This window comes from Rhineura floridana, chromosome 7 (assembly GCF_030035675.1).
Source record: "Rhineura floridana isolate rRhiFlo1 chromosome 7, rRhiFlo1.hap2, whole genome shotgun sequence".
NCBI lineage: Eukaryota > Metazoa > Chordata > Lepidosauria > Squamata > Rhineuridae > Rhineura > Rhineura floridana.
In genome coordinates this window covers 50,704,532-50,992,889 of record NC_084486.1, presented here as the reverse complement: position 1 = coordinate 50,992,889, position 288,358 = coordinate 50,704,532, and the positions used below count along the sequence as shown (strand labels likewise).

At 41.3% G+C, this 288,358-nt stretch overlaps 1 protein-coding gene and 1 long non-coding RNA gene across 3 annotated transcripts; both read right to left on the bottom strand.

The window, feature by feature from the left end:
• Window positions 1–33,496: 33,496 nt before the first annotated feature.
• Window positions 33,497–44,243, bottom strand: LOC133388380 (uncharacterized). Its single transcript, XR_009763765.1, has 3 exons — window positions 44,159–44,243; window positions 41,174–41,294; window positions 33,497–33,642 (listed from the first exon to the last, which is right to left on the bottom strand). It is a non-coding gene; the product is annotated as an uncharacterized LOC133388380 (long non-coding RNA).
• Window positions 44,244–78,024: 33,781 nt separating this feature from the next.
• Window positions 78,025–251,432, bottom strand: LOC133388379 (heparan sulfate glucosamine 3-O-sulfotransferase 1-like). 2 transcript variants are annotated; one of them, XM_061634356.1, is made up of 2 exons: window positions 251,178–251,432; window positions 78,025–79,152 (listed from the first exon to the last, which is right to left on the bottom strand). In XM_061634356.1, exon 2 carries the CDS (start codon window positions 79,036–79,038, stop codon window positions 78,109–78,111), a length of 930 nt encoding a protein of 309 aa, XP_061490340.1. In that variant the 5' UTR covers window positions 79,039–79,152; window positions 251,178–251,432; the 3' UTR covers window positions 78,025–78,108. The 2 variants fall into 2 exon arrangements, with proteins under 2 accessions (XP_061490340.1, XP_061490341.1); XM_061634357.1 differs by lacking the exon at window positions 251,178–251,432 and adding an exon at window positions 81,530–81,571.
• Between the last annotated feature and the right edge of the window lie 36,926 nt (window positions 251,433–288,358).

The following is a 288,358-nucleotide window of genomic DNA, read 5'->3' as shown; positions in this document are numbered from 1 at the left end:
ACTGTGCTCTATGTTTTTAATTGATCATGCCCACCTTTCCTTAAGTGGAGTGGTTTAAGCATACCAGGCTGAAAACATGCATCTTGGGCAGGCCAAGTTGGTTTTTTTCCAACAGCTAGAGTCATTGCTTAAGTAGCAACATATTGTAATCCATCTGATTTTACATCAAACTGCAGTTTCAGATTCAACCGTTAATGCACCCAAAATAGAAATAGAGCATAACCTCCAGTTTGAAACACAAAAGGCTGTCTTCACCATCATATGACACTGACCAATAAAAAGGCTTTGAAATTAATAAAAATAAATTTGGCACAGATATTTAAGATGAGTCATGAGTAAAATATGATTTTCTAGATTAGATTCTCTGTAGAAACATTAGTAACACAGGAAAGAAGCAAAGTAAGAAGAACATCAACAAACATACACAAATATAATTCTCTATCTTTGGAGATGGCAGGTGTTGCCACCACTCACCATATGCTCAATGGCACATGTTACCAAATTCTTGCAAGCTACACAGAAAGTGGATTGGACTGTGAAAGACCAACCTAAATTGTGTTTGCATTCTGACACATTTGTAGGGCAGTCCAATATCTCAGAGAGGAGTTCAGGTCTCCTGTTCCCCTGGTGCATTCACTATAGTTGCCCAATTTCCTTGCTTTTTAAAGTTTGATAGAAATATCTGTTGGCTAGAGGTACATTCTTAAACCACAAGGGTTTTTTTGCCTATTAGTGAATACCAGCAAATGTGCCTGTTGACTGTTCACAGCTTGCGTGATTTGTGTGACTATTTGCAGCTGGAGAGAGTGGACTGGCTGAACATGGAGTCCTGAGTCTCATCCTGTGAGTGGAACAGCTTCTGGGAGAGACTCCTAAGAACTGTCCCTGCTGAAGGAATGGTATCAATGACAGTGGGATTAACCCGGAAGGGAAGACATCAAAGGAGTTATCCCCTTTGGGTTGTCACTTAGGGGGCTTACAGGGTTGGGACACTCCCACCCTGCTATTTGAGACTTGAAATGTCGGCCAGTTTCTGTGAGAGAAACAGGCCTGTGACCCCAACTTAGGGTGAGAGCCATGCCTATTCCCCACTCAGCCATGAAGCTCACTTGAGCCAGTCACTGTCTCTTAGCCTAACTTACCTCATAGGGTTGTTGTGAAGATGAAATGGAGAGGGCAAGAGGCATGTACATCGCTTTGAGCTCTTTGGAAGAAAGGTGGTATATAAATAAATACATACAGAAACAGTTTGGGAACCCCCTAAGTGAGAGTTAAAGAAAACAGTGTCATGAATTGGCTAATAATTTCTGACTGGGTAGTGGGTGGGATGTGCATACTATTATTGGCTCTCATTTACTATCACTGGCCCTAATTATTGAATTTTACTCATTCTGTGATGGAATTAATGCTGCTTGCCCTCTGGCACTTTAATCTTTATTAATTGTTCTGCACTGAAAAACTGGCACTCTGCACTTTAGTGTATTGGATATCTGACACTTTACATTTAATTGTAATTGACTGGTATAAAATATCTGTTAGAGATGCAATCGGTTAATTTGCAGTCATACTGTTGGATTGGGCAGGAGGAGGGTGTGATGTGCCTAAGTAATGGAAGAGGATGGGGGAGGGAGGTACTGGGGAAAGTATGAACAATGGCGGGCAGAGGACTATGGTTCAGAGGAGTGTTAGATACACTAAGGAGCAGAATTTGGGGATGCATGTCAACCTCCAACCTGACAGATGCAGGGAAGTGAACAGTTTGGAAGCTGCTAATAAGGCAGAATGCAGCAGTGACATTGCTAGCGGGTGTCTCTGGTGGGACATTCTTTACCCAGTATTGAAAGATCTGCACAGGTTGCCAATTCCCTACTGAGCCTCATGTAAAGTGTTAACACTGATATGAAAATGGAAATGGACTGCCTTCAAGTCGATCCCGACTTATGGCGAGCCTATTAATAAGGTTTTCATGGTAAGCGGTATTCAGAGGGGGCTTACCATTGCCTTCCTCTGAGGCTGAGAGGCCCAAGGTCACCCAGTGAGCTTCATGGCTATGTGGGGATTTGAACCCTGGTCTCCTAGGTTGTAGTCCAACACTCTAACCACTACACCACACTGACTCTCATTGATATAAAAAACCCTAGATGATTTGGGCCCCAAATATCTGAAGGAGCATTTCCTTACCTGGTCTTGAGATCAGCAGCACAGGCTCTGTTGGCAGTGCTACCACCCTCTATGGTTCAAGGGGTGGCAGCGTGTGAGAAAGCCTTTTCTGTGGTGGCTCCCAGGTTGTGGAATGACCTTCCCCATCTTAGGTGTGTCTTGCACTATCAACGGTTTCCTTGTTGACAATTGGTCAAGATGCACCTCTTTACCCAGGCCTTTGTTTGGGTGGGTGCCTTTCCTCCTTGTGCTGTGGGCTGCTGTGCTGTTATTTGGTCATCGGTTATTTCGTTTTGTGGTTTCAATTGCTCTTAATTGTGATGTTTTTGTAGCCTGCCTTTAATTTGGTGAAAGGCAGGCTGTAAGTACAAATAAATAAGTACAAACAAACGAAAAGGATGCAATAAGCCAAGTTGAGATCATCGGGACGGTGTTGAATTTTGTGCCAAATATCAAATTCCCCAACCACATGGAATACACATGGCTCTGTCTCATCTGCAATCTGTAGGTGCGATTATCGACTTGTATACCAGGAATGGAGATCCTCAGACCCGGGGGCCAAATGTGGCCTTCCAAGCCTCTCTATCTGTCTCTCAGAACTCTCTCAAGCCCCACTAGCTAGCTACTGGCTCAGCTTTGTACCCTTTGTGGATGTTTTTGCCTGGCTAGAATGTGTCCTTGGGACCATGATTACTCCTCTTGCTTCCCTGGATGCAAGACAGAGACGTGTGTGCAGAAACTAGCCTACTCTCTAAAGGTACAATTGACATTCATTGCTCCACCCACTTATACTTCTGGTCCGGCCTAGCACTGGCACGTGGCCCTCAACAGTTGCCCAGAAGGGCATGTGGCTCTTCCGCTGCAAAGGCTCACCACCTTTGGTGTAATATAATCCAAAGTCCTTATTTCAAGATGATCTCTCCACGAGCACAGCAAGGCCTGAGCTTGCGTTCTAGCTACTTAGTGAAGTGTTTTAGAAATCAAAGCAGGAGAAGAGCAAATCCCTTTTTTGCTGGAGTACTTTACATTATGCCAGCCAAGGGATCCATTTATTGGAATTGTCTGTATAAATATCTCATCACCATAGCCCTGCATTTAATTGGGCTCAGAAGCGAAACTTCCCGTGAATGGAGTTTTTTTCTTCTTCTTTTGTTCAGTTGTTGCCTAAAAATATACTTCAGACTAATGCCACACTGTTTGAAGTTGTTAACTATATGCCATCAGAAAATAAACTTAACCAGTTTGTTTCATTTAAAAGAGCTCCATGTTAACACTTCTTATGGATGTCTCCTGAATGAAACCTGATTCTTTTTTTAAGGGTGCGGGGAGAGTGAAGACAATGAATGTGGTTTGATGCCAATAAAATGACCTTAAGAAAAATGAAAGCACAGCTAAGCAAACCTTTGAGAGTACAGTTTTTATAGGGTTTTTTTTAAAGCATTCTGCCAAGTTTAGATAAGAAGGCTATAAGCTGACAAGATACTCTCCTCCCCCTAATGTCCCCCCCCCAGTTCTTCCAACCTAAAGAAAAGCAGAGCTAGTAATTACACCGTTGAACCTAGCAGCGGGGAAGTTAACATTTCACAGCTTTTCCAACTGCAACTTGATTAGCTTTTCAATACTAAAATTAAAACTGAGAGAGCTCAAGATAAAGTGCCTGCTCAGCAAACTCTAATTTTTTTCCCTTAAAAATGGGGGGGGGGATGGATGGACAGATGGAAAGAAAGAAAGATCCAAGTCCAAGGGGAAACCTAATTAAAGGATTAAAAGTAGACAATATACAAGGCCATCTTAGGCCATTACCAGTTGTGTATGTGTATGCATGCACATGGGGTAGGGGAACAGTCATAGAATCGTAGAGTTGGAATGGGCTTATAAGGCCATTGAGTCCATCCCCTGCTCAGTGCAGGAATCCATATTAAAGCATACCCGACGATAGCTGTCCAGCTGCCTTTTGAATGCCTCCAGTGTTAGAGAGAGAACCCACCACCTCCCTAGGTAATTGACTCCATTGTTGTACTGTGTACAACTGAATTTAAGGTTTTCCTGATGTTTAGTTGAAATCTGGCTTCCTGTAACTTGAGCCCATTATTCTGTGTCCTGCAACTCTGGGACAATTGAGAAGAGATCCTGACCCTCCTCTGTGTGACAACCTTTTGAAGCACTTGAAGAGTGCTATCATGTCTCCCCTCTCTTCTCTTCTTAAGGCTAAACATGCCCAGTTCTTTCAGTCTCTTCTCATAGCGCTTTGTTTCCAGTCCCCTAATCATCCTTGTTGCCCTCCTCTGAACCTCTTCCAGTTTGTCTGCATCCTTCTTAAAGTGTGTTGTGCAAAACTAGATGCAGTATTCAAGGTGAGGCCAGCTGGATGGAACAACCTGATAGTTGTTCCATCCAATGCACATTTAGCTAGCTTGCTAATCAGAATATCATGAGGCACTTTGTCAAAAGCTTTGCTGAAACTCAGCTATATTATGTCCACAACATTCTCACAATCTATCAGAGAGGTTACCCAATAAAAAAAAGTGATAAGGCTAGTCCCGCAGGATTTGTTCTTGCTAAATACATGTTGGCTCCTAGTAATCACTGCATTGTTTTCAAGTTGCTTACAGACTGACCAATTTATAATCTTCCCAGAATTTTTCCAGGGATTGATGTCAGGCTGACTGGTCTGTGTTTCCCGGGTTCCTCCTTTATGTCCTTTTTAAAGATAGGGACAACATTAGCCCTACTCCAGTCAACTGACACTTCATCTATCCTCCACAATTTCGCAAAACAATAGGCAGTGGTTCCAAGAGCTCTTCAGTTAGTTCCTTGAATACTCTAGGATCAAGTTCATCAGGCCCTGGAGATTTGATTTTTTTCAAAGTGACTAGGTATTCTTTGACCATTTGTCTATGAATCTCAAGCTGCAATCCTGCCCCTTTAGCTTCACACTTGTCAGGAAGATCATAGACCCTGTTTTGGGAAAAGACTGAGCTAAAGTAAGAATAGAGCACTTCAGTCTTTTCTTTGTCATCTGTTATTATTTTGCCATCCTCACTGAGCAGCTGTACCACCATTTATTTTCTTTGTATTTTACCATGGATGTACATGAAGACAGCTTTTGTTGCTTTTAGCATCTGTAGCTATCCTCAGCTCATTCTCGGCTTTAGCCTCCCTGATGCCATCCCTGCAATTCTGTGCTATTTGTCTGTACTCTTCCTTTGTGGCCTGGCCTTCCTCACACTTCCTCTATGTGTCTTTTTTGTATTCAGGTAATTTCTAAGCTTTTTATGAAGCCACATCGGCTTCTTCTGCTATTTCACCTTTTTTCCTTCTTTGAATTGTTTGCAATTGTGCCTTTAGAATTTTCTTTTTTAGAAACTTTCACCCATCTTGGACTCCTTTTCTCATTAGGGTGACTTGCCACAGAACCTTACTTATCATTGTTTATTAAACTTGCCTTTCCTGAAATCCAGAGTACGCATATGGCTACTTTCAGCTTTTTCTTCCTTTAAAATCAGTAACTCAAGTAACACACGGTCACTTTCCCCCAGAGTTCCTGTAACTGCCACTTCATCCACTAAGTTATCTCTATTGGTTAGAATCAAGCCAAGGATAGCTGATCCTCTAGTTCCTTCCTCCACTTTCTGTAGGAGAAAGTTATCAGCAACACAAGTCAGGAATTTCTTGGAAGGGCTGTGTTTGGCAGAATTTGTCTCCAAACAGATATCTGGGTAATTTAAGTCCCCTGTTACTACTACATCTTGCCTTCTTGAAACATTGGCAATTTGCTTTTCAAAAGTTTCATCCTTGTCTTCTTCTTGATTGGGTGGTCAGTAGTAGACTCCAACCACCATGTTGCTTTTATTCCTTTCCCCATTTATTTTAATTCAGATTCTCTCGGTGGGGCTGCCAAGCTCATCCTACTGTATATCTCTGCAGGGATATATATATTTAATATATGGTGGGACTCTGCCTCCCTTTCTATTCCTTCTGTTCTTTTTGAACAAGTTATATCCTTCAACCCACCAAGTTTCAGTTGTACCTATCAAGTCATATTTACCCTCCTTCATTTAGAGTTCAGATTCATCCTATTAGTTTCCCATTAGTATATAGACATTGAAGACCATGTGATTTACCGTCTGGCTTCTTCCCTACATTTTTATGAAGCCTATTACTTGGCCCCCTTACAGCCATTATCTCATTTTGTGTTACTGTACGTAAACCTTCAGCAATTGTTACATCTCGCTCTCCCTCAGGATTCAGTTTAAAGCCCTCCTGATGAAATTCCCCATGCTGTAGCCAAACACATTCTTCCAGGAAGTGTAGGCTGTAGTCCCCGAAACCAAATCTCTCGCATCAGCACCACCTTCATAGACAGTCATTCACCTGGAGTATTTTTCTTTCCCTTTCTGCTCCTAAGTACTGGAAGGATGGATGAGAAAACTATCTGGGCCCCAAAGTCCTTGAGTTTCCTTCCCAGAGCTTCAAAATCTGATGTGATTTCTTTGTAGCTCTGCTTGACAGTATTGTTTGTTCCGACATGGATGAGAAGAAAGGGATATCTGTCAGTGGGCTTTATGAGTGATGGCAACCCTTCCGTCACATCTCTAATCTGTCCTCCAGGGAGACAGCACACCTGGTGAGTCCATGAGTCTTCCCGGCATACTTGGGTTTCAATCACACTGAGTAGGGAATCTCCCACTCCCACTATTATTCTCTTCTTGTTGTGGGGCGTGGTTTCATTGCCTCTGCTTAGTTCACTGTGGCTAAGGGTCTCCTGTAACTCTTCCTCTGCAAACTGTCCTCCAGTCTCATCCTCAAGTGCCTGAAAGTGGTTCACCAGTGCAGGGTGTCTTCTCACTCTTCTGCTCCTGTCACCATTTTCTGCTGAGTTTCCTCCACTTCTCTGTTCTTTCCACGGAGTTTCTTCCACTTTCTTGATATGTATGGTCAAATGACAATGTGTTCTCTTGCCCTATAGCATCTTATTCCCTAGCAAAGAGACATGAAACTGGAGCAGGACTGCCAAATATACCAGTCTCTTATATGGCAGATGTCTAGGATATTAAGAACATAAGAACATAAGAAGAGCCTGCTGGATCAGGCCAGTGGCCCATCTAGTCTAGCATCCTGTTCTCACAGTGGCCAACCAGGTACCTGGGGAAAGCTTCATTTATTGACAGACCTTGCTCTCTGCCTGTTCTCACTCTGCTTTGCCTACCACCCCTACCACCTTTTCTGTCCACCTCAGCTGGGCAGAAAACAATTTTGTCTGCAGTGCCTTCTTAGCTGTTGACTACATATGGGGAGAGCTGTCAAACTGACTGCCCATTATCCAAGCTGGTAACAACACACTATCTTTCTGTAGTATTTCAGAGTGCTCAAAGTGCTCCATAACTGTAATCTTGCCAACTGTCCTGTAAAGTAGGTCAGTATTATGATTGCATGGAAGATGGGTGGGGAGGCTGAAGCTGAGATACAATGGCTTGCAGAAGACCACCTAGTGCGTTTTTGCATGAAGTGAGATTTGAACTTGGGGTTTCCTTGATCAGGACCCACATTGGCCCTCTAAAGCCTTTTTTCAGGGAGGGTTTAAAGATTAAGCTGGAGTCAGTGTGGGCCCCATTTTTAGGAGGGATAGTTAATTTCATTTTCGAAACCTTTGGTGGTGAGTGAGTATGGATGGAAAGATCTGTCAGTTTCAGTTCTCTGAGTTTCTCATTTTTCCAATGTTAAATACAGTTCTCTACATTTCTACAGCAATCTGAGAATTTTTAATGCATCTCAAAATTCTAATAAATGCGAATTTTGAAGGATGGCTGTGTTTCTGTTCTCATATTATTTCAGAAAGTGCAGATTTGATAAATTCTGCTTGAAATGCGACTGAATCAAAATTCTCACCCATCCCTATGAGTGACTCATGCTCTAGAACAAATTAAACCAGAACTGTCACTAGAAGCTAAAATGATGAAACTGAGGTTATCATACTTTGGACACATAATGAGAAGACCTGATTCACTAGAAAAGACCATAATGCTGGGATCTTGTAAATGGATCTTGTAAATCTCCCACACTGGTTTTATGCCAGGGTGGGAAGACTTACACCAGGAACTCCTATCTCTAGTTACACCTCGGACCATACAGGCGAGAAGCCTATTATTGAACTGAGTTGCCTCTAACTTGTTGTTTAGTTATCATTTACTGTTACAGTTTTTATTGTTTGCTTTCTGATATTCTGTTGTTTTATATGTTTTGTTATGTACATCGCTCAGAGTGGCTGGTAAATCCAGCCAGATGGGCGATTAATAAATCGAATAAAATAAAATAAATAAAATAAATAAAAACAGCAGGGAGTAGAAAAAGAGGAAGGCCAAACAAGAGATGGATTGATTCCATCAAGGAAGCTGCAGACCTGAACTTACAAGATCTGAACAGGGTGGTTTATAAAAGATGCTATTGGAGGTCACTGATTCATAGCGTCACCATATGTCGTCATCGACTTGACGTCACATAACAACAACAACAAACAAACCAAAACAGGTCCAGTCAGACAAAAAGAAAAGAAAAGAAAACATTATTCTCCTCTCTCCCATTTTCAACCATTTAACCTTAATTCTGCAATATATGTGAACTTAGTCTGACATATTTGGTTCCAAATTCAAACAGCAATTCAAAAGCCTAGGAAACTGTGCAAAGCTTAATCCATCAGTAATGGAAAACTCCGTGGTGTAAATTGCTTATTGGTTGCCATTATCAGATCTCATTTGAACAAGGTACTTGGTTAAAATCAAGCAATTTACATGATCCCTACATTTTATTTATTTATTTATTTATTTAATTTGTATGCTACCCTTCCTCCCAGCAGGAGCCCAGGGTGGCAAATGAAGCGCTAAAAGCACTTTAAAACATCATAAAAACAGATCTTAAAATACATTAATACAAAACAGCATTAAGAACAATAAAAAAAACCGTTAAAAAGGGTTAAAAACGTTATTAAAAACATATTAAACAATTCTGACACAGATGCAGACTGGGATAGGTCTCAACTTAAAAGGCTTGTTGAAAGAGGAACGTCTTCAAAAGGTGCCGAAAAGATAGCAGAGAGGGCAGATGGCAGCTGGAGACAGAAAGGAGGCTGCAAGAGCCAGTAGGGATCCCAGTTAGTGCTGCAACCTCACCTCCAAAACTACCTCAACCCCGCTAATGCAAAGGGAGCTCATCCCCTCTTTTCACTGTCAAGCTTCCCCTCCCCAAATACGTTCTTCAAAACCCAGGTAAGAATATACAAACCTTTCCATTAGTTAAGTCCTATAAACCTCAGTCCAGAGACCCATTTAACCTGTGATATTCTGAGTAAACATACTTAGGATTCTGCTGTATGGGTGCAATCATGTGCACCCTTCCGTGGGAAGAAGTAACAATACACTCAGTGGGATTTTCTCATAAGTAAGTACGCATAGAATTGGTCCAAGTCATATTTCTCTGAGTAAATTATTTAAACATAATGGAATTCTTTTCAGTAACCATGTACAGGCTGCACATTTGCTTGCATCTTCTCTTTAGCTAGTTTGCAAACTGGCTGTGGATGAGATGGCCACCTTTTTGCAGGCCACTAGTCCTGTGCTTTTTGGGAGTCATTTGATCTGCAGACATTGGAGGATGACATTGCTCAGCTCCATGCCATCTAATAACTGCTGCATATTAACCTGCAATTGAAGTCACAACAACAAGCCAGAAGGATAGCAGAGGCTGCTCAAAGAAAGTGTCCATTTCCAGCTAAGCTCGAGGTGCTATGGACCTTGCTGGCAGACTGCCCAGTTTATGGGGAGACTAAATTTATGATGCGTTTTTTTCTTTATTAGGCGGTTCTTCTGGGTCCTATACTGTGGCCCCTGGCTTGCCCTTATGGCCGGTGATCTTAAATCAATCTTAGGTACAGACACACTGGTCCAGGGGACAATTGATAAAGACATACAGTTGGGCAGGGTTATTGGCCCCTTCCCATCATCCCCTACCTCTGCTCTCACAATGCCCCCCCATAGGGCCCAATGTGGCAGTGGGCGGAGTCTACCTGATTCATCATCCATCATACAAGTGGGGTCAGTCAGTAATGGCTTCATACCAGATAGACTATGCACAGTGCACTACACTGCATTCCATATGGTGCGTGCCTGTGGCAGAGGTGCCTTATGGGCAAGGGTGGCAGCTAATCTGCCTGCATTGCCGGATGTTGAGTTTTGCCTTTTAGGTCAACTATGCAGCAGAGCATTACCTATGGGCTGCTGTATTCTTGTATGGAGCACTTCAGCTCCTTCTTGGAAGGGACAGTCAGGAGACGAGAGGGCTCAGAAGCAGTGGGGCACTATGTTCATGATTTACGGTTCACGGGTAGGGCAGACTTTGGGTGCATGTTAGCACCTGATGGCACCGTTTATGGCGTGGCTATGAACTGGGGGGTTCCTTTGGCAGCTGGGAAAATGGAGGATCCTGCCCTAGGGTTCACCTTCCAGGGTATTAAGATTGTCTCTTGAACCCAGGGCTGCAGGCTGCCCGAGAAAAGGGCTTGAACCGTTGCAGATCAAGATCCTGGAGTTTTCAGGGGCTGGGAAAGTGTTTGCTTTCTGCCCTTCAGGTGTTGGGGGCCTTCGACGGTGGGGTTATGGTGCCATAACAGGGATGTCACAGCCTTACCACAGCTTCAGGGTTTGTTTCGTTTTTGTTTTTTGGCTGCCTTATGCGCCAACCTGAGGCGTGCCCCCCCCTTTCCGACAGTGTGTCAATGGTGTTTTTAGTTAGAGGAGGGAACGACTCTGGGGAGGAGAACTGCTAGTCCCATACCACACACTGGGAGATGGGGGAGGGGAGTCAGATATGGCCATATGCCTATCTGTTGCTCCAGGATGCTCACCAGCTATGAGGGGATTTCTGGGAGTTAGGGGCCGGCACGGGCTATGCAAAGTGTGGCCTATTCCTATGAATCACGTGCAGAAATTCATCATGGATGGCAGGAGTAAAGCCTGTCCATCAGAGTGTTGCAAGGTAGGCTGGCAGGGGGCCTTTGGGACCATTCAGATGGCTTGGGATATGTCATGTGCTGGCCGGCTGGCCCATGCACACCACCGTACCCGTTATCCTCATCCTCCGTGTTCACCTGACCCGCCAGGGATTGTTGTTCAGGGAGGTGCCCTGTGACCAGCAGTTGCGGGCAGCGGCCCTCACACTTAACTTTGGAGCCTCCCGGATGGAGGGCGGGAGTGTTTGGGTCCAGGTCAGACTTCCCTACGAGCCATCCTGCTGTCCGAAGTTTGTTTCCAGGCAGACCAGGGACACAAGAGGCACACCATTATTTTATCCTGCCCCGGGACTGGACACTTGTCCCGTGAGGGTGTCACAGTGTTTTTTTTTGGCCTGTAGCTACAGGCCCGGTTGCCTGATACTCAGGGGGAGGGATCTTTCCTCATAAAGTTTTGGTCTAGCGTTGCAGAGCCTGGCAGCAGACACATGGGGTTTTGGGGGACATGCTCCTATGGAATTGGGGCTGGGGAATTGCCTACCTGGGCAATTGGTTTGGTATATGCAGGTGTAGGCCGTCGGAAGGTGGAATTATGGGGCACCTGGAGTGCATTCACCCCTGGGCCGAGTCTGAAGGTCCAGGACCCAACTGTTCACGATTGTTTCTGTTTTTGGCAGGTTGCTGGATGGGGATGGAGCAGATGCGCAGTCTACTCTGCAGCCATGGCATGATCTTATAGGCTGGCCTTGGGGCCGCAAATGCACATTGGTTCACGGCTGGGCCTCTGATGGTGGGCCACGGGGTCGACAGAGTATGCACTGGGATGGTCTCCTACCCATATTGTTCCAGCAGGGTTGAGTGCGGAAGGTCCCGCAGGTGGTGGTCATTCCCCTGGGTGGGAATGACCTTGGTTACTCAAGGGCAAGGCCCTCAGTGGCAGGCATGTGAGGACATGCGGTTGAGGCCATGATAGCCTCTGGTTGTTTGCTGTGGTCAGACATGGAGGGCAAGGCCCTCAGTGGCAGGCATGTGAGGACATGCGGTTGAGGCCATGATAGCCTCTGGTTGTCTGCCATGGGCAGACATGGAGGGCAAGGCCCTCAGTGGCAGGCATGTGAGGACATGCAGTTGAGGCTATGATAGCCTCTGGTCATCTGCTGGAGGGCAAGGCCCTCAGTGGCAGGCATGTGAGGACATGCAGTTGTGAGGCAATGAAGGCATCTTCTTGACGGACCTGCAGAGGGGTCTGCACAAGATTCTTATCGGGTGTGGGGTAAAGGGAGTCTAAGCAGAGGCTTGTCCCCCTTTTGTGGCAAGAAAGTGCGGGGGAAAGGTTAAAAGGGAAAGGGCAGCTAGGTGACACCTTTAGGCACCTTTGGGGGTGATTGGCGGTCTGGGAGCCTGCAGCTCAGGGCTATACGGCCCGGGGGCAGAACACGGGCTGCCTTTGGGGCCAACGTGCCTCATCCGCTCGGAGTTTCAGGGCTCCGGGGGGCGGTGATGCGGGTTGGACCCCCTACACATCTTCAGGGTGTGGTCCGAGCTGGGGTCTGGCACAGGGCAGCCCCGGGCTCAGGCAAGGGTTTGGTTGCCCTATGGCTGCAAGCAGGCTTTGCCTGGATCATCAGAATGCTCCCGCACTTGATTTCCCCTCTGCAGGTTCATTATTCTAATTGATTCCGTTTAATAAAGTGGCCCATGATTTAACCCAATGAATGGTGTTTGTGTTTTATTTCGGCAATAGGCCGCAAACTTCTAAATGGGACATGTATAGGAGTGTCCTATCAGCTGAGAACAGGAGCCTTTGGGGTGCTGTCGCACCAGGAAAAAGCAGCTAGAATGTGACCAGTAAACCATGACATTGTCCTGGCGAGGGCAGTGAGCTAACCCGGGATGTTATGCTGGTATAGTGGGGCCTGCTGGCACTACTACACCAGGAACTGTAACTATTGCTAACGCTAGCAATGCTGTTGCAAAGGCTAGCATACATGGGCCTGAAATAAGACACATCACGTGTCAGAGGAAGCACAGGACTGGGATAACTTATGGGAATTAATGACATTTCCACCACTATGCAGGAAGTTACATGGGTGTAAGCCTGTGCACTGATATCAGGATTGCAGTTAGGGATGAGGGAGACATTTATTTATCAAATGTGCATATTCCGAAGCAAAAGGAGAATTGAAACACTGCCTTCCTTCAAAATTCAGACATGGCCAAGCTTTGAGATGCGGTTCTCCAACCATTGTTTAGAAAAATGCAGATATTAGGGGGAAATGTGCATAAAAATGATTGTATTAGTGAAAAAAACATACAAAATGCCTTCTAGTCGGAGAAATTGCTTGCAAAATGTGTACATTAGTCAATGCTGCATACAAAAATGTGTTTAGTAAGATAAATGAGCAGCAAAATGCTGAAGAATTTTCATGATTTTTTTTAAAAAAAATGCTGCAGACTTGAATTTAAGATTAGAAAAAGGAGCAACTGAGAGAATTGAAACTGACAGATCTTTCCATCCCTTTGCAACTTATGAATAGGATAGATTGGCCCTGTTTGTAGTGTGGAATTATTCTTGGCTCAGTCCATTCGGCCTGGAGGAATTAAACACTACAGCATGCCTGGCGATGCTGTGGAGATTTTCTCAGCCTGCTTGGAAGCCTCTGTTGTGATGTAACACAGGGGAAACTTAAAGATGGGTCCTCAGCTATCCCTAGCCTTTCCTTCTCCCCGGTTTCCTCCCTCCCTCCTTACAAATACATTTGGGAAAGGAAAGGGTAGAGGGAACCTGGGCGAAGAAAAGGCTAGGCATGGCTTGCACTGAGATGAGCTAATATCAGGGGAGCTTGTCTATGGTTTTCAGAACTGGGAGGGCTAATTTCCAATCCCACTTTCCAATTCTGAAATTTGATACCATCCCTAACTGAAATTAACAGGACTTCTTTTTTAAAAAAATGCTTCTCTCTGGCTGGATTGTTCCCATAGTGTCTGCATCCTTGAGACCATGAGGCTTAAAATGAAGTGTAGTTTCATGCTTATTGCACAGATGGAGTTGATTTATTCTAGATCCATTGCTTGACTAGGACTTGTCATTTCTAATCAAAGTCACTGGAGAAGCTCCAAAGCGGCAGTGAACCAAGGTGACTGCCTTGTTAGAAAGATCCCTGAAGGAGCTGTGATGATTATCAGCCTTTGAAGAGTAAGCTAGTTCTTTCAAAATTTTGAGGGAGTGTCAGGCTCTGGGGCAGAAGGCTTTTCCAAATATCTCTTGGAATTAGCATCAATGTGCTGTTGTGAGGTTTGCAAAAGATGTAAACATGCTTCCAAAAGTTAATCTGAGCTTTAAATAAAAATATGACAGGCTCTCTTGGTGGAATTCCTGTCAGACATAGACAGCTTTGTGTCAAGCGTGTATCTACAGAAGATGACTGACAAATACACAGGATAGAATCTGCTACCAGGGAAGAACTTGCAAGTCGATTTTCTGAAGCCCCTCTAAACTGGTTAACCTTCACTAGGTTAATTGAAACTGGCAAGGGAAATGCAGTGCACACAACTTACCATGTTCTGCCAGAATCGCACACAAGGAGGTCATATTCATTTCAATGGAATGTATCAACAGTTGTGTGTAGCACTGGGACTTTAAATATCACCAAGGCATGGATGCAACTTGTTAACATGCAAACTAAGGGGAATTAAAATAATTTTCAAGGCCAATTTCATTACAAATGAGTAGGACAGGAATGGAAAACTTGTGGCCATCCAGGAAGCTGTTGGTCTCCAAATTCCGTCAATCCCACCCAGCATGTTCAGTGGTTAGGAATGGTGGGAGTTCTAGTCCAGCAACATCTGGGCTGACTACAGATGTTCCACAGGTCACCCACCTTTGGAGTTGGGCATCTCCTGCTGATTTTTTTTGTAAATTGTTTAGAGGGTTTTGGTTATTTTTTACAATCAAGTGGTATATAAATTCTACTCAGGCCCAACTGCGAGCCAATGCTCGAGTTCGCTGCCCTCCGGGCTGCCCAGAACACCATGCTGTGGCTGCAAATTAGGATACGTGTCTGCTCCATCCCCGACCAGCAGCCTGTCAAAATAAATGCAAATTGTTAAGCTTCCGCATTCCCATGTCCTCTAGAGGGGGCGAATATAGCCCTTATAAGCATCAGAAGACCAACGCCCAACTGCCTGTACCTGTGCCTGGGGGAAACCAAAACCTGCTGCTGTAGAAGCAGCTCCAATTCTAAACGAATGGGTTCCAAACTGTGCAGGGTCATGCCCAATCCCCTGTAAAGCACGTTTTGTCAAAGCCCAAAATTGGTAAATAGAGAGGGGATCCTGGTTTGCGTGGGTAAATAAATATCCAGACCCCCTGTCTCCTAAGAATACTTGTAAAGCCCGTACAGAGCAAAGATTAGGCACCAAAGATGGGGCCAAAGGCACGCGACTTACTCTACACTTCCGGTCTGTTTTAAACCTTCTCAGGATTATACAGGCACCACCTCCGTCTATGGAGATGTCTGAAAACTGGAGGGCATGTCCAGACAGATCTCGCTTAGAGCAGGCCACTACCTCTCCAATCCTGAAAGTTCCAAAAAACAGCGTAAGGACCACTGCCTGGAATAGTTTGGTTTCATAGCTGGATGAGCAAATTGCTTCCCATTGCTCAACCATGCTGAGTAACATGTCCAGAGAGATAGGGCGACGGGAATCAGGTGTGACAAGTTGTTCCCTGGCCCACCCTGTCAACATGCGGCGGACCCTAAAGTCCCCCGTGTGATCCAAAAAACCACCTGCCTTTGCTAAAAAGGAAAGACCAGCCAGCTTACCTTGAAGCGCATGGACTGACAGGCCCCGTCTCCTGCCGTCCACCAGGAATTCCATGAGATGACTTACCGGAATAAGCTGCTCAGGAGCATAGCCCTTGGTGGCCCAGAATTCTTGCATCGCCCTACCCGCTCTCAGGTAACTGGTGAGCGTGCTAGGGGCAATGGAAAGGCTTATGGCCCTCTCCGACTCTGCTCTCCAATCTCCCAGATCGCAGGGGGCACGGCTTCTGGCTGAGCCCTGGCCAATGGCACCAACTGCTGGAAACGATCCATCTGGTTCTGTGACAGAGCATGAGCAACACCATTATTAATGCCAGGAACATGCCATGCCCGAAACAGAACATTAAAGCGCAGGCATTGGAGAACAATGGATGAGACCCATAACCCTGACGTTCCTGGATGTAAGGGAATTGATAACCAGGACTGTGGCCATGTTATCACACCAGAAGTGGACTGTGGAGTTCCTCAACTCCTCGGCCCACAAATAGACTGCCACAACTATTGGAAAAAATTCTAGAAAGGTCAGATCCTTGTCTAAACCTTCTTGTACCCAAGTCTGTGGCCATTGTCCCTTACACCAGGAAGACCCGAAGACTACCCCAAAACCATAACCCCCAGACGTGTCAGACTGTACTTGTAATTCTGCCTCTAAAAGTCAGTCCTGCCTCCAAAAGGATATCCCATTGAAATCCTGTAAGAAGGAGGACCACACAGCAAGGTCAGCGCGTAATGCAGCTGTAACCAGAAACCTATGGCAGGGTCGTGAGAGCCCCACCATGGCATCATAGACTCACCTTAGGAATACTCTGCCAGGTGCTATGACCCGGCATGCAAAATTTAGGTGTCCTGCTAACTCCTGAAGGGTGGAAAGAAAGACTTTCTTGGCCCCTGTGACTTTTTTGATCTTCCTATGTAGAATAAGAAGCTTCTCATGCAGCATTGTTTGTCAGAGTCAATTTCAATGCCTAAGAAGGTGAAAACGTTGGCTGGACCCTCGGTCTTTTCAATGGCTAAAGGAACCCCAAGTTCCTCTGTCAAGTCGTGGAACTGTGCCATTAAGTGTTGGCATACACCTGTGCCAACACTACCCACAAATAAAAAATCATCCAAGTAATGCACCATTGAATCCAGCCCAGTCCGTCTTCTAACAGCCCATTCCAAGAAGGTACTTAAACATTCAAAAACTGCGCAAGAGATTAAGCATCCCATAGGCAATGCTCGATCCATGTAAAAATTTTCTGCGATAGCAAAACCCAGCAGTTCAAAATTTTCAGGGTGGACTGGTAGAAGGCGGAAGGCGGATTTGATGTCGCATTTGCCCATGGAGGCACCTCGGCCACAAGCGAGCACCATGCACGTTGCAGCATCAAAAGAGGTGTAGCAGACAGTGCATAGACTGTCAGGAATGAAATCATTAACTGACAGGTGGTGTATTCATCTAAATTCCCCAGCTGCCTTCTTGGGCACAATACCTAAAGGGGATACCCTAAGATTAGGAAGGGGGTGCAATTGAAATGGGCCAAGTACCTGCCCTGCCTGCACTTCTTTATCAATTTTTGTTTGCACGAGCGCCTCCATGCCCATGATAGATTTTAAATTGGGGGACATGAAGGCGACCCTTGGACCATCATAAGGAATATGGAAGCCTGACATAAACCCTTGTAATAAAAAGCAGGCATCCCCAACAGCTGGGTAACCAGCAAGTAAGGCCCCCAAAACTTGCAACTTAATTGGGGAGGGGCCCTTTTCCTTGAGTAACTCCCGGTGGGGGCTGTTTTCTGCCCCCCTGCTGGTCAAATCTCGCAGCAGAGAATATGGTCGTCGCCACTGCTTCTCTCTTCGTTCTGACGTTGTCCTCTTCATCCGTCGCGAATCCGAAGAGGAAGGTGGGAGGGGCGGCTGGGCTTAAATAGGCCCACCAGCTTCGCCCCTCCCTTCAGCCAAGTTGCGCTTGCGTCATAGGTGCGATGCGCGACTTTGCCCCCTTTAAAGATGGAGGCGGCTGCTTCGCCCCCATCGGCAACTATGCCCTGCCTGTCAGCTGTGCAGTGAGCGGGGCATCATTTGCCAATAAGGGAAGATACTGAACACGACTAGTTTGTAAATGTCAAAACCAAACCTGGTGATCCCAAAATTTCCTGCATTTACCTGTAAATTTACTGAATTTCCCCAGTAAACAACTGCGTACCATTGTCATTTTCATTATTTATTGATAAACCCACAACATCTTTGTTGATATAAATGCTTCCTCTACTTGCACAGACACCACGGGGTGGATCTCTTTGGCACATCTCTCCTTCTGTGTAGAACAGTAATGCCCGATGGCATAATCATAGTCATTTTTATTTGTATACTCCTTTTCCATGAACAACATGTTCAAAATGGTTCACAACAAAGCAGGACAGAAACCATAAACAAAAGAAATACATTCCTGTCCATGTGAAAGTCAATTCTGAACAATTTCATAACAGGTATGCAATAAAATAACATCACTATCAAAACTATGATTAAACAATGAATAATCCCATTCCCAGCAAGAATAAAGTAAAATTCACTAATAGGCAAAAAAAGCTTACTGTTCAAGAACGTATCTATAGACAACAGATATTTCTACCAAACTTTAAAAAGCAGGGAAATTGGGCAACTATAGTTAATGCAGCAGGGGAGCAGGAGACCTGACCGCCTCTCTGAGATACAAATTTGTCAAAATGCAAATACAGTTTGGGTTGGTCTTTCACAGTCCCATCTACTCCCTGTGTAGCTTGGAAGAATTCAGTAACATGTGCCTCTAAGCATATGGTGAGTGGTGGCAACATCTACGATCTCCAAATATGGAGAATTATATTTTGTATGTTTGTTGGTGTTCTTATTTTGCTTCTTTCCTGTTATTACTTTTTCTACAGAGAATCTAATCTAGAAAATTATATTTCTCTCATTCATCCTAGAAATCTGTGTCAAATTTATTTTTATTAACTTCAAAGCCTTTTTATTGGTCAATGTCATATGATGGTGAAGACAGCCTTTTGTGTTTCAAACTGGGATGTTCTATTTCTATTTGGGGTGCATTAACGGTTGAATCTGAAACTGTAGTTTGATGTAAAATCAGACTGATTACAATATGTTGCTACTTAAGCAGTGACTCTAGCTGTTGGAAAAAACAAACTTGGTCTGCCCAAGGTGCACGTTTTCAGCTTGCTATGCTTAAACCACTTCACTTAAGGAAAGGTGGGCATGGTCAATGAAAAACATAGAACACACCTAGAAATTCGCTAGAATATATTTCACCTCCCACTATTTTATCTTGTGCAAACTGAGACACTCCTCATGTCCATGGAACCTATTCTACAGAATAGTCAGTGCCATTATTCCACAATTGTTTTGGGGGGTTTTTAATGTAAAATTTGCAAAGTATTGCTGTGGAAGTGGAAGGAGGGAAAAGACAGGTTTGATCATTTGCATGCTTATTGACTTCAATAGGATTTTCTCCCATGCAATCATGCTTAAGAAAGGTAAAACTGACCATGGGGGAGGAGGAGGGGGAGGGGAGAGGGAGGGGGAGGGGGGAAGGAGAGGATTGGAAAGGGAGTGGAAGGGAGTGGAAGGGAAGAGGGAAGAGGGAGGGGACAGGAGGGAGGAGAATCATGCTTAGGATCAGTGAAACCGAACTGGGGAAGGGGCAGAGAGGAGAGAAGGAGGGCAGGAAGTGGAGGTGGAGGGAGGAAGGGGAGGAGAAGGGGAGGGGAGGACATTGTGTGGGTGGGCACTGAGTAGAGGGGAAGCCTCTTTCCTTTCCAAAAGGAAAACATTGTGAACAGTATCACTCTTTTTCAGGGTTCCCCCACCTTTTTATTCTACAGTAGGCACATTTAGCCTCCCACCTGAATTTAAAACTATTCCTGGCCACATCCACACCAGACCTTTATTTCACTTTAGACAGTCATGGCTTCTCCCAAAGAATCTTGGGAAGTGTAGTTAATGAAGGGTGCTGAAAGTTGCTAGGAGATGCCCTGTTTCCCTCATAGAGCTTCCATCAGAGCAGCTGACTGTTAAATCACTCTGACCACTGGAGTTCTGTCAGGGGAATAGGATTCTTCTCTCAGCCCCCTTCACAAACTACACTTCCCAGGGTTCTTTGGGGGAAGCCATGACTGTATAAAGTGAAATCAATGTTTGGCATGGGTGTGGCTCCCTGATTAGTCAAGCCAAACAGCTGTGAGTCTGGATTTTAGAAAACTGACATTTGGTCAGTTTGGAAAACTGAGCATGCCCAGGCTTATCATTGACTTCAATGCTAAATTTTTACATTAATCAAAAAGCTGCTGCCAATCAGTGTTGACAATATTGATCTAGATGGGCCATTGGTCTGATAAGGCAGCTTCCTACATTTCTAAGACCGGCATGGAAAAGAAAAAAAATGAAAAGCTACATTTCAAATGGAAGGTACCATGGTGCATTATTCTTTTGTTCCTTGGAGGGAAACAAATGATTGAAAAACAAAATAGGATGTTATTACGAAGTACAGTAGTTGGCTCAAGTCACCACTTGATGTCATCCTGGTGCTACAGAATGCAGCTGAGAGTCATTTACCAAAACCTTGACGGACAGAAAGCATGTTGGACCTGACTGTTCTAGGGAGCTTGGCATATTTCCTGTATTAAGAGTTCTCCACAGAACTTTTCTAGCAGTCTCAAAACTACTGAAAACAGCTTAATGGAAATGCAACTCTATTTTTCAGGCATGGATTCAGAAAATTATCTTTGATGGAAAGAGAACAATGCGGGTAAAGATAGCATTCTGCTGAGAGGCTGTTCCTTTGGCTAAAAGTCTGCTTTAGATATTTGCAAAACCTTGCCATCAGTTTGCAGAGAAAGATAGGAAGTGTGATATACTTCAAAAAGAGAGAAAGAGAGAGAGATGATAGCAAAATGTTAAGGTCTTTCTTGATTCCATGGCACTTAACATCCATTCATAACTGAAAACTGTGTTGGCCATACTGGTTACCTCAAATTTGAACCAGAGCATGGATACCCAATCAAACCTTTATGGGAGTTTTTGGTCAGGCATTACTATTGATCTGGCTATAATTCCATTTCTTTGGGCAGTTATTACTGTTGGTGAATGGTAGAGCTAAAATGAATTTGGGTGGCAATGGAGAGCAATTCTCTAGCAAGTTTTTCTAGTTCAAATTTACTTGCAAAAATTCAAATATTCTTCAAAATATTTTTCTTCAACTTTTCCAATTAAGGAAGTTATTACATCTTGATATTTGGGGGTGGAATAAGCAATTTGCCATTGCCTTAAAAACTAATGGGTATTATGGGTTATTTTTATTTATTTATTTATTTTTTAAAATCTTTGAGGCTGAATATGAAATCCAAAGCTTTAATGTTTAAAATTCCAAACTTTTTTAGTTCTGAAGTATTGCCAATTTGAGGTTGTATTCAACCATGTTTTACTCAGAAGAGAACCACTGAAATGAATGGACTTAAGTTAGTCCATTAATTTTCAGTGAGTCATCTCTGAGTATGAGGGAAACTCTGCTGGTTGTGCCACCACTGGGCGCTGCCTGGTCGGCAGTGACCCATGACAGGGCCTTTTTGATGGTGGTTCACTGTTTGTGGAATGTCCTCCTAGTGAGGTGCATTGTTGTCCATCACTACTAACTTTTAGGATAAATATAAAAACATTCCTGTTTACCCAGGCATTTGATGGCTGAAAGTCCTGTCCCTGGCAACCCTCAAATTATTAGTTTGAGAAAAGGAGATTGTTTTTAGGAGTTTTTAACTGTTTTTAGAAGGTTGTTTTAAATTGTTTTTAGAAGGCTGTTTTTAACTGTTTTTAGAAGTTTTAATTCTACTATTTTAGCAATTATATGTTTGCCATCCTGGGCTCGTTTGAAGGAAGGTGTGGGATATAAATCTAAATGATGATGATGATGGATACCACCCTTTAAATTTGAGCAACATCTTCATAATTTGTAGCCTATCTATGCCAGTACTTACTAATCTGTAGGTCGGAAAAGTATTGGTTAGTCAAGATAATGGACATCTTTGTACATATATTTGCATGCTGTATCTGTTTTATCCATTTTGCACTTGTACACAAGTGGCCTGATGGACACCTAATGCTGCTTGGCACAATTGTTGGTGTAGTAGCATTTACAACAGCCAATGCCACCTCATCCAAGGCAGAGTGGAATGTCTTCTACTGAAGATTAAAAGTGCCCATTTTCATAGTTGTATCTATTTTATTCCTTTAGAGCTTCTTTATAAAAATGAGTACACATGAATGAATTAGGTGGATAGTCTCACTTCATGGTGAGATTCATGGTCAAGATTCAAAATAGTCTTGGCATGCTTGAACAGTGGGCTGAAACCAGCAAGATTAAATTCTACAGAGGTATATGTAAAAGCCTGTGCTTAATACAATAAAATAAAATAAAAAGATTCAAAGGCCAAATATATATGATGAGGGAGGCCTGGCTTGACAGAAGTATATGTGAAAAGAATCTAAGTGTCTTGATGTATCACAAGGTGAGCGTCATCCAGGAATAAGGCAATGCACCTGCTGAAAAAGCAAGTGAAATTTGCGTCAACAGAAACATTGTGTCCATATCACAAGAACAGTTCCACTCTGTTCTGCACTGATCAGACGGCATCTGGAGTACTGTGTCCAGACCTGGTGCCACAATCCAGGGAGATCCACAGGAGGGCAACCATGATAATGAAGGGTCTGGAAACCATGAGAAAAGGCTGAAGAACACAAGGTGGGGTAGATTTCACACTGTAGAAGGTGGAGCAGAGGGCATGACCAGAACTAGTGGGGGAAAATGGCAGGGAAGCAGATTCTGGCTAAACAGGAAAAAACCTTCCTATCAATAATAGCTGTTAACAGTGGAACAGTGGGCCTAGGTAGAGTCTCATTCACCAGGAGTGAGGACTGGTAGCACCATGCATCTGCCCCCCTGCTTAGGCATCCACATAGCACTAACCTCCCTATCACCTCGTCCTTCCCTGTCTCCCTCCCAGTAAATGGCAGTGACTCTGCTGCCAGGAGGCCTGGTGTGTAGCACCACCCCTTCTCACTGACCACTCCTATCCTTTGCTAAAGTTATCTGAACAGAGGCTGGGCAACCATTTGTCAGGGATGTGTAAGTGTAGGTTCCTGCAATGAGAAGAAGGTTGGTTTAGATTATCTCCAAGATCATTTCCAACTCTGACTTCCCAGTGTCCATTGTAAGTGCAGTAGGAATGGAGGAGAAATTTAATTTAGTTCACACTTAAAGCTGACTCTATCACATTCACACTTTCTGAAATAATATGATAACCGAAACTTATCCAGATTTTGCAATGCAGTTCTCTAACTAAATAATGTTTACAAAAATGCATATACTTAGGGGAAAGTGCACATAAAAACGAGTATCTCAGTGAGAATCACATACAGAAATGCATTATATAAGGAGAAATTGCTTGCAAAATGTGTACGTTGGTCAGAACTGCATACAAAAATGTGTGTATTAGGAGAAATTCGCCCTAAAATGTGAAAGAATTTTCATGAGGATTTTTTTTTTAAAGTTGCAAATTGGTGCAGAAATGTGGAAAACTGAACTTAATAATGGAAAGATGAGAAAGTGAGAGAACCAAAATTGGCAGATCCTTCCATCCCTAATGTGCAGTGTTCCTTTGGATTCTATGTCCCCAGATCAGGTTAGTATGTGGACTCATAATTATTCTCTTCTAGCCTTACCTTCTCTTCCAGCATAGGAATGGGAAAGGGGGAGGGCGTTCCCAAGGAAACACTGTGTAGAAAACAGTGAACAGAAACTGTTGCCTGGCTTCCTCTAAACCACTCTTCCTCAGCTTGGTGCACTCCACATGTTTTGGACTACAATTCCCATCACCCCTGGCCATTTGCCATGCTGGCCAGGGCTGACGGGAGTCGTAGTTCAAAACATTGGGAGGGCTGATGGGTAAGGCTGCAAAGGGATTGCACTGGAAGGAGATGATTTCACTAATGAAATCGGTGATGTAATCTTGGGGGAAGGCAGGGAGTTAGGCAGTTCAGCCATAAAACCAAATGAAAGTTGTGATGGGGGATGGAATGGGCTCTACTTCACATTCTATCCAGAGAAGAGCATGAGCAGGAATTAATATGTCCTGGTCTATAACTTTTTGCCTTTGAAATGCTCACCATTCTATCCAGCTGCTAAAATCCATGCATCATCATCACTGTAGTTAATCATCACGGTAGTTACTGAAGAGATTTTGCTTTCTCCTGTCGATATCTTTTAGTAACGGTTTTCATCACACTTCATCAAACTACGCTTTGTTATTTTCAGCTACTGTACTGATAAAATCAAAAGACAGGCTTTACTCACCCTTTGCTGAAGAAATCATGCTTACATTAAATCAAAATATCTGTACAATCCTGCCAAGTCACCAGTTTCTAAATGTACCACGCCTGTCCTAACAAGATCAAACTAATCTAAATAATTGCATATGTCTCCATATTCTTAGATTTCATTTCATATTTGATTTCCACTTTTCTGTAGTCAAGTTGTTCCTCAAAGCAGTAACATCATATAAACATTTCAATCAATATAAATCAGTAAACAATAGCTATATCAATAGTTCAAGAATATAATAAAACACCAATCAACAGTTTTGTACAACTTGCATGCACAAAGGTATATTTCTGCATGGGGACCATCCATACATTCTGCACCCATTTATGGAAGGGTGGCTAACCTTTTTTGGCCTGAGAGCTGGATTTTCCCTTAGCCAACCCTTCAGGGGGCAACATGCCACCTGGGCTTATGTGTGCAGATCAGCTGAGGGGGGAGGAGTTATTTCCCTCTGCCCGCTTGTCACATTTTTATTATTACATTTATATCCAAAAAGCTCAAGTTGCCATACATGGTTCTCTCCCTCCCCATTTTATTCTTGCAACAACCCTGTAAGGTGATTACCAACCTTCATCCCAAGTGGGGATTTGCACCCTGGTCTCCCAGGTCTTCGTCCAACACTGTAACCACTACACCACTAAACCACTACACTACACTGGCAAATGATGAGTCTCATGACTGGGGAAGGGCAATTTGCATTCTCATCAGGATGCTGGACTGGGTGAAATAGTTTAAAGTTCTCTGCCCAGTCCAGTACTGTATTTTGCCAAAATCAGTGGGATGGTGTGTGTGTGTGTGTGTGTGTGTGTGTGTGCATAAATATGTGCTTGAGAAAGGGGCAGATCAGGCCCTTGGGCTGGGAGTATGTTATTAACTTGTGTATTTATGGGTGCTGCTGCAGCACAGAGGGTCAGTACCCTCTGATGTCCTTTATGCTGAATTGTGATGTTTCTGAGTGTCACATGCTGGAAACCATGGGGGAGGGATGAAGAGTGCTCTTACACTCAGGTCCTGCTTGCAGGCTTCCCATGGGCATCTGGTTGGCCACTGTGAGAAAAGGATTCTGAACTAGATGAGCCACTGGCCTGATCCAGCAGTCTCTTTTTATGTTCTTATGACCTTGTTTTACTGGGAAATAGGGTTGAATCCAGGCACCGGTTTTTCACTTTTTCCATCTTGGTATTTGGAGCCATCCTGGGAGTGGGCCAACCCGAGCCCTTTTGTTGCTTGAGGTGAAGGACAAGAAACCCACAGAAGCTCAAACATCTGAATGCTGACCCCTACCTCCTCCTCTTCCTCCTCCTCCGGCTACCAGGATATTTGTTTAGGTTGTCTTAGCTTCCTTTGTTGTTTGGCTGAGTGTGTTTTATATCAACTGCATTTATATCAACTAAAAACAAACCTCAAAAGTATTTCAAAAGAGAGAGAGATGGCGCCACACTGTTTCATGTACAGAAGCCAACTGGACCAGCAGATCAGTCTTAATTCAGTCTTGGCAATGGGAGGTCATCCTCCTCTGCACCTGAGGGGAGCAGGCTGGCTTGGGGATGCAGGGCGGGCTGCATGGCACATATAGTTCTGTCCTCAACCACCTTGCTCCTGCCCCCCTCCCCGAGGACTTGCTACTTGGGGAAACTGCCTCCTCCTGCCTCACAGCAGGGCTGGCCCTGACAGTGCCAGTAGCCTGTCTGCAGAGGGAGACAATTGTCACATGTAGCCTGCTTCTTTGTGAAAGCCTCTGTGACATGGACTGTAAAGCATACATTCAATTTCTATTGGGATACACACTGGCCCAGTTCATATGTAATGATAAAGCAAAATGTGACATAGCACAAATGCACAAGTGTGTGGGGGCTGGAGAAGATGCCATAGTCACTTTGCTCCTCCTCTGGTCATGCTGCTGCTGCACTACTGTCAGCTTAGCCATCGTTTGTCTTCATGTGTCATCTGAACCTGAGCTCATAGTTTGCTTCCTCCAGACAAACCACAAGCTGTAAAACCCAGAACACATCTTGGTTACAGCTTATGGTCTGATTTGGAGTGAGCTAAACCATGAACCCAGGTTTGGATAACATGCTAAGCCAAACCATAGTTTAGTTCCCAGCAGCAGGACCAGCGGAGGAGCAGGCAGGAGCCATCTCCTCTCCGGGAATTCATGCACTCGCACTAAGCCATGGTTTGGCTTAGCATACGTTGTGTAGGATGATTTTAACTGTTTTTAATTACGTGTTTTGAAATTGTTGTAACCCGCCCTGGGACCACTGGCTGAAGAGTGGGTAGTAGTAGTAGTAGTAGTAGTAGTAGTAGTAACAACAACAACAACAACAACAATAATAATAACAATGTGCAAACCAGGTCAATGTCAAAGTAATGGTTTCTGATTTATGTAAATGAACTCTTCTGTGATGGAGCTCTAAATCTGTTCCAGGGTTTAGCCTCAAAAATCTGTTTTAGTTCCAGAACACAATCCTTGGTCATGTGTAGGAATCACAATAAACAGATTGCCTCCGCAAATGTGCAGACTGTTTTTACAGCACTGCTGAATAGTCATAGCCTACTCAGTCCACATTTCTGACTAGAGAGGAAAGCAACTTGGCCAGAACTCTGGCACCAATTAACTTATAACTATATTTAGAATTTTAGCACTGCTTCAGGATCAATCAGGACTAATATCCTGACAGAAAAGGAAATTTTTCAAAAAACTTAAATCCCTGGAATTGTCAAATGCTTAACTGGGTGCAATCTGTCTTTAAATCAGACCTCATACAGTTCAGACTGAGGTCTGTTGAACTCTTTTTATGGTGCCAGAGATAGTATCTCCAATGTCACTCCAGAAGTAGACTTCTTTCTTTCTTTCTTTCTTTCTTTCTTTCTTTCTTTCTTTCTTTCTTTCTTTCTTTCTTTTTCTTTCTTTCTTTCTTTCTTATCACAATGGGAGAAATTTTGAGTGCATTATGGGTTCATTGCATCCTAAATCTTACTATTTCCTGCAGAAGAGAAAAAAAATATTGCTAATGATTGTGTGAGTGAATTCTAATAATACCTGGAAAATGAACCTCACAATTAAGGGCCAAACTATTCTTTATTTTATTTATGGGATTGTTATCCTGCTTTCCACTCCCAGAGGTGCACTTAAGATGGCTTACAATGTTCCACAGCAACTCACTCAAACTATAACGATCAATAAAATAAATTAAGCCAGAGCAGAGCAAAATTGCCCCAAAAGCATAACAGGGAGACTGAAAAGTGAAAAGGGGTGGGGAAGTGCAGAGAAAGTTAAAAGCTTGCTTAAACAAATAAAAATCTTCAATTGATGTCGGGAAAAAAATGCAGGTAAGGGGTCATGGTTCAGGTGGACACTTATGAATCACAAGAAGAGATGCGTCACACACAAAAAGGCAAGAGGATTCAGATTCGCATAAACTTTGCAAATTAAAATAAGTAATTTTAGAAATAATTTCTAAAAATGTTAGTAGAAATACAACATACTTGCCATACTGGGGAAGACCAAGTCATCTTGGCATCCTGGCTCAGTCTCCTGTCCTATAATGTGCTGTACGTAGGGCTATGCTTTAAGATGGTCTGGAGAAGGGTCACCGACAGACAGGCCCATTTCTACTGGGCCCAGAGCCTGCAGGGAGCCTAGATACTTAGATTTCTTTTTTCTTTTTAAAAAGTAAGCATCTACTTCTCTGGAACAAATATTATACACCGGAATGTGAACTGCTTCCTCCCACAGTTTCTGTGAAATGAACTTGCCAGCTGTTCCAGTCTCTGCCCTGTCAAGTTTTTTGCCAATGACTGAAGTCAGAGCTGTGATTGACAAGGGATTTGTTGAACAGCAAGTGATAGCTAGAAACCCTTGCATGCACTGAAAGCCTTGTCCCACTTGTCTCTGCATATTGGTTAATGATGCTTGTATGCACATCACGTTAGTGAAGCTTATATCTTTCAGCAGTAGCACGAGTGCCTGCCAGCCCATTTTTTCCCCTGTGCACATCTAGCACACGGTCCAGAAGATCAAAGAAACACACACAGTGCACCAGGAACTTGGTAGGCATGCACAGTAAACAATTTCAGTGAGGATGATAATAAAAGTATACATGCAGTGTTTTAATTATTTGCAAAAAATATACATTTTATCTATCAAATAATTTTTGAACAGAAGTAAAAAGTATACATGCATCTTATGATGCCAGTCCAATATGTTATAGTTTTCTAAATGTAAGGAATCATACAAATTTAAATGTTCCTGGGCTGCTGAACTGGGCAGTTTCTTTGTCTAATTCATAGCTTGTTTTGAAAACCTTCTCAACATGAGGCTTTAATCCTCTGCTCACTTTTCTGGCAGTAAAGATGCAATCCTAATCCCACATACCTGGGAGCAAACCCCATTGAATTCAATAGTACTTTTGAGTAGACATGAGTAGGATTATGCTGTAAATCAATGGGACTTTTGAATAGATATAGCATAGGATTGAATTGTTAATCGTTCTCTCTCTCTCCTATTTTAAGGCAATTAAGCAGGGCTTACGTAGGTGTCACTGCTGTTATTTGGCACAAAACCGATTTTTTTGCAAAAACCTTTTGTCTGCAATGATTTTAATAATAAACTTTAATACGGGGTGTATGTATTTTTGCATCTCTAGTGTGTGCATATGTAGTCTTTCCAACTACCCTGTGAGGCAGGTTAGGCTGAGAGTTGGTTCAGTCAAGTTCATTTTATTATGTTTTCTTCTGTATTATTCTGTTCAGCACTTTCGGGGCCTTGTCCAAAATATGGTATAGAAATAAACTGATGATGATGATCTGGGGGAGTGCATGAGTGCACAGTGGGAAAAGAGGGTGAGAAATGAGCAGATATTGTTCTGCTCATGTACTGACTTTGTAGATTCAACTCAAAGTAACAGCTCAATCTGACCTATGACACCTACTCTTGCTAGGTTCTGTCTAGCTATGATACATGCACCTCTGTCTAGCTATGGTATATTCACAGTGCATCTCTGAAAGGGGACAGCATTTTCTATGGAGACTATTGTACCTCCTGTGCTTGTAGACCTTTATTCTTGAATTGCTCTGCCGACCTTTATTCTTGAATTGCTCTGCATTTCTAAAAGATGGCAAGGCCCAGTTGCTTTGTCATTTGAAACTTTCACAGATTCAGGCTTGCATAAATATCTGTGACCAAGCTGAGCAGAGCACTCATGGAGCACCTGAATTAATACAAGGACATACTGGCTTTGTTGAAATGGTTTATGGCATGACTGAGTGAGTGTGCCATCTCACATGTGTGGTTAGGAGCCCACAGCAAGCTGCTGTCACTCATGTTGCCGTCTTTATGAGCAATTTTTTCAAGCATATATGATTCCAATGAGTTTTTAACAGCTGCGGAAGACAGATAGAGAAAACAGCAAAAGCCCCCAGGAATGGGGGAGGAAAATGGAGATGAAATATGATTATATTACCATAAGAAAAATGAAGACACACAAGCCCAGGATAATGGAGTGTAAAGGGGGAAAAACTGGGGTTTGATTGAGGTGAAGAAGATTGTGAAGTGCTTAGGAGGAGCTGATTAGCTTACCTTTTCATGTCATGCCTCAGAAGTGAAAGGAAAGGAAGAGAGAATAATGTAGAGACAGTGGCTGCAATCCTGGGCATGCACCTTGGACAGCTCCTTGAAAGTTAGGACTAAAACCCAGAGCGGATTTGCTGCCCTGCTGATGTTTGGGCCAGCAGTCTCCACTGTTTGGGAGTAAGCACTCCCTCCTCCTGCCACTGAGTCCTACGGGACTAACTTCTGAGGGAACATGCAAAGGATTGATCTGTGCATCAGGAAGACAGTGATGCAGTGAGAGCGGGATTTAGGGACAGAAGTGCAGGACCCATCTCAGCGGAATGAGCAGGAGGGGTCCCAGTTATAGCAGGACTGCTTCACCACAGCGAATGAAGTAATACGCTATACCATCTAAAGACGGGCCTATGTAAGGCCCTTAAGTCCAAGTCTAAAATGACCAAAGGGCACCACTGCAGGAACTCTCTGCTTCAAATATTAAGATTACCTCTGGAAAAACTTTCCAGTCTTCTAAAATGAACCTGACTGAACCAACTCTCAGCCTAACCTACCTCACAGGGTAGTTTAAAGATAACGTCAGAGCAATGTTCAGTCTGAACTTCTGGTGTTAAATTGGACCCTCTGCCATCGGCCATGCTTCTCTGTGGATGAAGACGGGCAAATCGCTTTACCCCTGCATCTCCATGGCTGAGTTCAGTGTAATATTGGAAGTTGCCTTTCAGAGTGAAGGCACTTGGAGTGGATCCTTGGAAATATCAGAGTAGCCTTAGGCAAGCCTCTGTCTCCCAGAATTAGTCTCTCCATCCCGGGTGTGGGAACAATGGAAAGGGGTATTCAGTAGGGGCTGGCCCATTAGGGCTAACGGGGCAGTGCCCACCAATCCTCAGTCTGCCCTCAGCCAGACACCATCCGCCTACCTTCTTATCTACAACCAGTCCGTGGGGTGGCCCTGACTGTCAGCTTCCTCTTCTTCAGCAGGGAGGAGGATGGGGGGCAAAATAAGAACAAGGTGGCTCCACCTATCATTGGCTCTGGCTTCACCTACTGTTAGCCTCCCTGCCATACACCCTACCTGTCAGAATAGACACCAGCCACCACTGAGTGTGATAGAAATGAGTTTTGAACTTATTGTCTGGTAGGCCTTTGGATTCAGGAGGAGGATCAGTGGCAAAAAAGGCTTGAATATTTTCCTGTAATGTTATACCTGAATTCTCAACTTAGTAATGAATGGAATCTTTCCCCAGTTCTCCCTACCGCTATAGTCCAGTATAGTGAAAGGGAATCACATGTAGGCCAGGCCTCACAGTAACAGGATTCCCCTTCACCTGATGCACATATGAAAGTGGCTTATGCTCTCTTTTCACCCCATGCTTTACTGTTCGTGACAGAATGCCCAGTAGCTGATGGTGGGATGGTGAGTGTGGAGTTGGGTTGCTCTTCCAGCTTCCTACTGAGAGCAGGAGGGGTGAGGCACAGGGAGCACAGCATGGTGGTGGTGCAGTGGCAAAGCCAACCCAACACTCCTGCCACCACCTGCCACACCACACTGACCTCCCCATGCCTTGTCCCTCCCCTCTCAGTCAGCAGCAATGATGCACCATGTTGGGAAGCCAGTAAATGAACACAGCCCCACTTGGACCATCCTGCCAGCCACTACTGAGAATACCTTTGAGAGCCCCAGTAGTTACACCCCAGGGAGAGTCCATCCACCTGATAGAACAGCAGTATATAGCATAATATACACTTTATTATGATCAAAATAACTGCAGTTCTACACTATGCAAATAAGTCTTACCAGTTAAACTGCTAGCATGAAGTAGGAACCCCATGAAAGAAAAGTATCCAGCCTCTGCTTGATTATTTTTCTGATTCTCTTGGCTTCCTCTGTGCTAATCTGTTACAAACAATTTATTTATTTATTTATTTATTGCACTTGTATACCGCCCCATAGCCAAAGCTCTCTGGGTGGTTTACAGCAATCAAAAACATTAAAACAAATATACAATTTAAAACACATTTTAAAAACAATTTTAAACACAATTTTAAAATTTAAAACAATATAAAAACAATTTAAAACAATAAATTATTTAAAACAAACAATAGCAAAACCTGAAAGCCTCTTTATCATCTTGTTCCCTTGCCAGAGCAAGGAGGGTTTATTAATGACCCAAGCGCTCTAGCAGATGACATCATTACTCCTGTTCTGAAAAAAAAAGTCCCAGAGCTATGCTCCCCTGCATTTTCCCTCCACTACACCACTGCTGGTCAACTTCTCTAGGTGGATCAGAGGGAAGAGGTATCATCTTGTCCCTCACCTCAGGCAGTAAAATGTTGTGGGCCTGCCTTGTAAAACAGATCACTTTGCCAGCACCATGCCACGGCACAATCCCATCTGTTGGACACTGGATGACAAAGAAGCAAAAATCACCTCTTTGTTAATCTTAAAGATCTGAATGAATTGCAACAGTTAAAATTCACACGGAGAGACTCATTAATACATATTTGAAATAATCCCTAATATTCTAAAAAGGGAAAAGGAGTAAAAGAATGACAAACTGATATATGAGGAACAATATATGTGACATAGCTGATAAATTATCTTCTGATATGTTAATGAGTTTCAGTTAAAGAAGTTGGCAAGAGAAGATTTATTAAGTTTTTTAATAAAAAAATGAAATAGTATGAATGAATGAATCCCTCTATACTAGAAGAGGCAGATGGATAACATTTGAACTGAAGTTTATATCCTTTCATTTTCTACATCCAGGAAAAAGAAATGCTACAATAATTTTGCAAGCCTTTCTAATATGCATACACACTTACTTCATTTGACTAATTAAAATTTTTAAAAAGGTTTTATTAACATAAATTTGTAACAAACAGAATGAAAAACAAAGTGCATGATTTGAAATCTACATATTTGATTAATGCTTTATTAAAAAGATTAAAATATACACACAGTTTAGAACTAAACTGAATATTTGATAAAAAGTTCTTTTCTGAATATTTTAATTGATTAAAATGTACTCTGCCTTTTTTTTAAAAAAAAAAATCCTCTATGAAGTTTTCATGAGCTTTTCTTAACTGAACCAAAGCCAAACAGCTTACTGGTCAATGCAAAACAAAATGTATCCAAGTGAGTATTCCCATTTGGCTGGTTTTGACATATTGAACCAGTGTATGCAATGGCTGGAGAGTCCAAATTAGAGTGGAGAAACCTGGGTTCAAAGCCCTGATTATCAGAAGTTCATTGACATGGTCCAAGTCACTTTCTCCTAGGCTGCCATATTCTTCACAGGGTTCCTGCCCTATGTATGCTGCTCTGAACTTCTGGGACAATAACTCTGGATCATACACATTTATAAATTTGTATATTTATTTAAAAATCTTATGTACTGCTTTATGTAATGCAGACCTCAAAGCAGTTCCACAAAAATATACATCAATAATAATAAGACCAAGATAATAAAATACAAAATGTACACAATAATTCATAACAATATGTTTATTTTATTTTTAGTTTGCACATTTATAATCTGCCTTTCTACCACCATGGAACTCATAGCAGATGTCATGACAATCTCAGATGATCCTTATCCAGTCACAACTTCATCAAAGTGGCTTCATCATCTGCCATCAGTCCATGTCCTGAGATATATCGTGGACAACTGGCCCAGAACTGCCAATAAAGCATTTGATTGGTTCAGTTTTGTGATTGCTGCTTTTAATTTCACTTGCCAAAGTTTGCCAAGAAACCACTTTAGGTGACAAAAAATATGGCTCAAGAAGAATAGTTTCACATGAACCCCACATCTTCAAGTGGGAAGGAGTTTTAGGGGCAGTGCTATCTTTGCTTGGCTTTCTTTTGGGAGTAAATATCATTGTGTGGTATGTGGTATATTTACAAAGAAGTAGAGCAGGGATGGAGAACTGGGCCCAGCAGGTGGGTCAGATCCTTCTTTCTTTCCTCTACCCTCCATGGGCCAACACTGACAGGTAGCTGAGACTACCCACCTGTTAATCATCTGACACCATAATGATGTCAGATGTTTGACACCCGTCAAAGTTCCAAGGAACACACTTTCAAAGGGGCTTACTCCATTACTACAAAGAAGTTTGCATTGAAACCACTTGCTCAATAGAGGGGGGAAAACTGACTTTTAGCAAGTTTTAGCAAGCTTTTTCAAAGCAAACTGCTTTGTGCTAATGGAACAATCCCCTTTGAAGGTATGTTCCCAGTGCAATCAGCTGATTGCATTTATTTATTAAAACATTTATAAGCCACACTTTTCATAAAAGTATATCAAGGTAACATTACAATATACAAAAACATGATAGAATTAAAAACCAGTAAAAATCATTAAAACAATAAAATCATCCATAAGCACTGCATTGGTTGGAAAAGAAAATTCATATTAAAAGGTCTGTTTAAAAAGTAGAGTTTTCAGTAGACTCCTGCAAGAAAGAAGGGATGGTTCCTGCCAAACTTCTATAGGTAGGAAATTCCACAGGGCAGGACCTGCTACACTAATGGCTCGGTTCCTGGCATGAGGAACCAATAAGAGTTCCCCATGAGAAGATCTCAGTGATTGAGATGGAACATAGGGAATCAGGCAGTCCTTAAGGTACTTTGGGCCCAAATTGTTTAGGGCTTTGTGAATTAACACATGTACCTGGTACCTGGCCCGGTAGCAAATTGGCAACTCTTTGGTCTTTCAGTGCAGCTCTTTCAGCAGAGGGGTAACACGTTGCCAGTAATTTGCTCCTGCAGTCTGGCCACTGCATTCTCCTCTAGTTACAGCTTCCAGACCAGATACATGGGCAGCCCCACATACAGTGTGTTACAATAATCAAGTCCTGAGGATACCCATGCATGGACCACTGTGCTCAGGCATGTGGAAGCCACTTCAAAACAGAGTCCCCTTGGCTGCACTAGGGACTTCCCAGTGGGGGACTCCTTAGAGCAGATGATCTCTGTGGATCTCCCTGTCAGTACCAATCAGATGATTGGCACTGACAAGGAGCCCTACTTTCAAAGAAATTATCAGGACCTCACTTTAAGCTCCTAATTGTTCCTTTGTAGCCCTGTCCAGGAAGAAATTGACCACACACCAAAACAAGATGTGCTGATAATCATGGGGGACTGGAATGCAAATATAGGGAACAGAGAAGAACTAGGAATTGTGGGAAAATGGGGCTTAGGAGATAGAAATGAAGCAGGAGAAAGACTTATTGAATTCTGTGAAGCCAATAATTTGTTTCTTACAAACACATGTTTTGAGCAACCGAAAAGACGACTGTACACGTGGACATCACCAAATGGTCAATATAGGAATCAAATTGATTATATGATTGGAAACAGAATATGGAGATGCTCCATACTTTCTGCAAAAACAAGACCAGGAGCAGACTGCAGTACAGATCATTAACTGGTAATATCGAAAATCAAAGAAAAGCTAAAGAACAACAACAAAGCACTCATAATGCCAAAATACAATTTAAATAACATCCCAGAAGAATATAAAGATCAGATAAGGAACAGATTTGAGGCTTTAAATTTAGTGGACAGAGAACCAGAAGAACTATGGAGTGAAGTCAGAGACATTAACAAGGAAGAATGCAAAAAGACAATACCTCTCGTTAAAAAGAGAGAAAGACCTCAATGGATAACTGAAGAAATTCTCAAAATGGTTAAAGAGAGAAGGAAAGCAAAAGCAAAAGGAGATAGAAACACAGCTAGAATTGTAAATGCAACAATACAGCGACTAGTATGTAGGGATAAAGAGAACTATTGCAATAGTTATTGTATAGAAATAGAAGAGGACAACAAAAAAGGTAGAACAAGAGTCCTATTCCAAAAGATTAGAGAAATGAAAGGGAAATTTAAACCAAGAGTAGGGATGTTGAATAATCAACAGGGGAACACACTGACTGATTGAGATGAAATAAAAGGAAGATGGAAGCAATACACTGAAAAACTCTACAAAAGAGATGCAAGAATGACAGGTTCATTCGTGAAGGAACTATGTGCTGAAGAACCAGAAATTTCAGAATATGAGGTGAAAGCTGCTCTTGAAATGCTTGGAAGAAACAAATAATCAGGAATAGATGGCATACCAATAGAGTTGCTACAAGCTAAAAAAGGTAAAGGTGTCTTCGCACTTATAGTGCGAGTCGTTTCCGACTCTTAGGGTGATGTCTTGCAACGTTTACTAGGCAGACCGTATTTATGGGGTGGGATTGCCAGTTCCTTCCCCGGTCTTTCTTTATCCCCCAGCATATGCTGGGTACTCATTTTACCGACCACGGATGGATGGAAGACTGAGTGGACCTCGACCCCTTTTACTGGAGATTCAACTTTCTCCTTCCGTTGGAATCGAACTCCGGCCATGAGCAGAGCTTCGGTTGTGTTACTGCCGCTTACCACTCTGCGCCACGGAGGCTACTGAGACTGAATCTGTCCAAATGTTGACAAAAATCTGTCAAGAAATATGGAAAACTAAACAATGGCCCACAGACTGGAAGAGTTCAATATACATCCCAATTCCAAAGAAAGGGGATCCCAGGGAATGCAGTAATTGTCGAACTATTGCCTTAATATCCCATGCAAGTAAAGTAATGCTCAAGATTCTACAACAAAGGCTCTTACCATATAAGGAGAGAGAAATGCCAGAGGTCCAAGCTAGATTTAGAAAGGGAAGAGGTAACAGAGATCATATTGCAAACATACATTGGATAATGGAATGGACCAAGGGATTTCAGAAGGAAATAACCCTGTTCTTCATAGATTACAGCAAAGCCTTTGATTGTGTAGATCATGAAAAACTATGGCATGCTTTGAAAGAGACAGGGGTGCCACAGCATCTGATTGTCCTGATGCTCAACCTATACAATGGACAAGAGACTACTGTAAGGATAGAATATGGAGAAACCAATTGGTTCCCAATTGGAAAGGGTGTGAGACAAGGGTGTATTTTATCACCTTATTTGTTTAATCTATATGCAGAACATATCATACGGAAAGCAGGATTGGACCAAGATGGAGGTGTAAACATTGGAGGGAGAAATATCAGTTAAGATATGCAGATGATACCATACTACTAGCAGAAACCAGTAATGATTTGAAACGAATGTTGATGAAAGTTAAAAAGGAAAGTACAAAAGCAGGACTACAGCTCGATGTCAAGAAGACTAAAGTAATGACAACAGAAGATTTATGTAACTTTAAAGTTGACAATGAGGACATTGAACTTGTCAAGGATTATCAATACCTTGGCACAGTATTGTCAAGGATTATCAATAGCACATTAACCAAAATGGACACAATAGTCAAGAAATCAGAAGAAGGCTATGACTGGGGAGGGCAGCTATGCGAGAACTAGAAAAGGTCCTCAAATGCAAAGATGTATCACTGAACACTAAAGTCAGGATCATTCAGACCATGGTATTACCAATCTCTATGTATGGATGTGAAAGTTGGACAGTGAAAAAAGCGGATAAGAGAAAAATCAACTCATTTGAAATGTGGTGCTGGAGGAGAGCTTTGCGCATACAAGAGGGCCCTGCTAATATGGTGGGTTAGGGACCAGGCCCCCGCCATAAAGCGGAAATCGCCGTAAAGCGGGGCCCATAGACTATAATGGGCCGCGTCGCGTGAAAATGATGCGAAAACATCGCAAAACGGCAAAATCGGCTTTTAAACGGGGAATTTCCCCTGATTGAAAGCAGTCGCATCAGCGGAACACCATAAAGCAGAACGCCGTAAAGCAGGGCCCTCCTGTACCATGGACTGTGAAAAAGACAAATAATTACGTGTTAGAACAAATTAAACAAGAACTATCACTAGAAGCTAAAATGATGAAACTGAGGCTATCATATTTTCGGCACATCATGAGAAGACATGATTCACTAGAAAAGCCAATAATGCTGGGGAAAACAGAAGGGAGTAGAATCATAGAATAGTAGAGGTGGAAGGGGCCTATAAGGCCATCAAGTCCAACTCCCTGCTCAATGCAGGAATCCAAATCAAAGCATTTCCGACAGATGGCTGTCCAGCTGCCTCTTGAATGTCTCCAGTGTCAGAGAGCCCACTACCTCTCTAGGTAATTGGTTCCATTGTTGTACTGCTTTAACAGTTAGGAAGTGTTTCCTGACGTCAAGTCGAAATCTGGCTTCCTGCAACTTTAGCCCATTATTCTGTGTCCTGCATTCTGGGATGATCAAGAAGATATCCCGACCCTCCTGTGTGTGACAACCTTTCAAGCACCTGAACAGTGCTTTCATATCTCCCCTCAGTCTTATGGCGACCCTATGAATCAGTGACCTCCGAGAGCATCTGTCATGAACCACCCTGTTCAGATCTTGTAAGTTTAGGTCTGTGGCTTCCTTTGTGGAATCAATCCATCTCTTGTTTGGCCCTCTTTTTCTACTCCCTTCTGTTTTTCCCAGAATTATGGTCTTTTATAGTGAATCATGTCTTCTCATGATGTGTCCAAAGTATGATAGCGTCAGTTTCATCATTTTAGCTTCTAGTGCCAGTTCTGGTTTGATTTGTTCTAACACCCAATTATTTGTCTTTTTCGCAGTCCATAGAATGCGCAAAGCTCTCCTCCAACACCACATTTCAAATGAGTTGATTTTTCTCTTATCCGCTTTTTTCACTGTCCAACTTTCACATCCATACATAGAGATCGGGAATACCATGGTCTGAATGATCCTGACTTTAGTGTTCAGTGATACATCTTTGCATTTGAGGACCTTTTCTAGTTCTTTCATAGCTGTCCTCCCCAGTCCTAGCCTTCTTCTGATTTCTTGACTATTGTGTCCATGTTGGTTAATGACTGTGCCAAGATATTGATAATCCTTGACAAGTTCAATGTCCTCATTGTCAACTTTAAAGTTACATAAATCTTCTGTTGTCATTACTTTAGTCTTTTTGACGTTGAGCTGTAGTCCTGCTTTTATGCTTTCCTCTTTAACTTTCATCAACATTCATTTCAAATCATTACTGGTTTCTGCTAGTAGTATGGTATCTTCTGCATATCTTAAATTATTGATGTTTCTCCCTCCAATTTTCACACCTCCTTCATCTTGGTCCAATCCTGCTTTCTGTATGATATGTTCTGCATATAGATTAAACAAATAAGGTGATAAAATACACCCCTGTCTCACACCCTTCTCTATTGGGAACCAATCGTTTTCTCCATATTCTGTCCTTACAGTAGCCTCTTGTCCAGAGTATAGGTTGAGCATCAGGACAATCAGATGCTGTGGCACCCCCATTTCTTTTAAAGCATTCCATAGTTTTTCATGATCTACACAGTCAAAGGCTTTGCTGTAATCTATAAAGCACAGGGTTATTTTCTTCTGAAATTCCTTGCTCCGTTCCATTATCCAACGTATGTTTGCGATATGATCTCTGTTGCCTCTTCCCTTTCTAAATCCAGCTTGGACCTCTGGCATTTCTCGCTCCTTATATGGTAAGGGCCTTTGTTGTACAATCTTGAGGATTACTTTACTTGCATGGGATATTAAGGCAATAGTTCGATAATTACTGAATTCTCTGGGATCTCCTTTCTTTGGAATTGGGATATTATTGAATGCTTCCAGGCTGTGGGCCATTGTTTAGTGTTCCATATTTCTTGACAGATTTTTGTCAAAATTTGGACAGATTCAGTCTCAGTGTGTAGCAACTCTATTGGTATGCCATCTGTTCCTGGCGATTTGTTTCTTCCAAGTATTTTAAGAGCAGCTTTCACCTCACATTCTAAAATTTCTGGTTCTTCATCATATGGTTCCTCTGTGAATAAATCTGTCATCCTTGCATCTCTTTTATAGAGTTCTTCAGTGTATTGCTTCCATCTTCCTTTTATTTCATCTCGGCCAGTCAGTGTGTTCCCCTGTTGATTATTCAACATCCCTACTCTTGGTTTAAATCTCCCTTTCATTTCTCTAATATCTTGGAATAGGGCTGCTGTTCTTCCCTTTTTGTTGTCCTCTTCTATTTCTATACAGTAACTATTGTAATAGTTTTCTTTGTCCCTACGTACTAGTCATTGTATAGCTGCATTTAGGGTTCTAACCGTGTTTCTATCTCCTTTTGCTTTTGCTTTCCTTCTCTCTGTAACCATTTTGAGAATTTCTTCAGTCATCCATTGAGGTCTTTCTCTCTTTTTAATGAGAGGTATTGTCTTTTTGCATTCTTCCTTGTTAATGTCTCTGACTTCACTCCATAGTTCTTCTGGTTCTCTGTCCACTAAATTTAAAGCCTCAAATCTGTTCCTTATCTGATCTTTATATTCTTCTGGGATGTTATTTAAATTGTATTTTGGCATTATGAGTGCTTTGTTGTTCTTCCTTACTCTGATTTTCTGATTTTTACTCTGATTTTCGATACGACCAGTTCATGATCTGTACCACAGTCTGCTCCTGGTCTTGTTTTTGCAGAAAGTATGGAGCATCTCCATCTTCTGTTTCCAATCATATAATCAATTTGATTCCTACATTGACAATCTGGTGATGTCCACGTGTACAGTCGTCTTTTCGGTTGCTCAAAACATGTGTTTGCAAGAAACAAATTATTAGCTTCACAGAATTCAATAAGTCTTTCTCCTGCTTCATTTCTATCTCCTAAGCCCCATTTCCCCACAATTCCTAGTCCTTCTCTGTTCCCTACTTTTGCATTCCAGTCCCCCATGATTATCAGCATATCTTGTTTTGGTGTGTGATCAATTTCCTCTTGTATGTCTGCGTAAAATCTCTCCAACTCTTCTTCTTCTGCATTTGACGTTGGAGCGTAGACTTGGATGATGGTTATGTTAATAGGTTTCCCGTTTAATCTCATTGATATCACTCACTCAGACCTTGCGTTGCAGCTCCTAATTTCTTTTGCTTTTGCTACATGTGTGCATACATTTCTGCTATTCTGATAGTATATCTGTAAAACTTCCCATTATTATGATTATTATTATGATTATTAGTATTAGTATTAGTATTGCACTCAGGTGTCGCAAAGCAACTTGCAACAATAAGAACAGAGGTTACAAAGACATTAAAATCAGATGTAAAAATAGCAATAAAAAGAACTAAAATTCTCATCAGAAATATGTTTAGAAGGAACTAGTTGCACCCACCTCACAAAAAAGGCCACTGACACAGTTAGCTACCTTCCCAATTAAAAACTAAAGGCCTGGGTGTATATATATATTTACCTAAGAACCGACAATGATGGTGCCAGGTGTGCATCCCTGAGAAAAGTATTCCACAGATGGGGAGCCATCCTGTTCTTGTCTTGCCATCCTTTGCACCTCCTTTGGAGAGTCACATGAAGGGCTGCAGATGATGAATGAAGTGTCCTGATTCATTCACGTGGGCAGAGGTGGTCCTTGCGGTACTGGTATTGTGAGTCACATAAGGCTTTAGAGGTCAAAAACAACGTTTGACTTGAGCCCAGAAACTAACTGGTGTTATATGCCAAATGTTACATGTTAAGATGAAAAAACCATGACCTGAGAGACCAGGATTCAAATTCCCACACAGCCATGAAGCTCACTGGGTACCTTGGGCCAGTCACTGCCTCTCAGCCTCAGAAGAAGGCAATGGTAAACCCCCTCTGAATACCGCTTACTATGAAAACCCTATTCATAGGGTCGCCATAAGTCGGAATCCACTTGAAGGCAGTCCATTTTTTTCATTAGGATTAATGGGGAAATGTCAAATTAATGGGTATAAAATAGGTACACATACAGAAAAAGCAGAACTATGCAGATGATCCAGCTTCAACTGTTACAAATCCTGTTGCAAGAACGAAATCAACAATATCATAATAGAATTTGGTACAGTAGCAGGATTCAGACTAAATAAAGAAAAAATAGAAATAATAGCAATTAATACAACAAAGAATCTATTTTTTAAAAAAGGAAAAAATCAATATACGTAGAAAGACAAACAATAAGACATTTAAGGATAAATATAACAAACAAATCAAGTGATCTACAGTATACAGAAATAATTATGATCCATTAGCTAAAGAATATATGTTGTAAATTAAACAACATGAAAATTATATCTTTCACTCTTGAATGAATCGCTGCAGTTTAAATACTACTACTAACCAAGCTAAACTTTTAAATTTAAATTTCTCTTTATTACATTTTTGGTTCAACAGATTAACAGATGGCAGCAGCTCCTTCTGAAATTGGTCTGGATTTGTGTGTGTGTTTATGTGTGTGTGTGTGTTGACTAGAATTAAATGTTGGTATTCAGTGATGAAAAAAAAGAGAGGTCGATTGTTGATTCCTAATCTAAAATTATACTACCATGCAAATTGTTGCCAGAGAGTAATTTAATAATCTAAAATTACACAACATGCAAACTGAATATATTGGTTAATGGATTGGTTGAGTGATCACAGTTCTTCTATTTCTCTGTTTGAGAAAAGCTCTGATCAAAGCTCCGCTATGTGCTATAGTATGGAGGTAATAATTGCTTTAAAATAAGGAGTACAAATAAGCATGCATAGGGTTGCAGCTGGTCAGTGGCTTCTTTTATCCTAAAGGGTAATAGCAGAGCTTGTTGAGAGAGTACAGTGTTACACCTAATAATTTTTAAAGCAGGCCTTTAAATGTGGCATAAAAGCTTCACATTAAAGCATGGAAAACTTAATTTTGTTTTTTAAGAAGGAAATATTTCTACTTAAATATATTTTATATTAATTTTTCTATTGTTCTTTTCAGACGCCTGGATCCCTAAGAAACTTGCAGTAATCAAATGAAAATGCAGTGAAACAATCAAAACTGCATTTAAAATCTATTGGTCAAAACAATCAGACACATCAAAAAATTGTTTGCTGTCATTGGTTTATGGGAGAAAATAAAAAGGGGTGCTCTGATTCCTGGTCACTCTAAAATGAGATGGACAGTTAATCAAGGTGTAGACGTCTGGGGTCTTGGGGAGTCTTAGACCCTGTATTTTGTGGGGAGCCAAGTCACAGTAGGGTCCCTATGTTTCCAGCATCTTACCAGCCAATCAACATGAAAAGGGAGTGTATTAGCCACTGAGAAGTGTCTTCTAACTTGCTTCCTTGACCTTTCCTGCTGATTGGAGCCAACCAGAGTGTAAGGAGCTGAGTCATTAACTGAGAAGGCTCTTCTCAATAGCTAACTCTCCCCTTTTATGCTTATTGGTTCCTAGGAATGTCTGTTGTGATAAGGCATTAACAAGGATCTCATTCTCAAACCAACAGCAAAAAAAAAGGGGGGAAGGGTATGTGGCTGTGACTAACATGAAGCGACCCTGCACTTGTGAATTTGCTGTTATGGTACTACAGTTAATGAGATTTGGATGACATGCTGAAAACTAGCTTTCATATGACATTCCTCTCTCCCTGTAAATTTATCAGTTTTTTAAAATCCTTTTATTAATGCAAGCCTTCACTGGCAGTTACTAGCTAAGACATGCTGGAGGAACTTCAGTGGATGCTTTCACAATTTACCCTCCAAACGGTCTCTTTTGTGCAATTTGCCTATTTGTTTCAGTGGATATTTGAGACCAGCAGTAACTGGTGGATGCTGTCCATGCTCAACAACATCAAGCATTTCCATTTCACACAGCTAAGGTGCACTGGCCTAAGTAGGTTTAATTGTTATACACGGCTGCCCTGATCCAAATTCAGCAGAAGTCAAAAGATGCTCCATAGTGAAGTCAAGCAAATTTACCACAAGCATTCTATTTTGGAAATCCTTTCAGCTTCTCAAAGAACAGCATCTGGTCCTGAGGACTCGTTCCTATTTTGGGAGCCAGGGAGTTGCATCCTCTCCATCTGAGACATTGTATCGGACAGAGAGACCAGGCCCTGAAGGCTTTCTGAGGACAAACTAAAGAGAGGCTGCACCGGTTTCAAGAACCCTGTTTCCTTTTCCAAAATGAGAAGTGTCATATATTTGAAAAGAGTGACTTGTAACACTTTCAGTTAGTGACATCTGCAGTCTATCTGGATATAATGGCTCAGTTATATTTTTTAAACAAATGAGACCACTCCTAAAGTCTGAAGGGGAAGTGGTGTATGGCATGATGGTTGTGAATGTATAGTTGGGTCACAAATAGGCATCTACCAGAGTACAGAGATAAGAGACTCAAGGAGAATCCAATGAAGGGAGACAAAGAATCGCTCTTAGTCACTCGCAAGCCAACCTTACCTGGGGGATATTTTTATGACCTCTGGCAGCTGTGAGTGTGAAGCAATGCCTATTCCACAGCTTCCTTTGCATTCTGGGATAAATCTTCTCCTGAACCTTAAAGAAACATAAGACAGTAGAGGAGAGCAACATGAGAAAATCATCATAATAATTAAAGGAGCAATCTACTCTCAGCGTTCCTTTTCTTGTTCTGCAAAACAACCTTCTTCCCGTTCCCAGGGGAGGGGATGTAGCTTGGTGACAGAGCATCTGCTTTGCATGCAAAAGGCCCCAAGTTCAATCCTTGGCATTTCCAGGCTCGGCTGGGAATGTACCCCGTCTGCTGTCATGGAGAGCTGCTGCCAGACCATGTAGACAATACTGAGCTGCATGGACTTCCACAGGGTTGTGGTGCACATAAGGGAGGAACTGAATAGATCCTGCATCTTTTTCCAGCTGTTCCAGCAGAAATTGCTGGTGAAAAATGTTCAATTTATTTTACACAGTTTTCTCTAGAGTGCTCTATAAATGGCAGTTGTACCTGGCACCTGCTTCCTTTTAAACGGAGAAATGGAGCATTTCTGACACATAAGATTTACATACAGGTGCACCCTATCTTTGGCATTTAATCACTATGTTAAAAGGCATTTCATTGACTCAGCACCAAAGTCCAAGGTTCAAACAAATGGTGAGGGCAGGAGACCCTTTTAACAAAGTGGGGCTTCCTCAGTCTCATATAAAACAGGGATTTACAGATATTTAAAGATAAAAATTCTCATGCTCAGGAAGGTGATACTGAGTTCTCCCCCACCCATGGCTCATGCTTTGCTTGCTCCCTTGCCAGGGCTGGCCCTTCCATTAGGTATGGCGAGACGGCTGCCTGAGACAGTGAAAGCTGGGGAGTAGCAGTAGTGACTCCCCAGCCACTCCTCCTGAGTCCCCCTCTTCATCCGTCCCTGTTCTACTGAGGAGGTGCCCCAGAAAGGATCAATGCTTGCTCGTTGTTGGCCTCTTGCAGGCGGCCATCCCACACACTCCAGCAGGCATTGCACATGTGCATGTGCATGCTCATACATTGCTCTGCTCACAAGACACACATACTGGGGCAGCTGCTGATGCATTAGAGATTTGCTTGAGTGGGCAGTGAGCAGGCACCAGCCACAGCAGGAAGTAGGGATGGGAACCGTTGGCCGGTGCTGGCTCAAAAGCAGTCTTCCGATGTAACAGGCCAGTATTGATTCAAGTCCGCTCTTGTTTTTTCTGATCTGTTTTTTCCCTTCCAAAAGACATTGCTATTAATATTGATGTTTTGAAAGGAAATGGTGATCATTTGAAAGGAAATACTGATATTTTGAAAGGCAATATCAACAAATGAAAAGAAATATCAATAAAATTATCATACTTGATATCAATATTTTAGAGGCAATTTTTTTTAAAAAAAATCTGTTTTTGAAAATAGCCGTGAAAAATCACTACATTAAAATCCAATCTGCAACAAGAGAGGATAAACAAATTAGTGAAAAATTCCGTACAAAATCTGAACTGGGCAGAATTCTAGCACATCCCTAGTGGGGAGTGAATGGTGGTGACACGTTGGAGGACAGAGCTATTTGTGTGGGCTCCCTCTTGCCCCTTAAGCTACCTGGCTGCCCTCAGAATTCTGTCCCATCACAAGGGCTGAAGGAAGATTAATCTTCATTTCTGGTTGGCTTCTGTGCATGGACATCATCTTCTCCTTTGCCTCAGGCAGATGTCTTAGGTCAACCCTGCCATGCTGCTGTTGTTGCTATTTATGAAAATGAAATAGACTGCCTTCGATTCTGACTTATGGCGATCCTATGAACAGGGTTTTCATGGTAAGTGGTATTCAGAGCAGAGCTTGGAAAAGTTACTTTTTTGAACTACAACTCCCATCAGCCCCAGCCAGCATGGCCAGTGGATTGGGCTGATGGGAGTTGTAGTTCAAAAAAGTAACTTTTCCAAGCTCTGATTCAGAGGGGGTTTACCATTGCCTTCCTCTGAGGCTGAGAGGCAGTGACTGGCCCAAGGTCACCCAGCAAGCTTCATGGCAGTGTGGGTAGTCCAACACTCTAACCATTACGCCACACAGTCTCTTGTTGCTATTTATATACCACTTTAAACTGTTGTATCTAAGTGGTGTTCAGTAAAATAAATACATAAAATACCAAATAGGTTGAAATACAGGGGTTGCAAATTAGAACAGAGGAGGGTTAAGCCTTTCTCCTATGTGGGTTTTCCAGAGCTCCTCTTTTTCTGTGCCCTGATAGGAAGAGCTAAGAAAACAGCACAAGGGAAAATGGTCAGCTGCCACCCCCTCCCCAGCAGCAGAATCTTGATGTTCACCTTTCTAGTACAACCAGTTTTGACCAAACCACTGAATGCAGGTCACCAACCATTTGTTGCACCCTATTAGGTGCTTGACAGAAGCTTGTGCTTATAGTTCCAAGCAAGGAGTGAAATTGAGGGAGCTTACTGAGCCCCAAGGTCAAACATTTTGACTTATCTGGCCAAAGTTTTGCTGGCTTGATCTAGTCTAGGATTTTGTCTCTAAAGCGGCTAGCCAGATTTGTTTGAGAACTCATAATCTTGGTATAGTCCTCCCTCACCTCCACCATCATATGATACTGAGAGATATACTGGCTCTGCACAGAAAGGTTCAGTCAAGCTGTCATGTTTAAGGATGGTCCCAAATTCATTCTGCATGAATTTGTGAGATCCTTCGGAAAGCTATCTGAAATAGCGACCATTGCCACATCTCATGTTCCTGTATTCTGGATGTTCTTTACACATTGTGTAACAAAGTATATTATACAGCTACAAGAGTGCCTGTATACTATAGTCAGCATGGAATTTTCACATTCTGCAATGTTAAATTGAAAATAGGCTGGTATAGCACAGTGGGGATGAGAGTCTGGCTGAGAGTTCAGAGTCTGTGAATTCAAATCCCCGCTTGTGTCTCTTGGGTGTAAAGGGCCAGCTAAAGATCACCCCCACAGAGAGTGGCTCAGGGGTTACATGCCCTGCCACCTGTGCAACTGTGGGCAAGCTGCATAGTCCCAAGGAGCCCAGTTGCCCCGCAGCTGGCAGTTGCAGACAAGGAAGGGGCTGGCTTGTGCAGCTGTGGCAAGCCGAGCAGGCCCTAGCCAGCTGGAGAGGACTAGCCTCAGAGGGAGGCAATGGTAAACCCCCTCTGAATACCACTTACCATGAAAACCCTATTCATAGGGTAGCCATAAGTCAGGATTGACTTGAAGGCAGTCCATTTCCAAACTGAAAACACCCCCATGCCATTTTGATGCTTCCCATAAGCTTATTTCAAAATAAAACCTTACAAAACTTATAGTCCTGAACTCAAAAACGGTTGCTTAAAAACCCTCTAAATCTTCAAGGTGATTCAGAAAACAGACAGAATCAAGAGTTCAAGGTGTAAAAAGAGAGAGAGAAAAACCAGACCCCTTTTGGACTTTTTTCTGTCAGAGTTTTCATAATCTGTGGAAATTAATTAAAAATCAGCCATGTTCACAGAGTACCTGTAATCCTAATACTGACCTTGCCCCATACTTCATCTTCTCCAGTTTAAAAGTTAAAAAAAGTCTGGCTAACTTTTAAGTAATTTAAGAAAATTTTGCTTGCACTCAATGATAATGTCGGGCATGCTCAGTAAGAACCAGCTGTCAGTGTTCTATAAGTCAGACTCACAGCTGCTTCGCTTGGCTTGGCTAATCAGGGGGCCACACCCACACCAGACTTTGATTTCACGTGAGACAGTCATGGCTTCCCCCAGAGAATCATAGGAAGTGTAATTTGTGAAGGGGGCTGAGAGGAGAAAGCTATTTCCTTGACAGAGCTCCTGTAGCCAGAGTGGTTTAACAGTCAGCTGCTGTGATTGAAGCTCTGTGAGTAGAACAGGGCATCTCCTAGAAACTCTCAGCAGCCTTCACTAACTACACTTCCCAGGATTCTTTGGGAGAAGCCATGACTGTCTCATGTGAAATAAAGGTCTGGTGTGGATGTGGCCAGGAACAGCTTTGGTTTAAATTTGGGTGGGAGGTTACATGTGCCTGCTGTAAAATAAAAAGGTGGGAGAAACCCTGAAAAAGAATGATACTGATAATGTTTTCCTTTTGAAAAGGAAAGGGGCTTCCCCTCTGCCCAGTGCCCACCCACCCAATCTCCTGCCCTCCCCCTCCCCCTCCCCCTCCCCTTCCTGTCCTCCTCCCCTCACTCCTCCCCCAGATCAGTTTCACCTATCATAAGCATGATTGCACAGGTGTAAATCCCACTGAACAAACCTCCCATCCCCTCCTCCTCCCTCCTATCCCCTCCCTCTTGTCCTTTCCCTCTCCCTTCCTTCACCCCTCCCTTCCCCTCCCCATCCCCTTCCAATCCCCTCCTTCCCCTTCCACTCCCCCTCCCCCATTTTGGTAAGTTTTACCTATCCTAGGACTACAACCTGGGAGACCAGGATTCAAATCCCCACACAGCCATGGAGCAGACTGGGTGACTTTGGGCCAGTCACTGTCTCTCAACCTCAGAGAAAGGCAATGGTTAACCACCTCTGAATACCGCTTACCATGAAAACCCTATTCACAGGGTCGCCATATGTCAGAATCGACTTGAAGGCAGTCCATTTTATTTTCAAGCATGATTGCACAGGAGTAAATCCCACTGAATTCAATAAGTATGCAAATGATCAAACCTGCCCTCCCCACCTCCTCCCTCCCATCACCTCCCTTTTGCCTCTTCTCTCCCCCTTCCTTCACCACTCCCCCTTCCAATCCCCTCCTTCCCCCTCCCACTCCTTCTGCTTCCCTCTCCCCATTCCTCCTTTCCTCTACTCTCTCCTCCCCCTCCTCCTCCCCCATGGTCAGTTCTACCTATCCTAGCCATGATTGCACAGGAGTAAATCCCAGTGAACTCAATAAGCATGCAAATGATCAGTGCTGCCTTTCCCCTCCTTTCCCTCTCCTCTCCCTTCCTTCTCCCTTCTTCCTCCCATCCCCTCTTCCTTCTTCCTCCTCCCCTGTCCACTCAAGGCTTCCCTCCCCATGGTTAGTTTTACCTATTCTAAGCATGATTGCACAGGAGTAAATCCCACTGAACTCAATAAATGTGCAAATGATCAAACTTAACCTCCTCCTGCTGCCTGCTCCCCTCCCCCTGCTCCCCTCCCCATCCCCTGTGGTCAGTTTCACCTATCCTAAGCATGATTGCAGAGGAGTAAATCCCACTGAACTCAATAAGCATGCAAATGATCAATCCATTTTCAGCAAACTTGCACAGGATCCCATTTCTTACCTCCTGGACTAAAAAACAGGGAAATTCACTAATAGGTAAAAAACCTTGAGGTTTAAGACTGGACCTATAGCCAACAGATATTTATATCAAGCTTTTAAAAGCAGGGAAATTGGGCAGCTATAGTGAAGGCACCAGGGGAGCAGGAGAACTTGACCTCCTCTCTGAGATATTGTACTGTCCTACAAATTTGTCAAAATGCAAACACAATTTGGGTTGGTCTTTCACAGTCCAATCCACTTGCTGTGTAGCTTGGAAGAATTTGGTAACATGTGCCTCTGAGCATATGGTGAGTAGTGGGCAAACCTGCAGTCAGCCCAAATAACAGAAACAGGACATGTGCTGTGCTGATCTTGTTTTAGCAGGAAGGAAGCAACAATATATTTGATTTACTTAGCAATTTTAGTGAAGTTTCCTATAGTAAATCATTCTCTTTTGCTTCTGTTTCTGTGAATATGTGAAGTACAGCAACAGTTCGCAACACTAAAGAAAAGCTCCAAAAACAGTTGTGGAATAATGGCACTGACTGTTCTGCAGAATAGTTTCCAATGGACATGAGGAGTGTCTCAGTTTGCACAAGATAAAACAGGGAGAGGTGAAATATATTCTAGCAAAATAGGTGTGCTCTATGTTTTTAATTGACCGTGTCCACCTTTCCTTAAGTGGAGTGGTTTAAGCATAGCAGGCTGAAAACATGAATCTTGGGCAGGCCAAGTTTGTTTTTCTAACAGCTAGAGTCATTGCTTAAGTAGCAACATATTGTAATCCATCTGATTTTACACCAAAATGCAGTTTCAGATTCAAATGTTAATACACCCAAAATAGAAATAGAACATCCCAGTTTGAAACACAAAAGGCTGTCTTCACCATCATATGACTTTGACCAATAAATAGGCGTTGAAATTAATAGAAATAAATTTGACACAGATTTCTAGGATGAATAATGAGAGAAATATAATGTTCTAGGTTGGATTCTCTGTAGAAACAGTAGTAGAAAAAAAACAAAAGCAAAATAAGAACACCAACAAACATACACAAATTTAATTCTCCATCTTTGGAGATGGAAGGTGTTGCCACCACTCATGATATGCTCAGAGACACATGTTACTAAATTCTTCCAAGCTACACAGCAAGTGTGACAAATCACCGGGCCCGGATGGCATCCACCCGAGAGTTCTCAAAGAACTCAAATGTGAAATTGCTTTTTTTTTTTTCAATAATTTTTATTCAAATTTTCATAAAACATACAAGACAAAATCATAAAACATTCAAAGACAAAAAACAAAATCAAAAATAGTTAAACAAAAAAAATAAAAATAAAATAAAAATAAAAATAAAAAATAAAGAGTAAAATATTGACTTCCCATTTGTCAAAGATCAGATCAGTTATAAGTCTATAATATATAACAATCCTGTCTCTTAAGTCATATTATAAAATCACTTTCCTCCAATAGTTATCTTACTTAATCATCAAATCTCATAAACATTACTTTATTCTTTCCACAAAAAGTCAAAGAGAGGTTTCAATTCTTTAAGAAATATATCTATCAATTTTTTTTTCCAGATAAGCATATCGATTAATCCATCTCATTACTAATTATGATAATCTTATTGTCATAACCATAGTCAAAATAAACATTTCAATTAATCCATCACATCAGAATCTGTTAGGTTCAGTAATTTCAGTAGCCATTGTTCTATTATCCCTATTAGTTCCATTTTCCATCTTCCATCTTCAGTAGTCTTGTTAAGTCCAGTAATTTCAGTATCCAATCTTCCATTATCAGTATTCCATAATAATCTTGCTGTCAAAGCCATAGTCATATAGTAAGAGTCTGATGGGAATTACCTCTATCCCAAATATTTTCTTGCCATCCATTCTGAATAGGTTGCTGAAATACTGCTGTAAAATCATATCTCTGTTCTTTTTTTCAAAATACACTGGGTCATCTCTTGAAAGTTTTTCCATTGTCACATGGCTGCAGTTAATTCCATAGATTTCCTCTATATTGGGCTCCATCACATCATTCCAGTCCAGAAGATTATCCATGCCATTGATAACTTTATCTCTAGAATCTTCATTAATTTCTTCAGAGATAACATTGAGTTCCAAACAATAGATTTTATTTCTAAAGTCCATAGACTCCAAATCTTTTTCCTGTTCCACGTTTGTTCCAATCTCCGGGGTCTCCTCTCTCACAGGGACCCCTGTTCCAGTCTCCAGGGTCTCCTCTCTCACAGGGACCCCTGTTCCAGTCTCCAGGGTCTCCTCTCTCACAAGGACCCCTATGTCTTTAATCTCCTGTGTCTCCAAACAATAGATTTTATTTCTAAAGTCCATAGACTCCAAATCTTTTTCCTGTTCCACGTTTGTTCCAATCTCCGGGGTCTCCTCTCTCACAGGGACCCCTTCCAGGGTCACCTCTCTCACAGGGACCCCTATATCTTTAATCTCCTGCGTCATTTTACTCAATTCAATTTTCAGCTCCTTACAACCCTGTCGCAGGTTTTGTTTCGTTATCTCAATCTCATCCATTATTTTCTGAAACATAGTTATTTCCAGATTCTCAGCCACTTTCTTAATTGCCATTTTAAAAGAAAAATATAGGAAAACCACTTCTTATTTCAGCAACAATTGGGTTAATACTCCAAACTTGGTGACATCACAGTATAAACAGAGCAGACAGCCTTATCTCTCCATAGTTAAGTAAACAAAATGCAGTTCCCAGGATCGAAACAATTAATGGCAGTCGTCAGAAAACAGATTCGTCAAAATAAAATAGACCAAAAAGAGAGTAGTCTCAGACAATATAATATTCTTCAAAATAAAAATCTGGAATAGAAATCCCTCTTCTGTGTATATCTTTAGAATGCAAATCCAGGACAGCTTTTTGCAACAAAAACAGAGATAAGCTATTAATTAGTGCGTAGCAGAGAGAAGTTATGGCTCCCCAGTGAGATGTCAAAAACCGATCAATCTGGCAAATCTCTTTTAAACAGCAACAATTTAAGTCAAGTAAAAGAAAAATATAGAAAGAAGGGTGCTTGCCTGTTAGTGCGTTCTCTCTTAGAAGATAAGATGAACGTTCGCTTTAACAGATAGAGCTTGCTGTTGAAAATCCGTCCCACCTTCGTCGGCTGGACCTCGTCCCATAAATTAATGAGATCTGGTCGTCCCAACAAAAATAGGCTTTGAGGTTAATCTCTTCGTTTCTCCCTACCCGGGAGAAGTTTAATCAGTCAAAAAAAAAGAAAAAACTGACTGATATATCTGAATAAGCTTCTTTTGAGGCAGGAGCCCGTCTCAAAAGCAGGCACAGGCTAAGTCACCCTTCCCGGAAGTCCTCAAATGTGAAATTGCTGATCTGCTAACTAAAATATGTAACTTGTCCCTTGGGTCCTCCTCCGTGCCTGAGGACTGGAAAGTAGCAAATGTAACGCCAATCTTCAAAAAGGGATCCAGAGGGGATCCCGGAAATTACAGGCCAGTCAGCTTAACTTCTGTCCCTGGAAAACTGGTAGAAAGTATGATTAAAGCTAGATTAACTAAGCACATAGAAGAACAAGCCTTGCTGAAGCAGAGCCAGCATGGCTTCTGCAAGGGAAAGTCCTGTCTCAGTAACCTATTAGAATTCTTTGAAGTGTCAACAAGCATATAGATAGAGGTGATCCAGTGGACATAGTGTACTTAGACTTTCAAAAAGCGTTTGACAAGGTACCTCACCAAAGACTTCTGAGGAAGCTTAGCAGTCATGGAATAAGAGGAGAGGTCCTCTTGTGGATAAGAAATTGGTTAAGAAGCAGAAAGCAGAGAGTAGGAATAAACGGACAGTTCTCCCAATGGAGGGCTGTAGAAAGTGGAGTCCCTCAAGGATCGGTATTGGGACCTGTACTTTTCAACTTGTTCATTAAAGACCTAGAATTAGGAGTGAGCAGTGAAGTGGCCAAGTTTGCTGATGACACTAAATTGTTCAGGGTTGTTAAAACAAAAAGGGATTGCGAAGAGCTCCAAAAAGACCTCTCCAAACTGAGTGAATGGGCAGAAAAATGGCAAATGCAATTCAATATAAACAAGTGTAAAATTATGCATATTGGAGCAAAAAATCTGAATTTCACATATACGCTCATGGGGTCTGAACTGGCGGTGACCGACCAGGAGAGAGACCTCGGGGTTGTAGTGGACAGCACGATGAAAATGTCGACCCAGTGTGCGGCAGCTGTGAAAAAGGCAAATTCCATGCTAGGGATAATTAGGAAAGGTATTGAAAATAAAACAGCCGATATCATAATGCCATTGTATAAATCTATGGTGCAGCCGCATTTGGAATACTGTGTACAGTTCTGGTCGCCTCATCTCAAAAAGGATATTATAGAGTTGGAAAAGGTTCAGAAGAGGGCAACCAGAATGATCAAGGGGATGGAGCGACTCCCTTACGAGGAAAGGTTGCAGCATTTGGGGCTTTTTAGTTTAGAGAAAAGGCGGGTCAGAGGAGACATGATAGAAATGTATAAAATTATGCATGCATTGAGAAAGTGGATAGAGAAAAGTTCTTCTCCCTCTCTCATAATACTAGAACTCGTGGACATTCAAAGAAGCTGAATGTTGGAAGATTCAGGACAGACAAAAGGAAGTACTTCTTTACTCAGCGCATAGTTAAACTATGGAATTTGCTCCCACAAGATGCAGTAATGGCCACCAGCTTGGACGGCTTTAAAAGAAGATTAGACAAATTCATGGAGGACAGGGCTATCAATGGCTACTAGCCATGATGGCTGTGCTCTGCCACCCTAGTCAGAGGCAGCATGCTTCTGAAAACCAGTTGCCGGAAGCCTCAGGAGGGGAGAGTGTTCTTGCACTCGGGTCCTGCTTGCGGGCTTCCCCCAGGCACCTGGCTGGCCACTGTGAGAACAGGATGCTGGACTAGATGGGCCACTGGCCTGATCCAGCAGGCTCTTCTTATGTTCTTATGTTCTTAAGTGGATTGGTCTGTGAAAGACCAACCTAAATTGTGTAGGGTAGTCCAATATCTCAGAGAGGAGGGCAGGTCCCCTGCTCCCCTGGTGCATTCACTATAGCTGCCCAATTTCCCTGCTTTTTAAAGTTTGATAGAAATGTCTGTTGTCTATAGCTACATTCTTAAACCTCAAGGTTTTTTGCCTATTAGTGAATACTATTTTCGCTTGTCATGTTTAGGATGGGACTGTAAATTAAGTAGAAAGGGAAAAAAAATAAAGACAGGAAGAAAAGCAAAGGGTTTATTTTATGGGAAGAATGTTTAGCAAATCCTTCGTTGTAAGATCAACTGCAATCACATCTGCACATACAACAACCTTCATGTTGTCGTTCCCTTTAAAAATGGATGGTTTAGAAATGATTTACATTAAACAGCCAAAAAAGAATTGCTGTTAGCAGCAAGACTGCGAATACAAAGGTATGACACATTCTTGTGAACATATCAATATTATTTAATATGCAACAGCAAAACAAAGCAGCTGTTTAAAGGAATTGTTTGCCAAGCGTGAATTCTGGAGTATCATCTCTCTATTATATAAGCTTGCGGTGTGTGTGGGGTAACCATTTTGCAAGTAGGTGGGGAGAGAAGAATAGAAGAATATTTTGAAACATTTAGTTTGGCTTTAGGTAATTAGATGATTCAACCTAACGGGTTTGGGTTTTTTCCTTTTAAAGGAGAATTTCAAGATTGTGAAAGGTTTCTTCAGTGTGCGTATGTGTGCATTTTTTAAAAAAAATGTATCTTTGAATCAAATTAATTCAATATTAATTTTTTATGTGCCAGAAACATCAGCCTATGATTATTAAATTAGTACAGACAGCAGGAAATGGAAGCCCTCCCCTACACTGCCAGAATGCATCACCATATGTATGCAGCTATCTGTGTGAGATGTTGACAGAACAAGGACAGGGATGCAAATAACAGCAACTCTTTCCTCCTTGCAGTAAATGTTGCCATTTATATTCCAAGGTGGGTTGTTCTTTTTTTTAAAAAAAAAACCCTATAGCTTCCTCGCTTGTCATTTGCTAACTCACTGAACTCTGATTTCTGCTGAAGAGCTAATTGAGATATAATGTGCATTATTATGAACATTACTATCAGATGTTTAATTCCTACACTAATGCTAAAACTGTGCCTGTTACGGAAAGCCAAAATGCTCTTGTGGGTTACAGGATGGGAATAATCATGGATTGCAATGTGCAACTTTCCCTCTTTCTCTCTGTGTTCAACATGAGAAAGAAATGCTTTCGAAGTGTGAGTAACTTGGGGTAAATGGTAACTTAATATAGGAAGTTGCCTTATACTGAGTAAGACTACTGGCCCATTTAGCTCAGTTTTGTCTACACTGACTGGCAGCAGCTCTCCAGGATTTCAGACAAGGGCCTCCTCCAGTCTACTTGGAGATGCCAAGGATTGAACCTGGGATCCTCTGCATGCAAGGCAGATGCTCTACTACTGAGCTATGGATATCATTGTTTGCTAAGCATGTTGACTATGGTCCTCTGCTCACATTGTCTTAATGTGTGCTTTTTTCCATGCTGTGAAGATGTCAGAAACTCAGAATTTGGAATTGTTCCTCACAGATATTGAAGCACAAGAATGAGGAGAGGAGCCACAGCATGGCTCCCTCCTCAGTGACCTGTACTTCTGCTGCAGCACAGGAAGGAACCCCATGAAAAGTAACATGCAATTTCCTTCAGCAAGACCTTCCTCTTTTAACAAGCCTTTTAAGTACAGACCTTATCTCAGTCTGCATCAGTGCTGGAGTTTCTTTTTAAGATATTTTTAAAGTCATTTAAAAAAAAGATGTTTTAAGATGTTGTGTTCTAATGTGTTTTCAAGTCTTTGTTTTTAAGATGTTTTAGAGTATTTTTAGTGTTTTTGTTTGCTGCTCTGGGCTCCTTCTGGGAGGAAGGGTGGCATATAAATGTAATAAGTAATAAAATAAGTGGTGAGTAAGAAATTGAGTGCAGTAGGATTTCATAGGGGGTTGATGCTTTTCTTTAGAAAGATAAGCCCTCTTCACATGTTGGCCATGTGCAGAATGCACATGTGGATAAGGGAGACCAGGATCATATATCTGATCCTGACCTCTACATTGCACATGCCATCCCTCCATCCCCAGTGCTTCCTGTCAGTCTAGAGGTGTCAATACAAGAGATGTGATTGTGGAGTGCTGATCACATGGAGCATCTATACACTTCTACCTGATTTTAAACCATGTGGGCAAAAATGGGTCACTTGCTGTCATTGTGAGTGGTCACCAGCTGTCATTGTGGGCATCCCCACCCACCTGCCAAACTTGGCCCCTGGAGGTGGGGGAGATAATCTATACCAGTCTGGCTTCAGGCATGGCCATGGCACTGAAACTGCCTTGGTCGCCCTGGTTGATGACATTTGTTGGGAGAGAGATGGGGGGAATATTACCCTGTTCATTTTCCTTGATCTCTTGGCAACTTTTGATACTGTTGACCATGACATCCTCCTGGAGGGTGTTAGGGAGGTGGAGGCACTGTACTTCTGTGGTTCCACTCCTACCTCCAAAGCCATTTCCAGAAAGTAGTAATGGAAGGCTACTGTTCAGCACCTCTGTCCTTTGGTGCTCTGCAGAGTTGCCTTGTTCCACATGCTATTTAACATCTATATGAACCTGCTGGGAACTGTCATCAGGAGATTTGGAGTGAGGTGTCACCAATATACAGATGACACCCAGTTCTGTCTCTCTGTTCTGTCTGAGTTGAGAGAGGCAGCTGAGGTGATAGACCAATGGTTGGAGGTGATGGTGAGCTGGATGTGGGCCAATAATGTGAAGCTATATCCTGAAAAGACAGAGGTGCTATGTCCTCCTTTCTTACATCTGGGAGGTAGGGAGACAGCCATTCTGAATGTTGGAAGGAGCAGGTCAGTAGCTTGAGGGGCTCCTGGATTCACCACAGTCACTCCAGTGGCCTTGGTGCCTAGGAGTATCTTTTTTCAGTTCCGACTGGTTTGCCAGTTATAACTGCTTTGGAAAGAAATGACTTGCCTGCTGCACTCCGTGCTCTGGCAACTTTCAGACTGCACTATTGCAATGGACTCTATGTGGGGCAGCCCATAAAGATACCTTGGAACTTTCAATTGGTCCGAAGTACAGTGACCAGATTAGTGGCTGGGGTTGCATTTAGATCTCATACTGTATATATATACCCGTTTTGAAACAGCTGCACTAGTTGGCAGCTCATTTCTGGGCTCAATTTAAAGTGCTCACACTAGCATTTAAAGCCCTAAATGATGTAGGGCCCCAATATCTGAGAGACCACCTCCATCCCTACAGACCCTTTTGGATGTTAAGATCAGCAGAGGGAGACCTCTTGGTAATTCTTCTGTGCTCAGAAACTCAGGGCATGGTGGCCTGGGAGAGGGCATTTTTTGTAGCAGCCCCTGGCGCATTCACACTATAATTTTTGGTGAACGCATGCAAGACAGATATTCTACCACTGAGCTATGCATATCATTGTTTGCTAAGCAGATTGACTGACCTTTGACACCTGAGATGTATGTTTTTAGGACCCACCTTACTTTTGTGATTGCAATTTGTTTTAAACCGTTTTTAATGTTGTATTTTAAGTTGTTGTAACCCACCCTTGGACCTTAGGGTGAAGGACAGGTAAATCATCATCATCATCATCTGACCAGCTGGATCTAATTCCCCATCCATGCTCTAGGACCTTACAGGAAATTTGTTAAGTGCAAAGCAGCCTTCTGCGTACTAGACTTGGGAATGGATCCTGATTATGTGTAAGGGATCCTATTATATTTTTGGGGGGGGAATGGTTCACATGAATGTCACATCAGTTGATTTCTTTACTCTTGGAAACTGAGCACTTGATGGCTAAGTGTGTGAACGAAGTCCACGAAAAAGCACGGGGTTTGAGGGGATGCAAGATTAGATGAAACTCCTGCAGCAATATTATGCCTGTAATGGTCCATTCAAACATGGAAGCCATCCCTTGGTGCTGTTGCTACTATCAAATGACCAACACGTGTATACAAATATCTGATGCTAGTATCCCGTACCTAGAGACAAAACATGCTAAGATGCCCAATAAAGTGATCTGCCTGTCCCTGAAGCTGTTGTGCTCTTTCTTTATCTACTCCATCTATAATCTCTCTCTTTCTCTAGTAGTGAACTCAGGTGGTGAGTGCCGATAAGACTGGAGCCAAACTAGGGCCACAGAGAAACGAGAAAGATATGTCATCATGCTCTGGAGAATCCTGGGGTTTGCAAAAGTACATTAAAAAGATCCTCTAATGGGCAAGCTTCCAAAAAAAACCAAAACCTCAGCCCAATCTGTTGGGGACTGAATGTGCTTAGCATCCATGAAATGTTGAGTGTCAATTGGGAAAGAATGACAGAGGATGAGGTGGTTTGGTGAGGATGGAGCAGGAGAGAGGCCAAGAAACTTGTAAATGCTAAGGGCCATATTTCCTTCTAGGCAACTTTCCAACAACGATTTGCCAGTGGTGGGTGGGGCCAGAGGCAAAAGATGGCATGGTCAGAGACAAAAGTGGGCAGAGCAATGAATGTGTATTTTACTAGTATACCGTAGGTGAGTTTCTTCACACACACCCCTACTATCCTCCATCCATTCATCCAAGCACGCAAGAAGCATTATTAGGGTTTAAAGTAGGGTTGGTGAGGGTTGTGGCTTAGGAGGATGTGTAGCTGGGAGATTCCAGAGGGCCAGAGAGAGAAGCCTAGAGGGCCCAATTTCATCCCTGGGTTGAAGGTTCCCCATCTCTGGCATGGCTGGCTGAAACCCTGAATAGGAAGACTCCTGTTGGAAGGCGAGCATATGTTGCAACATTTTGTTGCAGGTCTCATTTGTATGTCTCTAGAGCAGCCTTTCCCAACCTTGGGTTGTTTTTGAGATGGTTTGGGGCTACAACTCCCCTCAGCCCCAGCCAGCATGGCCAATGGTCAGGGATGATGAGAATTGTAGTCCAACAACATCTGAGGATCCAAGGTTGGGAAAGGCTGCTCTAGAGGGCTACTGCTGCCTTGATGTTTGGAGGAGAGCATTTGTAATTGTTAAGTGTGACTGTGGACAATATTAATACAACAAGGCATCTAGAAAAACATTCCATTACAAGTGAAAGTGGTAATGGGGTTTGTTGTTTTTATCCTCTCAGCTTTGGGAGAAGCATTTTAAGGTCATTTCTCTTCATTTCATGAATTAGTAAAGTCAGAATTAATTCAGAATTTCTAAAAGATTCTGTAAAGGGAGACAAATCAAAGCCAAACACTGAATGACAGCGACGATGTGTTTATGTAAAATAAACACCTTGGGCTTCAGTATTAAAGCCGAGGAATGCAATCCTGCTTTCTTTGATCACAATGCTCAGAAGGGTTACCAGATCAAAATTTCAAAAATAAGGCACTGTCTTGGAGCAGAGCTGTCTGTGCTGCATAGCCAGGTTCTGCATTAAGAAATCCATTATGGGCTAGCAAGGCCTCGTGTTGTAAAATAGAACTGAAGAGTGATTCCCAAACATCATCTCAGGCAGGTCTAGTGCAAGATATTCTTTGGCGGAAGGAGCTACGGGGAGGGGGTGGAATGAAGAATCATGGGAGAAGAGTCAGAACGTAAATACATGCAGCTTAATATCTCTTAAGTTATTGAAATCGTAGTAGCCTAATATGTTTTAGTTGTTTTTCTTCACCAGGTTCAGTTGAGTAGAGTACTGCCTGCATGATTTTCCTTTTATCTCCCCAAGTAGTGCTAGAGATACACTTTAACAAACAAACAATCCTGGGATATTCCTGAAAAGAGAGGCTTTCATGGCCAGGGCTGGAGCTAGCACCTGTCATCATTGGGAAACTGCCAAGCCCCCCCTCCTTATTTATTTATTTATTTATTTTATTTCTAGGCCACCTATCTGGCCGAATTAACGGCCACTCTAGGCAGCGTACATAGACTAAAATATAACATAGAGTAAAATATAACATATAATACAAAACAAAACCCCAGTAGTCTATAGACATCCCGAGCAGCAGGTTCACGCACACATACACACACACGGTCTCTGGCCCCTTCAGCAGTTGCTGCTTTTGTAGCTGGCGAGAGACAGGGCCCCGCCCTTCCAGGCCAGGTGGAAATTAGCCAGAAATGCAGGGAGCAGGTCTTACAGAAACTCACACAGATAGATGGTCTCTGGCCCCTTCAGCAGTTGCTGCTTTTGTAGCTGGCGAGAGACAGGGCCCCGCCCTTCCAGGCCAGGTGGAAATCAGCCAGAAATGCAGGGAGCAGGTCTTGCAGAAACTCACACAGGTAGATGGTCTCTGGCCCCTTCAGCAGTTGCTGCTTTTGTAGCTGGAGAGAGACAGGGCCCCGCTCTTCCAGGCCAGGTGGAAATCAGCCAGAAATGCAGGGAGCAGGTCTTGCAGAAACTCACACAGGTAGATGGTCTCTGGCCCCTTCAGCAGTTGCTGCTTTTGTAGCTGGAGAGAGACAGGGCCCCACCCTTCCAGGCCTGGTGGAAATCAGCCAGAAATGCAGGGAGCAGGTCTTGCAGAAACTCACACAGGTAGATGGTCTCTGGCCCCTTCAGCAGTTGCTGCTTTTGTAGCTGGAGAGAGACAGGGCCCTGCCCTTCCAGGCCAGGTGGAGATCAGCCAGAAATGCAGGGAGCAGGTCTTGCAGAAACTCACACAGGTAGATGGAGGCCCATTTCTGGTTTTCCAATGAGCATGGCCAGCTGAAGCTCCCTTTTCAATTTGTAACTAAGCATTATGTTGGAGATGCTCCAGGACACTACTGATAATTTAAAGGACTTCTCCAATCCATCACAGCTGATGTCAAAACATAGCTGATGCACTGACCCCAGCTGCTGCTACTACCCACACCAGGTAAGCTTGCCAAGACCCTCAGAGGGGCAGCCAGAAATCTAAAAGGGTCCCATCAGAGTGTTGTGGGCTGGCCCCATGTTTAATGTATGTATTTCCCATCTAAGAGTCTTTACGATGCAGGTTTTAAGCCAATGTATAGGTTATTATATGTCCAGATATGCAGACCTCCTTATAGCCTCAAAAAAGGTAAAAAGGGAAAAGTTTTTCTGCTCCCCCCTCCTTTGTCTAGTTCTGGGCAGTCAGCCAATGTACAGATAATGGCATGTAGCTATCAGCTGCAGCTGCCTTTGGACATATAGGAACTAGAGGAGGAAACTCCTTATATGGTGTGGACAATTCTTGTTTCTAATAAAACTAACTAGTTATTATGATAAGGTCCCATTTGCTGTCTCTGGCAGGAGGCAGAAAGGGAGAAGGCAGATCGTAAGGAGTTAAGAATTCTTACAAAAGGGAGAGAAGTTCTTGCATTCAGTATCAGTCTTGCAGACTGATCCAAAATACTGCTGTGGTGCTGTCAAGAACCAGAGGTCTGCTGCACACAAGGGTTAATTATTCCATTTTTTTCCAGATAAAAGATAGAAATGTGCTCAGGGAAATGTAACTTCTTTGATAATGAAAGTTGTTTGCAATGTAATGTATATAATGTCTAAATCTGAAGTAATAGCACATTATACTGTAAGATTTCTTAAATGTATATTAAATGTAGACGCCTAATATTATATAAGTCTGATATAACACTAAGCTAGAATCTATAAGAGAACTCCTGGATAAGGCTACTGTAAGGATTATGAATGCCATTATATGCTTGTAACCATTCAGGACTTTGACCCTGACCTATATAATTCTGATTCACTCGCTATGGCCAGAGACTTATGTCTGTCTCTCTCTCTCACTCACGCACTCACGCACTCACGCACTCTCACTCTCTCACTCTCTCTCACTCTCTCTCACTCTCTCTCACTCTCTCTCACTCTCTCTCACTCTCTCTCTCTCTCTCACTCTCTCTCTCTCTCTCTCTCTCACTCTCTCACTCTCTCTCTCTCACTCTCTCTCTCTCACTCTCTCTCTCTCACTCTCTCTCTCTCACTCTCTCTCTCTCACTCTCTCACTCTCTCTCTCACTCTCTCTCTCTCTCTCTCTCTCTCTCTCTCTCTCTCTCTCACACACTCACACACTCACAACCACTATGGAAGGTCAGGTGACCACAACATTTGTCATATAAGTTGTCTGTGTAGATACGAACTAGGGGAGTACGCAAGAGCCCTCAGTCCTGTGATTGTACAAGAAAGAGATGGTTCAAAGCCATTTTCAGAGGGCCCTATGTTGAGGGCCCCTCATATGTGAATCAAGCACTGCTCACAGTTAGTTTCTGAACATGGAGGTTTGCTAATGTAGCTAAGGTACAATAATATATGCATTTTTCTAACTTAATATACAGTATAGCCCCCATTGCATCTTGCTGTAGTTTCTTAATTTCCTAACATATTGAGTAAAGAGGAAAAAGGCTTAAAAATGTTAGCACTTCTGATATACAAAGCTGTCAGGTATATGTTTCTGATGCTCAGGGCAACCAAAATTAAAACATAAAACCTCATTAGAAAAGTTAGAGCAGGCAATGTTGAGTTAGATGGACCAAAGATCTGGCTTGGTATTAGTTCCTTTTTTTCAGTTCTGCCATGGTGAACAATTGTGCTTTCCCCAGCATCCTGCTTAAGAACCTATGCTGTAAAACACGCACTTCATGCATTTATCATGTAAACCAGAGGAGGTTGGTGGCTCTATGTCAGTGGAATCCACTCTGGTTTTTCCCCGGATTTGTTACTGGTGCTGAAACCTAGTCCCAGAATAGGTTTCAGCACTTTGCACAGCTCAGAGAAAACCCCTGGGTGGATTCCACTGCCCCACTAACATGTAGCCACCAGCCAGTACTGATGTGAAGAGAGTTCCACAAGTATTAGAGGCAGCCTAGTGACTAGCCTAACGCACAGCTTTCCTGGCTTGTCCATGCATTGAGTGAATAGCCACCTGCAAAATGGGAGCCTAAGTGTACAGACCTCTCAATGTGTAGGCTTCCGCAACATGTGGAGCCCCAGTCACATAGGGCTCCTGATCCCATAGAGCCTATGCAGGTAGGCTTCCTTTGTGCAGATATCGATCCTCAATGGATGGAAGAGCAGGAGAGCTGGGCAATGTCAGGAGTAGGGACAGCAGCAGAAGTCCACTGCCCCTTATATTTATGGAGTACTGTTTGCATGATGAACGCATGAAAGGGGCTTGCTTAAGAACGAGGAGCCAGGTTGAGGCTTACTTTGCCCAAGCCTGACATATATTGTAATGTCACTTAATAATGTACTGAGTGCTGCTCTTGCTATAATTTATACTTAATGTACTCTAAAAAATGGCATGGCATAGCCTAAAGTGGTATGAAATATCACTCACAGTCCTGAAAATGAAACAATTCACAGTTGACCATTACACTATTATAGATTCTCCATCTTTGCCCATGATTACGCTACTTTTGGAATTGGACTACAGAAGAGTATAATGAGATTCAAGTGCATTACTGTTCCAAAGAACTAAGAGCAAAAGTGTTTGGCCAATGATTCAGATATTGGCCACTGGGAATAATCTATTTAACGGACTACTTACTGATATTAATTTGGAAGTGAGTGCAGTTTTTACCTGATGGAAAATTATTGAGGGATGTATTCAATGACTGCAGAAGGAAAAACACATCCAGAGAGTTCAAACTTCAGCTACAAAATGCTATTCTCTTCACCACCACCCTGCCGCCTGAAAGCCTTAGGCCTCCTCATGTTATCCTTGCACTGCAATACTCCTGAGTTAAAGGAAGCCCTGGATCATGCAGAAAAAGGGTTTCCATGTGGGAAGAACAATTCTGCAGCTCCTCCCTCCATGGGAGTTGCCTCTGAAGAAGCTGAGATTGCACTGTTGTGAAGAGGAGCCACTATGCGGGCTTCTCCTGTTGCCATGGCTGCACAAATAGTGCTGCAGTAGCTCCTATGCCATGCTCCTTACACAATGGGTGATCCTGGAACAGTATCCCAACATCCACAGGCAAGGCCGGCTCCAGGCTTGCGGGGGTCCTTGGGCATCAGCTTGCCCTGGCCCCCGGTGGGTGGGTGTGCGCACATGTGTGCACGCGCATGTGTGGGTCCCCCAATGCCTCCCCGGCCCCCTACCTGTCTAGTCTTTACTATTGCCCTTAATGAAGATGGCGGCCGCAGTTTCCCTCGGGGAATGAAGCCTCCGCCGCCATCTTTGTTGATGGCACATGTGCGTGCTACGCGTGCACATCTCTGCCATCAACTAAGATGGCAGCAGCGGCTTCAGTACCTTAGGGAAGCTGTGGCCGCCATCTTCATTAAGGGCAATGCTAAAAAGCCAGCTGACAGGTAAGTGGGGGGCTTGGGGGGTGCGGATCAAGGAAGGGAAGCAGAGGGCCCCTCAGGGGCTCCTGTAGCTCCGGGGGCCTCGGGCCAGTGCCCAACCTGGCCACCCTTTAGAACTGGCCCTGTCCACAGGATAATGCACAACTGTTAATTTAGTCAATGTATGGCAGAGATGGGCAACCTGTGGCCCTCCAAGTGCTGTTGGATTTCAAAACCAATTGGAGTAAAAGGATCAATCTGTCTATTTTCAGCACTTGTTAACTTGTGGTAGCTGTTTTATTGGATCAGTTTGAAATTTGGCACATTCGTAGATCTCATTAAGTAGGTCATGTTTGCAAAGTTTGAAGCTACCATTCTTATTAGCCTTAGAATTTTGAGGCTTATAATGGCAGACCTCCACTTCTGGGGCAGGGGCTTCTCCCTTTAATGATACAAATTTAAAAAGTGCAATTCCTTCACAGTGCAATCCTCAAAGGAATCTTGTTGTTTCTAATGGATCTTACTCCCAGGTAAGAGTGCCTATGTATAGAATTGCAGCCTTAATTTCTTTAAAAATAGGCAAATGGCACAAGGCTCCCAATAAAATATTCAGAAGTACTAATCAGTAACAGCCAAGGCTGCTGTATTCTAGAAAAGAATTAACCAACTACCTTTGCAGAAACCAATGGGAATGAATAGAAAGAAAGCAACTTGGAAGTTGTGAGAATGGCCCCTTAAGTGTCAAATTAGGCTACTCTGCATGCCAGTCTGTGGGGAAATTATTCGCACAAGGGAAAAAAGATCATTTTATTATCGCCGGGGCTAGTTTTCTGCGAACTGAGTGAAAAACCCAAGCAGCATCTTGATGGCTGTATCTTAGCAACAGGAAGGGGGATCAAATTAATTTTTAATAAGCAACAGCTTAAATTTTCAGAGTGCCAGAGAGTTCTTGAAGGCATAAACTCAGAAATATATTTTTCTTTTGGAAGCTTAAGCTGAAAGGGAGCCCAAGGGTGATTATGTGCAAACTTCTTTCCTGATCAGAAAAATCTACATCTGCATCATTCCTGGATAGGTGCCTCCCCAACTTTTCTTTTTCAACCTTCAAGGAAGGCAATTCCACACACTTTCCAGGCAGCTAATTACAGTGCTGATTTATTTTTACAGGAGGGATGCTGTCTGCAATACTTAACCTCATTTTACTGTCTTCTATTTTAAACCACTCCTTTGTGTCCTAAGAATTAATATAGTGAACCATTGCGCTTTCTCTTACCTCAGTGCCCTATTAAATACTTCAGACATATCTTCACTTTATGCACTTGATTATTCCATTTCCTAAGGGCTCATCTATATGTTCAGAAACATCTTATGGTCAAGCCATTTTTTAGAATGGAACCAATTCAAGCCTGGAGCTTGGGCAATCATTTCTTATAATGCTCCTTTTCGTAATGTAATATATTCTCTTCTGTTTGATAAAAAGTTTTCAGCAAGAGTCTGGTGTTGATAAAGGTATTGCCCTCTTGTGTTGGAGCAAGGACGGTGAACCTGCAATCCTTCAGATGTTGCTGAACTTCAGCTCACATCATTCCTGACTATTGGCCATGATGTCTGAGGCTGATGGGAGATGGAGTCCAATAAGTGTTGAAGCACCTTAAACAGCTTCTTGAAAGTTTGAACTAAAACCCGGAGCAGATTCCACTGCCCCAGTGATATGGACCACCATCCTTCACTGACATCTGGAGAGCCTCAGGCTCTCATCTTTGTATTGTAGCTTCATACTTTTGACTCCCATGCAGTTGACTTATCCACTGTAGTTTTTAAATTAATTGTGAGACTAATGGCTGCATCACCTAGTGCTGCATCACCTGTTTAAGGTTGTTCTTAAGTTTCTGTTTGTGAGGTTTGTTTGGAAGTAGTTTTGGCCTCATGCCAAAAATGGATATGTAGCTGTCAAAAAAGAAAAGATCAGATTAGATTAAGGGAGAAACTATCTTGTCAACAATCCAAAAGAGAAGGAAGGCAGCTTCTAGTTCTGCTAAAAAACAGCTCAGAGGGAATATAGGCTTGTAAAGTGAGCAACAACGTCAGCTCTCCAATTTGATGCTCAAAAGGCAAGCATGATTAAATGTTTATATTGTGAAGTGCATTAGGGGGAAATTGCTGAAAAAGTCAAATTTTGAAATTATTAAAATTGTCTAAGCTAATCTCAGGTGTAGAAAACGTCAAATCCTCCCACTTCTTTAAGACATATATATTTAAAATAGACCAGTGTGAGCATGGAAATTCCTGCACATTTTTAAAAGGAAGAGGTAAACATATCTATAGCTATATTTATTCTATATGCATTTTTGGCTCTATACCAGAGGTAGGGAAACTGTGATACTCCAGATACTGCTGAACTCCAGCTCCCATCAGCCCCAGCCAGTGTGGCTGATGCTCAGGACGATGGGAGCTGAAGTCCAGCAACATCGGGAGAACCTCAGGTTCCTTACCCCTGCTCTTATACCTCTTGGCATTGACTGTGTGCAAGAAAGTGAAGGTGAAAAGACTCCCAACAACCCTTAAAATAAATGGTCAGTGAGCCAGAGAAAACTGACTTGCGGGGGACCAGACTTGCCTAGACTTTTTCTTGTATAATCTTTGCCCAATGCTTGAGGGTTTCTCAGAAGCAGTTGAACTTTAAACTCCACCCAAAGCAGCTGGTGCCAATTGCCATGGGCTGAGTCTCACCATTCCATACCACGAGCTACCCTTGTGGCATTGGCCGGGATGTGCTGAGGAAGTCGGCTCCCTGTAAATTCAGTGGGATATTTATTTTTAAAAGAAGATTTATGTGCCACTTAATCAAGGAAAACCTTCAAGCAGTTTACAAGGTTCTTTAAATTCTGTAAAAAGACAGAGACAGAGAGAGACAGAGACAGAGAGACAGAAAACATCTCCCTGGAAGCTAGGCCTGTGGATCTCAAAAGCCTTGATCCTAATGTGGGGCAAGGAATGAAATGGAGCAGTGGCTATGCTGCCTGGGGCTGCCTGGAGCTGGAGTCCATCAACACTGGAGGGCTTCAGGTTCTCCAACCCTGTGGGAAAGGAAATGTTCTCAGACTAAGGCTCACTTCCCTAGAAGTAAGTCCCATTGAACTCAAGATTAATCTGATTAGGCAGGCTTACATGCATTGTAATGCTGCATTCCTAAACATACCTACTCAGGAGTAAGCCACAATGAACACAGTGAGCCTGACTTCCAGGTAAACATGCAAAGCAATGCATTCTTTATGACTGCAATCCTGAACTGCAGCTTTGGCCACTGAAATGGCAATTAACATGTTTAAGGATTGCACTATATGGAATTTACCTGTGAGAAACCCTCGCCAAACATAGCGACTTACATCTGACTAAATATGCATTCCATTGGACCGTAAGGCACTCTTTATTGCTTCTTCTGGCACTAAAAACAAACAAAGACACATTCCTGGCCAGAGCCTTAATTTAGTTTAAGCTGTGCCCAAGTCACACTGAAACCATTCATATGTAGACACACAATATCAGGGAAACCAGAAATCCAGGAAAAGTGAGCATAATATTAATACATAGAAACTGATTCTCAGTCCTATAATTGGCAGAGGACCAATGCTAGTGTAACCTTCCCCATTCATAGGATTACTTCTGCAAACCTGGTCAGAAGTTAAAACTGCTTGGTTGGCTCCTGTGAGAACAGGCTGTTGGGCTAGATGGGCCTTTGGCCTGATCCAAGAAGGCTCTTCTAAGGTTCTTATGGTTCTGTCAATTTGGATGAAAAAAATCAATCTAAGGGGTTTAGATTTTTTTAAAAAAAGGTGGCCAGTGCAGTTAAACTAATAGAGTTCTCTCCAATATTAGCCAGCTACTTAGCTGAGTTCGTTCTCCCAACAGTTTCCCCAGAACTGCTGAGCAAATAATGGATGAAAGCTTGGCTGACAAGTCAGGTAGGTTTATGTATTAGTAAACCATCCAGATCAGCATTCTTTGATATTGATTTCTTTTAGAAAAATCAGACAGTTCCCATATTCACAGAGGCACACAGGTTTTTTGGCAACTGGCATTAATGCATCAGGCAGTGAAATTCTACGGTTCAGCTAAGATGGCTACTTCTTTGTTGGCACTTAAACCAGTGTAACAAGTTGGGATTGTATATTCTCCTAGCAGCACTGCCAAAAATGATAGTCCATATTATTTTATATTTCAACAGTTACCTTGTGGTTCCAGGGCTGATACTAGCCACACTTTGTTCAGAAGGGCATAAGGAGAACTTGATTCAAACACTCAATTCCTATTGCTGTATATAATAGGGATGGAGGACCTGTGGCCCTCCAGATGTTGCTGGATGACAATTCCCATCATCCCTGACCATTGGCCATGCTGGATGGGGCTGATAAAGCTGGAGTCCAACAATATTTGTAAAGCCAGAGGTTCCCCATCCCTTGCCAAAAACATAATAGCAGCAGTAGAAAACAGAGCTAACAAAGCAACAATCATAGCCGCATGAAAGCCTGATATGGTCCCTGTCAATTTGGCCACTACCCACAAACCATGGTGTTGTTCCTGATGATGGTCGACTTTACCAATGCATGGAAAGCTCTGATCAGTATATAGCAATGGCAGGAACATCATGATGATGTCTCCTCACACATTCCTTACCCCTTCACCCCTTCCACTTGCTGCCAGGAAGAGCCCAAGGCACTTGCTTCAGCATAGCTAAGTGGTTCAGTGGTTCAGTGGTTAGCATGTATGATGCCCCTCAGAACTCTCCTCAGGCAAGGATTAAAAATTTCCGGACATCCAAACTGAAGCAGCAGAATGACTCTTTTGCCAGAAAAACACAGAACACAAGGAGCGGCCTTATAGCAAGCCAGACCATAGATCCGTCTAGCGCAGTACTGTTGACAATGACTGGCAGTTGGCTCTCTTGGGTGTTAGGCAGGAGTCTTTCCCCATCCTTCTCTGGAGATGCCAGGGATTGAACCTGGCACTGTTTGCATATAAAGCACGTACTCTGCCACTGAGTTGCAGCCCTACACAGCAAAGGATTGAAAGTGACCGCAGTCACAACAACCAGGCAGCTCCAGGGGGGACATCTCTGTATAATACCCACTGGGGACAGGGTCCCAAGGAGAATAGACATCCCGCTGTACATTGAATGAGTCAATACAGGCAGTGCTAATCACACTAATCACAATTTGCCTGCATGAATGGCACAGACTTTTGCTTTTTGTTTTTTGCAAGGGACAAGGAAGAATGGAAGCTACAGCAGCGAGTTAGCAGGAGGCAACCTCATGAGCTGCCAATAGCTGGGTGGGACAAAAAGAACAATGCAATGGAAACAGGGAGCTTGAGTTCTCCTCAAGGAGACCCAAGGTGCAGAAAAGGGCAATCAAATAGATCAGGAGGCTGGAGCAACTCCCCTACAAAGAAAGGTTACAACATTTGGGGTTTTTTTAGCCCCAACATTTGGGGTAACAGCAATAATACAGCAGTAGTGCCCATACTTTTTACCCCCATGGACTACTTGAAATTGCTGGTGGCCTTGGTGGATCATTTAAATTATTTTTTTTCCTGACTGCTGTAGTAATGGTAATGCGCTGTGGTGGGTGCTGATTGATTTTTCATTGCATTTTCATTGCTTCTGTTCCTTCATTTCTTGCATTTTCTTGCATTACAATTTATGTTCCAAAGAATGAGTTTTTTCCCCTCAGTACTCACTCGTATGGCATACCAGCATCTTTTTCTGCTGTCCATGCCAGCCATTTCTCCTGGCACCAACAGTACTTTTATCAAGATATGAATACCAGCACCTCATTTTTTTTACAAAAAAACCCTCTGCATAGAATTCAGACTGTAATACAATAACACACAATATAAGAAATAAAAGAAGCAATAAAACTACAATCTAAATCTATATGAATATTCAATGTGGACATTCCAGGGAGCACCTGAATAAATCTTGTGAACCATTAGTGGTACATGGACCACAATTTGGGAATCCCTATAATAGAAGTTTATTCACTAATAGGCAAAAAACCCTTGCGGTTTAAGAATGTACCTATAGCCCACAGATATTTCTATTGAACTTTAAAAAGCAGGAAAATCGGGCAGCTATAGTGAATGCACCAGGGGAGCAGGAGATCTGACCTCTCTGAGGTATTATACTTCCATACAAATTTGTCAAAATGCAAACACAATTTGGGTTGGTCTTTCACAGTTGAATCCAGTTCCTGTGTTGCTTGGAAGAATTTGGTAACATGTGCCTCTGAGCATATGGTGAGTGGTGGCAATAACTGCAATCAGCCCAAATAACAGAAACAAGACATGTGCTGTGATGATCTTGTTTTACAGGGAGGAAGCAACAATATTAAGACAGTTGATACAGTTCAGATAGTCACTTTAAATATGTTTGATTTACTTTGCCATTTAAGTCAAGTTTCATATAGTAAATCATTTTCTTTTGCTTCTGTTTCTCTGAATATACTCTAGCAAAAAAATAGAAATGGACTGCCTTCAAGTCGATATCGACTTATGGCGACCCTATGAATAGGGTTTTCATGGTAAGCAGTATTCAGAGGTGGTTTACTATTGCCTTCCTCTGGAGTACAGCAATACTTTGCATAATTTACAGTAAAAAAAACCCCCAAAACAATTGTGGAATAATGGCACTGACTATTCTGCAAAATAGTCTCCAGTGGACATGAGGAGTAGTCTCCAGTGGACATGAGGAGTTTGCACAAGATAAAACAGTGGGAGGTGAAATATGTTCTAGCAAATTTCTAGGTGTTTTTAATAGACCATGCCCACCCTTCCTTAAGTGTGGTGGTTTAAGCATAGCAGGCTGAACACAAGACTCAAGGCAGGCTAAGTTTGTTTTTTCCAACTAGATTCATTGCTTAAGTTGCAACATATTGTAATCAATATGATTTTAATTCAAATTGCAGTTTCAAATTCAACAGTTAATGCACCCAAAATAGATATAGAATATAAGCTCTAATTTGAAACACAAAAGGCTGTCTTCACCATCATATGAGACTAATAAAAAGCCTTTGAAATTAATAAAAATAAATTTTACACAGGTTTCTCAGATGAATACAGAAATATAATTTTTCTGGTTTGATTCTCCGCAGAAACAGTAGCAACACAGGAAAGAAGAAAAGTAAGAAGAACACCAACAAACATACAAAAAATGTAATCCTCCATCTTTGCAGATGCAATCCTGACTGCAGGTGTTGCCACCACTCACCATATGCTAAGAGGCACATGTTACCAAATTCTTCCAAGCTACACAGGAAGTGGATTGGACTGTGAAAGACCAACCCAAATTGTGTTTACATTTTGACAAATTTGTAGGGCAGTACAGTATCTCAGAGAGGAGGTCAGGTCTTCTGCTTCCCTGGTGCATTTACTATAGCTGCCCAATTTCCTTGCTTTTAAAATTTTGATAGAAATATCCATTGAGTATAGGTACATTCTTAAAACACAAGGGCTTTTTTTTTTTTTTTTTTTGCCTATTAGTGAATTTCTCTGCTTCTTAATCTGGGAGGTAAGAAATGGGATCCTGTGCAAGTTTGCTGAGAGCAGATTGATCATTTGCATGCTTATTGAATCCAATGGGATTTTGTCCCCTGCAATCATGCTTAGGATAGGTAAAACTGACCATGGGGGAGGAGGAGAGATGGGGAGGGAGAGGGGTGAGGAGGAAGGCAGGTTTTATCATTTGCATGCTTATTGAGTTCAGAGGGATTTATTTCAGTGCAATCATGCTTAGGATAGGTGAAACTGACCACGGGGGAGGAGAAGGGGGACTGAGGAGGAGGAGGGGTAGGGGGAAGGAGGGGGAAGAGGGTAGGGTAGGTTTGATAATTTGTGTGTTTTTTGAGTGTGCAATAATTGTTAGTATAGGTAAAACTGACCTGGGAAAGAGGGGAAGGGGGAGGGAGGGGGAGGAGTAAGAGAAGGGGAGGAGATTGGGGGAGGGCATTGGGCAGAGGGAAAGCTCATTTCCTTTCCAAAAATGAAAACATTGTTAACAGTATCATTATTTTTTTGGGCTTTCCCACCTACAGCAGACACATGTAGTCTCCCACCCAAATTTAAATCAAAGCCGTTACTGGCCACATCCACACCACACATTTATTCCACTTTTAACAGTCATGGCTTCCCCCAAAGAATCCTGGGAAGTGGAATTTATGAAGGGTGCTGAGAGATGTTAGGGGATGCCTTATTCCCCTCACAGAGCTACAATCTCCAGAAGAGGGGCTAACTCCAAGGGCACAGTGGAGCTTTGTCAGGGGAACAGGAGTCTCCTAACAGCTCTCAGCATCCTTCACAAACTACACTACTCAGGATTCTTTGGGGGAAGCCATCACTGTCTAAAGTGAAATAAAGGTCTGGTGTAGTCCCCTTAGTAGCCAAGCCAAACAGCTGTGAGTCTGGCTTTTAGAGCACTGACAGTTGGTTCTTACAGAGCATGCCTGTGCTATCATAGACTCCAATGTTAAATTTCTTAATTTAATTATAAATCAGCCATGCATTTTTTTAAACGTTTAAACTGCAAAAAATGAAGGTCAGAACAGGACAGTAATAAGATTACAGGTACTATGTGATCATGGCTGATTTTTAATTAATTTCAATGAGTTGTGAGAGCACTGACAGAAAAAACAAACTATGAGACCACTGACAAAAAAAGAACAGAGGTCTGTAGTTTTTTCTCGTTTTACAGTTTGAACTCTCGATTCTCTCTGAGTGTTTTGTATATCACCATGAAAACTTAAAGGGTTGTTAAGCAAACATTTCTGAGTTCAGGACTATAAGTTTTTAAAGTTTTGTTTTGAAATGAGCTTATGAGAAGCAGCAGAATGGCATAGGGGGTATTTTCAATTTAACATTGTGGAATGCGAAAAATCCATGCTGGCTATAGTATACAGTCACTCTTTTTTTGTGTGTGGTGTGGAGAAAGTGAAGAGGGAGACATTTCTCTCTCTTTCATAATACTAGAACTCAGGGCCATCCATTGAAGCTGAATGTTAAGAGATGCAGGACTGAACACAGGAAGTACTTCTTCACACAGTTAAACTATGGAATTTGCTTTTCTACAGACTTGGTGATATCAGGTCACCAACTCAGAAGACTTTAAAAGAGGATTAGGCAAATTCATGGAAGCTAAGGCCAAGGGCTTCTAGTTATTATTGCTGGATGCAGAACAGAGGCAGCGATCATTGGGATACCAGTTGCTAGGACATATCGATAGGCGAGGGCTATTGTCCTTGTGTGCAGCTTGTGGGCTAGTCAGAGGCATCTAACTGGCTACAGTGGGAAATAAGATGCTGGCCTTTGGTCTGATCCAGCAGGGCTCTTATGTTAGTTACATAAAGTACATGAATATAATTCTCTTGTAGTGATCCATAGAGAAACACTCTACACAAATTAGAGAAGTTCATGACGGGTCCTTTGTGGTCTTCGAGGGGCCGAAAAATGACATACCCCCTTCCTCTCCCCATAACTCAATACAACGGGCAATCTCAACTATATAGCCCAGTGCCAAGGAGATCCCATGTGCAGTTAACATCATTTATAAGTTATTGGACTAGCAGTGGGGAGGCCAGTGTTCAAATTCCCACTCATCTGGCTGGGTGTCCTGGGCTAGTCACACACTCTCAGCCCAACCAACTTCACAGAGTTATTGTGAAGACAGAACAGGGAAGGAAAGAATTATGTACATTACCCTAAACTCCTCAGAGGAAGGGTAGGAATGAAATAAGATAGATAGATAGATAGATAGATAGATAGATAGATAGATAGATAGATAGATAGATAGATAGATAGATAGATAGATAATTTAGCTCAGGGGTCACCAACCTTTTTGGACTGTGCACACCTTTCAAATTTTGAGAGTTCTGAGGATGCCATTTACGAAACAGCTGCCATGAGCATATGACATAACACAAAATTAGGGAGAATACAGCCATTGCTGCTTCTCTCTACCACTATTGCCTCCCACCTGCTCTGAAAATGTCATGCTTTCTATGGGAAGTCATCTGCATCCTGCTGGTGCCAATTGTGGGCAGCTTTTAAAGGCATAACAAAGCTTTTTTCCCCCAATGCCAACCGTAAACCACTGCCTCAGCTGTCCTCCTGTACCCATTTACCTGGGAGTGAACCCCAGGAAACACAAAGAGACTTACTTCTGAATGAGACATATATACCATTGTACTGTAAGTTAAGTCTTTATGAGTGCCTGGATATTAGCCCAGGAGACATGCCTAAACCTCTTTGCAAAGTTTTCACATTTTTGCATTTGCTATTTGGGGAGGGGATTCTTTAACATTCTTCTGCACTTATTTTGTAGTGGTATTTGTAGAAAATAGCTTGATCTATTGAAGGGATTTGGGGCACCATGGTGCCCACAGGCACTGAGCTGGCAACCTCCAGGCTAGCTCAATGGAATAGCAATAGGCTTCAACTGATGCTAAGCTAAGTCATAGTGAATAGCACCAGGACCAACAGTCTCACTTGGGTAGCTTATGTGCCTCAACTTGGCCCAGTGATGCCTCATCTTTGCTGTTGATCTGATGGCTATACTGTGAATGAGATGCAGACTTTCAGTATAGTAGGTACAGACCCTCTCCAGGCCTGTGTTCTATTGTGTATGCCATCCAAAAGACAGCTGAAGTGAGTAACAAACAGATGGGGAAGGGCCCTGACCTACTTACCAACTCTCATACAATTGATATGGTTAGTGCTTTTAATGATCAGCACTAGAATGAGCATTGAAGGGGACTGACACCTTGTTTTCCTAGCAGGGGTCCTGTGACTGGAGAAGAGAATGCAAAATGACAGTTATCTCAAAAAGCAATTAGCTGGATGCGACTGGGTACCCATGCAATCCTGCCTCTGGCCAGGGTACTGCCCACACTGAAGTTTTATTGCTTGTATCACATCTGTAGGAGCCTCACTTCTCCAACAGGTCTCAAGCTATTCTCTGGAGCACCAATGGGTTTTACGTACATGCTTCCTCTGGTGAGAGTAAAGGGATGCCCATTTTCTGCTATATCAGCTTTCCTTACCCGAAACCCTTCAGATGTCCTGGATTACAACCCTTACCAGCCTCAGCCAACATGGCCAATGGTCAGGAATAATGAGTGGTGTAGTCCAGAAAATCTGGAGGACACCAGTTTGCCTAGATAGCTATTTGCTAACTATCTTTGTGATGACTGGTGACTTGAACCCCTGTATGCAGATTGTCCTGAGGTCTGTTAGTTGCATGGCTCTTGCTTGCTGCACCATGAAGGGCTGGGCTAATGAGGGTACTATGGTATCTTTATGGCTGTTGTGTTCTGTTTTGTATGTGTGGTGTGTAGGGCAATGTCATGGGTTTGCTCCCGTCACAAGGCATTAACTGGTTCCTTCCATGCATGTCTAATTCTTTGGTTGGGTGATACTTACACAGTTGCCACATATCGGTATGTGCTAGTGTTGCTACATTATGTCATTTTTCCTAGTATTGTTTTAATTACTTTGCTCCTGGCAGTGCACAGGGTCAAATATATATTATGCTGACAAGACTTTAGTATCAGACTTCCCCTCCATGTCTTTGTCTTGATTAGTTTCTCTTTGACCTTTCATATTCCTTTGCCACTTCACCCATTCTTGGCTATCTTACTTTGGTTCATGGTTTTGATACATTTGGACATGATATTAAAAAATTACTTTCACCACTGGTGGTACCAGTCATATTTCACACATTTCTTTTTACTAAAACATACCTTATGATTTCTGTCTGCAGCTCTGCCAGAAGCTGTTCAACCAAAATCATATCTGGATAGCATAAGGATGCATGTGTGTTAATTAAAGCTAACACAATTTTCATTGCAGCCAGTGGAATTTATATGCACCTACCATGGTCTTGCAAATCTACAAAAGTAACCAGTCACATTTTACTAGCCAGCTTCCCCTACACGTATTTTATGTTAGCCATTTATGGTCTAAAATGGAAGAGAACTTTTAAAAGTTTTCTTGCTCAGTCCCTTTGGTGGGCACACTTTCCACATGTGAATATGTAAGTGGCTGTTTACATGCCTGGCCCATGTGTGGCCAGGATTGCAATTCTATAATCAAGGCCAGTGTGCACAAGTCTTCATATTTCCCCCCCTCCAAAGTAAAACATTTACAAGGAGAGACAACCATTACTTTAGCAAGTAAAAATATATTATAAACAAACAAATCCTAATGCATTCATGTAGATGTAGAGATTTATAGATAAATCAGAAACTCATACTTGTTATTTTGAATATTGTGTGTATAGTATACAATACCACATGAAGTTACTTTGCACTCTGAGTACATCATATGATTTGCAAATAGATATTACAAAAGTTACTCCACATTTTGGAGAGCAAGCAATTAAACTTTTTTAAAATAAATGTTGTGCCAAATTAGTTATATAAACTATTTGAACAAATGGTTACAAAATACAAACAAGACTAATAATTGTGTATTGATGAAGGGTATTTTTTAAGTAAGTGGCTCATGATTTGTGTGATAAAATGCATACTTATGTACTTCCTGAAATCTATTGTGTAAAATGGGGATTATTTTAGAGCCCTCATTTGTTTGCATTGGAGATATGAAATGCTTAACACTTCTTCAAAGAGGTTAAGCGGTTTTATACCCATGCGGGTGATTAATGTGTTACTTAATACAAAGACCCTACATAGAGGGAGCCATAACAGAGAGCAGCCTTGAGGCTTATTTAACTGGGATATACTTGACAATCATTTCACAAAAAGAATTAAATTATATAATGGAACCATTTCAAGTAATCTTCTCTTCTAATATATAATTATTTTACTGTATGAAAAGTTATAGAAATCAATCCCACTGTCATGGAGTTAGAAAAATAAAAGCAGCCAACAAAACATGAAGGTTAAAATAATACCATTTCAGTTAAACAAATTATTTTTAAAACCTTGGTTAAGGAATGGTTTCCTTTGAAACACCATTTGTTCATAACTATGAATAAAGAGAGATAAACAAGTCAGCTTGGCTATACAAGTGTAAATCTGAAATAACTCCATTGAAGTCAGTGGACTTGGACTGGTGCAATCAAGTTCATTATAGTAGTTAAAAGTCAAAGCTAAGCCTATTTTCCCCTACCACACTAAAGAGTGTCTGCCATTAATGCAATGGACTCCTAGTGTTAAATCTCAGGGAAACAAACCCTGGTCTTCATATCAACATAAATGGAACCCAGAGTGTATCAGAAGTGCTTGAAAATAAATTACTGCAGGCCATTTTTTTTTTAAAAAAACCCTTTCTCCCCTCTCCCCCGCAAAGTTACTAATGCCAGTCAAAAGAATGATTAATCATTCTGTAAAATTTTGCATTGTGCTCTCTGAAGTAGGAGTAAAGTTGCTCTAAAACAGTACTGTTGACAACAGGATGTGGGCGCCCTTTTGATTCATGTAAACATCTCTCTCTTCCATCACTCCTAATGCAATAGAACCCCTTGGTCTGGTTAAAATAAAAATTTGAAGACATGATTCTGGAAGGCAGGTTAAGAAATCTTTCCACTTTTTGTAACTCAGGAAGAGGGTCCTTGATCAAGGTATTCCCATCTACTATGTGAATCTGATCCAAATGGAAATGTTTAAGCCACCTCTCCATATGGATGTCATATAGACTTCTCTGGATAGCCTTGTATTTGGTATTAAGTGCTCCATTTTTAATAACAATGTCTTCAAAGAGCTGAACAGGCTTGTGGCTTTCCAGTCTATTGTAATAGACTTGGGTATAATCAGAGATAACTCTCTCTGTGGGGTCTCTTAGAATAAGCAGCAGTTTAATAGAGCTATTCATATCATGAATCCTTTCGGGAGCCTGTGGCGAGGTAAAATAGCCTGGTGTTTTCTCAATAGTTATTTGATTTTCGTATGAAAATGGCATCAGGCTCCTGTACCAGTCAATTCCCTTCATATAATTCTCATCCCAGTCAAAAAAGTGAACTTCAGTAGCTGCTACCACAATATTTGGGTGAACATCCAACATTTCAAGTAAAGCTCTGGTCCCTCCTTTGCGAACTCCAATGATGATTGTGTGAGGTATTCGTCTGCTCGTTCCAGGAGGTCTTACTTGTGCTGAATAATGTTCACTCTTATTGCTGAACAACATAACTTGGGATTTCAGAGTCTCCATGAGGGCCCCATTCTCAACTGGAGCACTATGGGCATGAGTCACCAGAAGGTATGCTGACACCAGTAGAAAGGCCATGTGGAGAAGAAGGAACTATCAGTGCAAAACACAGTTGTGCTTGTCTGAAGAAACAATGAGCACGTATCGTCTTGAAGGAAGCGGAGCCAAAGCAGCAATGAATTTCTCAAGAATCTGGGGGTCAAAAAGAAGCAGTGATCAGTATCTTGTTTACCTGTACACGATAGCAAAAGACTTGCATATGGAACCTGACATCTCTAGTAAATCATGTAATAGAAAAAAACAAAACACATGCATCAAGAACTAGTGAGAACATGTGTGTTTACCAGCAGGTTTGGGAGGCAAGGGAGACTTTGTAATTCAGTTTCTAAATGGTGTCATCCCATGGACCAGGGATGGGGAAACCTTTCCAAGGGCTGCATTGCCTTTTGGGCAACCTTCTGCCCTTGCTGAACAACTCCACTTCCAACCAATATGGCAGTGGTGGGTGAGACCAGAGGCAAAAGTGGTCAGAGCAAAAATGTAAATTTTATCTTCACAAAATAGGTGAATTTGTGTAACTCACTTAAACACACATCTCTGTTCTCTATCCAAAAAAGCAAGAGGCATAATTGAAGTTCAAGGACACATGCTAGCCATGCAAAATTATTTGGGATGCAAAACAGGGGTGTGGCCTGGGGAGAGTTGCGAGGGCCCAGAGCTTGGAAAAGTTACTTTTTTGAACTACAACTCCCATCAGCCCAATCCAGTGGCCATGCTGGCTGGGGCTGATAGGAGTTGTAGTTCAAAAAAGTGACTTTTCCAAGCTCTGCGAGGGCCACATGGGGAGGCCTAGAGAGCCACAGTTGACCTTTGGGCCTGAGGGTCTCCATTCCTGTCATAGACAATGAACAACTAAGCCAATGAGACAAAAAAGGCCACAGGTACTACCAATTATTTAATGGGAAATCAAGAACCCTATAAACATATTGAAGTGGAGTTGTTCACAAGGGCAGAATCAACAGTCTTCCTTATTTAGATGACATGTTTTCTAGTAAGTCCTTGAATGAAATCCACAAAGATTCTGCTCCTGATGAAATCCAAAATGGACAGAGCACTTGATTTCTCAATAACTGTGTCTCTCTCCCCTCATTTCTGTTGCGTATGTGCATAAGCATGTGTGTATCAACCTATAAAAGTTGTGGTTTATGTCTGTTTTGAGTCACCAATTCCAAAACCATTTTTAGCCTTCCCTCTCCACCATATAGACCATTTCCACTGAGTGGGGATTTGAATCCCTTCTCCTAGGTCTTAGTTCAAAACTCTGTCAACATCATGTTAATTCAATTACGATAGCATAATGTTAAAGGGCAATGCAGTTTTCTTTGATGTGATGTATTTCTCCTCCAGCTTCATGTGAGTGTCACAACATATATTTGTACATTAGGAACACCTTAACCCCAAACTAGTGGAAAACTAGTCTACACTAGTGGAAACATGTGGGTTGATTGCAAAATAGCCAATGCCACGATGACCTATATTTCCAATGAAGAACAGTTGAAGGATCCATAGACTGAAGAACCTACACGGGCTTTCGATGGTTGGAAGTTCATCAGATACACAGGTGTGTACTTATGTTCTGACTTACAATGGTTTATTCCATGACAATACCAACAGAACTTGTGCTTGTTGACTGAAATGCACCTGTAGTCTCAAAATGACTTACAATAGGAATGTGCCTAAGAAAAATCGAAAGAGCCAAATCCTAGTTTTAGAAAAATCTCCTCAGTTGATTGTTTTACAGCATATCTTAAAGAAGCAAGTTGAGAATTGGTATGTTGTGCTTTTCATACCTGCAAATTACATAAGGATTAAAATAAGGGAGAGAGAAAACAATGAAACAAAGCCACAAGGGAACTGAAATAATTAGCCTGAGACATTGCAGTCCATTAATCCTAATGTTATAAACTGCCTAGGGAAACCTATGCAACATACATATTAGGGTGATACCTTTATTAGGCCAACCAAAATGTCACAAAATAGTGTGCAATCTTGTAAGTTTCCCAGAACTCTTCATCAAGCTAGATTGTAAAAATAATGCAAGGGGGAAGGGAGAAAATAAAGGGTGTTGTTCAAGCCATCCTTATCTTCATCTGGTAAGAGTCTTAAGATGGAGGAAGCAGATGTTTTGCAGATTTCAGGTAGCATCAAGGCATGCTACGAAAGGAGACCATATATCCTTTTTGTTTTAACAGCAGACCTCCATGCCACATCACAAATAGCTTTCAATAATCTCAAAAGATTTAAAAATTCATTTGTTGTGTGGCATGAGAGGAAGGTTTTAAGAAACGCAAGCTCAAAGCTCCCTTGGACAGTTCTTTGGTTGCCATCCAGAGTTTCCAATTACAGTAATTAGAGTTTATCATCCAGTTTGATCTTGAAACATCTGAGCCTTTTCACTGATTCATTTATTTTCTACTAAACATATTCTACAAATTAAATTTATAGACACAATTGGTTAGTGCTCTATGGTTTTATATAATTAATTTGTTCACCGATTTTTGTTACTTACCATGTTAGAAGTTCCTGGGGAATTATTTCCACCGTCTTGAAATTTAGACTTGCAATATATGAACAAAGTTATGAGCACCTTGAACTATCAAGACAACACTCTTTAAGTTGTATTCTATTGTTCATTTCTTCTATTATTTCCAACCTCTATGATCATTAGAGTTAACACTGCAAGTGAGGTTCAATGGATCTAGGCCCCCAGGAGGATATAACTATATTTGGTATTGCAAGTTGGTAGTTTTTAGAAGTTTCTCCATGTGGTAGGTCACAGGCTCAGAGAATAAGACCCACACAAAATGTCAACACAAAGAATCCCTCATCTGTTATTTTGGGAAGGTTACATTTTCAATTTCAGCAGGTCAGGTTGAGACTGTAGCTCTGTTGAAGGTGTGAAGCAAATGATAAAATAGCAATAGGTAAAATCTAACTTGGTTTCAACCACCTGAACAATAGTCCAAAGATAATGCCAGCTGTCAAGCAGTGAATCTTTTGTCTGTGCAGCTTGAAAATTTGTATATTTATGTGAAAATGAAAGGCACTTCTTTGAAATGGAAATAAATGCCACGTGTGTGTGTATGCTTTAATTGACAATTTTCCAAAGGAAGATAGAAATGCCAAGGAAAACAATATTCAATCATTAACTTAAAGTGTAAACAAGATCTGCTTTCATATTGATTCACAATGTCCTAATTAAGTCTGTGGAAAACAGTTCACTTTTAATATCTGGCACAAGGGAAATGAAATGATTCTTATTCAGACTAAGTATTCTCACTGCAATAGGAATATTTTACTTCCACTCCAGAGGCTTTAACACACATTTTAGAAACATTCAAATTATTATTTACTGATCATCATCATGAATGTTAACACAAAACATTTGACTCATAATCATGTGAGTGTATTATTATTATTATTATTATTATTATTATTATTATTATTATTATTATTATTATTATTTATACCCTGCCTTTTGGCCAATAGCTCCCAAGGTGGCTTACAAAGAAAAATGAACACAAGTATAAAATACATCAATGAAAGCAATACAATTGACAAAAATTAAACTAAATAACATATAACATTATTAAGAGGGAAAAAATGTCCAGGAAAGAAACTCAGAGTTGAAGACCTTGTCTTAAAAAGACATCCATCCTTTTTCCTGCTGTATAATACAATATACTGGCTTCCAGGTGTTATCTGTAACCACACTGTGTTTTAAAATTACTTTTGAGCCTTATCTGAAATTCCTTTCATGTGCACTCACAGAACTGACTACACACATAGCTATGGCACACATGTGAATACCAGAGAGATAGGGGCAATTGTGAGGGTCTCTCTCACCCAATTTGCCCCCACCCTCATGGTATCTTTCATGTAGGAAAGACCGATAGAGCTGTCCCCAATACATGGCTCTGATAGTCACATATACAGGTACATGATATAGCAGTGAAGAATTGATCCCCAGGGAATAGTGTCCTGTGCTGCTGCAGGTGGAGGGGGCCTGATTTCCATGCTCATTCTCCCAGCAGCCCGGTGTATTGCATCCATGTACTTTGTTGGCTTAAATTTCTCCTGGATTAATTCTGCCTTTTAATGCCTGCACTCAGATCTTTCATTCCTGGCTGCCATTCAGTAAGTCAGCACAGGGTTTTTTTTTAAAAAAAAGTTTACTTGCCTGCTCTTAGCAGATACCATTCTCTGTTATAAAACACCCACCTTGCTCACTGTGCCCTGCCCCTGCTGTTGGCTTTATAATCACAATGCTTTAGCAACACTTTCCTCCATCCTGCCAAAATTCCCTTGGACTCTGACACCTCTGCGGTCAGTCTCCTGCACGTTAATTGCCATCCTATCCCATCCCATGCTCTACTGTACGTTTGATACCTCCGAATTCCCTCCCTCCAAATGAATAGAAGAAACTCAAGTTCAAGTCCCCTCTTCAACATGCTTTTTTAAATACACAAATTCAGGGGACAAAGTAGAATATGAATTCCATATGTAAACTGTCTATATTCCTACTCCTACATTCCTACTCAGGTTTTCCACTACTGTACTCCAACTAATATATAGTTGCCAGACTTCAACATCAGTATAGGTGCTGATAAATATTAAGGGGCCAACATGCACTCCCACAGCAACCGTGGAATATATTTTTTATTTATCTTCTATTTATTTTGATATTTTCAGTGCAAGAGGCCATCTCAAGGTGGCTCAGAAACATCATAAAACAATTGAAAATGATAAAACTAGCAAAATATTGAAAACTAAAACAATATATTGCTCTATCAACAATAGAATTAGGAATATTTTGAAGCTGGTTTTTTGTAAATGTATCCCCACCCCACTTGTCTGCCTTATCCTCCCCTCCCTTTCCAAGATCTATACCTTGTCTAAATAAAAATATGAACCTTCATTCCTTTTCATGGAGACTCACCTGGGACCTATACTGTGTGGTCTTTTCAATGTCAGGTGAAGACATTTTCATTGTTCCAGGCTTTTTAGTTGAATTGCTTTTCAAGTTTTCTGCACAATTGTTTCCTGTTGCTGGTTTTATTCCGATTCTCTTTTATTTTATTATTTCATTTTTTTTATTTTAACAGTTTTAAAATTTTATATCTATGTTCCATTTTTATACTTCCATTTTTTCATTTCTATTTGCATTGCCTGGAGAGAATTTTGTTAAGAAGCAATACAGAAATGTAAATAAACCAGAAATTTACTGTTTATATCTTGCCTTTCTACTATCATGCAATTTAAGGTAGAATACATGGGGTCCCCATCCAGGCTCTGACTAGACCCAGACCTACTTAACTTTGGCCTCATGCATATTATAGATTCAAAACAGTATTTTACCACTTTAAACAATGGTCCTCCTCTAGGATGCACACCTTAACACGGTGATGGAGTGTCAAAGAAGCTAAGAGCAATACCATCAGGAGTGTAGACCAAGATTCCTAGCAGGGGCACCCAAGGCGGAATGGTCAAAGCTGAGACACCAGGCTAAAATGCATCCAGACTCAGAGGAAGGCAATGGTAAACCACCTCTAAATACCTTTTACCATGAAAACCCTATGAGCAGAGTATCCAAAATGCAATATGAGATAGTGCTGGGAGATGAGACCCCCAGGTCAGAAGGCACTCAGTGAGCTACTGGGGAAGAACAACAGACAAGTACGAGTAGTGCTGTGACTAATGACGCCACTGGCTCAAAGCTGAATGGAAGTCCAGAGGCTGATACACACAGATGGAAAAGGAGAGTCCAGAGTTGCACGACATACACAACAGAAACATGGAATGTGAGAAGCATGAACCAGGGAAAGGTAGAAATTGTCAAGCAAGAAATGGAATACATCAACATTGCAATACTTAGCATGAGTGAATTAAAATGGATGGGAATGGGACACTTTCAATCAGGCAACTACAAAATATTTTATGCAGGAAATGAAAAATTAAGAAGAAACTGGGTTGCTTTAACAGTGAGAAGTGATGTAGCAAAAGCAATTAGGAGCTATAATGCAAGGTCTGAGCAAGTGATATCAATGAGATTTAATGAGAAACTTATTAACATAACCATCATCCAAGTCTATGCTCCAACGGCAAACATAGAAGAGGAACTGGAGAGATTTTATGCAGAAGTACAGGAAGAAATTGATCACACACCAAAACAAGATGTGCTGATAATCATGGGGGATTGGAATGCAAAAGCAGGGAACAGAGAAGAACCAGAAACTGTGGGGAAAATGGGGCTTAGGAGACAGAAATGAAATGGGAGAAAGACTTATTGAATTCTGTGAAGCCAATAATTTGTTTCTTGCAAACACATTTTTTGAGCAATCAAAAAGATGACTTTACACGTGGACATCATCAAATGGTCAATATAGGAATCAAATTGATTATATAATTGCTAGCAGAAGATAGAGAAGTTCCATACTGTCTGTGAAAACAAGACCAGGAGCAGACTGCAGTACTGATCATGAATTGGTAATATCGAAAATCAAAGTAAAGCTAAAGAAGAACAACAAAGCAATCATAATGCCAAAATATAATGTAAATAACATGCCAGAAGAATATGAAGATCAAGTAAGGAACAGATTTGAGGCTTTAAACTTAGTTGATAGAGAACCAGAAGAACTATGGATTGAAGTCAGGGAAGAATGCAAAAAGACAATACCTCTAATTAAAAAGAGAGAAAGACCTCAATGGATGACTGATGAAACTCTTAAAATGGTTAAAAAAAAAAGGAAAGCAAAAGCAAAAGGAGAAAGAAACACAGTCAGAACCCTAAATGCAATAATACAGCGACTGGTATGTAGGGACAAAGAGAACTATTACAATAGTTACTGTATAGAAATAGGACAACAAAAAAGGTAGAACAAGAGCCTTATTCCAAAAGATTAAAGAAATGAAAGGCAAATTTAAACCAAGAGTAGGGATGTTGAATAATCAACAGGGAAACACACTGACTAACCGAGATAAAATAAAAGGAAGATGGAAGCAATACACTGAAGAACTCTATAAAAGAGATGCAAGGATGACAGATTGATTCACAGAGGAACCATATGATGAAGAACCAGGAATATTAGAATGTGAGGTCAAAGCTGCTCTTAAAATACTTGGAAGAAACAAATCACGAGGAACAGATGGCATACCAATAGAGTTGCCACAAGTTACTGAGACTGAATCTGTCCAAATTTTGACAAAAAATTGTCAACAAATATGGAAAACTAAACAATGGCCCACAGACTGGAAGCATTCAATATACATCCCAATTCCAAAGAAAAGGGATCCCAGGGAATGCAATAATTGTCTAACTAATATCCCATGCAAGTAAAGTAATCCTCAAGATTCTACAACAAAGGCTCTTACCATATTTGGAGCGAGAAATGCCAGACGTCCAAGCTGGATTTAGAAAGGGAAGAGGCAACAGAAATCATATCACAAACATACGTTGGATAATGGAATGGACCAAGGAATTTCAGAAGGAAATAACCTTGTGCTTTATAGATTAAAGCAAAACCTTTGATTGTGTAGATCATGAAAAACTATGGCATGCTTTAAAAGAAATAGGGGTGCCACAGCATCTGATTGTCCTGATGTGCAGCCTATACTCTGCACAAGAGGCTACTGTAAGGACAGAATATGGAGAAACTGATTGGCTGCTAATTGGAAAGGGTGTGAGACAGGGGTATATTTTATCACCCTATTTGTTTAGTTTATGTGCAGAACATATACAGAAAGCGGGATTCGACAAAGATGGAGGTGTGAAAATTGGAGAGAAAAATATCAATAATTTAAGATATGCAGACAATACCAAGGTTAAAAATAATCTTGTAAAGCTCTTGTCAGAAGTTCCTATTGGCATTAATGAATGACTCTCAACTCTCTGGTTAAAACTTGCCCAAAACCAGCAGGCAACTATTCTAAGTGCTTATGCACCAATGTTAGATGCTGATGAAGACCTCAAGGAAATTTTTTATAACCAGCTGGACACCATCTTATCAGAGATACCTAAGGAGGATAAAATTATCCTCTTGGGCAATTTCAATGCAAGAGTTGGGAGTCATTTCGATTTATGGCCAGAAACCATTGGGAAAGAAGGAGTTGGCAATAGCAACCTGAATGGCATTCTACTTCTGACTAAATGTGCAAAGCATAATCTTGTTATTACAAACACACTCTTTCACCAGAAAAATAAATTTAAAACATCATGGAAGCACCCTCGGTCAAAACACTGGCATCTCCTGGATTACATAATTGTCTGTGCCAGAGATTGTCTTGATGTACTCGTCACTAGGGCCATGACGAGTGCTGATGACTGCTGGACAGATCACCAATTTATTCGATCAACTATGGCCATTAATATTGTTCCTTAACGTAGGCTCCAAGGAAGAAAACCAAGGCATAAAATGAACATCCATGCCCTTCAAGATCCTATTAAGCGAGCCTGCTTTCAAACAACTCTCAAGAAACATCTACCGACGGAACTCCCTGAAAATGTTGAGGAACACTGGATTAAACTGAAGACATCTATTATTGCAGCATGTGAACAAACTATTGGATACCAAACTAAGAAACAACAGGATTGGTTTGATGAGAATGATAGTGAGATTGAACATATCATTGACAATAAAAGAAAAGCCTTCCAGATATGGCAGAAAGACATTAACTGTGCTGCTAAGAAAACAATCTATACCAGTGCAAAGGCTGAGGTCCAAAGAAGAACTAGAGAACTTAAGAACACCTGGTGGATAAAGTAAGGTCAAGAAATCCAGCAGTTTGCAGATGCTCACAATGCACAGGGCTTTTTTAATGCCACAAAGGCCATCTATGGACCAACAAATCATGGTACAAATCCCTTACATTCAATGGATGGTACCAAACTTCTTAAGGATAAAGAGTCTATTGCACTGCGCTGGAAAGAGAATTACCATGACCTCCTTAATTGTAACTCTATTGTGGCTGGTGAGGTCTTCTCGCAAATTCCACAACAACAAACTAGAGATGAGCTTGCAGTATCCCCTAATTTGGATGAAGTCAGTAAAGCCATCAATCAAATGAAGAACAAAGCTAGTGGACCTGATGGGATTCCTGCTGAAGTCTTTAAAGAAGGTGGGCCTAAATTTACACAAGTTCATAAGCTCATCAAAAAAATGAGGGAGAAGATCCCGGAAGACTTTAGGGATGCCATAATTATCACCCCTTTTAAGAAGGGTGATAGAACAGATTGTGGGAACTATCAAGGTATCTGTCTTCTTGCTACCACAGGTAAAATACCTGCAAGGATCCTTGCAGGTCACCTCTTACCGATCTCAAAGGATGTCCTCCCAGAATCTCAAAATGGTTTCCGCCCTTCCAGGGGGACAGTGGACATGATCTTCACTGCACGACAGCTTCAAGAAAAATGCCGGGAGCAGAATCGACCTTTATATATGGCGTTTATTGATCTGACTAAGGCCTTTGGCACTGTGAATCGAACCACTCTCTGGATCATCCTTCTGAAAACTGGATGCTCTGATAAATTTCTGAATATTTTGCGACTCCTTCATGACAACATGACAGCGAACGTTTGGCATAACAATGGCTTTCAGAGCGATCCATTCAGAGTCGGATCAGGTGTAAAACAGGGATGCATCATTGCTCCGACCTTATTTGCTATCTTCATTGCTATAATTCTTCACCTTATTGAGGGGAAACTTCCTACTGGTGTGGAAATCATATATTGAACAGATGGAAAGCTTTTAAATCTCAGTAGGCTGAAAGCAAAAAGGTAATGTCAACCTCTGTCATAGAACTTCAATATGCCAATGATAATGTGGTCTCTGCACATTCAGAGAAATATCTTCAAACTATCCTAAATGTCTTTGCAGAAGCATATGGAAAGCTTGGGCTCTCAATATTAAAAAAACCAAAGTGCTTCATCAGCAGGTGCGAACTAGTCCCTCTGTAGCACCATCAATCCAGCTTAATGATGTGATGCTGGAGAACGTTGATCACTTCCCATATCTTGGCAGCCATCTCTCTGTAAAAGCTGACATTGATGCTGAAATTCAACATCGTCTGAGCTCTGTGAGTGCCGCATTCTCCTGAATGAAGCATAGAGTGTTTGAGGATATAGCTGGTTATAGCTTATTTACAAAGCCATTGTACTACTGATCTTACTGTACACCTGTGAAACATGGACCATCTATAAACGCCACTCCCAACTTCTTGAAAGATTCCACCAATACTGCCTCTGGAAGATTCTGCAAATTACTTGGGAAGACAAGACGGACTAATATTAACATTTTGAAAGAAGCCAAGACTACCACTGTTGAAACAATGATCCTACAACATCAACTTCGCTGGACCGGCCATGTTGTTCGAATGCCTGATCACCGTCTTCCAAAGCAGCTACTTTACTCCCAACTTAAGGATGGAAAACGGAATATCAAGGGACAGCAAAAGAGGTTTAAAGATGTTCTTAAAGCAAATCTAAAAAAATGTAACATGAACATTGAGAACTGGGAAGTCTTGGCCCATGAACGTCCCAAATGGAGGTCAGTTATTATCAAAGGTGCTGTGGACTTCAAAGAAGCACGAATACAGGGCGAATGGGACAAACGAGCCAAGTGGAAGGCGCGTCAAACAAATCCTCATCGCGACCACCTTCCATCTGGAAACCTATGTCCTCACTGTGGGAGGCTGTGTGGATCCAGAATTGGCCTCCACAGTCACTTACAGACCTGCTGTTAAAGACCTTATCTTGGAAGACAATCTTACTCGGCCACGAGTGATCACCAATGACTAGCAGAAACTAGTAATGATTTGAAACAAATGCTACTGAAAGTTAAAGAGCAAAGCACAAAAAGCAGGACTACAGCTGAACGTCAAGAAGACCAAAGTAATGAGAACAGAAGATTTATGTAACTTTAAAGTTGTAAGAGCCAGTGTGGCATAGTGGTTAGTGTGTTGGACCAGGGTTCAAATCCTCACATAGCCATGAAGCTCACTGGGTGACCTTGGGCCAGTCACTGCCTCTCAGCCTCAGAGGAACGCAATGGTAAATCCCCTCTGAATACTGCTTACCATGAAAACCCTCTTCATAGGGTTGCCATAAGTCGGAGTCGACTTGAAGGCAGTCCAAGCAAGCAAGCAAGCAAGCAAGCAAGGCTGACAATGAGGACATTGAACTTGTCAAGGATTATCAATACCTTGGAACAGTCATTAACCAAAATGGGGACAATAGTCAAGAAATCAGGAGAAGGCTACGACTGGGGAGGGCAACTATGAGAGAACTAGAAAAGGTCCTCAAATGCAAAGATGTATCACTGAACACTAAAGTCAGGATAATTCAGACCATGGTATTCCCAATCTCTACGTATGGATGTGAAAGTTGGACAATGAAAAAAGTGGATAAGTGTCATGTCCGGAGCCGAGGAATGCAGGCACACATGGTTCAATAAGGTTTTCTCTTTTTATTAAAGTTACAGTTATATCAAAAGCTTTTCGACTCATTCACCTAACTATGCTTTCAAAGAACTATTTCTCTGACTAGAACTGACTAAGCAAGCCTCTGGTTACAGACGTTGACTCAGTACCCCCTCCTTGTTAATGCCCCCTTATGTACGTTTCATTTTTGTGTGCAAATGACGGCTCCTCCTAGCTCCCAGCAACCATTGCTCTTCACACCTCTGAATTCTGCGGGGGGGAAGGGGCTGGACCTCATCTTCTCCTTCTGAATGAGGGGGGCTAGCTGACTGGGTAGGTGTGGGAAACTGCTGAGCGCCCAGCTGGGAATCAGCAAGTGGATCAGGTGGCTCCTCGGGTGCAGGAGAAAGGGGGATGTCCTCAGAAGCAGCTTCTGACAGCTCTCCCTGCGCTTGTACAGGAGGAGTTGGGATTTGGGTGCACTGAAATCCTTCCTCCCTCAACCCCATGCCCGAGTCCTCAAAGTCAGAGTCCTCCTCCTGCAAGCCTTTCCCCCTTTCCTGGGTCACATCATCATCCCCCCCATGTCAAAGCTCTCCCCACCCCAACAGCCTGGGCCTGTCTGGGTAAGCTTAATGAAATTCTCTCACCAACTTCGGTGCATGCACATCAGTTGCTGCTCCACAAGAACTATCCTCTGGATAACCACTGAATTAAGTACTGTAGTTTTCCCCAATGCTGATGACAGTCAGGATCTGCTTCACTTTGTACTCTTCCTCACCATCCACCATCACGGGGGGAGGTGGCGCTTCCACTGTGCGATGGGGATCCAGCAGCTGCTCTAGAGTAAGCAAAGAGCGATGAAAGACAGGATGAACCTTGAAAGTGGAAGGAAGACATAGACAAAATGCCACTGGGTTGATCTGAGCCTCCAAAGGGTCCCAATCTTCAGGACTGCAGCTTCTGGTTAGGAACATGTGTGGGCAAATAGCATGTGGACAGCCACACCTTGTCCCCAACTTGAATCTCTGGACCAGGCTAGCGGTGTTGTTCTGCCTGTCGCTTATAATCAGCTTTCACCCGTGTTAGTTCTTGTAGCAACTGTTGCATAGCCTGCAGCTCCTGCACAAATTTGGCTGCCACTGGTACCATTGGGGTGGCCCTGGTATGACCAAATGAACGTGGGTGATACCTCACATTAGCAAAAAAGGGAGTCTGGTGCATCGAGACATGTACAGAGTTGTTGTACGCAAACTCCACCAAAGGTAGCAGCTTCACCCAATTGTCCTAGTGATAGTTTACATAACAACAGAGATACTGCTCTAAAGTGGCATTCACCCTCTCTGTCTGCCCTTCTGTCTGAGTGTGATACACGAACAACAGTTTTAACTCACTTCCCAACAAATGCTACAACACTTGCCAAAACTTGGCTGTAATCTGAGATCCCCGATCCGAAATCAAACTGGAGGGGAGCTCATGAAGCTGGAAAATGTGCTCCACAAATGGTTGGGCAGTCTCCCACCCAGCACAGGGAATAAAATGAGCCATTTTACTGAAGGCATCTACAACCACCAAAACTGTCATCTTTCCCTGAGAAGCGGGAAGATCTGTAATGAAATCGAGTGTCACCATTTGCCACGGTCCCTCAGGCATGGGAAGAGGCTCCAGCAAGCCAGCAGGTCGCCCTGGTGTGTGCTCAGCCCTCATGCAAGTCGGACAAGAATGGATGTATTGTTCTATCTCATGCTTGACTTTCGGCCACCAAAAGTCTCGTATGACAGTCTGCAAGGTTTCAAAACCTCCCAAACGTCCAGCAGTTGGAGTGTTATGACACTGATGGAAAACCTTAGATCGCAACTCTCCAGGAGGTTCGTACAAAGCCTCTAGTGATAGAGAAGATCTCTTCTGGAGGAACCTGGTGGCAAATTCTGCACAGCCTCCTCCAGTTCTCACATGCGCTCCTGAGTGAATTGGTCCTTCTCCTGAGTGCTGCACAATTCCTCCATCCAAGAATCTGGGCAACCAGCAATCACCATTTTCTCCAGAAGAATAATGGAATGTAACAAGGCAACAGGTTGACCTGCCCAGTACTCAGGCTTGCGGGACAAGGCATCTGCTCGACGGTTTTGTGCCTGAAGAATATAGGAGAAAGGGGCATGTCCTCAGAAGCGATCTCTGACAGCTCTCCCTGTGCTTCCATGGGAGGAGTTGGGATTTGGGTGCGCTGAGATCCTTCCTCCCTCAACCCCATGCCTGAGTCCTCAAAGTCAGAGTCCTCCTCCTGCAGGGCCTCCCCCCTGGGTCACAACAATAAGAGAAAATCAACTCATTTGAAATGTGGTGTTGAAGGAGAGCTTTGCGGATATCATGGACCATGAAAAACAGAAATAATTGGGTGTTAGAAGAAATTAAACCAGAACTATCACTAGAAGCTAAAATGATGAAACTGAGGTTATCATACTTTAGACACATCATGAGAAGACATGATTCACTAGAAAAGACAATAATGCTGGGAAAAACAGAAGGAAGTAGAAAAAGAGGAAGACCAAACAAGAGATGGCTTGATCCCATAAAGGAAGCCACAGACCTGAACTTACAAGATCTGAACAGGGTGATTTATAACAGATGCTACTGGAGGTCACTGATTCATAGGGTCGCCGTAAGTCGAAATTGACTTGAAGGCACATAACAACAATAAACAGAGGTGGCTTTCCCCAAAGAATCCTGGGAACTGTAATTTGTTACGGGTGCTGAGCGTTGTTAGGAAACCCCATTCCCCTCACAGAGCTACAATTCCCAGAGTTCCCTGGGAAGAAGGATCAATTGTTAAACTTCTCAGGATTCTTTGAGGAAGCCTTAGAGTGGAATGATACTGCTTTAAATGTATAGTGTAGATGGAACCTTCAGCAAGGTGGTCCTCAGATCATGTCCACTTGTTTCATTTTAAATGACAACTGAGATTTCCAATATGTTTTGTGCTTACACAGGCTAACCATGGAAGTATGATATTCATTCAGCCCTTGTCACAGAGAGCTCTAGCAAGTCTGCAGATTCATTGATTATTCTGTATGGTAAACGTTTCTGCTGAAATAAAACATTACGTAGGAATATATTATGAGGGATAATTTGATTCAGAATGCATTGTAGAACTGAAGCCTAAATGGATCAAAACTGCCTTTGGGAGCAATTCCATTGAAACAACATTCCAGATGCAGCCTAGGAGAACTGATTGATTGATTTTGATGAAGCTTGGAGATGTTAGTTCCTGTGGTTCTGCTATAATTGGCACACAACCATAAAGACAATTTAAACTAGATTTAGTTTGCAATCCTATTATTTGGGAGTAAGTCCCACTGAACTCACTGGGGCTTAGTTCTGAGTATAGATGTGTATAGGATTGAGTAAGTAATTCAAATATGTTATCTAAATAATGTCCACGTTTTATCATCTTAGCAGAATTAAATACACAATTTCAGAAGACAATAGGAACAACTTTGTATAATAAAAACAATGGATTTGAAATTGCAATACTGCATTTCCCCTATGGTGCATAATTAAAAAAATTAGTTGTGTCTCTCTCCCCACCCTCCCCAACTCCCCAGTACGGCATCAGAATTATAGCACCTTATTACATGTTATGTTTTTCTATTATTTGGTACAGTTGTTGCTTAGATACAAAAAGATATAGTATGCATTAGGCAAAAGAAAAAGCAACACTTAGGAAACTGAAGCTCATGACTGAAGAATTGCAAGATATTCTGAAAAGCAGAAAAATTTAAATCATAATGTTTATAAGCATGAAGCCTAAGAAATGATCTTCACAATGTGAACAGAAGTATCTCTATTTAAATTTATGTTGTACTTTGGAAGATCTCATAATTTAGATTTTCCTGGGTCAAAGTTTGTGGCCTTCAAATAAATGTTTATATGCTGACACTTTTTTTTTTGCAGTGCCAGACACTTTTTCCTTGCAAAGGTCTCATGAGATAAATGAATATTCACAAAGAAGGCCAAACAATTGAGCACAGACTATGCAAAAAATGGAAGAAAGAAATGAAGTGAATGTGCTTGGCTAACATCACTAGAACTTAGTTTACCATTATAAATAAAAGCAGAATATTTCCTGCCTTTTGTGTAAGGATGCAATACACAGCAAAAACTATATGAAAACATTCAAATATTGAACCTGCAATTTAAATTGAAGCATCAGGGACAGAGAGAAAGGGAAGGAGGACAGTAAACACTGGCCATGTTGCCTCAGGATGATACGAGTTGGAGTCCAATAAAACTGGAGGCTATCACATTGGCCATTCCTAGGAATAAATTGCAGGGGCAAAATGTGAGGCATGGAATTGTTAGCTGCCAGAAGAAGGTGATAATGAGAACCATAGCATAAATCCTTGGAAAAAAATACAATGTAATGTATTAAAAGTAACACAATTTTGTTACAAACAAATTGGGATTAGATCAACATACCACTGTACATGGACTACCTTTCTGTGCACACATCCCTGCTGATCAGGGACAAAGATGTATATTCTCGCACTCTCTCTTCTGCATTTATACTCACTCTGATTTGATTGTGGATGAGGGTGTCAACCTGGTATGCATTACTGAGACCTGGGTGGGTATGCTGGAAGGAGGTTATCTTACCCAGCTGGTCGGGCACCCTGCTGCCCAGCAGGTTTCCTGACCAATCTGACAGAGAAGGTATGGGGTGTGGTATTGGAGGAACTTAGAATACTAGTTCGGGGTGATTTCAACATCCACACGGAGGCTGGTACTAGTTGTCTGGCTCAGGACTTCACAGCCTTCATGTAGACCATGAGGCTGTTTCAGATGGTCATCATTCTTTCTCACAGGGCAGGGCATACTCTTAACTTGGTCTTTTCTCCAGATGGAGGAAGGGTTGGTTTGGAAATAATGTGCATGTGAGGAATATCACCCCATTGTCATGGTCAAACCACTTCCTGGTGAAGTTTGGACTGCAAGGGTAGTGGGTCAGTTCAGATGGTCTGCCCCTGGAGTCTAATGGAAAATGGAATCCAGGGAATTTCTCAATGTCCTGGTGTTTTCCCAGTAGATAAGAGCAGGTGATATTGCTGAAGACCTTGCCATGCTACATAATAGTGAGATGTGCTGGGCTCTTGACATGGTCACTCCCAAGCCCCCTCTCTGGCACTGCAAAGCCTGTTTTGCACCTTGGTATACCACAGACTTAATTAAACAAGGACAATGGTTAGAGCACAAGTGGTGAAAGATATGCTGCGAAGCTGACTGAACATAAGTGAGAGCACATAATCATGCCTTCTGTGTGGCAATAAGGGCAGTGACAAAGGCCCACTGCACTACCTCCACTGCATCCTCAAGTAGCTGTCCAGTGTAGCTTTTCCAGTATTGTTTGGGGTCTGTTTAATTCTTCATCCGGGAATGAATTTTAGACATTTCAGAAGGCCACTGTGACTTATTTGCAAGGCCCTTTGAGGGTAAAGTCATTTATATCCATAGTAATCTTGATATATCAACATTCACTGCAGTATTCAGTGAGGTGTCCAGTGCAATGTCAGCTGCAAGATTTCAGGTTCAGTTCATGTGGCCTGATGATGTGGACAAGGGGTTTGTGACAATGTAGCCAACATGTTCCCTCGACCCTTGGCCCTTATGACTTATTAAAGCTTGCCAAGAGGGTATGATAGGTGGATCCAGTGTGTTGTCAATGCATCCTTGAAAGACATGAAGTGTTCTAAAGTATTATCAAGCTGTAAAATTATCACTGATTATGGAGTGGTTTAGAAATAGTGATAATATACTACTAAAGCAGAGCAGGAATTGTGTAAGTACTCTGGAAAAACATATATGATCCCATATATCTCGTATCAACAAAGGCCGTATTGAAAGTTTGGATTAATTATTCACAAAAACTAGCCTCAGTCCTATCTCCTTTGAATTTGGTTCTAACTAATGAATTTTTGGGACCACACAACAAACTACTGATTCTTCAATATGGGAATATTTGCTTTATTTTGGCAAATGGATTAAACAAGGATACACTATTTCATATGAACCAGCTATAGCAGCTCTGAATAAAACAAATCTACCGTTTTCCCAATTTTACCAAATAAAATAATTTAGTTGAATTGTTAGCAAAATATGGTATTTGAGAATCTTCTGTTACAAAATGATAAAAAAGCAATTAATATCTAATTCTATCAAAACTAAAAAGAGAACAGTTGCAATTAATGTACAGTACAAAATGGGAAAGGAACCTAATGAAATATAAATTAACAATGTTACAAACTGAATGGGAGTGGCTGTTTAAAAATATTCCGTAGGTATTAAGTGCTAACTTGAAGGAAAACTTTAAAAAAATCAGTCTTTTGATGGTATTTTACCCCTCATAGACCGAACAATATATACCAATTTGATTTGTTCTGTTGAAGAGCAATGCTGATTATATGCATATATTCTGGACTAGCATCAAAATAAAATTTTGGATAGTAGTATTGAATATAATATAAAAAATAACAGGATATGCACTGTCCAGGAATGAAAAAGCAATCCTTCTTGGTATGTTGTGATCTTCAATTGGTGGCAAGCCTTCTAAGTGTCACTAAAGTCTGGATAGCTCAACAATCAAAGAATAAAAACCCTCAAGTGATTACAGAGTGGCTGAGAAAAACTTGGGGAATTGCTTTGATGACAAAATTAATGAAAAAAGAAAAGCTGTAACAGTCAGGATAAATTCATTGAGAGATTGGCCTTATTTATTATTATTAAACAATAACAAAACAACAACAAAAAACAAAAACAATAATAATAATATGCCATCCTTCCTTCCAGCAGGAGCCCAGGGCGGCAAACCAAAACATTAAAAACACTCTAAAACATCTTTAGAACAGACCTTAAAATATATTAAAACAAAACATATTAAAACAAAACATCTTAAAAAACATCTCCAGACGTGGACTGGGATAAGGTCTCTACTTAAAAGGCTTGTTGAAAGAGGAAAAGATAACAGAGATGATGCATGTCTAATATTTAAGGGAAAGGAATTCCAAAGGGTAGATGCCAGAACGCTAAAGGTCCACCTCCTATGTTGTGTGGAAAGTTGATAAGATGTTATCTGCAGGACGCCTTCAGCTGTAGAGCACAGTGATTGACTGGGTATATAAGGGGTAAAACAATCTTTCAGGTATCCTGGTCCCAAACTGTATAGGACTTTATGCACCAAAACCAGAAATTTGAACTTGGCCTGGTACCTAATGGGCAGCCAGTGTAATTATTTCAGCAGGGGGGTGACATGTTGACAATACCCTGCCCCAGTGAGAAGTCACGCTGCTGCATTTTGCATCAGCTGCAGCTTCCAGACCAATCTCAAGGGCAGCCCTACATAGAGTACATTACAGTAATCTACTCTGGAGGCTACCTGTGCATGTACAACAGCAGTCAGGCTATCCCAGTCCAGAAACAGCTGCAGCTATCTTACAAGGCAAAGCTGGTAAAAGGCACTCCTAGCCACTGAGGTCATCTGGGCCTCTAGAAACAAAGATGGATCCAAAAGCACCTCCAGATTACAAACCTGCTCTTCCAGAGTGAGTACGACCCCATCCAAAGCAGGCAACTGACCAATTATCTGAACTCGGGAACCACCAATCCACAGCACTTCCATCTTGCTAGGATTCAGACTCAGTTTATTGGCCCTCATCCAGCCCACCACTGAATCCAGGCACCGATCCAGGGCTTGCACAGCCTCTCCCAATTCAGTTGTTACAAAGAAACAGAGCTGGGTATCATCAGCGTACTGCTGACAACTCACCCCAAATCTCCTCATGACCACTCCCAAGGGCTTCATATAGATATTAAACAGCATTGGGAACAAGATGGTACCCTGCAGCACTCCACAGCGCAGCTGCCAGGGTGAAGGAAGACAATACCTAATGCTATTATCTGAAAATGACCCTGAAGATAGGATCAGAACTGCTGGAAATCAGTGCCTCTGTTACCCATCTCACCAAGTCAGCTCAGGAGGATACCATGGTGAATGGTATCAAAAGCAGCTGAGAGATCAAGTAAGAATAACAGGGTCTCACTCCTCTGTCCTCCCAATAAAGGTCATCCATCAGGGCAACCAAAGCCAATTCAATCCCATAACCAGACCTGAACCCAGTTTGGAATGGGTCAAGATAATCTGTTTCATCCAAGAGTACTTGTGATTGCTGCTCCATTAATCTCTTCATCACCTTCCCTAAAAAGGGGGTATTTGTGACCCAGCAGTAGTTGTCACAAACCAATGGACTTTTTCAGGAGCAGTCAGATTACTGCCTCTTTCAGGGTAGCTGGGACCAACGGTGCATTGACCACACTCGGGATCCACTTGGTCATATCCCCTTGGCAAGCTTAAATAAGCCAAGAAGGACAAGGGTTGAGAGGACACGTTGCTGGCCACATTATCACAAGTACCTTGTCCATGTCATCAGGCCTCATCAACTGAAACTGATCCCAAGAAGTTGCAGCAGCCATTGCACTCGATACCTCACTGGGGACTACAGTAGATGGGCATAAAAAAGTAATAGATGACAGTTGTCCTTATAAGTCTTGTTAATATTGTTATAGGATTGGGGAGTTGGTCTGGATTATGTCTGTGGGTACCCTCCAAGCCTGTAATTCTGTACCTAGAAGGAATCTGTTGAACCGGTCAAGCCAATTTCTTTGTTAATGGGTATGGCCAAGTCTGTCAAGTGCCCCCATTAACATGTCTAAAGACTTGTTCAAGCACAGATGTGTTGCCATAGGAACAAATGGGCAAGGATGCTCTTTGAGGATAGCCCTCCCCCTCACCTGGCTGGGACCAGGAGGTAGCTTTTGTGCTTTTTTTTAGTCTGATGTGAAGCTGAGAGCTGAGAAGAGACAGAGAAGCCTGATTGTTCCCTCTGTCTAAATCTAAAGCCATGACTTTGGGATGCCTTCTTGGAAGCCCAATAGGGCAGCAAGATCTGTTGGGAGTATTAATACTGTGAGCACCTTCCATCTTATGCTCAGGTTGTATATATATGTAAATAAAACCATATATCCTAAAGACACCACAGTTTCCAGTCACCTTCACTCCAAGGAAACTGAACCCTGGGTAAGCACTGGAACCCCTGGATGTCTCTCACCACTCAGAGATTGGGATGCATTCAACAATATAATAGACTTTCAATATGTAAACTTTCCTTTTGTTTTTCCTTCTCTCCTCTTTCATGTATTTTCTTTTTCTTTTTTATTGTAAAAGAATAAAATATATATTAACAAAAGAAATAGGTGGGGATCCAACCATTCCTGAAAAAGCTCACCATAGACCAATTGGTTTGTAACAACTATCACCTGGTTGCAAATGTCCCCTTTATGGTGGTTGTGGAATTAAAATAGTGAGTCCTCTTGGAAGAAACCAATTATTTTGGCCCATTCATATCTGGGTTCAGACCTTGGTCACCCTGATGGATGATCTTTTTTGGGAGAAGGGGGAGTGCAACCCTGTTGATCTCTCAATGGCTTTTGATCATTGATCATGGTATCCTCTTGAACTGGCTCTTTGCGATGGGCATTGGGGGCATTGTTTCAGATTTCAGAGAATAGCATTAGGTGATTAGTTCTCAGTCCTCTGCAATTCTACCATGGGGCACTGTAGGTACCATCCTGTCCCCAATGCTATTTAACACCTACATGAAGCCATTGGGAGCAGTTGTTAGGAAATGTGTGATGAGGTGTCATCAGTATGCTTATGATACCCAGTTCTATTTCTCTATAACATCTGAATCAGGAGAGGCCATGCAAACCCTCAATAGGTGCCTGGACTTGGTGGGCTGGAAGAGGGCTAACAAACTGAATCTGAATCCTGGCAAGACTGAGGCACTGTGATTGAGTGGCTACTGAGTCCAAATAATTGGTCAATAGGCAGCTTTGGATGAGGAGTACAACCACTCTCCTGATGGAGCAGTTTCATAGTACGGTCCTGGATCCATCTCTATCGCTATAGGCCCAGGTGACTTCAGTGGCTAGGAATGCCTTTTACCAGCTTCAGCTAAAACCTAGAACATTGTCTCATCCCTTATATATCTAAATGATCACTGCGCTGTGCAGGAGGTCTGTTCTGTATGATGTAGGAATTGGGCCTTTAATGTGGTGGCACTTACCTATTGGAACTCTCTGGTGTTATGTATCAGGCAAGCACTATCTCTATTATCCTTTCAGCTTTCCCCTTTCAACAGGCCTTTTAAGTGGAGTTTTTTTTAAATTCCAATCAGTATCTGTACTGGATTTGAAATTGTTTTGATATATAACACTTTTAACTGTTTTTATATGCAATTGTTTTAACTGTTTTTATATAAGCAATTATTTTTATATGTTTTTATTGTGAAATCACTTCAAGAAGCTTCACAATGATTCATTATGAAATAAATAAAATAACAGTAATATCCATGGATTGGATCAGTTTACTTGAAAGTGAATTCTTTTCGCAATAAAAGCCAAAGCTAACATATTGCAAAATATTATTTTTCTTATACTATTTTTCTTAGCACAGAATAGGAGAGCAGTTCTACATATATATATACATATATATATGTACATATAACCACCTCCCTGTGTGGTTATTAGATAAACAACGGGATCTTTTAAAGTAGTGAACATAGAGGACATGATTTTTATGTGTGTGCACTTTAAAAAGGCCCCTTTTAACTTGTACTTAGGGGGTTAATTGGATATCACTTAGTTACATTCAGACTTAGTGGGAAGAGCCGCAGCTCAGTGGAAAAACATCTGCTTTGCATGCAGAAGATCCCAGGTTCAATCCTGTCAGCTCCAGGTAGGGGTGGGAATGTCCCTGTCTGAAACCCTAGAGAGCTGCTGCCAGTCAATGCCAACCTAGATGGACCAATGGTTTGACTCAGTATAAGGCAGTTTCCTATGTTGCAGAGTAAACCCACTGAAATTAATAAACTTAAGTAATTCATCCATGAGTATAGTCTGACCATAACTAACACTGGGCATTGACCATGTAGTTAGTATGGCTAACACTGGATATTGCTCATGGAAAAGTCACATCAGAATGGTTCTTCATGAATATGCCAAGATATAAACATAAAAACAACCTGCTTAGTCATTTTGGCACAATTCATTTAAATATTTATGTTCTCAGCACATATGCTAATTTGTATATATTATAATCTGCTCAAAGGCTACACACTCTGCTGGCAAGTTTTCAATCTGGAAACCAGAGCTGTATTCTGATAAATTCATTTAAATATCACTGAATCCAGAAGACTTAAAGCAGCAATAAGTGCTTTAAATCTTATCAAGGGTAAGAATCCAAAACAGACGCCCCCAATGTCACATGGCAAAACTTTCAAAGTTTAAGTGATATAGTTATGGAAATCCCTACCATTAGAAGTAAGTCAAACTCCTACCTTGCTGGGTTTTTGAAAGGTTCTGAAGACCTCCCCTCTACCAATTAGCCTTTCAGGTATGATGTTTATTAGCTGACTGATGGCCAGGTTGAATTATGTTTTCTTCTGGCTCTGTTCATACTTCTTTTTTATGTAGAGTGATGTGGAGTTGGAGTTTTAAGTTTTAAAATTTTATTTTATTGTTGTTGTTTTATTGTAAGCCACTTTGGATGGACATCTGCTCAGAAAATGGCCTAAAAATGTTTCTACATCATCAGGTACATCTCTCTCTCTCTCTCTCTCTCTCTCTCTCTCTCTCTCTCTCTGTATGTGTGTGTGTGTCTGCTATTCAAACAAAAAAAAGTTCAGAAACTCTATGTGCTAAGATCTCTTCATATACATTTCAACTTCTTTATTTTCTTTTTAAAAGGAAAATACTTAAGACTTCTTTTTATTTAGACTTTGCTACACACAGGACATAATAGATATAATCACAGATAAAGTGAAGTGATCAAGTACCAAAAGACGGCAGTGAAGTTACCTGGTTGATACTTGTGTTAATGAGGCATAATTTCCATGTCCATGGTCAGGAACCTTGAGGAATAAAGAAAAGGGAAAAAAAGCCAGCTACTTGGTGAATAAAGATAAGAGCTGCAAAAGCAATTGTGATTGGCTCCAGGCTTCCTTCTTACCACGTACACAGACTAGAACAGATTAAAAAGTAATGCTATGGAAGGTTAGCATAAACTACAAACACATTAAACAGTTGGCGAGTGATGTTTCTAGATAGGCATTTTAGAAAGATTTATTTTCCCAAGGCTAACATTTCTTTTTTCTAATTCCTGTTTCTGATAACTTTAGGTAGAAAATTCCCTGATGAAAGTATGGCTTTGAGGAATGTTTTCTCTGCCACCCTGTCCCAAAATGCATGGACATAGACACCCACAGAGTTTTGTATGACGTTCATAAGAGTAAGTGTGGTGCTTGTACATCAATCACTCTTTCAGTCTTGACTTATGGTGTCCAAGCAATTTACAAAAAGAAATGATTATTGTAGCAGCTTGAAGGAGGAATCTTCCCTGTACATGTCACATTCTAGAATAGTTAGTGGCTTAATGAGATTAAGTCCTCTAAATGATGTCAGTTTTAAAACGTATTTATTATTGCAATTTTTTTTTTAAAAAAATAGTATACAACTATAAAGGCTATATTACAATGCAGCTGCAACTGACACAGCTTTATGACAGATTCTATAATTGAAGAGCTTGGGTAAAAGTTACTATAGATCATATAGGAAGAGGCACTATTCTTCCCCTTTTCCAACTTTTTTTATAAAAAAAATTCTGGCCATAAAATGAAGTAGGAAGAATCTTTTAAAATAATACAGTACCTCAAGGGAAGAAAGAATAGTAGGAATTGCAAGGCTTGAGCTACAACCTGATGATGGCCCAACCAATTGCCATGTCCTGGCTTACCCAGCGATTAGTGGAAGATACAGCCAGGAAAGCTGTTGGCAGGAGTCTGATTGTAGGTCTCACTGAACCTTAGGCACCATGCTTCTAATTCTCTCTCTCTCTCTCTGCTAATGCAATTTCTCAAATGTGGATGAAATGTCCTGGGTCCCTTCCTTGCAGAAGGGTCATAGCTCAGTGGTATAGCATACAGAAGGTCCCAGATTTAATCACTGGCATCTCCAAGTAGGGCTGGGAGTGACTCCCTGTGTGAAACCCTGGAGAGTCACTGCCAGTCATTGTAAGCAATACTGACGTAGATGGACCAATGAGTCTGACTTAGTATAAGGCCACTTCCTATGTCCCATGAGTTTCACCAACTGGGCTGTTAACACATGGACAATTCAATACATTCTTGAGAAGGAGGTTGTAAAGTTTTCAGAAATATAGAACTTTCAACTTTGGCAGATATTGCTGAACATCCTGCAGTTAAAGATATACATTCTCTCATCCACAAAATGATTAGAAATTATTTTCTCTTAGAAATTTCAAGAAAAAACAGGCCGAAAACCTGGTAATTTAAAAAAGCAGTATGATATATTTTGATGCCATGTACTCTTCTTGGCCTTTTAAGCCAAGCACATTACACATGTTCAGAAATGCAGAAATGAGCAGATACCTACTAACAGATAAAATAGTAACACATCTTGGTAATTTAGCTATATGAAAACATTGGTTTTTCTTACAGTACGGGCTAGCACCTTACCATCAAACAATGCGAAATACTTTATTAAAAGCAAAGGTAATTGTGTTGGTCCATGTGAAAAATATTTCCAAATCCACGGTTGGGCAATACCTTTATCAGGAGCAACACTGTCAAGCTTTCAAATTCTTCATTTCAGGGTGCAGATTGCAGAGGGGGTGCCATTGCTGATATCTACAGTGATTAACGATGAGTTCCAGTTCACAGGTGTATCTGTGATTGGAAGGTTATTTTGACTAGTACCTAACACTGGTACAGCTTACAATAGCTACTGTATCAATATAGTACCAGTGCAGGGTATTATTATTATTATTACTACTACTACCATTATTACTATTATTATTATTATTATCAGGCCCACCCTTAGCATGTGCAGGGCCAGGGCCAAAAGCATATTTGGGGGCCCCCCATGAGCACCACTTTTGCGGTTCCGTCCAGGGGTTGTCAGTCCCAGATCCGGGGTTTTCTTTGCATCCTTGGGTCCACCTGTCTGTCTGTCTGCCTGACACACACACCTTATATTTTATTCACACACCCATACCCTTCCAGTACCGTTGTAACTTGCAATAAAAATGATTAATAACTGGACAGTGAGTAGGGGGTGAGGAATTAAACACACGCATTTGCTTCCTAGAGGGACAATGCAAAAATCCTCTAGTTCCTCTGTCTGTTTCTCTGGCAGTTTCGTCTTCTTCTAGCTGAGAGGGATCCTTTCAGTTATGGGGGGATGGGTAAAGAAGTATCTTCCAGCTTCTGCAGTTCTGATCTGATTTTATCCCCCCCCCCCCGCCAGGAAGCCAGGTTGTCACATGCGGTCTTTTTTTATTTTATTTTAGCCCTCCCCTTCAACCTGGGATTCTCAAAATGTAAGAAATTTACAGCTAGCTTGCTTGCGCTCCCCCCCCCCACACACACACTCTGGGAGCTCCTAATCACTCCCCATCAATTTCGCTGACTCTTTTCATCCCGCTGAAGACACATCTTAAAACACTCCTGCTTAGAATGTGTCCTTTACTTTATACGCACTAATAAAATGATTCGCCCCCTTTCCCCCTCCCTGCTCTCCGCTCTCCTCGCAGTCAAAAGGGAAGGGCGGGGGAGAGGAGGGAAATTGTTCGGGTAACCTGGCTATTCCCACTAGGATCCCGAACCCAGGCAGCTTTCCCCCGTGCATTTAGATCCTGAAAGCCTCAGTGACTTTCAAGCTGATGCTGCAGATCGAGTGAAGTTAAAAATAAAATAATAATAAAAATGGAGGCGAGAGGAGGTGGAGGAGAGGGGGCGGGGGTGCCCAGCCCTCTGCTGCCAGGGCCTCCAGCTCGGTGTCGCTCAGAACCCGCTGGCCCCAGCCTGCCTCTGCCTCCTGCTCTTCCTCCTCTGGCGTAGAGGGGGCCGGCCGTGCTTTGGGGTAACAGACCGAGAGGGAGCTTCTCTGGGGTTGGCATGCATCAGCCAAAGGGTGGCCTCCTTGGCCAAGAGGCTCCAGCAACATGCGGCAGCAGCTTTGTTGTCCTGCTTGCGGCTGCGCTCCGGAGAAGGCGAGAAGCAGCTCTTGAGGACTCTGCAACTCAGGCTCCACCTAGAAGCCTCGCGCCAGGCGGGGGATGGGCCAGTCCTTGGGCAGCTCCCGGCTGAGATACCGGATCTGCTCCATCGTCTGGCGGGTCAGGTTGCACTCGGGGCCGCCCGCGGTTCCATCAGCCTCTGGAGTTTACGCAGGCAGATCTCCTTCGCCTGGCACCGCAGCAGCCTTTCCACCTCCTGCTCCTCGGACAGCTCAGCCTCCACCTGCCTGGCGGCAAGTCGGGTGATCACCCTCTCACTCTAACTAGGCAGATCGCCAAGTGCGGGGCCTCCAAAGCACGGGGCCCGGGGCAACTGCCCCGCTTGCCAGTGCCTGGGGTGGTACTGATTATTATTGCTGCCCACCCGTCACCATTAGGTCCCAGGACGGGGTACTAGTAACATCATGTATTATCAGTTCAATTTGGGGTGTGAGGGATAATACACTGCACTGATTTAATTTTTTTCCAATAAACTAGAGGAAATGACTGTCACGCAAGCAATTCCTTCCAATCCTTTATGTGCAACGGGTTTTAGAGAGGGTGACAACATTCAAAATTGGAAATCTTTCCAATATAAAAAGGAAAGAATTTTAAAGGATTCATTTGAAAGAAATCCGGTTCTGCTGTTAACAAATGATAATTTCCCCCCTTATTCTTTATGTTTTCCTATTGTGTTTACAAAGGAATCAAATATATTGCCTGCACCATAGCTTACATTTATTTGCAGATATGACTTACTACAATATATAGTCCAATTCTGCCAAAGTTGAGATGTACTTTGCATAGTTCAGCAAGATAAGACTTCCCCTCTTCAAAATGAAATTATATTTGACTGGTCTTGGTGCTCTGGTACTCTCCTTTTCAACATGTTTCCAAAGTTTGAGATTTCTTTGAGCAGAAAAGGTTGGACTAGCATAATACACTTGCCTTGGCCCATCTTTAGTACATGGCAATTGATGGATGCCTCACTTCTTCTCTAATCAGACCCATGGACTATTGGCAAACCTTTACATTTGTGCTCTATGGAATTGCTGCAGAATAACATTTGGCTCCTAAACTAGACTTGATGCCTCCACAGAGGCTTTGCTGATTGGATTTTTCTCTGAACAAAGCTCTTGCCTATCAGTCAACTGTCCGCTTTAACTGATTAAGATTAGTTGCTGATACGTACCACAGAGAATGCAAGTGAATGGAGAAGAGAATACACAGGACTTTATTTTGAAAGTCTGAAATCAGTGTCTCTAACACTGTGTTGTATATCAGAAGTCTCTCCGCTGCAGGAAACAAGAAGGGTTAAAGGAAATACTCAGATAATTTTTTTCCCTCAGGAACTTAGTGTACAGTTGCTTTAAATAACCTATGCTAAAATGCATAATTAATCCTAAATGTATATTTTTATATAAAATGTCTATATTCCAATCACACAGTAAAAAATCAGATCTAGGTCAGGTACCTGATGTACTGAAAATAAAAAGTATCAGATTGAATAAACAGTTTCCAATACATCTTAACAGCATTTTTTAAAAACTATGTGAGGAAGTACTTGGATTAAGCATACTTAGCCATAAAGTCAATAGGTGCTAGGAGTGCCCTGGCATCAAGATTCAGTTTAGATCTGGATTTGGCACTTTGGGAAGCAGCCCGCATCTTCATGAAGTGTTTTGTGCTCTGACTGATTTGAATTGGGGTCTGGATCCAAATCTGCTTTGTGAAAAAGTTCAATTTTCCCTGTCAGTATTATGGAAAAGTCATATAGCCCTGTGTGATGCCCTTCCCTGGCTCTCCCTGTCAGGTTCCTACCTGCTCGTGGTTACTGCCTGTCACTAGGCACCACCAGGGACTCCACCAGTCCGGACTGTCCTTTTTATGGTTTCTCTCCCTGCTCTAGCACAGATCTCAACAGATCCCCCTGCTAGGCAGCACCACCAGTCACGTCCTATAACCAGTATTCCCAGAGACTCTGCCTGAGTCTCTCTATCAGGTTACCTCTGTGACTGAGTGCTTAAGCTGTCCCCAATCCCTTTGATCTTTATATATAATTCTGGTTTGCTCTGAATACTTGTGGTGTTATATTATCCCCTTCACCGCTGCCACCATTTGTTACAGTTTCCCTTCAGCCTTGGTATTTACCTTACCCTCCCTTCTGGTCTGTGAAACCCCAGCCAAGGATCAGGCCTTTGGTAAACCAAATATATTTATTAAATAACAAAGATAACAAGATTTCTTTATAAAGGAACTTAGGCATATGGTTTCATCTATCCCTGAGGTACTGGTCTTAGTATTAATCCGAACTCCACACTCTCCTCACATCCACCAACTCTCCACACAATCTCCTCTCAAAAACCCACCAAAACAACCCACTAACATCCACCCAGATTTAACTGTCATCCTTCCATTTATACTCTCCAGCCATCCAAACACTCAGCCAATCATCCAGCATTCTACTGCCCATTTACTCCCCCCTCCTCTTTATTTATTTATTTAATTTAATTTAATTTATATACCGCCCTAAGTCAAAAAGGCTCTCTGGGCGGTGTACATAGAGGATAAACAAGAAAATATATGAATAGAACAAATATAAGAAAATCAAAAAGCAAAACAAACAAAGAACACTTTGTCTTACCATGTATCTTCTATTCAAACAGCACTTACCATATATACACTAATACAGGAACATCACATTTCCCCCCCCCTTAAAATAACGGCAAAGTATTATTCCTGTTCCAGGATTCATACGTCACGTTAATAAGTAAAGCAAGTCTCTCTGGCGAAAATGTCTTTCTTTGTTCCTCCGTCTGGTCACGTCACTGCAGTCCCAGCCACCTGCCTTGACAGTCCATCGGCCAATACATTGACCTTGCCTTTGATGAACTGGAAGTCCACTTGATAGTCTTGTAGGGCCCAGGACCACCTCTGCAGCATAGTATTATGGTTTTTCATAGTATGTAACCATAACAAGGCCCGATGATCCATTGTTACCGTGAATCTTCGTCCCCATACGTATGGGCGCAACTTATTCAGTCCCCACACGACCGCTAGGCACTCCTTTTGGACCGACGAATAGTTTTTCTCCCTCGGCGTCAGCTTGCAACTCAGATACGCCACTGGATGTCTGGTGCCTTCTCTCTCCTGCAGCAAGACGACTCCCAGCACGAGGTCTGACGCATCTGTAGCCACGATGAATGGTTGCTCATAGTCTGGTGCTATTAATATAGGTCCTTGGCACAAGGCTTGCTTCAGCAGATCAAAAGCCTTCTGACATTCATCCGTCCATACAGACGCTCAGAACACTTTTTCTTTGTCAATTCATGCAAGGGGGTTGCTATTTCCCCAAAATATTTCACAAACTTCCTATAAAAACCAGCCACACCTAGAAATGCCCTAACTTGCTTTTTGGTTAAGGGGATAGGCCACGATTGTATTGCCTCCACCTTGCTCCATAAGGGGGTGATTTTCCCACTCCCCACCTTATGTCCTAAATAGATTACTTCCTTTAGTCCAAACTGGCATTTCTTAGCTTTTATTGTGAGGCCTGCTTTTCTTAATGCCTCTAATACTGTGGTCAGGTGTTGGACATGCTCAGGCACCGACTTGCTAAAAATGGCCACGTTGTCGATATAGGCCACTGCAAAATCTGACATGCCTCGCAACACAGTATTGATTAGCCTCTGAAACGAACTTGGTGAGTTCCTTAGTCCCATGGGTAAGGTCACAAACTCATATAACCCATCTGGTGTACTGAAGGCAGTTTTGGCTCTGGATTGCTCGTCTAGTTCCATTTGCCAAAATCCTTTACAGAGGTCTAACGTAGAGATAATGGTTGCTGCCCCCAATAACTCTAACATTGCGTCTACCCTGGGCATGGGACCGTAATTTTATTGATTAGCCGATAATCAATGCAAAATCTTGTCGTTCCATCTTTTTTCGGAACCAGGACAATACTTGAGGCCCAGGGACTGATAGATTCCCTGTTCACTCCTAGTTCCAGCATATCTTCGACCTCCTTTTTGATTTCACTCAAAACTTTCCCATTCACACGGTACGGCATAGATCTGATTGGGGCATGATCTCCAGTATCAATGGAATGTTTGGCTATACTGGTTCGGCCAGGTCTATTGCTGAAGAGATTCCCATAGTTTTTCAAAACTCTCAGAATCTCTTCCTTTACTTCCTCCTTCACCTCCTCTGACCATTCCACTTGATCTACCCCTCCTTGCTTTCCTGTACCAAATCCGGAAGTTCAGGCCCACTTCCCTCAGGGAATAAGGTAACTTGCAACACCTTTGCATCCCTGGTATGGTAAGGCTTTAACATATTTACATGAACCACTTTGCTTTTGTTTAATTGGTCTGTGGTAATTACATACGTCACTGTGTCAAGCTTATCTCTTATGGTATATGGTCCCACCCAGTTAGCCTGTAATTTGTCATGTTTCCTGGCTATGAATGCCATAACCATATCTCCCACATCATACACACGTTCCCTGGCTGTTCTGTCATACCAGTAACTTTGCTTCTGCTGAGCTTGACTGAGATTCTCTTTCACAACTTCCATCATTGATGTTAATTTATTGTGGAATTCCAATACAAAATCTACTACAGATGTTTTGTACTCTCCCAGGGTTCCTTCCCATGATTTTTTTAGCAGTTCCAAAGGTCCCCTCACTTTTCTAGTGAACATCAGTTCAAAGGGTGAGAAGCCTGTTGACTCTTGAGGGACTTCTCTGTATGCAAATAAGAAGCATCCCAAACGTTCATCCCAGTCTTGTGGGTGATCTTGAACATAGCTTCTTATCATGCCCTTCAAAACCCCATTGAATCTCTCAGTTAGCCCATTAGTGGCGGGATGGTAAGTAGTGGTCTTTAGATGTTTTAGACCACAACACTTCCACATACATTGCATCACTTCTCCCATGAATACACTGCCTTGATCCGTCAGCACTTCATGAGGGAAACCCAGCCTCATAAAGATTTTTAACAAAGCCTCTGCCACTACAGGGGCTTCTACAGATCTTAGTGCTTCTGTGTCTGGGTACCTGGTGGCAAAATCCACCACCACCAAGAGATATTTCTTGCCATGCCTTGTGGGTTTGGAAAAAGGGCCCACCAAATCTATTCCCACTCTATAAAAGGGTTGTCCAATTATAGGAAGGGGCTTTAAGGGTGCCTTAGTCTTTACTCCACTTTTTCCCACCTTTTGGCATATACCACAAGATAGACAATGTTGTTTTACATCTTTGGAGTTATTTGGCCAATAATAGTGTGCAGCCAATCTCCTCTTGGTCTTTTTTATTCCCAGATGTCCTGCACACGGGACATCGTGGGCTACCTCTAGCAATCTGGTTCTGTATTTGCTAGGTATTATCAATTGCTTCACTGGTTCACATTCATCCTTTCTCTCAGCAGGCATCCACAGTCTATATAAAATCCCATTCTCATACACAACTTGATTCCTCAGTTTGTCAGTGAAAGGAATCTGTTGGGTCAGGGCTTGCTCCTTTATTTGCTTCAAACTGGTATCCTTATTCAGTTCTTCTCTGAAATGCTCTGTCTCTTCCTTATTAGAGACCACTTGATACAGTTTGTCTCCTTCAGCAGGCCTGCTAGTGGTTGCTATGGTGACCTGAGGCTCGCAAACAGATTCCACCCTGGGCACCACATATATTTTCCCTTGTGCCCCCATAACATCTCTTCCCAGTATCACTGGTTCTTGTTGGTGGGCATTAATACCGACTTTATATTTTCCCTCTTTATTTCTCCATTTCATTTTCATTAGGGCTATGGGTAAGCTTTCTGGATCTCCCCTCACTCCTTGGATAGTCACCATTTCCTGAGGTAATATTTCCACAGATTTTATTAAATCTGGCCTCAGTAATGTCTGAGCGGCACCAGTATCAAGCAATGCCCAATAATTTGCCCCTTGAACACACACTTCCTCTCTCAGACTCGAATCCAAGTCTTTTACTTCTGTCCAGTTTATCTGGCAGAACTGAACCTTTTTCACTGTTAGCTCTTTTAGTTCTATCTTTACTGCCCTTGCCTGAGCAGGATTACTAATGGGGTTGGCAACCTCACATTGAAAACGTAGGTGCCCCGGTCTACCACATTTATAGCATAATTTCTCCTCTGCTTTAGGGTACACAGATCCACTCTGGGGTGTCCTGTGCCCTTCAGATTTTACTGGAGGACTCACTCGCTGTGGTACCACATCCTTTCTGCCACCATTATATGGTCTGGGTTTAAACTCTCTTGATGTTTTCCCCACCCAGCCAGTTCTATTGGAGGCAAAGTGATCCGCCATCTCTGTGGCCTCCTGCACCAATGTAGGGGAACGGTCTTTGACAAGGAGCCTTATTTCTGGTGGTAACTGATGGAATAATTGATCCAGTATCATGAGGCTTTTCACCTCTTCCACTGACTGAGCTTTGGCACTACTCATCCACTTTCCAAATATATCCATCAATTTTGCTCCCAGTTCAACAAAAGACCTCCCTGCTTGGATCTGACAGTTTCGGAATAATTTTCTAAAGTAGTCAGGTCCCAGTCTGAATCTTTTGTATACTGCCTCTTTAAACTCATCATAGGTGACGGGCCTGTCTGAATGGAAATATTGGTATACCTCTGCCAATTCCCCTTTGATCAGGTTTGATAAATACTGCATGTATTTATCTTCAGGTAGCCCCCACAATTGAGCTGCCTTTTCAAAGGTTGTGAGATAAATTTGAGGATCTTGACCAGGCTCATAGACAGCGAAGTCCTTTGGAGTAATTTTTATTTTTGCTCCATCTCTGTCTTTCCTTGTCTCCTCAGAGTGAAATTTCTCTCTATCCAATTTTAATCTTTCCCCTTGTATCTCAGCATCCACTCTCATTCTCTCAGTTTCCATCCTCAATCTCTCAGTTTCCATCCTCAACTACTCAGTTTCTAACTCTCGCTGTTTAACTTTCCCATCAGCTTCCATCCTCAATTTCTCAGTTTCCATCCTCAACTTCTCAGTTTCTAACTCTCGCTGTTTATCTTTCCCATCAGCTTCCATCCTCAATTTCTCAGTTTCCATCCTCAACTTCTCAGTTTCTACTCTCGCTGTTTATCTTTTTCCTCAGCCTCCCATCTTAACTTCTCTCTCAAATACTCTATATAAGCGGGATTGCTTAAGTATCCTTCTGGGATCTCTTCCCTGACAGGTTGTTTTTGCTGGGCAGTTGCAAATCCTATAAGTGCTACCCTCAATTCATCTACCCCTTTATCCTCGTGAGGTAAATTGAATGTTATGCACTTCTCCACCAGCTCCTCTCTTTTCATTTTTATATATTCAGCCATGGTGTTGGAGTTCACTCACTCTTTGCCACACACTCTTTGCCAGTCACTCTCACAAGTAATCTTGTTTTGTTATTTCTGTTTGCCACATCACTGTTAGGGATTCTCTAGTATTCGTACCACTGCTACAGCCAACACCTGTGACGTATTCTCCTTTGTCACCACGTGTCTTTGGGACTCTCTTTGGTTCGTATCCCACCGCTGCCACCACATGTGACGCCCTTCCCTGGCTCTCCCTGTCAGGTTCCTACCTGCTCGTGGTTACTGCCTGTCACTAGGCACCACCAGGGACTCCACCAGTCCGGACTGTCCTTTTTATGGTTTCTCTCCCCGCTCTAGCACAGATCTCAACAGATCCCCCTGCTAGGCAGCACCACCAGTCACGTCCTATAACCAGTATTCCCAGAGACTCTGCCTGAGTATCTCTATCAGGTTACCTCTGTGACTGAGCGCTTAAGCTGTCCCCAATCCCTTTGATCTTTATATATAATTCTGGTTTGCTCTGAATACTTGTGGTGTTATATTATCCCCTTCACCGCTGCCACCATTTGTTACAGTTTCCCTTCAGCCTTGGTATTTACCTTACCCTCCCTTCTGGTCTGTGAAACCCCAGCCAAGGATCAGGCCTTTGGTAAACCAAATATATTTATTAAATAACAAAGATAACAAGATTTCTTTATAAAGGCACTTAGGCATATGGTTTCATCTATCCCTGAGGTACTGGTCTTAGTATTAATCCGAACTCCACACCCTCCTCACATCCACCAACTCTCCACACAATCTCCTCTCAAAAACCCACCAAAACAACCCACTAACATCCACCCAGATTTAACTGTCATCCTTCCATTTATACTCTCCAGCCATCCAAACACTCAGCCAATCATCCAGCATTCTACTGCCCATTTACTCCCCCTCCTCTTTCATTCCACTTACCATGTATCTTCTATTCAAACAGCACTTACCATATATACACTAATACAGGAACATCACACCCCGCAACCTCTGCCTGAAGCAGGAAGAAATAAGTTTTCCCTCACACACTTCAGTTATGCAATACCTCTGCTTATTACTGTACAGGCAAAAGGAAAGCTTCAACTCCCCTGTGGATACTTTATATCCTTTAAAGAACCCAGCTATGGGTTGACCTCCTATAACCTTTTACTGTTTCTCTCTCTTGGGTAAATTCTTCTGCCACCATACGTTACTGTTTCAACATTTGTTTATCTTTTGCCAACATGTGTTCTTTGTGAAATCTAGCCAAGAACCAAGCATGTGTTTAAATCAAACAGATTTATTCAATGGAAGTTATAAATGTAACCAGAAATACTTAAGGCTTAGGTTCTCAAACATGTGGTAACAGAGTCATGTTTCTTAGTTTCCTATAAGTTACACTCACTAAGTCTGCCTCTCTACCCGCTACTAACCTCCTTTCCAAACCAAGCATCTCTTCCCAAGATCGAGCCTTATCTCTTCCCAAAAACAATTTCCTATCACCCTCAGACCTGCACCCTATCTAACTGTCAATAATGACACACACAGATAAAAACCACCATACAACATTCACAAACATTCCAACATTCACTCCCCCACTTTACTCTCTACTTGCCATATTTACCCTAATACAAACCTATACCAGTATGTATAATCATATATAACATTGAAACATCACAAGAAACCTCTTTCACAGCCAAATAAAACTTTTGAGAAACTGGAGGACATGTTTCAGCACATCACCAGTGCTAATCACAAGCGTGATTCACATGCTATAGTTATAACCTCTTGGGTAATTTCTCTCAACTGTCTTCCTTTGTACTTTCACAAGATGCTACTGCACCTGTACCAGCTGAAACCTTTACTGTATCTACTGTGGGTCTCCTAAGCTGCTTATTCTAAGCCAAACTATTCCATGTAGTAGTCCTTTTCACCTGTGGCCTTTGTTCTATGGCTATTATTAATATTCACTAATAGCAAAAAACCTTGAGGTTTAAGAATGTACCTATAGCCAACAGATATTTCTATCAGATGTTAAAAAGCAAGGAAATTGGGCAGCCACAATAATTGCACCAGGGGAGCAGGAGACCTGACCTCATCTCGGAGATATTGGACTGCCTTACAAATTTGTCAAAATGCAAACACAATTTGGGTCGGTCTTTCACAGTCCAGCCCATTTCCTGTGTAGCTTGGAAGAATTTGGTAAGATGTGCCTCTGAGCATATGGTGTGTGGTGGCAATACTCCAATGATGGAAAATTACATTTTTGTAGTTTGCTGGCATTCTTCTTACTTTGCTTCTTTTCTGTGTTACTACAGTTTCTGCAGAGAAACTTACCAGGAAAATTATATTTCTCTCATTATTCACCCTAAAAATCTGTGTCAAAATTATTTTTATTAATTTCAAAGCCTTTTTATTGGTCAGTGTCATATGATGGTGAAGACAGTCTTTTGTGTTTCAAACTGGAGGTTATTTTCTATTGCTATTTTGAGTGCATTAACAGTTGAATCTGAAACTGTAGTTTGATATAAAATCAGACTGATTACAATATGTTGCTACTTAAGCAATGAATGTAGCTGTTTGAAAAAACAAATTTGGCCTGCCCAAGATGCATGTGTTCAGCATGCTATGCTTAAACCACTCCATTTATGGAAAGGTAGGCATGGTCAATTAAAAACATAGAGAAACAAGACATGTGCTGTGCTGATCTTGTTTTAGCAGGGGGGAAGCAACAACATTAAGACAGTTGATAGAGTTCAGATGGTCACTTTAAATATGTTTGATTTACTTTGCACTTTTAGTGAAGTTTCCTATAGTACATTATTTACTTTTGCTTCTGTTTCTGTGAATATGTGAAGTACAGCAACACTTTGCAAAATTTACACTAAAAATCTCCAAAAACAATTGTGGAATAATGGCACTGACTATTCTGCAGAATAGTCTTCAGTGGACATCAGGAGTGTCTCAGTTTGCACACGATAAAACAGGGGGAGGTGAAATATATTCTAGCAAATTTCTAGGTGTGTTCTATGTTTTTATAGTTGACCATGCCCACCTTTCCGTAAGTAGAGTGTTTTAAGCATAGCAAGTTGAACCTTATCTCATAGAAGAGGTCAGGTCTCCTGCACCCCTGGTGCATTCATTATAGCTGCCTAATTTCCCTGCTATTTAAAGTTTGATAGAAATATCTGTGGGCTATAGGTATGTTCTAAAACCACAAACTATTTTTTTGCCCTTTAGTGAATAATACATAAAACTATTGATCTCTTACAAGCTGCTTCCTGCAATGTAGGCAGATGGCATGCCTGGGATTCTCTGCCAATTCAACATGGTACCAGGATATTCATTGCCTCTTGCTCCAACTCCTGGTGATGCCAGCCTCAGAGAGTTGGAGTACAGGGTTGTCAGATCTCCAGTTTTTCCTGGAGACCCCAGATTTTTGGGGTCCTCTTCGGGTTTCTGGGTGAGTTGCCCCAATCTTCAGACTCTTAGCTTTCATTTTTTTAAAAAAGTTTCTAGGTGGTTTGATTCAAGAGATATACACAAAAACATCAGCCACGTCCCACAACATCTGTTAAATGAGCTCGAAGCTGGCTGCTGTAACCTGCCCTTTCAGGTTTGTAGCCTAAGGGAAGCCAGGTTTGTGATCAAGAAGGGATTTGTTGACCTCCAGGCAATATGTAGAACCCATTCCAAAGCCAGAAAACTGTTTTTTCCTGAATTTCTGAAAACCTCATAAACTAAGTGTATAGCTTTCAGCAATAACAAAAGTCTCTTTCTCTCTTATGTACAGGAGAAGTAAATACCATTACAATGAGTTATGTTTTTCTAATTATGAGGAGTCAAACAAGTTTAAATTTTCCTGGGCTGCTGAAGAGGGCATTTGTCTAATTCATAACCTGTTTTGAAAACTTTCCCAATATGATGCTGTAATCATACTCACTTTTCTGAGATGCTAATCCCATATACTGGGAATAAACCCCATTGAATTAAATAGGACTTACTTTTGAGTAGGGATGATTAGGATTCTGTTAATTAATGGGACGTTTGAGAGAACATAGCAAAGAATTGTGTTTGTGTTTTAAATCTTAGTCTCCCACTTCAATCCTATTTTAAAAGCAATTAGGCAGGACTTACTTAGGTGTCACTGCTTTTATTAAGTAGGAAACTAATACAGTAGAGCCCCACTCATATGGCAGGTTAGGTTCCAGACTCCCGCCAAAAAGTGAAAATCACTGAAAAGTGGAACACCAACAATAAAATGGCGCCCGACGCCCTTCTCGGAGCATGTCATGCCAAAAAACACCAAAAAAGCGGAACAAGTGCTGTATGAGTGGGACTCTATTGTAATAGAAAACTGCCGTATTAGCGGAACACCGAGAAGTGGAATGCCGAAAAGTGGGGCTCCACTGTACTGTTTTTTTTTAAAAAAGTTCTGCATCAGCAGCTGGTTTTGACAATACGCTATTATATGGGGTATACATATTTTACATCTCCAGTATGGGGTCTTTCCAACATCCCTGTGAGGTAGTGTTGCCAACTGGAAACCAAGGCAGCTCACTACAAGAAATCCCTCTTAAATCTAATAACCATAAAAGCAAGTATAAAACAGTTGCAAAGCACCTTAAATTTTGGGTTGGATGAGTGAAGTTCCTTATCACTTGAGGTTGCAGTTCTCTGCATGCTTCCCTGTTTGGGTAAACCCCACTGAATACATTGGGACTTGCTTCTGAGTGAACAAAAATAGGATTGCAGTATAAATATCTTTACAGGGTAATAAACATCTTTGACATTCATGCTTATATAAACATTTCTTCATACTATGTCTTGATAAGTATCTGATTTCACACTATGGTTGTACACTATTATTTCCTCTATATTTTAAGTGTGTTCTTATTCCTTGGGGTGGTCATGGTCCCCTCAGTTGTTTTCACCTTGAGGGGAAGATTAGGTAGAGATATGGTGAGTAGCCCATAGTCACCCAGTAAACTTTGTAGCTCATTTCTATTTTTAAAAAATAATTAAATTGATCTATATGCAGGCAAAATTTCTGAAGCAGATCCACACAATTTACTTAAAGCACATCCAACTCACACTTAAAGTGCATGACTTTCCCCAAAGAATCCTGGGAAATGTAGTTTGCCCCTCACCTCCTTAACAGGTGCCGAAAACTACAGTTTCCATGATTTTGCGGTGGGATTCATGTGCTTCAAATGTTTGTTGAATGTGCTTTAAATCAATGGTGTGGATCACTTCCCAGGAGAATCCCTCCACCTGTGCTGCCTCTGAGATGGGCTCCCGTCTTGGATGAAACTTATCCAGTTTTAAATTCAGTCAGAAGGGTTTTTTCTGACTGGGGATGATTTCTTCCGGATAAGGAAGAAGCGTGAGATCTGCCACATAGTTTTGTTTTGATTGTTGGAGCCTGGAATTCGTCAGAATTGTCTGTCTTCCAGCAGTTCAGACAGAGCGAGGATTTTATGCTAGCTCAGCTGGATAAGTGACCCGTTTTTTTTTTAACGGACTAGCAGGCAAACCTCCTGTCTACATTTATCATTTTCTTATCTATATAGCTAAAGAGATTTGTCAAAGTAAAAGCAATTAAGATAACCTAGATGAGGTAAGACTTTCCTTCTTTATTTACGGAACTAAGGGGGAAGAAAATATAAATAGCTTATCTTTTTTTATTATTTTTATTGCAAAAAGCTGACATGGAAAATTGCGTTTTAAAGATTACAACGGATGAGAGCTTTCTGATTGGGAGAGATAAGAAATCTTTTTGATTTACAAGACTTTTGTGTAATATATATAAGGGACTATTTTTTCTGATCTACTTTTTTTTGTTGTTGACGAATCTGCTCATTCTCTGCTACTAGTTATTTGAACGCTGTGAACTAAAAGCTGTTTTTGCACTTCTGGACATTTAAGAGATAAGGACTGTCTAGCGTGTGACGTTAGTTGGTTGGAAAGATTAACTCCTTTGTAACTGGATAAAGAAATAAACTGCTCTTTGCTTGGGACATTGAAAATTGAAGGAGTTTTGTTCTTTTGGTTTTAAGAATGGCAATTAAGAAGATCATGGATGTACAAGAAGGGACTTTATTTCTAGACATGCTTCAGAAAATAATGGATGGGATTAACTCAATAAAACAAGAACTGAGAAATAATAGACAAGCGTGGAGAACTGAATTTCATGAAATGAGACAGGAGCTGAAAGAAACTCAGGATTCTATGAGAAAGGAGAATAAAGATAGATCTGGAAAACAAAAAAAGGATGAAAGAGAAATTAAAGGCAAGGTTCAATCTATGGAGATTGGCTTAAATATGGACATGAAAAAAGATTTGGATTTCCTGGTTGTGACGGATCCTGGAGATAAATATTACAGTTTGGAATACAGCGCTGTCTCTGAAGGAATTGAAGAGACTGGAGATAAAGATATTATCGGTTCAAAAAAAATTCCTGGACTGGAAGGATTTGATGGAACTTGAAATGGAGAAAGTTAATAGAATAAATCCCTGTTTTGTGTCAATGGAAAAACCTTCAAGAAATGTACTAGTGTATCATGTGGAAAAGAGGAGCAGAGATGCGGCTTTGAAACAATACTTCAGTGTTACGTTTGGATTTGATGGTAAGAAAATATCTGTGATGGAGGAAATTCCTATCAGACTTTTATTATATGACTATGACAGCAAGATTTTTGGGTGCGTAAAGATGGAAGATGGACCCAATATGGATAATGACAGAAGAGCGATTTGAAACTACTGGACTCAGTAGATTTGATGAGTTGGATTAATTGACATGTTTATTTAGAAAAAAAAATGATTGACATATATCTCAAGGATTGGAAACTTCTCTTTGACTTTTTGTGGAAGATTAAAATGATATGATGTTAATGAGATTTGAAACCAACTAAGATAACTGCTGGAGGAAGGTGATTTTATAATCTATTAAGAGATAGGTCTGTTATATATTATAGATTTATAGTTGAATTATAGTGTTTTGAAATTACTGGATTTAGTAGATTTGATGAGCTGGATTAATTGGCATGTTTATTTAGAAAAAAATTGATATATATCTCAAGGATTGGAAACTTCTCTTTGACTTTTTGTGGAATATTAAAATGATATGATGTTAATGAGATTTGAAACCAACTAAGATAACCGCTGGAGGAAGGTGATTTTATAATCTAAAGAGATAGGTTTGTTATATATTATAGATTTATAGCTGAACTATGACAAATCGGAAGTCAATATTTTTATGTATATGTATTTTTTTTGTATTGTATTAGTTATTGATTTGTGTTGTTTTCTTTTTGTATTATTTTGGTTTTGAAAATTAGAATAAAAATTAATTGAAAAAAAAATCAATGGTGTGGATCTGCCCTAGGTATGCAGTGCATTCATTAGTGAATTGAAAATAACAATTTTAAAGGATTTTTTTAAAACAGGGGAAGCATTGTAGCTCAGTGGTAGGGCATATGCTTTGCATGCAAAGGTCCAAAATTCAATTTCTGGAAAAGACTATCGCCTGGAAGCCTGGAGAGCCAATGCTAGTCCATGTCATCAGTATTGAGTTAGATGGTAGATTCCTTTGTTCCTAAAAGTAGAAAGACACCCAAGGGCCACAGTGTCTCCAAAACATGTTTATAATAATAATAATAATAATAATAAATTTTATTTTTCAGCCGCCTATCTGTCCGGGTTAGGGACACTCTAGGCGACGAACAACAAGAATAAAAACAATCCATATATATCAACATAATCAACATAATCAAGCTAAAGAAACCATCCGTTAAGTCAGTTATAACATAAAATTAATCTGTCCCAATGTTGTAGGCCTGTCTGAACAGCCAGGTCTTCAAGGCTCGGCGATAGCTGGACAGGGAGGGAGCATGTCTGAGATCAAAAGGGAGGGAGTTCCAGAGGGTGGGGGCCACAACAGAGAATGCCCTCTCTCTGGTCCGTACCAGCCTAGCTGTTCTCACCGGTGGGACCGAGAGAAGGTCTTGTGAGGCTGATCTCGTCAGGTGGCATAATCGGTGATTCTGGAGGCGTTCCTTCAGATATACTGGGCTGAAACCATACAGGGTTTTAAAGGTCAACACCAACACCTTGAATTGGGCCCGGTAGACAACTGGTAACCAGTGAAGATCTAATAACACTGGGGTGATATGATCCCAGCGACAGCTATGCATAATCAAGTGTGCCGCCGCATTCTGTACCAGCTGTAATTTCCGGACTGTTTTCAAGGGTAACCCCACGTAGAGCGCATTGCAGTAGTCTAGGCGAGAGGAGACCAGGGCATGTATCACTTGAGGGAGCAGATGAATAGGAAGGTAGGGTCGCAATCTCCGTATCAGATGTAATTGATACCAGGCTGCCCGGCTCACTGCTGTAATCTGAGCCTCCATGGACAGCTGGGAGTCAAGTATGACCCCAAGACTGCGGACTTGGTCCTTCAGGGGCAAACTTACTCCATCAAGCATCAGGTCAGTAATTCCTAGTTTCCTTTTATCTCCCACAAGTAATACCTCAGTCTTGTCGGGGTTCAGCCTCAGCCTATTCTCTCCCATCCATCCACTTATGGATTTCAGGCACTTGGACATGGTGTTCACAGCCAACTCCGGTGAGGACTTAAAGGAGAGATAGAGCTGAGTGTCATCTGCATACTGATGGCACTGCAACCCAAAACTCCTGATGATTGCTCCCAGCGGTTTCACATAGATGTTGAATGGCATGGGAGAGAGGATAGAACCTTGTGGCACCCCACAATGAAGAGGCCAAGGGTCTGAAACCTCATCTCCCAATGCCACCCGTTGCTGCCTATCTGAGAGATAGGAACGGAACCACTGCAGGACAGTGGCTCCTATTCCTAATCCCTCTAGGCAATTTAAAAGGATACTGTGGTCAACAGTATCGAAAGCCGCTGAGAGGTCCAGGAGGACAAGGAAGGTGTATTCACTCCTATCCAATGCCCTCCGCATATCATCTACCAGAGCGACCAAGGCTGTTTCCGTTCCATGACCAGTCCTAAAACCCGATTGGTATGGATCTAAATAATCCGTTTCCTCCAAGTGTGTCTGTAATTGCGTAGCCACCACCCTCTCAATCACCTTGCCCAAGAATGGTAAATTAGAGAAATTATGTATTTTATTTACAACAGCTAAATACCACTTTACTGTAGAAAACCTCAAAGCAGATTACAAAAGGGATTAAAACAATACAATTATTGGCAAAAACAGACAGGTATTTAAAAACATTCAAAATAGTGTTATGGGTTTATGGTTGAGATGGATGATTTCTGTGAGTCCCCTTCCAGCCTCTGATTTGGAACCCTGTACCTGGAGGTGGGGTCAACAAAGGAGAAACCTGCTCCTGGTCAGATGAGTCTCATTTGTTAATCTAATAGAGTGGCCAGGTAGGTTAATGGGTCTATCAAGTGCCCATTAACTGGTGAATGGGGCAGGGAGACCTTATTGCGATTAAAACTCTTCAGAAGAGCCTCCCCCTCCTCCTGGGGCCTAAGAGAAGTTTGTGTTTTTAGTTGAGTCTGAGGAAAGGCTGGGAACTGGAGGCAGACAGACAGGCTGGCTTTCTGCACCATGGCTTTAGGGTGCCTCCTGTAAACGTGATGGAAAATGCAAGATCTATTGGACTGCTGATGCTTTGAACCCCTTCATCTTAAGCTCAGTTGGAATGTGTGTAAATAAATAAACCATATTTCATAAAGACACCACAGTCTCCGCTGATCTTCTTTCCAAAGAAACCAAACCTGAGTAAGCGCAGGGACCCCTGGAAATCCCTCACCGCTCAGAAATTGGGGTGGCAGGCAACAATAATAAAAACAACAACAAGTTCAAAACAGATTAAAAATATAATAGATTCTACATGCCTGAGTAGGCTTGCCTAAACAAACATGTTTTTAGCAGGTGCCGAAAAGAATACAATGAAGGTGTCTACCTAATGTCAACAGGCAAGGAGTTCCAAAGCATAGGTGCTGCCACACTAAAGGATAAATTTATTTCAACAGCAGAGCAAATACTATGTGGCACGCATAACATGGAAAGCACACCTTGAACTTGGCCTGGTAGTAAATCAGCAACCAGTGCAGATTCCAGAGGTATCATGTGCTAATAGGGTTTCACTCATGCCAGCAATCGTGCCACAGCGTTCTGCAATAACTGTAGCCCCTGGGTCACATTGTGCTGCATGGGGATTTTTGTGACCTTGGCAGACTGGCTGCCAGGATTTTTTTAGATTTGTTTTCTTGTTAGGAATCCTGATTGGTTGTGGAATGTGGAGTTTTCTGCCTTATTCATGGGAATCTTGTTGTGGTTGGTATGGCATTGCATTTAGGAAATCATCACTGTCTTTTGTTTTTCTATTTGCATTTCATTTACCTTTAACCTCACTCCCTTATATCCATAGAAGCAACAACAGTAGTTCCATGTGCTCATCCCCCAAACCCACTGATGATGCACACTGTTGTTTGCATGACAGTTTGTTTCTTGCTCAATAGCGGTAAATGCCATAGAACTCAATAGGACTTCTGAGTAGGTATGGTTTGGATTGTGCTGTTGGTAAAGCTTGACTAGGGATCCTCTGCAAAGATACCCATATCCAAGCAGGGTTGGCAATCCCCTGCCTGGAATGCCCTGCCCCTGCCTTTTAACATGGCTGCTCTAACCTTCTTTACTGGCTTGACCCTTCACTTCAGAAAGAGGTTTGAGAAATGAGTAAGAGTTAAGAAGATTCTCTACCATTTTCTACCTGCCCTGTGGGTTGCTATAAACTCACTTTGACAGCCAGCCCAATTTCAGTGAGTAATATCTGACAGAGAAAACACACATGGTTTGATCTACCTTCACAAGCAGTAGTTTGGGAACAACAGCAATTTCAGCCACACTTCTCAGTATGTGAATTCTCTTTTAGTCCTTTGGTAAGTGTGTTTAGAATTGCAGCCTTCAGGGGCATCCATCTTTAGTCCTGACTGCTCCCATCTAACATCTCTACAACACTAGGCTCTTTGCTTCCTACTGTTGAGATTTTGGGGCTCACAAACACATTTCTCCCACAAATCTATTTCTCCTGTCTTTGTGAAGCTTGTGCTCAGGGAAGCTTGTTCTGAGTTACTTTTGCTCTACAATTCTACAGCCAGCACACACGGACACCTTAGTGAAGGCCACTTTCACTTGCTATCCTATGTTATGGCTTCAAGCCTTCTGGCAGAGAGAACACTGATGACGCGCAAAGCAGGCTGATAACACTTGTTCAGACGAATGCAAGGTTGAAGCAGGGGGGACTTGAAAACTATTGTAGAGTATACACAAAGAGCAATTTGAAACTATCGTAACTGGAACTTAGCCAGCAAGTGTGAATGATGGAGTGTGCCATATATGGTGTGTTTCCTGCAACCTCAGTGCCTGACGGTATAAGAAACCCGTGTCTAATGTCTATTGCTGGTCGACCCCTCATCCTGCTGATGAGTGTGAGTGCTTTTTCTTTCTTCTTAAAATAAAAACAAGATTGTGTAGTTTTACTCCTGGACTGCTGTCTGTTTTTTTCTTTTTACAAATAACCAGAGTGAGAGACGGACTGGCTTATCTCACAACACTACGATGGCCTTTTGATGATGGGCCTGGCCTGAGGGCATTTAATCTCTTCTTGCCAGAAGCAAGTAGGCTAGATTAAATGTTCCCTAGCCAGGCTTCCTAAGCAGGTGAGAAGGAATGATTTTGTCACTTCAGCTGGAGCTGGGAACACCATCTTTCAGCAAGATTTCCAATCAGATAAATGTTCGTTTGAACTGTATGCTCCAAGCAACTGTGGTTGATGCTTAATGTATGATGCTTAATGACATAACTATGCCCTACCTCATGACATCACTGGGGCCCGCCCAGGAAATCTCAGGGTTTGGGGTGTTTCTGACCTGGCAACCCTAGTGACAACCTGCTGCTGGTGAGTATTGCTCTTCCTGTGTACAACAGTGATGGTGTGTTTGAGTTTGGTGAAGAGAAAACTCAAAATGGGGAGTGCTGCTGATGGCAATACCTCTGCTACTGCCACTACATTGGCTGAGTCACAGAGAGGCACACACACACAACTGGGGACTGGCTTGAGTGTATGAAGCAGGATGGAAAAAAATGAAATAACTCAGTTTAATTTTAAAAAGTCACACATGCATATTTCCAGACCTGGGGGGATTAATACTTAAAAAAAAATGAAAATACAGAAAGAATAACTTGAAATGAAATCACATGGGAATGTAAGTCCTAAAGCTAAAGAAAGGTGGGATAACACTGTATACTCTAATATCCTGGTCAAAAGCAGTGCTGCTTGTATTTAGTGCCAAATTTAAACAGCATCACATGTAAGGTGTGCCTGCACAAAAACTATTGGGAGCATACTCTAAGCCATGTGCTCTTCATTGTTACTTTCCTGCACCTGACCTCATGTGATATCTGGTGATTGACTGGCTGGCAGCTCCATCCACCTGCCAATGTGGCCTGTGGAGGGTTGGATACTTTTGGAAGCTGTCTGGCCGAAATTGGTTCTCTATGTATAGTAACTGTCCTTCCCCAAGGAATTAGTTTTAAATCTACTTTGCAAAAGATTGAAGAATATAGGCCTTTGTGTCCACTACTAATTCCTGTAAAATGTGGTTAGATTTTTTTAAAGCATTCTCTTAATAATGTCTCTTAAAACAAGATTGAGGAGAATGAAAACACCACCATTTTTTGAGATGTTCATTTGAGCTGCAGACGGCAATTAAAGACTTACATGTAACAATAAAGCCTTGTGTGTTACTTTCAAAAACTCTTCCTCACTTCACAACATTGTCAGTTGAACTACTTTCGATGCTGAATTTAATTTGTTTGAATTAATATCCTAGAATTTTGAAACTCTCAGAAATTTAGTTTATAAAATGTCAAAGAAAGGCCTCCAGCTGTATTAAATTCATGTGGTGCCACATAACTAGAGCTTGGAATTTTTTTTAGCTGTGACAAATAATTCAGCTGACGCTGATACATCTTAGCATTGAGGAAGGAGAAGCTGGAGTGAAACCGTGAGTTGGATAAAGCAGCAGCAATACTTTTGTAACTTTCCACATCTGGGTAGATGCTTCTCTGGTTACCGAAATCATCTTGGTGGAGACTGACCTAAGAATGAATACATTCTAATCACATTTTATCACAGTATTCTATATCCTGGAAATTAGCAATGGACTAAATTAGAACTGTTGATATTGAAACTCTTGGAATCTAAATAATTAAAGTTTCAGGAGCAGGGAAAGAAAACACTCTTTTAAATGCTTATTCTACTCGGTTAAAATAATACAAGTTGGATTGCACCATTATCTCATAATTCAACTGGAGAAAATAACTGGAGCTATCTACAAGAGCTGTGATACATTAATGAACATCACTTGCCAGTAAGCTTTTATGCACAGTCCATGTATCCTCTTTTGGTGCTCTTCTATAAGTGGATGTAGTGAACAAACAGTTACAAAAGTTGTATAATTTGGTACATATACATTGATAGGAAGAAGTAGTAGTGATAACCACCTGCAAATAAAATGTATTACCACTGGAGAAGCACAGATGTGACCACCAAGATGCTCTGAACCTAAATGAGATTCCTCCTTGTCCTTCTCTCCCTGGCATCTCCCATTGTTCTCCCCTCCAGTACTTTGTCCTCCTCTCCAGGTTCACTATTTCCCTGTCCCCATCTTCTTCCTGAATTTTCCCACAAATTTTTTTTTGGGGGGCAAATGTTTGTCTTTTTCTTAATGCATCATATATATATTGAAGAAACATAAGAAGATGCTGTGTACCAAGTCAGATGATGGTCCATCTAGCTAAGTGTTGTTTGCACTGCCTGTCAGTGGATCTTCCAGGGTTTCAGACAGAGAGGTCTTTCCCAGATGACTTGGAGATGCCATGGATTAAACCTGGAACTTTTGCATGCAAAGCATATGCTCTATCTCTGAGCTGTAGTGGTTAAAAAAAAAACCCCACACAACCCACATATGTGTAAATTTTTTAAAGAAAACCAACAACATAAATAGGCTGGAGTATTAAAGCTGTGACCTTGGTGGTCCAATTCTCCCTCCACCATCCTTAAGTGAAGGAAAATGGGAAGGGGGAATGATTAGAAAAGCACCAAGTTGTCCTAAAATTAGCACAAAATGCTGCTCCGTGGAGCAAGAATAAGTCATGAGAAATAGGATATTTGTGATTGCCTAAAAATTCTTCAACGCAACATTCAGTTAAGGACAGATTAGTGCTCCTACCTACTGTGGACAAAGAAATGTCACAATAGTCATTATCCATTTGCATGTGACTACTCTATTTGTATTATTCTTGATCTACTTGAAGATACATGGATCAGTGGTCTCTTTCTGGAGAAGTCTGGAATTAAGGCAGGTCTCTCTTGAGAGATATGTACATTTAAAATAAAGCACACATCTGGTTTTATAGAACAGTTTCAAGTACTGTGAATTTGAATTATCTGGAATCATATCAACCATGCCAAATATCTGATTGTATATTTTTAAAAGTTTGGGTCACTTTTTGTATTACTCTCATGGTTGTGGTACTTTTTGGACAGAACACTACTGTATTTCAGCAAACACAACCAAAAAAAGTTTGCTAATCTCACATTTGCTTCTTACAAGTCAAGTAGCAGCAGTGGAATTTTTGGGAAGCTGCAAGCAGGAGGGTGATTAACTGTGCTGGCTCTCAATCAGAGAAGCAGACTCAGGACTTGAAGACTGGGTTTTTTTGTTTTTGTTTTGGCATGAAGCTTTATTCCAGAAGTCAGAACGGGGATCTAGCATATCATGCTAGACCTAATCCAGGATTAAAACAGGAGCAAGCATCTAGACATTGGAAGCAACACCAACGTGTTGTAGCAGGACATATACGCAATGCTATTTTTATTTATACAAAAAAAGCACTTGATGCAATGAATTAATTCAGGTTCTTTCCAGCACAGCCTACAAGGAGAGGATGGACAAAATTGGGCTACTTGTAACTGTCTCTTCTCTGTACTCTGTGGCCTTGGAGACATGCCAGTCTCTGACTCTGCTGAGTCCCTTTCATTTTCCACTGCCTGAGAAATTCCAATGTTTTTGTTGGCCTTGGTGCTGGCAGAGTCATCACTAACAGGTGAGACAAGAAAAGGTTGTCTGAGCCTTCCTCACTAACTTCAGCAGCTGGTTTTAAGGCTTCTGGAAACACATTCTCTGTAACCTTCTCATTTCTTTCCTCAGTGCTGACAATGTCCTCCCCAATGTCAGTAACCCCTTCTCCATCCTCCCAACCTTACCAGAGATTCTCCTTGGGGCCCATGACACTAACTGTTGGTCCACCTAGCTCAGTATTGTTTACACAAACTGGCAGAGTCTCTCCAGAGCAGACAGGGGTCCTTCCAAGCTATAATTGTGGATGGCAGGAGCTGAAACTGGAACCTTCTGCATGCAAAACATGCACTCTACTACTGAGCTATGGCTCTTTTTCCCCCTCTGCATCCTCCCCCCTAACCATTTTACTCCTATTTCCCCATTGCTGAGTTCCCATAGGAACTAAGCCCAGCTGGTGGTAATTTGCTCATGACAGAAGTGAAGGAAAGTCCCTCCCACCATCGTTACTCATTCCTGAAAATGTCCCCATGCTTTGCAGACATGTTTTGGGGGACAAAACATGCCTTTGGAAACTTGTTTTTCATGAGCTAACATGTTAAGCATTCTTTTGGATTTGTGTGGATTACCTTTTCCCTCACCTCAGTGTTCAAATTCTCAATTCTGCCATGGCAATTCTATATAGCTGGACTCTTTGGGAGGAAGGGCTGCATACAACAATGCTACCTTAATTTTGGGGATATAATAAGACCTTTGACACCCGAGATATATTTTAGGACCCACTCTTTCTTTTGGCTGTAATTTTTTTTACTGATTTCATTACTGCATTTTTAAATTGTTGTAACCCATGCTGGGACGTCATGGTGAAGGGTGAATAATTAATAATAATGATAATAGTAATGATAATAATAAATTAAGCAGCTCATTTACTACACTGAGGTATGAAGCTGACACCTAGCAATTGCTAAAACTTCAACACTTCAAATACTACAATTCCAGGCAAAGTAAAAAAACCCATAAAATGTGAGCACACATTTGCAAAGCGAACACTTCAAAACAAAAAAAGAACCCATGTGCATGCATGAACTGGTTTCAGTAACAACAGGGAAAAAAGTAGTAAAAATTTTAGGGTTCATTTTTTCACTCTGGTTCATTAGCTTGGTTATACTGAAATTTTCTCATAAAATGCCTCTGATACCATACTTTACGTCAGCAAACTGGAAAGCAACAGATCTTTGGATTGTAATTGGAAGGCATTTCATTTATTTCTCTGTGTGTAACACATTAAAAAGCAACAACTTTTATTGTAATCCACCGCAACTAACATGCACTCAGCCTTTTTGCTAAGGAAAGTGATAAATGTGAGAGAAGACTATTTAATCTAGAAGCTGTAGGAAAGGTGTCAAGTGTATGAAGAGCAGCCAGGTTAAACAAAAGCACACATCACAGATGCTATAATACAAACTGACTACTGTATTTCTGGAAAGAAAACACAGGACAGAAGTTAATGCTGATGGTGAAAGGCAACAGCCTGATATCAGAAATACATTTTTAAATGACATGGCACCAGCTAAACCAGATACACAAGTAATGAAATGTAGAGCTATGTGGTTTATTCTGCATGTGAACAGGGAAGACGGAAGCAACAAAGATTTCTTTCGAAGGCTATAGTGTTACAACTTGACACACCCCTTGACAAAATCTTTGACAAACCATCTGGATGATATGAGCTCTTTATAATTGGATCATATTGACAAATTCCTACACATACACATAGATATGCAACCATGTAAACAAACACTTGGCTATATCCTAGTTATACACAGTGGCAGTTGGCATCCATCTCCACCATTGTAGCTGAATTGAAATGGCTGTTTGTGTCCTGCATGCACAACTACCAGCCGCTTTCGACAATTGTATGGTGGAATAGTGCGAACCAAAACATAGTTTAATAATGGTGCAGAAACAAGACTTCTTTGCATTTCTGGGAAAGCTGATTGAGAAGGCTGCAGCACAGCAACTGCAAACATTCCTGAATGAGATTGATTATTTGGACCCATCCCAATTAGGGTTCAGGCATGGGTTTGGGACTGAATCATCCATGATTGCCCTGAAGGATGAGAGGGCAGGGGGAGTGCAACTCTGATGCTTCTGCTTGATCTCTCAGTGGCTTTTGATAACGTTGACCATGGCATCCTCTTGGAATGACTCTGCTGGCTGGTATTGGTGACACTGTGCTGTAGGTGGCTCCTTTCCTATCTGCAAGGTCATCTGCAGCAAGTAGCATTGGGAGAGTACTCTGATGTTTACTCTATGGCATGATTATATTCAAGATGCTATTCAACATCCATATGAAGCAATTGGAAGCAGTCATTAGGAGTTTTGGAGCGAAGTGTCATCAGTAAGCTATTTCTGCATTCCATCTGAGTCAGGAGAGGCTGTGTAAACCATGGACTGGTGTCTGGATGCAGTGGTGGACTGGATGAGAGTCAATAAACTGAGCCTGAATACTGGAAAGATGGCTTCCCTATCTGGGAGATAGGTCAACTGTCTGTTTTGGATGGGGTTGCACTCCAAGGAGCAGGTTCACGGCCTGAGGTATTCCTAGATCCATACTTGTCAGTAGAGGCACAATTAACCTCTGTAGCCAGGACTGCTTTCTACCAGCTTTGGTTGATACAGTAGCTACAACCAGTCCTGGACAGGGACAGCCTGACCACAGTGAACCATGCATTGGTAACCTCAAGAGTAGATTATTGTAATGCACGTCATATAGGTCTGCCTTTGTATCTGATCTGGAAGCTGACGCTGGTGCAGAATACAGCAACCAGACTGCTTACAGAAGCAGGCTACTAGCAAAAAGTTACCTCTCTGCTGAAAGAGCTGCACTGGTTGCCAATTTGCTGCTGAGACAAGCTCAGGGCCTAAACAACTTGGGCCCAAAGTACCTTAAGGAACGTCTGATTCCTTATGCCTCACCTTGGTCATCCAGATCGCTAGAAGAAGCATTTATAGTGGTTCTCTTTATCCCTGAGGTTCAGTTGGCCTTTAGTAAGGACTAAGTCTTTAGTGTGGCAAGCCCTGCCCTGTGGAACTCCTTGTCAGTAGAGGCTCAGACAGAATTATCCCTCCCTATTTTTAGATGTCTTCTGAAAGCTGTTATTCAGACACATGAATTTCTTTTTCTCAGCCACGTTTTATTGATGTTTTTATTTACCTAATAGTAATTTTGTATGTTGTACATTGCCTTGCTCTATTTTTATTAGAAGTATACTCTAATAGATATTTAAATAATAAATAAGTAAACAAGTTGTGTGACATAAACTCTCACATTTTCAATGGTCTTTTATTTTAATTTACTGTAATGTTTTGTGGTTTTATTGTGTATAATGTTATATATGTTTGTGATTTTATTGTAAGCCGCCCTGAGTGCCCTATTGTAGGGTAGAAGGGCAGGATAGAAATATTTTAAATAAATAAATAATAAGTGCAACAAACATTAGAGGAGAAACAAGACAACCTAAAGGCTTCCAGAGACTTTAAAGAGCACATCTCAATTTCTGTCAGATTTTTATTGTTTGTAGTTAAAGGCCGTTACAATATAAATCACAAAAAACAAACAAGACAGTAAGTTAAACATACCAGTTTTCAGAGAGGCAAATTAACAAAACTTTAAAATGGTAAAGTCATTTAGCTTAAAAATATCTTCTTAGCAGTACACATTGTTTGGGACTAAAATCAGTGAAGAAAATCTTGCTGAAACACACCATAGATCTCTAGAGTTGATTCAGCTGATCTGCATGTGCTTAGTTCTTTCTGTCAATGACCATTGGTCTGTCTATATTATTGATAGTTCTTCAAGTAAGTGAGCTAAGCAAACGGTAATCTCTACAGGTCAGTAGTGAGACTTATAAAGAAGTATTGCAATGAATCTAATAATTATCATCAAGTGCCCTTGTGTTGTTTCAAGAAGGTAACATAACTTCATTCTCTTAACAGCTCCTATTGACGCTCCTTTTAATCCCATGCTTCAGAATTGAATCTGATTGATTGATTTACTATTTCTTCGAAAACGTCTTTTGAGTATTCCTTTCTGGGCTAAAATTACTTTGTGTGTGAGTGTGTGTGTGCACATACGCTTTTCTTCAACATAAAAATGTGGGGATTAAAGGCTTAGCAGTCAGCTAAATATACGTTCAAATACTGCAGTGTTCCATAGGATCTTCATATCTTTCTTGGATCAAAAGGCCAGGGTTATATCAATCATTAAACATTAAAAAGACAACTGTGAAAACTATTTTGGTAAAAATATCTGCTAAGAAATCATTATTGACTGCATTATCTGACTACCTCTTATTTTCAGAGTTTTTATTCCCTCTATGCATATGATCGGCAAAAACTGTATATCCTGGTATTCCCCTCTGGTAATTATTCTTTTAAAATGACACTGTGCTGAATTTTGCCATTACCAACCCTCTCTTTTAAAATTATTGTTCATGAAATGTACAGTCTACACACCTCAGAAACATATATACAAAGGACAATAAATTCAGATATGAAACCCAGAAAGAGTTATTTCTGTTTATAACTCATTAAGAAAGCAATGAAATTGAAGAATACGGGCAATCAGTTAATGATGGCAGCTCTTTCTGAAAAAAAAATATTTCCCAGAAATACACTGGAGAAGACACAGTAATTTCCCTCTCTCAAAACCTTAACTCTTGCGTTATTCTTTCAATGTTGTATTACCATTGCAAGATGCATTGTGATGGTAGCATTTACATTTATTAAGTAAGACTGGTTTTATGCTTAGGTCCTGGTTGCCATTTGGAGTTTGTATGTGAAATAATTACATTATTTAAACCATAGGCAAAACAATTGCAACAAAAAACAAGAGGAGCTGTGCACTATTGGCAAGAAGAGGAGGACTGACAAGGGAGGATTGAAGGATTGGGTATTGTGTCAGTAAGTTGGGGGACACAGGATTGTGATGCCTATGGACTGCTGTACCTTAAGATCTGCATAGAGATGAAATTCTGGCAGTCTCAACTGTAACCTCAGTAAATCAACTGGCAGAGCTGTTTACAGTGGTAAACCAGCTGGTCCGGAGAGAGATGGAGGCCATATGACCTCACTGGTTCTCCTTGATCTCTCAGAGGCTTTTGACACAATTGACCATCATTTCCTTCCGGAGTAACTCAAGAAGGGGGGAGTTGGAGGTACTGCATTGCAGTGGTTCTGCTCCTACCTGCAAGGCTGTCGCCAGAAAGCAGTGCTAAAAGGTTGTTGCTTGGCTCCATGGCATTTGAGCTGTGGGGTCCCACAAGGGTCCATTCTGTCTCCTATGCTATTTAACATCTATACGAAACTTTTGGGAGCTATCATCTGGGGATTTGGAGCCAGCGTCATCAGTATACTGATGACACACAACTCTATCTCTCCATTCCCATCTGAATCAGAAGAGACTTTGAAGGTGTTTGACAGGCGTCTGGAGGCAGTGGAGTGCTGGATGTGGGCCAATAAACTGAGCCTGAATCCTGATAAGACAAAAGTGCTATTCCATATCTGGGAATAAGGTATACAACCTGTTCTGGGAGGAGTTATAGTCCCCCTGAAGGAACAGATTCAGGGTCTGGGAGTACTCCTGGATTCCTCCTTGTCACTAGAGTTCTAAGTGGCTTCTATGTCTAGGAGTATTTATGCCCAGCTTAGGCTGATTTGCCAGCTATGGCCGTTCCTGTGTTGGGTTAGCCTAGGCTCAGCTGTCCATGCTCTGGTGACTTCCTGTCTGGACTTCTGTAATGTGCTGTATGTGGAGCTGCCCTTGAAGATTGTCTGGAGGCTGTAGCTACTGCTGCTTGGCTTGTAAGTGGGACAGCCCAATAGGACTATGAGTAATTCATTCTAAAAGCACAGCACTGGCTGCCAGTGAGCTACTGGACCCAATTCATGGTATTAGTACTATCATATAAAGCCCTAAATGGACTGAGACCCAGGCATCTAAAAGAGTGCATTTCCTAGTATCAAACATTTCAGACCCTATGATTGGCAGGTGAGCCTTTGTCAGGGGCGCTACCACTGATGGCTGACTGGTTAGCATTGACCCATGACAGGGTCTTTTCAAAAGCGGCTCTCCATCTGTGAAATGCACTCCCTAGTGAGGTTAGGTGCATCTGTTGTTGCACCTTCAGGAGGAATTTGAAAACATTCCTGTTTACCCAGGCATTTGATGGCTGAAGGAGACTGTTCCTAGCAACCCAGATAAGAAAAGAAGAATGCTTTTATTTGCAATTGTTTTTAGAATATTTTAAACTGTTTTTAGATTTTTTTTAGAAAAATGTTAAATTGTTTTGTTTGCTGCCCAGGCTCCTTTGGAAGGAAGGGCAGGATATAAATTTAATAAATAAATAACATAAATAAACAGTGGCCTTTTTCACTGGGAGGAATGACAGGATATAAATCTAATTAATAATAATAATAATTTTAATGATTTAAAAAGTTTTTAATAAACATAGATTTTCAAAAATCAATACAACTTAATAATATAGGATAGCCTGACCAATGTTGTCAATGCACTGGTAACCTCCAGGCTGGATTACTGTAATGCGCTCTCTGTGGGGCTATCCTTGAGGTTGGTCCGGAAGCTGCAGCTGGTACAAAATGAGGCGGCGAGACTGCTCACTGGAGCAGGGTATTGCCAACATGTCACCCTGCTGCTAGAAGAATTGCACTGGCTACCTATTAACTACCAGACTAAGTACAAGGTTCTAGTTTTGGTGTACAAAGCCCTACACAACTTGGGACCAGGATATCTGAAAGACCGTCTTACCCCTTATATACCCAGTAGATCACTGCGCTCTGCAGGTGAGGGCCTCCTGCAGATACCATCTTATCAGGAGGACTGTTCCGCACAACATAAGAAATGGACCTTTAGTGTGGCAACACCTACCCTGTGAAATTCCCTCCCCTTAAATATTAGTCAGGCACCATCTCTGTTATCTTTTCGGTGCCTATTGAAGACTTTCCTCTTTCAACAAGCCTGTTAAGTAGAGACCTTATCCCAGTCTGCTTCTGTGTTGAAATTGGTTTTTAATATGTTTTTAAACCTTTTTTAAAAAACACAGATGTTTTTAAAGCTTTCTAAAAATGTTATTAAAGTTGTTTTGTTTTAATATGTTTTTAATGGTTGTTTTGTTTTAATATATTTTAAAGTCTATTTGTATAATATTCTAAAGCAATTTTAGTGCTTTTGTTTGCTGCTCTGGGCCCCTACTGGGAGAAAGGGTGGGATATAAATCTAATAAACAAACAAACAAACAAACAAACAAACAAATAAATAAATAATATAGGGCAATATCCAAAATTTGTCATATTCAATCACAGGTCAACTATGACTATGACTAAATTTGGATATTATCCATAGACATTAACAAAAAACCAATACTTAAAATTTATCAGCTACATAAAAAAAATCCAAAATCAGTGTTGCTAAGTATAATAAACACACCATGCTACAGATCAAGTACGAAGAAGTCACATCTCAGAAAGCACTCAAGAGGAAAATTGCAAACAGTGTAGTCAATGGGCAGATATATGGGGCATTAGTTGATTTAATATTGTTTTGTGTTGTTCTGGTTGTAGCGCTGATCTAGTAAGGTGTCTAGCAAATGGAATTAACTTATTCTAGGTTAGTAGTAAAGTCTCTATTGCCTTAATATCCCATGCAAGTAAAGTAATGCTCAAGATTCTACAACAAAGGCTCTTACCATATATGGACTAAGAGGTGCCAGATGTCCAAGCTGGATTTAGAAAGTGAAGAGGTACCAGAGATCATATTGCAAACATAAGTTGGAGAATGGAACGCACCAAGGAATTTCAGAAGGAAATTACCCTGTGATTTATAGATTACAGGAAAGCCTTTGATTGTGTAGATCATGAAAAACTATGGAATGCTTTAAAAGAAACAGGGGTGCCACACCATCTATACTCTGGACAAGAGGCTACTGTGAGGACAGGAGAAACTGATCGATTCCCAATTGCAAAGGGTACAAAACTGGGTGTACTTTATCACCCTATTTGTTTAATCTATACGCAGAATATATCATACGGAAAGTGGGATTGGACCAAGATGAAGGAGGTGTGAAAACTGGAGGGAGAAATATCATATGCAGAAGATACCATACTACTAGCAGAAACTAGTAATGATTTGAAACAAATGCTGATGAAAGTTAAAGAGGAAAGCACAAAATCAGGACTACAGTTGAATGTTAAGAAGACTTAAGTAATGACAACAGAAGATTTATGTAACTTTAAAGTTGACAATCAGGACATTGTACTGTACCTTGGCACAGTCATTAACCAAAATGGAGACAATAGTCAAGAAATCAGAAGACGGTTAGGACTGGGGAGAAAAGATACATTATCAATCAAACCACAGGTGAATATAAACCTTTGGAAAAGAGCAATGGCTACCATCATCATTAACAAAATTAATAATAGATCAGTTTCACAAATGTACATGTTGTTTAATGTATTCCTGTATTCCCCTGTAACAGTATGGGAAGTATATATTTGACAGCAAGACCTTATAGTTTACCAATTTACAGATATCAAAGCATTTAACATTAGTTTTTACAATATAGAGTAATGTTATGTGAAGCACATTGGAAGCTGGCTAGAATGCAAGTGGAGGAAGACTCCAAACAAAAACAATCAAACACAAGTGTGTGCTCTTTACTGAGCCTATTTTGTAGCAGTGAAGGCAGCGAAGAGCTACTTCTCTACCTCCAGTGCATTGGCAGTGTCACATCTAACAGAACTTTAAATGGTGGTATTGGGCCTTTTACACTCTGGCCCAAAGGAGATGGTGGAACCTCAGTAGCCCACTGTAATTTATTTGCATGACATTTTGAAGTTGCAATTGCTGGTATCCATAGGGACCTGCTATTGTAGCAGTTAATTTCCAGAGGCATCCAGAATGCTATCTAGTCAGGCCTTAATGGATGAATTTCAGTTGCTAAGGCTCAAGAATGTGGACAAGGTGATTGGATGGTTGCAGGTGACCACTTGAGTTCTTGCCGCTTGTGGCTGATAAGTGATGATGAGAGAATGGACCTTTTCTGTAGTAGCTCCTTGTCTATGGAATACTGTTTCCAAGGACAATTGCCTGGTGCCAACTTTGTCATCATTTGGTCACCAGGCAAAGACATTTTGGTTTTTTGTAGGTGTTTGGGCTGCACCATACTCTGATTATGTTTTTAATATGCTTATAAGGGGTGTTTTTTTACTATATTAATGCAATTTGTTTTGTAAATAATTCTTGTAAATTGCTGCAGGACATATATCATGGGAAGGGATTGTTAAATTCAATAAGCTAACTATCTGTTGTCAGGAATTGCACCAGTTGAAAATTCTGGAACCATGAACTTTTTTAAGTGCAAGTACACATGCTTTTCTCTCAAATATAAAAATGTGTGGAAGCCATAGGGTGAGAGAAATCTTGCAGTTATCTTGTTAAAGCAGCTGTAGGAAATATTGCCTAAGATCTCTGAAGGGCCAGTAATGCTAGAGAGAAGTCACAAAGAAGCCATCAAAGCCCAACGTTTTTTCCCCTTTCTGAGAACACATTTAAAATGCATTTAATAACAGCAATGGTAAACCACCTCTGAATACCGCTTACTTTGAAAACCCTATTCATAGGGTCGCCATAAGTTGGGATCGACTTGAAGGCAGTACATTTTTTTTTAATAACAGGATTAGCTAATTTGCAAAGCGGGGCTAACTAAAATAAAACTTAGTGGTTTGCAAATAAATAGTAAAGAGGAACCAAAAGAAGGAACAGTTTCTTGCATAACACTCCACCCCTATCCCTACTCATCTTGGTAATTTGTGGAGGCAATCAAAGAGGCAAAAATGTTTGATTCCTCTGCATGGCTATATTAAGAGTAGCCCAGTTCTTTCACATCACAGAACACAAGTAGTTGGAGGAGGACATAAAATAAAGGAGTGCATGATTATTTATATGTGTTGGAATTCTATTGAGTTGCATAGCAGAGCGTATTGAGCGAGCTTATGTGTGTGTGTTTGAATCTTTGCTAAGATTCTACCTTCCCTGCAAATTAGTCAGAGACTTTAAGCTGTAAAATAAGAAAGAACTACTTTATTCTGGAAGCACATGCTTGATAGGAAAAAGTTCTATATCTAGCTAACTAGCTATGTTGGAGCAGTCTGCACTGGTCCCAGTGCAGCTCTCATGCTGGTTGAGAGGGAGAGACAAAGGAAAGATGTCTGCTCCCCTCTCTCGAGAGAAGAAGGAACAGAAAGACGGGAAGGAACTGGGATCAACATCCTTTGCATATCAGTCTAGCAGGAGGTCTCCTCCCTAGCTACCCTTTTTAACCCCATGCAGCCTCAACCCACCAAGTTGGAGTTGAACCTCATACATTACAACAATATGAGCTCAGTGAATGATAATGGATGACATCTCTTAAATTCTAGCTCTTGTGATGGCTGAAGAGAGTTGCTTTATGCAGCAAAGTTCTTTGGAGATATAAGAAGAATATGAAAGAGAGTGGTGTTTATCTTAAATAAAATAAACACATTTTACTAAGAAAGTACACATGAATAGGAAAGCCTAATCATCTACACTAGCTGAATTCAAAGGCAGGAAAAAAGAGAACTGTGGGAAAGGAGGAGGAACTGGAAGTGCTAATAGCCCTGAAAATATCAGACTAACCAATCAGAGGCATGCTTAAACGTGAGGAAAGTAACAAGGAGAGAATTCAAGCAGAGTGACTATCTATATCCATTGCTCCTAATGGTCAATAGATTCAGAACACACAGTGAGACAATGCATTGATTGAAGTGAAACTTCCAACACTCCTCATTGTCTCACACTACAACTCATGACTCCCACCATGTCACAAAGATCCTGAAAATGCTCTCTGGGCAGTGGCTTGGTAAGAACATCTGCCACCATTTCTTCTGTTGGGCAGTACTTCAGTTCAATGAGCCCTTTCTGTGGCTTGTCTCTCACGCAGTGGTATTTGGTATCAATGTGCTTTGTTTGCAATGTCACCCTTTCTGATGGGAGAACAAAATACAGTTCTTGTTGTCTTCATGCATTATAGTTGGCTTTGGTGCATTGATTTCAAAATCTAAGAGTAGTCTGTGTAACCAGGTTGCTTCTTGACATACTTGTGCTCTAGATATGCATTCTGCTTCTGTAGAGGAGAGGGTTACAACTGATTGTTTCTTACTATTCCAAATGATGACTCCTCCATAATAGAACAGATTCCCACTAGTGGATGTTTGGTCTTCTCTGTCTTCAGCCCAGTTTGCATCCATACAGCCCACCAGTATGGGATTACTGGTTGTAGGTAGCATCAATTTCAAATCTGCAGTTCCCTTTAGATATATTCCTATCCTCTTGATTGCAGTCCAATCTTTCTTTGTTGGTGTATTAACTTTTCTGCACAGTATCCCAACTGCTGCTGCAATGTCTGGTCTTATTTATGTATTTATTATTTCATTTATAGCCTGCCCTTCCTCCCAGCAGGAGCCCAGGGTGGCAAACAAAAGCACTAAAACACTTTAAAACATGATAAAAACAGACTTTAGAATACATTAAAACAAAACATCTTTAAAAACTTTTTTAAAAGCTTTCAAGACATCTTTAAAAAAAGGATAAAAACATATTGTTTTTTTAAAAAAGAGGTTTAAAAACATATTAAAAAGCAATTCCAACACAGATGCAGACTGGGATAAGGTCTCTACTTAAAAGGCTTGTTGAAAGGAAGGTCTTCAATAGGCACCGAAAAGATAACAGAGATGGTGCCTGTCTAATATTTAAGGGTAGGGAATTCCACAGGGTAGGTGCCACCTCTGGTCTTGTTACAGTTGATATGTACAGGAGCTTTCCAATTGCTGTCCTGTACTGACTGTTGTCTTGCAGTGGTTCCTTGGTCTCGTTGTGTTTAAAAAGGCCCACTTTCATTGGTGTTTCTGCTACATTGGCTTCTGTCAGCTCAAGGTGCTCTATCAGGTCCATTATCTTCTGTTTCTGGTTAATGAAGCAGCTTCCATTTTCTCCCCTTTCCATCTGGATTCCAAGACAGTAATAGATGTCTCCCAGGTCTTACGATTTTATCACTATCTTATTTAGTGATAAGATAGTTCACTTAGTTCAAGATGACTGTCCATCTATTATTCTTGAACCTCGAGTATGGGCAGGGGTCAGCTTTTCCTTGCGTGAACCCCTCCTTAAGTAGTAGTTGGTTTAGTTTGTCATTCAAGGCCCTAACTGCTTGCTTCAGGCCATTAATGCTTTTCTGAAGCTTGCACACCAGTCTTTCTTTCCCAGGTTCTTCAAACCCTGGTGGTTGCTGCATCTCTCTCTCTCTTCATCAATGTCTCCATATAGGAAAACTGTCTTTATATCCAGGTGTCGAACCTGTATCTTCCTTGAGGTGGAAATAATGAGGAGTGTCCTTATAGAAGTGTGTTTGACCACAGGTGCAAAAATTTAATCATCATCATCACTATACTTTTGGGAGTATCCCTTAGCAACTAGCCTAGCTTTGTAGTGCTGGATATCCCCTTTTGCACTTTGTTTGGTTGTAAAGACCCATTTACATCCAATGATCTTTCTCCCTTTTGGTAGCTCTGTAAGAGTCCATGTTTTGTTCTTGTGAAGAGATTCTATTTCTTCTCCAGAATCTTGCAGCCATTTGTCTGTCTCAGTATCTGGCATCCCTTCAAAGTCTTGCCAATTGGAGGACTTTGGTGTCTCCTCCACTCTGGTTAGAACAGACAGCCAATTGGGTGGCATCCCTTTGTTAGGTCTGCTTGAGAGTCTTACCTCTTGATCAGCTCTTGCACCCCCTTCTTGCTTGGCTTCACTTGAAGTTTCAAAGGTCATAGCCTCTTTTTGCTGTGACTGCTGCACTGTTTCTTCTTTTGCTGGGATGTCTAGTTTGATTTCTAACATTTTATTGGTCTTTGGTCTTTGTCTCTCATCGAAGCATGCAATACTATGCACCTTGATTGTTTCTGTGGTAGGATCAAGTATTCTGTAGCCTTTGCAGTCCAATTCATAGCCAATAAATATGCCTTCTTCACTTCTGCAGTCTAGTTTGCCTCTCTTTTCTTTGGGAATGTAAGCATACACCTTAGATCCAAAAACTCTAATATGCCTTACACTTAGTTTGGTTCCATTCCACAGTTCAAATGATGTTGCTTTTCTGCCTTTAGTAGGTAAGCTATTTTGCCAGTAAGTGGCTGTCATGATTGTTTCCCCCCAATATTTGTTTTGCAATCCAACATCGAGAAGTATACTTCTTGTCATTTCTAACTGTGTTCTATTTTTCCTTTCTGACACTCCATTTTGTTTTGGGGTATAAGGAATTGTTTTTTCATGTTTAATGCCTTGTTCCTTTAGGTATTCTTCAATATCTTTCCCTGTGTATTCACCACCATTGTCAGTGTGCATAATCTTGGGCTTTCTTCCAAATTTATTGTTCACTCTGGCCACATACTCTTTAAACCAGCCTTTCCCAACCAGTGTGCCTCCAGATGTTGTTGGACCACAACTCCCATCAGCCTCAGCCAGCATTGCCAATGATCAGGAAAGATGGGAGTTGTGGTCCAACAACATCTGATGGCACACTGGTTGGGAAAGGCTGCTTTAAGGTTTTGTAACACTTCATTTTTCTCTTTAAGGAGGTAAGTGTAGACATATCTTGAAAAATCATCTATAAAAGTAAGGAAATGGACATTCCTTCCTGGTGTCATTACAGGTAAGGGTCCACAAATGTCACTGTGGATTAGGGACACTGTGGATCCAGGTTTTTTTCTGAGTGCACTTCAGCAGATGGCCTGTAGGTGGCTCTATCTGCATTCACTTTAACACAATCAACACACCTGAACTCCGAGTTACACATTTTCAAGTCTACATTCTTTGTTAAATTGTTTTTCACAAGTTTTGAAATGCTTTCAACATTTCTGTGGCCAAATCTGTGATGCCATAACCCCATGCAGTCTTTATGAAGACATTTTTGATAGCATTAGCTTGCTGCCTCACATAGTCTACTTCATAAAGACCTTCATTACTGAAAAGTCATCTCATAAGTAGTTCTCTGCCTTTGAACACAAAACAATTATCTCTCCTAAACAAAACTCTGCATCCTCACCTGTAGCTGTTCTTATACTCATTAAACTGTTCTGTAGAGATGGCACACAGTAAGCTCCAGGAATGCACACCTCACTGGTGCTCTTTTCACCCAGTTTACATTTTAAATGAATTGTCCCTTTCCTTGTGTATAAATACACTGTCCATCAACAAGATAAATTGGGACTTTACAATCCATATCTATATCTGAGAAAGCATCCAAATTGTTGAAGAAATGTGAAGTTGCCTCACTGTCTATGTAAATCTTGTTGTGGGCTTGGTTTAAATCAACTCTACAAATTATTTCTTTTGCAGTACATATTTTATTTCCTTTTCCAAAATTATTTCCTGGAGAGGCATTCCCTCTTACTCCTTTGTCTTTTGGTCTTGCTGGAATTTGTCCTTAAGGGGTTTCCTCAGGCGAGGGCAAGCACTTTTCTAATGCTTATTACTTCCACAAAGAAACAATGCTTGCCTTGAGTCAGTCTGTAGGCTTGGCGTTTAGTTGCCTCATTTTGTATCTGTTTCTTAGATTAAATTATTGTAAATGTTCAAGGACAAAACTCAAAGTTACATTTTCCTTAACTTGAAGTAAATTAATTATTCCTTCATATTATGGAGGCAAAGTATTGAGCAAAAGGCCAATCTTAGCTGCCTCAGATAAATGTATCTCCTGTTGCTCCAGTTCTCTTACTGTTCCCAGGAAAGAGCTATATGCTCTGATAGATTATTTGGATCTTTAAGCCTCTTGTTACAGAGTTTTAGCATCAAGGACACTTGGGTATTCATTGTGTATTGTTGAAATTCTTGCCTCAACATTTCCCACATTTATTTGTTTGTTTGATTTATATCCTACCCTTTCTCCCAGTAGGAGCCCAGTTTGCTTATCTTTAATATGGTAAATTAAATTATCGCTTACAGCTATAGATATATGTCCCATGGCTTTCCTGTTTGCAGCATCCCATTCATCTTGTTTCTTGCAAGACACCTCTGGCCTTGGTTCTTCAAGGACAAACGCCAACCCCAAAGTATTCAGCAGCATTTTCATCCAAAAGGATCATCGTCTGTAGTATGAGTCATTCAGCAGCTCAATGGCATCAAACTTCCTAGCAGATTCAGAAGTAGCCATCCTTTTCTCATCTAATCTATCTGCATTACAGACTCCACAAACTCCTTTTTATTTTTCCTTTCATAAATCTCCAATTATGTCTGGGCCCATGATCCTATGAAGAGAGTTGCTTTATGCAGCAGAGTTCATTGGAGATATAAAAGGAATATGAAAGAGTGGTGTTTATCTTAAACAAAATAAACTCATTTTATTAAGAAAGTACATGTGAATAGGAAAGCCTACTCATCTACCCTAGCTGAATTCAAAGACGGAGAGAGAGAATTGTGGGAAGAAGAAGGAGCAACTGGAAGTGATGACAGCCCTGAGAATATTGGTCTAACCAATCACAGGCATGCTTAAACTTGAGGAAAGTAACAAAGAGAGAATTCAAGCACAGGCCCTTTCAACTGACTAACTATATCCATTGCCCCTAATGGTCAATAAATTCAGAGCACACAGCGAGACAATGCATTGATTGAAGTCAAACTTCCAACAATGACCTACCAATCCCTCAGTATGAAGTCCACAATAACATAAATAGCACATAACTAATTGGGGAAGTTCAGACATAACATTTCTAAACCTCCATGGTTGAAAAGATCAGGAATATGCCATGGGTTTGTACGCTTTCTCTCTCCATAGGCATTCAGGTCCAATTAGTTACCTTTTTATTTAGCACTAGAATTGCAAGTGAAATGGTAGTTTAACTATCCCTTTGAGAAGACTTAAAAAAATTGTTTCACTCCATCTTTAATATCATCACCATTTAATGTCTTAGGAATTTCTTGGAAGCTTCTTAAACCCACTCTTCCTTATTCCTCCTCTAATCCCCACACAAATAAATAGAAATACATAGAGCTGTAGATCTATGAAAGAGAAAAGATCCCAGGTTTTAAAAATAGTGATGGGCTCTAGGAAGGCTAGGAAGAGACACATACATTTGAATCTATGTACAGTACTGTAGCCAGAAATATAAATGCATGAAGAGACAGCCCTTAGCCCTATGCAGGTAATTGGCTGACTCATGACTCAGTCATGCTTCATGATGCCTTTCCTTTGATAACCTCTCTTCACTCTTTCCAGCCACACTTCTTCTATATTCATTTGGCTGACAGCCAATGTCTTCTAGTTATTGTTCCAGTAAACTTTGTATTCCATGTTCTCTTTTACCAGTCATCCAAAAAGACTGCTTGGCCTATCCCTCAAGCAATAACCAGGATGGTCAGGATGATGCTGAGATGAGGCCTCCTGTTCACCCTTGCCAGTGTTCCAGTGACAAGGCACTGGGCAAGATGCAGATTTGTGCTCCCTTGTGCTAGTAACTCTGTCCTGCCTTAGTGGGCTTAATTTGGGCAAAAGACCACACTGGAAGTTTTCCATGAAATTTCTGTAACCATATTTCTTTATATTTACTGATTTATTTATAAAGGTATTTGTAACTGCTATTAATAAAAAAGTTGTTCTAGAATAAAAACCATGTAATTTTTTTTTAATCAGAGGTCACTGACTAACGACTACAGAAAGATATTTTCTTAATTGTCTGCATAAGATTAGAAGCACAGAAAAGTTTTCAGTTGCACTGTAAAGAAAGAATTGAAGTATTCAGTGAGCGATATTTATATCATCATAATAATAAAGGCAATTTTGCCTTGAGTTTCTATTATGATGACTTAATAATAAGACTGCATCAGGAACCCATAATTATAGAACTTTCAGAACAGTAATTATTCACACTACAGTTGAGTATTATGTAGCAGCTTATGGTTTTCAGAGCAAGCCTCTTTATGTGTGTGTAGGTAGCAGCAGCCATAAAGACTGTATTTAATCATTAATGACAATTCTCTGAATATTAGTTATAAGAAGAGTATAGAAGTCTTGATACTATATATAGGGGCCAAGGAAAGGAAACAAAACATCTTTTAGGGTGCATAAATTAGATCATGAACTATATCATAAATCCAACAGCGTATTGCTTAAGGAGTGTTTATGTACTGTAGAAGTTCCCCGCAGAGACAAAGGTTGTGACCCAAAGGAGCAATTTACACAAATGTATGGTAACTGTTTTTCAGAACTTTCTTTGTACTGTTCATCACTGCAGCTCATATAACCAGGCAAAGAGGCAAGATAAGCCAGTTTTAAAGCTAATTACACCTTGCTTTGGCTACAGGATCAGTGTGAGCTCTACAGAATGCTCTTGTGTTATGTGTAGCTCCCTTAGATCTATGCAACTGGCTTCTTCACTTCACAGCCCAAGGACTGCTGTTTAGTTCACATTAAGCTGCTTATTTTAGCATACATAGACTTAAGTTTTAAAAAACTTCAATTATTGTAACAGGCAAGTACATTTTATTTTGGTATTGTTAGCCAAAATATATCCACCTAACCTTTCACTCACTAGAATCACATTAACAGGAGTTAGGGAAAATAACCTGTTCTACCAATCTACATATATGTACCCTAATGTTTCCTAAACATAATTCACTGTCTCAGTCAACAATGTTCCCCCCCTTAAGCGAAGCTCATTTCCTTCCCCCAACAGTCTAACTAAAATTTGCTGTACTAGTTGTTTACCTCTCACTATATATAATTTAATTAACATATTTAATTAACAAACAGATTAATGATTTGAAGAATAATACTGTGCATTTGATGTTTATATGTTGCCCCTTTAAAAAGATAACGAAGTGGGGATGTAATTTGAAGGGCTGGTTTAGTCACAGTTTGGTCTGTCTATACATCACCAAGTTATCCCATAGTTTTAAAAATGAGAGCTTGGTGGGATTGATTCTTTTTTCCAATATTTCCAGATTGAGCCAATGACCAACTGAACCAACAGCTTTAGAAATAGAATTAGGATTGTATTGAACGTAGTACTAAGGCAACCTCAGGGGTTGAAGGAAGAAAATACTTATGTAATTATAAATGTTTAAAGAACATTGGCCAATTAGTTGAAGAGTACTGAAATTAAGTTGTAATGATGAGCCGGTTGTTCTTCATACCTAGACAGGAACCTGCCATTGTGACAACCTATTTTTCCACTTTATGAAGGAACATGGCAGGGGAAAATCTGTTCAACAAAACAACTTCAATCTTGGGCAGCATCTTTTTAAAATGCCACAATTTAAACACACTACCATAATTCAGTTTCCTATTTTTACTGAACACCTTTTAAATGTATGTTTTGTAGGCTTCTGGACAGTGAAGTGTTTCCAGAAAGACAAGTAATGGGTTAAAACTGTGCAGCTGTCCAAGGACAAACTGCAGCTGGCACTGAACCAAAAGTGTATAAAACCTTGGGAGAGAAATCTCAAGGTGTGGGGGATGTTAGTCAGAGTAAGAGAATTGTATTATCAAGTAACCTTTGTCTTAGGATCAGTAAAGATCCATCTATACATAACTTGCTGTTGTCCGTCATTATTCTACGTTTGTGGGCAGTCTATTTTTGGGCGCATTATTCTTTGGGCATATCGCTTCAGCATTTCATCACTGACAATAAGGGTTATGGGCCCAGACTGCCCAAGGATATAGCCCAGACTGTCCAAGGAAAAAGTCCAGACTGTCCGAGGAAATAACCAAGAGAGCTCAGAGTGAACAGCAAACAAAGTACAGTGTGTACGGAGTTGCGGAAAGCAGCTGCAGACAGGATGGCAGTTTCGCTTTTGGCTGGCATGCCTCTGGAACGGCTGACAGAAACAAATTACTTAAGTTGGCGTTTGAGGATGCAAGCATTTCTGACAAAGGAGGATCTATGGCAAGTGGTTATACATGAACCCCCAACCATGCCGCCACCGGAGCAGTGGATTCGTATGGATGAAAAGGCAAGGTCGTTTCTTATATTGGCAGTTGATGATTCACAGTTGCTGCATATTCAAGATAAGCCGACAGCCGGGTTTATATGGACTGCTCTTAACGAGGTGCACATAAGAAAAACAGCCAGCAGTAAAATACATTTGGCTAGAAGGCTATACCAAATGAGACTGAATGATGACGTAAAAATGTCTACACATCTTCTGGAGATTAAGAAGCTGTTTGCTGAATTGCAAGAAAGGAATGTAGTTCACAAGCAATTGCAACAGGTTTATATCATTCTCTCTTCATTGAATAGTTCATGGGACTCTGTAGTATGTTCATTGGAAGCAATGCCAGATGAAGGGCTGACTGTCCAGTATGTTTCGGGAAAGCTGATCCAGGAATGGGAAAGGCGAAAGGAAGCAGAGGAAAGAGAGAAAGGATCGGAAACAAAAGAAAGAAGAACTGAAAGAACTGAGATAAGTACGAGAACTTATGGAATAAAAGCCTGTTATATATGTGGTTCACATATGCATCTACAAAAGGACTGTGAGTTGAAAAGGAAAGGATGAGGGAGAAAGCCGTCGTACGTGCAGTTGGTGAGTGCTGACAAGTGCAAAACTGAAAGCTGCAGAAACAGAGACATTATCAAGTGGATAGTAGACTCAGGAGCTACTCACAGTATGATCACAGACAAAACATTGTTTAAAACTATGGTTCCCACGACTGAGGATGTGGTACTTGCTGATGGTACACACAGAAAGGTACTGGGGAGGGGAACTGTAAAGTTATGTATACTTAACACTGTAATGACTGATGTATTATATGTACCAGGATTAGAAAACAACGTTTTATCTGTCACGAAAGTGAATTCTATGGGTTATGAGGTAATGTTTAGTCACAGAATGTGTAAAATAAGCAAAGGACAGAGGATATGTGTACAAGGAAAGCTACAGCATTCACTGTTTTGTATAAAAATGAGTCCCATCAGGTGTAGTCAGAGGGTGGAAAGCATAATAATACCAAAAGGGAGTAACAGCAAAAGCCCAGACGGTGCAACAGTAACGAGCCCAGTGATAGAGTCGTCCCTGGTGTTCACCGCCACCATAGTCACACATGATGAGTTACAGGAGGAACCCTCTTGCATTGATGATATCAGGCAGTTGCCCATGACTGAGCAGGCCAAATGGCAGGCAGCCATGAAAGAGGAGCTAAAAGCCATAGACAACAACGGCACATGGACTCTGAGCAGTCTTCCCACAGGAAAGAAAGCCATCGGCTGCAAGTGGGTGTTTAAGAGAAAAAGGACTAGCTCAGGAGAGGTGCAAAGATACAGAGCGCGCCTAGTAGCAAAGGGGTTTACACAACAGTATGGTAATGACTATGATGCCTTCTTTGCCCCTGTTGTCAAGCATGAATCCGTTAGAATACTCTTGAAGATTGCTGCAATGAAACACATGAAGGTCTACCATTATGATATAGGCACGGCTTTCTTGCATGGAGACCTGCAGGAGGAGATATACATGAAGCAACCTCCAGGGTATGTAATGAAACCAGGGCTAGTGTGTAGGCTGCACAAATCTTTATACGGTCTTCGCCAGAGTGCGAGATGTTGGAATGCAAAGTTGGACGAAGTATTGAGGTCTATGGGTTTTAGACGATGTATAGCAGACACTTGTGTGTATGTCAAGACAAATGGAACAAGCACCACGTATTGTTCCGTGTATGTGGATGATATTCTTTATATATTCCACGATGAGAAAGATGAGATATACTTCCATGATAGCCTACGACAGCATGTAGATATGAAGTGCTTGGGGCCAGTGAAGCACTATTTAGGAATTGACATCATGCATGGTTATGATGGTAGCTTTATGCTGAAGCAGGAAGGAAAAATAAAGCAGCTTCTAACTGAATGTGGGATGTCAGACTGTAAACCAGTAAGGACACCCATGACTCATTTCAACAGGAAACACAGGAGACACAATGCGCAGACCCAACTCTATATAGACATATCCTGGGCAAGCTACAATACCTTGTAAAGGTAACTCGCCCAGACATTTGTAATGCAGTCAGCATCTTAAGCAGGAAGGTGGAGAAACCCTCAGAAACCGACTGGCAAGGTGTCAAGAGAGTGCTTAGATACCTCCAGGGCTCAAGTAAGAAGGGGCTGGTTCTTTCCGTGCAGGAACAGGGTGGCATGGACTGTTTTGTGGATGGAGACCATGCGGGTGAACTCACAAGCCGTAAGTCAACCACTGGCATAGTTATGCGGCTGCACGGGTCAGTGATCGATTGGTGTAGCAGAAGGCAAGCAGTTGTGGCAACTTCAAGCTCAGAAGCTGAGTACATTGGCTTGTCAAGCGCGTGCAACGAACTGCAACAGTTCGAGCATCTGACACACGAAGTGGGAATAGAGGTTAAGAAGCCTATAAAGGTATATGAGGATAATCAAACATGTATAAGGCTAGCGACATCAGAAGCAAACACCAAGCGCACAAAACACATAAATGTCAGATATCACCATGTCAGAGAAAGCACACGGCAGGGGTTCATCATGTTGATATACTGCAACACTGCTGACATGTTGGCAGATATCATGACCAAACCCATATGTGAAGAGAAGTACAGCAAAATGGTTATTATGCTTGGCATGTTTAACTTGAATGACGAATGAAGAAGGAACTGCATATTTCATTTGTAATAAAACTAACCAAAATGAACAAATGTAACATGAATGTAACAAATGGGAATTATGTTTGAAACTGTGTATAAAATTGTATCTTGTCTTTATGGAAAGGTGGGAGCTGTAGGCTTCTGGACAGTGAAGTGTTTCCAGAAAGACAAGTAATGGGTTAAAACTGTGCAGCTGTCCAAGGACAAACTGCAGCTGGCACTGAACCAAAAGTGTATAAAACCTTGGGAGAGAAATCTCAAGGTGTGGGGGATGTTAGTCGGAGTAAGAGAATTGTATTATCAAGTAACCTTTGTCTTAGGATCAGTAAAGATCCATCTATACATAACTTGCTGTTGTCCGTCGTTATTCTACGTTCGTGGGCATTTTGTTTTTGGGCGCATTATTCTTTGGGCATATCGCTTCAGCATTTCATCGCTGACAACATGTTTATGTTTTTTTACAATGAAAAAGCCGCCCCCCAAACAAAAACAGCCTAACATACAATATTATTATGTGAAGCAAGACAGAGGATTCAAATGAAAGGAGATAACAGCCTACGTGAAATAAATAGCCAAATTTGTTATCTTAAAATTATGAACAGACTGTCATTCTTTTATCCAGGAAGCATCATTAGTCTACACAACCCTGTTAAGTCTATTTCCTAAGGCCATCTAATAGTTTAACATTAGAATCCAGCCATGCTTTTTTTGGTGATGGTACTCACCAGTAGGAAGTATTGCCACCTCTTGTTTTGCTGCCCATGGCAGCTATTTTGTACTGATGGCACCCACTGCAATTTTATCAAGGTATGAGTACTGACACTTCATTTTTTATCCTCCCCCCCCACATTGGAATGCAGTACAGCAGTACAAGATAATTTATAAAAATATGAGGTACAATCCATCCCTTTCCAAATACCAAGTAATCATTTTATACCTATTGCAGAGGTACCAAGAGGCCCCACTCATCTCAGTGCCTCGAGGCTTGCAAAAAGCATGGGCAGCTCATAACAAATCAGGTGAGTTGCAGTGAGCCTAGCCCAGCAGCAGCACATTCAGATTGGTATCTCATGGGGATTCAGTCTTGTACTCAAAGGGATGGATCATACCTTATTTTCCAGTCTTCTTTTGCTGTTCTCAATTACATCCAACAGTTCTTATTACATATTGCAGTACTACTTATTATGTTTCTTTTGTAGCTCAGTTTTACTGGATATTAGCATAATACTAAAATGGAACTCCAAATTTTGTGATGCAGATTATTTTACAAAGACCTGAAGATATAAATTGCACTACATAACATTAGCGTTCTTCATATTCATAGTATCACTGTACCAAATGATCTTCCTTATTTCAGTAAGTGGTTTCTGTTGCTTGCAGGCAAAAAAAGAAAAAATGGCACGCATATTAATTGTTTCAGTATCTTGTCAGTTGTACAACAAATTCAGCAAGAAGCTATTATAATTCTCTTTTCCAAACTGTGACACGTCACCATTGCTGACCTTACCAGACCTTGATTAATACTCCTTATATTATACATGAAATGCTTGTGATTTTCAGAATTTTGTCACTTTTTAATTAACATTAGGAGGAACTTTGCAGATTATTTCACAATTTATCTATCCCATAGAATTGTCACCTGCAAAACAATAGGACTGAAAGAGCAGAAGTTAATTAACTGAAATATAGACGTTTCTTAAGATAAGCTATTGTCCTATAATACATCACATAATTCAGAATTTGGAATAAATGAAACATGGGTCATTAAATTTGCATGTATCATACAAACTATGTATGTATCCATACAAAGAAAGGCCCTACAAACTGCAGATCCAACCGAGGAACAGCGAACCACAGCATAAACGAAATATACTAAATAGGTCTACCTAACTCAACACTTAAAATCACCTCAAATATATTATGCATTTTGTACAGTCAAATCAGAAAATGAAAACAAGTTGCAAGAAAGTATCACAGGAACATTATGAAAAATGAAAGAATTTTTAATACAATAATTTCAACAACAGTGTCCCACATTGTTATGCAATGAAGAAATAGATCTATGCAATGAAAAATAGATTTATGCAATGAAGAAATGACATGTAAACTCTTTCTCCGCTCCAATGGGAGGCAAATGTACTGACCCAAGGAAAATTAGACAATTCCTCCTGGAGATTGTACTTTATATACAGGAGACTGAGCTTTCGAACATATTGCCCCTTCACTGAAAATGAAGAATCCAGTATGGGCTTTTCATGGGAGGGAGGAGAAACCTTTTAGATGCTTGCTCCTTACAAATGATCTTAGTTGTCTTGCACATGTACAGAAAGTCCAAATGGAATTGTTAATGACACATTGGCTGCATTCAGATATCACAATAAACCATGTTTTTATCTTGGCAAGAATGTACCTAGCTGAACTTTGGGCTTATATGTTCCATCCTCATTTTCTCCAGCGTGCCATAACAAATGTCTCATTTTTATTAAACTTTTTAATGGAACATTTTGAGATTTCTACAATAAAAGAACCCCCTTCTCAATTATACAATTGGTGATACAGGACATTGATCCACATCAGGAGACTAGTGACTTTCTACTTTTGCAGTATGATACATTTGGCTATGAGTGAGGCCCTGTAAAACCAGGCTCTCTGTTTTCCAGATGTGCCCCACTTGAAAGATATGTGGCCTATAAGAGCTTGGAAAAATTGAATAAGATTTGTTTAAAATCATATTTATTACTTCTTGATGTCCCCCATACTTTTTAACATCTACATGAAGCTGCTAGGGCATGTCATCTGGAGGTCTGGGCTGAAGTGTTGTCAACATCTGGATGATGGACACACAGCTCTCTCTCCTTCCCACCTACTCTTCCTACTGAATTCTTGAATAAATAAATAAAATTCACTAATAGGCAAAAAACCTTGCGGTTTAAGAACGTACCTATAGCCCACAGATATTTCTATCAAACTTTAAAAAGCAGGGAAATTGGGCAGCTATAGTGAATGCACCAGGGGAGCAGGAGACCTGCCCTCCTCTCTGAGATATTGTACTGCCCTACAAATTGGTCAAAATGCAAACACCATTTGGGTTGGTCTTTCACAATCCAATCCACTTCCTGTGTAGCTTGGAAGAATTTGGTAACGTGCCTCTGAGCATAGGGTGAGTGGTGGCAACACCTGCCATCTCCAAAGATGGAGAATTATATTTTTGTATGTTTGTTGGTGTTCTTCTTACTTTACTTCTTTCCTGTGTTGCTAATGTTTCTACAGAGAATCTAAACTAGAAAATTCTATTTCTCTCATTATTCATCCTAGAAATCTGTGTCAAATTTATTTTTATTAATTTCAAAGCCTTTTTATTGGTCAATGTCATATGACGGTGAAGACAGCCTTTTGTGTTTCAAATTGGAGGTTATGTCCTATTTCTATTTTGGATGCATTAACAGTTGAATCTGAAACTGCAGTTTGATGTAAAATCAGACTGATTACAATATGTTGCTATGTCAGCAGTAACTCTAGCTGTTGGAAAAAAGAGGATGCATGTTTCCAGCCTGCTATGTTTAAACCACTTCATTTAAGGCAAGGTGGGCATGGTCAATTAAAAACAGAGCATGCCTAGAATTTTACCAGAATATATTTTACCTCCCACTGTTTTATCTTGAGCAAATTGAGACACTCCTGAAGTCCACTGGACACTATTCTGCAGAAATCAGTGCCACTATTTCACAATTATGTTTGGAGCCTTTTTAGTATAAATTTTGCAAAGTGTTGCTGTACTTCACATATTCATAGAAGCAAAAGCAAAAGAAAATGATTGCCTATAGAAAACTTCACTAAAATTGCAAAGTAAATCAGACATATTTAAAGTGACCATCTGAACTATATCAACTGTCTTAATAATCTTACTTCCTCCCTGCTAAAACAAGATCAGCACAGCACATGTCTTCTTTCTATTATTTGGGCTGGTTGCAGGTGTTGCCACCACTCACCATATGCTCAGAGGCACATGTTACCAAATTCTTCCAAGCTACACAGCAAGTGGATTGGACTGTGAAAGACCAACCCAAATTGTGTTTGCATTTTGACCAATTTGTAGGGCAGTACAATATCTCAGAGAGGAGGGCAGGTCTCCTGCTCCCCTGGTGCATTCACTATAGCTGCCAATTTCCCTGCTTTTTAAAGTTTGATAAAAAATATCTGTGGGCTATAGGTACGTTCTTAAACCGCAAGGTTTTTTGCCTATTAGTGAATTTTCCTGCTTTTTAATCTGGGAGGTAAGTAATGGGATCCTGTCCAAGATTGCTGAGAATGGATTGATCATTTGCATTCTTATTGAGTTCAGTGGGATTTACTCCCCTGCAATCATGCTTAGGATAGGTGAAACTGACCACAGGGGATGGGGAGGGGAGGAGGGAGGGGAGGAAAGGCAGAGGGAAGGACTGGGATGGGAGCAAGCAGGAGGGGGAGGGGGGAGGACAGGTTTGATCATTTGCATGTTTATTGAGTTCAGTGCGATTTACACCCGTGGAATCATGCTTAGGATAGGTAAAACTGACCGGGGAGAGGGAGGGAGGGCTGGAGTGGGCAGGGGAGGAGGAAGAAGAAAGAGGGGAGGAGGAAGGGAGAGGAAAGGGGAAGGAGGGGGAAAGCAGGTCTGATCATTTGCATGCTTACTGAGTTCAATGGGATTTACTCCTATGCAATCATGGTTAGGATAGGAAAAACTGACCATGGGGGAGGAGGGGGAGGAGGAAGGAGCAGATTGGAGGGGGGCAAAGGAAGTGGGAAGGGAGAGCAGGTTTGATCATTTGCATGCTTATAGAGGTCAATGATATTTACTTCCGTTCAATCATGCTTAAGATAGGTAAAACTGACGATGGGGAGGAGGAAGGAGGGGGAAGGAGGGGATTGGAAGGTGATGGGGAGGGAGGGGCAAAGGAAGGGGGAGGGAAGGGGCAAGAGTGAGGGGATAGGAGGAGAAGGGAGGGTGGGTTTGATCATTTGCATATTTTTTGAGTTCAATGGGATTTATTTCTGTGCAATCATGTTTGAAAATGGAAATGGATTGTCTTCAAGTCGACCAAACTTATGGCGACCCTTTGAATAGGGTTTTCATAGTAAATGGTATTCAGAGGTGGTTTTACCATTGCCTTCCTCTGAGGCTGAGAGGCAGTGACTGGCCCAAGGTCACCCAGTGAGCTTCATGGCTGTGTGGGGATTCAAACCCTGGTCTCCCAGGTCATAGTCCAACACTGACTTGGAGGAGGGGCAGGTAGGGGGAGGGAAAGAGATTGGGTGGGTGGGCACTGGGCAGAAGGGAAGCACCTTTCCTTTCCAAAAGGAAAACATTGTGAACAGTATTGTTGCTTTTCAGCGTTTCCCCCACCTTTTTATTCTACAGAAGGCACATGTAGCCTCCCATCCAAATTTAAAACAAAGCTGTCCCTGGCCACATCCACTCCAGGCCTCTATAATACTTTGGACAATCATGGCTTCTCTCAAAGAATCCTGGTAAGTGTAGCTAGTGAAGGGTGCTGATAGTTGCTAGGAGACACCCTGTTCCCTTCACAGACCTTCAATCAGAGTGGCTGACTGTTAAACCATTCTCTCAGGGGAATAGGAGTCTCCTCTCAGCACCTTTCACAAACTACACTTCCCAAGATTTGTTGAGGGAAGCCATGACTGTCTCAAGTGAAATCAAAGTCTGGTGTGTGTGTGGCCCCCTGATTAGGCAAGCCCAGCAGCTGTGTGTCTGGCTTTTAGAAAACTGATAATTGGTTCTTACTGAGCATGCCCCGCGTTATCATTGGCTTCAAGCCAAAATTTCTTAAATTAATTAAAAATCAGCCAGGCATTTTTTTAACTTTTAAACTGCAAAAGATGAAGGTCAGAGTAAGGGGCAAGGTCAGTATTAGGATTACAGGTACTCTGTGAACATGGCTGATTTTTAATTAATTTCAACAGAGTATGAAAACTCTTGACAGAAAAAAGTCCAAAAGGGCTCTGGGTTCTTCTCTCTCTCTTTTTAGATTTTGAACTCTCTATTCTCTCTGACTGTTTTGTATATTGCCATGAAAATTTAGACGGTTGTTAAGCAAGCGTTTCTGAGTTCAGGACTATAAGTTTTGTAAGGTTTTGTTTTGAAATGAGTTTATGGGAAGCGTCAGAATGGCATGGGGTTATTTTCAATTTAACATTGCAGAATGTGAAAAATACACGCTGGCTATAGTATATACAGCCACTCTTGTGGCTGTATAATAACCATTGCCTTGAAATGGTTTTAGGCTGGATAAGGGTAAAAAAGGCTGAGTCTTAATCCAGACAACTAGATTAAGTAGGTAAGGACATCTACTTCTCTGGACATAGGTTTGTAACCAATCTTAGATGGGGCTGTACTCCCTCTGAAGACCAAATTTACAATCTGAGAGTACTACTGGACTTAGTGCTAATTGCAGAAGCCCAGACCACTGTTGTGGCTAATGCTTTTTACCTGCTGAGGCTGGTATGTCAACTGTGACCCTATCCAGAGAGAACAGTCCTTGCCTCAGTTATCCATGTGTTAATGTTATGGAGGCTGGACTACTGTAATGTGCTGTGTGGGGCTGTCTTTAAAGATGGTTCAAAAATGCTAACAGGTGTAAAATGTGACCATCCAGGTACTGGTTCATGTCGGGCAGTCAGAATATATTGCATCTAAATTGTACCAGTTGAGCTGGTTGCCAGTGTGTTCCTTGGCCCAATTTAAAGTGCTGGTGATGATCTTTATAGACTTAAACAGTTTGGGATTGGGTTACTTGAAGAACCACATTCACTTACAGCACCCCGTCTATACCTTCATGGTCCTACTAGTGTGCCTACCTGCTACAGCAATCAGGTTGGGTGGACAAGTGGGACAGGGACTTCTCTGTGATGGCCCCACTTTCATGGAATTTGCTTAAGCAAACCCCATCCCTACAGGTTTTTATGTGGGAAGGCACATCTGTTATCTGATACTTCTAAGGAGTGATTTTAAGTAGGCTGCTAACATGGTGTTCCTTATCTTGTATTTTTATGACTCTGTTGGGTGGACTGTTTTAATGTGCCAGTTTATTTTAAGAGCTAAAGTTTTAAACTGAGTTTTGTATTGTTATCATATGCCAGGTCTGCAGCTTCATGAGAAGATCCACTTAAAGAGTGGGATAGAAATCGAATAAATAAACAAACAAATAAATAGTAACAAAAGAGGTACCAAACCATGAATTGTGGTTATTTTTTAATTCTAGTTTGTTTAAAACAAGATTAACCATAGTTTATCACAGCTCAGCAAAATAAGCAACTGCAGTTAATCAAAAGACAGAAGTGAAAGCCTTAGAACCTACTCCTGAACATGCCAGAGGAAGAGGAAGGAGGATCTAGTGCACAAGCCCAAGGTTAACTTGTCATGATGAAGTATGCTTTATTGTGATATCCAAATACAGACAACAATTCCCCCGGGCTCTGCATAACTGACATACTTCTATTTGAGCGCTCTATATCCCTGCAAGAATGCTACGATTATTGATAAGGTAGCTGCAAAGAGAAAGTATGTAAAGGGGAATTCTTATTGGGAACACATGTTAATGATTAATCCGTATATAAATGTGTTAAATAAATAACTATATTCCTCCATATTATTATTCTATTATAATTATTAATTCATCTCTATTCCACAAACTCATATAAAGATATGTTTATGCCATGTACAAAATCTCAGTTAAAACCAAAACATAAGAAATAAAATCAAGCAGAATACATTCAAGGAACAGAAATTAAAAAACATGGGCCAGATTGAACTGATAACAGGATACAAGATCCCAGAAGACCTGAACATTGTTCTGGTGTAGCTGGAAAGGGCAATATAGAAATAACTAATTTAATAATGGCAGTGAGAATATCTGTAGTCCATTACTGGAGGAACAAAACTGCTCCAAATTTGTTCTAAATTTGTTACATTACCAAAATGGCAAAACTGACATACTATATCCAAACCTGAGAGGGCTTTACAACACAAAATACATTTACAGAGAGAGAGACTATATTTTTTCTGTGCTAGGATGATAAATTCCAAAATAACATTTGTCCATTTAACCTTTTCCAAGATATGATAATCTTTTGTTTTTGTTTTTTGTATTGTATGCATGTAACTGTTTGCATACAGAATTAAATAAAGGCTCTGTTTAGTTTATTTTTCTTTGTAAGCTGCCTTTAGGGCCTTTGGCCGAAAGGCGGGGTATAAATAAATAAATTATTATTATTGTTGTTGTTGTTGTTATTTTCAAAATATCAATATTAGTATCAATATTTTTCGCAAGGGGAAAAAAACCAGATTGGTAAAAGCAGTAGCTAGCGGACAAAGAACAAATTTGAACTGATACTCTATGTTGATGGAATGCTTTTGAACTGGCACTGGCCAATGGATCCCATCCCTAATAGAGAGTGTCACTTTATATAGGGTGTATAGACAGGGTGACTATATTGGAAGGGAGCACATAAGAGGCAGCACATGAGAGGGTGTATACACAGGGTGACTATATTGGAAGGGAGCTATATTGGAAGGGAGCACATGAGAGGCAGCTTGCAGCGCTAGGTCCACAAATCAGTAAGAAACAGGAGGAGAACAGGGACACACAAAAAATCCAACCAGCTGCACTACAAGTCAAAAGAAAGGCAACACAAAGAAAGGCAGCCTGATTCTTGTTGCTTGTTGCTCATCATGCTAGGAAAAACAAGGGAGGAGGGAGGAATATCTTTTCATGAGAGAAAACTACCTGTCTCCCATTGGCTTCCAAAGATGGCATAATGAGCATTTCTCAGGGCTGGCCAAGGGGCCCACATCAGAGTGGGGGAGTAGCGCTCCCCTTCCACAGCACGGTCCCTGCCACGGATCGCAGGGAGGGAGCTGCCTGCCCGCTCGCCGGTTTACAGAAGGAATTAAAACAATAAAATTATTGGCAAAAACAGACAGGTATTTAAAAACATTCAAAATAATAAAAACAATGAGTTAAAACAGATAAAAAACTCAATAGCTTCTATCTGCCAGGGTAGGCTTGCCTAAACAAAAATGTTTTTAGGAGGTGCTGAGTACAAGGAAGGTGTCTGTCTAGTGTCAATAGGAAGGGAGTTCCAAAGCATAGGTGCTGCCACACTGAAGGACTGATTTTTTACAAGAGCAGAACAAGTATTATGTGGCACCTGTAACATGGAAAGTACACCTTGAACTTGGCCTGGTAGCAAATTGGCAATCAGTGCAGAGGTATTATGTGCTGATAGGGTCTCGCTCTTGTCAGCAATCGTGCTGCAGCATTCTGCACTAACTACAGCCCCCAAGTCAGGTTGTGCTGCATGGGAATTTCTGTGACTTTGGCTGACTGGCTGCCAGGATTCTTTTTAGTTTTGGTTTTTGGTTAGGAACCCTGAATGGTCGTGGGATTCTGAGTTTTCTGCCTTACTCACAGGAATCTTGTTATGGTTGGTATGGTATTGCATTTAGGAAATCATTGCTGTCTTTTATTTTTCTATTTGTACTTCATTTACCTCTGACCTCACTCCCTTACATCCATAGAAGCAACAACAGTGGTTCCATGCACTCAGCTCAACCCCCTTAAACCCACTGATCATGCACCTTGTTGGTTGCATGACAGTTTGTTTCTTGCCCAATAGTGGTAAAAAAGAATTCATATCCTGGAAAGTGTGGCTGCAATTGTTGTTCCAAAGCTGCTGTCTGTGAAGGTAGATCAAACCATGTGTGTTTTCTCTCTGTCAGTTATTACTCACTGGAATTGGGTTGGCTGTCAAAGTGAGTTTATAGCAGCCCACAAGGCAGACAGAAAAGGGTAGAGAACCTTTTTACTCTTACTCATTTCTCATACCTTTTTCTGAAGTGAAGGGTCAAATCTGTAAAGAAGTTTGGAGCAGCCACGTTAAAAAGTACAGGCAGGGCATTTGAGGTAGGGGGTTGCCAACCCTGCTTGTATATGGGTATCTTTGCAGAGCATCCCTACTCAAGCTTTACCAACAGCACAATCCAAACCATATCTACTCAGAAGTAAGTCATATTGAGTTCTATGGGGCTTAGTAAGTGTTAGTTAGTGTTTAGAACTGCAGCCTTCACAGGCATCCATCTTTACTCCTGACTGCTCCTATCCAACATCTGTAGAACGCTAGGCTCCTTGCTTCCTACAATGGCCTTCTGGTGACTAGGCTAGTTTGGGGGCACTTAAACTCTTCTTGCCAGAAGCAAGTAGGCTAGATTAAATGTTCCCTACCCAGACTCTATCTTTTAGCTAATATTTCTATCTTAATTTCCAATCAGAAAAATGTTTTTTTTTAATTGTATGCTCCAAGCAACTATGGTTGATGCTTAATGTATCATGCTTAATGACACCACTAGGGCCCACCCCTGTGACATCACTATGGCCCAACCCCATGACATCACTACAACCTGCTCCTATTACATCACTAGGGCCTGCCCCTGAAATCTCAGGTTTTGCGATGCTTCTGACCTGGCAGCCCTACTCTCCCCCCTTCCTTCCACTTGGAAAGCCCAACTGAGTGACAGCGCAGCAGCAGCCCATATTTCTCTGAAGACTCTAAATTCCCCTAATTTAGATCACTGTTAAAAATTGAAAAGTTAAGGGCATAGTTATGAATTTCTTTACATTACCTATTTGTTGATAAATCTAATATGGATGTCCATATTCCTTTTTATTTTAAAGCTTCTATAAATTCAGCATTCGTTAATCATTTGTATGTTTTAGATAATACTATTCCTTAAATTGTCATCTGTAGGGCCTTCAAGGGGTGTCCTGTTTAAATTAGAAAGCAACATACTTCCTTTAATATAACGTCTTATTTGTATTGAAAGAAAGAATGACAATTTTCTGAGTCAAAGTATATGAGACAATGCTTTAGTATTGAGTAAAATCAGTAAACAAAAACTGATCACTTCCTCTGTTGCCATTGCTCTTAATCTCTGAAATCTCTTCACAAATAACACTGGAGATACAGTTTAAATAGATTATATCCTTAAAGTATTAAGATATCTATCTATTTAGGATTCTTCCAATACAAAAGAAATTGATTGCAAGAGTAGAAAACACCAAAAAAAGGTGGTAAGTTTAACCAATTTTTCTGATCCTTGAATTAATTCCAAGGTCACTGTGTACTTGTTATGAACCTGAAGTCCACAAATTCTTAAATTCCATGTATCAACTTGCAGAAGTTGCTTGTGTTGCTTATAGAACTAGACATGAATTCTGATTTAGAAAGTGACTGGTTTTATCTAAGGGTTCTTTTCCATGTTGTTAATTCACTTCAGCCTCTACATCACCCACTGATAATTTAGACAAGTCATAGATTAAATGACCTTAGATTTTGCAACTCCTTCAAATTCTTCACTATTTATGGTTAAAGGGTGATTTATACGAGAGTTGTCTCACACAATTCTTTCAATTCAGCTGGATTTGTCAGAGTCCCTTTTCCACCCCACCCCATTCTTGCTTAAATAAGAACGAATATTTTTTAATGTATGAATTCTAGTTTAAAAAACATTTAGTTTTGGATTCACTGTGCCCACCCACAAACACAGCACAAGATAACACAGCATTTGGAAAGTTGCATAGTTTGTGGGGGGAAAAAAAAAAGAAACACCTAATTTCTGAGCTGTGTTTCAAATAAATAAATGCAGAAAAGGAGAGTAAAAGCTGACATCAAAGCATATAATTTTACAGAAGTTATTATTATTGCACAATAGGATTCTAATTAGTTCACTACAGCGTAAGAAAAGAAATACCCTGTATTTACAGGTTTGTGGAAGTGGAGGTACAAGGAAGCTAATTACACAACAAAAATGACAACATAAGGAACCAGCATATTGCTACAGTAACTTGCTATGAAATTGCATGAACATGCTAAACTGCAGATGAGAATACTCCCTCAGTATGAATTTAGAGACCAAATCTTCTTTACACATGACATTTCCCTGAAATAAAACCACACCTATCGAAGGGGCCAGGAATATATGGAACACGTACACCAATGCATGCAATATTTTAAACTAACATTTTCTTGTTAATTATTGTGACTTTAAAGAAAAAAATGCAGCCAGCCCAAATATACACTTACCTGGAGTCAGGGCCAGTGCCAGGCATGCTGTGGCCCTTGGGCCCCAGCCTGCCCCGGGCCCCAGCACCCACATGCATGCATGCAGCCAGGCATGACTGGGTCCTTGGGCACCAGCCTGCCCCGGGTGTGGCTCCTGCCTCTTCACCTACCTCTCTCATGCAACCTGCTGCTACATGCACTGCGTGCAGTGCTACCATCAACCAAGATGGCAGCGGAGGCTTTCTAAGGGGCTGATACCCCCAGCGCCATCTTGGTTGATGGCATGCATGCACGGTACGCTACGTGCACGCGCATGCACATGCCTGCCATCAACCAAGATGGCGATAGGTGCATCAGCCCCTTAAATAAGCCTCTGCCACCATCTTGGTTGATGGCAGCCCTGTGAGTGCAGTGTGCGCAGCAGCAGCAGAACACAGGAGAGAGAGGTAGGTGGAGCAAGAGGCCTGGAAGCTCCCTCCCTGCAAATCCGTGGCAGGGTTCCTGCCACAGATTGTGGGAGGGGAGCACTACTTCCCCACCCTAATGAGGGGCCTTTCAAGGGCCCCCATGGTGGCCCCAACTGGAGTAGCAATTGTTAGGAACACTTGGAAATGATGGAAAATCACTCCAGCAATTGTATTGTGACAGGAGGGTCTCAGATCATCATCCCATAGAGTAATGTTTCTTTTTGAATAGTAATAAGAACTATAAAGAAACACACACATACAGAATCTTAAAACACAAAAACATACCCCCCCAAAACCCTTGCCTAATGAGCAAGTTAATCTCAAACAGAATCTGGGGCGAGAGGAAATGCAAGGAGTCTTCCATGTGATGTGCTTAGGGACAGGCCCGGTTTTGGCACCGAAACAGCCTTGGTCGCCCTGTATGATGACCTTTGTCGGGAGAGGGACAGGGGGAGTGTGACTCTGTTGATTCTCCTTGATCTCTCAGCTGCTTTTGATACCATCGACCATGGTATCCTTCTGGGAAGACTCGCAGAGTTGGGAGTTGGGGGTACTGCTTGGCAGTGGCTCCGCTCCCACTTGGTGGGTCGCCACCAGAAGGTAGTGCTTGGGGAACACTGCTCGATGCCCTGGACTCTCCATTGTGGAGTCCCGCAGGGATCGGTACTGTCCCCCATGCTTTTCAACATCTACATGAAGCCGCTGGGTGTGGTCATCAGGAGTTTTTTTTTTTTTTTACAATAATTTTTATTCAAATTTTCATAAAACATAGAAAACAAAATCATAAAACATTCAAAGACAAAAAACAAAACAAAACAAAAATGATTAAACAAAAAAAAATAAAATGTTGACTTCCCATTTGTCACATATCAAATCAGTTATAGGTCTACAATATATAACAATCCTGTCTCTTAAATCATATTATAAAATCACTTTCCTCCAGTAGTTATCTTAATTAATCATCAAATCTCATAAACATTACTTTATTCTTTCCACAAAAAGTCAAAGAGAGGTTTCAATTCAAGAAATATATCTATCAATTTTTCTCCAAATAAACATGTCAATTAATCCATCTCGTTAATAATTATAATAATCTTATTGTCATAACCATAGTCCAAATAAACATTTCGATTAATCCATCTCATCAGAATCTGTTAGGTCCAATAATTTCAATAGCCATTATTCCATTATCCCTATTAGTTCCATCTTCCATCTTCAATAGTCCTGTTAAGTCCAGTAATTTCAGTGTCCAATCTTCCATTATCAGTATTCCATAATAATCTTGCTGTTGTAGCCATAGTCATATAATAAGAGTCTGATGGGAATTTCCTCCATCCCAAATATTTTCTTGCCATCCATTCTGAATAAGTTGCTGAAATACTGTTGTAAAGTCATATCTGTGTTCTTCTTTTTTACAAAATGCACTGGCTCATCTCTTAAGAGTTTTTCCATTGTCACATGGCTGCAGTTAATTCCATAGATTTTCTCTATATCAAGCTCCATCACATGGTCATCAGGAGTTTTGGGGTGTGTTGCCATCAGTACGCTGATGACACGCAGCTCTATTTCTCCTTTTCATCCTCTTCAGGTGAGGCTGTTAACGTGCTAAACCGCTGCCTGACCGCGATAATGGACTGGATGGGAGCTAACAGACTGAAGCTCAATCCAGACAAGACCGAGACGCTGTTGGTGAGTGCCTTCTCTGCCCAGATGGAGGATGTTCATCCTGTTCTTGATGGGGTTACACCCCCCTTGAAGGAACAGGTGCGTAGCTTGGGGGTTCTTTTTGATCCTTCCTTGTCACTTGAGGCCCAGGGGGCCTCGGTGGCACGGAATGCCTTCTACCATCTTTGCCTGGTAGCCCAGCTACGTCCCTATCTGGACAGTGATGACCTCGCCTCAGTTGTTCATGCTCTGGTAACTTCTAGACTGGACTACTGCAATGCGCTCTACGTTGGGCTGCCCTTGAAGACTGTTCGGAAACTACAACTAGTCCAGAATGCAGCGGCCAGATTGCTGACGCAGACCAGAAGGTCCGCTCATATAACACCTGTTCTGGCCCATCTGCACTGGCTTCCTGTTTGTTTCCGGGCTAGATTCAAAGTGCTGGTTTTGACCTATAAAGCCCTACACGGCACGGGACCACAATACCTGGTGGACCGCCTCTCCCAATATGAACCTACCCGGACACTGCGCTCAACATCTAAGGCCCTCCTCCGAGTGTCATCCCACCGAGAAGCTCGGAGGGTGGTGACTAGAACCAGGGCCTTTTCTGTGGTGGCCCCCGAACTGTGGAACAGTCTCCTTGATGAGGTGCGCCTGGCGCCAACGCTACTGTCTTTTCGGCGCCAGGTGAAAACCTTTTTATACTCCCAGGCATTTTAATGTGTGTTTTAATGGTATTTTCATCATTATTTCTATTTTTGGATGTTGTTTGGTTCTTTTATTGTTTGTTTGTTTTGTTTTCTTGATTTATTGTATTTATTGTATTTATATATTGCTTGTTTTTTATCTTTTTGTACACCGCCCAGAGAGCCTTCGGGCTTAGGGCGGTATATAAATAAAATAAATAAATAAATAAATAAATATCTGACTCTGTAACTTTGGTTTTTAGGGAGCAATATACATTGTCTTAATGCACAATGCATCCTGAGGAAGTAAGCATATGCCAAAATATGTTGTAGGATATTAACACAGACACAGAAGATGTTTCAAATGTTAAATATTACCTTGTGCAAGGTTTAGGGACAAAAAGCATGAATTAAAAAATCTTTATGGAGTTTTCTGTTCTGAAGTTTATATATGGGCAGCATTACATTTTAGTGGCTGATCAAGACGAAGCAGAATTACTAAAACACACAAAAGTGTTTTTGCCCTACCCATGTGAAAGTTTTAGTAGGCCAATTAAAATTTCAACTGAGGTAGGCAAGAAAGAATCTTGCTGTTATGGGAAAACTATGGCTTCAAGGGTGCAGCCGCAATGCATGAAAAATCATCTCCACAACAGCAAGATTATAAATACACACTATTTCCCCAGAGTTGTTCAACTTACGTTTCTTTTTACACATCTAGGAGTTTCCTAGAAATTATTGGTTTTTAAATGCTAACAATTTTGAAGTATTGTCAACATGGGGTTGATGGGATATTTTTATAAAAACAGCTGGAGCATTAGTAATAGATTTCAGCAATCTCCTAACTGCATCCTTCAGAAAAAGTTGCATTCTAATATACAAAGCTGAACGCCCCCTGGGATGCTGAAAAGAACATGTTTTTTCTGTTACTTAAAGCACACCAGCAGTCTGTAGAGTTGACATGGCTTTCTTGTGAATACCTGCTGATCACAGTTGGTGAAGAAGCAGAATCTCTTATGATGTGCTTGCTAATTAAGCATGGCAATAGCCATTTGTGATTAACATTTCAATACCACCCTTCAAAAACAAACTGAGGAAAAAGGACATCAGATGCAGAATCAAAAGATCCTGATTTCTGAATGAACACTTGCATTCTATCCTTACTGCTGGAGATGGGGTTTGTTTGTTTGTTTTCCCAAAAGAAAACATTTAGGAGCATAGCTCACAAATTGCATCACTTTGTTACAAACCTGAAGTGTGTGGCTCTCCTTTTTCTAAATGGCCAAAAGTTCAGATAATCTGAAAAGCGGGAGCAGCTCAGAGGTTTCAAAAACTATTAAAGACAGATTTTTCCTGGAAGTTTGTCCTACAATATTTGCACAATTATTTGTGCACAGTAAATGAGTACAAAGTTGCTTCCATGTGAAATGTTACATACTTACAAATCTTTGGAAGCCAATAGAAATGTTTGGTTGGTGAACGTAAATCAGTTGTTGCACCTGTGAAGTTTAAGTGCAAAGCAGCAGCAGCAGGTGGCTCCATGGCAGTGGTGCAATGGAATCTGCTCCGGGTTGTAGCCCAAACTTTCAAGGAACTGTCCACGATGCCGAAACCGATCCCCAGAATAGGTTCAGCACCTTGGTCAGCTCCTTGAAAGTTCAGACTAAAACCTGAAGCTCATTCTGCTGCCATGGAGCCACCACTGGTGCAAAGAATTAACAAGTAACCCCTTTAAGTGCACTTGATATACCAGTTAAACAATAAGGCTAGAACTGACCTCAAGGCTGCTCCCCATGTCACACAGATATTTACTTCATATCGGACTCCTGCATGTTTTTAACCAATGAAGCTCAGTATTGGCAAGGTTTAATCCCTCACTCTTTATTAAAGTGTGGTTTAAACATCAATTGGTCCCATTTAAATGTCAGGGAATAAATGATATTTGTGATATTTTTCAGACATAGGTCACAATCCAGATAACCATAAGTATGGCACTAGCTAGGTGAGCCATGGGGGCTCTTTGTTTTGAACAGCAGTCCTTCTCTTTTTCCACCCACATCATATGGCAAGCCTTTGATAAATTTAACAAAGTTATAAAAGTGCAGTTTGCAATATAGTGCTGGTGCTTGCTATCCATCATGAAAAAGTCAAGAGTCCTGCAGGGTATGTGCAAGTCCTCTTCACAGGCCTTTTATTTTCTAAGGAGCTTTGTTGGAGTTAGGTCATTATTGAAATAATGCCCACTTTTCTGGGAGAGCTTGTGATATTGCTGAACTGGACCCTATCTATAAACCCAACCCAATGGTCCAATTACTCTGGGATATGTGGAATAGGGCATATGTTAGTTATGCACAGGTCTTTTGTTATGATCCTTATGCAAGCATAATTTACAAAAACCTGGGGTAGGTTTGATTTAAATGTGAAATCATGCCTGTCTTATAATCATCATTACATCAACTGTAACTTGCATTTTCTTTAATAGATAAGTTTAAGAAAATAGATGCTTTATAATCAGATATGTTTTCAGATATGTATCAGATTGTTTTTAACAATCTTAAAAGTGTATTTATTGAGATTACTTCTCTAAATTTACTTTGAATTTGGTATGCTATTTTTAAAATATATATAACACTACACCTAGATAATTTAAGAACAATAGTCAGAGGTAACATATTACTGGAGAAAAAAATGCCTCTCATTTTGGTCATTTGTGACAATTTATCACATCAAGCTGGTATCTGTACATTAATCTTCAGGGTAAGTCCCCTCCATAAAAAGTCATTTAAAAGAAACTAAAATTGTTTAGAATTAGTAAAACATATTATAAGACATTGTATAGTGTTGCAAAATTCTTCATGTATCATGTCGCTGCCTTGGGACATTTCACCAAATTGTGGGGTGCAAGAAATCTTGGTGTCAACAGAAGAATCATGGCGAAAATGAACTTGCTGCTTCTGGGGACCTTTGGTGCATTTAATTAATCGTGACTCCTCACAAGCTGCACTCTGTGAGACAGGTAGCTGATGGAGGACATCTTTGCCCAACTGTTCTCTCCTGGAAGCATTACTTAGTAACCCTGGAAATCGACAGGCCATCTCCACCTCTGGGTCCTGATAACAGATCCAAGCATTTGTGGGGATGGGCTCGATGTCAGTATTCTCCAGGGCACCTGCCTTCCACTCTGCATGTGCTTCTAAGATTCCACATATCATCAACAGGATAGTGGGCATGTTCTGGTGCTTTAAGAAAACAACACAGAAATTATTCTTTTCCCTCCCCCTCCCATAAGTCAGTCCATGAATTTTTTGGAAGCAGGATCCCAGCAGGGTCCCTATGTCTCCATCATCCTATGAGTCAATCAGAATGAAAGGAGAGTGTGTTAGACACTGAGAAGAGTCTTCTAGCAAGCTACCTTGTCCTTTCCTGCTCATTTGGAGCCAATCAGAGTGAAAAGAGGTGAGTCAGCCACTGAGAAGACTTGTCAGCAGCTCTCTGCCCTTTCATGCTTATTGGCTCACAGGGATGTCTACATTAACAAGGATCTCATTCTCAACCCATTAGCAAAAAGAAAAGAAAAGATGGGAGTGGGTGTCACTGTGACTATGATGAAGGCACCCTGTACTTTTGAACTTACCACTACACTATTGCTGTTGTTGCTTCTATGGATGTAAGGGAGTAAGATCAGGGGTAAATGAAATGCAAATAGAAAAAGAAAAAGACAGTGGTTATTTCCTAAATGCAATACCATACCAACCACAGCAAGATTCCTGTGGGTAAGACAGAAAACTCAGCATCCCACAACCAGTCAGGGTTCCTAACCAAAACTAAAAAAGCCTGGCAGTCAGTCAGCCAAGGTCACAGAAATCCCCATGCAGCACAACCGAACCCAGAGGCTGCAGTATGATTGCTGATATGAGTGACACTCTATCAGCACATACTACCTCTGCTCTGAAATATGCACTGGTTGCCGACTTGCTACCAGGCCAAGTTCAAGGTGTGCTTTCCATATTATGGGTGCCACATAATACTTGTTCTGCTCTTGTAAGAAATCAATCCTTTAGTGTGGCAGTACCTATGCTTTGGAACTCCCTGCCTATTTAATTTAGGCAGGCACCTTCACTGTACACATTTTGGCATCTGCTAAAAACATTTTTGTTTAGACAAGCCTACCCAAGCATGTAGAAGCTATTATGTTTTTTATCTGTTTTTAACTCATTGTTCATTTTATTATTTTGAATGTTCTGAGCTCACTGATGGTAACTCTGAAATTCTTTTATACTGTTGGTTGCAACGGCAATTTGTTCTATGTATACTTCCACATACCTTTGTATGTTTTTACATTTTTAATGTATTTGTCATGGCCTTTAGTTAGTACAATAAATTGAATTGACTTGACTATTTTGAATGTTTTTAAATACCTCTCTTGAACGGTTTTTGCCAATATTTTTGTTTTAATTCCTTCTGTTAACCACTTTGAGGTTTTTTAGAATAAAGTGGTATATAAATGTTGTAAATAAAATCTATAAATAAATTTCGGAGTTACTGTGGCCCTTGGGTCTCTTTCCTCTTTTAAGCACAAAGAAATCTACTGTAATAATGTTTTGAACCCTTCTAAAAAGTTTTTTTTAATGTTTTTAATGCTGTTTTGTCTTAATGTATTTTAAGATTTGTTTTTATGATGTTTTAAAGTGTTTTTAGTGCCTTGTTTGCCGCCCTGGGCTCCTGCTGGGAGGAAGGGCAAGATACAAATTAATTAATTAATTAATCAATTAATCAATCAATTAATTAATTAATTAAAATAATAATAATAATAATACCGAGTCAGGCTATTTGATACCATCGAGCTCAGTACGTCTCTTCCAGAGATTGGATTTTGGATGTTTGCATGCAAAGCATGTGCCCTACCACGGAGCTTAGCCCTGTTTAAAAAAGTATCTTTTAAAATTGTTCCTTTCAATTCACTAATGACCACAGCATACTAGGGCAGATCCACACCATGCATTTAAAGCACATTCAACATACATTTGAAGCACATGAATCCCAACACAGAATCATGTGAACTGTAGTTTGTTAAGGGTGGTGTGAACTATAACTGTGAGGGGGGAACTACACTTCCCAGGATTCTTTGGGGGGAGTCATGCACTTTAAATGCAAGTTGGATGTACTTTAAATGTATTATGTGGATCTACATTACCTCATAAAGTTTGCCTGTATATAAATCATTTTAATTAAATATTCAAATGGAAATGAGCTAAAAAGGATCTGGGTGACCATGGGCTACACACCATATCTCAGTCTATTTGTTTGTTTGTTTGTTTGATCTCACCCTTCCTCCTGGCAGGAGCCCAGGGCAGCAAATCTGCCCCTCAGGATGAAAATAACAGAGGAGGACCATGACCACCCGAAGGAAGAAGGGCACACTTAAAATGCAGAACAAATAATAATTTGTAAATAATAATTGGAGAGATTTTACGCAGAAGTACAGGAAGAAATTGATCACGCACCAATTAAGATGTTCTGATAAGCATGAGGGACTGGAATGCAAAATCAGGGAACAGAGAAGAAGTAGAAATTGTGGGGAAATGGGGCTTAGAGATAAAAATGAAGCAGGAGAGAGACTTACTGAATTCGGTGAAGCCAATAATTTGTTTCTTGCAAACACATTTTTGAGCAACTGAAAAGACAACTGTACACATGGACATCAGCAAATGGTCAATATAGGAATCAACTCGGTTATATAATTGGTGGCAGAAGATGGAGAAGTTCCATACTTTCGGCAAGAACAAGAACAGGAGCAGACTGTGATACAGATCATGAACTGGTAATATCAGAGTAAAGCTAAAGAAGAAGAACAAAGCAATCATAGTGTCAAAATACAATTTAAATAACATCCCAGAAGAATATAAAGATCAAATAAGGGACAGATTTGAGACTTTAAACTTAGTTGATAGAGAACCAGAAGAACTATGGATTGAAGTCAGATACATAGTCAGAGAAGAGTGCAAAAAGACAATACCTCTAGTTAAAAAGAGAGAAAGACCTCAATGGATGACTGAAGAAACTCTTCACATGGTTAAAAAAACAAGGAAAGCAAAAGCAAAAGTAGACAGAAACACGGTGAGAACCCTAAATGCAATAATACAGCAACTAGGACGTAGGGACAAAGAAAACTATTACAATAGTTATTGTACAGAAATAGAAAAGGACAAGAAAAAAGGTAGAACAAGAGCCATATTCCAAAAGATTTAAGAAATTAAAGGGACATTTAAACCAAGAGTAGGGATGTTGAGTAATTAACAGGGGAACACACTGACTGACTGAGATGAAATAAAGGGAAGATGGAAGCAAAACTATAGAAAAAAGTGTAAGGATGACAGATTCATTTATGGAGGAACTGTATGATGAAGAACCAGGAATGTTAGAATGTGAGGTGAAAGTTGCTCTTACAATACTTGGAAGAAACAAATCACCAGGAACAGATGGCATACCAACAGAGTTGCTACAAGCTACTGAGACTGAATCTGTTCAAATTTTGATAAAAATTTGTCAACAAATATGGAAAACTAAACAATGGCCCACAGACTGGAAGTGTTCAATATGCATCTCAATTGCAAAGAAAGGGGATCCCAGGGAATGCAGAAATTATCGAACTATTGCTTCAATATCCCATGCAAGAAAAGTAATGCTCAAGATTCTAGAACAAAGACTCTTACCAGTGAGAAATGCCAGATGTCCAAGCTGGATTTAGAAAAGGAAGAGGCACCAGAAATCATATCGCAAACATACACTGGATAATGGAATGGACCAAGGAATTTCAGAAGAAAATCACCCTGTGCTTCATAGATTACAGTAGGGCCCGACTTATATGGCAGGTTAGGGACCAGACCCCCACCGAAAAGTAAAAAACACCAAAAAGCGGAACATCAATCACCTGTAATGTGGGGAGCTCCATCTGACAGTGCTTGGCCCCTGAAGCTCCCCACGCAACAGCTGATCGATGTTCCGCTTTTCCGTGTATCACCCTCTTTTCCTCTCTAGCTCACTCACCCTAGTTATGGTGGGGGAGTAGTGCTCCCCTTCCATGGCAGGCTTCCTGCTGCAGATCGCAGGGAGGGAGCTGCCTGCCCGTGCCTGCTTGCTCACCCTCTGCCGCCTCCCTCGCTCATCCCCCTTGTCCGCTCACCCTCCCCCCTGCCTGTTTGCTCACTCGCCCTCAGCCACCTCCCTCACTCGTCTCCCCTTGCCTGCTCGCCCTTCCCCCTGCCTGTTCACTCACTTGCTCTCCACTGCCTCCCTCGCTCATCCCCCCCTTGCCCGCTTGCTCTCCCCCCTGCCTGTTCGCTTGCATGCTCGCTCGCCCTACGCCGCCTCCCTTGACAATTAAATGGCACCGGACACCCTTCTCGGAATCAGCTGCTGAGCACATTGTCAGAGATTGGAAAAGTTCCTTTTTTGAACTGCAACACCCATCATTCCAACTATAGTTTAAAAAAAGGAATGTTTCCAAGCTCTGACGACGCGCTCAGTAGCTGAGTCCGAGAAGGGCATCAGGCGCCATCAATTTGTGCACTCACCGTCTCTCTGTATCCTGGCAATTTTCCGCCGCAAAAATGGAACAAGCGCCAAACATATGGAACATGGCTACAATTCAAAACAGCCACATTAGTGAAGCGCCGAGAAGCAAAGCGCCAGAAAGCAGGGCCTTTGATTGTGTAGATCATGAAAAACTATGGAATGCTTTAAAAGAAATGGGGGTGCCACAGTATCTGATTGTCCTGATGCGCACGCTATATTCTGGACAAGAGGCTACTGTAAGGACAGAATATGGAGAAACCGATTGGTTCCCCATCGGAAAGGGTGTGAGACAGGGTTGTATTTTATCACCCTATTTGTTTAATCTGTATGCAGAACATATCATAAGGAAAACGAAATTGGACCAAGATGAAGGACGTGTGAAAATTGGAGGGAGAAATACCAATAATTTAAGATATGCAGATGATATCATATTACTAGCAGACACTAGTAATGATTTGAAACGAGTGCTGATGAAAGTTAAAGAGGAAAGCACAAAAGCAGGACTACAGCTGAACATCAAGAAGACTAAAGTAATGACAACAGAAGATTTATGTAACTTTAAAGTTGACAATGAGGACATTGAACTCGTCAAAGATTATCAATACCTTGGCACAGTCATTAACCAAAATGGAGACAATAGTCAAGAAATCAGAAGAAGGCTAGGATTGGGGAGGGCAGCTATGAGAGAACTAGAAAAGGTTCTCTAATGCAAAGATGTATCACTGAACAGTGAAGTCAGGATCATTCAGACCATGGTATTCCCAACCTCTATTTATGGATGTGGAAGTTGGACAGTGAAAAAAGTGGATAAGAGAAAAATCAACTCATTTGAAATGTGGTGTTGCAGGAGAGCTTTGCGCATACCATGGACTGTGAAAAAGACAAAGAATTGGGTGATAGAACAAATTAAACTAAAACTCTCACTAGAAGCTAAAATAATGAAACTGAGGTTATCATACTTTGGACAAATAATGAGAAGACATGATTAACTAGCAAAGACAATAATGCTGGGAAAAACAGAAGGGAGTAGAAAAAGAGGGAGACCATACAAGAGATAGATTGATTCCATAAAGGAAGCCACAGACCTGAGCTTTCAAGATCTGAACAGGGTGGTTTATAACAGATGCTACTGGAGGTCACTGATTCATAGGGTCACTATAAGTCATAACTGACTTGAAGGCACATAACAATAACAAAAAATAATTTACAACCATTGTGTGAAATCAGATACATATCAAGACATAGTATGAAGAAATACTTATATAAGCATGAATGTGAGAGATGTTTATCATTTATACAACCTGTAAAGATATTTATAGTGCAATCGTATGCATGTTTACTCAGAAACAAGTCCCAATGTATTCAAACAGGGAAGCATGCACAGGACTGCAATTCAATGATAAGGAACTTTATTCACTCAATCCAAAATTCAGAATCATGCCACTTTAAGCTGTTTTGCAACTGTTTTATATTTGTTTTATGGTTATTGGATTTTAAATTGTTTATTTCTTGTTGTGAGCTGCCTTGGTTTCCAACCCTACCTCACAGGGTTCTTGGAAATATTCCATATACACATGAACTGGAGATGTAAAAATACATACACCCCATATCATAGTTTATTGTCAAAACCAGTTGGTCACTGCAGCACATTTTTTAAAAAAAAATAAGTATTAGTTTCCTGCCAAATAAAAGCAGTGACACCTAAGTAAGCCCTGCCTATCTGCTTAAAAAAAAAAAAGAATCAGAGGGGAACAGACTTACAACACAATCCCTTCTATGTTCATTCAAAAGTCCCAGTGATTTTCAGCATAATCCTAACCATGTCTTCTCAAAAGTAAGTCCTACTGAATTTAATGGGGTTAACTCCCAGGTATGTGGAATTAGCATTGCAGCTTTGCTCCCAGAAAAACTTCATATTGGGAAGGTTTTCAAAACAGGTTATGAATAAGACAAATAAACTCCCTCTTCAACAGTCCAGTAAAATTTAAGATTGTTTGACTCCTTAATTAGGAAAGTATAACACTGCAGCATGTACACGTTTTAAAACTTCTTATCAAAAATTAATTGAAAGCTAAAATGTATAACATGCCATTTTTGCAAGTAATTAAAAAAGCCCTGCATGCACACTTTTATTATAATTATAACTAAAATTGTTTACTGTGTATGCCCAGCAAGATCCTGCTGTGATCTTCTGTTGTAGTGCAATCCTATGCATGTTTACTCAGAAGCAAGTCCCAATCGCGTACAGCGAAAGTACTCTTCATGCTGCTGAAAGCTATATATTTACTGAATTCCTAATGTGAGACAAGCAGGAAAAGGAAACTGTTCTCAGAACTTGAAATGGGGTTTAGCTATTGCCTGGGGGTCAACAAATCTTGTCAATCACAACCCTGACTTCACTTATTGGCTAAAAACCTGAAAGGGCAGGGATTAGAGCAGCCGGTACTAACAGAAGTTGGGGGGGGGGCAGCTGACATTTTGAACCAGACCACCTAGCAACTTAAATTAAAAAAAAATGAAAGCTAAGTGTCCAGTGACTCACCCAGAGACCTGGAGAGGACCCCCAAAACCTGGAGTCTCTTGGAGAAAACCAGAGACCTGACAACCCTAATATAAACACAGTTTAAAACCATCACCACCACAACACATACAAAATCAATTCAAATCCAAGATAAGATTCCAGCTGGGATAGAGCTTTTGGAAGGTGCTGTCTTTGGAAGGTGCTGTGTTTAGCAGACACTGACATTAGAGAAGACATGGGTCTAATATGAAATGGGAGGAAGTTCCATAGCATAGGCCCAATTCTGACATCATGAGGAATAGACTTCCTAATAGGATCATATCTGCAGCATGCTGTTATCTGCAGGATGCTGTTTCCTGCAGAAGATAGTGATCAGATGGATATGTAGCAAATGAGGCGATCCTTTATTTATTCTGGTCTGAATCTCTATAGGGTTTGTACACCCTTTCCAGCACTGTGAACCTAGCCTGGTAGCTAATTGACAGCTAATGCAATTCTTTAAGCATGGGCAAAATATCATGGTGATATTCTGCCCCAGTAAGCAGTAGAGTCAGAGCACTGTGCACTAAGCAGCAGCTGCTGGGTCAGCCTCAGGGGCAGCCCCACACAGAGTGCATTGCAAGCAGGATCGAATACAGATGCTTGTGTCACACCATCTCCAGTGCAGTAAAAACTTCCGCACCTTTGATCTTCACACTTCTAATTACCTGTTAGGTGAACAAGTGATTGGTGGAGCACAGCTGGCCACTGAATGTGGCTCTGAACATAGTTTTAGGGCATATTTTCAAGTGGTGAGTGTGGTTGGATCTCCCCTTTCCCAGCAAATGATTCAGGAAGCCAAATATGGTGATGGGAAAAGGCACTAAAGTGCCAAAACTGACGCAGCCATGGCTAACACTAATGTACTTGATGAGGTGACACCTCAAATCACACAGTTGTGTGCTACACTAATTAAAGAGTGGCAGGCAGCATTTAAACCATAAGAAGATAAGCTCTCTTACAAATAAAATGGAGAAACTAACTTGAAAGCTTTACAGGCGCTGGAAGTAGGACAAAGAAATATAGACAATATAATATCCTTATCAAGAGCATACAGAGAAATGCAAATTAAAGTTGATGGCCTGGAGTACTGGCGGTACACAAATACTCAAATTTGTAGTTTGAAAGAATTGGTGGAGGGCCCAGATTTAATTGGTTTTCTGATAAAGTGGTGGGCAGAACTCCTTCCCGATATCCCCATAACACTCATGGACACTGAACATATCCACAGGAGCCTGGGACCCAAGTCCAAAGACAACTATCCCCTGACAGATGTAATCATTGTATCCTATTACTTCATCTTTAAGGATGTCCTTATGAGAGCCCTGCAGGTGAAAGGTTTCATGAATCACAAGGAGAAACCTGTAAGGTTCCTACAAGACCCCAATGCAGACACTTTATGATGGAGAAAAATGCTGAGACCTGCCATTGAGCATGTACAGGAAAAAGGAATTGAATACAGATGGCACTTCCCCTTCACATTGAAGGGGAAGGAGACTGATGGTATGCTATATAAGACCATGGCCACAACAAAAAGATGCAACCCATATCTTGTACTGCTGAACATTCCAGTGCTGTGGGCAGAAGCAGAATTGGACAAGATGTGGGACAACCTGCAGACATGGGCCAATGGAGCATCCCCAGTGCCAGATTATAACATTTCATGCATTATTCAATGACAAAGAAGTGATGACAAGTGTTCCCTATAATAAACAAAGCAGCAAAGTTTGAAACTTTTGGTATCTATATCTATTTTGGTAGTAAAAAATGTAACATAGTTTGATGTAATGGGAGATGGGAGTCAATGAAAGTACCAAAAGCATCCCAATTCCCTGGTGCCTAATTGTTGTGGGAAGCCTGGGGGATCACCCCACAGGACCCTCATTTGTTTGGAGGATCCTGCTGTGGGTGTGCAGTTTGGTGAAGAGTTTGTTTGACACTACCTTTTTGGAGTCTAGTTTTGTACTTTGGTTTATAGTAGCAATATTCTCTATTGTTACTGTAAATTTCCACAATGTGATTCAGGCACAAGACCTGATCTTACTAAATCTAAAGAGACTAATGCTGTCACAGAACCACCTAAGTATCCCTCACCTTCACTGTTTAATCATGAATGACCTCAAAATAATTACTCTGAATGGCAGGGGCATGGAAGATGTAATTAAAAGGTTTCTAACTATGTTATGAAATCTATACTGTCTGTAATCTTCCTGGAGCAAACCCACCAGCACACAGTTTGGGAACAATGATTGAAAAACTAGTATTTTGGTTCACATTATTCTTCTTCAGTAGCTACCTCCAAATCCCAGAGTGTGGCAATTATTTTACCTAAATCCTTCCCTTTCTAGGCATCAAAGATAAAGAAATCCAGATGGCAGGAATGTTTTTGTTACGTGGAACTCTGATGTCAACTCACCCTGGTATCAACATATAGACCCAACATTAGACAGCACTTATTTGTGGCCAAAACCTTAAAAAATTATCCATATTTGCTGAGGGCAATATTATGTAACTCTGACATGAATGGATCTACTCCACGTGTGTTCCAGAAGTGAAAATGTAAAAATGTGCCAGGTATTTCCCACATTCTTCAAAGATATGACCCTGTGGATAGTTTGCAACCATCAAATCCAGGAATTAAGAATTTACTTTTCCCCAAGGCACTAATTGTGTTTATGGTTAGCTTACATACTAAGACCTCAGACTTAGTGCCCACCTTGCACTCAGCTGACACTGGTACATCAGTAATAACCAACCATTCCCAAGTGTGGTTTCACGTAATATTTACAGGGCAGCAGCAATTCTCACCTATAGGGAGGTTTAACTGCAACCTTAACTAGGCAGCACTCCATTAACTATGTTACTTATTTTGTCACTGAATATTTTAATCTTAATTCTGATGTGGATCTCCGTGGGGGGTTAATTTTGGATGCCATGAAGGCAAGTCAGAGGTACCTGCATAGCCAATTCAGCAGTCCAGAAACAACAGGACACTTTAAGACATACTCTATTACTGGACATTTCTGATCTGGAAGAAAGGCATTAAATGTCCAGCATCCCAAGAATTTATTGTAAACTCTAACATTAAAAGTAAGATATTTGAAGCATTTGACACACCGAAAATTGCTAAATCATTATTATATCTAAGAGAGTGATACTATGAATTCAGTAATAGGAATTCCAAATTGTTATCTAATGTATTAAAAAGTAAAAATAAGAAACTATCCTATCTATTAAAAACTTAGACAAGACTGTCCTCAGATCCTAAAATAATCAATTCGTGTTTTGCTAACTATTGTTCTGATTTGTACCATTCAGCTAACCTTGACAAGGAAACAATGTACAAGTATATCAATGCCTTGAACCAATATCAGAAGACCAAGGACAATTCCTGAATGCACAAATAACTGGACCACAGATAAAACAAGCAATCAATACGTTGAAAAACAGCAAGTCTCCAGATGGATTTACCACTGAGTATAAAAAATATAAGGATGCCTTGTCCCCACACCTACCTAAGTTATTTAATACCATTTGGAATGGGAGTAAAATCCCCAACACTTGGTCCTCCTCCTCACTTATATTTGTTCTTTCTGAACTGGATTGGGACTTTCAAGATCTTGATCCATATCACCCAATAAGGTTGCTGAATCAGGACTAAAAACTGTTCACTTCAATATTAGCTAGCCACCTTAGTCAAATTGTTACTCAACTTGCACATATGATCAAACAGGGTTAATCCTTGGTTGCCAAATTCAGGAACTGGTGCGGCTAATTCTTATCCACCATAGGAAGCATTCCAAATATCCTTTGGTAACTGTACCATTAGATGCCTATAATGCCTTTGATACTTGGGAGTGGGGCTCTCTTTTTAAAACACTTGAAGCCTATCATTTGGGAAGGAAGGCTGCTTGAGCTTTAGCCCAACAGTATCAGCTTAATAGGGCCACTATACAGACTAATTGCCTAAACTCATCACCAATATTGTTGCACTGTGGCAGGGCTCTCCCCTCTCACTCTTGCTCTTTGTCTGCTCTCTGGAACTTTAAAGTGTTGCTTTGACATTCAGGGCTACCAGGCGGAGGACACTGAGCATCTGTTGAATTTATATGCAGAAAAAGTAGCTCTAACGTTCCATGATCCTGTTAACTTTCTAAGCTCAGTGAAAGACTCCAGGCATTTGAAGCAGTAGCAGGCCTCCATATTAACAATTTAAAATCTGAAATGATGTTAATTATCATAGGCCCCAGAATTAAAAAAAGAAATTTATAATCAACATAAAATCTGCCATAAGTCCTTTCATTAGTTGGAAGCTCAGGTCCCCCCAAATCTACACAAATTGTATACATTTTGCCACTGGCAAAACAGATCAAAAACTACCTAAAGAATCAGTCAAATAAAAAATTGTCTGATTGGGAGAGAATTGCTGCTTTCCCAATGAAAATAGTCCCAAAGCTCTTATTTTTATTCTATATGTTCCACATATTGATCTCTCCATCTGCTCTTAAGTGCTGGGAAATAATTATCAATAATTTTGTGTTTCAGCAAAAAAAAAAAAGCACTTACATTGCTGTTTAAGAAATCACAACAAGGAGGCTGGGTCTTTCCAGACTTGGCTAAATATTATGCCACATTTCAACTTAGGCAAATCATTTCACATACCTTCAAATCTTGGATAAGTTCAAAGCCTGCAGAGGCAAGTAAACACTTCTCATGGGTTATACCATTCTGCAAATTAAGCACAGCACTGCTGTCAGGGTTAGGGAATATTATTCTAGGATGGTTACAACTGTAAAAACCCTAGAATAATGTTTCATTTTCTGAAATCCCTATTTGTTAAGATGCAAACTGCCCACTGACAGTATTTGAACATTTAACTTTAAGCTCCACTCAAGACCATAAAGGTAGGGTGTTTAATATCTGCACAATATTGTTAGAGGTTCCATGGAATCACTGGCAGCCTTAAAGGAACAACAGGAGGTAGATTTAGTCATGATAATGACAAACAGCAAAAAGATTGGGACTCTAAGCCACTACAATCAACTTTGGTTTATATCAGGAAAAACATCCTTAAGGTATTGCAACGTTAGTTCAGGATACCAGTGCAGCTCTCCTTTATATTATCAAACATATCTCAATTGTTAGAGAAACTGCAGTTGTAGAGAAACTTATATCCTTCTCTGGTGGAAATGGCCAACCATGGTACAATTTAAGACAAACATTTCCCAAGAAAGAATACACTATATTAACCTCCACAATGATGTTTGTTAATTGTATTTGAGGGTTCCAAGTTGAACATTAAATTCAAGGAATTGTTAGCTTTTCTAATGATAGCAACATGCATAGCAATAGTTTAGCAAAAGAAGGTGCAAAAAGTCCTAGACTTATACTTGTGGTACTGCAAAATTTAGATCATAGTGAGAGCAGAAAAACTGAGTTGTCAATTACAGGCAATGAGTGGAACAGAAAATGCTGGACACAATTTATGCAGTATGGCAGTTTTATTTCATTCTGCCACCATGTTGAACAAGGCTTTGCCACACCTCTGCAAGGACAGATATGGTTTTCAGAACAAGCATTTCTTGAGGGTTATGGCACTAGCCTATTTTTGCTGGATCAACTGTACTGACCTTACTGCCTTGTGCACACTAAAGCAATAGATAAAGGTGGAGAGGGGAAAGGACATAAAGGGTATTAATAATATATAGTCATTACTGTCTGAATGTCATGTGGACCCTTTTTATTTTATGTAACAATTGGAGAATCTGTTTGCTTGTTTTTAAAAGGGCCTTGAAAATATCTTTATTCACTGCTGCCCTTCCTTAATAGTGTGAATAACTGAAGGTCTTCCTCTTTCAACAAGCCTTTTAAGTAGAGACCTTATCTCAGTCTGCATCTGTGTTGGAATTACTTTTAAAGATGTTTTTAAAGCTGTTTTGTTTTAATATGCTTTATTTTGCTTTTTAAGATGTTTTAGTGTTTTTGTTTGCTGCCTTGGGCTCCTTCTGGAAGGAAGGTTGGGATATAAATAAAAAAATTAATATAATTGTATATATTTATATATTCTTGTTAAGAACAATAATTAAAAATGGAAATAAAATATAAAATAAAGAGTGCTTCCTCATATAAGAAACTTCTTAAATGTACCCCTATCCTAGGATATATGAGATTGCTAGGCTACAGCACTTCTCCATGATGGGTTAGTTTTCTATATGGAGGAAACTCTTTAGATGCTGAACCATTCAAATATGTATCTCTCACTTGCACCACACTTGCCACTGCCACCAAGAACTGCAACAGGCAGCTTGGGTAGCTTGGGTCTGATCATGTAGCTTGGGTCTTCATGCTGATTGTGTATCCTAGTTCTTCATTTTGTGCCATCATTCAATGCAGCAGGAAATTCTACTGTGGCCTTAGGACGCAATCCAACTCACCCTTCTGCCAGGCTGGGGTGAGTTGGATGCCGCAGAGTGCCATCTGCCCCAGGAGGCTCCTGGCTGTGCACAATATTATTGGGGGTCCATCAGGGATGGCCAGCCTGGCAGATGAGGCCTGGCGGAAGCTGGCAAAAGGCTTGAAACCGGGGCATTCCGGAGGCATGGTGGGAGAATTATGCAAGTTCCTCTTCACATCCAGACCCCTCCCCTGGGTCCAAATCCCCTTTCAAATGCCAGTGGAGTAAAATAATTCTTAAAATGCTCCATTGTGGCCTATGGGAGTGCTTACTCACTGGGAGGCCTGTTCGCTGGAGCTGGAGCTTCCCAGCCAGCTTGTGTGCACAGCTCCTGATGGAGCCTGCATTCAGCCAGGCCAGTGGCTCCTGCACAGGAGGAGTATCCTGCAGAGCTTTCTGCCAGGGTTGGATTGCTCTGTTAGTCTCTGTATTGTCATACCACTTAAGTTAAGTTACACTACCTCTTGGTCCACGTGATTTAAGAAATCATAGTTTGTGTGACAGAACCTGAAATTGGGCCAGCAAAGCCATCCCATTACTCACTCTCCAGTCTTGGGGTGAACTGGAAGAACAAGAGAAATGGAATAGGTTAACCTAGTTTCATGCTGTTTCTTGAACTCAGAAAATAAAAACTGTCTTTTAGCTTCTCTCATGCTAGCCATGCCAAGTATGAATGTTAATGCAAGAAAGAAGGTGCAGAGAAGAAATTGAATGTACAACATTAGTTTCATATGAGCCTTAGAGTCTTTTCACTCACTTCCATGCTGAGCACAGATCTTTCAAAATGTCCCAGTCAACTCCTACAGTATATTATCTCAAGTAACTAAAAACCATGTGACAGGAGGCTTAATATGAGCTTAAATGCAAAAGTGTGAATCCCAGAAGCAAAATTCAATAGATATTTACTTGAGAAGGCAAAAACAGTCAGACATACATAAAGACATACATATTTTATTGTTGTTAATATATACCAGGCTGTTAAATACTTAAATGTATGTTTTTAGTGTTTTTATTGTCATTTTATTGTATTTTTGCATTGTATTCACTTTATGCTGTACACCGCCCTGAGAGCCTCAGGCTTTGGGCGGTATAAAAATCGAATAAAATAAATAATAAATAAAATAAAATAAAAATAAATAAAGGTAAAACATAAAATGCACAATGTCTAATTGCTATCCTAAGTATACATATCAGTCATACGCAGTGAAAGACTTTCCAAATTTTTTCCACTGATTTATTTTCTACAGAAGTTTTTCCATTTTCAGAAATTCTTCGTTCCATCAAATTAATAGTCACATAACATAATGAATGAATAGAAGTCGAATCTAAAATAAAGTAATGAACACTTGTCAGGTGACTATTCTTAGGAAGCATAAATATTTGTGTGCACAGCTCTTCAAACATTATTATTTATTGTTGTTATTAAATTGATATTTTGCCCTTCCTCATGAGGGAGCCCAGAGCAGCAAACACAACAAAACAATTTAACAACAAAAAGGAAAGCATTCTAAAAACAGTTTAAAACATTCTAAAACTGAATTACAGTTAAAAACAATAATTCATCCAGTGATATCTGGGTTGCTAGGAACAGTCCCCTTCAGCCATCAAGTTTCTGGGTAAACACGAATATATTCAAATTCCTCGTAAAAGTCAGTAGTGACACAGAAAGAGAGACATCTCACAAGCAAGAAGCTAGAACTGAAAAGGCCCTGTCATAGGTCAACACCAACCGGGCAGCCCCAGTGGCAGCATTACCAACAGGGCCTCACCTGCCAATTGTAGGGTATGAGAAGGTTGATACTGGGGAAGATGCTGTGCTACATACTTGGGTCCCATGCTGTTTAGGGCATTATATGCTAGTACTAACATCTTGAATTGGGTCTGGTAGCTCACTGGCAGCCAGTGCAGTGCTTTGAGGACCAGTGACACACTTGGCTGCCCCATTTACCAGCCTAGCAGCTGCATTCCACACTAGCTGCAACCTCCGAACTGTCTTCAAAGACAGCACCACATACACTGCATTACAGTAGTACAGATGGAAAGTCACCAGAGCATGAACATCTGAGACCAGGCTATCCCAATACAGGAATGGTCATAGCTGGCAAATCAGCCTCAGCTGAGCATAAGGGCTCCTAGCCATAGAAGTCACTTGGGTTCTGGTGAGTCCAGGAGTACTCCCAGACTATGACCTGTTCATCCAGGGGGAGTACAGCCCAGAGCTTGGAAGCAACTAGTTACAAGTAACGAATTACTTGTAATTTATTACTTTTTTGAGTAACAAGTGTGTAACTTCATTACATTTTGCTGGTAACAGAACAAGTAGTAACTTCATTACTTTTGAGGAGTAACTGTAATGTTTCCAGCATTACTTTTGTGCATTACTTGGGGGGGGCAGCAGGGGAAGTCTTCTGCTCCTCTGATTTGTGAATAAAAATCATGTGCTTCAAATTGGGCTTCTGTGCAGCGTTGTTCTTCCTTCATGCTCTATGGGTGCTTAAGAGGCAACGAGGGAGGAGGTGGAGAGCGAGGCAGCGTGGAGAAAACAATTGTTTAAAAATTGACAGGAGTGGAAGGAGAAAAGAGCTGGAGGCAATATATATATATAAAAATATGTGTGTTGGGGTATCATCATTGCTGGGGTGGGGTGAGGGAATGTGAGATTCTGTTATGCCATTCTGTTAATCTTATTCTACTACCTTCTGTGTGTGTAGGGTTGCCAGGTTCTTGGCCTGAGACTGATCCTGTATCTTTAGGAGAAGACAAAGTCAGCCAAGTGCAGGTGTCCTTGCAACCCTGTAATGAGAAAAACCACAAGGTGGAATTCTCCCTTGCCCCTGCACAACCTTTAAAGATACAGAAGACCTCTTGGAGGCTGGGCGTGACAACCAAGAGGTCTTCTGGATCTTTAAAAGTTGTGTAGGCGGAAGAAAGTATCCCACCTTGTGGGTTTTCTCATTACAGGGTTGCAAGAACACCTGCACTTGGCTGACTTTCTCTTCTCCTAAAGATACAGGATCAGTCTCAGGCCAAGAACCTGGCAACCCTATGTGTGTGTGTGCTTATTTTTAATGTTGTTTTAGGCTACTTAGATGTGCAGCAGCCAAGGCCAGCACCTTGTAGGCATTTTTTAAAAAAAAGTAACTAAAATGTAATTGTAGCAATTACTTTTGAGTAAAAGTAAAGTAATCAGTTACTTTCAGAGCAATTGCAATTGTAACGGTAATTACTACTTTTGGGGGGCCATGTAACTAACTGTAATTTATTACTTTTTAAAAGTAATCTTCCAAGCTCTGGTATAGCCCCTCCTAGGTCATACACCTAATTCCCATATACAGGAACCACCCACCTACAGCATTTATGTCTTATCAGGATTCAGATTCAGTTTATTGGCCCCTATCCAGCACATCACTACCTCCAGACATCTGTTCAACACTTTCACAGCCTCTTGTCATGGCCCCATCAGAGGACTCATCAGACAAGGATGACTCAGGAGTAACAGCAGCAGACCCAGAAGCAGCAGACCCAGAAGAAGAAATGGAGGAAACTCCTGAGAACCCAGCTCCTTCTCCCCCTCAGCTGCAGAGCACCCCAGACACAGCTGAAGCCCTTCAGCCAGACGCAGCCAGTGAACAGAATACTCCCCCCTCACCTGCAGAACGTAGACAACAGAAGGTCAGGCAGAAGAGGGGCAGGCCTGTCCACTTAAGGCCAAAACACTGATGGCTCACACCTGCTGACAAACCTGCTCCTTAAAAGTCAAACCTTGGCTTCAGCTTGTTGCTGACTACAACGTCAGGCGTGACCACTGTGTGTCTTCCTATCCCCTGAACCTTGACTTGGACTGATCTCTCGGCAAACTAGACCTGGACCTTCACTGATGTCTCTTCTGGATTTCTGGCTTGGCACGTAAGCTTTGAACAGCCTCTGCCCTTATCTTGCTTCCTCCTTGCTAGCCTGGCAGATTTATAGCCAAGCTGCCAGCTGAGGACTTATGGCCTGGCAATTACCAAGGAATCTCCAGCCCTGCCTGCACCCCCACCGACACTGCTGTCTCAGTGAAGAGCTGACACCTCTCCTAATTCAGATAGAATGGAGAGGTAGAACTGTGTGTCATCAGCACAGTTTGGAAGATTACTTTTAAAAAGGAATAAATTACAATTATTGTTACATGGCCATTACAATTACAATTGTTCTGAAAGGAATTCATTACTTTACTGTTATTCAAAAGTAATCACTACAATTACACTTAAGTTACTTTTAAAAAACCTAGAGTTCCTACAAGGTGCTGGCCTTGGCTACTGCACACTAAGTCACCTAAAACAACATTAAAAATAAACACACGGACACAGAGAGGTAGTAGAAAAAATAGTTTTATCCATGTGATAGCAGTGGTGGTCTCTCTGCTGGTAAGGGAAGTGGGGAGGGAGGGAGAGGCCACTACTCAGATCTGCACATCAAACCAAGTGCAACCCCCCCCCCAGCCAGCCAGCATAATCTCTCTCACTTCACCACCTCCTGGACCCTGCCCTGCCACCAACTAAGGAATACTCACCCAAGCAAACATTTTCCCCATAGATCCAAACAAGTTAAAACACTGCAAATGCAGCAAAGTAGTCAGATACCATTTTGTGTGCCAAGTGCAATCACAGTATTCTCTCTCTCTCTCTCTCTCTCTCTCTCTCTCTCACACACACACACACACACACACACACACACACACACACACGTCATCTTTCACCTCCAGTTATTTATCTCCATTCTGCTGCTGCCTCCTTCTCCTTTATCAATGTTCTTGCCCTCCTTTTCCCCTCCACTCCATTCTTCTCCACCACCATCCTTTTTTAAAAACAATTTTCTCCACTCCACCCCATCTTGCTCTCCATCTCCTCCCTCATCACCTCCTACTCACCCACAGAGAACAAAGGAAGAGCAATGCTGCACAGAAGCCCAGTTTGAGGCACGTGATTTTAATCCACAAATCAGAGGACCAGAAGACTTCCTCTGCTCCCCACCAAGTAATTCCCAAAATTAATGCTGGAAACATTACAATTACTCCTCATTCTATTACAATCAAAATGTAAAGGAATTGCCCAGTCATTCCTTAAAAAAGTAATAAATTACAAGTAATTCATTTTTTGTAATTAGTTACTTCCAAGCTCTGTTCATCAGTATAGTGATGACACTGTGCTGCAATATGTTTGTAATCTTTTCTTAAAGATCTCTTCAATGTTTTTTTTAAATGTTTTTAAAGTTGTTTTGATTTTAAAGAATAAATTTTAATGGTGTTTTAAAGTGTTTTTAGTGCTTTTGTTTGCCACCCTGGGCTCCTGCTAGGAGGAAGGGCGGGATATAAATCAAATAATAAATAAATAAATCCCTGGATGAGAGTTCCCAATGGTTTCATATAGAATTAAACAGCATTGGAGACAGAACGGACCCTTGTGGGGCCACACAGCCCAACGCCATAGAGCAGCCTTTCCCAACCAGTGTGCCTCCAGATGTTGTTGGACCACAACTCCCATCAGCCTCAGCCAGCATTGCCAATGGTCAGGAAAGATGGGAATTATGGTCCAACAACATCTGGAGGCACACTGGTTGGGAAAGGCTGCCATAGAGCCAAACAACAGTCTCCTAATATTACTTTCTGGTAGCAGACCTGCAGGTAGCAGAACCACAGCAATACAGTACTTCCAACTCCCAACTCCTAGAGTTGCTCCAGAAGAACATCATGGTCAAAAGCTGCTGAGAGATCAAGTAGAACCAACAGGGTTTCATTGCTCCAATTATTTCCCAATTACGGTCATCAATCAGAGCCACCAAGGCTGTTTCAGTGCTGAAACTGGGCCGGAAACCAGACTGGAATGGATCTGGGCTGGGCTAGTTTTATTGTGATACAGTTGTGGATGATTTTGATTAATTATAGTCTGAGGTTTATGACCTATGTTGTATTTTATATGTTGTATTTTATCTTATTCTGTACGTCGCCTAGAGTGGCCGTTAATTCGGCCAGATAGGCGACTCAAAAATAAAATTTTATTATTATTTTTTATTATTATCTAGATCATCTGCCTCCTCAAGGTGTGCCTGCAGCTGGCCAGCCACCACCCTCTTATTTACCTTGTCCAGGAAGGGAATATTAGAGACTGGACAGTAGTTTTGAAAACCTCTGGATCCAAGGAGGACCTCTTCAAGAGGGGTCACACCACTGCCTCTTTAAAAATGGTGGGCATAACTCCCTCTGGTAATGAAGCACTAACAACTCCCTGGACCCATCCAGTCAATCCCACCTACTAAATTTTACCAACCATGTCGGGCAGCGATCAAGAGGGCATATAGTTGGCCTCACCACTGCAAGTGTCCTGTCTACATCTTTGGGCTGCAGCAACTGAAAAATGATCCCAAAAGATATAATTCAGTGGTGCTGCAGAGACCCCCAACAAGCCTGAAGGTGGCATCAAGTTCAGCAGAGATCTGAATAATTTCCCCTTCAAAGGCTGTTGAGTGATCCGTTGTTAATGATGCCACACTGGTCTGGATCAGCTGGTTAATCACTTTAAACCACTCTGCTGGGTGATTCACTGCAATAGAGGCTGAAATATATGCTCTCTTCACTGCCACCACTGCCGCATGGCATCATATTCATGCTGGGACTTGCACCACCTGTGCTCAAGCCAATGTTTGGCCTGCTTCATCACCTGCAGCTCCTCTGTAAACCAAGGAGCTTCTTGAACTCCCTGTGACTGGAGGTGCTTAGGAGAAACATATAATTCAGCACCCTCCCCCCCAACCCTTGTAGATGGTTTCTTTTTTTAAAAAAAAATCTTTAAAAGATGTCCAGCACAGAAGTCCTACTATGAAGTTGTCTTTTATAATACATATACAACTATTGCAGCAAAATTTGATTCGTACACACAACTTTGAATTTGATTGAAAATTAGAATCACATTACATATGCTTCATTGATTTCCCCCCTAACCATATATTCCAGTTCAACTTCTTTTGGTTAGTAAAAAAACTAATCATATATTTCATAGAATCATAGAGTTGGAAAGGGCCTATAAGGCCACTGAGTCCAACCCCCTGTTCAGCGCAGGAATCCAAATTAAAGCATCCGCAACAGGTGGCTGTCCAGCTGCCTCTTGAAGGCCTCCAGTGTTGGAGAGCCCACTACCTCTCTAGGTAATTGGTTCCATTATCATATTGATCTAACAGTAGGACATTGTTCTTCATGTTCAGTCAAAATCTGGCTTCCTGTAACTTGAACCCATTATTCCGTGTCCTACACTCTAGGATAATTGAGAAGAGATCCCGACCCTCCTCTGTGTGGCAACCTTTCAAGTATTATCATATCTCTCCTCAGTCTTGTCTTCTCAAGGCTAAACATGCCCAGTTCTTTCAGTTTCTCCTCATAGGGCTTTGTTTCCAGTCCCCTGATCATCCCTGTTGCCCTCCTCTGAACCTCTTCCAGTTTGTCTGCATCCTTCTTAGAGTGTAATGTCCACCACTGGACGTAGTACTCAACATGAGGCCTAACCAGTGCTGAATAGAGGGGAACCAATTCTTCACATGATTTGGAAAGTATACTTCTGTTAATGCAGCCTAAAATAGCATTTGTCTTTTTGCAGCCACATCACACTGTTGGCTCATATTCAGCTTGTGATCAACAACAATTCCATGAACCTTCTTGCATGTAGTATTGCTGAGCTAAGTGTCCCCCATCTTATAACTGTGCTTTTGGTTTCTTTTTCCTAGGTGTAGAACTTTGTATTTATCCCTGTTAAATTTATCTCTGTTGTTTTCATCCCAATGCTCCAGTTTATCAAGATACTTTTGAATTTTGTTTCTGGCTCCCTCCCAACTTTGTATCTTCTGCAAATTTGAAAAAACCATTCCCTGCACCTCCCCATTCAAGTCATTAATAAAAATGTTGAAGAGCGCTGGGCCCAGGACCGAGCCCTGCAGTACCCCGCTCATTACCTCCCCCCAGTTTGAGAAGGAACCATTGATAAGCACTCTTTGAGTATGATTCTGTAGTGAACTGCGGTTCTATCCAGCCCACATTTAGTTAGCTTGCTAATCATGCACTATGTCAAAAGCTTTGCTGATGTAGAGATATATTATGTCCACGGCATTCCCACAGTCTACAAGGGAGGTTACCAAATTAAAAAATGAGATAAGATCAGTCTGGCAAGATTTGTTCTTGATAAATCCATGTTTGCTTCTAGTAATCACTGCATAGTTTTCAAGGTGCTTACAGACTGACCACTTTATAATTTGCTCCATAATTTTCCCAGGGATTGATGTCAGGCTGACTGATCTGTAGTTCCCAGGTTCCAATTTTTTTACATTTTTGAAGATAGGGATGACATTAGCCCTCCTCCAGTCATCTGGCACTTCACCCATCCTTGACAATTTCTCAAAGATAATAGGCAGTGGTTCTGAGAATTCTTCAGCCAGTTCCTTCAATTATATAGGATGCAGTTCATCGGGCCTTGAAGATTTGAACTCATTCAAAGTGATTAGGTATTCCTTGACCATTTGTCTATCAATCTCAAGCTGCAATCCTGTCCCTTCAAATTCACATTTGCCAGGAGGGTCATAGACCCTCTTTGGGAGAAGACTGAGTCAAAGTAGGAAATGAGCACTTCTGCCTTTTCTTTGTCATCTGTTATTTTGCCATCCTTATTGAGTAGCTGTACCACCATTTCTTTTTTTTGTCTTTTACTATGGATGTACCTGAAGAAAGTGTTTTTGTTGGTTTTGGCATTTCACTAACCTCAGCTCATTCTCAGCTTTAGCCTTCCTGACACCATCCCTGCAATTCCGTGCTACCTGTCTGTACTCTTCCTTTGTGGTTTGGCCTTCCTTCCACTTCCTGTATGTGCCCTTTTTTGTTTTCAGGTCATCTCTAAGTTTTCTGTGAAGCCACACTGGCTTCTTCTGCTGTCTTCCCCCTTTTTTCCTTGACAGAATTGTTTGCCATTGTGCCTTTAGAATTTCTTCTTCAAGAAACTCCCACCCATCTTAGACCCTTTTTCTCATTGGGTCACTTGCCATAGAACCATACTTACCATTGTTCTGAGTTTATTAAAATTGGCTTTCCTGAAGTCCAGGGTACATGTATGGCTACTCTCAGCTTCTGCTTCTTTTAAAATCAAGATCTCAAATATCACATGGTCACTTTCCTCCAGAGTTCCTGTAACTGCCACTTCATTAACAAAGTCATCTCTGTTGGTTAGAATCAAGTTAAAGATAGCTGATCCTCTAGCTGCTTCCTCCACTTTTTGTGGGAGAAAGTTATATCCAACGCAAGTCAGGAATTTCTTGGAGGGGCCGTGTTTGGCAGAATTTGTCTCCCAACAGACAAACTGAAGTCCCCCATTACTACTACATCATGCCTTCTTGAAACATTGGAAATTCGCTTTGCAAAAGTATCACCCTCGACTTCTCCTTGATCGGGTGGTCAGTACCCAACTACCAAGTTCCTTTTATTCCTTGCCCCATTTATTTTAATCCAGATACTCTCAGTAGACCTACCAAGCACATCTTCCTGTATTTCTGTTCAGAGATATATATTTTTAACAGACAGCATGACTCCACCTCCCTTTCTATTCCTTCTGTTCTTTTTTAACAAGTTGTATCTCTGAATCACTGTATTCCACTCATGGGAATCGTTCCACCAAGTTTCAGTTATACCTATCAAGTCATATTTATTCTCCTGTGTTAAGAGTTCGAGTTCAAGTTCGTCCTGTTTGTTTCCCATACTCTGGGCATTAGTATACAGACATTGAAGACCATGTGATTTACTGGGCCCTATTAGAGCCGTTCCCTCAGTTCATCTTACTGTGCACAAGCCTTTGTTCATCATTACCACCAAGTTTACGTCTCCCTCCCATTTAGGATTCAGTTTAAAGCTCTCCTGATGAAGTTCTCTATGCTGTAGCCAAATACATTTTTCCTTGTGAGGTTCATCCCATCACTTACCAGCAGTCCATCTTCTAGGAAGCATAGCCTGTGGTCCCAGAATCCAAATCTCTCAGGTCGGAACCACCTTCACAGACAGTCATTCACCTATTTTTCTTTCCCTTCCCACTCCTCTTCTAAGTACCAGGAGGATGGACAAGACAACTATCTGGGCCCCAGAGTCCTTGAGTTTCCTTCCCAGAGCTTCAAAGTCTGAAGTGATTTTTTCAGAGCGCCACTTGGCAATATCATTCATTCCCACATGAGAAGAAAAGGATATTTGTCAGTGGGCTTTATGAGCAATGGCAACCATTCCATCACATCAGCACCACTAGCTTGCACTTGTTGCATGTGTACGCCATGATGTTCTCAGGCAAGAAAACAAACAATGCACATACCTTGCAGGTCACCACCACTGGAGTTACATACAGTTATTAAGTAAGCTTCTCTCTTTCTACTTATATTGGAATGGCCTGTGCTTTGTCCTGTCCTACTTCAGGGTAAATAGGAGAGTCCCACTGGTATGTGATGTGCAGTACAAAGGGAAAACATTAGGGACTTCCCCCTTGACCTCCAGTGCTGAACTCCTCTGCCAAACCTGTTAGCTCTCCCTGTTTGCTCGCTGAGAGCTGGCTTGCTTGTATCTCCTCTGGACCAGCTGACACAGCTCCCTCTGCTCTGCTTAGTTAGGAGTCAGGAAACAGAATTTCATATAGCCTTTTAAATTAAAATGCCATTTAACAATTGGGTTATTAAATATGAGACAATGAAAGATGCCAAATTAGATTTGCATTGATTTACAGGAGAGTGAAGTCTTCTGGAAACTTTTCTAGTTCACAATTCTTGTAAAATTGATATCACTGCTATATAAAAATGTTTTTGAAAGAGCAACAGGTTACAATATTGTTGACTAACAATAATGATCACTCAATTTTGACAGGGGACTCTAATGGACAAATGTTTTTAAAAAAATTAATCAAAGATGAGAAAACATGAGAAAGACAGATCTGCTAGGCCACATCATTTTCATGTTGTCATCATAAACATTTGGATGGAATTAGTGAAGGACCAACTGGTAGGTATTTTATGATTTCAAATTCTTATACAATTTTATACAACTGAATCAAGCAGGCAAGAAAGATAATCATCTAGTGTAATTTAATTTGCATTTATTAAGCAAAGTTGTTGCTGGACATTCTCTTAATCAAGACAATTCTTTCACAGTATAAAGAATGAAGACTTAAAATCTAGATCTATTAGCAATTGTCTTTGAGAAATAATCGATGCATATTAAGTAGCTGTCATAATGCAATGACCTGATCAGCTATTTTTAAAGGTCTAACTAAATGTACCAAAAGCTTTTAATTTTTTCCCCCAGAAAGTGTTGATTTGTTATGTATGAGTAGAGGGAGAAGAGGAAATATTTAACCATTTCCCTGTTTACTGCTTTTATGCCCCGAATCCCTAAGTCACTTTTTCCTGTATGGTTTTTCAAACACATGTTTACAAACATGTGCTGGAACCAGATAGGAGGTTAATGCAGATATAGAGTGGAGAAACAAACAGGTGAGGAAAGAGTTTAGCAGTGACAGTTTTGGAATATGGATGGAAGAAACAAAACAAGATGACACAGATTTGAATTAGAAATTAATGGGGGTATATTTGCTTCAGAAACAAATGCACACCCCAAACAGGTGCCAGACTATGTGGGTCATCAGGCAAGATGGATGCCCTTATTGGATCAAAACCTTTGCTATTCCCACTTGCCTGCTCCTTCTGGGCCCAGTGTGCCCTACTGTCCAGAGTGAAATATGAGTGGCAGCAGCTATTCCTCATCTTTGCTTGTTTGCTCCATGAGGGTAGCCAAAGAGGCAGTGACAACAAAAGAAGAAATAGGACCAGGGAGCTCCAGGGATTCGCAGTGGAACCCCTACCTGGGCATTAGCTTTGACAGGTGCTCAACTATTAATGTCAGTCTAATGCCAACAATGGATAACACATCCTTCTTGCCCCCCCTTCTCTGCTGCACATGGTCCCCTCAAAAAGATCTCTCTCTCTTTCTCTCCCTGAAAAGGGCTGTTGAAGTTTTGATACATGCATTTGCATGAAATGTTTACTTACACTCTGTACTCCAACTTGCAGTCTAGAAAATGTCAAGCAGAAATACATCTGGCTTTTAGTGAACCTTAGGGCAAACTTTGACACAAAGCTACATGGGGAATTCAGCTGAAAAGTGCTGCAAAAGAATAAAAGTTGGTTGGGGGGGATCACAAGATTCTTATTTTAGGAAAGATAAGCAGGATTTGTAATGAAAATATCATTCCTGCAAATAGCAGATGATTGACCAATTTTACATTGTTTTCCTCATTTATTCACATTTATTCTTCTACACGTTCGCTTTGGAAGCACCCTGGCAATCCTTGTTGCTCTCATTATCACCACCATCATCTTAGAGGCCATCATTCTAATAATTCATTTTTTTAACAATTTGTCTTGGTGAATGAGAAAGCAGCTCTTCCAAGTCTATTTCAATTTAGGTCCCAATTTTCCCAAGGAAAAAACTTAGAATAAAAAACATTGTATAAAGCAGTCTTCCCCAACCTGGTATTTTCCATTTGTTTGGGACTCCTACTCCTATCGTTCCCGTCTATTAGTCCATGCTGGCTGAGACTGATGAAATGTATAGTCCAAGACATCTGGAGGACACCAGGTTTGGGAAGGCTGGTAAATACGACATCTGGCAACTCCATTTAGTGTTTACAGCTAGGAATGCAAGAGAGGTATTCATGCCATTTCTAGGTCGAAAGAAAAACAGAATGTTCCCCAACTTATCAGGTATTGAGCGTTGGGTAAGGACTGCTGCATATATTTCATGCGGTGGGAAAGGTGTGTACACAATGCAGTGGAGATGCAGTCTCCCTGGTCATGATGCATGCATGTTTCTTGCATATCCAGATGTTTCCTTTTATATGGCCAAGTAAAACAGCAGTAAATCAATGAAACAGTCCTAATGATGCTCAAGGAGCCAGTATGGTATATTGTCGCACTGGGACCTGGGAGACCAAGGTTCAAATCCTGGTAGGCCATGAAGCTCAGCGGGTGACCTTGGGCCAGTCACTATCTCTCAGCCTAACTTACCTCGTAGTGAGGATGAAATTGGGAGGGGAAGAACCATGTTTGTATGCCACCTTGAGCTCCTTGGAGGAAAGGTGACATATAAATGTAATAATAAAATACACAATTAATTAATATTAAATTAATTAAATAGTATCTGAAATCACTCCACTGATGCATTTGACTTGCCTGACAAGTCTAGGAATAAGTGTGGTCATACACTATGCGAGCCATGAGAATCATGCACCTGATTCAGCACACCATATCCCAATAATTGTGGCCAGCAACGCTTTATAATATATAGAGAGCCACACTGAGGAGGCGAAGGAAGCTGGCAAATTTCAGTCTCCCTTCTTCTCCTAATAATAATTTACTGAGAAGTTTGATGGCCGTTGCCTTTGCTCCTTCCATACATATCTCCTTGACTCTGAATTGGCAACTGAGTGGTTAAGTCAGGAGTAGAAACCTGTGATCTTTCATATGTTGCAGGACTGTAACTCCCATCATTCCTAATAGTTGATCTTGCTGGATGAGGTCGATAGGAGTAGGAGTCTAACAACTTATGGACGGCAGCTGGTTCCCAACCCCTCGGCAAATTTGTGGTCCTTTGAGAGTAAAACTTGAGCCTGGGACCAAATGTTGCTGATCTCTATCTTATGAACTCTAATCTGGTATGGAAGGAAGTGATTAATGAGTTTAATCATGAACTCTAATGTGCTTCATTTTAGATCTGATTTGCAACTGCCCATTTTCTGTGTTTACTTAGTAGAACAGTGTATTTTAACTAATATCACCTGAAATCTATGTTTAATTTTTTTTGCAATAACTCTAGCAATGTTTTTGTATGGTTATGTGAACAAACACTGTTTTCTAGTCTTTGTGGCTGATTTGGATCTTTCTTTTTTAAAGGCAAGATGTTTCAGAAACAATTGTTAGCATTAGTTTTCTTCAGAGATCAAAGTTAGAAAAAATATAAAAACACTACAGCTTTCTTTGACTGCATTTAATACATGTATACATTATTCATGTAACTGCATAGATATGAAAACCCAGCAAAAGCTGTTAAAGTTCCACATACTTTATTTTAGAGATATGGCACGATTGCTGTTTTATTGTATGCTAGTAAGTGAAACTTTTATTCTTCAACCATAGGTATGGTACTGGCTGTTACAGCTCCTTGCTTTCCTGAAAAATGAATATTGTTAATGAATGCAAAGGGGTAAGCCCCACACAATTACTCTGGATGGGGTTGCACTCTCCCTGAAGGAACAGGTACATAGTTTGAGGGTACTCTCTGTCAATGGAGGCTCCTGCTGGGAGGAAGGGCGGGATCTAAATAAATAAATGGAGGCGCTGGTGTCCTTGGTGGCTAGGAGTGCCTTTTACCAACTTCAGTTGCTAAGACAGCTAGGGACTTTCCCAGATCAGGATAGTTTGGCCACAGTTGTCCATATATTGGTAACCTAAAGGCTGGATTACTGCAATGTGCTCTATGTGGGGCTATCCTTGAGGTTGGTCCAGAGGCTGCAGCTAGTGCAGAATGCAGTGGCTAGGTTGTTTTTGAAAGCAAACTATTGCCAGCATATAACACCTTGCTTACAGGATTTGCACTGGCTGCCAGTCTGCTACTGGCCCAAGTTCAAGGTGTTAATACTAATGTATAAGGCACTATACAGCTCAGGATCGGGTTACTGGAGAGACTGCCTTACACATTATACATCCTTGTAGGTCTCTGCAGTCTCTGAGAGAGCTTCACCTGCATGTTCCAAAGATATCACAAGCCCATTCCAAAGTAACCTAAAGTAGTGCTTTCAGTGTGGCTGCCTCTGCTCAGTGAAATAGTATTTCTGTCAAGATAGTCAGCACCTGTCCCAGCCCCACTTCCCTGAAACATTTTTCTTCCGATAGGCTTTCCCAACTGGATGAATGGGTCTCTGCCATAGATGGGTGTTTTCTGTGCGGTGTTTAACTGTTTTTAAGCTGTTTTCATTGTGCATCACCTTGAGACATGTGTGGAAGACAATAAATAAATAAACAATATTTCTACTCCCAGCTGCTTCCAAAATTTCTTTCGTTTCTGTGCTTTAGCTCATCCTGTACCAATGTGTTGGTCACTGTTATGGGACTGACAGGAAAGTAGGGTAAACATGTCCTGCTTTTAAATGTTTACTAATAATCAGTATCTGTTGGGACTACTTGTATCAAATTACAATGTTGTAGAAGAATTTTGATATCCCTATTAGAGAGCAATCCAATAAGGCCCAGCCATCTTTATTTTACATCTGTGTAATATGTTCCAAATTTTACCAATTATAAACACACAATTAAAAACTGGGCAAGAAGGGGCAAGAACACCACTAGAAGAGCATCTTGACTAGATCCCAGTTATCTTTGTGCATTGCACTGCTCTTCAACCTTGGGTCCCCAGATGTTGTCAGACTACAATTCCCATCAACCACAGACAGCTTAGACAATGGCCAAGGATGATGGGAGTTGTAGTCCAACAACAGCTGGGAACCCAAGGTTGAAGAACAGGGCGTTAGAGGTACAGACTACTACAGGCTAATCTCTGGCTGTTTTCCGCTTTACAAGAAAGAGCATGTGGGAAAGGAGTAGGCGTAATTCTGAAGAATAGATGAGGGATCAGAAAGAGGAAAAAGTCAGAAGCACAGCAGTTCTTTGAGAAAAATCAAGAGAGTGTCCTAGGCAACGAGAAGGGTCACTGCAAAGGCAAAGGAGCAGCTTGATCAAAGAGGAATGTTAAATTCATGAAGCAACAAGGTAGGGATGTTGTCAAAGAAGAGTAAGATGAGTCAAATGTCTAGATGAAAGTTGATGTAGCATAGTGACTAAGAGGCCGAACTATGAAACAAAGTCTTTAATTTGAATCTTCCCTCTGCCATTAACTCACTCAATGCTCTTAGGCAAGTCATTCTCTCTCAACCTCAGCACCACCACCACCATCAGAAATATTGCTGTTGTTGTGGGCCTTCAAGCCAGTTACAACTTATGGCAACCCTATGAATCAGCGACCTCCAATAGCATCTGTTATAAACTACCCTGTTCAGATCTCGAAAGTTCAGGTCTGTGGCTTTCCTTATGGGATCAAGCCATCTCTTGTTTGGTCTTCCTCTTTTTCTACTTCCTTCTGTTTTTCCCAGCATTATTGTCTTTACTAGTGAATCATGTCTTCACATTATGTGTCTAAAGTATGATAACCTCAGTTTCATTATTTTAGCTTCTAATGATAATTCTGATTTAATTTGTTCTAACATTCAATTATTTGTCTTTTTCGCAGTCCATGGTATCTGCATGGCTCTCCTCCAACACCACATTTCCGATGAATTGATTTTTTCTCTTATCTGAAATATAATTATATAATATAATTATCAGAAACTGACTTGTCATATTCAGTAGTCTCGTGGCAAATTCAGAAGTGCAGGGTCCCTTCATGATACTCAACCCACACACCCCACAGCTACTCCCTCTTCTAAGATTAAACAATCTTCTAAGATTATACAATAAAATGAGCTTTCAGTCTTTTACTTTATTTGGAGTAATCTCCCTTAGTGATGCATTACAACTATCGATGAAGATTTTCATGTGTTGCCTTGCAACTAGATTAGTATTTTCTGTGCATGTACTAATATGCTGGAAGGTAAGGAACTTATTTTGTTGAGCTTCCCTTCTTGGTTGCCATACTAAGACTAAAGGAGTGTGTGTTAATGTGACGATCCCCCCAGCTGGCTCTACCTGTGATACTCCCACCAGGGCCACCACCTGTCAGGATCTCGGTGTTTATTTATTCTCTCACACGCTCTAGCACAGATCTCACAAGATCCCACTGCTAGGCAGCACCACCAGCCACTCCCTGTAAACAATACTGCTAGAGACTTTGCCTTAGTCTCCCCTTATGGCTTATTGTCACTTTGTGTCTGGGTGCCCTTGCCGTCCACAACCCCCTTGTATCTTTGTCTATAAAGCATACAATCCTGGGTTGCACTGGATACTTGACGATGCTACAATATCTCCCTTCACCGCTGCCACCATTTATTTGATACTGTTTCCCTCCAGCCTTGGTAATTACCCTGCCCTCCCTTCTGGTCTGTGTATCCCCAGCCAAGGATCAGGCTTTAGGTAAACCAATAAAAGCATTTATTTGATAACACCAGGAAATAACAAGATTACTTTAGGAATGTTCAACAAGCATATGGTTTCATTTAGTGTCACTCTTTATGTTTCCAGTCTTATATATTCTGCCTAAATACCAGCCAAATATAATCCAACCCACAACCAACTCCAATCCACACTCCACAACCAATCGCCAACAACTCCCCCACAACTCCCCTCTATTCAACTGTCATCCTCTCATTTATACCTTCAGCCATTCAAACACTCAGCCAATCATCATCCAACATTCTCCAGCATTCTAGCCCATGTACTCCCCCCTCTTACTCATTCACTTACCATATATCACTCAATAAACCCGCACTTACCATATTTACAGATATTAAAATACAGGGACATCACAGTTAACTACTGAGAAAAGTCTTCTCAGTGGCTGACTTGCACTGATTGGCTCCAATCAGTAGGAAAGGTCACTGAAGACATAGTGACCCTGCTGCCAATAAAGAAAGAGGTCTAAGACCCTCTGGGGCCCTGGATGACTACACTCTTGCTTACATTGCTGTTGGAAGCTTTGCAGCTAAATAAAGCATGTGAAGTACTCTGGACATTTGAATGTATTGAAAAAAGTATAATTTTACTAGATCTGAGATGAGAGGGGGCCACGAAGCAAGGTAAGACAGCAATACGGAGATGCAAGAAGAGCTGTATAGGAAAAACTGTAAAGGATGAGAAGGGGCTGGAACTGGTACCAGGGGTGTAGTCTTCCAGAGTCTCGGGGGGTCTTAGACCCCTTACTTTTTTGGGAGCAGGGTCCCTATGTCTCCAGCATCCTACAAGCCAATCAGCATGAAAGGGGAGTGTGTTAGCCACTCAGAAGAGATGTCTAACATGCTTTCTTGTTCTTTCCTGCTGATTAGAACCAACCAGAATGAAAGGTGAGTCAACAACTGAGAAGACTCTTCACAGTAACTAACACTCACCTTTTTCATGCTTATTAGCTCCTAGGGATGTCTGTTGTGGGTGAAGGCATTAACAAGGATCTCATTCTCAATCCCACAGCAAAAAAGGGGCAGGAGATGGCTGTGATTAACATGAAGGGACCCTGCACTTCTGAATTTGCTGCTACACTACTTAGAAAGACAGATGTCACTGCTACCACCCCACTGGCCTTCAAAGACAGATGTCTGGGAAAATGAGAAATCTCCAAAGGGAAGGAATCAATTTTGGGGGAGAGCAAATACATGGAGAGAGCAAGTGATGAAAAGATAGTGGCGGCTGATTGCTTTCTGGGTGACAGAGCAGTAGTTCCACAAAAAGCAGGAAAGGAAAACTAGCAAATAAGGGTGAGATTAGGAAAGATGGCATGTAGGTGCCATGATACTAGAAGCAGCAAGCAGTAGGCAGAGAACAGGACACAGTTGGATAGAATGGAAGCCCCAGAGATTCAGAAGAAGTTCTATGAAGGAGAAAGCTGGACTTTGTCAGAGCAGCAAAAGAATTCAGTGCAGTTTAGTCAAACAACCTGCTAAATATGTGGCAATCATGGATTACATGTGCATATCTCTATGGAACTGTATAATAGGCCAACCTATGATAAAATTTATGTTTAAGCTTATTGTCCAACTTGTGTTTTTGACAACTATATTCCAAGCACTGCATCTGAGAGAATCATTGCTTAGGGCACAAACTTCACATATTGTTTAGTGTTCTTGGCAACCACAAAAAGCTAGGAATTTGCTTTTCAAAATGAATTTTCAAAGCTAAAATGGTTCTGCTTCTGACAATTGTCCTAACAAATGATACTATATGAATACCAGACATGATTTAAAACATACATAAGAGTATGTAAGATAAAATTTTACCAGATTTATGTTGCATGCCAAATGTACAAGATGCCACAAAAAACTACTTTGCAACTCCTGATTTGTTTGTAGCCCTTTGCTTTTCATGACCCCTTACTGCTTTTTGATCTTCCATCTGCTTCTTGCCCTTCCAGCCATCTATTGCTGCCTTGGAACTCGACTTTCTACCTGGCTCTGACTCTGCATTTGCCTCTGGCCCTTTGATCCACATCTTCTTGATCGTGCTTGACTTCCTGCCCATCTGTAAACACATTTATTGCCTTCAGCTCTGTATCCACCTATGCCTGAACTGAACTCCAGTTGCATCTGTCTTGGGAGTTAGCCAAGGTTTGGCACCACCTGAAAGTGCTGTCATCAAGTAATGAACATTCATGGCTGAACTAGCCTGCAAAGTTAAAAGAGAAAGGCATGGGCAAATAAATTCTGGAGAGAAAACCTACTTGTAAGGACAGAATCACAGAACCAGTAAGTGATAATATAACATAGGATGCAGTGTTACTGTCACTCTCTGCATTCTTCAGCGATGTAATGTTTATGTTTAGTGAGAAAAAGATTGTAAAAATGAGTGCTGTGCATGGAAATGATAGTATTAAAGTCACAATTTGCTCTCCATATAGCTATTCTAAAAATTAATTTTTTTTAAAAAAAAGCCCAAAATCCAGTGTCAGTAAAATCACTATAATTTTTCTGAAGAGTATAAATTCTTCCAACTAGTATCACAGATAAATTGGTGTTGACTAGTTATTTTCCTTATATGATTATTATTTCAGAAAGATCGCATTTTCACAAGCACAGAATGTTTCTTTATGACGATAAAGTTAGGCCTATACCTCTTAAACCCACACCTTAAATGTTTCTAATTTAGCATCACCTATACAGAATAAGATCCAGACAATTGCAGCATGCCCTTCAATTTATTTTCCCACTGTTCTGCAAATCTCTATTTGAAATGTATTATCAAGGCACAGGCACATGTCAGTTTAAAAAAATTACAATAAAACAAAGCACAATCTGAGATTAAACTAACTGAAAAGATGAAGAAGAGGAAGAAGAAAGGAAAGTAAATATCTGTAGCCTTTCAAATTTTATTTCAAATTCAGATCACTTGGCTTTAATAGAGGCAGTTCAGGCATATCAGTAAACCAACCAGCTTATATCACTGAGATATGCCAATTTTACATCTAGTATCTTTCTGATACTTTAAGTGTTACTAAGAGCAAAAATTTCTTTCTAGTTCTTGAAACATAATTGGCTCAGTGTTATGCTGGATGCTGAGTAGATGATGTTTAATTGTTGTAAACCGCCCAGAGAGCTTTGGCTATGGGGCGGTATACAAATGCAATAAATAAATAAATGATGCTCATTATCAGCAGGAAATTGTGGTTTAGTCTTGATCCAGATGATGCAAACAATACAACCATATGATTATTATTTTTCCTTAGCACTGATCATGCACAAAGCTAAACATGTCTTGTACAAAGAAATTATAACCTGAAATAATTGTGGGGAAGGACACAGTTACACAGCAACTTAATTCTGCAATGACACATTTCTATCCCTAAGGGAAACTGACTGGTATTACTGCTTTGGCCAGGGAGGCAGCTCTGTATAACATGCCAAATTTCATGGCTCTGTATAACATACCAAATTTCATAGTTACGCTCAAGTTAAATGAAAGGTCAGACCTGCAAATGGTAGCAACAGATTAACTCTCTGCAACTTTGCTAGCCAGCTAATCAAGACTTAGAAGCTTCTTTCCTGAAAGGGATTTTTTTTCTTTGCCTTTTCGATTATATGTTGCAGGCACATTTTCCCTAAGAGCAGGGACTGACAGTCTGCTTTCAAAAGCCTATATTTTGGAATGAATCCTTGCCAGAAGACATGCTATCATCAGGAAGTCCTGCCAGTGTATCTTTTTTTGTACCTTATAAAGTGAATAAAAGCCCCAGCTAACATGATTATAGCAAGGAGACTCAACATTTGGGATAACCTCAATTTCATTTCTTATCCTTTAAGCCATGAAAGGAGGTGTACAGGAACCAACATTTATTCCTGCTGAGTAGCTCTCCAGAATAAGAACTTTAATTCTTGCTTGGCAAGGGCAACTTGCTCAGTGATATAACTCTGGAGAATTTCTCTTTGCTCAGTACAAGGATGACCAGAGATACTATTCCTGGTTTGTTTGTTTGTTTGTTTCAAATATATTTTTACCAGCAATCTTTATTGTTGGCTGTATATAAAAGGAGTGACACAGTCCTCTTCAAAATAGTTACAATCTATATAAGTCCCAAAAGACTGACAATGGAATAGTATGCACGGGATAGGGGAGGATCAAGCGGTAGGAGAAGTGCAGTTTGGGTAGATCTAGGGATAATAAAAAAAGGCTTTGCTAGAAAAGTCGGATCTAAATAGGAACTTTAAAAATAGTAAAGGGAAATATGCTCAAAGAGAGTGCTTGGTACAATGAAGCCTCATGCTAGAAGACATAGCTGACATATGAAACCAGTTCCCTGGAATGCTATGTACACACTTGTGGTTATGCTGGCTCCAGTGTGTCTCCACCTCTGTTTTGTGAATCCTGGTGCACACGACATTAGCCATGCTCTGCCCCCTTCTTCTCCAAAAACTCATAATTTTGTGTTTTGGTGCATTTTCCCTCCAAGCCAGCTTCACTCAGACTTGTTTGATCAATCAAGCATTGCTACTCCAAGCTGTGCAAAATGGGAGCACTTTGCTGGGGGTGGTCCTAAATCCAGGGGGGTGTAAGCAGGAAAAGAAGAGAAAGATGCATATTCAGAGACAGGCATTCTTAAAGAGGTTCCTGCAATGGTTGGGTGCAGTTGAGGCTTCACTAACCCAACAATGCTATTGTTTGCATATGCACTAATCTTGTAGTGTAGGAAATTGGGGAGCCCACACAATGACCAACACACACAGGAGCCTTCAACACACCAGAAACAGCCTATTTACTATTTCTTCATGCTGGTAATTCCTAGAGAGGCTACTGTAGGGTGGGTGCAGTTAGGTCTAATGGAAGTAGCAAGGGGAACTGGAGCTTCCAGAATACAGCAAGTGCAGTAAACACAAAGAAAAAAAGGAAGGTGATGATTTCCAGGGGGTAGTGTTGAATGGATGAAAGCTTCTCCAATAGGAGTTGGGGTGGCTGGAGGGGTGGGGAAACCGGGGACAGACAACAGGCTCCTGGAAACGCATCTAAGCATAGTGATGTGTACTAGAATTTGCAAAACTGAATTGAAATGCAGAAAAAAAACCCAGCCTCACTGCGTTTTAAGCCTGTAACATGTATATAGCCAAAATGCTCCCAAATTGCATGGGACTGGGCACCATTATTAGAAAAATATTACCTTTTATACTAGTTCACCATCATGATTACCAACTGTGCACACATGGTTAAGAGTGGTTAGCTCACTGCATTATCCAAACTAGCCAAGGGGCTACATTTTCTGTGACAAGTTGTATGCTAAAAATCTTTTGTCCACTGAGGAAGACCCAAAGGGTTGAAATGCATTAGGTATAATTCATTAGTTTGTTGATCAGGCATTCATCTGGACAGATGAGTCCATTTACTATTGCATTTTAGCAATGTTATTTACACCCTTATTACATTTTAACATTCTTATGTGGGATTAACGTTGTATTTTATTTTTCATAGTACTTAGGAGTAACTTAGTATCATTTTTTGCTCTCATCCAACTCAGTGCTTGAGTTCAGTTATAAAACTGTAGCCTTCAGGAAGATAACTAAATAAAAGGTGAAGGCCATTAGTTTTGAGCTGCAAGAATGTATTAGAATCCAGTTTAATTCACTGTATGTATGGAAGCATATAAAAATGCTACCTGAATGTTACTACAATCTGGTGATGTGTCATCTTGGCAGAGAAGTCCAAGGTAAGATATTTGTGCAAGAAAAGACTAGCAAAGCTCTTCTTACTTATGGAAGTACTAGCAGTCTTGTACCCCGTATTGTTCAGGAATTCTAAGAAACCAAAAAATCAGTGCAAATTTGAAATCTGTGGTTAAAGTCAGTGTAGTTTTGAAAGGTTCAGTCCACCATCTTGATTCAAAATGGCATCCAACTGTATCCAAGCAGACAAAAACCTCCTCCTTGATCTCAGGAACTATAATGCAAAATTTGGTTATGATATCTTATGAGATGTCCAAATGTACGACAAACAACCTTTCCAAAATATATACTAATGATATTCCCAAAGACTTCCATTAATACCTGCTAACAATGGGTTAAAAGGACATAAAATGTTTGAGCAGAAACTAAGATATTACTATAAAAATAGCTTGTTTTGTGAAAAAGTAAGATCAGTAGTGCAGACCTAAAAGTTGATTTCGTAACTTATGCTTCTTAATGTGCACCCAACTTCCAATCTCATTGAATACCATCCCTGTTCACCATACAGACATGTGGATTATCTCATACGGCATCATTCTTACTTAAATAGATTGTTTCTGCTTGCCCACTTTAGCAGAATAATTAAAAGCAGAAGCACAGCCAATTATGGATTACTGGCAGCACAGAGATGCCCAAACTGCATATAATAGCCAAAGAAATATGCAGCTTAGGATGCTGGAACTCAGATGAGAGATTCCTTTTCTCATCTGAGTTACAGCATCCTAAACTGCATCCAAGAGTTGAATGCCCTTAATGTCATTGGGATGAATGAAGTTAGTTTGTAGTCAGATGGCTCAAACAGCACTAATTCTTTTATATGAAAGAGGATTTGCACTATGCTAGGCTTATGACTGTGAGAAGGGAAAGACAGGAAAATCTTAACACATTCTTATAAAAAGAATTATACAGAAAATTTGATAATTTCTTATACTTTATATGAGTAATAATGGGGAAACACATTTACACAATGCAAACCACATCTATAAGAAGCAAAACAAAACGTAATGAGTTTTGTTATAGATTAACAAAAACAAAGAATATTTTTACTTCAAGAAGTTTCATGGAATTAGTTTCTGAATGTAGAAAAATAGTATTAATGAGGCAATAACCTTGCCTCCTCTGCTGTACTGCATTACTTGCCAAACGAAAAGATTTGCATTCCCTTTGGAGGCCAATGCCTCTTATTTGTCTCAAGAACTAGGTATAAGATCCTGAACTTGTGATATCATGGAATGAACACTGCACTAATCCCTGAACAACTCAAGTTAAGTTCTTTTGCTATGCTGAAAGAGTCCTGGGCAGGATTTTTGGTCCCACTGATTGTGAGAAACAGTTGCGAGCACAGTGGACATCAATGTGGGCCTATAAAAAGTTGATTTACAATATAATTATCTCTCTTTTTAACCATCAGATATGTAAACCAGTGAACTGCTCACTAGATGCATTTGGAATAGTTTCCCTTGGCCTTTAGTTCCATCAACAAGTTACCTACAATCTAAGCCTAGGAATTCCTTGTTAAGACAGTCAGATTTTCAATCAAGTTTCACTGGTGCTCCTGAGAATAGAAGGGTTCCATTGACAACTCTTTCCTTCTCACTGCTGTGCATACACTCTTAACATTTATAAGGGAGAAGCAATGATACCTCCCCTAGACCTTGTAGAGGCACTCATATCTTGCCCTTAAAGTGTTGCTGCTTCAACCTCAGAGCTGCTCTGCTTATGGTGTGGAGGGACACACAGTTTTCTAGCTGGTTGGAATAACCTTGTGCACACTTTTTCATTATTATGGAAGGAACCATCACTGGGTTCCTTCAAGGAAAAGACCAGAGTTGGCTGCTGTAAGAAGGACATTCCACAATAATGAAGTAGCCGCTAAGAAATATGCTCCTTGTTGCTCCAAGCTGTCACACATATGGCATTATTTAATGGATGTGGCCAGTAACCTGTATTGCTGTTGGAGAAAGGGAAGGAGATGCTTTCTAAGAATTGTAGGATCCAAGGCATTTAGGCGACTATGTCAGAAGTAGCACTCCAGATGGAACTGTGGTCTTGATAAAGAACTTCCAAAAGTTTAAGTATCTTTGGTGGGATAGGAGAGGATTCTACTATGAGCGTGCAAAGACTGACAGAGATATCTTTATAAATATCATACAGTATCAACTGAATAGCCGTGTGCAACAGGAATACTAACTGTTTGCAATATCTGCATTGTGCCGGTGTATGTATGGGTATACACACACGCGCACACACACATGCACAAACACACAGCTGCCGCCCCTGCTCAGTTTGCTCGGCAACTCTACCTGCTGTCGTCAAGGCTCACCCCTGGTCCCCCAAGACTTGCCAAGGCTCCCCCATGCCCCCCAACTTCTGGCCTGACTTTAACTTTATTTCTCCTTCTGGTCCTTCCAATTCCTATCTATATTATACAGCCACAAGAGTCAGCATGGATGTTTCGCATTCCACAATGTTAAATCGAAAATACTCCCCATGACATTCTGATGCTTCCCATAAGCTCATTTAAAAACAAAACCTTACAAAACTTATAGTCCTGAACTCAACAATGCTTTCTTAACATCTATCTAAATTTTCATGGCGATACACAAAACAGCCAAGAGAGAATTGAGAGTTCAAAGTGTAAAAAGAGAGAAAAATCAGACCCCTTTTTGACTTTATCCGGCTAACATTCTCATAATTTGTTGAAATTAATTAAATTAGCCATGTTCACAGAGTACCTGTAATCTTGCCCCATACTCTGACCTTCATCTTCTGCAGTTTAAAAGTTTGCCCCTTCCTTCCCCCTTCCTTCTCCCCTCCCCCTCCTCTTCCAGTCCCCTCCTTCCCCCCTCTTTCTGTTCCCCTCTCCAACCTTCCTCATTCCTCTACTCTCCCCTCCTCCTCCCCCATGGTCAGTTTTACCTATCCTAGCCATGATTGCATGGGAGTAAATCCCACTGAACTCAATGATCAGACTTGCCTTCCCCTCCTTCCCTCTCCTCTCCCTACCTCCCCTTCCCTCTTCCTTCTTCCTCTTCCCCTGCCCACTCCAGGCCTTCCTCCCCATGGCCAGTTTTACCTACCTTAAGCATGATTGCAGGGGAGTAAATCCACTGAACTCAATAAGCATGCAAATGATCAATCCATTCTCAGCAAACTTGCACAGGATCCAATTTTTTACCTCCCGGATTAAAAAGCAGAGAAATTCACTAATAGGCAAAAAAAATGTTACCAAATTATTCAGAGCTACACAGGAAGTGGATTGGACTGTGAAAGACAAGGTGGCTTTCTCTGAATTGCTACCGGTTCCACACGCAGGACCAGCCAGACAGGCACAGCTTTGCAGTGTCAATGCGTGGATGAGACGATGGTGTCAGGTGGAAGGGTTTGGATTTGTTAGGCACTGGGGAACATTTTGGGACAAGCCGGGCCTGTACAAAACGGACGGGCTCCACTTGAACCAGAATGGAACCAGACTGCTGGCACTTAAAATTAAAAAGGTGGCAGAGCAGATTTTAAACTGACTGAGGGGGGAAACCCGACAGGAGCTGAGGAAGGTCCGGTTCGGAATAAACCTCCCCTCTGGGATAAAAACCAAACAAATGATGAAATTTTCATTTCATTTCATTTCGTTTCATTTATAAACCGCCCATAGCTAATACCTCTCTGGGTGGTGTACAAAACAGGATAAAATACAGGAATATTACAATAAAATCAGATAACAATAATTAACACAATCAACAAAATACAACATAGAATGTAAACATTAAAACATTAAAACATTAAAATGCCTGGGAGCATAACCAGGTCTTAACCTGGCACCTAAAAGAAAGCAGCGTAGGCGCCAGGCATATCTCTTCAGGGAGGCTATTCCACAATTCGGGGGCCACCACAGAAAAGGCCCTAGATCTAGTAACGGTCCTCCGGGCTTCACAATAAGTTGGTACCCAGAGGAGGGCCTTATTTACTGAGCAAAGTGTACGGGTAGGTTCATAGTGGGAGAGGCGTTCCACAAGGTATTGCGGTCCCACACCGTGTAAGGCTTTGTAGGTCAAAACCAGCACCTTGAATCTAGCTCGGAAACGGATAGGAAGCCAGTGCAAATGAGCCAGCACAGGTGTTACATGCGCGGACCGGCTGGTCCTCGTCAACATCCTGGCCGCTGCATTTTGCACTAGCTGAAGTTTCCGAACTGTCTTCAAGGGCAGCCCTACATAGAGCGCATTACAGTAATCCAGTCTAGAAGTTACCAGAGCATGAACAACTGAGGCGAGGTCATCTCTGTCCAGATAGGGACGTAGTTGGGCTACCAACCGAAGATGGTAAAATGCATTCCGTGCCACCGAGGCCACTTGAGCCTCAAGCAACAGGGAAGGATCAAAGATGACACCCAAACTACGAACCTGTTCCTTCAAGGGGAGTGTAACCCTATCTAGAACAGGATGAACATCCACAATCTGGGCCGGGAAAGAATTCACCAACAGTGTCTCAGTCTTGCCTGGATTGAGTCTCAGTTTATTAGCTCTCATCCAGTCCATTATCGCGGTCAGGCAGCGGTTCAGCACATCAACAGCCTCACCTGAAGAAGATGAAAAGGAGAAATAGAGCTGCGTGTGATCAGCGTACTGATGGCAACGCACTCCAAAACTCCTGATGACCGCACCCAGAGGCTGCATGTAGATGTTAAAAAGCATGGGGGACAGAACCGACCCCTGAGGGACTCCACAATGGAGAGTCCAGGGTGCCCAGCAATGTTCCCCAAGCACTACCTTCTGGCGACGATCCGCCAAGTAGGAGCGGAGCCACTGCCAAGCAGTGCCCCCAACTCCCAACTCTGCGAGTCTCCCCAGAAGGATACCATGGTCGATGGTATCAAACGCCGCTGAGAGATCAAGGAGAATCAACAGAGTCACACTCCCCCTGTCCCTCTCCCGACAGAGGTCATCATACAGGGCGACCAAGGCTGTTTCAGTGCCAAAACCGGACCTAAAACCAGATTGAAACGGATTTTAAAAGGGGTAGGCCTAGAAGTAGGCATTGTGAGAGCAGGGGCACAGGATATAAATTCAGAAGAGCAAAATTACCACAGGCCAAACCACAAGCGCCAAAGACACTTGAAGAGATACACTGCTTACAAGTGCCTGTACGCTAATGCTAGGAGCCTCCGAACCAAGAAGGGAGAACTGGAGTGCTTGGTCTTAGAGGAGAGCATTGATATAGTGAGCATAACGGAGACCTGGTGGAATGGAGAAAACCAGCGGGATACGGTCATCCCTGGATATAAACTATATCGGAAGGACAGGGAAGGACGTATTGGTGGCGGAGTCGCTCTATACGTGAAAGAAGGCATTGAATCCAGCAAGCTCGAAACCCCAAAAGAGGCGGACTCCTCCACAGAATCGTTGTGGGTGGTGATACCATGCCCCAGGAGGGATTTAATTCTGGGAACGATCTATCGTCCCCCTGATCAAAATGCTCAGGGAGACCTTGAGATGAGATATGAAATTGAGGACGCATCCAAACTAGGAAATATCGTAGTAATGGGTGACTTCAACTACCCAGACATAGACTGGCTGCATATGTGTTCCAGTCATGACAAAGAAGCAAAATTTCTAGATATTCTAAATGACTATTCCCTAGACCAGTTGGTCATGGAACCGACCAGAGGGACAGCAACCCTGGACTTAATCCTCAGTGGGGACCGGGACCTGGTGCGAGATGTAAGTGTTGTTGAACCGATTGGGAGCAGTGACCATAGTGCTATTAAATTAAACATACATGTAAATGGCCAATTGCCTAGAAAATCCAACACGGTCAAATTTGACTTCAAAAGATGAAACTTCACAAAAATGAGGGGACTGGTAAAAAGAAAGCTGAAAAACAAAGTCCAGAGGGTCACATCACTTGAAAATGTTTGGAGGCTGTTTAAAAACACTATATTAGAAGCTCAACTGGAGTGCATACCGCAGATCAGAAAAGGTACCGCCAGGGCCAAGAGGATGCCAGCATGGTTAACAAGCAAAGTCAAGGAAGCTCTTAGAGGCAAAAAGTCTTCCTTCAGAAAATGGAAATCTTGTCCGAATGAAGAAAATAAAAAAGAACACAAACTCTGGCAAAAGAAATACAAGAAGACAATAAGGGATGCTAAAAAAGAATTTGAGAAGCACATTGCTAAGAACATAAAAACCAACAACAAAAAATTCTATAAATACATTCAAAGCAGGAGACCATCTAGGGAGGTGATTGGACCCTTGGATGATAAGGAAGTCAAAGGTGTACTAAAGAACGATAAGGAGATTGCAGAGAAGCTAAATGAATTCTTTGCATCTGTCTTCACAGTGGAAGATATAGGGCAGATCCCTGAACCTGAACTAACATTTGCAGGAAGGGATTCTGAGGAACTGAGACAAATAGTGGTAACGAGAGAGGAAGTTCTAGGCTTAATGGACAATATAAAAACTGACAAATCACCGGGCCCGGATGGCATCCACCTGAGAGTTCTCAAAGAACTCAAATGTGAAATTGGTGATCTGCTAATTAAAATATGTAACTTGTCCCTCAGGTCCTCCTCCGTGCCTGAGGACTGGAAAGTGGCAAATGTAACGCCAATCTTCAAAAAGGGATCCAGAGGGGATCCCGGAAATTACAGGCCAGTTAGCTTAACTTCTGTCCCTGGAAAACTGGTAGAAAGTATGATTAAAGCTAGATTAACTAAGCACATAGAAGAACAAGCCTTGCTGAAGCAGAGCCAGCATGGCTTCTGCAAGGGAAAGTCCTGTCTCAGTAACCTATTAGAATTCTTTGAGAGTGTCAACAAGCATATAGATAGAGGTGATCCAGTGGACATAGTGTACTTAGACTTTCAAAAAGCGTTTGACAAGGTACCTCACCAAAGACTTCTGAGGAAACTTAGCAGTCATGGAATAAGAGGAGAGGTCCTCTTGTGGATAAGGAATTGGTTAAGAAGCAGAAAGCAGAGAGTAGGAATAAACGGACAGTTCTCCCAATGGAGGACTGTAGAAAGTGGAGTCCCTCAAGGATCGGTATTGGGACCTGTACTTTTCAACTTGTTCATTAATGACCTAGAATTAGGAGTGAGCAGTGAAGTGGTCACATTTGCTGACAACACTAAATTGTTCAGGGTTGTTAAAACAAAAAGGGATTGCGAAGAGCTCCAAAAAGACCTCTCCAAACTGAGTGAATGGGCGGAAAAATGGCAAATGCAATTCAATATAAACAAGTGTAAAATTATGCATATTGGAGCAAAAAATCTGAATTTCACATATACGCTCATGGGATCTAAACTGGCGGTGACCGACCAGGAGACCTCGGGGTTGTAGTGGACAGCACGATGAAAATGTCGACCCAGTGTGCGGCAGCTGTGAAAAAGGCAAATTCCATGCTAGCGATAATTAGGAAAGGTATTGAAAATAAAACAGCTGATATCATAATGCCGTTGTATAAATCTATGGTGCGGCCGCATTTGGAATACTGTGTACAGTTCTAGTCGCCTCATCTCAAAAAGGATATTCTAGAGTTGGAAAAGGTTCAGAAGAGGGCAACCAGAATGATCAAGGGGATGGAGCGACTCCCTTACAAGGAAAGGTTGCAGCATTTGGGGCTTTTTAGTTTAGAGAAAAGGCGGGTCAGAGGAGACATGATAGAAGTGTATAAAATTATGCATGGCATTGAGAAAGTGGATAGAGAAAAGTTCTTCTCCCTCTCTCATAATACTAGAACTCGTGGACATTCAAAGAAGCTGAATGTTGGAAGATTCAGGACAGACAAAAGGAAGTACTTCTTTACTCAGCGCATAGTTAAACTATGGAATTTGCTCCCACAAGATGCAGTAATGGCCACCAGCTTGGATGGCTTTAAAAGAAGATTAGACAAATTCATGGAGGACAGGGCTATCAATGGCTACTAGCCGTGATGGCTGTGCTCTGCCACCCTAGTCAGAGGCAGCATGCTTCTGAAAACCAGTTGCCGGAAGCCTCAGGAGGGGAGAGTGTTCTTGCACTCGGGTCCTGCTTGCGGGCTTCCCCCAGGCACCTGGTTGGCCACTGTGAGAACAGGATGCTGGACTAGATGGGCCACTGGCCTGATCCAGCAGGCTCTTCTTATGTTCTTATGTTCTTAAAGACCAACCCAATTTGTGTTTACATTTTTACAAATTTGTAGGGCAGTACAATATCTCAGAGTCGAGGTCAGGCAAGTTTTTTTGCCTATTTGTGAATTCTCTGTATTCTGACCATCAGTCTGACTTTGACCATGCCTCCTGCCTCTGGCCTTGCGGCTTGTGACAGAACCAGGCTTTCCCCCAGGTATAGCCTATGCTGGTGCAGAGCCAGACATGACAACTACAGGATTAATGTTGAGTACACTAAAGAGTTTAATCCTATTCTTATAAACATTTTCAGTGGAAATAAACTGCACTGAATATTTACTTCCTAAGCAAAATAAGTAGATAACAAATAACGGTAGCAAATTCTACCACCCAATTGGCACCTGCCAGGAAAGAGGCTACTGACTGAGTAGGAAAAAAACTCCAGAGACAGCCCCAACTACACTAGGATGTTCACATACATGGCCCATTACTGTCGGATCACACCTTCATGAAACATGGGGAGGGAGGCATGAGATAAAGGGGATCCAGTTAAGGGCAAAGGAGCGGAGACTGTGATTTTGTTGTACAGATTACCGGCAACAGCCAAGCCACAGTCTCTTTGATATATCAAAGAATTCAGCATCTGAGCTCAATAATTTGTGTGGATAACAGAAAAGGATCCCTTAAGGATCTCTTAGGTTTTTATGTTTGACACTCCCAATCTGGTCCTTTGTGTGGTAAAACAAGTACATTCCAATTGTTTTAATTACTATAATATATAAATATTGTGTTAGATAAAATATAAATATAAATAAAATATAAAATAATTAAATGTATGTACTTATGGATAGGACAAACAATAATGAAGATAGACTGTAGGAGGATGTAGATTACTGTTGCATAACAAGCAGGAGCAACTCAGATCTGTGTAGGTGGTGTAGATTTCATTTTAAAAAATCTCTGCAAGAAGGGTGCTGTGATCCCTGTCAGTTTTATTCTGCATACTTGGTGTGGGGGAAGATAGCATTACTTCAAAGTTAGCTTTAAAACATGTCCTGCTCTTCTCTAATTTTATTTAATTTCCCCTTTCCCATCTACACTCAAACAGTTCTTGCAGCAATGCAAGATTAATCATTATCCCATACAAGAGTTAATTCCATTGTTCTCGTTTTCTGGTGTTCTTTTTTTTAAAAAATAGCAAAAATATTGAGTTCTTCTCTATTAAAAATAATAATAATCCAGTAGTTCTCAAATTGGTGAAGAGGAGGTGATGAGCAGTAGAAAAGATGCATGTTCTGCAGCTCCAAATAGTTTTACAGGAAGAGTTTTATTAATTCAGAGATAGACTTTGCTACTAGCAAAGTCTGATGATTAATAGCCCGGAATGCCCTAATAGCACATTACAAGGGTACCACAGATCATTTCTGATCTATCTTTCAAAGGAAAATACACCCAGAAAAGGCTATATACACATATTTACTACATATGTGTGAGAAAACAAAACATATGAACTGCCCATTTCCCTGAGCAATAAAAAGTTTAATGGCAGCCTTTTACATGACCAATTTCTCTGGAGACATATGGTGTTTTAATGCTTGCTCAGAAATCTTCAGGTTCAGCAGGTGAAGGGAAGTGGACAGGCACTCAGTCATGTGATACTAATCTTGAAATAACATCATTATCCCAAAAGCAAGAATACTGCCAAACTGTCCCTAAAGCTGCTTCTTGCTAGTCCCAGATCTCAGCTCTTTCCCAAATTTAAACTACACCACTTCCCTCTGCATTCTGATGTTACAATGTATTGCAGTGACTTGGGAGTAACTACTGAAGACCATTAATTAAGCACCTTCAGCTATCAAGCTATGCAGAAGTCTAGAGTGTACACTGTTTTGCATAATCTTGAGTAGTCTTACAACATGCCATCTATTCCAGTTCTAAGATTGGGTCACAATCAGCATTTTGGTTTTGTGGGTTCATGTGGTCTTGTGTTGTGCTCTGCCTATTTTCACATTTAACGTTGATTTTAGAACAACAGATGAATGTACATTGGTGCCACTTTGGAAACAGGATCTGGTAAATATGCCAAAATCCGGAGAAAAAATTGTTGAGGAGAATTTCATAAGCATGCTTAATTTTAACTCCAGATTCTGAAAAGCAATGGGCTAGAGGGCAACTCCATATTACAATTAAGGTTCATTGAAGAAGTTACTGCTATTTTTGTGGACTATACTGAGCCTCTCCTTAGCGGTTTACTAAGTACCTTGGCTAAGATTCAAAAAGTTTATTTAGTGCCTTTGCATGGCTACAGGGATGCAGAGTTTTCTTCTTTGCAGACTCCTACAATATATTGCCACACAACATGGAACTGTATGTTGGGGGAGGTACAGTGTTGCTCTTAAACAAAAACAAAACAAAACCTGAAGGCAGAAGTTCTGTGGGATACACAGAAACAGTTGTACAGATTTTTTAAAAATACTGCTAAAAGAGATAATTACCTACATTTCATTATATGCACATCAGATTAATAAATAAGCTTTGCATACTATAAAATGCCTCTGGGACAATACAATTTATTCATTCCAAGAACAATGGCATCCCTTGATTATATTCTGAGTAGGATTAGGCCAGAGGAAAATGCTATAGTGCAGTGGTTCCCAACCTGGGGGCCGGGACCCCCAGGGGGGCCACGGAGTAATCCAGAGGGGGCTGTGAACAGTAAAGAAATGAATTATTTATTAATTTTTTTAAAAAAAGTCTTCACTCCCTCGACACTGCTTTCCACTGGCGCTGCAGATGACATCTCCCCCTTGCTCCAAACAAGAGGGGAGGCCTTTTGCTGAAGCGCCAGAGCGTCTTTCAGGCCCACTAAGGGCAGGCATCTGCCTATAAAATACATGGCAGATGCCAAAGGAGGCTGAGGGTGGAGCTACCAGGAAGAAGAGGGGATTACTACCACTGATTCCTGTCTCCTTGCACTGCCGCTACTGGCAACGCCCTTACTTGGAATGAGAGGAGAGGGCTTTTTGGGAAGCAAAAAGAAGCAAGGCTGCAAAGAAAGGCTGCTTTCCCCCTTCCTTCCTGGCAGCCAGCCTGCCTCCCTGGGGGGAGGGGGTCACAAAAAAATTTCAGCTTATAAAGGGGGTCCCGTGCTCATAAAGGATGGGAACCACTGCTATAGTGCAATCCTACACATGTCTACCCTTGGAACACTCTTCCCAGGGAGGCATGCTTCGCACCAGGTAAAAACAGGCATATGGGCAACTTTAATGTTATTGTCACAGTTGCTCAATCTGGGCTTGTGTGTGTGTTTTTATCATTTTTATTGTATTGACAATGTGCATTATTTAAAGTTTTATTATGTTTTGTTGTATTATGCACATTGTAGATCACTTTAAGACTCTTTTTTAGTATAAAGTGATATACAAGTCTAATAAAAGCAAACAATCAAGCATAATTGAGTTCAATGTTTCCAGTATGTTTATGATTGCAGCCTTAGAGAATTAGGGTTGCTATGGTATTTGGATAACTATATGTGGGTTTGTTCCAACTTTATTTATATTTGGTTGTATTGCTGTATTCTAATATATTTTCAGTAGTTCCCCCGATCCCAAACCAGTTATGCAACTCTTTAGCTCCTGACTTTTATGCTTTAAAGAGGTGAACGAAAAATATATATGTACAGGCTTTTTGTTTAATTTCCTTGAGATGTTGTAAGATCAGTGGTCACGAATCAGACCAGAGGCCTATCTAGTCCAGCATCCTATCTTCCAAGTGAGCAACCAGAAACCCACAAGCAGGACATGAACACAACAGCACTCTCGCACTTGGGAAGGTCCATAGTTTAGTGGTAAAGCATATGCTTTACATGCAAAAGGTCCCAGGTTCAATCCACAGCATCTCCAGGTAGGGCTGTGAAAGACTCCCTGCCTGAAATCCTGGATAGCTGCTGTCAGTCACTGTCAACACTACTGAGCTAGATGGACCAATGATCTGATTAAGGCAGATCCCTATAATCTGAACCCAATTGTTATTCAGAGATATGCTGCCCCTTATCCTGGAGATGCATATAGCAGGTTTGGGAAAAATTTGTCTCTCCAGATGTTGCTAAACTACAACTCCCATCATCCCTAGCCATTGGCCATGGTTTCTGGGCTGAAGGGTTTTGTAGTTCAGAAACATCTGGAGGGAGAAAGGTTACGCATGCCTGGCATACAGGCATCATAACTAGTAGTCACTGATAGACAAAATATCCCTTGAGGATAAGGGCCTTTTGTGAAAAGTAGTTGCCTAAATTGAAGGCACAAAGCAAAAAACAAGCAGGTTAAGTTTGTAGCAATGCTGATTAATTTAAGTAAATCTTGAGCAGGCATGACTGTGAATCATAACATATTGCCTTAAATTGTTACACTTATTGCCATACTAGGTAGGATAGTTGTAATTCATATCATGGATTTTTTAAGCAAGCCTTCATATTCCACTTCTGGTCAATTTTCATATCTTTCCATTAGACACATATTTCACTTTTAATCTTTGCCCCAAGAGCCATTACATGTTAAACTACATTTGACAGCTATTAGCCTGGAACTAAGTTTTTTAACTCAAAATGTGACTACATTGTTACTTCTAATTTATAAGCATTTGCAAACCTAGAAACCTCTCTTTCAGTACCAGAAGCTTAACGCCATAAAAAAGACAAAAAGCTTGCCCTGCACAACTGCAGTAGCATTGATTCTCTTTTCAGTCACTCATTTTCCTTTTTAGGTTTGATATATAATGTGGGGAGGAGAGCCTGGCTGGGAGTCCCGTGTCTGTGAGTTCAAATCCCCACTCATGTCTCCTGGGTGTAAATGGCTAGCTAAAGATCACCCCCACAGTGAGTGGCTCAGGGGTTACGTGCCCTGCCACCTGTGCAGCCGTGAGCAAGCTGCATAGTCCCAAGGAACCCAGTTTCCCCCCCAGCTGGCAGTTGCAGACAAGGAAGAGGCTGGATTATGCAGCTGTGGCAAGCTGAGCAGGCCCTAGCCAGCTGGGGAGGACTAGCCTCAGAGGGAGGCAATGGTAAACCCCCTCTGAATACCACTTACCATGAAATCCCTATTCATAGGGTAGCCATAAGTCAGGATCGACTTGAAGGCAGTCCATTTCCATATAACTTTAAAAATCTCCCTGGATTTCCACATTTTTACACATTAACCAGGATATCTATATTTAAAGCACAAAACCTCTCAATTCTTCTATCTGAAACTCCAATTTCTGTGTTAAAATACATTAAAGAAATTCTCAGTCAGCTATACCAGATATCTTAGCAGGGAAGGACATCTGCAAAGTACAGCAACAAGTCAGAGTAATCAACAGAAATCATGTCAGAACAGACAAGAGTCAATCCAAAAGGTCATTCCACAGAGTCATGTGATTACTGGCAAAGCAGCACCAGAGTAATTTAAGTGGAAAGGAGAACAGTTCAATGACTAGAGCCAAAGAAAAAGCAGAGCAAAAGGCCAGAAGAATGCTGGACACAATGGGCTATTTTCCAGGGCTGCAGCTCTGATGGTACAAGGGACAGAACTTCCTCTTCCTCTCCTGTCCCCTTCTGCCCCTGCATGCCCTCAAAACTGGCTCTAGAGGATTGGGGGACCTTCCAGAACAAACTGAAGTCCCATTGTACCAGCAAAATGCCACTGGTGCTGCTAGTGCTACTGAGATGGTGCCCAAAAAATTAAAGATAAATTTCAGATGATGTGACAATTGAAAGTAAGGAATGCCACATCTTTTCATGATTTCACAATTGCTTTCCTTGATACTGTGTAATTATGAAACATCTGAATTGCTTCAAGTCACCAACATGGCACTCGAGAGTGCACCTGCACAGGCCTTTACTGGTGTCTGCAGAGTCCCCTTCCCCCTGCTGAAATTAGGCTTGAAAGAAACATTATATTGTAGTCAATAGAATAGGTTTTTTTGGGGGGGTGAGAGAGTGTGAGAGTGATGCAGACAAGTTTCTCCAGTTTGCTAATGTGCCCACAGACTCAAAAAGGCTGCCAATCCTGGGTCTGGCCCAAGTTATGCTGATACTACATTATGCAACCATGTGGCAAAGTTACAACAGGGTGGATGGGTGGGAATTCCAAATCTAACTTTGGATTTCACAATGTGCTCTCCATCATATGAAAGGAGCTTTTAATCCTCCCAGAGGTATGGACAAGTCTGCTGTTTCTGAAGAACTCTACTACTGCCTTTAATTTTTGTATTCTGGGGACAAAGTAATACTTTTAAGTTTTAGTACAATATGCTTAGCCTTTTAGAGCAAGATAACTTAAAAATAGTCCAGTGAATTTCTAGGAGAGTTTGAAGAACAATTCTATATGCTATACAACTTTCAATTTTTTAAAAATGCTTTTAATACATTTCCTTGTAGCACATGACAGAGTTAATACAAAATGTACCCCACTGAGCAAATTAAAACCATGCTAGATGTTTTTGTATCCCTTTGGCTTTCACTTGATTAAAGGAAACTGCTTCAGTAAAGTAGAACAATTCCCTATAGGATCGAACAACAATTTTCCAAGTGTATTGCTATGCAACTATGAAAAAGGTACAACACTATTTTCTAAATACAGAGTCATCAAAATTGGATTTTATTGATAGTTTGATGTGATTTAGAATGACTGGCTTATCTAGAAAAAATAAGAATGCAGGAGATTCTTTAAAAAGAGGAACAATTCCTGAATTCTAATAATTTCTTCTCTGTTATCCTCAAGGCTAGAGTATAAAGTTTTGAAACTTCCTTTCACTTCCAACGACGTATCATTAAACTATCTCTACTACATCTGATCTGGGTAGGCATTTGGAAAATATTTATCCTTTTAGAACAGTATAGCTCTAGATAGCCCCTGTTTGTCAGGCGTTTTTCAGATGCCAATGACCAAGCTTACACTTTAGCATCTGAAAAGCAGTTGCTTCTTTGTTAATTGGGGCAGCTACAGTGTTATTACTGGATATAAACTTTCCAGGTATCTGTTCATAGTAGTTGGCTTTCTGAATGCCTATTTTCCCATCGATTGGAAGAACAGCAACATATTCAGGCAAGGAAATCACTTGGGTGTGTGAAGAATGAACCAACAAAGATAAAATGTTCATATCTCACTCCTCCAGAAATGCAATGCATTGCAATTAATTAAGTCACACATTCATTTACTTATCTTCAAGGTAGAGTTATCAAGTGGTAAGCCTGCATGTATGATCCAGGCCCCAGAAGTACAGGCATAAACGAGGAGTACAGTGGCCTGCATGGAGGTAGATCACCATGGAGGTGGAGGAAACAGGTATACTAATGTTCGAAACCCTAAATAATATTTAATTTGTCTGCACAGCAAATAGGCCCAGTAATATTCAAATAGTACCTATACTGTATTAACAGTCTTTTCAACAATGTACAAAAATGCTAAATAGCAAAGAATACAAACAATTACAGATAGCCAATAAAACATCAACTTCAATTAGGGATGGAAAGATCTGTCAGTTTCGGTTCTCCCTCATTTTTCCAATCTTAAATTCAGTTTTCCATATTTCTGCAGCAATTAAAAAAAATTCTCATGAAACTTCTCCAGCTTTTTAGTGTTAATTTCTCTAATAAACACATTTTTGTAGGCTACTGTACACATTTTTGCAAGCAATTTCTCATCCTATAATACTTTTTTAAAGTTATTTTCACTCATATATTTATTTTTATACACACTTTCCCCTAACATATGCATTTTTGTAAACACTGTTTGATTGATAAGCTGCATTGCAAAATTCAAATAAGTGTGAATTTAGAAGGATGGCTGTGTTTCAGTTCTCATATTGTTTCGGAAAGTGTGAATTTGGTAGATTCAGCTTAAAATGTGGACTGAAATAGAATTTCTCCCCCATCCCTAATTTCAACTAAGTGTTCCACAAATTTCTCCAAATGAATCATAACTTCTAATTCTTTGGGGAAATTCATGATCAGATTCCAACTTGAATGATAAAGAACACTAGTCTTTCCATGTTAGCTGTGCATTAGATGTAATTCTTCTGGTTTGCTGTATCTTCTTTTTATAATAAATTTGTTTCCTAGCAGACACATATAATTTTCTGCTTTATAAATATTAAAGTATCAAAACAAAATCATACACACGCTTATTGGTTACCAACTGGTTATAATATAAACGGTCTAAAACGTCTTCACACTGGCCCAAGGAAAGCAGCAATTTACCCAAGATCTCTCCTCAATGTGAAACAGCTGTAGCAGCCTTGAACCACTCCCTTAGAGGGACAATACCTCACTTATGTCCTGTAGGATTTAAACTACATATATCCCCATCAAAATATATACAAATACATTTTAACATTAACCTTGTTACAAAAATTCTGACAAATCTAATATCTCATTTAAACCATTGGGGTTAACTGTCTGTAGGGCATAACTCTAATATCCTCCCCATATAAGGAATTTGTCCTTTCCGAGCTCATAGATACTCAGTTGCCAGCAACTTAAAATTCTCTGGTGTGTGGTTGTATTCAAAAATGCAGACTTAATGGTACTTCACGTTCTTATTTCTGATCTTCCTCTTACATTCACTAATCCATGATTTTAAAGCTCTACTTGTTTGCCCCATGCATACCTCTGGAAGTTACATTTGTGGTCTGACATGCAGTGAAACCCCTCAAAGCAAAAATGTTACCATCTTTAGGATTAACTGAATTGCTTTCCTTGTAAACATTTTAAGCATATACCACTTTTCAAATGTCCTTTAATAACTGGAGGGGTCATTCTTATTGCAAGGCAGGGGTGGGGAACCATTTTGGCCCAGCAAGCCAGATCTTTATCTACCACCATCCTGTGGGCAACTTTGACAGGTAGGCAGGGCCACCTACCTGTCAATCATCTTACATCATCATGCCATTAGGTGACTGACAGAGAGGTGTTCAGGACCTCCCACCTAAGTTGACCCATCGGGTGGGAGGAGGGGCCGGCTTGTAATAAATACTGCCCGGTTGCAAACACCCCCTTCTCAGGAATGGTGATCAAGAGGACAGTAGCACAGCAGCTGTAAGTACTCTTAGATGAAACAGATTACCTTGGCATATTCCAGTCTGGATTCAGGCCTGGTTAGGCAACTGAATCATCCTTGGTTACTCTGATGGATAACCTTTATCAGGAGAAGGACAAGGGGAGTGTGACTCTATTATTCTTACTTGAATTCTCAGAAGCTTTTGATACCATAGACCATGATATTCTTCTGAGCTGACTTGGTGAGGTGGGTACTGGAAGCAATGTATTACAGTGGTTACAATCCTATAACTGAGGTCAGTTTCAGAGAATAGCATTGGGCCATTGTCTTTTGGATCTCTGTCAGTTGTGCTGTGGGGTGCCACAGGGTACCATCTTGTCACCAATGCTGTGTAACATGTACATGAAGCCATTGGGAGTGGTCATTAGGAGATTTGGGATGAGGTAACAGTACACTGATGATACCCAGCTGTATTTCTCTGTAACATTAGGAGCAGTGAGGGCAACAACAAAAAAACAGTATTTTGCTGCCACTATCAAATCATCAATCTGCCACCCAGCAGAGCTCTTCAGAATTGTCCGGGGGCTATTACACACTGGCCCCAAGGACATGGTAGAACCAGCTGAAGCCCACTGTAATGAATTTGCTAGGCACTTCCAGGATAAAATCTTTAGCATCCGCCAGGACTTAAACTCCAGTGTTATATCAGGTGAATCAAGCAGGGCATCCAGAGCACAGCCTTGTCCCGACTTCTTGGATGAGTTTCAGCTGATACAGCTTGAAGACACTGACAAGGTGCTTGGACAAGTTCATGCAACCACTTCTGTGCTGGATCCTTGCCCTTCTTGGCTAATAAAAGCTAGCAGGGATGGAACAGCTGGCTGGGCCAGGGAAGTGATTAATGCCTCTCTGCGAGAGGGGGTGGTCCCTGGCTGCCTGAAAGAGGCGCTAGTGAGACCACTCCTGAAGAGACCCTCCCTGGACCAGAAAATCTTAATATCTATAGGCCAGTAGCAAATGTTTCATTCCTGGGCAAGGTCCATGAACGAGTGGTGGCAAGCCAGCTCCAGACACTCTTGGATGAGACTGTCCGGTTCAGAGCGGGAACCACGAGTCAGAGACAAGGGTGCAAGGAACTCTTGCTTTATTAACATAATGGACACATCAAAGACTGAGCGCCTCATAGAAAAGACCCTATGCTAACTCACTACAAGTCCCTAACTACCCTCTAGACATGCTCTGCAACGTGTGATGAAAGATGACTCAGCGCCCCATTCACAGTGCGGCAGTCTTAAATAGGAGAGGTCTTGGAGCGTAACCTCTCACTCCTTCGCACACATGCCCTCTGCCCTGTCTGCTTCTCCCTACGTCGTGAGTGCAGTGAAGGGGGGCGAGTCTCCATGGGCTCATCTGACAAAACAGGGTTCTCATCTGCAGGCAGGGAAGCAGAGGGCTGGGAAGCGTCAGGCGTCTCGAGGATACTGCTTGGCACAGGAAGAGTTACTGCTCTTTTGGAATCCTCCCCTAACGGCTCTGTGGGGGTGCTTGATAGCTGAGCGCTGTCCCATTGAGGGGCAGGGCCATCCGTGGGAACTGGCGGGGCGGCTAGCTCACTCTCTTTCTCAAAGTCTGGGCTAGACTCAACAACAGCTGGATCGTCCATGCCCGCTGATGGCTGAGGCGCCTGCAACTCATGCCTTCCCCCTCCTTGATCCTCAGGAGGGAGGCTGGGCTCAACACCCCTGGGCTCAACAGAGACCGATTATCTGGATCCATTTCAGTCGGGTTTCAGGCCTGGTTTTGGCACGGAAACAGCCTTGGTTGCCCTGTATGATGACCTCTGTTGGGAGAGAGACAGGGGGAGTGTGACTCTGTTGATTCTTCTTGATCTCTCAGCGGCTTTCAATACCATCGGCCATGGTATCCTTCTGGGAAGACTGGCTGAGTTGGGAGTTGGAGGGACTGCATGGTGGTGGTTCCGCTCCTACTTGGCGGGTCGGCTCCAGAAGGTGGTGCTTGGGGAACATTGCTCGGCACCCTGGACTCTCCAGTATAGGGTTCCGCAGGGGTCAGTTCTGTCCCCCATGCTGTTCAACATCTACATGAAACCTTTGGGTGCAGTCATCTGGAGCTTTGGGGTGTGTTGCCATTAGTACAGCCTGCCTGTTGTCCATGTACTGGTAACCTCCAGGCTGGATTACTGTAATGCGTTCTATATGGGGATCCCCTTGAGGTTGGTCTGGAAGCTGCAGCTCCTGTAAAATGCAGCAACACAACTGCTTGCTGGGGCAGGTTATTGTCAACATGTTATCCCACTTCTGAAAGAATTGCACTGGCTGCCCATTAGCTACCAGACTAAGTTCAAGGTGCTGGTTTGGGCGTATGAAGCCTTATACTGCTTGGGACCAGGATACGTGAAATATGGTCTTATCCCTCATGTACCCAGCCAATCACTGAACTCTGCAGGTGAGGGCCTCCTGCAAATACCATCTCATCAGGAGGTCTGTTCTGCACATCATAGGAAATGGACCTTTAGTGTTCTGGTACCTACCCTTTGAAATTCACTCCCCTTAAATATGAGACAGGAACCATCTCTGTTATCTTTTCAGCACCTACTGAAGATTTTCCTCTATCGACAAGCTTTTTAACCTTATCCCAGTCTGCATCTGTGTGGCAATTGTTTTTAGATTTTTTAAAAAGATGATTTAAATATTTATTTTTAAAGATGTTTATAAAGATGTTTTTAGTGTTTGCGTCTGGCACCCTGGGCTCCTTCTGGGAGGAAGGGCAGGATATAAATAATAATATTTTCTGAAGTCCAGTGTCCTTATAACTTGGGGACTATGTAAGTGATGGAAGAACATACAACCCAGTGACATTTGTGTGCTTATGTACACTAACGTCTAACTGTGCACTAACAGAGCTGCTTTAAAGTTTCTATTCAACTTTATCTCCTCCCAAATATGACTGTGGAAGGGGAAGACAAACTTGACTCTACACTCCAGTTCCCAGTACTTCACTCTAAAGGAGATACATATTATTTTCCTCATACATAGAATTCTCATATGTCAGTAATGAGAACTGTTTCTTTCCAAATGTCCTCATGTGTATTCCCAAGGTGGAAACTTCAATGAGGCACTGCTGAGCTACATCAAACTTTCACTCTTTCAGGTCCAGCAAGAAAAGCTGCAGCCTTGACAATTTGCAAGCCTCTTGCTGGTGGCAAATGAAATTATGCAGTAAACTTATAAAAACACATGCCTTTTAATAATTAATTGTGAAGGTATTAGCCATTTAGTGTACAACGTAAACAGATATTACATGCCAGCTACTTGCATGTCCAGGCATAAAACAGAAACTCATGCTGCTACTCACAAACAAGTAGGTCAAACAGCTGTTGAAATTATTTATTTCTGTTTATATAGCACCATCCATGTGTATGGCTCTATATGAAGAATGAAGGAGATAAGTCCTGTCCCAAAGCAGATTGATTTTTGAATAATGGAAGAGGAAGTTTAGTTTCACTGCATCTTGCTGAAAACCAATAGCCATGCAGGCTTATATATTGTGCTTTCCCTATGGTATACTGCCTATTTCCAAGGACTAGGCTTCAGAAAGTACCTTTGCCATGGCAAATGAGACACTACCCTCTGAGCAGGATGAGCAGCCAGTCCCCCTCAACTCTGGAGCTGCAAAGGTGGCTCCCAAGATGAGAAGGCGGTTTAGGGTTGTTTTGGCAGTTACATGGTGAAATCATCTGCCATTCCTTAAACACACAGGCCAAACTAACAACCCTCCACCACCTAGAGAGCAGGAATGGCAGATGGGGAGGAAGCAATGGATGCCACCCCATTGGCGTTTGGACAGCAGTGCCAATAGTGCATGCTTAGCCCTATAAAGCCTTTTCCTCAGGCTTTTCCCGCCCCACCTTTGCTCTAAGGATAGACCAGAAGCATTGGATGCCACTGCCCAAAAGTGCTCTATGCACCATTGGGAAGCAGTGACCAACTGTGCATAATTCACATCCCCATTTCCAAGGAAGATGTAAAGCGGGGCACTACCAACCACAAATTTTGGTTGACCCCGGCCAATGACACAGAGGCCATAACACATTAGTGATTTTCACTTTTATGCACAGCCAAATACTTCTGCTTAAGAAATAGACTGAAAACTACTGGTTTACTTTTATCAAATGCAGCATTGTCAAGATGCATTCATATAATATAGGTAAAATATTTTTCTACCTTGGCAAAATTAGAATAAAGACTAAAGACTGGCAGTTGCTTTGTTCTATACTGTTAAGGATGTTTTAGTTCAGATTCGATTGCTGATAACCTAATAGTCATTTCCCCCAAATTCTGATTCAATATTCCAAAGAGATTTGTCTGCTGCAAAGAGCAAACACATCAACATTCCCCGAAGGACTATGCACCAGTTCCCAGACATTTAAACAAAATGATCTTGAAATAAAGAATCCAATACCCTGTTCCAGTTTATTCATGAAGAGATTTCACAGGCTTGTAGAAATGAACTGGAGCAATAATTTTGGGGGCTCAAATATGGTGATTATGTTATGAGTCATAACAATTATGTTTCCCACCATAGGTTGTGGTGGAGTTACATGGCCATCGTAACAAATCAGCCTGTGCTGAACAAGTAACCCTCTTCTCCTGGTAGAGGTTGAGCTTTGGTTTCTCAGGAAATGCTAGCTAGGGCGCTTACTTTAGATAGGGAAGTATATGCTCATTGGAAGAAAGCCATAATTCGCAAGAGAGTATTAACTAATGAACTATGGGCATTCCTTACATTAAATAACACACCAGGTTCTGGGAGATTAATTAGGTTTATGCAGACCTGTCTGTCTGTGGCTTACCATCACCTTGTCATGATCAGTTCAGCTTACACTATGCCTGCTTCCTCTGATTTGACCACTATGATGCTTGGGGGCATGTGTACAGTTCTGATTAAACCACATTTCTTGGTAACATCACTAATAACATACAGTTATTAAAACAGGCACTCAAGGTACAGATTGGCATTTATGTATACTTGTACATAAATGATCTGTGGTGTTTGCAGGACTCATTTAGACAGCATGCATTAATATAATTCCCTGCCCCTACACCGCATTAGTAAAGTGGGTGTTCAACGCATGAATGAGCTAGACCAAAGGAGACCAAGAAAAAACCAGCAATCCTGATTGAACACTGGTGATGGGGAAAGGGACTTGGAGATTTCCTACAAATTTGTGTTTTTCAAAAAACTTTGGATTGAACAGGAAAGTTGTCTGGACTTAAATGGGGAAGAGGTTGATATTCCTCATAACACATGCACACACAATGCATCAATATATGTTATGGGGGAAGAGAAGAGAAAGCGTTCAACATTGAAGAAAGGGCAAAGGTACCAATTTAGAACTGTAGCCTAACTTTCTAAGCAGACTTACTAGGAAATAAGTACCATTAAACTCAGTGGAATTTTCCTTCTAAATAAATATGTTCATTTATGATAAATTCAGTAAGGAAGTTTTTTTTTTACTAAATAAGTGCTATACACACAGAGATGCAATATAAAACAAAGGCAGTGAAAAGAGAGTGGAGGGGGCAGTCCTTAATTTAGTTTAGATATGAAAATGAATTATAGTCTGATAAAGACAAGAAATCTCTCTCTCTCTCTCCAGTGTGAGTGTGTGTGTGTGTGTGTGTGTGTGTGTGTGTAAAACATGACTATTTCCAAATTTAAAGTAAGAGAAACTTTTGAAAGTGTATCGTCCAATGGGGAATATATGCCAGCAAAAGCACAGGAGGTTCAGACAGTACAAAGAATTGAAGCAGACGGAAGGACTGCTTACGTTAAATGCAGTAAGAGAAAGCGGTGAAAAATCTAAGTAATGCGACTGGAAAGTAAGCCCCATGTATTTTATTGTATCTTTCTTCCAAATAAACATGTTTGAGATTGTAGCCTTACAATAATAGTGAATTCCAGTCTATGATAAACATAGTGAAGGTAAAGACAATAATAAGATTTTAATGGTAGATTTGCTAAGTGATTTTCGTTAACTTTTGTTCCCACCTTATAATTAATAGCTATAGCATTCCTTCTGTTTTCTTCTATTGGATATTGTAATAAAAGTACATTACATTTCACCATTTTCTTCCTGGGGCATATCCAACTGTGAGTTGTTTGTATCCTTGTCACCTTCTCTTTCTAATTTCAATTCATATTCATGTGCTCTTTTTCATAAAAAAAAAATTGCTGCCCTCCATTTCAGTCCTAATTATTTTTGTTTCCTTACATGTCAAGGAAAGGACAGACTTCCCACATTGCATACTACTATGTGAGTCAGGCAAGAGCCTATAGTTTATAAATATACTATGCCGGGTCTCTGACTATGAAGCTAAAAGGGACACATTTGTGGGGTTGCATCTGGCCGTCCAGAGCATGCATTCTGTTTTGTCTACTGATAATATACATTATGCCCAACCCAACTTTTAATGGTTTTTATAAGGCCATAGAAGGAAACAGACTATCCATCAGGTGATGTCTATCTGGCTATTTAAAAACAAACAAACAAACACAATCAACCTCTATAGCTTTTGATGCCTCAGACTCTGCAAGTTAGTTCTTGTATCATTGCTAATTATGCAAGGCTCTTTCGCCTTGATATTTGGCTAGTCATTCAAAACTGCTAGACTGGGATTTGTTTTATTTGGTGTTATCCAATTTTACTATGGACTAATCAGATATGTCTCCACCATATACAAATGTGACCTAGTTCCTTTGGTTCAAAGCACAGCTGTTGGTCTACAACTTCTCCTGTCCTAGATCAGGTTTCATTGTCAGAGAGGTTTGGACATTACCAACATACAGACAAAGAAAGAATGAGAGATTTGCAATATCTAAACTGGAGATCTATGCATTACTTCTGTGAGGAAGCATTACAAGCAGACTTAAGTAACATTTCTCTATGTAGTCAGCATTTTAAAATCTCACTCATTTGCTTGTATTAATAAAACATAATTCGCTTGTTTCTACAGAAGTGTAATTTATGAAAGATGATGTTATTGCTGTAAAGTTAATCTTGGAAATACAAGAGACAGCACTGCTTTCCTGGGTGTGTACAACAAAGGCTCTCTCACTGCTGCACAAAGTTCACAGCTTCCTTCCAAGAGCTTTAGAATAGGAAATGACTGAGACTATTCTGTTTTCACCTGCTGTCATACAAAAGTCTATCAAAGCAGTGAACCACTTTCAGCAACACTCCATGAAGACAAGACTTGAGCAGCTGCAGTAAAAAGAGCAATGGAGAGAACAACAGCTATTCTTGCAAGCCTTGACAACTGCTCTTGCTATAGCTGAGAAAATAATTTCATGGAAGTTAGAAGAAAGCTATTTTGCAATTGTTAATGCTGTAGAAGCACATCTAGTGAAGTTTAACTAACCTACTTCTATATTATAAAAAAAAATTGGCAGAAGACAACATTCTAGAATATGCAGGATTACTATTTGTTGCCATTTTCTCTACTACTACTCTTCAGTATTGTCCTTTAGACTTAGGGCTTAACCAAACGGAGCGGGATAATCCACGGTTTCCATATTCGGTTTGTCATCTGATAGTCCTCACTTTGCCTTTTAGTTCCCTCTTTCCCAATTAAAAAAAACGCTTTTTTGCACCTGCACACGCAGCAGTAAGACCCCTACATTCTTTTCACGTTTTCCAAGCTCCACCTCTAAAACCTCCCCCTATGAACCAATTGGTCAGCCAAAAAATTACATATGCTCCTCTCCCCCTTTGCAACGAAGCACAATATGGCTGTAAAAGAGTTCTCGCCTCGGAAGGAAAGGCTGCTGGTCGGTTTCACGCCTGCCTTGTTTGTATTTGCCATATTATGCTTAAATGAATGTATGCTTTTCTGCCTTTACTGATATTTAAGGAGATACACACTCTGGCAATTGCACTTATTTGTCCAAAAAAGCAAGAAATGTGTCATTGGTCACCGCCCTGAGAGCTATTCTGCTAAGGGCGGTATATAAATTGAAATAAATAAATAATAAATCCCCCCTCCTTCTCCCTTTCCTTCCCAGGGAGAATGAAATTGACAAAGCTTTGGGGAGCAGGCTTGAAACTGACCAGAAGCCCTTTTCTAAGTTTGTATTTGCAATATTACACTTAAAGGAATGTATGCTTTTCTGATTTGAAGCAAAAACCCCAGCAAGTACAATGAAATTAACCGACCACCACCCCTTTCTCGCTTGCTGTGCGTTGCAGATCTCACCCAGAGCGGCCGCCCAGTTTGCAGGCTGGCAAAAAATAAAATGCATCTGCGCAGTAGTTGCAGACCCCACCCCAACACCCCACCATTGCAATGATTGGTTCAATTTTCCTGGGCTTATTGTCGCACATGCGCAAAAGTGCAGATACATGATTGGCTGGAATGAGTAGAAGGGGCAAGGGGAAATGCCCAAGAACTGCCCATCAGCTATAAAGTCCACGGTATTGCATCCTAACTCCTGAAGGCACAGTGGATGATTCCCGATTTTAAACAGCAAATCGCATTTTTGCCGGTATTGCAAGGAGCGGATTTAACCCGCGAAAATGCGTAACAGCGCGAGACGTCATTTGGACGACCGAAAAATAATGAACACACATAGCGGGTGTGTCACACATTTTGCAGTCGTCTGGATGAGCCCTTATACACTGATCTGTGTGAAGAACAATGCTTGTACAGAAACCACCTATTTCTTTCTCCATCTTCAGCTATTCTTGTATCCCATCAAACTGATTCCAGAGGGTCAGGTGACTGTCCAAAGAAGGTTTTCTTGGTCCAAAGAGCTGCTAAAAGGAGAGGTAGAACTGGTGACCTCCAGAAGCAGAAGTTCTTTTCACTCATATATGCTATCCAATATGCTATGGTTTGGATCCAAACCATTTTTAAAAATCATCATCAAGAATGATCTATCATGCTATTCCACTTGCAAAGCAGTATTCAAGGTGGCTAACATCAGTAATGAAATCATAAGCCAAGAATAATGAAACCACAAAATAATTTAACAAGACACAAAAGCAACAAACAAAACAGTTAATTGGGAGCCAATAACAAATTCAAGGAGCAGAATAGAATCATAGAATTATAGAGTTGGAAGGGGCCTTGTAGGCCATCGAGTCCAACCCCCTGCTCACAGCAGGAAATCCATAGCTAGAGCATCTCCCGCAGATAGCTGTCCACCCTCTGCTTGAAGACATCCAGCGAAGGGGATCCCACCACCTCCCTAGCCAGTCGGTTCCATTGCCGAACTGCCCTTACTGTCAAGAAGTTCCTTCTAATGTTCAATCTGAATCTACGCTCCTGCAACTTAAAACCATTAGATCTAGTCCTACCCTCTGGGGCAGCAGAGAACAAATCTGTACCCTCCTCTATGTGACAGTCCTTCAGGTACTTAAAGAGTGCAATCATGTCACCGCTCAGCCTTCTCTTCACCAGACTGAACATGCCAAGGTCCTTCAACCTTTCCTCATAAGACTTGTTCTCCATACCGGCTATCATCCTCGTCGCCCTCTTCTGAACCCGCTCTAACTTGTCTATATCTTTCTTAAAATGAGGTGCCCAGAACCGAACGCAGTATTCCAGATGAGGCCTGACTAATGCAGAATATAGTGGGACTATTACTTCCCTCAACCTGGAAACTATAGCTCTGTTTATGCAGCCCAAAACTGCGTTTGCCTTTTTTGCCACAGCATCACACTGCTGAGTCATGTTCAACTTGCGATCCACTACAATTCCAAGGTCCTTCTCACACGCACTACTGCTAAGCCGGGTATTTCCCATCCTGTACCCGTGCATTTTGTTTTTGTGGCCTAAATGCAGAATCTTGCATTTGTCTTTATTGAATTTCATTTTATTAATTTCAGCCCAATTTTCTAGTCTATCCAGGTCCCTTTGGATTTTATTCCTGTCTTCCATTGTGTTAGCTATCCCTCCCAGTTTCGTATCATCCGCAAACTTCATAAGGCTTCCCTCCACCCCGTCATCTAAGTCATTGATAAAAATGTTGAAGAGTATCGGCCCCAGGACAGATCCCTGTGGCACTCCACTCGAAACCTCCTTCCAGTCCGAAGTAGAGCCACTGACGACCACTCTTTGAGTACGGTTTTCCAACCAGTTGTGAATCCACCTGACAGTATTTCCATTTAGTCCGCATTTGACCAGTTTGCTAATCAAAACGTCATGGGGACTTTGTCAAACGCTTTGCTGAAATCTAGATAGATGACATCTACAGCATTTCCACCATCTACTAAGCTAGTGACCAGATCAAAAAAAGAGATGAGATTAGTTTGACAGGATTTTTTCTTGACAAACCCATGCTGGCTCCTACTAATCACAGCATTGTCATCTAGATAGTTGCCAATGGATTCTTTTATTATCTGTTCTAATATCTTTCCCGGTATTGAAGTCAGACTGACCAACCTGTAATTCCCCAGATCTTCTTTTTTACCCTTTTTAAAGAGTGGGATGACGTTTGCCCGTCTCCAATCCTCCAGCACCTCTCCCGTTCTCCAGGATTTCTCAAAGATGATGGCAAGAGGTTCCGAGAGTACATCAGCAAGTTCCTTCAATACTCTGGGATGCAGTTCATCAGGCCCTGGAGATTTGAACTCATTTAGGTTAACTAGGTATTTCCTGACTATCTCCTTATCAATCTTGAACTGCAATCCCAACCCCTTACTGAGATTGCTACCGATGCAAGGTTGCACACTGTTCTCTTTTTGGGAGAAAACGGAGGCAAAATAGGCGTTGAGCAGTTCTGCCTTTTCCTTGTTATCTGTCAACATTTTGCCATCCTCATTGAGCAGCAGTCCCACCGTTTCCTTGGTCTTTCTCTTGCTTCGAACATATCTGAAAAAACCCTTTTTGTTGTTCCTCGCTTCCCTCGCCAGCCTCAGCTCATTCTGGGTTTTAGCTTTTCTTACGCTATTCCTGCAAGCCCGAGCCACTCGTCGGTACTCTTCCTTGGTGATGCGTCCTTCCTTCCATTCTTTATACACGCTCTTTTTTATTTTTACCTCCTCCACCAGTCTTCCGTGTAGCCACATTGGCTTTTTCCAATGTCTTCCGTTTTTCTTCCTCTTTGGAATACCACCATCATATTAAGCCACTGCTGAAAAAATTACACTGGTTGCCAATTGGCAAAGTTCAAGGTTCTGGTACTGATGTACAAAGCCCTTTACAGCTTGGGACCAGTATACCTAAAAGACAGTTTCATTCCTGTTATACCCAACCAATCACTGTACTCTGCAGAAGAAGGCATCCTGCAGATGCCATTTCTATTCTGCATGATGTTGGAATCAGGCCTTTAGTGTGGTGGCACCTACCTTTTGGAACTCCTTTCCATTACATATCAGACAAATACTGTCTATCATCTTTCTTCTTTCAACAAGCTGTAATGGGCCAGCCCAGATAATGGCTTAAAATGTGCTGAAATCATTTACATTTGCTTATTTTGCTTCGTTTATAGCTTCTTGATGCATGAGAGCTAAAAAGTAAAAATATATTCATTTTAAAAATGGGCTTCCCCTCCCTTCTAAATAAAGCAATGTTTTATTATGATGCATAGTATAAGATACGATGTCTGGGCAGCCAGCCAATGTGTTCTGGCAAATGTCAACATGAAGTAAAGAGGGAGTTCCTTATATGGTGAAGGTAAGCTGACTGGTTGAGAATAGAAGACCTACCAGGAGCAACTGGATGAAGAGCCTACTGAGGTTGTCTAAAGAGATGCAGTAAAGAGTTGCATGAACAAAAAGTGTATAAAAAGCCAGGGTTTATAGCACTCAGGACCCCTCCGCTCTGCTGGAGTGGGGTGCTGAGAAAGCAGGAGGAGCCATCCATCTGTTCCATCCATGACATCTGATGAGTGATGTATCATGGCATGTATTTCCACATACTTGTAACTTTGGCTCTGTAATATACCTTGGAGTTTAACTCAGTCCTTCATCTATTGTAACTCGTTTTAACTAAAATGTTCCTTCATAGTCTTATACTTTGATGTCAAATGTATATCCAGCAACTTCTTTCTTGCTGATATATATTTCTATTTTTCTGTTTCTGCAATATTGGCTAAGGCCATCTAGAATGTATTTTATTAGTTGTAGTGTGCAAGATATGAACAAATAGCATATATTATATTCTGCTGCCTGAAGTCTGACTCCCAAATAGAAACTGGTACCTCCCTAGACTCAAGAAAGCTTGAGTGGGACTTCCTTTATCCTCTGCCTGCACTGGACAACTGCTGCGGATAACCTGTGTGCTTAGGTGAACTAACGTTCGACATACAAGAACTCTATGTAGATACAGAGGAAGGAAGGATCTTCGACCCTGTGCATTCACTGGCAAGTGGGCCAGACTTGCTGGTATCAAAGCCTTCTAAGTGGAAACGTTTACCCAGCTGGTATCTGTACTGGATTTGAAACTGTTAGATATATGTAACTGTTTTAACTGTTTTTATATATGCAGTTGTTGATAGATGTTTTATTGTATTGTGATATCACCTTGAGATTATTATTATGACTGAGTGATTGATATACTGCTTAAATGCAAAAATGGCTTCTAAGTGGTTCATAGGAAGCAGTTTAATCATCATCATCGAATCACAGAGTCTTTGACAAGTGATGAAAGAGGAGGGCCAACCATATATCTTGGGGGGAGAGTTCCACACTGGGAGTCACAACTGAGAAGGTGTCCTTCTGCCAGCAGAAACTCAAAAGGTGGTAGAGATATAGAAAAGCATTAGTCATCATTGTTCAAACTGGGAAACAACAGAGACAGGATACATGAAAGATGGCATTGTGACTTAGAAACTCTGTCTTACATTTTGAAAGCTCTCAATATTATATCACTATTATTCATTGTATTATGCTGCTTTCCTTCAAAGGCTGTGTCAGAGATGAAGACTTCCTACCCAAAAAGGGATGGGGTCCATTGACTGGTGCGGGTTCGAAAGCATTCTGCCAACCTAACAAGCCGGTTTCAATTTGAGTTCATTCTTTGTCCAGTAGCTGCTGCTTTTACTGATCCTTTTTCCCCTTGCCAAAAATATTAATATTAATATTGATATTTTGAAAGAAAATATTGATATTATGAAATGATAAATGAAAGGAAATATTGTTATAAAGTTATTGTTATTAATATTAATATTTTAGAAGCAGTTTTTAAAAACAAAAATCATTTTCTTTCTTTTTTTTTCAATTAATTTTTATTCCAATTTTCAAAACCAAAACAATACAAAAAGAAAACAACACAAATCAATAACTAGTACAATACAAAAAGAAATATATATATATATATAAAAAAGAAAGAATATTGACTTCCGATTTGTCATAGTTCAGCTATAAATCTATAATATATAACAAACATATCTCTTAATAGATTATAAAATCACCTTCCTCCAACGGTTATCTTAGTTGGTTTCAAATCTCATTAACATCATATCATTTTAATCTTCCACAAAAAGTCAAAGAGAAGTTTCCAATCCTTGAGATATATGTCAATCAAATTTTTTTTCTAAATAAACATGCCAATTAATCCAACTCATCAAATCTACTAAGTCCAGTAATTTTAAATCGCTCTTCTGTCATTATCCATATTGGGTCCATCTTCCATCTTCCATCTTTACGCACCCAAAAATCTTGCTGTCATAGTCATATAATAAAAGTCTGATAGGAATTTCCTCCATCACAGATATTTTCTTGCCATCAAATCCAAATGTATCACTGAAGTATTGTTGCAAAGCCGCATTTGAAAAATCATTTTCAAAGATAGCCACAGAAAACAGCTCCTTAAATTCCAATTGACAACAACAGAGAATTCACTAATTGGCAAAAAAACTTGCGGTTTAAGAACGTACCTATAGCCCACAGATATTTCTATCAAACGTTAAAAAGCAGGGAAATTGGGCAGCTATAGTGAATGCACCAGGCGACCAGGAGACCTGACCTCCTCTCTGAGATACTGTACTGCCCTACAAATTTGTCAAAATGCAAACACAATTTCGGTTGGACTTTCACAGTTCAATCTACTTCCTGTGTAGCTTGGAAGAATTTCGTAACATGTGCCTCTGAGCATATGGTGAGTGGTGTTTTTTTGCCTATTAGTGAATTTCCCTGCTTTTTAATCCGAGAGATAAGAAATGGGATCCTGTCCAAGTTTGCTGAGAAAGGATTGATCATTTGCATCCATCTCTCTTATGTGGGACCGTAGATACACTAATTCTATTGATTGGTATCTTATAGAAATGTTAGAATCTTAGCAGGAAATCTGATTAAGTTGTATATTTGCTCTCTATTGTTTTTACTGAATACATTTTAATTGCAATGGCTTGTAGCTAATGCAAATAAAGGATTTCAATGCGTATTGAGTTCAGTGGGATTTACTCCCCTGCAATCACGCTTAGGATAGGTGAAACTGACCACAGGGGATGGGGAGGGGAGGAGGGAGGAAAAGAAAAGCAGAGGGGAGGACTGGGATGGGAGCAGGCAGGAGGGGGAGAGGAGGAGAAGGACAGGTTTGATCATTTGCATGTTTATTGAGTTCAATGCAATTTACTCCCATGCAATCATGCCTAGGATAGGTAAAACTGACCGGGGGGGAGGGAAGGAGGGCTGGAGTGGGCAGAGGAGCAGGAAGAAGTAAGAGGGGAAGAGAGGAGGAAGGCAGAGGAGAAGGAGGGGAAAAGCAGGTCTGATCATTTGCATGCTTATTGAGTTCAATGGGATATACTCCTATGCAATCATGCATAGGATAGGAAAAACTGGCCATGGGGGAGGAAGAGGGGGAAGGAGTGTATTGGAGGGGGCAAAGGAAGGGCGAGGGGAGGGCAGGTTTGATCATTTGCATGCTTGTAAATTATTGAGTTCAATGGTATTTACTTCCATGCAATCATGCTTAAGATAGGTAAAACTGACCATGGAGATGAGGAAGGGGAGGGGAGGAGGGGGAAGGGAAAGGAGGGGATTGGAAGGGGAGGGGGAGGGGGAGGGAGGGGCAAAGGAAGGGGGAGGGAAGGGGCAAGAGGGAGGGGATAGGAGGGAGGAGTTTGATCATTTGCATACTTTTTGAGTTCAATGGGATTTATTTCTGTGCAATCATGTTTGAAAATGGAAATGGACTGCCTTCAAGTCGACCGGAGTTATGGCGACCCTTTGAATAGGGTTTTCATGGTAAACGGTATTGAGAGGTGGTTTTACCATTGCCTTCCTCTGAGTCTGAGAGGCAGTGACTGGCCCAAGGTCACCCAGTCAGCTTCATGGCTGTGTGGGGATTCGAACACTATGAGGAGATTAGGTGGGTGGGCACTGGGCAGAGGAGAGCCTTTTTCCTTTCCAAAACAAAAACACTGTGAACAGTATCATTGCTTTTCAGCATTTCCCCTACCTTTTTATTCTACAGCAGGCACATGTAGCCTCTCATTGAAATTTAAACCAAAGCTGTCCCTGGCCACATCCACACCAGGCCTTTATTTCACTTTGGACAGTCATAGCTTCTTTCAAAGAATTCTGGGAAGTGTAGTTAGTGAAGGGTGCTGAGAGTTGCTAGGAGACACCCTGTTCCCCTCACAGATCTTCAATCAGAGTGGCTGACTGTTAAACCAGTCTGGTCACTGGAGCTCTCACAGTGGAACAGGAGTGTCCTCTCAGCACCCTTCACAAACTACACTTCCCAGGATTCTTTGGGGGAAGCCATGACTGTCTCAAGTGAAATCAAAGTCTGGTGTGGGTGTGGCTGCCTGATTAGGCAAGTCCAGCAGCTGTGAGTCTGGCGTTTAGAACAGGCAGTTGGTACTTACTGAGCATGCCCCGTGTTATCATTGGCTTCAAGCCAAAATTTCTTAAATTAATTAAAAATCAGCCAGGCATTTTTTTAACTTTTAAACTGCAGAAGATGAAGGTCAGAGTATGGGGCAAAGTCAGGATTAGGATTACAGGTACTCTGTGAACATGGCTGATTTTTAATGAATTTCAACAGATTAGGAGAACTCTGACAGAAAAAAGTCCAAAAGGGCTCTGGGTTTTTTTTCTCTCTTTTTAGACTTTGAACTCTCAATTCTCTCTGACTGTTTTGTGTATCGCCATGAAAATTGACAGGGTTGTTAAGCAAGCATTTCTGAGTTCAGGACTGTAAGTTTTTAAGGTTTTGTTTTGCAATGAGCTTATGGGAAGCATCAGAATGGCATGGGGGGTATTTTCAATTTAACATTGCAGAATGTGAAAAATCCACTCTTGTGGCTGTATAATAAGCAAATTAATAGAAAATTTGGTACCAAATCCGAATTGGGAGGAATTCTAGCACATCCCTGTACCTAATAGTTTTTCCCTGAAAGGTGCAAAGCCAGTAGCTTTACTAGTTTTCAAATTCCCAGAGCTAATTAAAGTCACTATCTCAAGCAGACTGGCATTATAAATAAACAGCACTGACAAGACAGTTAAGAACAGGGACCATTCTCCTTATTTTAGCCTTTTATTATAAAAGTATATTTTCTTATATGTTAATAAAACAGAATGAATAAAAAATCAATAGTCCATGAAAATATAATTCATTCATTACCTTTCTCTATTAAAGTTCCAACATCTTGCTCTTAAAGCAGGCAAGCAGATAAAAAGAGTGCTGGCACATGTGTGTCTTTCTCCAGCCTCATAACTTAAACCCACTTTATCTCTCCCACCCTTCCTGGTTACTGTCTCAGTAGGAACTCGAGAATATCAACAAAGCCAGGTTGGGCAGTTTTCACACCAGGTGCCAAGATACATGCAGGCTTGGCAGTCTCCAAAACATTCCTAGGAGATCACTAGCACATAATTGGGAGCCCAAATGGCTTTCCTCTAGCCCTCCTTGGAGAGTCCAGTTCTCTATTGAATGATTAAATACAAGGTGGTCAGTTATCTGGGATTTTTCACAGCTGTTTGCATGGTATCCAACATACTATCATCTATATCTAGGGGCTGTAAAGCTGGCGCAAGGGACTTCTGTGCACACAATGGAATTTCCTCTCCCTCTCCTATTTCCTCCAGTCCCCCATACACCCTCAAAATCAGCTTGGAGAGTAGTGAGACCCCCTGGAGCAGATTTGGAGGCACACAGGGGAGAAGAGTAAATGAATGGAGCCCTGCCAGTGGAACTCTGCTGACACAGCATTGCATATAAGCCATATATCCATACACACAGAGAGAGACTCCACCATATGAAGTAGGCTAAGAAAAAAGAAAAATTGTCCTGGAGTTTTATAGCAGACTCTTCCTAATCCAATACTCTATGATCCACACCAGCTAATTCTCTCCATTTAACCCCAAGCTGGTGAGGTTTATTTGACAATGACATGAAACTAAGTCTTTGGTGTCATTGGCTCAGTCCCGTAGAATGCTTTTTCAACAGAGATTCACCTTTAAAGGTTTGCTGAAAACATTTATTTGCCACCAAACATAGCTGGTGATCTGTTTTAAATTTTTGTGTGGTTTTCATTGTTTATGTATAATTACTGTAAACTACATTGATATTTTGTATGAAATCGCAGTATACAAGGGTTTTTTAAATAAATAAATATATTATATAGGCAGTTAGCATGCATGAATTAAATATGGATTGTTTCTTTAAAACAGCAGAGTTAAGAAAATTAAAATTGAAAAGGATATAAACATCCTTAAAAGTGATGTTCAAACTAAAGTTAAAGTACTTTCTGGATAAGTATTTCACAATGGCTCCAAATCTGTTTTAATTTCTAAAACCATTTCCCCTGTCCAGCAAACTGTAGCAGAATCTACAGTTGTAGGGAACAGGAAATTTCCCTTCTTTGAACTTTACAGGGGTGGCTGTCCCATAAGAACAAAAGATGTAGTGACCCACCAACAGCAACCATTTCCATTCCCTCCAGCAGCCTGTCTTCCTACTTCATTGCTGCCCTTTGTCCCCATAACACTTCAGAAGGAAAGGAAGGGGGGGGGAACCTATCCTGTTCTGAGAAATTTCACATAGAAAAACAGTGTTCAGGCAGACTCACCAATCTTCCAAATAAGACTCACCAATCTTCCCTTTCTTGAGATTGGGAACACCTATCCAACCAAGATACAGTTCTTTATAGCAATTTGCATGAAGTGGTTCATTCCAGACCAATGCCCACAATCAATCCACTATAAGCACTTCAAAATATTCCCTTCAGTTTTATTCTGATTGGTGTGTCTGGACCATTCAGATTTCATTTATGATTCTTAAAACCAGTCACATTGCTGCTGCTGCTACACTTCTGTTCTGACAGAGGGTTGCTTAGCCAACACACAACTGTAGAGACTTGGCAGAATCAGCAAAAGGAATAGGCAGATTATGTTGCTCTGGTTCAAAGCAGAGGCTGAGAGTTATGACAACACTGTTTGATTTCTGTGGTTGCTTTCACACTGTACTTTATTCCATTTTTCTGATGATTTCTTACCTGGTAATTTGCGCATTATATTTGATCTTTCACATAACGCACAAGCTAGCTCCAGAATTCTAGTGGAATGTAGTGGAAGTTTAGCACAAATTTCCATGATAAATTATACCAGAAATAATCCGTAAGCAAGGCTGGGAACCCAGAAGGTTGCAGGAATTTTTCGCTAGCTGCAGCTGCTCACGTGACAGGCATCCCAGCATGCAGTGTGTTCCCACCCTTTAGTCGCGCGGGATTTTCTTTTTCCTGACGAACGTTGTACCAGTATTCCGGCATCAGCATAGATAGCAGCAGCATTTCCCACACAAGCCCTGTCTTGATACCACTAAAACAATTTAAAAAGTCAGATCCTAAAGGGAGAGGACTTGCATGGCAACGGGACGAGATCTTAGACCTTCTACACAGTGCGGAACAGTGCACATGGGTGAGGGATGAAAACAAGCTGTGTGAAAGACAGGTGCACGAAATGCCGGTATATCGGCTGAAAAAGCTGCTGTTCCTTAATGCAACAGGTACTGCAGTGTGAAAGGGATTTTAGAAATCAGGACAGAAGCACTACCTTTTTAATCTGTTCAACTAATGTAATCAGCTCCATGTGTGAAAGCAGCCTAAGCTGTGTGAAGAGGACTCCTTTTTCTGCAGTGCAGCACAGAAAAGTTCTCCCCACCCATTAGCCTCTCAATTTCTTCTGCTCCCATCCCACAGCCTTGCTCTTTCTGCCCACCTTCCCACTTAAACTCAGTGTGCATCAACCTGTATTGGTCTCTGTATCAAGTGTGTTCTGCAACTTGTGATCTCTGGCTCCACCTACCCCTAGCTCCATCTACTGTTAGCTGGTCTGCACTCTTCTGTCATTTACCCCACCAACCCAGCAGGCAGTCACCCACTACTTCTTTAAGTTATCAAAAGATCCAAGCCCAATTTGGGGTGATTGCAGCCTTCTACGCAAGTCCCCATTCCATATTGCCCAGGAGATAAGTTAGAGAACCTTTTTGGGCAATGCATGTGGCTCCAGAGGGGAGGAGGGGATGGGAAACTTTCATTCCGTGAATTTCATAAATTAACCTATTCCAGGATCCAAGCTATTAAGCTCTTCTATTTTTCCAGATATGATGGACACTATCTTGAATATATTCAAAGGTGACATCACTCAGATTCTGATTCAGCATAGTCAGGACAAACAAAAATTGTTGTAAAACACTATGCACAAAAATTGCAAGGTTATAGACAAAAATCTAGTTCTGGCTGCTGGACTAAAAAATTAATGATTTTAGTTAATTGATACAAATATGCTTCCCATTAGCAACTTGCTGCATGCTCAAGAGCAGCTTATATAACTTATGACTGTCTCATGGTTTGCTGTGAATCCCAGGAAACTTTACAGCTGGGTCTCCCTGGTCCAGCTCTCTGCCCGCTACACGGCAGTGGATCTCCTTTTAAAAATATTACACTGGCATGAAAAAATGTTACATGGGCATCAATTGCTATGAAGGTCTACCTATATAGTTATCAAATATTCAGTACAAGTTATGGATAACCCACTTTTCTACAGAAAAAATCCTCAAGTTTAGGATAGTTTAAGACCTGAATATCTTGTATAAATTTTGCTTCTATAACTTTATTTAAAGGATTTCAACCTTTTTAAAATATACAGGGTTATGATGACCAAGGATAATAATTATGAACAAGGGTTTTGGGAGATTGTGCCAGTAAAAGTAGCACCAATAGGTGAGGAAAAGGAAGCTGTGCAGAGGACTGAAACTCAGTCCAATCCTACACTTTATGAGGCACTTGTCATTTTCATCTGGAACCAACTGGTTTGAAATCATACCAGTTCCTTCAAACCTTTTGCTGTGTTGTGTGTTACTTCACAAAAGACTACCAGCCTGTTTCCATCTTTGTCAGGACATTATATCCTACAATCAGAAGCTAGAAAGCAGTTATAATATTTCCTACTAAATATGTGCAAGGAACTTTTCTACCTACACTGTAGCATCTCATCAGATTATGTGTGTTAATTCACTTACACTGCAAGTTTCAAAGCATTTTCTTCCTAACCCAAGCCCAAGTGCAGGCTTGCTGGCCTAAAAATGAGCAGTCTGTTGGAATATGAGGTTCAACTCGAACTCGTGGGTTGAGGCTGCTTGGGGTTAAAAGGGTAGATAGAGAGGAGACCTCCTGACTGCTAGGGTAATACCGATCATTTGATCTGTTGACTCTCCTTTCCTGCTAGACTGATATGCTTAGGATGTTGACCACATCTTTTGGCCTCCTTCCTTCTTTATCTTCTTTTTTTTCTCTTGAGAGGGAGAGCAGACATCTTCTCTTTGTCTCTCCCTCTCCTCCAAGCATGAGAGCAAACACTAGGCTTAGTGTTTGCATCTCCAACTTAGCTAGTTAGCTAGATGTAGAAATCTTTCCTATCAAGTATGTACTTCTGGAATAAAGTAGTTATTTCTTATTTTAAGCTTAAAGTCTCTGTCTGACTAATTCCAGGGAAGGTGTAATTTTTAGCAAAAATTCAAATACACAAAGCTCACTCAGAAGCTCAAATACCTAATTCCGCTACTCTGCAACACACTCTGTATGATTAACATGCTCACACTCAGTATATTTTGTAAGGAATATTTGCCATAGCAGACAACTTTGTTTTGCATCATGAGATGAAATGATGGTTCTAAACTGTAAGACAGTAAAAAGAAAGGCTATCAAAGCGTAAATAGCTCAGCTAAGCAAGCCTGAACTGTCAAGTTTGCAGTCTGAAGACAGATGATGCCTTCTAGTAAGGTTCTGTACAAACAATTCTTAAAAAATGTATGGCTACAGCTGACCCCTGAGAAACATCTTTCTGACATGTTAATCTCTAAATATACTGGTGTACAATTTATGATGCCAAGCACCTGTGAATAATATTCAACTCAAAACAAGATAGCTAAAGAGAGCATGCTCAAATCATCACCAATTTAGACCAGCCATAAAGTAAACTGTGCATCATTTACAGTATGTCGAGCAATATTGCAGTTTTGCCCTGTTCAGCTTCTTTAAACTCATGTGTCATCAGAAAACAGGTAACACCAGATTTTTAAGATTTGAAAAGGCAAACACTTTAGTCTGCTGCAAGAATTGAAAAACCAGATGGGACTATCTTTGACGCACATCATTAAGCTTTGGGTGCACCATGCTACAGAAAGGTATGATATAGATTGAGCAACAAGACTAAAGGAAATACATACAACACTGCTTGCTGTCCAGTGACTTCCAGCTAGCATGGAAAAGAAAATTTAGAAACCACACTAAAATAAAATTAACTAATTAGCCAACTAGTTATAGTAACATAATAGAAAGTCAAAAGCAACATAAATAAGATTTTAGCAATCTTTATGCATCAGAGATCTACTGTGTTTCTCCAGTCATATTAGTATAGCATATGCCAGTCACATTCAACTTAAATCAGAGACTAAATCCCAGTCAATACAAGGCTTAATAGCTCCAGAGTTCTCGAACTTTGTCATAAGTTTCTCCAAAGGCAAGAAATTAGTGGGTTTGATCCTTTCCCCAAGAATATCCAAGACAAAACTGAGATGAGTCAGCTACCCAAATATATTCTCATCCTAGACACTAGGGCGGGGAGCTAAGCCAAAGGCAAACAGTTAAGGGAAGAAACCTCCAGAGTAAGAGAGAGAAAAAATCAAGGAAGCATAAACTTGGTCTGTTTTTCAAATGTGTTTCAAACATTTTCAAATACCATAATAAATTGCTCAAATGGGCAATCATATTAAAATTATTAGAATATAGCAACAGGGATAGAATAGATCTGCAGTTTATATTCTCACTCATTCATGAGATATAAGACTGGGTGGAGGCAGAACTAGAAGAAATTTGAGCCTCTGTAGGATATCTACCTTATGCTGTAATAACACTGAGTGTATTGTGAGCGGAGAATAAAGTCCTGACCAGTGCAAAACTCACAGTGACATCAAAAAGAGTTTCATTACAACTGACAACAAACCTCAAATCTCATATATGTTATATCACATGTGATCTGCCATATTGTTTCAATGCTCTGACCTGCACTATTGTTAGATAGGGCTGACTATTAGTTATAATGAAGCACAAATCCTACAAAACCTGTTTTTTTCTTTTTTAAATTACACTACCTGATATCCTGTTGAAATCCAAAGGCCCACATGGGGAGCTTCCACATATACAGTGGGATTTCTGATAACTTTTCTGTACACAGTTCCCTTTGTGACTGACCTAACAAGCTATACCCAAAATTAAGGAGAACTTCAAGAAATGTATCCAACATAGACTGACATAATAATCCCCTTTCACTTTTTAAAATATCTGAAGCAGGATAAAGCACATGGAACACGAGTCTACCAATGGTCTTTAGGACAGCCTGCTCCACGAGCTAGAGGGAGCCCCAGCTGACGAAGCATCAAGGTGAGTTAAGCAGCAGAGCGAGTTCGGCAGCAGGGCGAGGAGGCCAGGGCCCCCCACTCTGCCCGTCTGTTCCCTGACCTCGACTAAACTGCAGTCTCCAACCCATTGACGTAATAAACCTTAAACAAAACTATGCAGGTAAGAAGCCAGCAGGGGTGTGGGGGCTTTCCAGTGTTTTGCACCGCCTGCAGCATGTACGACTATCTGCCTGTTGGACAGAAGTCGTGGGTATGCTCTCGGTGCAATGAGCTCCTGGCTCTCCGGAAACGACCTCATTTCCTTGAGGCCAAGGTGGCGGACCTGGAAAAGCTGAGAGAGGCAGAGAGGTGTGTGGAGGAGGCCTTCAGGGACGTTATAGCTGTGTCCCACTCCAACGATGATAGCTCTCCTGCTATCATGGAGAACAATGGTCTCGGGGAAGGAGAGCATCCAGCTGAGGAAGAGGGAAACGATCCCTTAGAAGGGACCCATTCCTTGGGGGATGAGCAGCTATCCTCTCGTGCCGAGGATATATCTCCAGGGGGTGGAGGGATCCTTGTAGTGGGTGATTCGATCATTAGGAACATAGACAGTGGGGTGTGTGATGGCCGTGTAAACCACAAGGTGTTTTGCCTGCCTGGTGCGAAGGCTGCGGATATCGCCCGTCGTTTAGATAGTTTGGTAGACAGTGCTGGGGAGGAGTCAGTGGTCGTGGTGCACGTTGCCACCAACGACATGGGGAAATGCAGCCGTGAGGTCCTGGAAGCAAAATTTAGGTTGCTAGGTAGGATGCTGAAAGCCAGGACCTCCAAGGTGGCTTTCTCTGAAATGCTACCGGTTCCACGCGCAGGACTAGCCAGACAGGCCCAGCTTCGCAGTCTCAATGCGTGGATGAGACGATGGTGTCGGGTGGAAGGGTTTGGATTTGTTAGGCACTGGGGAACATTTTGGGACAAGCCAGGCCTGTACAAAAGGGACGGGCTCCACTTGAACCAGAATGGAACCAGACTGCTGGCACTTAAAATTAAAAAGGTGGCAGAGCAGCTTTTAAACTGACTGAGGGGGGAAACCCGACAGGAGCTGAGAAAGGTCCGGTTCGGAATAAACCTCCCCCCTGGGATAAAAACCAAAGAAATGATGAAATTTTAAAAGGGGTAGGCCTAGAAGTAGGCATTGTGAGAGCAGGGGCACAGGATATAAATTCAGAAGAGCAAAATTACCACAGGCCTAACCACAAGTGCCAAAGACACTTGAAGAGAGACACTGCTTACAAGTGCCTGTACGCTAATGCTAGGAGCCTGCGAACCAAGATGGGAGAACTGGAGTGCTTGGTCTTAGAGGAGAGCATTGATATAGTGAGCATAACGGAGACCTGGTGGAATGGAGAAAACCAGTGGGATACGGTTATCCCTGGATATAAACTATATCGGAAGGACAGGGAAGGACGTATTGGTGGCGGAGTCGCTCTATACGTGAAAGAAGGCATTGAATCCAGCAAGCTTGAAACCCCAAAAGAGGCAGACTCCTCCACAGAATCGTTGTGGGTGGTGACACCATGCCCCAGGAGGGACTTCATACTGGGAACGATCTATCGTCCCCCTGATCAAAATGCTCAGGGAGACCTTGAGATGAGATATGAAATTGAGGAAGCATCCAAACTAGGAAATGTGGTAGTAATGGGTGACTTCAACTACCCGGACATAGACTGGCTGCATATGTGTTCCAGTCATGACAAAGAAGCAAAGTTTCTAGATATTCTAAATGACTATTCCCTAGACCAGTTGGTCATGGAACCGACCAGAGGGACGGCAACCCTAGACTTAATCCTCAGTGGGGACCGGGACCTGGTGCAAGATGTAAGTGTTGTTGAACCGATTGGGAGCAGTGACCACAGTGCTATTAAATTAAACATACATGTAACTGGCCAATTGCCTAGAAAATCCAACACGGTCACATTTGACTTCAAAAGAGGAAACTTCACAAAAATGAGGGGATTGGTAAAAAGAAAGCTGAAAAACAAAGTCCAGAGGGTCACATCACTCGAAAATGCTTGGAAGTTGTTTAAAAACACTATATTAGAAGCTCAACTGGAGTGCATACCGCAGATCAGAAAAGGTACCGCCAGGGCCAAGAAGATGCCAGCATGGTTAACGAGCAAAGTCAAGGAAGCTCTTAGAGGCAAAAAGTCTTCCTTCAAAAAATGGAAGTCTGGTCCAAATGAAGAAAATAAAAAAGAACACAAACTCTGGCAAAAGAAATGCAAGAAGACAATAAGGGATGCTAAAAAAGAATTTGAGGAGCACATTGCTAAGAACATAAAAACCAACAACAAAAAATTCTATAAATACATTCAAAGCAGGAGACCATCTAGGGAGACGATTGGACCCTTGGATGATAAGTGAGTCAAAGGTGTACTAAAGAACGATAAGGAGATTGCGGAGAAGCTAAATGAATTCTTTGCATCTGTCTTCACAGTGGAAGATATAGGGCAGATCCCTGAACCTGAACTAACATTTGCAGGAAGGGATTCTGAGGAACTGAGACAAATAGTGGTAACGAGAGAGGAAGTTCTAGGCTTAATGGACAATATAAAAACTGACAAATCACCAGGCCCGGATGGCATCCACCTGAGAGTTCTCAAAGAACTCAAATGTGAAATTGCTGATCTGCTAACTAAAATATGTAACTTGTCCCTTGGGTCCTCCTCCGTGCCTGAGGACTGGAAAGTGGCAAATGTAACGCCAATCTTCAAAAAGGGATCCAGAGGGGATCCCGGAAATTACAGGCCAGTTAGCTTAACTTCTGTCCCTGGAAAACTGGTAGAAAGTATGATTAAAGCTAGATTAACTAAGCACATAGAAGAACAAGCCTTGCTGAAGCAGAGCCAGCATGGCTTCTGCAAGGGAAAGTCCTGTCTCAGTAACCTATTAGAATTCTTTGAGAGTGTCAACAAGCATATAGATAGAGGTGATCCAGTGGACATAGTGTACTTAGACTTTCAAAAAGCGTTTGACAAGGTACCTCACCAAAGGCTTCTGAGGAAGCTTAGCAGTCATGGAATAAGAGGAGAGGTCCTCTTGTGGATAAGAAATTGGTTAAGAAGCAGAAAGCAGAGAGTAGGAATAAACGGACAGTTCTCCCAATGGAGGGCTGTAGAAAGTGGAGTCCCTCAAGGATCGGTATTGGGACCTGTACTTTTCAACTTGTTCATTAATGACCTAGAATTAGGAGTGAGCAGTGAAGTGGCCAAGTTTGCTGATGACACTAAATTGTTCAGGGTTGTTAAAACAAAAAGGGATTGCGAAGAGCTCCAAAAAGACCTCTCCAAACTGAGTGAATGGGCAGAAAAATGGCAAATGCAATTCAATATAAACAAGTGTAAAATTATGCATATTGGAGCAAAAAATCTGAATTTCACATATACGCTCATGGGGTCTGAACTGGCAGTGACCGACCAGGAGAGAGACCTCGGGGTTGTAGTGGACAGCACGATGAAAATGTTGACCCAGTGTGCGGCAGCTGTGAAAAAGGCAAATTCCATGCTAGCGATAATTAGGAAAGGTATTGAAAATAAAACAGCTGATATCATAATGCCGTTGTATAAATCTATGGTGCGGCCGCATTTGGAATACTGTGTACAGTTCTGGTCGCCTCATCTCAAAAAGGATATTCTAGAGTTGGAAAAGGTTCAGAAGAGGGCAACCACAATGATCAAGGGGATGGAGCGACTCCCTTACGAGGAAAGGTTGCAGCATTTGGGGCTTTTTAGTTTAGAGAAAAGGCGGGTCAGAGGAGACATGATAGAAGTGTATAAAATTATGCATGGCATTGAGAAAGTGGATAGAGAAAAGTTCTTCTCCCTCTCTCATAATACTAGAACTCGTGGACATTCAAAGAAGCTGAATGTTGGAAGATTCAGGACAGACAAAAGGAAGTACTTCTTTACTCAGCGCATAGTTAAACTATGGAATTTGCTCCCACAAGATGCAGTAATGGCCACCAGCTTGGATGGCTTTAAAAGAAGATTAGACAAATTCATGGAGGACAGGGCTATCAATGGCACCCTAGTCAGAGGCAGCATGCTTCTGAAAACCAGTTGCCGGAAGCCTCAGGAGGGGAGAGTGTTCTTGCACTCGGGTCCTGCTTGCGGGCTTCCCCCAGGCACCTGGTTGGCCACTGTGAGAACAGGATGCTGGACTAGATGGGCCACTGGCCTGATCCAGCAGGCTCTTCTTATGTTCTTATGTTCTTATGTTCAGTGCTAAAAGTTTTCCTAACCTCTTGACTGTTTGAAGATGGGAAACAGAGAAATTGTGTACTTGCTTATAAGACTGAGTCTCTGTAAAGAATCTTCCTTTGCAACCACAGAGGTCAGGGATCCAAAGAAGACTTGCTTGAACTTCCAAAGACCTCATGTCATATGACATCAGGTGACTGGGAGGTGTGCAGCCCCACCTACCTGTCAAAGTGGTTCCGATCCCTGCTGTAAAGTAACATACAACCTGGAGTACCAATAGTGGTATAACCAGATGATTAACACATTTTTCGTATTGTTACACTTGAACGCTTACCCCAATCCAGCACCACTTGGAAAATATTACCAATGGGGAAATGTGTTGTCTCTGAGACCTTGAGAGGGGATACTGTCTGCAATGAATAGGTAATAACTGTATTTTGAATGCATTAAGAACAATCTGAAAATGCCCTTTGGGGAAATGATTTGCAATTTAGCCTCTAAGTGAAGTCCAGCTGTAAACAGCTGGGGGCTGTCTATCTTACCTGATACAAATTGAAAAGTATATTTGGTGTTGTACAACAGATGCTGCAGCCTGATCCTAACCACATTTACTAAAGGTAAGGTCCATTCAATCAAAAGAATTTACTTCCCAGGACGGCAGTTAGCACTGAGCTCATAATTTAGAGGCTGGTCTATTGAAATTAGGAATTGCAATGCCTAACATGTTGAATTATTTATGTTAATCTTCCCTGGTTCCCTTTCAAGAATCAGAAATGGCCACAAATAAAAGTAACATATGAGATGGATCATGTTAAAGTTTTTCTTCTTAAGGTGACGGGGTGAGTTTTGCTGTCACATGAAGGAACTGACTGTCATCTCTGGCTCTCTGTTAGAGGCTGATTTTGTAACACAAAGGAAGAACTTTCAGAGTCTCTTTCCTCAGGTCTCCACATAAATACTGGATATTACAAAGCTGCACAAACAAACCTGAACTGACATTGTTTATTTTAGGTTTAATTTCATTGGTTTTAACAGATTGATATGCTAGTTTTGCCATTACAATTACACTCTGCCCCTTCTCCATATAACAGGTTTTGTAATACAGAGTTTTATGGAATGGCCACATTGAAATGTCAGACACCCCCCCTAAAAAACAACAACAATGGTTGAACCAACCGTTGAACACAGTACACAGCCAAATTCATTCATTTTAGTCCCATCACCAGCTAAACTAGAAATGCATTACAAAAATACATGAGGGGTGTGACCTATTTATATGGGAAGTACTGGATTGAAGAACGATGTTGAACTGCACATATATATATATAAAAATCATTATACTTACTCAAGTGCTTGAGAGTGTACATGAAATTCAGTACTCATCACCTAAATAGTAGCAATCATTCTACAGTTTAAAACTGAAACAGATTTAATATATATAAAATCCCATTTAACAATGGACAATGTATGTGACTCAGTGTTGAATACAGACCATTGCTCAGCTGCAAGAACTATTTTCAGTGTCAGGTCTCAGCCATGGAACATGCAAAGTAATAAGCATACCATGCATCTGAGCACATGCAGAGTTCCTTTTCCACACTGCTGAATTAGCGGCATCTGCCTCTACAAATTCAGAAGTAAGAAACTGAGCTACCAGATCAGGACACACAACTACTAGGCTGGCTTGTGCCCTGGGGCACTTGATTTGTTAGAAATTAAGCAACTGAAGTGAATTATCTGTGTTTGATTAGAAAAGACAGCTCTCTCTCTCCAGGCTTGCAATAAATGACTGCAGCTTACTGTAAACTAAATTAGCTAACCTGCAATTGACACCAATTTACATGGCATGGTTTTTTTCCCAAGTGGGAAATTTAAATACAGCTCTTTGGAGATGCACTATATTGTTGTGTGTTAACCAAAGCTAAATCATCATAGCCAAAAATAAACAAAAAATGTATCCCCTAGATTCAGAGAACTTAACTCTTCTGGAGAAGGTACAATGGAGAGGTGAACCGGCATTCATTCCCCTCTTTCTTCCAAGATAATTCCCAGTATGTAAATTAATTAGCATGCCTTCATTACTCTTGAGTAAGTACTGGAAGATGAAGTCAGCGCATTAGCTGTGTTTAATATTTTATAGCTGTCAATCCACCCCAGCCACATCGCCAGTGACCTGCAAGTTTGGATGGACTTCCCCATCCCCATTTCAAAGGGACCATTTTTCTCCCCTTACACTCTTACAGCATCAGCAGAGAGAAGTCCAAACTCGACATGTGTACAGTCTTACCAGACAAAGATACATTCTCACTACTGCATGGCTCCGGTGAAGAATTTATGAGGGCATCACATTCACACGCGCGCGCGCGACCCATTTACACGTGGACTCGTTTCGCTTCCCGTGACTAGAGGCAGCCTGAACCTTAGAGAAGCCGTTAACATTGACGACGCCACCCCGTCCCAAGTACGCCTCCCGCCCCTCGAAATTCTGGCTTCTTCCTTCCCTGGAAGAGAGAACTGGTTTCCATATGGGGGTCGGGGAGAGACAAGCCCCTTCACGTTATTGTTACCTTCTCGGGAGCCATGGGGAGCGATGGTTTTTCAGCTTGCGGGGTCTGTCTATGGGGCGGCGGGCGGCAGGCAGACAGGCAGAGAAGCGGGGTCGGCTGCAGGTGTCGGAGCACCCGAGGAAAACGGGAAGGTTGCTGTCGCGCGCGCGCTCGCTTCACCCCACCGTGCTAAGGCTGAAGGCTGCGGTACAGTCCGTCCCAGATAAATGCATTAACAGCAGCCACCTCATGATTCATTAATCAGTCCCAGTGACCATAAACACGGGAAAAAGAAGGGGGGGAAAGAGCGGCTTTGAGGAAACGCAAGCCCGATCCTGGCTGGAACTCCCGCGTGCGGAGTTCATTAATAGATTCATGACTCTCTCATTCTTCCGGCTCAGCGCTCAGCGGGAGAGGCAGAGCGTCGGCTGCTCTCTGCTAGCCAGCTAGCTGGAGCGCGCGGCACTCGACGACAGGCGACCCGCGCGTGCCATAGAGGGCGGCTCGCCTCACCCTTGCCCGACTAAGCTCGGGCTAGATTGGGCTGAGAAAGGGGGAGGAGCTTTGGGGGCAGGTGACGTGTAGACAACCCGAGCTCCCTCGCGGGCTCCGAAAGGCAGGCGCTCTCAGCTCATGGCAACGCGCGGAGAGGGTGTGAAAAATAACCAGGGCAGCGCCTCGCACGCGATGCAAGCCCTTTTCTGCACGCGGGTGTGTCTAAGAGGGACAGGGGAGGGATGGCGGCCCGTCAGTTACAAGAAAAACGGCTTCGATGAGAGCCGTGGGTCCAGAGAGAAAGATCATGGCGGGCGGGAGAATCTGTAGCCCTCCAGATGTCGTTAGACTCCACCTTCCATCACCCTCAGCCAACATGGCCAATGGTCAGGGATGATGGGAATTGGAGTCCAGCAGCACCTGGAAAGGCACAGGTTCCCCACCTCTCTTTCCCGCGCTAGGGAAGCCTCAGAGAAATGCTCCTTACATAACAATCCCATAGGTCTGTAAACTGGCCTAGGGTTGCAGTATTACTTAGGTTGCAATCCCATGCACACTTACTGGGGAATAAGACCCACTGGATTTAATGGGACTTACTCGCCATAGACATGTATAGGATTGTGATGTTAGAGTGTTTTCACAGGTGTGCATGTCTCCACAGAATGAAGTCTCACCGAAATCAATGGGACTTACACTCAGGCGTCGAATGGATAGAAGCCTGAGGTTGTAGTTCTTAGTAAGAGTGGTTCGCAAATTGATCATGGGGTATTGCAAGCAGGTCATTGGCAATTTTTTATCCTATTGGATTTTCTGCTGAATGGTTAAACATGGAGTAAATACAGGCTGTCATTTTGATGCCAACAATGTAGTGTAATGTTGCAAGTTGCTTGGAGACCTTTGGGTATCAAGTGACTAATAAATCTAAGAAATAATAATGTGGATGCTCTGGTAAACTTGCATGGATGAGCCACCCCACTCCCACAATAAACACCTATCAGGAAACATTCTTTAAATCCCATTGAAAGCACTAACACTTAGTTTTGGGTAAACATGCATGGGATCGTTCTGTGCAAGCACCTTTTACAGGTCTCATGTTGCATGCTTACTCATAAATAAGTGCCACTGAGATTGATAGATTTTACTCTCAGGGAAGTGTGCGAAGGACTCAGCCACAGTTACATGCAACATGTTTTTATTTGAGACAAAAAGCAGAAGAGTCATTAGATACTCTAATCCTCTAATCTAGATAGCATTTGAATTCCAGATATAGAAGAAATAGTGGGGGGAAAGGGATTTAAGCATAGCTTCTAAAAACAGACTTGTTTGGAGGAAATCCCTTCTCTCTCCCCACCCCGCCCACCAGGCATATTAAGTTTGTAAACATGGGGATCGGGATAGGTGAAAGTAGGTAAAAGATTTTGTGGTGGAAAAATTTAGGAGCTTTATTTATTTATTTATCATTTGGCTTTATTATCTGCCCTTCACCACAAGATCACAGAGAAGGCTACATACATTTCATAAACATGTGGCATATCATTAAAACATCACTTAAACCCATTATTAAAACAGCAACAATTGTGAAAAAGGCAAATTCTATGTTAAGAGTTCATCAGGAAAGGGAATGAAAATGAAACAATATCATAATGCTGCTATACAAACCTATGGTGAGACCGCTCTTGGAAGATGCAGCAGTGACCACTATCTTCGATGGCTTTAAAAAGGCTATAGGCAAATAATGCTGTGTTGGATCTGCTGGTGCAGCCCCAAGCCCATTTGCCAGCCTGTTTTGCTCCTGCACCATCCAGGTAAGCAACAGTGATGCCACATTTGGGAAGGCAGCTCCGCGGCACTGTCTCCCTCGCTGGCTGCTTCTGCTAGAAAAATAAGGCTTTAAAGTGAATTGGTCTATTTCTAAAATGCAGAGTACTAAAGCAGAGCTTGGAAAAGTTACTTTTTTGAACTACAACTCCCATCAGCTCAATCCAGTGGCCATGCTGGCTGGAGCTGATAGGAGTTGTAGTTCAAAAAAGTTACTTTTCCAAGCTCTGCTTTAGTATTGGCTTATTTATTGGAGCAAAAACTTCCAGATTATTTCAGAGGCATCGGAGATGAATCCTTCCTTTGTCCTTCTGGTGCTAGATTTAATAAGTTGTAGCTCATTTCTCAACTTTTAGAATTCATTTGAAAACATTTTAACACTGTTTTTCCCAATAATTCAAAGTGAATCATGACATAAAATAACAAAACAAAAAGATTTTCCCTCCTGGCTAGTTCCCTGTGGCAGAATTATACTAATATTCAGGAATCATGAACAGTGTCGCACATAATCATAGGTGTCTGGATTTCTGGAGCATTTCATATTGTAGTAATTCATCTCTCCAATGCTCCTTCAGCATCTTGTGTGGCCAGCATTCAGAAATCAATCTTTCCTGCTTCCAGTGCAAGCAGCTCATATGGTGTGCAGTCCATGTGGTTTGTTTTCAGAGGGTGAAAATATGGTTTTATGTGGGATAGTCAGAAATATCCATATGCAAAGGAGTACAAGGCTCTGTCAGCTGTAATAGAGGGATTTTCAGCATATGGCCACCCTAATGCTAAACTTGTTTAACAGCACAATCCCATCCACATCAGCTCAGGTACAAGGCCCACTGAATTCAATGGGTATTACTCCCAAACAGACTAAGTGGGATTTACTCTAAGTAAATATGCATACAAACTTATACAGCTATGTTTCTAAGGGCGCAATCCAACTCCTATTTATGCTGGGCTGAGGTGTGCTGAATATGGCAAACCTCAGCTGAGCCAGGTATGGCTGAGCCAGGACCCAGCCAGATCAGCTGGAGGTGTGCCAGGGAAGCCCAGCACAGTATAAGGGGAGCTGATGCAAGCTGGCAGAAGGCCTGCAAAAGGGGCATTCTGGGGGGGTGTTGGAGGAGGGGCTGAGGGGGACTTATCCAGGCCCCATTCAGCTCCCTCCCATGGCCCTCCATTGTGGCAGCCAGTACTCCAGGAAAAGGGGTGGTGGAAGGAAACATGTATTTTCTTCTGCCATGCCCTGTCCCCACAGCTAGTGTCCTCCTCTCCAAGAGACCTCTGAGTGGCCAACGGATGTGGCGGCCCCTTCCACCCGCTCTCCCTCGGCCAGCTTCGCTCCTACTGGCCTTCAGCAAGTTGGATTGCTCTGTCCAACAGGAATGAGGAACCTGTGACCTTGCAGATGTTGTTGGACTACAACACATATCTTACCAGTGGCTATGCCAGTTGGGGCTTATGAGAGTTGGAGACCAACAACATCTGGAAAGCCACAAGTTCCCCACCCCTGTTGTAAAGATTCCTTCTTATCACTTCTGCTGAAGTTAATGGAATGTATTTCCAGATCAAGGTTTTTGTTAGTGAATTCAGTTTAGGGCATGACTAAAGTGTGTTATATGTCTATATTTCTTCAGTTCTCTATCTCTGTGTAGTATTATAGCTTTGAGGTTTGTGGAACATTGGCTGTGTGACACAGAAAATTAAAACAAAAATATGGAAAACCAGCATAATATAGATTAAATTTTAAAAAGTGAATCATTTAAAAGCATTCCTCTATATCTGTGGGAATGTAATTGTCCTCAGAATAATAGTTTTCTCAAACTGGGATTAAATTTAACCATCCAAGCATGAAATATAGAGTTTTGAGTTTAATAATACAAATAAAAGTAAAAATTCAACTCTAGGATTTCTAGCCATGGCTGTCTTTTGTATAGGAAGCAAATAAAAATTTACATTAATAGGGGGAGGGGAGAGAGATGGGAGAAAACTATAAAAAGCTAATAAATAAATACTGTGCAGGCAACAGTCCTCTGAGAGCAGCTTTTCATGTGCACCGTACTTTGTGTTGTTTTGCTGCCATCGTACAATTGTGATTATAGATGCAATCATTAAAATATTTATTTATTTAATGCTTTGTATAGCCCATTCTGTGCCAAAAATATTACACCCAAAACAGTGTGTGCAACATAATAAAAGCACTAAAGACAATAAAAACATCCACAAAACACAATACAAAAAAATACCAAATTATGTCTAGCTTAACACAAAGCCAAAAAGATTTTAACTTGTTCCAACAGAAGGATACCAGCTTTAACTTCTGCTAATTAGCAATAAATGTGTCATGCCTCAACCAGTCTCTGTTCCTGGATGGCAGGACAAGGGCAAAGGCAGAACAAGCAAATCATGGTACATGGGCATATTCAGGGCTGGGCAACAGTATATCACAGTACTAGGAGTTGCTACAGCACCAGCAGCAGCAGCAGCAGAGAAGCGGCTCAAATTGAGCCAGGTCTGTGCAATGGATTTTATAAGCCTAGGTCAGGGACAGAGAATCTGTGGCCCTTCAGATGATGTTGGACTCCAACTCCCATCATCCTTGACCATTGGTCATAAAGACACCATAGGATTATATTGTATTTGGTGCACTGGACTAAGTTCTGAACTCACATTGGAGGTCAGCAATACACTGAATGAGGGTGAACAATGGAAACTTGAACCAGATAAACGAAAGTATTGTTGATTGGGAATATGACCTGTTTGGGAACAGATTTACAGCCTGTGTTGGGCAAGCGTCTGGAAACTAACAATACAGTCCTATTTATGTCTATCCAGAAGTAAGTCTCATATATATTGGGACTTACTGTCAAATAAATGGGAACAGAACTATTGTCAAAGCAGGCATTATGCAAAGAAGAAGAAGAAGAAGAAGAAGAAGAAGAAGAAGAAGAAGAAGAAGAAGAAGAAGAAGAAGAAGAAGAAGAAGAAGAAGAAGAAGAAGAAGAGAATTCACAGATGCTTGCTTTTTAGTTTCTGTGTAATAGGGATAGGGAACCCATGGGTTTCCAGATGCTGTTGGATTTCAATTCCCAACAGCCCCATCCAGCATGGCCAATGGTCAGGAATAATAGGAGTTGTAGTCCAATAACATCTGGATGGCCACAGGTTCCCCACCCCATCTTATAATCGAGTGTCTGAGACAATACTGTGGTAAAAAATATAATCTTTCTCTCAAAAATTATTTCCTCATTTATTTCTCTTTTAAATGAGTTGTTATTTACCGTACATCTCTAAGCCTTAAAATACTACTGGTCATACTACCAACATATTAATTTCATGACATGTCTCTCAAGCCCCCTTGTGATTTAGTATGATGTCCTACTAAAGTTTAAGGGGCCGGATACACTGAGGCTGCAGCTCTATGCAGAAACAAGTTCCAATGAAAACAGTGAGACTTATGTCTGAGTAAACATGCACAAGATTGTGCTATTGATCTTTTTGTAATAACCCTTCATAGCTGGGTGTGAATTTTGACTGAAAAGAAACATAACTGCTCAAAATCATCTGATGATAGACCCTACAATAGTTGTTCTTTTGGGATTCATTTTTTATATAATGTAACCGAAGCTGGAAGAATTAACACTGCTGTGGCCTATGGTCCCTAAAATATGGTTCTGTATCTTCAAGCTGATATCTAAATATGGTGTGTAGATTTTGTAAGAGACAAAGGAGCTTTATAATATCAGAACCCTGGGGGTTCTTCAGTTGGCATTTACACAAAACTAACCTTTGAAAGACTATGGAGAAAATTCAGAGCCTGGAAAAGTTACTTTTTTGAACTACAACTCCCATCAGCCCCAGCCAGCACGGCCACTGGATTGGGCTGATGGGAGTTGTAGTTCAGAAAAGTAACTTTTCCAAGCTCTGGGAGAAATGCATTTTGTCTCATGTTTGTTTAGTAATTAAGTACTACAACCCTTGACCTCTGAATTATAATGAATGATTTCCACAGAAGACATGCAGCCAGTTAGAAAGATTAAAGTGACAGACTAGAATTACTGGGAGAATGCCAGTGCAAACTTATAGGAGGAGACAATTTATGCTTGTCTTGAATAGTTAATGTTAATGATATATAATGTGACATTCCCTGTCAAATTAGGGACAATTTCAGAATTGTCAGACAGTTGTTCAATTACTCTGCTGTCCGCTTTAAAAAAGGAAAGATCCTGATTTTAGAAATTCAAGTCCAATTAACGCAGAGTACTACACGGAGAATGTGGCTCTATGGTTAAGCATCTGTCATAAAAGTGGGCATACCATTGCTTCAGCAGGTTTTAAGTTTACAGCTCAGCCTACATTTGCTGTGTAACCCATTCAGTCTACTTTCAATAGCTTTATTTTCATTTATTTATAAAAAAGTAAAACTCTGTACCCTCAGTGCCAATTGGCATTCCTGGGCAGCTTGGACAGAGACTAAAAATACAATCTTATATTATTTATGGTAGCATGATAAATGCCACTCAAGCTGCATGTATCTGGGAATGATTTAACTACCATTTAGCTACTGCACATGCCAAGTTTTGCACATGCCCGCTAAAGTGCCATTTTCCATGCGCCAGTTTTGTCATGTACCTGGGTATACATGCCCAAGTGCCAAATGTTAAGGGTGAATTATCCCTGCAAGACTTTTAATGCTGAGACAAGCAAGAAATTAAAGAAATGACAGTTTTGAAGAGCAGGTAAAATATGCAACAATAATGGCAGTGTTAACATCTCTCTCAAAAAAAGTGCTCTTGGTAAGAGTCCAGCCAGCAAATGTCTTCCTTTGGGATACTATAAGCTATAAGGGAATGAAAAAAGGCATTCCACTCCCTCCCCAGCCCCCTTTTCTGCTTTTCTTTTGCATCTGACGCTCAACATTCTCTGGCTACTGATCATTTGGCTGGTTCTGTTGTTGTTTTGCCCTCTTAGGATTCTTGGTGGGTTGTGTATGTGTGTGTGTGTGTGTGTACCTATAAATATGAATATGGAAATGGACTGCCTTCAAGTTGATCCCGACTTATGGCTACCCTTAAAAAGGTAAAGGTGTCCCCGCACTTATAGTGCGAGTCGTTTCCGACTCTTAGGGTGACGTCTTGCGATGTTTACTAGGCAGACCGCATATGGGGTGGGATTGCCAGTTTCTTCCCCGGCCTTTCTTTACCCCCCAGCATATGCCAGGTACTCATTTTACCGACCACGGATGGATGGAAGGCTGAGTGGACTTCGACCCCTTTTACCAGAGATTCGACTTCCTCCTTCCGTTGGAATCGAACTCCGGCCATGAGCAGAGCTTCAGCTGCATTACCACTGCTTACTTCTCTGTGCCATGGAGGGTCCTATGTCTACCCTATGAATAGGGATTTCATGGTAAGCGGTATTTAGAGGAGGTTTACCATTGCCTCCCTCTGAGGCTAGTCCTCCCGGCTGGCTAGGGCCTGCTCAGCTTGCCACAGCTGCACAAGCCAGCCCCTTCCTTGTCTGCAACTGCCAGCTGGGGGGCAACTCGGCTCCTTGCGACTATGCAGCTTGCCCACGTCTCCACAAGTGGCAGGGCATGTAACCCTGAGCCACTCTCTGTGGGGGTGTTCTTTAGCTGGCCCTTTACACCCAGGAGACTAGACCGGAGATTTGAACTCACAGACTCTGGACTCCCAGCCAGGCTCTCCTCCCCACTGTGCTATAACTATACACTTCTGAAAATCTTGGGGATTCCTTTGAGCATACTGACACCTTCCTTTTGTTTTTCAGTGACCCTGTTTTGGCGTCAACCCCCATTGTCTCTGACCACCTGAGTTTGTTATTAGAAGGAGTGATTACGGTAAAAGAAAACAAGAGAGATAGACAGAAAGCAGGACACAAAATGAAATCTATGCTTAGCCTGTTCTCAAAAGTGGTTGTTATAACATGGGCTATGATTTTCATTCATGAATTGTTATGAAAGGGATTATAAATCCACATTTAAACCATCCCATAGACGTCTAGTTCTAGATGCAAATCTCCACTTCAGAGGTTCCCAATGGTGGTCCACAAACTTTATTCAGGTGGTCTGCAAATGTCTGTGAATTTGTGGCCGAAGACAGAAGATGACACACTCATCACATTAAATATTTATCGTGATTTTAATTGTATTTTAGTGCTTCCTTTATTTCTTATAGAATGTATTTTATTGTAATAAAAATACAGTTAAAAATAATACAGCCTCTAGCACAGAACATTACAATTGCTACACAACAAGCAGAAAAATCAGTAAGTGGTCCACCAGACCCTCAGCAATTTTCAAGTGATCCATGGGGCTGGGGAGTTTGGGAACTACTACTCTACTGCATTTCAAGGCAAATTTTGCGAATCTTCAACTAGTTCCTTCTGTGGAAAAAAATTGCATCCCATGAACAATCCTGGTCTCAAAGAACCTTCTTTTGTCTTCACTTCTGAAAGTATCCATATTATTGGGGCAAATGTTGCAACATCTGAAGGTATTTTATATGACTTTTCGCCTAGTTCCTTTCCTTTCTGCAATCACTGCACCAAGCTAACTGATTAAACTTCTATAATAAATTAAAATTTGAAGAGATTGGAAAATGCTGAAGTTCTGCAATATGATTACTGTGGGGCTGTAAGGCATACAATATTAACAAATGAGACTTGTAGCGGCTCCCTGATAAATTGACCACAGCACAATCACAGACTTTCCATTTTACTGAGCAGATTCTTCTATGCTGCTGAGCGGGTCTGAAAATTAGCAACATAACACAGTCATGAATTACCCTTCTTGCCTTGCTAGAGTGCCGCTCCCGCCACCACCTTTGCCCTCCCTGCCAAGGGGGATTAATGTAGTAACTTTATATCATGATAGTTGCTTTAATAACACCACATGTTTATAGTTAATCCGTAAGTCCCAAAAGTGCTATACACATTAACATATAAATAACTATTGTATAGCTTTTTTGCTGGAAGAATAGCTCATTCAAGTGTTATGCTGTTATTGAGTGTGAATATGAATGCTCTGCCACAATGGCAAAATTAAGTCGAAGTGTTGGCAGGATTAGGGGCTAACATCTTGTTTTGATGCCCAAATATCACTGATGTTATTGAATATCACGAGTGATGTATTGTTTCACTATGTAAACACTGCAGCATAGTTGTTACTGGTACTACAGCATAAGTGAAGTTTTGCTGATGCAACAGAAATATGTACAATCAAGGTGGCACTCCTCTGCCAAATAAAAACCCTTGAATATAGGGTTGCCAGGCTCAGGGCCTGGGAATGATTCTGTATCTTTAAGAGACGAGAAAATTCAGCCAAGTGCAGGTTTTCTTGCAACACTGTAATGGGAAAAACCACAAGGTGGAATTCTCCCTTCCCCCTGCACAACTTTTAGAGATACAGAAGACCCCTTGGAGGGGGGAAATATTCAATTCAGTTCACATTTAAAGATGAAACGATAGAATTCTCCCATTTCAAAATGATACAAGAATAGAAACAAAGCTGTCTTTCAAAATTCACACTTCTCCAAATTTTACAGCACTGTTTTCCAGCCAAACAATGTGTACAGAAATGCATATACTAGGATAAAGTGTATATAAAAATACATATATTTGTGAAAGTAACAAACAAATATGCATTGTATTAAGAAAAAATGCTTTGCAAAAATGTATACAGTAATACCTCAGTTAACTAAGTAGATGCATTTCCAGACAGTCCTTCTTTAACAGAAACTTTGGTACCAGAGACAGGAATAACATGGAAGGAATAGGGACAGGTTCCTGCGCCACAAAAAAGAAGAGCAGTTCAACATATTTCAACAAACTTTTTATTCAAAACCAATAATACACACCTACTTCAACGTATCAGTCCTGCATTATTCCTTTCAGCTTCTAGTTACGGACGCAGTGTGGGTTAGCAGGGCATGGTGAGTCATAGACCCTGGATTGGTCTGTATACCAAAAAAGTCTCATGAAATCGCTGTTTTTGAAAAAAGGGGCGGGACGTTTACATAACATCCAAAAGTAGCATCATGCCTTTTTAGAATAATAGTACTTAGCAAGCATTTAGTATTTTACTTGTTCAATGTGGCTCCCAATCTCATATGTTATCTCAAGAATCATTAAAATCTGTAAGTAGGACAGTATACAGTATCCATATATACAAAAGTTCCTGGACAGGGATAGCCTGAACACTGTAGTCCATGTGTTGGTAATCTCAAGGCCAGATTACTGCAATGCGCTCTATGTGCGACAGCCAGACTGCTGATGGAGGTACATGGCCAGCAACAAGTGACACCATTGTTAAAACATCTGCACTGGCTGTCCATCTATTACAGAGCCAGGATCAAGGTCCTTGTATTAATTTACAAAGCCCTGAACAAATTAGGGTACTTTAGGGACTGCCTAAACCCTTAGCAACCACCTAAATGATCATATCACTGAGGTCATCTGCAGGAGCATTGTTGGTCACCCCCGAGTTGGCAAGGCTCACTTCACACCAACAAGAAATCAAGCCTTTAGTGTCATCAGCCCAGACCTGTGGAATATTTTGCCAATAGAGATTCAGCAGGCACCTTCTGCTCTGACTTTCAAATGCCTGCAGGAAACCTTTCTGTCACCAGGCTTATGCAGACAATTGAGAATATATCTTTTTGCAGTAGTTAGTAAATGATTTCTGATTTTAAATTTGTATATGATTTTTATATATGTTGTAAACTGCTTTGATTTTTTTTAATAAATAGTGGTGTGTGTGTGTATATATATATATATATATATATATATATATATATATATATATATATTTACAAATAAATAAATTGAAGATGGTGGCCTTTGCCATCACCTGCTATTTGATCCTTTTAATTGGAGATGCCAGGGACTGAACCTGGAACCTTCTGCATTCAAAGCACGTGCTCTATCACTGAGCTGTGATCCTTACCCAGTTAATGGCTAAGGTGGGATTTGAACTGGGGACTTCATAGCTCCCACTCATAGCTACTACATGACATCTCTTAGCTGGTTTCAAATCTTCAGCTCCACATCATGCAATCAATGTTGTTGGTTTTTCTGTAAGGCCTCCTCTCCAATTACTAACTGGGCACAACCTTCTTTGCTTGTGAGATTTGAAAAGATCATAGCCTAAGGTGGTAGGACTGCTGGGATTTAGCATTTATTCACAAATCTTAATTAGAGTTTCTTTTTTGTTGTATTGTTTTTCTCCTGATAATTAAAAAAATAGCAAACACAAAACAAAACAGTAATAGTGAAACCTGACAGCCAGCAAAGTGAAATGCTACGGAAACAGCAGTGCTGACATTAGCACTTCAAAAGAGAATAACTATTTGAAATTTTAACTGCATAACAAACACAGGCAGAGAGAAAGAAAGAGAGAGAGAATAAAGAGTGGAAAAGGGAGGAGGAGGAGGAGAAAAGGAAGGCGGGTGAGAAGGTAAGAGGATAAACTTGACTTGGTAATCAGTGTGCCAACCCCTGAGTTTGAAACTGGACTGACAGTTTTGCAAAATGCCAATTTAAAGGACAAAAGAGCCAGTTAATGCACATCATGAGGCAGTTTTGAGTATAAATATATAAATAATTCCCTCCTGCAAATGAGCTATGCTGCATTTCCTCTTTATGATAGGAGCAACACTGCCTTCTCCTTATTGCTCATTGGCATCTCAGTAACAAGGAGAAACTGAACTGACCTTTGCAATATCAGATCAGACTAGATGGCATCAGGTGCATAAAGCTCACTCAACATAACCGGCAAGGAAGAAGGATCCCAATTGTACTGAGCAACAGGCTCTGTTCTTGCCAATTGTTGTATCATTATAATGCCTTATGTTTTCTTTCCTGTTTGTGGCTCTGTTGCTTCTCATTTATTCATAAGCAAAGGAAGAAGGCAAGAACTCATATGGTGCAATTTGCTGAAATTAACCACACCGTTAAGAGTAGATTTCCCCAGTGTATGAGGGCCAAACAAGACATGATGTTTGTCACACAGTAGCCCCTAGCTTACAAGATCTTTAAAAAATCAATAGTTGAAATAGGGGGAGCCAGATCAGAACCATGATCTGTATGTGTGTGTTGGGGAGGCGTTAAACCTTTGCCCCTGTGGCAGTCCTGGTTGGAATCCTGCCCACACTTGCTATTCACATTTGGAACTTTTCTCCCAGTGGTACCAATGGGAGCTTGGATTCCTGTCCACACTTGCTATTCACAAGGGGAGGAAAGCGGCAGGGGCAAAGGGTTAAAGCCCTCATCCTCCATACCATGGTCCTGGATCCTATCCCTCACTTTGTGCTAAATAAGTTTATAAAAAAAATTGCATGCCAAGCTAATGATGTAACATATCACACACAGATTAGGAGTGAAGAATCAGCCAGTTGTGGCTTCTCTCTTGTTTCTCTCTTTTTTCACTCTTGAGTTCAGTTTGCCCCAATTCCATGTCAGTTTACAATTTTTAGAAAAGTGAAAACTCATACACATTTTTGTCCACAATTCTCATAAGAAATGCATTTTTGTATTCAACTTAGCCTAATACACACTTTTTGTGCAAGCAATTTCCCCAAATATAATGTATTTCTATACATTGTTTTTACTATTGTGCACATTTATGTATGCACTTCCCCCAATATACACATTTCTGTATGCATGTTTGTGTTGGAGAACTGCACTGCACAATTTGGAGAATTTCAAAGGATAGCTGCATTTTTTCTGGTTTGCATATGCTTACTAAGTAGGTTTGCATTAAAATGGAAACCAAACAAATTTCTCCCCCATCTCTGAATACTAGACTGGCCCTCAGATAACCTTCTCAGATAATAGCACACAGAATTTTGATTGCATATGAAAACAAGGCATAAAGAGCACACTGAACATGTAAAAGAGGAATTGTTGCTTACCGGAAGCTTTGCCACAGGGGCAACTACAGAATAAATAACAGTAGTGAGAAAAATCACTTGGAAAGCTGCTCATAGGTTCTAACTATATTAATATTGGTTTAAATGTTACAGCAACATATAACTTGCTGTGTGAATTCTGGCAAAAAACACCTCCCCATAGTAATGCTCCAAGCAGTAGAAAGTGCTCTCTGCATTGGCTTAAACACGTGCAGTGTCTCCATGCTAACATTCCATATCCCTGGCAAGTTTTGGTGATGGTATTTGGTCTGCCTCATGGGATCACAGACTTGGGAGTTTCACACCAACTGCATGATTGGCCACTGTGGAAAAGTGCTTTTTCCAGCATTGTAAGGTGTTGAAACTGTTTTCAGTTGTGACATTTCGTTTTTTGGAAAATAATATTTGTATACCACTTAATATACAAAATCCCTAAGCAGTTTACATAAAATACCATACCATCATAAAAAAGAATATACATACAACATTATACACAGAAATATATCAGTAAAACAGAATCCATCAATACTTAATTATCACTAAGTAATAAACCAGCAGTGTGATTAATCTTAGGAGCCTATGTAACTGCATAGCAATAATGTGCAAGGCTGATGGGAACTTCATGCAGAGAGAGCTTTACACTGCAGGGGCCAGTCAAATGACACAGTTGTTTGATGTCCTAGTGAATGAGATATTCCCTGTGCCACTGTCACTTGAAAAGGTTGGCACATTGATGGTCTCCATGCTGGCAGCTTCACTGAACCCAATGAAGTATGATCATCATTGAGACCTGGTTCAGGCATTGGTTGATTTTCCAGGCGCAAGTCACCGGCTTTGTGAACCACCACCGACAGGTTCGTGTTGTCGGCTGCTGCTGCCATCGCCACCCACTTCTCTGTCCTTTGAGGTGACGCACCTCAAAATGCTGCGACTGCCACTTTGCCTCATGGAGCCACCTGGGAACTGTGCTTAGGGACACTGCTACTCAAACACTTCCTTGGGCTTCATTTGATTTCATTTGATTTGTTAACTTATACAGCCTTAGCTACTGAGAATGGAAAGAGTTTCCAGGTTTAGGAGAAACACAGAGCTAGTATGTGTAGGCTACTATCTGCATATATAGGGCAGCCTTCATCAATCTGGCACCCCCCAGATGTTTTAGACTACAGCTAAACTATAGCACAGTAGGGATGATGGAAATCATAGTCCAAAACATGTGGACAACACCAGAGTGGTGAAGGCTGCTCTGTTATTTCAGCCTGTGAGATCCTCTGTGCAACTTTTTAGAAAACCACAATTATGTGTGCTTCTGTTCCACATCTGCTTTAAAGGTAGAAACACGGTCACTGTTCTGCCGGTTCCAGTGCATCTACACCTTTCTTTTCTGAAAACCCTGGCCCTTTTTACTGTAAAACCGGGTGGGATCAGCTTGAGTGTGGGGTCTTTTAAAATTTGCTTCAGACAAATTTCACAACTGATTGGCAGATCTGCCCATTGCCAATGAAAACACTTTGCTCACAACTGAAAAAAAGAAAGGAAATAATCCAATGTACAAGGTATACTGTTTCTTTATTGTCCTTATTTGCTAGCCCTGGTAAGTTGTGGAGCAATGTCAGCATTGTTCCCATTGCTGCAGGGACCAATTCTGAGCTCACTGAATCTGGAACTTAGCCAGAACAAGGGGTAGAGCAACAAAACAATGATCTTATGACTCATGCCTGACCACCAATTATTTATTCAGGCCCATTGCATATTTATGCTCAGTTGGGTGCCTGCATCTCTGACATCACTCAGCTCTTTCAAATATACACCAGCTGATATGGCTGATCAGGGCACTTTTTAAGGAATTGTTACTAGGTGACCATTTTTTCATTCAAATAGCTTACACGTAGAAGCCTCTCTACCATGGACAAACCCTGACTTTTGGATTGAAGTTAAGTGGTTCAAGCTAAAACAACAAGACAGGGAGTGAATACAGCCTTGCAAATGCATTTACACAAGTCACTAGCCTAGCCCACCCACCAGCAAATACATGAATTGAAAAGCAGATTAAAATTAAAAACTGCTGCTTATGATCCACACCCTGCTGTAGCAGAATTCTTATAAAAAAACAAAATCCAAGATACAGACAACCTGACATCACAGTGTAGAGTGAGAGAGATTCTGTTAAGAAGTTTTTTCAGAAAGACTGGTGGTTTGTAACAACCCTAAGAATTATTGTGCAACTTGCTCCTATGTTCTACTGTTTCTATTTAATTTCATTAAAATTTTATACCTCCAGTCAGAGTTTCAGTGGATTCCAATCTGAATATGGGTTCTTGGTTCATTGATTAAATTTTATGTGTCCATTTGTTTCCACTGGGTGTCCAAAAGCTAGGATTGGGTGTCTATTTGAATACACAACTATTATTTTAAAAATGCCTTGTGGCTGATACAGGTCCATGGGTATTAAAAACATTGTTGGTTAGTCTTATAAAGAGATAAGCAGCACCATAAATGTCCCCTTATTGCTGAAAGGCCTTGCCTGGATCACGAGTGGTAATAAGACTTCAAAATCCTTGGTTGCTAATGGAACTAGTGATAGAGGTATGTATGTTGAGTACAAGCAGAGGCATGTTATAGAAAGGGACTGGAGAACCATACTTGAAATCACTATCTTCTCTTGGAAGCAGATAGGGATGGATGGATCAGCCTATTTCCATTCCATATCACTTTCCCTTGAGCTCAGTCATAGGTCAGTTCCATCCTGGATCTTGCTGATTTTTCCCCATGCTTGAAAAATTTGTGTTTTAATTGTGTGCATTTTGTATGCATATTATAGGCATTTTGTATGTTTTCTGGCCCTACAGTACACATTTCTTTATGCTTTTTGATGCATCCCCCCAAAAAATATGCATCTGTCCATAAAATATACATTAGTGTGAAACTGCATCACAAAATTTGGAAAAGTGTATAGTCTGTCTGACAGCTGCATGCTGATCCACATATAAGTCCAGGTCCTGCTAATTAGGTTAGATTGCTTTACAATGCAGCCCAAACCATTTTCTCCTCCATCCCTGAGAGCAAAGCAAAACCTTATTTCAGAATACCTCTTGAGTTGTATTTTGTGGTCTGGAACTTAAGAAAGCACAAAGGAAGCCTAAATCCTTAGAAAAAAGCAGGTATGTCCTGGCTGAACAACAGCCCTGGCTGTAGAGTACGTGTGATGCTAGACTCAGGAAGGAGTGAGAAACTGCAAGAAGGGAAATAGAATCCCTTGTTAAAGGGACTGTGAATGTGACTAGACTTTGTAAAGGAAACCAAGTTCTTAGCAGGGTCCCTTCATGTTAGCCACAGGCATGCCCCTCCCCCTTTTTCTGCTGTGGCGTTGAGAGTGTGATATTGTTAATGCCTTCTCTCCAAACAAACATCCCTAGGAGCCAATAAGCATGAAAGAGGAGAGTGTTAGCTACTGAGAAGAGTCTTCTCAGTGGCTGACTCAATCCTTTCCCTCTGATTGGCTCCAATTGGCACAAAAGGACAAAGAAGCATATTAGAAGACCTTCCGAGTGGCTAACACATTCCCCTGCCATGATGATTGGCTTGTAGGATGCTGGAGACGTAAGGACCCTGCTCTGAAAAAGTAAAAGGTCTAAGACCCCCCAAAACCCTGGATGACTATACCCTGGCTTAGAAAGGCTATCTATAAGGGCTTTGAGTATCAGGTCTTGTTTACATACACAGGCTATAATTTGTCACATTATTAAGAGGCCATAGACATAGAGGGATTTCCTTCAAGTCACACAGACTACCTACATTACTCTAGCAGCTTTCTTTGCATTGTTAGACATGGTTTGCTGCTGCAATTAATCTAAGCATATCTTTCTAAGCAACGGCACCTGGGGTTAGGGCACTTCAGTTCTTCAATAGTACAATGTAACTGTGTTTGCTTATAGGTTATATTCTTTCTCTTTTCTTTTTTTTAACAATCAAGCCCTCTTCCCAGGGAACTCTGGGAACTCCGGGAGGGGATTTGGGGTCACCATACAATTCTCTGCTCTCTTGATGAACTGCAGTTCTCAGGATTCTTTAGGGGAAGCCATGACAGTTTAAAGTGGTGTAGTTGCGCTTTAAATGTATGATGTGGATATGGCTCAGGTCTTTCAAGAGCCAATTTTAGTGTAACCCTGATTGTATGTATAATGGCATTAAAGAGACACATATTTCCATCTTTGTGTGTGTATCTTACAGCAGGGTTATGGAAGATGTACCTTATTAAAAAAATGTGTGGCATTCCTTTTTTAGTGCTGAGAAAATTGGAACTGGGAATTTTATTTATCCAGGCACTGGGGAATGATCATTATCCTCTTTATCAAGAAAAAAAATTCATTATGGTTTAACAGATGACAGGGATAGATGCAGAACAGAGAAATGCAAAGAACATGAAAAACGCTTGCTAGCATTACTGCTTTCAAAAGGAGAATGTGGAGCTCCATCAATCAGCACAATAGACAAGAGACTCATGGATAAATGATTATAGTTTTGAATAGGCTAATATTCAATACCTTCAACTTATTTGTTCTGATTTCCATGTTTCTCTTCCTATTTATCTTTGCATGTGTGGGAAAGTCACCTCATAAAAAAAAGCATTTCAATTTCCCACTTTACCTGCATGAGTGGGTTAGCCATTGTTTAATTTTTTAAAAATTAAAAACATTGGGTTTTGATTCACATGCTTAAGGCTTGAACTTCTTTGCCGTGGTGGGGAGGGAGGGGGGGAGAGAGATCCTGGCAACAGGATTGGATTTGAAGAAGAAAATATTTTAAAGAGATTTATTTTAAAAACAGAACAAAACCATCCAAAGACAAATGGCAGTCCCCATTAAATCAAAGGTTTTTAGATATATGTCCTTCTTGAGCAGATATACTCATATTAATCACTAACAGGCAAAAAAACTTGCAGTTTAAGAACGTACCTTTAAAAAGCAGGGAAATTGGGCAGCTATAGTGAATGCACCAGGGGAGCAGGAGACCTGCCCTCCTCTCTGAGATATTGGACTGCCCTACAAATTTGTCAAAATGCAAACACAATTTGGCTTGGTCTTTCACAGTCCGTGAACATGGCTGATTTTTAATTAAGTTCAACAGATTATGAGAACTCTGACAGAAAAAAGTCCAAAAGGGGTCTGTTTTGTTCCTCTCTCTTTTTACAATTTCAACTCTTGATTCTCTCTGACTGTTTTGTGTATCACCATGACAATTTAGAAGGTTGTTAAGCAAGCATTTCTGAGTTCAGGACTTTAAGTTTTGTAAGGTTTTATTTTGAAATGAGCTTATGGGAAGCCTCAGAATGGCATGGAGGTATTTTCAATTTAACATTGTGGAATGCAAAATATCCATGCTGACTATAATATACAGCTACTCTCGTGGCTGTATAATTTAAAAGAATGTGAGGAAATGTGAAATGTTCTGTAATGATGGGAGGAGAAATAATGCCAATGAATGTGTTAGTTAGCCCGAATGAGATCAGTGTCAATTTAAGGACTTCTTAGAAAATTAGTACACATCAAGAGCAGCTCATCAGTCATCTTAGCTTTATGTAATAATAACTTTGCCCTTTCTCTAGGAGAAGGAAGCAGGTCAACAAACATTTTCACAGTCACTAAACATGCATTATGCACCAGTCGTGGTATATTTTGATGCTGAAAACAATACTTTTCCTCGGAGTGGAATTAGATTCACCTTTGTGAAGTGGAGAGTCAGATTGTTCTATCATTTTATTAAGAACTGCTGGGTTTTAATATTGATTATTTTATATTAATTTGACAGTCAGCAGAACGTGGGGGGGGGGGAGAGAATGTTTAAAGTTATTTTAAAAAATGATTTAATGAGTGCCCATTACAGTAACCCTCCCATTTAATCATGTACCTTTAAAAATGACTTCCACATGAATTGTAAATCCACCAGGCAACAGAGATAGTCTTCTTTGGTAAAAAGTATTAAGAATGATTACTCATTACCTTTCATATGTTCAGAAAACATAGGTTTTAACTTGGAGAAAAAAGATAGAAGTAGGTAGTCAATTTTAGTCCATGACTGGGATGTTCTGCCCTTTCTCTTGTGGCTTAATAGAGGTTTTGCAAATAAGAGAACAACTCCTATCAAAGAAGAGGAAGAGAAAGAAGAAATAACCAGTGTTGCCAACAATAATTTCCCTCCCACCAGATCCACACCCCAAATCCACTAGACACCGTGTCAATAACATTATTGTGAAACACTGTTATGAGGAATTGCTTAACTAGGTAGAAAATAGAACTTAAAAGGTTCAAAAATGCTCCATGTGCCTGTGTGTTGTATTTAAGTTTGAAACTCCAGATATAAGTGTGTGTGTGTGTCTTTTAGATCTGAGAGAAGTATGGAGGTTTTGCATTCTTGGGGTTTTTTTAGGTTTAAAAATGCTGTGCATGCGTGTGTGTTTCATTGGTTGGCTACTTGAGAACAGGATGCTGGACTAGATGGGTCTTTGGCCTGATATAGCAGATTCTTCCTGTGATGATTATAAAATGTACTGTTTATACAAAGGGTACCTGTTGTAGAATCACCATATTAAATACAAACAGAGGTTCCTCATTGGTGAGGTAAGTGCACTATGTGCCTGCTCATACCATTTATTTCTGAGGCTTATAGTGTTGAAACAATGATCCTTCAACATCAACTTCGCTGGACCGGCCATGTTGTTTGAATGCCTAATCACTGTCTTCCAAAGCAGCTACTCCCAACTTAAGGATGGAAAACGGAACATTGGCGGGCAGCAAAACAGGTTTAAAGATGTTCTTAAAGCGAATCTAAAAAATTGTAACATGAACATCGACAACTGGGAAGTCTTGGCCCATAAACATCCCAAATGGAGGTCGGCTATTATCAAAGGTGCTGTGGACTTTGAAGACGCACGAAAACAGGGCGAACAGGACAAACGAGCTAAGTGGAAGGCACATCAAACAAATCCTCATCGCAACCATCTTCCATCTGGAAACCTATGTCCTCACTGTGGGAGACTGTGTGGATCCAGAATTGGCCTCCACAGTCACTTACGGACCCACTGTTAAAGACCTTATCTTGGAAGACAATCTTACTCGGCCACGAGTGATTGCCAATGAATGAATGAGGAGGAGGTGGTGCTTAGGCTGCATCACACTTTGGGTAGAACATGGCCTGCACATTTTCCTTCTCAGTAAGCCAATTGGCAAGAACCCCCTTGTCTTCATACCCTTAAAATACCAACATATTAGAGGATCTGGGGACTTAACTTAAAAATCCTCTTTTTTCTCATTGTGTGGTGTTGGGTAGCTTACTCTCGTATCTTTTCAATCAAAGAGGTATCCAATTAGCCATGACTTACAGCAGAAATGAAACAATACTCAAGTAGTATTCCCCCAGGCACCTGGTTGGCCACTGTGAGAACAGGATGCTGGACTAGATGGGCCACTGGCCCGATCCAGCAGGCTCTTCTTATGTTCTTAATAACACTTTAGAAACTGTACACAGGAACAGAAATGCAAACAATGAAAAATACAAGAAAATGTAGAATATTTTTTAAAGGGCTTGATTTTGGCTAGACAGTTTCATGAAATACATAACAAAGAAAAAAATAATGAAACTGGAGTATTTGTAAAAACCACCAGATTCTCACCATAAAATATTTGACATCCACTAGATTAACCACTAGATAGGAAAAGTTGCCACTAGATGAATGCCTAAAAACACTAGTTTTAGTGGGGAAACCACTAAATTGGCAACAGTGGAAATAACACCTGTCAACAGTAAGTTACATCACAGTAAACAAGCACAGAGGTGTCCCAAAATTCTGACTAGAAGGGACATCTCCCTGCTAAAGCATGCAAGCTTGATTATCCCAACAGTAAGAGCAAGAAGGGAGTGTGTCAGGGCATGTTTGAAGGAGATCAGAATAGGATTTGCATCCTCTAGATCCAAAGTCCTGTTTTCCCACCACCACCAGAAATAAACCATTATTTTATTTATTGTTGTAAGCTAGTCTGAACAATGTGAATGTATTAGAAGGGCAGGGTACACATCTTTTGAATATTAAAAATACTCCAGCACTGATTCCCCCTTAGCCAGCTTCCCTCCTTCCTCACCACACTTTCTGCCCTGTGCTGTGGATTTGGCAGCTCATTTGCTTTTGTAGCACACACACAAACACAAAACTTGGTAGGATTGCTCTGGATCTGTCAGCCTTAAAAAATAGAGAGTACATGCCATGAATGCTTGGAACAAGGGGTTGTATTCTTTCTCTCTCCCAGCCTACAACCTAAAATAGCCACAGTTTTCATCAACTTCTCCTGTCTCAGACTAAGGGCGCAATTAGGGCCGGCTCCAGGCATGCGGGGACCTTTGGGCATCAGCTTGCCCTGGGCCACCGGTGGGTGGGTGTGCGCACACGTGTGCGCGTACACACACGTGCCCCCTGCACCCCTGTGCAGCCCCCCTACCTCTCTACAGTAGTCTTTACCATTGCCCTTAATTAAGATGGTGGCCGCAGTTTCCCTAAGGGGATTGAAGCCTCTGCCGCCATCTTTGTTGATGGCACATGTGCGTGCCACACACACACACACACACACACACACACACACACACACACCCCTCTTTGCCATCAACTAAGATGGCGGCAGCGGCTTCAGTACCTTAGGGAAACTGCGGCCGCCATCTTAATTAAGGGCAATGGTAAAGACTACTGTAGACAGGTAGAGGGGCCACGCGGGGGTGCGGGGGGGTGCGTGGATCGCGGAAGGGGAGCGGAGGGCCCCTCAGGGGCTCCTGTAGCTCTGGGGCCCTCGGGCCAGTGCCCAACCTGGCTGCCCTTTAAAACCAGCCCTGGGTGACAACATTTAGCTGACTTGGCAGCTCTCGAATGGTAAATGAGATGCCACAGAGCTTTCTGCCGGCTCCTCCTGCACCAGCACCCCTTCCTCCAGCTTCCCATGAGTTGAATTGCTCTGTAACAGTTCATTAAAACCCCATAAGTATCTATTAGTCAACGTGATATGTGAACTTGGCCATACAACAAAAACAATAAAAACAAAGGTCAGCTATTGAGAAAAGACATGTTCTTTATTGCCTGAAAAAGCCTGGTGGAGCAGATATTTGTAAGTATAATTGTATACAGCTATTTTGTTAAAAACATCAAAGAGGTTTACAACAAGTTAACAAACAAAACAAAAATAACAACAATACAATAAAAACTATGTTGTTGGATTCTATCTACCATCATCTTTGATGATTAGCCATGCTGGCTGGGCCTGATGGGAACATCTGGAGGCCACAGGTTCGTTATCCTTGAACTACTACTTAGCATTTAGACCATACTCATAGTGATTCATGTGCACAGTTTTTATTCCCATATGGCAGATGGAAATCTGCAGCTAAGAGGAACACAGGAAGCTGCCTTATACTGATTCAGACCATTGGTCCATGAAGCTCAGTACCATCTACACTGACTGGCAATGGCTCTCCAGGGTTTCAGACAGGAGTGTGGCGCCGCAGGCGCCGCAGGAGTTAACTCAGGGGGAAGAGTCAGATGAAGACGAGGTCCCTGGGAGCATTGAAGGAAGGGAGAGAGCAGTCAGCCTCCATCGGCCAGCCCCGCCATCGAGGCAGTTCCCGCTCCGCCTGCAAGCCCCCCACCTGAGCCATTGGGAAGCGACCCCTCACGCGCACCAACCACGCCCCCACAGGAATCCCCGCTCGGCACTTCAAACGCTTCCCAGCCAGCTAGCTTCCCACTTCCTGAGGTCGAGCCATCGCCTATTGAAGCCCCGCTGTCAGATGGGCCAGAGGAGGCTCGCCCCCTCTCACCCCACGGAAGACGGCATGAGAAAAGGGTCCTTGAGAGGGTGGAACTTCCGTCAGTCATGGGCGAAGACCTTCCCTACTTAAGCAGGTGCCCACCCAGGCTCCAGTGCTGATTCAACTTTCCCCACATGCTGCAAAGACTATCCAGGTAGCTTAGCTAGGGAAAGTAGTGAGTTAGAGTAGACAGGTTTATGCTTTGGACATAAGCATCACTCTAATAAAATGAGAATTACATCAAGCCTTTTCTCCGTCTTGTGTCTCAGGCTCTGGGCAGGACAAGGAGTCTTTCCCAGCCCTACCTGGAGATGATGGGGATTGAACCAGGGACCTTCTGCGTGCAAGGCAGATGCTTTACCACTGTGCTACAGAGAGAGTGCCATCATGCCTGGCTCCAGCTGAGGGCCAAGTGGGGCCCTGGCAGAGGACCCAGGAGCTCAGAGGGGCCCCTCACTGGCCCCAGCCCAACCCCACCAGCAGATCCAGCTTATGGATGTTGCTATAATATTAAATATTATTTATTTATGTATTTTGCCTGTACAGTAATTTTATGTTTTTATTTCCAAAAAAGGAAGTATGAAATGAGATTATAGTAGAGAGACCCAAGGGTTAATTTTAGATGAGTGGGAGTGGTGTATCCATTCAGTGATGAAGAAATAGCCCTCATCATTTCAAAAGTTCAAAATGTTGTATTGTTTTTCTTTGACAATGGGACAGTTGCTATATTGGTCAAGATTTCTTTTACTTTAAAGGGGTGGGGCCAAGAGAGGATAAGTAGTGTGGTTTGAGGAAGAAAGCAAGGGGATATGGGCCCTCAAAAACTTGGAGCTGACCCCGAGTGCCCTGAATTACTTAAGAGCAGTAAGTCATAATAAAGGTGAGATTCAAAACAGGAGCTTCTTATTCGTACCTCATTCTTTTAGATTGCAATCCTATACACACTTTCCTGGAGTAAAGCCCATTGAATTCAATGGGATGTCAGATTGCACTTTTAGCTGCTTTGCTACGTTAGCTATTTGTATATCCTTGGATGTTTGCTCAAGTAAAAATTCAGCTGCTTGGTAAAAATTAACACTGCACGTTTAAAAAAAATCCAAAAGAACTTAAACAAAATCAATGTAACCTTTAAGGTTGCATAGATTTTGTCTGCATGTGTGTTTGAGGGAGAGTTAGTGAGTGAGTTAGTTCATTCCCACTGAACTCAAGGGGAGTTTTTAAAATATGCAAAATCAATTGCCTTTTGTTCAAAGAGAACAATAGAAAGCTTTCCAACTCAGAAATGTAGTAAAATGTAAAATAAAGGCTTAATTCACATTATTCTACTGATCAACTGTAGTATTTGGTAACAGTATATTGCATGGGTTCTCAAACTTTCTGCCCCCCTGGGCCCACTTGAGCTCTGAACATTATTCAGACCCACCATTAAAATGGTGGTTCATGGCAGATGTAGTGACAAAATGGTGGTGATTCGAGGGCAGAGCCAGCCACAAGATAAATCATGCTCCAGAGAAGCAATTCTCTCTCTCACTCTCATACATCCATTCATCTATTCACACACACACATGTACAAATGTCATGCCTCCCTATTTCCCCACCTCCTGCTTGACAGACCCCTACTTTGTCATGGCTTTCTGCAGGTGAGGTGATTGAAAATATGGTGCATGTGACAGGTGGCAGGGCTGCCCTTTCTTGCTGCCGCCACCACCTTTCCTGTACAGCAGGCAAGTGTGCCATTGCTGTGCTCCTCCTGCCACTCAACAGCCCAGCTACTCATTACATCTGCTGCCCTCAGTGTGAGTGAGTGAGCAGGCTAGCCAGAGATCAGTGAATTGCACTTACTCCTATGCGCACTACTCCTGCTACAACCCTTTCACACCAAGAGTGCTCTGCCTCCCTTTTCCGGCCAGTTGGAAGGGCAGCGATGAGGGCAGAGAAGGCACACCAGGGCAATTGGGGAAAGAAAGATGGTGAAGCAGTGTTCTGCTGTTTTACTTTCCTTCCTTTTTTTTCTCCTGCAGATTGGAGCAGGTAGGTGACTACTCATTCGGAGTGGGAACAGCAACCACTGTGCAGGTGCTGCAATTCAGAAGAGACCTCCACCTCATCCAACCCCAACCCCCACTTTGTCATGGCAGATAGGGGATCTGGATTGCCACCTTAGTCTTGTAACAACTTGCCCTAAATATTCCTAGAACAAGTAAATGCTGCTGGGCCCCAGGAGAACCAACGATGCTCACTTTAAAGGCAGTTTCTCAGCAAATTCTTGGATATTTTTGTGCTTCCTTAAACTTGTGTTTATCATCTGAATCAGAAACACTTTTTTATGCCCCAGTGCACCCCTCTTACAGAGCTCTTCCTTTGGGCTTTATTCCCAGATCTCTACATTAAAGGACAGGGTTTATCAGATCACAGCTATGCCTGTCTATTCAGCAGTTCAAAGTAGCCCTTACCTGTGAATCTTTCAACAACATCAGTAAGTTTTTATGTCAACGAGTCTAAATCCATCTCTTTTTGTAGCTAAGCTTCTCCATTATAAAGAATAACAAACATCTACGATTTGAAATTGTAGACAACAGCTAGTTATTTCACTTAAAAATGGACTGCCTGTGTTGCCTGCTGAGCCAAGAGGACACAATGCTGGTCACCTGGAGCCTGAAGGCTTTTCTGACCAATTTCTTGACAAGGTGAGGGCTATATTTATACCCCGCCCTGACAAATTTTTCAGCCTGGGTGAATTCAAAACTCATAAGCTTTCAAAAAGACATCCAACAGAGTCTTCCCCACCCCCCCAGCAGATGTTCTCTGCCTTTCACAGCTTTTGTGACAGCCAGACATTAGCAGGCATTGCTTTATCCCTTCACTGGCTCTCCATATAAGAACATACATGTTTTAGTTATGGTTGCAGTGGATCATGGATGTTTTGAATTGGACTACATAAACAATGATTCATATGCATGCATATATGAATGGGTTCAAATGCCACAAAAATAAGAATACCTCAGTTTGCTAGTGTTTAAAATATGAAAATATAGATAGCCTGGCATGATTTTGGAGCTACATGTTTGCTTATCTCAGTGTTTGTCCATAGCTGCATTATATAAGTATGATTCTTTTTCTTTTCTTAGTTGCCAAAGCAATCCACAGTATTGCAAATTCCCTTGCAGCAATTGCTTGGTCCTTTTTATAGAAACAGCACCTTTATAAAGAACATTCCTGTAAATATAATACATTCAGTCACTGAAAGTGCTCTGGGTGAGATGATGATTGTGTGGCCTTTTTTCTCTTCCTTGTTAAAGGTTAATATGCATTTGTGAAGTACTGTAGACTAGGTTGCTAGCATGTGGGCTGCTCATTATCAGATAATTGTCTCAAAGATTTGCTGAAAGTGCTTAAATATTAAATATATGCCACTTATAAGGAAATAGTCACAGGGATTTCAGCACCGATGGTTGAAAAAATGTAGGTTAACTGATAATGGTGGCTGAACACTCAAGATAACAAGGCTATGAAAGTACCCATCATAAAGTTATGCTGCAAAACATACGTTGTTTTGTATTTATCAGTAATTTTTATTAAGAACTGAAAAGAATATATACGTGCACACACATAGATCAGTAAAATACAAGATCTCTTCATAATGTAGACGAAAGTTGCTGCCAGGAGAGGGGATCAGGAAAAGGTCCAGAAATCTTTGTCTATTTCCAGTGTTCAGGTTTTCCTTGCTTATGAAGCCAAAACAGCACCATCCATGAACAAGTGGGAGATATCAGCAGGTTCTGGGGAACCCAAAGTTTGCAAAAATAAAAAAAAAATCTTTAGGGGAAAATAAACTAAGGATGGAGAAACCCAAACAACAACCCAACGAGGACTGCTCAGTAACTAGGGAATACTGACTGCTGGGAAATAAAACAGAAAAACGGGAGTGGAGGAATGGAGTGGCTGCAATTCTTAACAGCAGTACTCCACACTACAACATTCTGTTGCAGTTCCCATTTGCAACTCAGTCTGAATCAGATGAACATATGAAGGTCGCAGAGCTTGGAAAAGTTACTTTTTTGAACTACAACTCCCATCAGCCCAATCCAGTGGCCATACTGGCTGGGGCTGATGGGAGTTGTAGTTCAAAAAAAGTAACTTTTCCAAGCTCTGTAGCCACTGAACTGAGTCAGACCATCTGCCTTTTTGTGGCCTGCTGGCTTGCTGTGCCTTTCAATGGCCACATGAATGGCTCCCAAAAGGTAAACAGCCTTCCGTAAGTATCACTGTCTTCCCCAGCCCTGCTACCTTTCATTGTGGATGCTATAGAATTCATGCAGAGCATGTACTACGCCATTGATCATTGGCAGGAGAATGGAAGAGTGGATGGAAGGAGGAATCCAATGTAGTATTATGGAGGAGAGCATGGCTGACTGACTGGAACAGTGAAGAACAGCACTCCACCCTACAACATTTTGTTGGAGGTCCCACATGTTCTTTCTATATCCAACATGTCTGTTATAGTTTAGGTCAATATTGAAAAGTGAGCAGCAGCAGCAGCAATTTTATTGTGCTATCCATTGGCCTTGACAAGTTTCAGACAAAAGTTCAGTATAAAATTTCTATGACACAAATTACAATAAGGTAAAAAAGAAAATTAAATTTGAAATCTATATATTTTTCAATTCAGTACAATAAAATCCCAGTTCAAACTAAACTAAAAAGACCTGTTATCTGCTTAACAGTCCCCAACAGGGCTGGCACCAGGTATGATTGGGCCCTCGGGCATCAGACTGCCGCAGTTGTCATGCTCCCCAACACCCCTCCCAATGTAGGTGGTGCAGGCTTAAATAGACCTGCCTGCCTCACCTCCTATGTCACCTTGTCAGCATGTTAGTGTGCTGTGCGCACATGCTTGCCATCACCCAAGATGTCAACTCCTTATGGATGTCCCCACCGCCATCTTGGGTGATGGGAAGCATGGGCATGGAATGCATTGATGCATGAGGTAGGTGGGGCAGGTGGGTCTATTTAAGCCCACACCACCTGCATGAGGGGTTTCCTGGGAGGGTGGAGCTCCCGCTCCATGGCAGCATTGGGTCACCAAACATGATTTGCCCCATGACCCAATGCCAGTGCAGATTGCAGAGAGGGAGTTCCATCTTCCCAGCCTAAGGAGAGGCTCTTCTGGACTGCAAGGACCCTCAGTCAGTTTCCACCCTGGCTGGCTGCTGGTGCCAGGCCTGGTCCCCTACATTAAGTGCCCCCATGCTTTCTTTTGCTCAGAATTTCCTTGTTCCGTATATGTTTGAGGGCTCTTCCAGATGACCTGTTTATTGAGCATTCATCATCCTGGTTTGTTTGCAGGAGGATCAGATAGCATTGACTATTTAATGAGCATTCACTCTGATTTGTTTGTGGGAAGGTTAGTTGATGTTGCATTAAAGCAAGTGATATCCCACACTTTCCAGTGCATTTTCCCATCACTTTCCTTACCACAAAAAGTCAAATCTTTTGGGGAAGTAGGTTTGTTGCTCAAGACCTCCCAATGACCTGTGATTTCACAACCTGATTTTGCCAGCATTGATTGAATCCCACTCAAAAATAGTGACAGTTTGGAAACACCCCGAGTTCTCCTTTTCTTAACTATCCGGGTGAGTTTTTCCAATTTAGTAAAAGATGGGAATAGTACTCCATTAAAAATTCTGAAGTAGCAGAAATTGAATTCAATATACATTATCATCCTGTACTTGGCACAGTAGATGTATTTTCAGTGCTAACCTGCTATTTAAACCTTGTATGATAATTCCACTGTCAGGAGTTACTCATTTAAACACACACACACACAAATTGCCAGCTGTAACATCTTTGTGTGTGTTTGAGATTATTTTTCTTCACTGAATTTAAGAGATAGAGAGTACATCTGTATAAAGTTTTCATTCAAAAGACGTACCCTGGTAGCAATTATTATCTTTATTCACTTCTGCTCTGACATTAGATCTTCCTGGGAAGTGGAATCTTATTTCAAAACGTGGTAGTTTGTTATTAATCTATGCTATGCTCACAATGAGACTACTTATATCGGTTTGCACATTTTATGACCATTGTTTAGAGTGCAAAAGCATGGGTTTCCACATCTTTTGGGGTAAATATAGACAACCTTGCCAAGTGATCACTAACTATTGACTGCATGTAAATACTTGGCAATTCTGCACAAGATCAGAACTGCTGGGCGTGGGAGAGTTGTAAGATTTCTCTCACAATTTGGCAGGATAATACAGGACGGTTACATGCTCTTGGTGGGAACTTACCACTTGATAAATGATTTGACTGTATTTGTTTTTTGCAGGGCTGGAGGACCCATTAGGATGGCTCGCCCTTGGAGACTGATGGACTCCATTGGACTCCACTGGACTGTCATTCCTGATTGACACTCCTGTTAATGCCCTGATCATTTGGTAGGTTGTGGAGAGGAGTCAGGAAGCTAACACAATCCCTCCCAAACATTGACAGAGCCGGGCCCAGTTGGTTCTTTGACATCCTGGATCACTGAGAGCAATGAAGCAGATAGGGAGACTGTTGGAGTGCAAGTGGCATAAAACTGACTCCAAGTCTGACCAAACATTAGTAACAGCCCATTACTGAGCAGGGAAGCAGTTCTTCTGACACCATTGCATCTTCACAGTGTTGTCCAGCAGAGCATTTTTGGGTGGTTCAAAGCTTCTCACAATCTGGGCCGTCTGTGGATATGAAGGAGCCCTCAGTGGATATGTGTTTCTAAGATTTCACCAATGGAAATACTTTGAGGACACACAACAACATGACTCCAACATCTCAGTTATTTGATCAATTTTGACCTGGCATTTGTGACCACCCTTCTTGTGGATAGTGCTTCTTGATGTGTATTTCTTACATATATTATGCAGATATTGCATAGCTGCTAGGCCATTTCAGTTAAAAGAAGCACCAAAATTAATTACACATTTCATCAGCTTAAACTGCCACAAGAGGGCAGCGGGTCTTGTTCCTCACCTGCATGAATGGCATGTGATACACTCAGCTGCACATACCACTGACGTTCAGAAGCTTACCTGTCATAATCAAGCAGAGGATAGAGGAATATATTAAAGTAGTATCTGTTTGTTTTAAAATAGCTGCAAACTAAAAGAAAAAGATGAAGTGTAGAAATGTCAGCCTCTGGTGTGAGAATATAATATGTGTTGTGGCATTCATTAGCACATAATTAACATATGAGTTACAATACAAACATGGAGGGTTTCCTTTTTCCCCAAGCTAATTTGCATTTATATAAAACCACATCATAATGCTGGTTTATTTTCCAGAAGGGATGAAAAATTTATGCCTCAAGGTCAGATGCTAACTTTAAGGCAAATCACACACTGTGAATAATCTGTTTGATTATTTGACCTTATCCATGTTATTTTCAAGAGACAGCACTTTGGTTACCTTTTCAAGATTTTTTTTTTAAAAAAAAAAACAATTTCCTCAATTATTTGCAAATTTCAGATGGCAAATATGTTCTCCAGTCAGAACCAAGCAAGACATCCTTGATGTAATGTCATAAATGGACCTGGCATATGTACCAATGACAGCTAAATAAGCAGAGAGAATAGATCCAGCACCAGGAACTATGGCAAAGCTACACATTACATTCACCATGTGGTTTGCCCTTACGTGCGGATTAAGTCAGCTCACATATAGTCAGCATGAGGGGCCTGATTCAGAGTCAGACTCTAGCATGGTGGTAGTGGAGCTTTAACCCTTTGTTCCCTGCTACAGTACCCATCTGGATTGGCCCATCACACCTGCTATTTGCAGAGAGCGGGTAGCTCCCGCTAGCTTCAGTTTGGGGGACATGATTCCTATCAGTACCACAGCAATGGACAAAGGGTTAAAGTCCCCTAAACACTCCTCCAATGCCAGAATTCCAGTCCAGTTCCGAGGGTCCATGACTAGTTGGTGAAATAAAAACTGCACATAGGGTAGACCATTTGATTAACAAAATATTGGCTTTTAGTATAACTTTCTGTGTTATTCTGTTTTGTAAACTTAATTTTATTTTAAAGTGCTGGTGGAACCAGATTCAGTTCCAAACTATGGGTTGCAACTAAGTTCCAACCAGGGACTCTTTAGAACCAGGATATTCCTAGGAACTACCAACTTAGTATAATCATAGAAGAAGGCACTTTTATGAGGCTCAACTACCTCTAGAGTATTTTTATCTGGAACCAGGCAAGGAAAGGGTTTGCTGGATAGCTGTGCTGAGGCTGTGGAACTCTTTCCCAAGCAGTAGCCTCCTGATAGCTGCATTGCTTCAGATAAACCCCAGCACCATCCAGGTAATCTGCAGTGATGCCTGTGTTGGGAGAGCCCCTCTGCAGTGCAGCCCCACTGCATTGCTTGCTACTACGCCCAAGGGAGGTTCATCTTGCCTCTTCTTTACTAACTTTCTGATGGACAGTAAGGTCTTCTTTTTAGGAAGGTCTTTATACTTTAATATCTACTTACGTCTCTCTTATTTTGCTTTGTGACCGATTTCATTGATGGTGATTTTCTGTGGATGGTTTTAATGAAGACTTTTTATATAATTTAATTTAATCTTGCTTTTTTTTTTTTTAGATTGGTTGCTTCTGTGTGATGTTATTTTGTATTTATATTCTGAGTTTGTTGGCCACTTTGGACTTTAAAAGAAATACAGAGTATAAAACGTTTAACTCACCAGGACTTAGCACAATCCTATGTATATGTGTCTATTCGGAACTAAGACCCCTTGATTTCAATGGGGCTTGCTCCCTGTAAAAGATTGCATCCTTACTAAATAAATAAATAGCTGTTTATATACTCTAAAGCAATAGTTACAGCTTTTTAGTCAGTGTAATGTAGTCTGATTTCACATTCCCAAACAGAAACAGCTAGTAAAAGGCCAGTGAATTATTTACCTGCTCATTTTCCATTGTCATAAATGCCATCATTTGTCAGCAATGTTCTGCATTTTGCATAGGACAAACTGGTCTCTCTAAAAGCATAAATGGACACAAATCTGACACAATAAATGGCAATATCAAAAACAATTGGGAAACATCCCAGAACACTCTGCAACAGGCCTTACACTCACTACCCTTGAAAAAAGAAATGTTAAAGGGAGACTGCAACATGAAACCATTGACTTGAAGTTAATTAAAAGGTTCAGTGCTATCATTTGTAGACTGAATCAGGGAAATGATTTTTTTTCTTATCACGCTATGTTTGTTGATTGGCTTACCAATGCCACGATGTCTGTATTATCAATAACAATTGTTTTTTGTGTGAATGGTAATAGTATAGTGTTAAATTGTGAAATGTAGATGCTCTTCATGACAATCATCACAGCCATATCCCCATAGCTATACACCTCCTAAAAGTATACAACAAAAACAAACAAAATAGACATGACCAGCTTTTTTCTCACACAGCCACCCCCATTTTTTAAAAAGAACATTCAGTCTGATGAAGAGTTTTTGGTAGACTCAAAAGCTTGCTCACAGTTTTGTTGACATTTGGTCACTCATAATAAAGGGATTTGGGGATTTTTCAAAATAAAAGTGTCAGAATAACCCTCAGCCATGCATGCTAATGTAACCTACCTCTTCGCTTAGGTTATTTGGTGGATTTCTCTATAAGAAAAAAACTTATTTGGCATGCAAAGAGTTTGAAACAGCACCCTAGGAAATGACATAATCACCCCTGCTGTTGAAATAAATGGTAGTGCTTTGTCTTTGCTCTTCCCTGCTCCACTACACCACTGGTGAATGGCCAATGTTTAGTAACATAATAATCACCATCTGCATTTTTGGCATTTAATTTCCTTCTGACCTCACTGTTTATTGTTCAGTCACCACCATCAACCAACACATACACCAAGTGTATATATTTCTGTAACTCAGGGCACTTCATGCATCTGATGGATATTGTTATTTTACTGATTGTTCTATAATATTTGTAATTTATGCTTGTTGTTAGCTGTCCCAGACTCCTGCAGGAGGAAGGGCAGGATATAAGAATGAACAGTAAATAACTAGAATGAAGTGGACTGTAACCCACTAAAGCTTATCCCATCAGGGCCAGTTCTAAAGGGCAGCCAGGTTGGGCACTGGCCCGACGGCCCCTGGAGCTACAGGGGGCCCCTCAGCCACCCCTCTGCTCCCCTTCCATGATCCGCAGCCCCCCTCATCTCCCCACTTACCTGTCTGCTGTCTTTTACCATTGCCCTTAACAAAGATGGTGGCCGCAGTTTCTCTAAGGTACTGAAGCCCCTGCCGCCATCTTAGTTGATGGCAGAGATGCACACGCGTGGCACGCATGCGTGCCATCAACAAAGATGGTGGTGGAGGCTTCATCCCCTTAGGGAAACCGCGGCCACCATCTTGGTTAATGGCAATAGTAAAAGACAGGAAACAGGTAGGTGGGGGTGGGCTGGGCTGCGCGCACGTGAACTTGAATGCAAACGCACACGCGCGCAAACGTGCACACATGCCAGGGGCCAGGGCCAGCTGATGCCCAAGGGCCCATTATTCCTGGAGCTGGCCCTGTATGCCATAATAACAATTCATTAGACTTTGAGATACCGCAAAACCCTTTTGCTTTTTTTGCAACAGACTAACATGGCTATCCCTGTAGAATAGGATTGTTTGCACCATATTATGTCTCTCCAATCTTGCACAAATATCTGTACCATGTTGGCTTTAAAAGTAATAAACCTTTCCCCCGCCCTGCATAACAGCCTGGAATGGATTATCAGCTTATGGAAATATACTTTTACCCTCTTCTATATTTCACAAACATCCTCTGCAAAAGCTTTGGGGAGGACATACTGCTTCATTTGCAATTGGTGCATGTGACCAATTTCTGCTGAAATCCTGTAGCTTTTCTTACCAGAAATGTTGTGGGTAGTTTTTTTTTTTTGTCTCAACTTTTGTTGTACTATAGGGCAAGAGGGCCCCTCCAGATGGCAGTAATGTGGCAACATTGGAGAAGTATCACAGAACAACTAGTAGATGTGTGGTCTAGTATTATTCTACCAATAATGCAGTATTATTGCACCAATGACATATTGTGGAATGGAACTACACATAAACACAAGTCTGGAAGGGCCCTTAATAGCCAGCCAAATTTATTCCCAAATCTTCCTTTCCTCAACCTATTAGAGGGCCAGGGTCTCACCATTCGTATTGTGCTGGACAATGAGGGTCCTTGAAAATAGCAGAAAGCCTCACAGCTTTTGAACATGACCAAAGCTCAACGCAATTACAGGGATGAGTTTCACTGGTCTTCTTTCAAGCTTGAATTGAAATTAGACTGCAGGCTCATTCCTGGAGATACTGGCTTACCTTAAAAAGCACAAATGAACTGAGTGCGGCTGGAACTGTTACACTTCCCCATCTGTTCCATCAGTTTGTTGTTGTTATTTGGCATTTCCTCAAGAATGAGGACAAGGGCGATTATTTCCATGTTTCCCCCCCAAGACCTAGATTTTCAGGATTCTGACACAAGCCTCAGGTGGCTGCATCAACTGCTAGATCAATATTACATAAGACTGGCAGTTTGGCAAGAACTGTGTTTAGAGCTACTCACAATAAAGATCCTACTTACCTGAGTGTTCATGTTATAGGTATGGCTCAGAGTTACAGACAGCATTCCTATCAGATGAATGAGCAATATGGTGAACCTCAAGAGTTTGTGTATGTGCCAAAATAAAGTTTCTCAATAAGCATCATAATATGGCCTATTTTTATACTCCTTAAATTATCCTAATAATTTATTTAGATGCCATTATTTCCATGCAGTGAGGAGCAGGCTTCAGTGCCTTGCTTGTTTACACAGAACTACACAAGTTATGCAGACAGATGACAGTTTATTTTAGTGCATTAAAGGGTGAATTGAAGGGTGGTGTGAATAGGGTTGCCAGGTTCAGGAGGCTGGGCCTGGCAACAAAGAGGTCTTCTGTATCTTTAAAAGTTGTGCAGGGGGGAGAATTCCACCTTGTGGTTTTTCCCATTACGGTGTTGCAAGAACACCTGCACTTGGCCAGCTTCCTCTTCTCCTAAAGATACAGGATCAGTCTCAGGCCATGAACTTGGCAACCCTAGGTGTGAAACACTGTGAATAGGAGCATTATTGCTTATGATGTGCACGTATACACACTAGGGTTGCCAGGTTCATGGCCTGAGACTGATCCTGTATCTTTAGAAGATAAAGTCAGCCACGTGCTGGTGTTCTTGCAACCCTGTAATGAGAAAAACCACAAGGTGGAATTCTCCCTCCCCCTCTGCACAACTTTTAAAGATATAAAAGACCTCTTGGTTGCCATGCCTGGCCTCCAAGAGGTCTTCTGTATCTTTAAAAGTTGTGCAGGGGAAAGGGAGAATTCCATCTTTGGTTTTTCCCATTACAATGTTGCAAGAACACCTGCACTTGGCTGACTTTCTCTTCTCCTAAAGATACAGGATCAGTCTCAGGCCATGAACCAGGCAACCCTAATACGCACCCTGTTCGTGTCAGGGTTTTACAGATTTGTTCAGTGCTTCAAATATATTTGATCAGTGGCAGTCTTTGCTGCATCAAAGTTTATTCCAAATGATTTGCAGTTGCTATATGAAGACCTATCAGAAACAAGAATAGTGCTTGTTCATACTAGTACTCTGACTTCACACACCATATAGTCTTTCTTGTACTGTTAAATTCACATTGGAATGGAAGAATGATTCTAGATGAATATCAGACAGCTTTCAAAAATGAAATATATATACAGAGAGCCCATAACCCATTTGTCACTAGCCAACATGAGCTTCAACAAAGTTGGGAAGTTTTTTTTAAAAAATGAACTGATCTCAGTGCAGTGCAGCATAAAACACAGATTTCTTATTAAAGAAAATAGGCACTAGCTTGGGAAAACAGTATACTCTAGAGGCAAATGAAATGTGACTAGCTCATACTGTTTTGCAAGTTAAGAAAGTTACAGTCAATATTTTTCTGCTTGGTAAGCTCAGAATGAGATAGCCCTTAATTTATATGTTTTTATTAATCATATATTTATTCCACTTTTCAGAACAAAGTCCCATTCTTCCTTTACTCTCAGGGCTTTGAGCCATTTGTGCACCTTACACTAGTCCTGTATAGAGACTATTGTTTCTGTAGAGCAGCCTTTCCCAACCAGTGTGCCTCCAGATGTTGTTGGACCACAACTCCCATCAGCCTCAGCCAGCATTGCCAATGGTCAGGAACGATGGGTGTTGTGGTCCAACAACATCTGGAGGCACACTGGTTGGGAAAGGCTGCTGTAGAGCAATAGGAATAACTTCCTCACTTAGCAAACATTGCTGCTGTGTGTAGTGCATTGCCACTGTGTAGTGATAAAGCCTCTTTGCTCTTGAATTCTAACAGCAGATGCTTTCTATGCTGAGCTCTATTAATAGTTAATCATTAACTGTTAATGGGAACATGAAATTGACTAGAATGAATCTTAAGGAACTCCTGGCATAGTCACTTTCACTCCTAAAAGAAACTTGAAATAATTTCCAAGGGGGGATCACATACCAAAGCGCACGCACACATGCACATTTCTGCCAGTCACATTTCTGGGGAAAGATGTTTCAGCATTTCCAGATTACAGCTTGAAGTACTAGTTGTATCCTGCATTGCAGATCTTGCATGCAGCAGGAAGTTGAACCTCCAAGGTCCCTTCCATTTTTTTATGCAAGTCCCTGAAAAGTTACTATCTGTGCACAGCACAACAAAAGAGAGAAAACTAATATTTAATGGCAAGTTCGGATGTGTTTTGAAGATGAGAGTTCTCTCGCTGACATACAGAAGCCAAGAAGGCAGAGCTAGAAAACAGGATTTGTTTTTCACAGAAATTATCCTCCTGAATAGCCTCATGCTTGGGATGTACTTACCATTAAATATTGTTTTGCATTATTTTAGGTTTTCTTCTCTTTTGTTGAGCTGGATCTAATGGGGCCATCCTGCCACATTGCTGATTGACTCTACACAGCCCAAAACACATTGCCTGAAAATATATTCCTCTGATTTCTAATACTTCTGTGCATTCTATTTAGGACTGGGTACAAGGGTTAGAGGACATAACCTTCT

Excerpts from the sequence above, each read along its gene's own strand:
- LOC133388379 (XM_061634356.1), bottom strand. The coding sequence starts at position 79,038 with ATGGCCTTTCTACTGGTGTCAGCATACCTTCTGGTGACTCATGCCCAT.